The sequence below is a fragment of the Podarcis liolepis genome, assembly GCF_965112155.1.
Source record: "Podarcis liolepis genome assembly, chromosome: 1".
Classification (NCBI taxonomy): Eukaryota; Metazoa; Chordata; class Lepidosauria; order Squamata; family Lacertidae; genus Podarcis; species Podarcis liolepis.
In genome coordinates this window covers 72,098,373-72,330,524 of record NC_139554.1, presented here as the reverse complement: position 1 = coordinate 72,330,524, position 232,152 = coordinate 72,098,373, and the positions used below count along the sequence as shown (strand labels likewise).

Genomic DNA, 232,152 nt, shown 5'->3' with positions numbered 1-232,152 from the left:
TAAGTGTTAAGTTGTGAGTGAACATATTAGACAACGCTGCGATTTCTTCAAACAGCTCTTGTTTATTCAGAGGCCAGAACAGAACTGAACTGAAGGCCTCAGTCAGCCTGCTTATACAGAGCTCCAGTACAACGTTACTGTAGCAGCTTTCTAAAACTATCCAATCACTGAACGTCACTTTCAATCCTTCTTTCGCATAACTATATACAGTATCCCCCTGCTGGCCCAGGGTGAGAACTTCAGTACATAACACTAAGAATGAAAATAAATAAATAAATAAATTAATAACCCGCCTAGCCTAGCCTTAGAAATAATGTTTGTCTGGAAGGTCTCCAACAACTTCTATGGAATATTCTTTAATATGAATTGTTCCAAATATCTTGAAACAAAGCTTAGAATAAATACATATTCCTATTAAATACAGGGCAAAAAACCCTCTTTGCATCATCTCGACTTTCCACACTGATACTCCTTACAGAAATAGGTTTGTGATATAAGATCTCCACCTAGGTAAGTACTGAGACTACAGAGAAAGAAAAAGAATTAATGGCACAACAGTAATAATAAATCTGCCCATCTCAGAGCTGCTTAAGAACAGGACAACTTTTGCTGTCCCTTCCCATTTGAAGATGCATAATTTGCATTATTTACCTGATGAATTTCTGTTTTGGTATTATATTATGTATGACTAACATATTAAGCAGCTAAGGGTGCAATCCTAATCCGTGGCCAGCAGCAGCAAGGCTTGATGGAATAGTGTCACTCTGGTGCTCATGCCAGTCAGTTCAGAAGGTGTGGGGGGGAATGTTTCATTGCTGCCCCAGACTGGCACAACAAAGAGGCCCAGACTGGGCACATTGCCATCACATGATGGCAGCAGGGTCCACTCAGGATCCAGTGATGGTCCAGCCCCTCTCCTAAAACACCCCGCACCAGGGGTTCTTGCTGGCTGCCACTGGCTGTTTTTGACAGGTGCACTGGTGCTCTTCGTACTGTTGGGGTTTCCCTCCAGCAGAGACTGGCAGAGATGGGAAGGGCTGGGTGGAAATAGACCTCCACTCTATCCAAATCCCAACCGGCACGACAGATCAGGGTGGCTGGATTCCCCTACAAGTTACACTGCAATTGGATATTTTTGTTTGCAGATTGTAATTTTGAGGCATGCAAGGTCCAAGTCAAGGTAAGTCTGTATAAGCAAAATGTCCTCAGTGACACACATTCTTCTGCATTCAGGCCCTCTTTGTAGGCTATCATTAGCAGGAATCTGGAGGATGGAACTCATGACTAGGAAAGCTACTTTGATAGCTGAGATACTAATGCTGTGTTGACTGGAGTCAGGTTTCATGTGGATATTTTTACTCTTCTCAGTGGATGGGCATTTGTTGCTCTCTTAAAAGAGCACATAATTAATCAAAGGCTAGAGACGGATTACACTTAAAAGATATGTGAAAGGGGTTAGCTTCCTGGAATTATCAATCTGATAGCTGATCCACAATTTTTTTGGGTAGGAGAACCTTATATAGAATTCTCCAGTCTTCTATCTTGCTGTGATAAGGCATGGTGATCTTGTCCTGAAGTAGACATATGTATATGTATACACACACACACACACACACACACACACACCACATCCAAGGATTCCACACACACACTATAATAACCAAGAAATGGAACCCAGGGAGAAATGATGTAAATGAAGGGGCCGGACTATGCAAATACTAGGCTCCATTCTCAGTGGAAGCCACTGAGTTCTATGGGTCAAAGTGAACAGGCTGCAATTTGGAGCAAAGTTCAAAGGGGACATGACCTGCTCCCCATCTAAAAATCAGTTAGATGTATCAACAGTGGCTTTGCCTTAGAGGAAAGCAACAAGTCAGGACACCTGGCTCTCACAACACTCCCCTACCTACTATAACCCTCCGTGCCATGTTCCATTCTGTTCTAGGGGGTCACCCAACTGTCAGCAAAAGTGACAAAATGGATGGTTTGACTTCCACCAAGAGGATCCCATGAACAATGTGAATGAAGAGACCACACTGTACCTCCAGAGAGCCTCACCTTTGAGAAAGGTGCTTTGGGCACCAGTCACAAAACGGCTGCTGAGAAGGCATAGCATAATGGCTGCCACATCTAAACGTTCAGAAAAAGAGACAAGGCCACAAAATGCACCCCCCCCATCTAGCAGCGAAAAGGCCAAGCAAACCTCCCTGGGAAGGCCATTCTATAACCAGGGGGTCATCACCAAAAAGGCCCTTCCACTATTTGTTACCTGCCTCACTTTCTCTGGTGGAGGCAGCTGGAGCAGAAGTATGGAAGAATGTAACATAGGGATTGTTCTGCTGGGTCTGGCCTGTGGCTCGTCTGGTCCAGCATTCTGTTCTCACAGCAGCCAACCAGATGCTCATGGGAAGCAGCACTCTACCCCTCTTTTTGCTTCCAGCTAACGGAATTTGCTGGAATTTGGTTTTTTAAAAATCTTATATATGGGATTTACATCATAGCCCTCGTCACAAGTGATCCTGGGGCAGGTCACAGCAACATGACATATAACGTAACAATAAAGCAGAGTTAAAAAGGGTGGGTTCTGCACTAGTCTGCTACAATGGCTGGAACAGGTTGTTCTCTGGATAATGGTTTTCAGCTTGCAGCCTGGTCACTTTTTCTTCCCTAGCCCGGTGAGTAATGCCCATCCTTCATGATGGGAGATGAGAATGGCAAGAATCCAGGGAGCGGATCAGTGTTGTTCCAGACCTTTTGCTGGCATCCCTTTGGGGACATTGTTTCTCAATGTCTCATAAGGATAAACAGAGATTAACCCACACGTACTGCCTGGCATACCATAGTGCAGATGAGCAAGCGGCACAATTTAGTGTTAATGCTGATGTGCACACAATCTGAGGAATGCCCACATCAAAGTGAGTCAGGCAACAGTGAAACTGTGTTGCGTTCTGTGCAGGAGTGAACTCAACCTGGTAAGATTTTCAGGACTCAGATGGAACTTTTCTCAGGAAGGGAGGACATGGCTCCTCTGAACAGCACAAAGGAGTGATAAGGATTATGACACAATTCAAATGCTACTCTAGGGACGTAGTAGTTGCTGCTGGAACACAGGATAGCATAGGTGTCAATTGATGTGGGAAAGCTCTTTGTGTGAAGTGGTTTCCCCACACAGTTGGCTGGTATCAACTGCAACAGCACAAAACCCTCTTTTTCGCTTTGAGCCTGTGTTTTTGTGACTGCATGGCTGAAGTAGGCAGAAAGGCACAGGAAGTCTCTTCACACTAGACTGTACCATCTCTGAGGTGCCTTAAACCTACAGTGTGAAGGATTAACCAGGCCTCTGTTCCTCCTGCAATAACTAAGGTCAATCACCATTGTGAGTCTGCATCCCAGGAAGAACATCAGGGCAAGAGAGAGACCCCTTCAGCCAGTAATGGAGTGCTATTCCTGCAAATGATGGGGTAGGAGTGTAGGCTGGCTTACTGAGGAAGAGGGCTGGCAGCCTAAGCAGCACTGGCAAGCACCAGCAAAGAGGGCCCAGGGCAGAGGCATCAACAGTGGGGGTCTCTCAGCAGTTTCTTGAGGATCCAGCCTTCTGACACCAGGCTTACATAAAATGCTGGTACTGGAAATAGATTTTCTGTCCTTAATCTATCTGGTGAGTTTAGGCTTAGATTAAGCAAATAAACAAACACAGATACCCTCTTTCACATTGACTTGCAACCTGAGCCTATCCCATTCAGGTAAAAGGAAGCCCTGTGGATTTCAGTGGAAACCTATTTCTAAGTAAATGTGTTTGAAATTTTGGACACAGAGAGACACCTGTAAAATGTTCTAGGTTCTAGGAGTGTGGCTAGATAATCCATCTTTGAGTTCACGTCTGCAGGAACACTGTCCCCTTTGTCTTGGAGATGTTACATTTAAAAAATTTAAAGGATAAGGGCAATGTTGTTCCCCATGCATTGCTGTCTTGATTTTTCAATCCACCCTGAGTCAATTCAAACATAATTAAAGACAGATAGACAGACAGATCGATCGATGGGTGGCTGGGTGGAGAGATAGAGAAATCTGGCATCTTGTGAAACCTTCTTTGTAAAATCACTATCCCAAATATTTCATGGAGGTCTAAAGAATATGGCCATCATAGGCTACAGTACGGCATTCCTGAGTACATCAACCACTTTAGCCTATAACTATTCATTGAAGTGAAAAATAAGACTTTATGGAGGGACCACACTAAACACAGGTGGTCAAATAACTGCTCTGGGCAGGCGTCGCCTTCAGTTTTTCCAACTCCTTGTTCTAGCATAACTTCACTTAGCATGTCCACTTTGGACTTGTAGTGGGAAAGTATGGCAGGGTCATTAAGGATGAAATGATACCAGGGACGAAAATGACATAACCAGATGCAGAAGGCACAGCGTGGTGGTGTGTTTAATGGATTTATTTATAGGCACCAAAGAGCTGTTAAAGGGTAGGAAACGTATTTTGTAACCAGAGTGTATCTTAAGAATGCTTCTTAATAATTCCATTCATTTTTCTTGTAAGTGAAATGGAGTGGAAACACAGCAAACTTGTATCAGGATTAGGTTGTGACGTATTTCACCATTCATTTAGCCTGCCTTTCAATGCAAGATTCTCAAGGCATGGAACAATAGATAAAACATTGTACAATATCACAGTGAGAGCATAGTGAAAACATAATTCAGGGCCAATAAAACCAGCTGAACCATAAGGGAATGACACTGCACATCAATATTCCCTCACTCAGAATTCTGCATTAAGATCATTGACACAAAATGACAGCATATAACATGTCCTCAAAGCTCATGTACTAGAATCACTGTTGCAACTTTCCATACATTGTACCAAAGTGCCAGAAAGATAAAGCTATAGAACAGGCTGTGCACAGTTGGTTTACCTTCAAATATACTGTTCCTTCCACATGCAATTCCTACATGATACCATTGAGCTATAGGATGGGGCATCTGCATCCCACCAGATGCAGAGAGCATGATCAGCCACTGGCGAGCCTTCAAAACTTGCTAATGATCCAAAGGTTTGCATAATAGAGCTGGCACCAGAGAAAAATCACACAAATTCCTCATAACTCATTACAATGATGGAATCATGAGCATGGAGTGAGGTCATGCTTCTTATTATTTCAGGCAGAGGGAGCTAAGGCCTCTTAGGTTCATGACCTTTGAAAGCAATTCTTGAATAGGGAAAATGGGAGTTTATGACAAGTCGAATAAGAAGCTGCAGTGACCACAAGCCCTGCCCCCCAAAAGATGACAAGGTAAGTTGTAAGAGGTAAGATAATCTACTGAACTGATTTATAATTAAAGCATTCTGTCTTTTTGTGTTCTTTTGCAACAATGTTTGCCGCTCTCCGGAATGTTTTGCCATGATAATTTCAGTCATGCTTTTGTAAATTTGGTAGTGAGTCATGAAAATGCCTTTCCATCTCATTTCGAAGTATGAAATGTAGTAAAAAAAATCTAATAAATAACGGTTTACATTGTTTTCTGCCACATGAAACTTTTCTCCATAGGGAAGCAGGAGGAGTTTGAGCATGTGGGGTGGAGCGGGGAGAGGAAAGCTGCTTCCTAAAACATGGGACCCTCCAAACAAGCAAAACCAAAAATCATGTTCAAATTGCTTTCTACTTCTTTTCCAAAGGAGTATATACATTTCTTTGTTCTCTGTGTATGTGTTGTAGAAGAGAGACAGGGTTGTACCTGTCAAAAAGAGCTCAAACAGAAGAACTCGGTGCACATATTTAAGCATAAGATTGTTACCTGGTTAGTTTGGTGGAAGCTTTAAAGTCCATCAACCCAGTTTGGAGATACCCTTATGGAGCTAGTCACAATCCATTTTTGTTCTTACTACCCTGAACAATTGGGCGTCATCAACAAACATGGCCACCTCAGCCATATCAGTTTGAAAAACACAAGTCCCTATTCCAATACTTGGGACATACCCAGTTTTTACTCCTCTCCATTGTGAAAACTCTTCATCTATTTCCACTCTCTACTTCCTATTATTTAACGAATTACCGATCCATAAGAAAACCTGTATTATTTTCTTACGACTATTGAGCTTACTCAGGGACCTTAGGTAATGAACTTTATTGAAAGTATTTTGAAAGTTGAGGTACATAGTGCTTACTTGATCACCCCATTCGCATGTTTATTGCCTCTCACAAATAACTGTAAATGCTTAGTTAGAAAGGACTTGCTTGTTTTTCTATATGCCAGATAATTCTATATTTGATCATACTTTCAACCCAGTTTTCCTGAAACAGACATTAAAATAGCCCCCTGCATTTTCCAAGATCCCCTCTGGATCCCTTGGTGTTACATTGACAACTTTCCTGTTCTCGGGTATAGAGGCTGAACCCAAGAACAAATTGCATATTTATGTTAGAACTTCAATTTCATGTTTGATTTTACTAAGAATGGTTGGGTGGGTGTCATCTGGATCTGGTATTGAACTTCCACTTGCATATACGTTAAATCTGACAACACCATGGTCTCTGATCCCAGTCAGTTCAATAACACATTTCACACCAGGTCCTCAGCACCACTTAAAATTAAGTCCAGTGTCACCTTCTCTTAGGTTTGTTCCATGATCAACAGTTCTAATGCACAGTCATTTAGGTCATCTCAATGGAACTGATTCTCAGCAGACATGTATAGGACTGTACTGTGTAAATGTATTTCTGAGACATATATAGGATAACTGAGCTATGCTAGGACTGGGGGAATCTAATGAACCAGTAAACAGTTTCATAATTTGTAAATTATGTGTAAATGTATTTCTGAGACATATATAGGATAACTGAGCTATGCTAGGACTGTGGGAATCTAATGAACCAGTAAACAGTTTCATAATTTAGAAGCAGGGCCAAGTGGAGGGAGGCAAATTTTTATCCAATCCAATCCAGGAGGAAATGTTTTCTGTGGGAGAATAATGGTACTTTGACTGAGCACCAGAAAGGGAATCAGACCTTGGACATTAAGGACTATTGTATCTATTCCAAGATGATTTAGAATCTCTTCTCAAATTCTGCATGCAGTGTGGTAACACTGGAATCTGTTTTTATCAGGTTACAAATGACAGAGCTGCCTTCTTTCATAGAACTGATCACATGAATATGTATTTTTTAAATGTTGCTTCACATTTGTCCCATTAAGATGTTCATGCATAGTTAACATTCTGTATCACATTGATATTTTTCTTTCACTTGTCCCTGGCAACCCAAAGGACAAAGTGCCTTGGTGAACATATTTTCAGGCCTTATGTATTTTATTTCCAGATAGCGAATGGAAAGCCAAAAGCAAATCACTCTCATCTGGGTCCAGATCCCTATGCATTGCTGGTGCACCAGGAGGCCCTGTTATAATGCAATGCAGCCTAGGGCAAAGTACCTGCTGCATCAGCCAATTGTTAGGACCTTGGCATTTATGCCTCACACTTGCTTTCTCCAATATGATGGTTATTAACTTGAACTAAAACATAACAGTTATTTTCTAGCTGTACGAGATCTGCATTATACGGAATTAAAGACAAGTGTGTACCCCTCTTGTCCAACATAATAACCATTTAGCTGGGAAGGTGTTGAGATAAGGCAGTCTCCATGCTAGAATTCACTATAGCTGTGGCCTTTCTCTTGGTTTCACAATGTATGATATTACAGTGGTACCTCGGGTTAAGAACTTAATTCGTTCTGGAGGTCCATTCTTAACCTGAAACTGTTCTTAACCGGAAGCACCACTTTAGCTAAATGGGGCTTCCAGCTGCCGCCGTGCTGCTGCTGCGCGATTTCTGTTCTCATCCTGAAGCAAAGTACTTAACCCGAGGTACTATTTCTGGGTTAGCAGAGTCTGTAACCTGAAGCGTCTGTAACCTGAAGTACCACTGTACTTTTATCCATCCTGTCTCCTAGACATGGCCCAACATATTTTAGCGTCTAAAGCAGAAAATCCCAGTGGACTGCTTTCTGTTCCTTAATAGCCCCCCAAATCTGCTGTCTGAGGGGAATTGATACACTCTGCCTAGTAGTAGGATTGGCCCTGCCAATCCATTGAAGCAGTTGCTGAGACTGAAGGTCCCTGCCTTCCCACAGCGGCCTAAGTCCTCTCCTCTCCAGGGTTTTTCCCAAGCAATCATAGACTGTGTCTGCATGTCAACAATCTCTCCTTCTCCCCTTTCATGTCTCTTCTGGTCCTGGGAGACAAGTGGGTAGGGGAGTTTGTCGCAGCAGGAGGGGGAGACACCTGTGACTCTTCACCAGCCTGACTCATCTCTGCCTCTTGGCCCCACTTCTCTCCAGGCTCCACTTCTGCCTCTGAATCTGGACTGCTCTCTGCCACAGACTCTCCCAGCTCCCATTACTGCTGCAGCTTCCAACACCTCCTCTTCCCAGACTTCAACCTCTGACCACTCTTCACTGTCTCCCCACCACTACTCCCCGGACTCTAAGCCTTTTTCCCTTAGGGGTTCCCCAGCTGGTTCCTCCCACCATTCCTCTATGTCCAACCAGTCCATGACAGTCCTGTGTCTTCCCAGCTGAATTAGCAGCCAGTGGGGTGATGCAAGCAGGGCTGCATTGCTGACCTAACTTCTCAACACTGTGTATTGTTGATGGTTACCAAGAGGAGGGGGGAGCAAGTCAGCAAGGAGCTTGATACATTTGCAGTGGCAGAGCCAGTCCCACCACTGCCCTGATAGCAATGGTTTTGGGAACTATAGTAGAAAATACATTGAAGGGCCTGTGGGTTTGGAGGTCAGAGCCACAGAAAAAATGAGAAGATATATGAGTCCTAGCACTTGTACATATCTGAACAAATTTAATTTGTATCTCCAACATTATTTCAATTAGACATATAGTAATTGACTATGAAATAATGGATGATGGGCTTTTGGATGAGTATCTTGTAACTTTATTTATTTTTCCCTATTAAAATTAGTATATTCTGTCATTCAATCACTTAACTGCATACCAATGAATAAACTGTTCCTGGAGTGAATACAGTATCATGTGAGTTATGGATTACCCCAGTGATATCAGTAAGTAATGCTGAAATGAAGTAATATGTTTGGAAGTTCAACATAAAGAGTTAACGAGCTTTCGGAAGACAGTGAGTGAAAGTTGCTAGACCGAAATAGATACACGGTCATGCGAATTCATGTATTTACTCATCTGCTAGAGTTAAACTTAATGCTGATAGATAGGCCCCCTGAATGAACCATGTAAATGTGGATTAATGGTGTTCAAACAAGGAATCTGGGGACTCGAGAGGGCAAGCAGAAGTATGTAACCTAGCCATGAAAAATATTTATTTTTCAATTGGGATCTGAGGGAAAAGAGGGGAGAGGGCAGTGTCTGCTTTTAAAGTTCATGTTCAAGTGCTTGCTCTCTCTCTCTCTCTCTCTCTCTCTCTCTCTCTCTCTCTCTCAGAGAGAAAGAGAGAGAGGAGTTCTCTCGGTTGTGCAGTGAAGGTACCATGTTTTTGATTATCAGTGCTGGCATTCAAAGGAGCACCACTGCTCTCTTTTGTTCCCCTCCCCACACCAATTGCTCACAACCTCCTACTTGCATTTATATAACTATGAAGCCCTTTATATCCCCATCATCCTTTTGAGTTGGGAAGATGACAGAGAAAGGAACTGTTTTGCTTACACTTGAAAAGGACAGTAGGTGGCCAGAGCTGCAACCAAACCTTGCACCAATAGCAGTCTTGTGTGAGTGTGTGTTCATACATATGTTGTTCCAAAGGGCCCTTTGATCCTCTAGTGCTGATTTTGGATGTGGGGGGACAGGGGGCAGGGAAAATGGGCAACAAAAGGTGTCACTCATTCTGCAGGTAAAAGCCTTCACTGAATCAAATAATGATGTCCAGTGAGGGACATCATTGGATAATATCTATTATACTGAAGTGCTTTGAATAGCCCTTCTGAGCATTCCTAAGGTGATGGTGGGAGGAGATCCCAAGGTGAAGAAAATGCTACTTCCTAATCTCTCCAAGCTCACTCCAGTGAAGGGAGGATCCCCCACACCTGAAACCTTTCCTCCAGTGGACTCCAGTAGGAGAGACTCTCCAGGGTTGACACAGTACTAGGTTTCAGGGGAATGAGGAGGCTTAAAAGGTAAAGGTAAAGGGACCCCTGACCATTAGGTCCAGTCGTGACCGACTCTTGGGTTGCGGCGCTCATCTCGCTTTACTGGCCGAGGGAGCCAGCGTTTGTCCGCAGAGAGCTTCCGGGTCATGTGGCCAGCATGACTAAGCCACTTCTGGCAAACCAGAGCAGCACATGGAAATGCCGTTTACCTTCCCGCCGGAGCGGTGCCTATTTATCTACTTGCACTTTGATGTGCTTTCGAACTGCTAGGTTGGCAGGAGCTGGGACAGAGCAACGGGAGCTCACCCCGTCACGGGGATTTGAACTGCCGACCTTCTGATCGGCAAGCCCTAGGCTCTGTGGTTTAACCCACAGTGCCACCCACATCCCAAACATTCCCTGTTCTCAAGACCACTGCAAACAGACTGCTGCCAGCAGCACAGCAGCAGGGGCAGATATTATCTCCATCATGCTGTGGTGGCTTCTGACAGACAGCAACCTCCACTTCCAGTTGCAAACCTCCTTCTCTGCTGGAAAAGAGGGTGATCCACAGCATCTGATGGTCCCTCAGCTGCCCCCTCCCCAGAAAGCATAGGCTTGCTCACTAAAGTGCTAAATTCAAAAAGGCTTACATAAAACATCTATGTAGGCCCACTACAGGAGAATATTGATCATTTCAAAAAACTCTCTTTGCAGAAGTTGACTTTGCAGGCTAAGATTACTAGCATGGAAGTCTGCCTTCTGAAGGGCAAAATGTCACTAGAATGAGACTACAAATATATAAAATACCCCCCCCCCCCATTTTCAAGGGGTTTAGCTATATTAAAAATAAAAAATAAAAATGCAACCCTGCCAAATGGCATCTCCTACTGTGGAAAGAACAGCAGATAAGACCGGATAGATAAGGAGTTTATTCTACAGTGCAAAGCTTAAGCAGCTGCGTGGGGCAATTTGTACTCAGAGCCCAGTGTTTCAAGGCATTTTGTCTAGCTATCCTTTGTAGAGTTGTGAGTCATGGATTTCTAACCAGAGTCCTCTGGGAGATTAAGCAGCTTTGCAGCCAGCTGCTATTGGCTGATATTTGGCATAAAGGAATAAGATACAATTACAGTCTTAGAAGTTTATAGAAAGCCAATAAATGCCCTCCAATAACCATGACGCAATGCTAGCAACTGAGATGATTCGGACATGCCTTTAAGAAAAGCATCCAGGGGCAGGGGTAGGGGGGGGGTTATAAAAATATGCCTTGTATAATACTATTCATTCAAATGATAGAGGAGGACACCCTGCTTTTTTTTACTGGCATTACACCGGCATCTGTCGTCAATCTGGAATGCCCACCATTTGCACTGCAGATCAAAGGATCTGCTTCCAACAAAGAACAAGGGGGGGGGGGAATTGTCTCCCCTGAATAATCTACAGTTTAACGGCATTTAAAAGATGAAGATAACAATATGACCAATAGCAATTGGTGCATAGATAGGCAGTCAAACCCCAGAAAGATGAAAGGCAATCTAGTTTATATATCCATTCCCTGCATATGAGCATAAGTATTGTGTTACTGAGGCAGATCCATGTCTATCTAGGTGAACGTTTTGCTTCCAGCAGTGGCCAATCAGGTGCCTCCACCACAGATTACAGGCAGGTAATAGTCATCCTCTGTTGTTTGATCTGTAATCTGGAAGCACCACACTCCATAGACTTTACATGTGACTTTAGCCATATCAGCTCAGAGACCATCCAAGTTCTAAATAATTAAAACTACTTTCTTAGCCTCTTTGAAATACTGTGGTAGAGCTGCTCAGATATGATGTCAACAGGTCATGTGAATGAATAGTTTATGTCAGGGGAACCATGAACTCCTTTAGAATGATGACACATTTATATGCATTGAGAATTGGTGGCCAAGTAGCTATGATATCTGACTACATTCCTGAATAATGTCATTGCTTATTTATGTTAGTAATTTCTAAAAAATTAATTTACTTGATTTACAATATGCACATCAAGTAAAAAAAAAGTGCTGTGAACCTGATCCTTCAGGGGAAATCCAAAACAGGACAAAACCACCTTCCAAGTCAGATGAACCACCACCAATAATACCTCTTGTCTTCTTCAAGACTGAGAATTATTGGATCACATAATGCAAATGTCATTAAGCCAAGCATCTCCCAGTATTACCTTCTCCGATTGACCTTCCAGGTAGGAGCAAACCACTGAATCACAGTGCTCCCAGTCCCCTATGGAAACCATAGCTGAGAGGTCTAGCATGGCAAAGACTCTCCTCCCTGGAAGGGAGGGGAGTGGTTGTGGGTGGGAGCCCGAGCTCCGCCTCCCTCCCTCACCTGTCTGGCGCCCGCCCCCATCGGCGGGCACCCAACCAGGTGCCTCCGAGGGGGCGTTTCTTCTGCAGCCTATGTGCTGCGGCGCCAGCCCCTCCTCGGCCTCATTCACCTTTGTCCCGTCGCGTTAAAGGAATCTGGCGGTCGTGTATTCTGTCTGATGCCTGCTTGGTGGGAGGCCATGGCACGACCCTCGGTGACATCAGGGGAGAGCCTATAGTTGGATGAGCATCAACAGGCTCCACCTACTGGTGAATAAACCCCCCTTGTTTTAGACATCCAATGCCTAAGCCAATACCGTTTCACTGCTGTAATCAATAAAGTTGTGGCCTTTCCTTGCCCATTAACCTTATTTTTGTGTCCTCGTGTATTCATTTCACATTGCAGGGGTCGGGTCCTCACACCACAACTCTCCACCCAAGCACTTTTTATAACAATTATCTGACTCTAAGAACTGCCTCCATTTAATGGTGATGGAGAAGTAACAATTGTATTACTTCCACCACTGCCACCACTTTCATCGAATAGAGTGTAACCTGAGCTCTAGCCTATGCTTGATCAGACCCATCCTTGGAGTCTCATTGCCTTCAGCTTCCAGCTGAACAGAGGGGCAGTTCAGGCTTCAGTGAATGGGAGGGGTGTAGAAGTATCTTTATCAACCTACAAGAGCAAACCATTTCAACAACTCCCTCATAGTTATATGAGCAATGGGAAGCTGAGATACAGACCCTTACCAAGGAGTGGTCAAACACTGACACAGAAGCCATTGATCTCATCCACCATGCCCTAAACAGAACTTGGGGGGGGGGGTGATCATGCTGCAGAAACAGACCAGTGCTGGAAGCAGTAGCAATCATATATCACAAAATAAACAGGTTAAAAACTCTAAAGAACCATATATCTATATGCATATCTATATATATTCAGAAGTTTACACATAGACTCCAGAGCCAACAAGTCAAATGTGTCATATATAAGCCATGCTTGAATTTGAAGAAGTGGAAGTTGTATCACTAGTTCATATGTCCTAAGTAAAACAACAATAAAAAGACTGTACTTGAATTACTAGACAGAGGTGACGTGGATGGGCAATCCAGCTCTACAATGCCTTAGAGGAAATGGGTATTGCTCTTGCTTTGGGAAGAGTGGTACTCCATTCTTTGGAGTGCTCTAATTGGAGAATAGCCTTTACCAAAGTTGCCATGGACTTTGAAGAAGCACAAACTCAGGGAGAAAAGGAGAAACGAGCTAAGAGGAAGGCACACTTGGCAAACCCTCACTGTGATCAACTCCCATGCGGGAACCTATGTTCCCACTGTGGAAGGATGTGTGGATCCAGAATTGGCCTCCTCAGTCACTTACGGACTCACTGTTAAGACCATTTTCATTCTTACTTGGCTACGCGTGATCACCAAAGAAGAAGCCTGAATGTTCTCCTGGAGTGACAGTGGGCAGTAGTGCTTAGTGTTAGATGCACTTGTTGCACAGGTCTTGCCCCAATGTAGAGCAAACGGATCTCTCCACACTTATGCATGCTTCTGTAATCTCAAGGACTGATTACTGTAATGCAAAGGCAGATATTGAAGTAGGCTTGAAAGCTGCAGCTAGTCCATGAAGCCACTGTTCACATCCTGATAAATATGGTCAACTGCTTTGTGGCAAATGCTTTGGCTGCCTGCATTGTTCTGTGCCCAGCTCAAATTAGAGATGTTTACCTTTAAAAACTTTCATGACTTGGAACCAACACACCAAAGAATCCCTTTCCTTCCACAGCTTATAAGATCTTCAGACAGGGCCCTGCACCATTTATCTTCACTGTGGGAAGTGAAACCATCAAGAGGGAGGAGATAAGCCTTTACTGATGTCTCCGCAAGGCTAAGGAATAACCTCCCTATTGAGGTCAGGACTTGCTCTTCCCTTCTAGCCCATTTATTTATAGTGGCCTTCAGAGTCTGATAAGATGGGAAGCTGTGATCTCTCCCCCCCCCCCTTTGAAGAGTTTTATGGCTTTGTGTCTATTTTTATATATTATTTTATTGCATTTGTAAACTGCCTTAAGCCTAGAGAAAGTCATATGCAAATATTTAAGTAAAACATGCATGTCATATGTATACTTTAAAAAGGTGAGATTCTGATTTATTTATTTATTTACTGGGCTCTTTTGTCCTCATAATTGGTCACACAGTTAAGAAAATAAGAGCTATTGTAATTACATTCAGAATTTTTTATCTCTGGATTAAGTAAGGTTTCCACTCAAAGAGGACATGTGTTTGCATTTGGTGCCTGAAGGATAAAAGGATTTTTGTAAAATATTGGTTCTATTTATAGTCTTTGTAATATAAGAGCTCAACAAATCCTGAATTATACCCATCAACAAAGTATCAGAGAAGAAATGAGCTGAACTGAACCTTTCATTGTTCAAAATGCTAGACTATTCTATGCTCACTGAGATATTAGAATCATAGAATCATAGAATCATAGAATCATAGAGTTGGAAGAGACCACAAGGACCATCGAGTCCAACCCCCTGCCAAGCAGGAAACACCATCAGAGCACTCCTGACATATGGTTGTCAAGCCTCTGCTTAAAGACCTCCAAAGTAGGAGACTCCACCACACTCCTTGGCAGCAAATTCCACTGTCGAACAGCTCTTACTGTCAGGAAGTTCTTCCTAATGTTTAGGTGGAATCTTCTTTCTTGTAGTTTGGATCCATTGCTCCGTGTCCGCTTCTCTGGAGCAGCAGAAAACAACCTTTCTCCCTCCTCTATGTGACATCCTTTGATATATTTGAACATGGCTATCATATCACCCCTTAACCTCCTCTTCTCCAGGCTAAACATGCCCAGCTCCCTTAGCCGTTCCTCATAAGGCATCGTTTCCAGGCCTTTGACCATTTTGGTTGCCCTCCTCTGGACACGTTCCAGTTTGTCAGTGTCCTTCTTGAATTGTGGTGCCCAGAACTGGACACAGTACTCCAGGTGTGGTCTGACCAGAGCAGAATACAGTGGCACTATTACTTCCCTTGATCTAGATGCTATACTCCTATTGATGCAGCCCAGAATTGCATTGGCTTTTTTAGCTGCCGCGTCACACTGTTGGCTCATGTCAAGTTTGTGGTCAACCAAGACTCCTAGATCCTTTTCACATGTACTGCTCTCAAGCCAGGTGTCACCCATCTTGTATTTGTGCCTCTCATTTTTTTTGCCCAAGTGCAATACTTTACATTTCTCCCTGTTAAAATTCATCTTGTTTGCTTTTGCCCAGTTCTCTAATCTGTCAAGGTCGTTTTGAAGTGTGATCCTGTCCTCTGGGGTGTTAGCCACCCCTCCCAGTTTGGTGTCATCTGCAAATTTGATCAGGATGCCCTTGAGTCCATCATCCAAGTCGTTGATAAAGATGTTGAATAAGACCGGGCCCAAGACAGAACCCTGTGGCACCCCACTAGTCACTTTTCTCCAGGATGAAGAGGAACCATTGATGAGCACCCTTTGGGTTCGGTCAGTCAGCCAGTTACAAATCCACTGAGTGGTAGCATAGTCAAGACCGCATTTTACCAGCTTCTTTACAAGAATATCATGGGGCACCTTGTCAAATGCCTTGCTGAAATCAAGGTAGGCTACATCCACTGCGTTCCCTTCATCTACCAGGCTTGTAATTCTGTCAAAAAACGAGATCAGGTTAGTCTGACATGACTTATTTTTCAGAAATCCATGCTGACTATTGGTGATCACAGCATTCCTTTCTAGGTGCTCACAGACTGTTTGCTTAATGATCTGTTCCAGAATCTTCCCTGCTATTGATGTCAGACTGACTGGGCGGTAATTATTTGGGTCCTCTCTTTTCCCCTTTTTGAAAATAGGGACAACATTTGCCCTCCTCCAGTCTGCCGGGACTTCGCCTGTTCTCCAGGAATTCTCAAAGATGACTGCCAGTGGTTCTGAGATCACATCTGCCAGTTCTTTTAATACTCTTGGATGCAGTTCATCTGGCCCTGGAGACTTGAATACATCTAATCTAGCCAAATATTCTTGTACTATCTCCTTAGTTATTCTGGGCTGTGTTTCCTTTGCTGAATCATTTGCTCCAAATTCTTCAGGTCGGGCATTGTTTTCTTTATCGGAGAAGACTGAGGCAAAGAAGGCATTGAGGAGTTCAGCCCTTTCTGTGTCCCCTGTTTGCATTTCACCATCTTCTCCTCTGAGTGACCCCACTGTTTCTTTGTTCTTCCTTTTGCTACGAACATACCCATAAAAGCCTTTTTTGTTGCTTTTAACCTCTCTAGCAAGCCTGAGTTCATTCTGTGCTTTAGCTTTTCTGACTTTGTGTCTACACGTGCTGGCTATTTGTTTGAATTCCTCTTTGGTGGTTTCCCCCCTTTTCCATTTTTTGTACACATCCTTTTTTAATCTTAATTCAGTTAAAAGTTCTTTAGATAGCCACCCTGGTTTCTTTAGGCACCTTCCATGTTTTCGTCTCATTGGTATTGCCTGACGTTGTGCTTTTACTATCTCCCTCTTAACAAACTCCCAGCCATCATGAACTCCCTTTCCTTTTAGTATTGCTGTCCATGGGATCTCACCCAGCACTTCCCTAAGTTTTATGAAGTCGGCTTTCTTAAAGTCAAGAAATTGAGTCCTAGTATGCTTGGCTGCTACTTTCCGCTGTATAGTAAACTTCAGAAGAGCATGATCACTCGCGCCTAATGATCCTTCCACATCTACCCCACTAACCAGGTCATCAACATTGGTTAGGACCAGATCTAAAATGGCTGTTCCTCTTGTTGCTTCTCCCACTTTCTGGACAATGAAGTTGTCTGCAAGGCCAGTGAGGAATCTGTTTGACCTTATGCTCTTGGCTGAGTTTGACGTCCAACAAATATCCGGGTAATTGAAGTCCCCCATTACTACTATCTCCCTTCCTTTTGCATGCTTGGCCATCTGTTCCAGGAAGGCAGCATCTATGTCCTCCGTTTGGCTTGGGGATCTATAGTAAACTCCCACAATGAGGTCTCTGTTATTCTTCTCTCCCTTAATTTTGACCCAAATGCTCTCACTTTGGCTTTGAGGTTCTAAATCTTGGATCTCTTCACAGGTATACACATCCCTGACATATAACGCCACTCCTCCTCCTTTCTTGTCTGGTCTGTTTCTCTGAAATAGATTGTATCCCCCCATTATTACATTCCAATCGTGGGACTTATCCCACCAGGTTTCAGTGATGCCTATTATGTCATATTTAGTTTGCTGTACCAAGAGCTCAAGCTCATCTTGTTTATTTCCCATGCTTTGCGCATTAGTGTACAGACATTGAAGTCCATTAATCATTCCCCCGTGTCTCTTATTTAAGAATTTTTTCCTCCCTCCACTAGGTCCGCGTGCTGTTTGCTCCATTTGGTCTATGACATTTGGATGATCATCTTCATTAATTGATAGACTCCTACCTTCAGGAGCACTGTCTCCCTCCCCCACATTAGTCAGTTTAAAGCCCTCCTGATGAGGTTTCTGAGATTTTTGGCAAAAACATTTCTCCCAACCGTTGTGAGGTGCAGCCCATCACTTGCCAGAAGTCCATCTTCAAGAAACTGCAGTCCGTGATCTAAGAATCCAAACCGTTCCTGTTTACACCATTTGCGAAGCCAGCTGTTCACTTCCACTATTTTCCCCTCTCTCCCTGGGCCACGTTGTTCAACTGGGAGGACAGACGAGATGACAATTTGTGCATTTAGTTGCTTCAATTTCCTGCCGAGAGCCTCGTAGTCTCTTTTGATCTTCTGGAGGCTATTGTTTGCAGTGTCATTGGTTCCCACATGAACCAAGAGGAAGGGGTATTCGTCAGTGGGTTTTATGATTTTTTGCAGTCGTTCAGTTACATCTTGGATCTTAGCCCCGGGGAGACAGCACACTTCCCGAGACATCTTGTCAGGCCCACAGATCACTGCTTCTGTTCCCCTCAGTAGGGAATCCCCTATCACCACTACACGCCTCCTCTTGGGTTTGGTCGGGGTTCTTCTGTGAGCTGTCTGTTCCAAGGTCGCCTGCAGATTCCCTGAGGACTGACTTTGCTGCTCGTCTTCATATACCTGATCGACTGTAATGAGGGAGAGATCCTCAAATGGAGTCTGCTCTTCGTCTTCCATGCTAGGGGAGAGGACCTCAAAGCGATTGTGTATTTCTAAACAATCAGAGTGAACCCTGGGCCTCCTACTTCTTTGAGTCATGTTTCTCCATATATCTGGCTCCTGTGTTGCTGAACTATCCTCCTTCTCAGGGGAGTCCCCTGTCTCCTCTCTGGTGGAGACGGTGTGCTCTGTTGCTTCCAAGAAGAGCTCCAGCTCTCTAATTCTTTGGAGCGTAGCTACACGTTCCTCCAGTTGCTGAACTTTGTCTTTTAAAAGGGCAATCAACATGCAATTGCTGCAGGTAAAGCTGCCTGCAACCTTTGGCAAGATGGCAAACATTGCGCAGGAATCGCAGGCGACTGCAGCTGTTCCCTCCCCTTCCATCTTGAGATCATGTCGTTGGGGGTGGCTACAGAGGTCCTCCATCATAAAAAGCTTGAGGACAGGACAAATAACTTCCCCTCCACACACACACACACAAAAAACACCTAGGTCTCCCCCACAAACGTTTGAGACTAGCTCCCCTAAATCTAAAAGATGGGTATAACCCTGCCCCCTCTGACCTTTACACAGGGAAAACAGCTAATCAGCCACAAAGAAACACACACACACAAGAAAACCCTTTTTGCTCCTTCTTCAACTCTGCCCTGCAGCCTCTGATAAGCTCCTCCCACAGCTAATCCCCTGCCTCAACAGAAACCCTGCCCCCTCTGACCTTTACACAGGGAAGGCTCTGAGGCATCATGCATTTACCTGTCTTCTTACATTTGCAAAAAGCTATAACTATATTTCTGTTTCTTATCCTTTATCATCATTAGATCTGCCTGATTTACTAAAAAATAAAAATCCTCAAACTCCCAAAAATGTTCAGTCACGCACAGGGCAATCCTATACACAAAAAACTGGTGTAATGTTAAGCTAAGATGGGGTAAAGTACACCAGATCCAAACTCAATTTTGGAGCCAGCCTATGCATGGAAGAGGGAAAACAAGAATTTAAATAGTGTTTGAGTTAAACCACCCTTTTTGCCAGCTTAATTTATGTGCTGTTCCCAGGTCACAGACCAAGCTAAACAGGCTTGGGATTCCACATAAGTCCCCCATTTCTGGTCCCATCCCTGCCACGCCCCCTAAACACATTTTTAGGGCTTGCACTGGTTTAAGATGCACCAGGAAAAGGGATAATAATGATTAACTTCATCAGATCTTTTGCAGACAGTTTTAGAAAAGTGTTCTGCATGTAAAAGCTCTCTACAGCCACCCAATAGAGGTAAGCAGAGTAAGATTGTATTGCATTGGCAAGTTCAAGTGCTGCCATAACACTCCACAATAATCATTCTCACACATAGCGTTCAGTTATGTGGAGAACAAAAACAAAATCCATTGAGCCATTGGTCTGCAGTCATATTTTGCTTTCAGTTTATGGCTACGTGCAGCATTATCTGTAGCTTCTCTGATCAACCTAAATCATTTGTTTTGTACATACCACCACCTCGCAGCACGGACACCTCACATCAGTCCTGGGCAAAACATGTTTTGTACTCAACCTTCAACTTGATAGTTGTTTAGTAGCCCTATCATGATGACACTCATAAGCTTATTTACAGACCAAATGTGTTGGGGAAACAATGGTGACATTTTTTAATCTATGTCAATCAGCTGAAACAGAACATCATAGCATTTTCAATAACACCATATTCAAACTTTTAGCACTAGGATTATTATTTTTTGTGGCGGGGGATAAATTTCAAATTTGATACACTTAAAAAAAAAAACAAAAATAAATTGTGGATATTGTTCATTATTTTGGACATTTTGACATTCTTTTTGAAACTATTTCAACTCTGCTTTCCATGTAACATATTGAACACTTGATTAGACTTTGTACCCTGCATAGAAAGCAGGCTCTCTTTTATAAATAGAGAAGATATGTGGGGGTTCATTATACCATTTATCAGCACTCATAGAATAACTGTAATTCTGTGACATAGAACACAGTGGTATAGCAGCCAGTTCATTAAAGTAATTTGTGTTTGCTCACCAAAAATTCTGTGAAAGTCAGCCAATGCTTTTATCACATTGTAGCCTTGGGATAATTCTGTAGAGGTTACAGTTCACTTCAATGAGCAAAATAGCACATGTGATAATGGAGTCCTCTGGACTGCATTTGTCTAAGTGATTCGACGGCTGCATCCATAACATGCTAGTAATCTACTTTGGGAAATGGTGAGCTGTGACTCAACCACTTTTGCTATGTTTTAATGATATGAGCTTCTTCGGGATCATTCAGTTCCTTAAAGCACAGCAGCAGCAGATGATGTCATCTAATCCAGGCATGGCCAAACTTGGCCCTCCAGCTGTTTTGGGACTACAGTTCCCATCATCCCTGACCACTGGTCCTGTTAGCTAGGGATGATGGGAGTTGTATTCCCAAAACAGCTGGAGGGCCAAGTTTGGCCATGCCTGATCTAATCTGTTCAATGAAATGACAGCACACAAGTTGCCCTGGGTTTGATGACAGTTCTTTGACTAGTCCATGGCTTTAAGTCTTAGGGTTGTATCAAATGTTAGTCCTACCAAGTTCTACCTATTGATATTAACGGACATGCCGTCACTTAGGACCAATAATGTAATGGGTCTGCTATGGGTATAACAGTTGGATACAAGCCATAGCATGCAGTGATCTTGCCTTCCTAATGAGGCACTTCCTCTAGTTGGTTCTCAGGGCAAACCTCCCCACAAAGCTGTATCTAATCTACCAAATGTGTTTATGGCTGAAATATTGAATGGAACCCCTGTAGTATTTTGTAACTTCTCGTTACAAAATATGAACACATTCAGAATAATATTGTTTTCTAGCAACGAGTAAGTGGAATTCCACACACTTGCAGTCATTCAAACCATATATTGACTGGTGATGAATTTGCATGCAGTTTGCAACCACATATTCCACATTTCTGAGATCATCATACAACTAGAAAAGCACAATGCAATCATATTCTGGCCAAATTATCTAGCGGTCGTATTAGTCAATTCCAAAGTCTGGTTCATCCTACTTAGTAATACATTTCTGATTATATCCTAAATTCCATGTGCTGTGATTCAGCCACAATTAGATTTCATGGTAGTTCTGGCCTCCAGATATGCTACTTCAGAGGTCTAATTGCATTTACGAGGGCCGCAGGGAGGAAGGGTTGTTGACCTAGCCTGTGAGATGATCACTGAGCTATAACTCAGTTGGAGAGCATCTACTTTATATGCAGAAGGTCCCCAGGTTCAGTCCTCAGAATCTCCAGGCAGGAGAACAGGCATGTCCAACAGGTAGGTCACAATCTACTTGTAGATCATGGGGAGTTTCTGGTAGATCCTGGTTGATCTCTCTGGCCCCTCAGCAATCTCCTTACAAAAATGCAAAAAAACCAACACACACACAAAACCCACCCAACTTCGGCTTCCTAAAAAAAGCTCCACAACTTTGGGTAGATCACTGCCAGTCTTTTTACGACAATGGGTAGATCACTGCCAGTTTTTTTTATACTGTAAGTAGATCACAGACTACTGGGAGTTGGACTTCCCTAGTATAGAACAACCTTCTATGTACAACCTCCATAGCCTTCTCTGTGTGATTATAAGGTACTTTATGCTGGCTCCCCCTCTCTCCATTCATAATAGCAACATGCTTGTATTTGCATACTTATTGAGGAAAAACATCAGGGCACCTTAAGTTGTCATTTTGCTCCCTTTTAATATAGGAGAGCAACATTTTATATAGATCTTTATCTTCATCAGTAAGTCACTATCAAACTATGGCATCATAGATATAGATAGATAGATGATAGATAGATGATAGATAGATAGATAGATGATAGATAGATGATACATGATAGATGATAGATAGATAGATAGATAGATAGATGATAGATAGCTAGATGATAGATAGATAGATAGATAGATAGATAGATAGATAGATGATAGATAGATAGATAGATAGATAGATAGATGATAGAGATAGATGATAGATAGATAGATTGATAGATGATAGATAGATGACAGATAGATAGATTGATAGATTGATAGATTGATAGATTGATAGATTGATAGATTGATAGATTGATAGATTGATAGATTGATAGATTGATAGATAGATAGATGATAGATAGATAGATAGATAGATAGATGATAGATAGATAGATAGATAGAGATATGAACTAAAAAAAATAAAACTAAGATTAGTAATTGACCCTCTCGGGGGATATTCAGCCTTAAAAAAACCTCTCCCCATGGATCAGCCATAATACAACTATCCAGTGTAAATCCTCTGTCCTACACAGGAAACTAGCAGGGATATGTATGCAGCCATATTTTTTATGTACAGGTAGTGACCAATTTGTGCAGGGATTGTGTCCCCCCCCCCATGTCAGCGGGGCCTGCCCCATTCCATCCTGTTCCGCCCCTGCCCCATTCTGCCCCTTTTTGGGTCACTTCCAGGTTCGGCACAATGAGCGCATGTGTGGTCACACCTATCAGTTGCACCTAAAACAGTCACTTCCTGTATTGGGTTTTTCCCACATTTCCCTCTGCTAATAGTTATTATTATTTGATTGCTGTTGTCATCATTATTATATTCAATGTTTGCTACTTGAAGACTATGTCTGTCTGTGTGATAAAATTCAAATTATTTCTAATTCTGCCTAAACCTCCTTCCTAAGCTCTGATTCCAAGCAGCCCTTGCCATGGAAAGACAGCTATCAGAAGACCACTGGAAAACAGGAGACGTTTTTACAAGCAGGAACAATTCTCTTCAGAAACTTGCATGTTCACAGATACCACTGCTACATCACTTTTCCTTTGGGGGCTCCCTGAAAACCCAAGGAAGCTAATTCAGTTCCCCTCCAGGTGAATATGCCTCCTGCCACCTCACTTGCCATAAAATTATTCATAAGCCTTTTTGCATCATGCTGCCACCCATTCAGTATTGCAACAAAAACACAAGCTCTTGCCACTGCTGAATCCTTTCGGAGGTGTAACTCTGTAATGTGTATCTGCCTTGTTCTGGAAGCTCCGGCATAAGCTCTGCATGAATGGAGGGTGTTTCTTCTTCCCTCTTGACCCCACGGCTTCTGGAATGGTGTTTACTGTCATTGGACAGCTGGCCTCCCTGACTCTGGCATTCAAGGGCTCTGGGTGTGCTCTGACAGCTTTCAGCCAGCTCTCCCCGGACTGGCAAAGCGCGTCGTCATGCCTGCGCTGCAGCTGTCTTTGGGATGAAGAAGCTACTTTTGGGGTGCCAGCCAGTCTGACTGCTTTGCAACAAGAGACTGCCAGGATCCACAGTAACTGTTTTGGAGAGCGGAACTTCTCCCCCCATTTTTCGTCGTTGGTGCTGCTGTTGTAAAGCAAAAAGTCACTCTGAAGTTTATTGGTGCAGTGCTCTTTCTCTCAACTGGATTTTGGCAAGTGATGACTGCTGCTTAAAGACAGCTTATAGGAACCCAAATTAGCAGAGAAGAAGAGCCAGATATTAATCCTCTGATTAAAACTTGTTTTATTTGGACAGCGAAAAAGTAGAAAGTATTGAGCATTCTAAATTCTCTGATAGACACACAGGAAAGTGTCTTTGTGTCAAAGGTGTGAAATACTGCCTCTGAATAGTGCATTGACACAGCTGTGGAGTAGATCAAATTGGGCTACATTGTAACCTGGCACCAAAGAACGCACAGTGAATTATTACTCTCACTTCAATTAGCAGTGCTTATCCAATGTGAGTGTGATCACAGAGAGGCACAATACGCCTAACACCATCTTCTGAGTCTTCTATCATATTAGTTCAATCAGGACCAGTCTTAACATCAGTATGCATTGCTGATTGCTTTGTTTGCCACATTGGTATCAGGGATGGTCTTCAACCCATATATCTGACCACATCCAGACTTGCTTAGTTTTAACACTGTATCCTTGCCCAACTGAAATGACTTTTAAGCCACTCCAAATGTATATGGACAACTCCCATGATGGTTTGGTATATGGTCATAATCAGAGATAGCTGGTCCGTTCAGGCAAATGGGGACAATGCCCTACCAACCCCAGTCAGCCCTTCAACTGCCTGCCTTCTTACTTACATTCAGTCCAACGAGTTGTCCCAGCTGCCAGCTTCCTCCTTAGTCTCAGTGTTGGCATTGTAGATCTTAGCAGGCCTGGAGATAGGGGCAAAATTAGCATTAGTTGACCCCACCTGACATTGCCTCTGTCTCCAACTATTTTGGGCTCTCTGCTTTCTGTTCGACCAATCCTAATGGGGTTCATGGCACAGCATAGAGTTCCACAAGACAAAAGGGAGTTATATGGCTGGCTAATGGGTGGGTGGGGGTTCTGTGTTGTGAGTGCCCTAAGGACACTGCAGTAGTGGGTGAGCTGGCCTGGAGGAGGGAAAGGCTAGGGCTCACATGACGTGGAGAGCCACCATCCATGGGAGGAGGGAGAGAGCAACTGACTAGCACACTGGAACTGGGAAGGGATCCTCACTCTGCATATGACCAAAGAACATGCTGTGCCTTCCCTGCAACAATAATACATTAAATAACTAACAGTTTGCTACACTTTTACAACATTCAAAATCTGCTGGTTGAGGCAACTCCTTCACCTTGCCTAATGACAGGGCCCTGTATTTAGATCACCATTCATCTAGTATATGAATAGAATATGCATTTCCGGAAGGAGAAAAAAGAGGCAGCCACTTGCAGAATGATGTGCAGATGCGTCAAATGCACGGCAAATGCGTCAAATGCACAGCAAATGAAGGTGTGTGTTGTAGAGTGTCACTTCCTGCAGCAGGGGTGGATAGAGACTGAACTGTTATCTGTAGAAGCTTACACTTAGGTAAAGGTAAAGTGACCCCTGACCATTAGGTCCAGTCATGACCGACCCTGGGGTTACGCGCTCATCTCGCTCTATAGGCCGAGGGAGCCAGCGTTTGTCTGCAGACAGCTTCCGGGTCATGTGGCCAGCATGACTAAGCCGCTTTGGCGAACCACAGCAGCACACGGAAACGCCATTTACCTTCCCACCGGAACGGTACCTATTTATCTACTTGCCCTTTGACATGCTTTCAAACTGCTAGGTTGGCAGGAGCAGGGACCGAGCAACGGGAGCTCACCCCGTCACGGGGATTCGAACCGCCGACCTTCTGATCGGCAAGCCCTAGGCTCTCTGCTTTAACCCACAGCGCCATCCGTGTCCCTAGAAGCTTACACTTACTAGGCCCTAAATTTGAGGGGCTTTGCATTGTTTGAGCATTCAGCCTAAGACAAAGACTCCCTTTTTGTACAGTAAGAGTGAAATCTTTGTATTGCCTCCAAGGGCAGAGTGTCTCTGCCTTCTTTCGCTAAGGATATTTACTTTTCCTAAAGCCCCTGGCATCCATGGGGCCTTAACAGCTGGCTCTGATAATGTGCTTTAATTGAACAGGTTTACTGTCTTTTTCTCCTCCCTGCTGAAGCAATTCTCCACATTGCATGCGTTTTGCATACCAGGAAGAAGAAGAAAAGAGAACATTTAAGAGCACCGGCTAACAAGAGCAACACGTCCATTGTTTAAACAAGAAGCCAGTTGTTTTGGCATTTGTGCATGGCATTCACAGAACATTAGCCCAACATTAGGGGCACTGCTTTAATCCACAGCTTGCTGCCAGGTGGTTTGGAATTAATATTGCACTTCACCCACAGTATTAGTTGTGGTATTTTTAAGGGCTTGCGACCTGGGGAGGTAAGCTAGGAAAAATGTCTTCTTGTTCTTCCGCTTTGTGGCATTTTTTGGGGGGGGATTTCGGAAGCTTGTGGGGCATTTTTTCTATAAAAACAAAAAGAGCTAATGCTGTGCAGTGATAAAAGCAAAACTGGTTCCATGATCTCAGTGGAATGGGCCACACATTCTTTGTAAAGCTCCACTGATTGTGGATTAGAATATGAAAGCAAGGATAGAAGAGTAACACTAACTTCTAAGAGACTACTGTCAGTTAATCCTTTGCCTCACTGAAACCGACCAGGTTTTCAGTATGAGCTGGAGCAGAAGTATGCAGCTAGCTGTATTCCAGTAACATAATTGCAGGATGTTGGGACATAGGACTAACACACAAATGTGTGCACATGACTTCTTATCTCTTCATGAATACCTCATAACTTATGGTTACCAGACATCCCCGTTTCCTGGGGACAGTCCCTGGATTTACAAATCTGTCCTCAGACAAAATCCATCCCCAGAATGTCCCCGGATTTCATTTAATGTCCCCGGATTTATATTTTAAGTGTTGTAGATTCATTAGTAGGGAATGAATGTTGTGTGATTGGTTCAACGGCACAAGTCACATCATATGGGGACTTCCGGCAAGGCAAAACGGTGGGCGCCACAGCAGCGAGCAGCTCTTGAAGCCAGCCAGAGCCAACTGTGCTACCAGGCTGGCTCTGGGCTGCTGAGACTGCCGCTGCCGCCGCCACTGCCGAGAGGGAACCAGGGATGCCCCCCTGCGACCCAAATTGAGCCGGGAGTGAGAGCACCCGGCTGACTGCCCAGTGGCACTCCAGGCCCAGGAAAACCCCGGAGACAATGCAGGGAGAAGGAAGAGGAAGAGGAAGAGGAAGGAGAAAAAAGAGGGGAGCCCCAACCTTGCTGCGCCGCTGCTTCCGCCACCGCCGCTGAGATGGAGAGGTAGGAGAGCACCGGGAGGGAAAGGACATGTGGCCAAGCCCAGGACTGATCCGAGCCTACTCCAAGGCGGCTAGCACTCCAAGGGAGCACGCCGGGGCCCAGAGGAAGGCCGCAGAAGAGAAGGTATTACTTCTTTTAAAAATATATATATATAACTTTTTTTAAAACTTTTTTCCTTTTTCAAAAAAAAAAGAAAAGAAAAAAGTGTCCCCAGATTCTTTGAGGGGGGAAAAATGGTAACCTTATTATAACTCCCAGATGAAGGTCAATGTGCTGGTCCCGGGGGTAAGGTACCTTGGGTGTAGCAGAGTCCACACGAAGAGGGGCGAGGTCCGAGGCAGAGAGCCGGGCGGGGAACAGGTACGCTGGAACAGGAGGCTGTGCAGGGAACAGGAACACCGGATGGTCGGGAACAGGAGGCCGAGCAGGGAACAGGAGTACCGGATAGTCAGGAACAGGAAGCCGAGCAGGAAACAGGAGTACCGGATAGTCAGGAACAGGAGGCCGAGCAGGGATCAGGAACACAGGAAGGTCCGAAGCCAACAACGACGTTGCTCCCGCAACCTGGGGCCGGGCTGACTGGGCTTTTATCCTCTTCTAAGGCCAGGGGCGGTCCCGGCCCCCAGGAGCCCCGCCTCCTCTGGCCTTAAGGCGAGCACTCCTCCTGGGGGCAACCAGTTCCCTTCGCCTCTCTGCCCTAAGCCTCTGCAGATCAGGAGAGGCCGAAGGGTTACTGGGCCCTGGAGGAGGCTCACCTGTGGCCACTGAGTCGTCAAGCCTCTCTGGGGCCAGAAGGGTTTCACCTGGGGCCAGCTCCTGATGCACTGCCACAGGTGCAGGTTCTTCAGCATCTAGGCCTTGCCCCAGTTCAGCCGGCCCTGGAGGCGGGGACTCTTGTGCAGGCTGGGATTCCTCTGTTTCATCCTCCGAATCGGAATCCCAGGCCATCACAGTCAAGCTATATGTTCTATGAAGTTATGTGTAACTTTCCCCAAATTTCATTTTCACTAAAAGTGACTGCTAGAGGCTGCCATTTGTCAGGGCTGGTTCAGCTATAGGTCAGCACAGAGACTTGGAAAGGAGCAGTAAAGTTGATTCTTTATTCAAGGAAACAGAATACAAACAGATAAACTTATGGTGAAACTGGCCCCAGCAAAGCAGTTGCTAGAACTGAATATCTGGGTCTCCCACTTTCCCTTAAGTCTCCTCCCCATCTGACTGTTTTCCATGCAATCTTCAACTCTGTCAGGGGTGGCAGGGCTGCACTCTCTGTGCTATGTGCAAAAGTCTCTGAGTCCTTGGAGACAAGGGGGGAGGGGAGCTGAATACAGTAGGACTGGCAGGCTCCTGTGAATCTGTTACAGACTCAGTCCCCACCTTCTCCTTAGCTCCCTGTCCTGCATCTGCAGTGTTTTCTGCCTCTTCTTCCTCTCTCTCACTCAAGCCTGTTGCTTGCTCAGCACCCAACCATTCTGCATGCTACTTCATCCTCTGACCTATCTTCAATGTCCCATTACCACTCCCCTGACTCAAAACCTTCCTCTTCTGGGGAGGAAGGAAAAAGTCAGAAGGGATGGTGGCAAATGGAAGGAGGAAGGCAGGCAGGCAAACAGACCAATGGCGAAGCAGGAGAGGGAGGAAGGGAGGCGGAGCAGAGCAGACCCAAACCTGATGACCATGAAGTCAGTTTCTTGTCCATGGTCTCTCCCAGCTTCAAAGACACCAATGTAGCTCCTTGCCAAGGACACAAGGGACCCTAGGTATGCCTCTGTCCTCAGCTCCAATCTTCATTTTAAAGCATCATGGGAGAGCTATACATTTGGCTCTGAATACATGAAGTAGCTTCACTTAAAATCTATCACTCCCATCCAGCTCTGGTTACACACAGTTCATGCCCTCAACTCCTGCTTGCAGGCTTCCTGTAGGATCTGGTTAGCCACAGTATGAAACAGGATGCTTTGTGGTCTGATCTAGTAAGGCTGTCCTTACGCTCTTAACTATAAGTGTCCAAAATATGTATGTACACATGCCAGAGAAGGAGATATATGGATTATGGTTAGCTTCCCTTACCACGTGGATCTCATTCTCTGCATCAGGTTGGTTGTGTTTGAGGGACTATGAACATTTCATCTGTATGCTCAGAATGGATCAGCATATTCACACATGCAAGTCATCAAGTAATCCACATGAATGTGTGAACCAACTCTATTAGGATATGCAGACTGTGTGCCTTCCTGCTCATGGCAACCTCATACAATGACTGAAGACCAAGCCCACAGCATGTGCAACTTAACAGGAATACCATTTCAGCAAAGGAAGGGTAAGTGAGAAAAATGTAGACGCCTTTAGGCACCTAAGAATCCAGGTTAGATACAAATATTTGATAGGTTTGGATTCTGTAGAGAGTCCTATGCAGGCCACTCAAGATTGCAAGTTGCTTATAAATAAAGAAAGCATCTAACTTAATTTTATGTAGTACCCGCCACAATTTCACCAGCAACAGTCAACTTTAAAGTATACCTTTTGAAAGAATCAACACGTGAAAATGAAAGGTGCAATTATGCTGTATCAGCTTGGGACATAGCTGTTCATTGTGCCTCCTGTACTCACGGGACTTGTGCAAGAAAGCGACAACTACTGCTTGTTCCTTTTTAAATCTAAGCCTCACACATAAACCTCAACAGGCTGGTTGGGGGAAAACCATTTGCCTGCTTTGTGGCTACAATCCCAGGATATGTAATGAGGCTGGAGCAATGTGCAAAGTCATCCGGGTTGGTACCACCTGCTTGTTTGTTTATTCAGATGATTCTCTGACCCGATGGCCAAATTACTTCTCCCCAAGGCATCCCTACTTTGCACAAGCCCAAACATATGGCCTGTAAGAATTAACAGACTTCCCTAAATAGCCACTTCATAATGGCCTTGTGACCTGCCCCCTTCCTGTCAGCATCTCAAACGGATGGATGATTAAATGTAGTATATTGTTTGTGTACATACCGCTTGCATGCTCACAGCTAAGATCCCCCCCAGTAGTGTCACTTTCATTTAATTCCTTCAGGCACATCGGTTTTCACATTTCATGGCAGGAGGTGCTATTGCCACAGCAATCAAACCTTCTTCTCTAGCTGTCACCCTCCCAGGCTAGAGCTGGAATAGAGAGACAAGAGAAAGGCTGCCTGTCGCTGTGCTCATCAAAATGCTGTGGGTGTTGAAGAGAAAGGAAACCCCAGCAGTGGCTGGTGCTAAACCATCTGCACCTATGTCTGGCTCTGCACTAGCACGCCAGTATGCTAGAAATCATGGTGAGTGGAGGCATTAAGGGATCGTGTTATATTTGCTGCTGCATGTTTTGGGAACATCTCCAGACCTACCATTATCATTTGGATCTGCAAAAGTTAAAACTACTCATTCCTATGTACAGCTCCCTACAACTGGGCTTATATTATTATTATTATTATTATTATTATTATTATTATTATTATTATTATTGTTTAATATTGTAGTCCTTCCCCTTGCAGTGTCATATCAGACCCTGGCCCGGTCTTTGATGATGAATCCTCCAGTGAGGACCTGGTTCTCTCAATGACCAAAGACCTGGGTCAATCAGGAAGAAGACCCTGGTATACCAGGAGGAACCTCCACAAGGCTGCCTCCAGGGAATGTCCAGGAAGGTCCCTTGGGGTGTGGTCCTTGACCCACCTCTGGCAGATGAGCCCCTAGCTGAGTCAGGGTAGGATGTTGGGTCACCTCCTAGTCCTCAAGAAAGTCAGTGCCAGAAAGTCCAAGCCAAGGTAGCTGGTTGATGACAGAGTACACAACTAACAGTCCAAGGTCACTGTTTGACTCTAGGCTCACTGATAGTAATGAGTAGTAATGAACAATGAGTAAACAATAGTAACGAGATAGTAATGAACAATGTATGAGTTTCAGTTCCCTACTCATAAAGGATGTCTTGCCCTGCTTCCTACCAGACCTGCTTTCTTTTCCAATCCCCAGATACCTTCTTATTTATGCTGCTTATGGTTTGACTCAAATGGGATCTCTTGTGCTTAACTTTGGTTTGACCTTGACCTTGCTTCCTGGATGCCTCTTGATACCACTTGGCGGGTGACCGTAAGCCTGCAGTGAATTCCAACTGACTCGGCCAGAGCAGGACATGGAGACCCATTTAAAAACTTATCATGCTTTCAACACATCTGCTTCCGAGTCACATTAATAGAAATGAGCATCATTCTCAACATCTCTCAACCTCTTTAACATCAGTCTATCTGTATTCTTGTAATATGCTACACTTTTATGGCAAACCACCTTTATTTTCATATTAAACCCATTTATTCCAAAACAGCAGCTGCCTACTTATGAGGACTACAGGTAAGCCCCTCATTTGGGGGACAGACTGAAAGGAGAACAAGCACACATTTGTGCCTGCCCTCCATGAGCTTTCAGAAATACCAGCTGGTGCAATGGTATATCAATAAGACAGAAAAACAAATTCATCAAACATTTAATACACTTAGTACAAACTCAACACGATCTTGCTGATGCCCTATAGATGGGCTAGGTGTGAAGCTATTCAGAAAAGGCATTTTCCATGGTCTCTCTCCAGTTTTACAATTCTTTTTAGTTGGACACCAAGAAAAGGCAACCTCTTAGGTAAGCAACACAAGATATTTGTTTTGAACATGGGACAGGGAAGCCTTTTACTGCAGTACATGACATTTCATCTGTTTTGGATGGGCTAGGGTAGGACAGAGCAGACAAAAAATATATAAATAAGGAAACAATTAACACTCCCTTCAAGACTTTGAATTTCAAAAAGCCACCTGTCACGACCTCCTACTTAGGACTTGTAGGATTCTAGGACTTGTTCTAAGCAGCCTGGAAAAATGAAAGAAGCCTCATTCTTAGGTTGTCCCTGCTTCTCTCTACACTCTACATGTGCTGCGATTACTCAGCTAGGTATATCAGAACAGCACTGCCAAGAATAGTTTTATAAACATGTTTGTGTTTCTGTTATGAAAACCATGCCTCTCCACTGATCAAGGACGTCACTGGAAAAAACTCTGCAACAAATTTTAGAAATACTCTAATGGGAAACAAATTGTTTTGGAGCTGTGTTGTGCTTGGTAGAAGGGCTATTTTAGAATGGCTTTAAGAGAAACATGTGGATTTGTCCTTTTAAGAGCTCAGAAAGTAGGCACATTTTCCAACGACTCAAAAGTGTAGGCACAGTGTGTGGCCCTCCAGATATTGTGACTCCAACTCCCATCAGACTCAGCCAGCAAGGCTACTGGATGATAGAAAGCCATGGATGATGGAAGTTGTGGTCCAACAACATATGAAGGGCACAGGTTCAACGTCTCACAAGTTCTCCTCTCCATCATATTGCTGGTTGTGCTCACAGGATGAGTGGAGGCAAGAGAAAGAGAGAAGCAGATGGAGTCAAATAGGCCACAACTGTTTGTGGATACAGCTTGCAGAAAGTAATAGCATAGATGCATGCCAGGACCCATATTCAGACAACCTGTTGTATGAAATGCATCAGCCAGTTCACCTGATGGGAGCGATTTCTGGAAGGAGGACAATGCAGGCCAACCCATGACTGAGCTGTTCACATGACCTACATCCTTGCCCTGACAACTTGCACACTAGTCCCTGAGCTGAGTGGGGTGTCTGCCCCACTCTGTTCCTACCCAATAGCACTGGGATATATAGAGCAACATAAATTATGGCATGAACTATTGTGGTAGCCCCCAAAGGAAAGGGAACAATTGCTATGAGATAAGAGAAAAATGTTGGCCCTCAGGTGGCCAGTTGGGCCCCTGGGTAAAATTATTTCTGTTGACTGAGAGCTAACACAAAGTCCATAGCAATGTATAATGATAGGAACAGATGTGCAATGTTGAGAGAATCAAATCTAGAGGGTGGGAAGGCAAGCAAGGAGACAATCAGTTGGCTCCCAGCCAGGTTTTCCATTAAATAAGCCATGTGCAGGCCATGAAGGAAACATTTCTCTTCTGGTTCACCCAGTCGGGTCTTATTCCCTAGACAACCAGTGGACAGGGAGGGAGGAATAAGTCAGCATGGGCAGGGTGAAGGAGTCAGTCTTGTGTGCCACCCTGACCCAGCAACTCAGTGTTCCACTTGGCTGCCCTACTGTGAAGCACAAAAGAGGGATCTCCACAAACAAGGGTCCAGGGCTACTCAGGGTCATCCAGTGAAAGTAATTGACTGCAGACTGAGAACAGAGAAAAGGCAGGACTTCTTTATACTGCACTTCACATATTTCTGGAAATAAATTAAATAATTATGTAATTAGTTGCATAAACCATATGTTGAATATAATTTGTGGATATATCTGTGTACAGTTTATGAACTTAATCTGTTCCGGAAGTCCGTTCTTAAACCAAAGCATTCTTAAAAACCAGGGTGTGCTTTCCCATAGCAGCAGGGGACTCAGTTTACAAATGGAACACACTCAACAGGAAGTGGAACATGGTCTGCTTCCAAGGCAAAGTTCACAAACCAAAACACCTACTTCCGGGTTTGCAGCATTCTTAATCAAAGTTGTTCATAAACTAAGCTATTCTTAAACCAGGGTACCACTGTATATGTAACTAATATATATGTTTTAATGGTTGGTTGACAGGAATAAATATTTGATATAATATTATATATGTATTTCTGTGTGTGCATGTATGCGTACATTTGTGTTTCTAGAAAACAAATGCTGCTCCCACTATTTTCTGCAATTCTTTTAAATGTTATAAAACTGTTATCTTACACACACATACTTCAGTCTTTCATAATATCATTTTGTTTTCCATATTACCAGTGATAAACACTGTAATATTTCATCCTGTAATCTCTATGCTCTTTTGGAGGATGAGAATGTTATATGCACTGGTAAATTTTCAAGATGGTAAAATGAAATTGGAAAATTAACTGAGATAAACTGACATGTGGCCCATGTTCTTTCAGAAGTTCCACTGTGTCCAGTGGGGCTTACTCCCAAGTAAGTGCTAACAAAATTCAGCCTAAAATGCAAATGCATTTTATTTACCTTAAGGGTGTTTGCTTTAAAAATACAACCTTAGAGCTTTATTTTATGAAAGTATCCTTGAGTTTTATCCTAAAAAATGGCTTTTTAAAAAATCAGATTTGGCAAAGAAAGTGTTCTAATTTTTGTGTCAGGGATCACAATTGACCCATCATTGCAACATTCCCATGGAAAGGCATTACATCGGTTTTTGGGCAGAGTATCAAAAATTTACTCCCAAATGGAAAGTAGAAGAGAGCTTATAAAATAATTCATCTTTTCCACCAGTAGCTGTAGCAATTGTGTGTGTATTTTCTTACATGGTCCTAAAGAAGAAAACTGTACTAAGAACAAAAGTTTTAAAATTAAAACTGATTTTGATTACTTCTCCCTCTTTCTTTTCTGATTTTTTCACTACTGCTGCCTATACTTTTATTTCCTTCATCAATCTTGTACTTAGTTACAGATGGAAAATATTAGCTCTGGTTTACAAAACATGGCTGAGTTTCCTTTAACACAGCACAGGTTGGGCAAATCTGTCATTTGAGCTGGGCTTCTATTCTGCAGCCAATTTTGTAATCTACTAGCAATGTGATCCTGAGCAAGGAATCTCGGGTTAGCAGCCAAGCTTGGAAAATCCCTATTTAGCACAATTGCTGCCAAAATGATCTCACTTTATATTTGCAGTCTTCATTTCGGGTTTGATGAAACTCCTAAAGTATACATAGTGACAATACTTGTTTTTGTGTTCACCTGTAATGTTTGTAAGATAGAGTTAGAGTGTGGTTCAGGAGAGATTTTGTAATGTCCAGTTTGCTTATGCTTTGAATTGATTTACACAGTTTTTTCTACCACAAAAGATTCAGTTAAGACAGTGGTTCTCAAATTGTTTTCCCCTCTGGGCCATACTTTCAGAATAAAAATTTGCTCGCACCACACAAATTTTTTATTGATCAAATACTTTGGAAAACAAAGAGAAACATCTCCTAGCAGTGTTTGATTTGTAACATAGAACAAAACTGCTTTATAATATGATCCTGGGACATCCAGAATGTATAAAACAGTGTAATTACATAAGAACACAAATCATTCCCAAAATATAATTATAAACGAGCCTCTTAAATCTGCATGCAAACTCAGTGAGAGGTGTGAGCTTGCTTTTGCTAGGTGATCTCATTAAAATCAGGTCTAATTTGAGACAAACTCATCTCCTCATTAACACAAACTAGCCTTTCACTTTTCTGATCTTTCATATTTGTCAGAGTTGGAAATCCCTTGAATGCAGTGAATACTGTTACTGCATACTACACTGATTTTTTTTTTTAATTGTCATTGACTCTTCCCACATTTGCCATCCTCTCCTGCCACACCAGGATGGCACACCACACCCATTGAAAACCACCGAATTAAGAAGCTTTTTCAAACCAAATCAGACAAGTAGTCTATTACTACTACTACTTAAAATGTTTAGTCCATTGCTATATAAAGTCACTAAGCAACTCACACTATATTTGAGAGCATAAAATAAAATCAGAAAAAACAATGTCATTCAATTAAAAAAACCCAATGCATAGAACAGACCCAATAAAACAGAAGCAAACATTTCATCAACAAAAATGTACCATCAATACAAAATTGTCATAATCTGCCAAATGCCTGTGAGAAAAGATTAGTTTTTACCAGACAATGCAAAGGTGTTAATGATGACACCAGGCAGACCTCTCCCTTGTTGTCATCCTGGGATTGGAAAAGTATGGGCAGCCAGTGCAGCTGCACTAAAATCGGTATTATATAAACAGTTTGCCTCAAGTGTGCCAGCAACCCAGTAGATGTATTCTGTACTAGTTGCTGTTTCTGTACAGTCTTCAAAGGCAGTCCCATGTAAAGCACTTTACAGTAATTCAGTATTGATGTTACCAGAGCATAGATTACTAGACCCAGATTATCATTGTTCATATAGTTGGGCCTCCAGCAGTAAATCCAGGAGGAAACTATAGAAGCACAAACCCATATAGAGAAGATTGCACACCACTCTGTCTATCTTAATATTGTCTATCCAACTGGCAGAAACTCTCCAGTATCTCAGACAGAGACCTTTCTTAATCAAGGTATCCAGGGTCCTTTTAACGGTCCCTCCACTTGCAAACAGATGTCACAAACTGGCAGGACCAGGGGTGTGGGATGCAATCCATTGGTGCAGTCAAATGCAACATTCCTTATTTCCCTAGAGTGGGCACAGGCAGGGGGACATCCAGTCAGTATAACTTCCTGTTCCACTGGTCTGGAGCTTCCTCCCCCTGCATGTGATCCTGGAGATGGGCATGGCCCTAGCTGACTCCTTTAAAAAGCTGAGTCACACAGTCATTTTCTTCACTTGCAGTTTTGTCTTGTTTTCTCTTTTGCTGCCATACTGCTCTCCTGCAGCCATTTTGTTCTACTGTAATTTTGCTGTCTGCTGGCTCTCAGCCAGCAGCACATGAGTTCAGTCTCCAGATAAGATTAACTCACATTCTTTATGTAACTACCAAGTAAAGTCTGCCTTTCAGGGATCAAATTGTGAACTGAAATGTGAGTAACCTTTTTGTTACTTTACTCAGAAAGACTCTAATGTCTTTATTCTTTTAAGGGGGATCAAAGGGGACACCAGGAAATAATATTAACTAAGAGATTCAAATCTACAAACTAGCTTCCAGCTATATCGAGGGGAATCTGCCTTGCTACATCACTCACTAGCATGAGGGAGGGAAGGATAATACTTATTCAATATATCTTTCCCTACTATACTTAACATTCCCACAAGGGGGAGGAGAAAGAGGATTCCTGTGAGGGGTGTAGCCACGACTGGCACACACCAGGGCAAGCTGGGAGTAGAGGAAGAGAGGTTAGGGGCATAGAATGTACTCACTGGACAGCAGAGGATGGTGAGAGGATGGAGGTCAGTGCCTAGGAACCAGAGGAGCAGGACCCATCACCAGAGCCAGAGGGGCCCCCTCCACAAACACAGTGAGCTCTGAGGCATAGGGAGCAGAGAGAGGTACACTCTGGCCAGGTGGGGCTCATTAGCTTCCCAAGCGGATAGACCTTGGCTTGGATTTTCCAGGAACTCTATGGTACCGTGCTTTTTGAGGGACTTGCCACCAGGTATGCCAGGGGTTCAGAACACCAGATGGCAATCCAATCCCATACTGACTACAAACTGTTATCTTTACATTTGAAGCTCCAGTGTGACTCTCTACTTGTTTAATACCTTTTTGCATTATTTTAAAACAAATATTTAGAATTGTGTTAGCTATATTGTCCATCAAGTCTTGGTACATTGTGGTGCAGTTTCCACTTTGGGGGAAAAAGTATTTAAGAAGATCAGGTACAGCATAACAGAAATCTGCTTGCATGCCCAGCATCTTCCAATACAGGGATCCCCACTGAGGATGCTGTGCCCAACTCCCCAAACCCCTCAAATTCTAGAGTTAGCATTGTTTTTACTTTGGATAGACAGATAGATAGATAGATAGATAGTTGCAGAGTTTTGCCTCACATTTGAATTATCTAATATATACTTGTAGAGTGGTATTATTTCCCCCAGCAAAATTAATTTAGGGATTGAGAATTCTGTCCAATGAGCAACTTTTGACTAAATGTGCATTGTACCAATTTGTTTCCATCCGTCTGTTTTTTTGCTAAACAAATGGACCACGGTTTTGTTTGCTTTCAGATACTCGTTGCTTTTAATTGTTTGGAATTCCATATGCTCTGCAGGTGTGAAAGGGCCCCTGTGGCTTTATTTCTCTACGTGGTGTACATTTCAGTATTAAAGCTGTGCTAATTACACAGGCATAAATTACATTTTTGCCTGATTCATTTTTTTAACTGCTTTGGTTTTATGTAACATTGTTACTGCTGACATTTTAGACGTTCGGGTTTAGGGGTTGGGGTGTGTGTGTGTGTGTGTGTGTGTGTGTGTGTGTGTTTTAAAAAAGGAAAATGTTACAAGTCCTTTCCCCTGCAACTGATTATTGCAGACAATCACACATTATATGCAATCTATTTCTCAAAGACTAGCAGGGGGTGAACTAATATACTACAATTAGCAATCAGGGAAAACACCACAAACCAGACACCTTAAGGTTTGTTCAAAGCAGAACTTTAGCTCTAATGCATTTGTCTGACTCATGAACATAGGTACCAATTCAGCTAAATATACAAATAAAAAATAAAAAATACCCTTGTCAGATTTTGTTGTTGTCCTGGCTCCTTGGACTAACTGCTTGTGCCCAGGTATGCTGACTTCTGCAGCCTTTTATTTTGACCAGGTTCTGCAGCCTTTTATTTTGACCAGCAAGTGTACTTTGATCTTTTAATTATTGTTAGTGATCATATGCTGCTTTGTATCCTATTGATTTTTAAATTTGTGGAAGGCATTGAGGACATGGTTAATTGGGTAGTATATAAATGCAAGAAACATATTAGTTAGCTTTCCTGTCAGATTGAAGCTGCTTTGAGGGGGGAAAGCATTGAACAGCAGTATTCCTGGCAAATAGAAGGGGAAGAAATGGAGGCAGTGAGAGATTTTACTTTCTTGGGCTCCATGATCACTGCAGACGAAGAGTTGGACACGACTAAATAACTAAACAACAACAAATTTCTCAAGGAACCACAGGATCCTTGCATCCTGGGTAAATTTGTGTGTACACAGATTTAAAAGCCAGTGGCGGAAATGTACTGGAGCCAGAGTAAATGGCAATGTATACACAGCCCTAGTTCCAGCTGGTTCTGTAAAAACTGAACTTCGGTAGTACTATGCTGAATGCTTGAAATGGAGACCTGTTTACCGGTGAAGATCCCATGCTGTAGTTCCTGTTAAGTGAAATAATTGATGAGTGTGCATTTCCTTCCTGGCTGAAATTACTACTAGGATGAAAGGTGTGTGAGCCACACTAGCAGATGGAGTCTTGCTTGAGCTTCCTATTGGCTGAAAACTGCAGAGACCAAAAGGAGCTACAGGAGCCTCTTTGCAGCCATCTGCTGGTTGGAATATAAATTTACCGGTACTGCTTGCTACCAGTTGGCTGAAGTATTTGCAACATATCCAAACTCAAGGCTGCATCACCTCTGGAAAATTTATGTTGAAACACTCTCATGCATTGTGTAGAACATGTTTCTTCAGCCAGTGGGTCAGGACGCACAGGTGAATTGCGAGGTCAAACTAGGTGGGTCACAACAAAGCTGGCCAGATCAAAGGAGTACTGCATGCATGTCCAGACTAGGATGTGTTCTTCTGAGAAGATGCTCATTTTATCAATGTCCACAAGTGCTGCAGAAGAAAGACAGGAACCATATTTTAAAATAAGATACAGTGGTGCCCCGCAAGATGAATGCCTCGCAAGACGGAAAACTCGCTAGATGAAAGAGTTTTCCGTTTTGGAGGTGCTTCGCAAAACGAATCTCCTATGGGCTTGCTTCGCAAGACGAAAATGTATTGCGAGTTCCTGCGGGGTTTTTTTCCTCCCCCCCCCTTTCTAAGCCGCTAAGCCGCTTATCAGCTGATCCGATAAGCTGATAAGCCGCTAAAAGCCACTAATAGCCACTAATAGCGCTAATCCGCTAATCCGTCAATGGGCTTGCTTCGCAAGACGAAAAAACCACTAGATGAAGAGAATCACAGAACGGATTCTTTTCGTCTTGCGAGGCACCACTGTAAATATTTTTGGCCAGCCAGAAGCTCTTGTCTTTCTCCTGTCACACTGCAGGACTAGTTTTCATTTAGTGCTAATGCTGAGGTAACACTGTGTATATTGCTCTGAGAGCTACTATTTAGGATTAAAGTGCATTACAGTGGTACCTCGGGATAGATACGCTTCATGTTACATACGTTTTAGGTTACAGACTCCGCTAACCCAGAAATAACACCTCAGGTTAAGAACTTTGCTTCAGGATGAGAACAGAAATCGTGTGGTGGCAGTGTGGCAGCAGCAGGAGGCCCCATTAGCTAAAGTGGTAGTTCAGGTTAAGAACAGTTTCAGGTTAAGAACAGACCTCCGGAACGAATTAACCAGAGGTACCACTGTATTAGCACTATTAAGCATAAATCAAATGTAAAAATGGGTCCCACGTCGCAGTTTGCCAGTCAAAGGTGGGTCTCAGATCTCTACCAGTTGAAGGCCACTGGTGTAGAACATGCAAAGGACCCCTCCTCACTGATGGCATCAATGAAGTGAGGTCAGTTTTCTTTGTGCCAAGGAATCTAGACATTGTGAGGAGGTGGATACTTTTGAACTTAGGGATTTTTTTAAAAAAAAACCTTCGTATCGTCTCCTGAGAAATCTCTGTGTGGGACAAGAAGCTACAATTAGAAATGGATATGGAACAACTGATTGGTTCAAAATTTGGAAAGGAATACAACAAGGCTGTATATAGTCTCCCTGCTTATTTAACTTATATGCAGAATTCATCATGCAAAAGGCTGGGCTGGATGAATCCCAAACTGGAATTAAGATTGTGGGAAGAAATATCAACAACCTCAGATATGCAGATGACACAACCTTGATGGCAGAAAGTGAGGAGGAATTAAAGAACCTTTTAATGAGGGTGAAAGAGAGCACAAAACATGGTCTGAAGCTCAACATTAGGATCGTGGCTACTGGTCTCATCACCTCCTGGCAAACAGAAGGCAAAGAAATGGAGGCAGTGAGAGATTTTACTTTCTTGGGATCCATGATCTTTGCAGATGGTGACAGCAGTCACAAAATTAAAAGACACCTGCTTCTTGGGAGAAAAGCAATGACAAACCTAGACAGCATCTTAAAAAGCAGAGACATCACCTTGCCGACAAAGGTCTGTATAGTTAAAGCTATGGTTTATGATGTGTGGAAGTGAGAGCTGGACCATAAAGAAGGCTGATCGCCGAAGAATTGATGCTTTTGAATTATGGTGCTGGAGGAGACTCTTGAGAGTCCCATGGACTGCAAGAAGATCAAACCTATCCATTCTTAAGGAAATCAGCCCTGAGTGCTCACTGGAAGGACAGATCCTGAAGCTGAGGCTCCAATACTTTGGCCACCTCATGAGAAGAGAAGACTCCCTGGAAAAGACCCTGATGTTGGGAAAGATGGAGGGCACAAGGAGAAGGGAACGACAGAGGACGAGATGGTTGGACAGTGTTCTCGAACATGAGTTTGACCAAGCTGCGGGAGGCAGTGGAAGACAGGCATAGTTGCTGGCTACATGTGTGCAGCCTGTCAGGGGAAGGTACATAAACGGGGGGAGGGTTGGGTGGTCCCCTGTTGTGGCAACTACTCCATAGAGCACAGACTTGGGAACTGCTGCCTAGATGCTAAATTGGTGTGAATAGGTATCCGGAGTTGTAGAAGCGACTGTGTTATGTCTGACACTAAAAAGTTAACTATGTGCCGTGTGCATTCCTTTGGCTGGGAAGCGCCCTTGATGGAGGAACCTAGATCCTGAAGCCAGCCCTGGGCGCTGACCCACAGGTTACATGTCTATCACTTGTTCTCTCATCCACTGATCAATCAGCACTTGATGATTCTCAGACAAATGGGAGAACTGATAGGTCCCAATAAAATTTATTGTGTTCAAGTTGAGACCGAATCATATCAGATTGTAAAGAAAAAGTAATTAGAATTAAAATGTGAAGGGCATTACAGTATGGCTATAATGGTCCCCTCTCCTTGAGCGGCATCTGATTAATAATACTTTCAGGATTAACTAATTAACCCAACGTTTCAATCCCAAAGTTTATTTCATTTTTAGCTATGTACCAAGCACAACAGATATTATAGTATATGATTATAAACTTAGAGACTTAATTAAGTCCCTAACAGCACCATCTTCTGCATGCTTATTCAGAATTAAAGTGCACTGAGTTCAGTGGGACTTATTCTTTACCTAGTGCACTTAGGATTGCACTCTTAGTGACATGTAATCACTTGGATTGCTTAGTAGCACATTCATTAATACTTTGGAGTATGAGTTTCCAACGGAGTATGCACCCAGCCTTCAGCATCCTATGAAGCTGTTTTAAAGGCCATGCAAATATATCTCATTTATTTCATAAAATACTACATATCCAGGAGGGAACCTGAGTGCTTAGACACCACTCTTATGCTCCCTTGCTGCAGCCGATAAAATGCCCCTTATCCTGCCAGTCAGCCCATGATTTACTGGATGTCAGCAACATACATCTAGTCCATTGGTAAACCTGAACTGATCACTTTCTGGGTGAGGGGTAAATCCCAAGCTGCAAGCCATCAGCAACTGTCAACCATCTCAACAAATCATGCAGACATCTGTGGCTTATCAAACAAGAAGCACCCCCCCCCACCCACTACATTAATCTCTACTAGTCTAGCCCCAGCTTTCATTTCAAAAGGCTTGGCATTATATCTTCTGCAGAAAAAGTTGCCTGATTTCGTGAGCTGCAGCTGGTTCTGAGGACGGTCTTTGAAATCCGAGTATGTCACAAAAGATATTGCCATGCTTGCTGCAAGCAGCTTGCAAAGTGAGGGACGCTGCTAATTACTGGAACGGGGGGGGGGGGGACGACTCTCCCTGGGTCTTTTAGATGAGTCGGACCAGGAGGGTTTCCCACCCACCCCCATCATCATCTTCCTTTCTTTTCATTACCAACTCAAGGAAGTTGCTTTAAGTGGCCATTAAAGGGTTTGATATGGGAGCAGTGCACACGTGCCAACCACCCTTCACTCTTCCATTTGCTGTCAAGGTTGTGAATTGATGACATGATTGGGTACTAAGGGATCCCTTGCTTTGTCTCTGAGGATGTCATATCAGCAGTGGGGCAGGCAAGATGTCAAGTGGGAAGAATACCAACTGCCCAAACCTTTGCACATTTACTCGGAAGCAATTCTGACTGAGTTCAGTAGGACTTGCTCTCAAAGTTTGTACAGAAGTGTCTGACCTTCTTTATTTTGAATGACTAAAGGGACACCATAGGGGTCAACTCCTAGGGGCTGAGGAGTCTTTGCCCCCCAATAAAATATTTGAGGGGACTGGGGCCCCCAAAGTTGATGGGCGCCCCTGAGGGGCACTGAAGTGCTGCAATATATCCTCACTGTCCATGTGGAAATTCTTGACCTGCTACTACCATTGTCTATATTAAGTGAGACAAAGTTTGACTCATGAAGTTTAGGCCCTCCTTTCCCATGGGTTAGGAAATAGAAGGGGGGGCAAGGCAGAAGCAATGCTAACTTAGAGACTAATTGTGAGTTGTCAGTCTTTATTTTGTCCGCAAGGATCTCGGGCCTGTTTTCTACACTGATTTCTGATGTGGCAAAGTTTCTGTGTACGTTCTACTGCATCAGTTATATGTGGTGAACATTTAATTATCCAAACATATGGTATATCTCACTCTTCAGATTCCCTAAATCTAACAGCACGTTTAAGCAACAACAAAAGCCAGCAGCAGTTTTTCTCCCCTCTTAGAAAGATCCAGTGAAACTAACCTGGTGGGTCTCCCACGGTTGCCATTTCCCTTGCCCACACCCTTTTGAAAACAGGACTCAGAAGAATCCACTCAATAGTAGAATCTGCTCTGTTGATGGTGAGAATTGTGATTCCAACTGCAGTGCTCAACACACCGGGGAGTTTCCCCCACTGAACACCAGATGCATAGGACTGTGCCGCATGTTGAAAGAAATGGTCAAGTTGCTGGTAGCAGGGCCTAAGAAGGGGTCCACGAGCTGTTGCTTCCCATAAAGGCAGTCCATAAAGGCAACATGCACAGGAAACACACTATTGATTAATATAGATCAAGGAGTTTTTAAAAAAACAACAACCCAGAGGAGGTAAAGACTGAAACAAAGCATGAGCCACTCTACTGTATGTGTCCCACACCTACATAGGACCTTGACACTCTTTTTCCTCTTCCTATGCCACTGCAACAGCATTCACTATACCATCCCACCACCCAATTCTGGGATGTGGGTGGTGCTGTGGTCTAAACCACCGAGCCTCTTCAGCAGTCAGCAGTTTGAATCCCCATGAAAGCATGCCAGTGCAAGTAGATAAATAGGTACCGCTGTGGCAGGGAGGTAAACAGCATTTTCTGTGTGCTCTGGTTTCTGTCACTGTGTTCCATTGTGCCAGAAGCAGTTTAGTCATGCTGTCCATATGACCCAGAAAGCTGTCTGTGGACAAACGCTGGCTCCCTCAGCCTGAAAGCGAGATAAGTACCGCAACCCCATAGTCGCCTTTGACTGGGCTTAACCATCCGGAGGTCCTTTACCTTTAGTTTACCTACCCACCACCCAAGCAACACTTTGCCATGATTTTATAAAAATGCAGATCATTGAACAAAGTATTCTAAAGCCCCCTATTTTACAAAAGTTTTCTGTATTGCTCACTTTTTGCTTCCCTTGTTTGCTTGTTTTAATCTGAATACTTTGTGTTACTTCGTGCCACTACTTTGCACACAACCATCAGGATTTAATATTGGGCATTTCCTTATGAAACAATTTTTTTTTAAAGGAGTATCAAATGGATATCATTAGAACAGGTGATGTGCTTTAATGTTAAAGGCTTCATTACAGTCATCTAGTATGGAGAAGTTTTTTCCTTTGAGAAGGGCATTTATGGCTATCTACTTTCAGTTAATGGCATCTGCTGATTGGGTGGTGGGGGACAGAAGCATGAAAAGACTCCTCTAGATAGCAGTATACAGGAACTACAGGCTATTGTCCTTTACAAAGAATAAAATTGGCAATAATCAGAAGAGATGAACAAAAAATCCTAATCGTGTTTATAGTTTCAGCCCCCTCTTCCAAGCTTACTCCAGCTGTCTCAAGGCAGAATGATATAAAACACATAACTCCATTGTACTTGGTAAGAGAGTCTCCATATGCTTTCATATCACATTTTAAATGTCACAATATATTTATGTCTACTGCACACATGCCATGAATGGGTTAGAAGGTATGTTTAAGATCAGAATACATATGCAGTCCATCACAGAACTAATTCCTTTTTGTCACACTCGCAAGTTATGTCAGATACTAACTTATCAGTGTCAGCCATGGTCATTTTCCGTATGTAGTATAGTGAGACTGTAGACTAGAGAAGACTGATTCTGATATATAGTTAAGGTTTCCTCCCCAGTGCTGGATGATGACAGTTTTTTAAAATGGCAGTGCTGGATGATAGACAGTTTTTAAAAATTATTTTCTGGACTTCCGGCGAGGCAAGATGGTGAGCCTCTTATAAAACAACCTCAATAAAATAACCAATAAACAGGCTATAATCTGACACACAACTAGCATAATGGTGGCGCCATACTGTGCCAATACCCATATCCTTATCCTAACACCCCAACAAACCAACAATGTTGGTAACTATACTGACAACATTGTTTATAAACTTTGGACCCAAGACAAGTGCCACAGTGGCACTTGACACCATCTCACTGACCCCCCCCCTTTTGCAAGCAAAAGGGAGGAAGGCCTGTTTCTAAACAAGGGCCTTCATGTCAGCTGAGACCTAGGACCACCTGATTGGAAGCCAAATGGTCCAAAATATCCCCAACAAAAACCTGTATAACTACATATAGGCTACTTTCTGTAATCCACTCCTCAACCCAACTCCAACTCTAATCTCCCTCTTCCCCTGCCCATCATACTTTAGGTCAGCGCAACACACTAGGTTTGATAGACAATATAAGGCGATAGAGACGGTACAACCCAGACGGGTTGGCAGGAAATTGTCCTATAAAGTAGACATGCAGAATGGCTAGCTTAAAATCAATCACACGAACCCTATCAAAAGGAAATGCATCACATCGTACATAAATACCATAAAACCACACACAGCTTTCCTACAGGAAATACATAATCCATCCAAAGGACGCAAACTCCTAAGCGTACCCCGCTTCAATCAACTAGGGGTTGCACCTAGCTCGGGAAAAGCTCACAGAGTAGCCATAATACTGAGCAAAAACCTGAAGCTACAACAGTGCTAAAGGACAAAAATTCATTTTTGCCAAAGGGATACTAGAAGGCAAAACTAAACTAACAATCGGCCCCAAATATGCCCCAAACTCAAAACAACTAGAGTTTATCCAGAAAACACTAAACAAATTCCTCTCCTTCTCTGAAGGGGAAGCAATCCTGGGAAGTAACCTCAACCTAAATATGAGACGCATCTCCCTGAAAGACATCCATCCCACAACCCCATGGGCCACCTTCCTCCAAGGAAAACCTCAAACAATTAGAGACAAACTTACAAACTGCTAAAAATACTAAAAAACGGAGGCCTTTATGACATATGGGGCAAAAAATGTGTGACACCAACCCCATGGTTGAGTCAACGAATACAGTGGTACCTCTGGTTACAAACTTAATTCATTCCGGAGGTCCGTTCTTATCCTGAAACCGTTCTTAACCTGAGGTACCACTTTAGCTAATGGGGCCTCCCACTGCCGCGGCGTGATTTCTGTTGTCATTCTGAAGCAAAGTTCTTAACCCGAGACTTCCGGGTTAGCGCCTACGGCAATGGCAGATTTCCTCTGATCGGGAGGAATCCGCTTCATGGAAACTAGGGTCTGGACCACCACGGCGAGGCGGAGACCCATTAAAAACCACAGGCGGGAGAAGCCTGTGGACGTGGGATTCAGCTGGCACCTTTTGCGCCTCCCCTACTCGCGGGGAAACCCGGTTTCAGGGATCCGGAGCAACGTGGGGTGAGTGGCACAGTGCTTTGAATCGACTGCTTTTTTCATGGAGTGAAGCCGCATTGCTGTTGCTGGAGAGCGCTGACTTTTTCCTGTGGACAATTGGACTTTAAACAACTACCCGTGAGTAGAACAGAAAATTGGATCTCTAAACATCTTAATTTGGCATCGAAACGGGAAGGTTTCAAACAGGAAGTCCACCTTCCTCTTTTGTAAATAGATCAAAGCAAAGACGTTGCAAGCTAAAGTCTGGAAAGTCTTTTGTAAAGGATTAAATCTCCATCGGCTAAAATTACTAAACCCCCCTTGGAAGCAGTAGAAGAGGGGGGAAATTCTAGATTGTTTAAGCCTGCAGGAGAGAGAGTGAAGAAAGTTAAATCACCACCGTTTCGAACCTGGGAACGGGCTGCCAGTAAGATTGACGTTTTGGGAAACTTCATTGACTGTGAATAAAACGTATGTTGACAGATAATTAAATAAGAGAAATATATTGTTTCCATTGTTTCCTTTTGCACTTAAAAGGAGCAAAAAAAGTAACTGAAAATCGAAACTAATTCTGTCACTGGATCTGCGTTTGATGGATACAAATAGAAATTGTTTCCCCTAGAGGGAGCTTTTGAAACTGTTGCAGGAGTGGAGCTGGGGAATTTTCCAGCTGCAGAGATTAAAGAGTGTGAGAATCAGAGTCTGACCTTGGACAAGAATGTTGACAGAAGAAGCCTTAGTGATTGCATTTTGCAAGACAAGTGCTTTATTGGAACAGCCTCATGAGAAGACGGATGTGTGGATTAATAAAATTGACAATTTGGAACAAAAAATGACTGAGTTGGGACAAAAAGGGAATATCTATACAGAAATTACTCAGGAATTGACCCAGGAATCTGTTTTGACATGGCAAGCTGTGGAGAAGACGAAGGAGAAAGTTGTTGTTGAACCTCAAGTAATTCAAGTGGAGAGAGCCCCGGCCTCACAGAAGCAATTTGATGATCATAAGCCATTGCCCTTTATGATCGAATCTAGAGAAAGTCAGATTTGGTGGGATGGAGCCCTGCTTGGATTGGAGAAGGAAAGTTGGATAGATCCTCCAACGCAGGGATGCTCTGGTCTTTGGGATCTGGATTTGGGTCAGGGGGAGAGTGGCGCTCTGAAATATCTTTTGGACTTTAGTTTTGACTATGGATAATGGGCTGACCCATCGAGAAGGAATAAAGACATTGCTAGGTTGGAGTTTCCCCGAGATCTACTCCTCAGTGCCAAAGAAAGGAAATTAAGAATAAGATCAGCAGAAGATAAAGTAAAGTGCATGTATAAATATGAAGAAGATCTGCAGAAGGGACATGGAAGAGAGTTAAGAGCCTCCGACAGAAGGTCACCAGGTTGATGGACTATATGGTATTGATAGAAAGGACTGACAGAATCCGAGACCAGGGAGAAGAGACGGTGGAAGAAGATTGGAAAAAAAGTTTTAAAAATTTTATTTAGAGAAATGTTGCAAAATTAATGAGTGTTAGAAAAATGTTGGAATGAAATTATATGGCTTTAGTAGAAATGTTATAAGGAATTAAGTATAAATAAGTTTTAGGGTTTTAATGGTAAGATAAGGTTAAAACAAATTAAGATAATTAAATGACAGAAAACAGTGAAAGATGGAAAGGATTTGCTGAAATAATTAATAACTAGAACACAAAAAGGGAGATGTGAGGAGGTCGATGAAACAAGTTAATGAAAGATAAAGATATGGAAATATTGGCTGTGCTTTTAACTGTTTTTGCTTTTGTTTTTGTTTTGATGTATTGTGTCTTTTGCTTTTTTATATGTATTGTAATGTATCGATTTGTATTGTTTATTTTTTTCTCCTTTTCTCTCTTTTTTTGTACTTTTTTCTTTAATTCTTAAACTTTTAATAAATATTATTAAAAAAAAAAAACAAAGTTCTTAACCCGAGGTACTACTTCCAGGTTAGCGGAGTCTGTAACCCGAGGTACCACTGTATAGGTAACATCAAGACCATGCCCCAGTAGAAGCTATCCTTAAAATAGGAGAGGAAACATGAACCACCCCAACATGGTTTTTTAGTCCTATCCTAACCACAAATAAATTAATCAGAGAGAGTCTCACAAAAACTATCCAGAACTACTTCAAAGAATATGACGTAGACAATACTACAACTCCACTCCTTTGGGACACAATGAAAGCAGTCACCAGAGGAGACTGCAGAAAAGAGAAACCATGCCTTAAAAAACAAACCTCAAAAATTAGCAAAACAGAAAAGATATCACAGCCTTCTCATCACACTACAAACAAACAGCAGCTAAAAGACTCCTTATACTAATAGAACAAAAAAGAAAGGTAATTGACTGCATATAACCATATACAGCATATAACACTAATGTCTCACAACAAATGTAACTGATCTGTAGAAAACACAGCCTGAAGAAAGATACCATGCATGTGCTTTTGTAAAGAGGAAAAACCTTTAATTTTATATATATATATATATATATATATATATATATATATATATATATGCAGGTTTAGGTGTCTTCGGGTGTCTTCCCGTGTAAGAGTCTTACACGGGAAGACACCCGAAGACACCTAAACCTGCATTCCTGTACCCGTGAAAATCTACGAAAGCAAATATATATATATATATATATATATATATATATATATATATATATTCTTACACTTATATTCTGCTTTTATTTATTTATGTATTTGTAATTCACATTTTCATGAAAATATATCAAGGCAATATATAAGGATAAAATAATAATAAAAATATTCATAAAACATCACTGAAACATCAACAGATATTGATGGGGTTGAGAGGGAAAAGTTCTTCTGAGTCCTCTCTTCCCCTCGCAGAGTTAAAATGCTCAAAATGGTTTAACACACAATCCCACTTCATATGGTAGTCTGAAAATTGTAGCCCTAACGGGGGGGGGGGGTAGGGATCTCCTAACTACCCTCAGCATGCTTAATAAACCACAGCTCTCAGAATACTCTAGGCCGGAAAGCCATAACTGATTAAAGTGGTATCATAGCACTTTTAATGTACGGCATGAATGTGGCCTAACTGTAGATAAAGCCACCCATTTTAAGAGGATTTGCATGACTGCTGTACCATATACCCAGTGCATCTAGCTTGCCAGGGTCTCAGCAGGAAGGTCTTCCACAGAATATTCAACTTGGTTCAGCTGGAGATGCCAGGGTCAGATTAGGATCTGCACATACAATACATGTGCTCTATCACTCATCTGTATTGTTTCCCTGATTGTGGTTCCTAGACACAGAGCTGGTTAGTTTATTCATTGTATTAAACAGAGTGAAAGATGGTACATGTGCATTCTGGCTTCATGTTTTCTGCAGAAAACTAAGATAGGAATAATTGTATTTATTGTAGAAGTAGAATATATATATATAGATGTTTTATTCTGTTTTTAATCTGTTGGGAGCCGCCCAGAGTGGCTGGGGAAACCCAGCCAGATGAGTAGGGTATAAATAATAAATTATTTTTATTCTATTCTATTCTATTTGATTCTATTCTACAATAAATACAATAATAAATCTACTCATAAAATAAATACCATAATTTATTTTATCATAAAAACACATGGATCCACAGTGGGGGGGGGGGCAGTACTATGTAAGTTAAAATGACCATTGATGGTTACTAAACCTCATAAATATCTGTAACCTCTTCACTATTCAAAGCTTGCAACCAAATTAGTCCCACTTGTTTGTCCATATCTGGTCCACTTTTTTTTTTTTTAAATCAGTGCAACCATTACTTTAATTGGAACTTCCTGCCTTCTTTCACTGATGAGTTTAAGACAACTAAACACAGAAAAAACATTGACTCTCCCATGACAATACAGCTGGAACTTCTGGATCTTTCCAGTGCTGGGCAATTCAAATTCTGGCTTTATTTAACATCCGAAAGAGAGAAAGTGACTCAAACTATTTGACAAGCTAATGTTAACACTCTTAATCCTAAAGTGACAGTGGCTGTGGGAGTTCCAATTCATGCCCACGCCACCACAATTGCAAGCAATTCCTGGTTCAGTGCAACGTCAGGGAATGAATTCCCATGTTTGATATGCATTTGCTTATACCATAAGAATGATCTTTCTCTTTAGGATCTCTGTTTGAAAAGCATCATGGCTGATGCTCTATTATAGAAAGGAATAGAAAGCAAGAAAGTGTTCTTCTAATATTATAACCCAACACAGTCAAGAACAGCATGGGTCAACTTCAAAGAGACCGACTATTGACATATGAATTCTATATCACCTCAGAAATTCTACGTGCCAATTTCTCACATAATTAGGCTCTGCAAGCAGAGATGTGAAATTATTGTTTTAATATTAGGCTTCCTTTTATCTTTGAACAAGGGCATTTGTTTTGGCAGAGGCAAGACAAACCTTAATAAACTGATTGGCAAACAGTATGTTTTAGCAATGAAAATGATACCCGAACAGGGATTAGAATATAAGGAATTGAGAGATTTAGGGAAGGATGTGATTTATAATGCCTTAAAGAAAGATAAGCTTCTACATCTGTGATTGCCTGATTGCCTAATATTTTTAATTGATTATCAGAGGTAATAGGTTTATTGTTTCTTGTGAAGAAAAGCTGTTTTATTTTGCTTTTTCATTTCTGTTAATTGACAGACTATATAGACGTGGCTATGTTTTGTAGATTTTGGCTTTATTATGGTGTATTAATTTTGTTAGACTCAGACTCTTAAATTAGCTTCAGAGAAGAAAATACCAGTTCACACACCTGTTACTTCAGCTAGTTCATCTAACTTGGTTCTTCTTGTCTATAATTTTTAAATTTTCTTTTGGATATTATGCTCCAAAAGAGGCCAGAGGCCACTAAGAACCAAGAGTGAATAGTTCAACAGAGTAGCTATGAAAACATGTCTTAGCAGTGGCAGGTCAACCTGAGTGCTGCTGACAAGGGAGAGGAACGCTGCTGCCTTGGGAGTGCTAAGAGGCCAAGTGGCTGCCTGACCTATCTTTTGTGCAATGGAGAGTGAGGCAAAGCAAAGGTCAAAGGAGCCGGGGGGGGGGCAAAGTTTGATTGGCTTGTACTCAGCAACAAATTTCCTAATAGATCTTGTGACCAAATGTGGCCTTGTATCTTTACAGAGAATCACCTAAACAGAGATGGGCAAATCTAACACTTTTGGTTTTTCTCAGTTTCTCATTTTTCCAATCTTATACTCAATTCTCCACATTTCCACATCAGCATATGAGTGCTAATTAGGTGAACTGAATTGAATCTCTCCATCCCTACATCTGACCCTCTCTGGCCCGTTGATTTAACGAAGTTTCCTGAAACTTTCCTCCTTGGCCAGAGCTTGGTGGCAGCACACTGTTTTACTTAAACAACAACTTAGTTTGCATGTGTGTTTTATATTTGGAATTAAGCATCACATCTTTTCTTTTCTGCCAAAACAGTTTAAGTATTAAGACATTAATTGGAGCTTTTTCTCAAGCTCCGTTTAATTACCTCTACAAGAGTGATGAATGGGACCTTATTGTATAAGCTCATAGAACAGTTCAGCCCCAGACAGTAACTGGTCACAGATTTGCAGCTCAACTTCTAAGCTTCTGTCATAGACATAAAAGGGACTTTGGCATCTGTCCACTTTGAGTGAGTAGAAAGATTTTTTTTCTACTCAGGGTGAAAAAGCATATATGACATTTCTACTCATTTCTGCTACCAAGTCCACCCGCCAAGCCTACAAGGCAGTGTGCAACCTGCGGTTTCCATGTTAAAGTACGGTACTCTTGCAGCCCACTTGGTATGAAAAGTTGGGCCACCCTGCTCTAAGTCAAGCATTTCCCCAAGGCTCACCTGGTTTTGCTCCTGGATCCACCACAAAGTCACTAGGCTACCTTTGACTTGCCAAAAAAGCTCCCCAAGCTTCTCTTCTACCCCTGTACTCTCGACCTGCTCCTTAGCTCCAGCCAAGGCTTCACCCAGGCACCTGAATATTTCAGAAGTTAGCATCTTTATGAGAAGCTGCTGCAATTATGAGGACTGCATTTTTTACTTTTGCCCCAGTTTGAATTTCTCCAAGCTCTAGGTTCAACTATAATTTATAAGAAATATAAGACATCAGATGGTGTCAAAAATGTGTCTCAGAGCAGTAACCTTCAATTCACCCATCTAGAAATCAGCTAGCATACTCTTGAGACTGAATTCCTGAGTACTAGAGGTGAATGCCTGTAGGCAAGTATCAACTGACTTAGTTGAACCTTTAATGATTATATTAATAGCATTTCAATGAATGAAATTAGTGAATATCTACAAAAATGATGCACCATTCTTGAATGTGTTTTCCTTTTAAATTGAAATGCTAGGAAGTATGTTGATAAACTGTGCAACTGAAACTGGAAATGTGGCACCAGATGGCCTGAGTTCAACATTAAAAATAGATTCCTTTTCTCTTGCTCTGATCCTGGCACATTTTGATTTCCCAGAAGCCAAACTGAATGTTACTGCAAGACTAAAACAAATAATGACTCATTAAGCGCTCCTAGGAAGAAGAGAGACCTGGCTCCATGGAAAAGAATTTGCACTCAGAAACCTGATAATGTCAGCAACCCCAGCAACAAACATTACTAGAAGAATTTATGGAAGTACATTTTGTGATACAAACTGCTCACCCGTGCCGAGAGGAGCATTTCCATGATGTGATTGTCCCGTAATCAAGTAAACTCTCTTTGAGAAGGGAAAACTGCTAATCTGGAAGGATGAAAGATTGCTGCCCAGAGACCCTTCCTTTGACATTCACAATCCTAATTCACCTGTTTAAACTTGCTGTTAAATGCACACGATTGGATAAGAACATGAGGGTCTACGGATGGTTGTAATGAACCATTGGTTATGCCTGATGCTGCTATGTGAAACATAATTCTGCTATGAACTAAGCTAAATTACCAAACGTGATGAAGGTGGTGTTATCTTATCTTTGGGATAGCACATCGTTCATGAATGATAAAAAAAAAATCTAGATGCAAAGAGAGCCTGACACTCCAGGAATCCTATATCCTCCTTCTTTCAGTAAGATATCGTTAACTCAAAATGTAAGAGAAACCAGCTATACCCACAAGGGGATGGAACTATTTAAAGTAATAGTGGCTGCCACTAGAAGAACATGAAATCCAGCCTTGCCATAGCTGAAATGCCTCTCAAGCGTCAAAAACCTGCAGACTAGAACATGTTCTCTTTCCTTTAAATGTCTGCTATAAATATCAGTGGAACAACTGCCCTTTTCTGGGTGAAAAGGAGAGAAAGTTAGTATCAGTTTTTCCTCATTTGTTACGCCCAGCCTCACCCATGTTGTGTTCACCTGAGTCACCTGTTTCATGTTCTTTCAAGTGTAAGAGTTATCAAGTGCTAGCATGGTTATTCTTTCAAATTCATAAAACAAACCATTCGAACCTCAAGAAATGTGTTGAATAACTAAATATGCAGTGGAAGACAGGAGTGCCTGGTGTGCTCTGGTCCATGGAGTCACGAAGAGTCGGACACGACTAAACGACTAAACAACAACAACTAAATATGACTGAAGTGTAGGTTAACATTTGAGCCAATCTAGAATGTAAAAATAGCTCCTTGGAATGCAAAAACTAAAGTTAAAGGTTCAGCCATGTACGCCCTGCTATACTTCATTTTTAGAATGTATGTAGAAAATAATCTAACCTTTTCTATAGGAGGCTTATTCCCTGTTTAACAAAATCTGATCTGTTGAATCAGGATCATTAAAACTAAACAGGGCCTGTGAATGTGGCAATCCTGAACCCATTTACCTGAGAGTAAGTTACACTGAACTCAGTGTGTACAGTGGTGCCTCGCAAGACGAAATTAATTCATTCCGCAAGTTTTTTCTTCTTGCGAGTTTTTCGTCTTGCGAAGCACGGTTTCCCATAGGAATGCATTGAAAATCAATTAATGCGTTCCTATGGAAACCACTTGCCAGGCTGGCGGTGCGGAGAAGGGCTTTTCTCCCCACCGCAAGCCTTCAGGACAGGTACAGGAACAGAGGGGAAGGGGCGCAGGCTTCTCCTCTGTTCCCGGGGCTTGCGGTGGGAGGAGGGTTTTTCCTCCCCACCGCCAACATTCAGAACAGCATTCTGAATGTTGGTGGTGGGAAGGAAAACCCTCCTCCCACCGCAAGTCTTCAGGACAGCCATCCGAAGGCTGGCGCGGGGAGAAGGTCTCTCCGCCCCACCGCCAGCCTTCGGAGGAGCCTTGCGAAGGCTGGCGGTGGGGAGGAGAAACCTCCTCCCGCCGCCAGCCTTCGGAGCAGCCTTCCGAAGCCTGGCGGCGGGAGGAGGTCTCTCCGCCCCACCGCCAGCCTTCGGAGGAGGTCCGAGGACAGTGGGGAAGACGCTCTGCGCTTCCCCGCTGTCCCGGAGATTTCCCTATGGGCTTTCATCTTGCGAAGGAAGCACATAGGGAAATTCGTTTTGCGAAGCGCCTCCAAAACGGAAAACCCTTTCGTCTAGCGGGTTTTCCGTCTTGCGAGGCGTTCATCTTGCGGGGCACCACTGTACTTACTTCTGAGTACACATGTATATGCTTACACTGTAAGACTCTGCCCAGTAGCAAAAAGTGAGATTTTGCTTTCTCATAATACCTAGGTAAATCCAAGAATAGTGGGACACGGGTGGCGCTGTGGTCTAAACCACAAAGCCTAGGACTTGCCAATCAGAAGGTTGGCGGTTCAAATCCCCGCGATGGGGTGAGCTCCAGTTGTTCAGTCCCTGCTCCTGCCAACCTAGCAGTTCGAAAGCACATCAAAGTGCAAGTAGATAAATTGGTACCACTCCAGCGGGAAGGTAAACGGTGTTTCTGTGCGCTACTCCTGTTTCACCAGAAGTGGCTTAGTCATGCTGGCCACATGACCCGGAAGCTGTCTGCAGGCAAATGCCGGCTGCCTCGGCCTATAGAGCGAGATGAGCGCGCAACCCCAGAGTTGTCCCCGACTGGACCTAACGGTCAGGGGTACCTTTACCTTTTAAATCCAATAATTCTTGCTATTATTCTATTGATCTAAGACTGAACCTCCATGCACCTTATTTCAATTAATGGTGCAGAAATCCAGCGGATTTCAATGGCCTAGTTACTATGGCATCCACACTCTTCTAATTATTCTGCCTCAATTTTTATGTGTCTTTCAAGGGCAAAATAAGTGTAATCAGCCCCAGTCAGCAGGGCTAGTTGTCAGAGATGATGGGAGTTGCAGACTGACAACATGTGGGAGGCCACAAGCTCACCACCTCTGTATTAGAGTCACACCTGCTTGGTGACTTCTTGGCATCTAAAATATCACCACTTGAGCCGATGAAACACTACACTACAAATGGATATAAAGTCTTATAGCAATACAGAATGCATATACACAGAAAGAGAAGGGGCACAAAGAGAGTCTGGTGAAGTGTACATGTACACGCACACATATCAGATGATAAACAGGATTCGAATCCTGGAAACGTTAAAAAACAGTGTGTGATAGAACCCAAAGGTCTGCTCTCCTAGCACCCTCAATAATATAGCAGTTACATGTTAACAATGAAATTAAAATGAAGGTTCAGCATAGCAAGGTGGTTTGCCCAGAGTGCAATGCAGCTCCTGTAGTTTCATCAGCACAACTCCCTCTTTCAGGCTGGAATATATTTGGTTGTGATCAAAAGCAAACTTATTTAGAACCTTTCCTTTTTGTATCTTTTATTTATCCTTCCTGATAGACAGTCCTCCCCCACACCACTGCTTCATTATAACTTAAACAGAAATTTCAGGCGATTGGTTAAGTATAGGAGATTTCCTATGGCTGCCTTCTGCTTTGTTGTTGCCTGACAAGAGTTCAGACTCATCCTTGCTCTTTAGAAAGTCATCCATCATTGGCATAGCTACTTCCTTGGCTTCTTTCTGTCCTAGGCTGCTATGCAGTTTGATAACTTTCTGCTTTTGACTTGGAAGTTTGATAACTTTCTGCTTTTGAACTATTGTTGCATGGAATTCAAAAGGATGTGCAAAAAGGCAGTGAGTGAAGAAAAATTTGTTATACAGGTCTGCTTTACAGTTTGGTATGGATTTATTCATTTTTTTTAGTAGAAACAGATACCTGAATAGTATCACCATTGTTTTTTCAGTGTGTACAATATAATTCTGTATAATATAATAAAGCTGACTGAAGAAAATTAAAATATTCAAATGAAAAATAGTGGCTGGGAGGGAGGCGTTAAAGTGAAGTTATACCTCAACTCCATAATCTGTCTCATTTTTCAGCTTGCATCAGTTTGAAGGGGCCAAAATACTTGACAGTGCTCTTTTCAAAGGCAGAGACAGAAGAGTGAATTATGAGAGAGATTAAAAAGTGATCGGAATCCTCTTTACATAGAGTTAGGTTTCTTCATACCATTCTTTTGCCCAAGGCCCGAGATGCAAGTGGTACAGAGACAAATTTGTTTCCAAATTTATACTGCACCACGAAACAAAGGAATGTGCAGTCAAAATAAAGCAAAAGTACCTATATGAAGGGTTTTTTTAGGTTGCAGTCTTACAATGTTTACCTGCCATTCCTATTGAATTCAACATGGTTCACTTCTGAATAGAAAGGACAGTATTGTTTATCATCTTTAACTGAGTTTGCAGCACTGTGTGGTATTCAATCAAAGCATTGCTTTCTAACCACACGAGGAGCCAAGCAGCCCAAAGCCAATGTTTCTTTGAATGCGGAACACACTGCATTAACCAAAATTCACTTATCAGTGGATGTGCATAGGATTACAGACTAAGTCTAATGCAGGCATTTATCACAATGCTCAGATGGTTGTTTCATCAGGGCAAACATTTCAGCTTGCCAGAGAAAAAAGATCTCTCCCATCTCCTCTCTCTTAGCACAGAGGCCTCTCCTGACACCCCCCAGAGCCGCTGCCAGAGGGGCATGTGGGGGGGGGAGGGGGGAAGCCCCATTGCACAAGCAGATGTCCATGTGCAAGGCTTCCACTGATGGGACTCGTGATGAATCCCACCCCAAGGGTTGAAAACAATAGGTCTACTCTAACACTGGAAGCACCAACAATGTAAAAGATTCACAGTTTCTCTGGTGGAGTCTGCAAAGGTGTGACAGAAAAATCAAAAGTTACCTTAAAATTGCACAACAGTCGGGACAAGCAACAAATTAGTGTTGTGAAATAAGAGAGTGACACCAGACCCTGAAGGTAGCACGATACTATATCTCATGCTATGTAAGACAATTGGTCGAACATATCAGTGGCACAGTGTCCTCGGTGGAGTGCACTTTTATGGATTCATGTATTTTTCTGAGATAAAGCAATTTATTTTGCCCTTTGAAGATAATCCAGAGGATATTGACTATAAAGCATCAAGTAAATATTAAAGAGGCATATTATTTATTAGCAAAGGAAAGTAGCTGAGGTATTAATTTTCTAACAATAAAATTTTGTATTAGGCCATAATTTAATTTACTAGAAGCAATAAAGTCCAGTGTACTTTATTTTTGGCAGCATGGCATATTATGGAATAATTCAATTAAATCTGGGGTTTTTTGGGGGGCGGGAATCAAAATCAAAGTACAGCTGTTGACCATAATGATTCTTTACTCTTTGGCATTGTATTGGACAGCTTATCTTCTAGGGATAGAAGGAGGACAGTATTTGGGAAGGCAGATTTTTAAAGCAAGTTATTTAAAAAGAACAGCCCTGTGTGCTCAGAAGGAAGCCCCACTGGGTTAATCTGAGCTATTCTTAATCCCAATTAAATCTTCATAGGATTGCACTGAAAATATGGTGCATCATTTTTGAACTGCCTTTTCAAGCCGAAAGTTATGCTTTTCATTTTCTCATTTTGATGCCTAAAAAGAAGCTGGGCCCGAGTTTTGATCTTGAAGGACTATGCTCAAATTACACTGTCTGGACAGCATTACACGTTGGTGTCAATTCCTTGTGCCAGCAGCTCCTGGAGATATGCCACTGCTAAAAAATCAAAGACAGCATAACTTCAGAATATGCCAGCATAATGTCAAGTGAATCCCATTGCCGTCATAAATCCACCACCAGAGAGACCAAAATTTCATGCAACTCAGGCTCTGCCTTCATGGCAGGAGTGCCAACTTGGCCCTGTGACCATGGGTACCTGGGGCCGCAAGTGCTGTACAGCATGCATGGCCCTGGCGCTGAAATTTATGGGTGCCCAGCCCCTTCATGGGGAATTTTGTGGGTGCTCGGACACCCAGGGCCCCAGGGAACTGGACCTATGCTCCATGCATCAGGTGAGGCCATTGACACGATTGTACCTGAGTGCTCTCTCTGAGACTATGGGGTTTGGAATATTCCCTGGGACACTGCAGAGCAGGTGCAAGACTTGTCTGGAAGATGACCAAACACACGCTAGTGCACATAATCACACCTATTGCATGGCAGCACAAATTGCAACAACAGCCTATTTTGCTGCCTTCAGGTAGCCATCATGTTGTTGTTCATTGTAACTATGCCACTGCCTGGGGGCAAGGTGAAGCTGACTTTACTTCTACCCTCCTCCTGGTAGGGCTTCAGTCTACTCCATTGCTTCCCATTCCATTGCACCATGAAGTGAGCTATTGTAAAAGTGCAGTGGCTGTTCCGTGTGTTGTCCATCCAAGTGCCTTGCTTTCCCTGACTGATGAAAAGCAACTTCTCTGCTTCAGGTGGGTTTTGCATCACCAGAGGGCCTTGGACACTTGTTTCAATGTCATAAGCAGGTCTCTTCCAAAGTGAGCTACTAGGGTATTTTGCTCTGTTTTCTGTCCTCCCTTCTGGTTGCAACTGAGCTTTTTCTATTGGCACCACAATGGATCCTTCAGCAGTGGATAGCATGATGTTTCTATATCTGATGGATGTGGCATGGCACAATGACATTGTCAGGGCAATTTGAGCCCATCTGTGGCTGGCTGATGTGGGGACATTGTCGCCATGCTGCTCCATAATTGGTGTGTTTCAGCAATGTTGCCACACAGGCTAGCAGAATGGCTGTTGAGCTTGCTATATTTTCTTGTGTTTGCCATTAAGTTGTTTACTTACTGGCTTTTCCAACTGAGCCACCATGACGTTACACCTGTGCAAACTCATAGTCAACATGGCTTTCCTCTGCCTCACCCCCGCCAAGAATTTCCTCAAATTTGACATATAAATATATGTGTTCCCAGTACTCTCCACAATTAAACATGTGCACTCTGTATGATTTTATTTCTTTTTGCACAATCCCACATGACTGCATGGAGAAATGCATTTCCTTTATAGCAGCTTTGAAACAGTCTTCACAGTTTATCTTTATACCTAATTCTTTGCAGCTGTTCCAAACTGCAGACTATACTCTCGGAGCACAACCATACAAGGGGACCCGACTGTAGCAGTCTAACACTATAGAATCATTTTGCCATTTCTGCTTTTCTCCACTTAATCCCCTTTTGCTGGCCACGATCCGATGAGTGCCTCACAAAAAACAGATGGCAGTAACTGATATGTTTCGTAATTGTGGCCAGTTAATAGCTCAGGATAACAGTGAGATAAGGACTAGGCAAGCCAGACTCCTTGAGACCAGCTGCTGCTGTTTTAACCCTTTTAAAGAACTCAGAGACTTGTTAGATTTTTGCAGATTCTCAATTAGCAAAGTTAATTGCATTCTAATGAATTCTGCATATGTTTGTTTCTGCTTTTGTTTACGTATAACTTATAAGTCTTCTCAGTGTGCTTTCCAGTCATATAATTCAAATCAATCAGCTTTCATCTCTTCAGTTTCAGTCAGTCTAGTTTTACCCTGGAGAACATTCCCCAACCCCAACGAAGATCTGTTTATTGAAAGGCCGTGTGTTTTAAATGAAATTGAACACTCTTCAGGAAACTATGGCTGAGCATATCTGCTCTTCTAGGTGGGGACCAAATAAAGTTTTTGAAGGAGCTGAATTATCTTTCTCCTCAAAGCAAGAACTCAAAAGCAGGCAATGTTGCCCTCCATAAGTTGTTGGACTGCAACTCCCATCATCCCTCACCATTCATCATGTTGACTGGGGTTGATGAGCGTTCGAGTCCAACCACATCTGGAGCACACCTCATTGGCTATTCCAGCTCTAAAGAATGTCTGTGTGATTCAGCACTAACTTGTTTAACAGCTACCTGGAGGAAGCCCTAGAAGTCTGTCACAGTGAGGAGAACTGTGGATTTTTAAAGCTGATGATAATCTTTTTTAAAGTGAAAAGCTTGGTGGATCAGAGGTTCGTGTTAACATCATGTGAAAGCAAATCCCCTTTTCTCATAGAATCTGTATGTTTTCATAATAATACACTTACTTCCAAGTACATATGCTGAAAAATTGAGGAAAGACTAGCAAAAGTGATAAACACAATCCAAAATGTACATTTATTCAGTAAACATGTGTTGTGTCATATGGGAGAGATCATACTTCACCTCCCTGCCCTTTCAACAGATTGTTGGCATTATTGCAGATGATTTGAGCAGTGGCTAGATGGGCTTTGTGAGGGTCCACAGGGGTACTTGTCCTTGCCCCCCAATTCTAAATGTATTTATTTTGATGTACACAGATGTGTGCACATCCAGCCAACCAACAGGAGGCTTAGAGTGATTGCTAAAACTCCTGTTGAGAGTGGCTGCCAAGCTCAGACTTGGAGCTTCTCTGCAGGAGAGCCTTCCATGACAGGCAGGCAGCTCAGATGGATGCTGCTTGTTCTAATCTAATGATGATTCTGCAAATGTTACAACAACTGGAAACACTAGAAATACAGTGATAATATAAATGAGTGGGTTGTGCCTTTTTGTGATCTGGTGAGGAGCTTGGGGTGCTGTTGGACACAGCCTAGGGGCAGGTGGGGGTGGAACAAAAAACGGAAACCAAAAGTAACCCAGCAAGAATAGAAACCAAGAATGCTGACAAGGTTCAAAGGAAATGGGAAAAGACAATCCTTTTCTTGGGAAACAAACTTAGTGCTACTGTTTTGAATGACTGAAGGCTGGGCGCAGGGTGGAAAGGCACAAATGTTTTCTATATAAGGTTGCTAAAGGCAGAAAGCAAAGAAAAATAAGGATTTCAGTTTGTTTAGCTATGGATATGCACAACTTACTCAAAGATCTGAAGACAGCTAGGGTCATCTAGGACCCTGGCACCTGGACAGTTTAGAAATACGATTTCTGCAGCCTCATCCCAGTGGCGTAGCGTGGGGGGTGCCAGGGGTGCCGACTGCACCGGGCGCAACATCTGGGGGGGGGCGCGAGTCCAGAGGGAAGGGACAAGTTCCTTCCTCCGCCGGGCTCCCCGCCGCCACCGCCAGCCTTGCGCCCTAGCGCGCGCGCCCCCCGCCGTCGCTGTGGCTGTGCTCCGCTCACTGCTCGCAGGAGGAGCAGCCGCTGCAGCAGCGCCGACGCCGCCACCGACGCCTGGCCGGGCACGGGCAGCCTCTGCACCCTGCCGCCGCCGCCATCCCCTTGGCCCAGCCACAGGCGGCGGCTGCTTCTGCCTCCATCCTCCTCCGGGCAAGCAGCGTTGTTTGCGCGGCAACTCGCAGTTTAGGGGTTGGGGGGGCGCAAATTGCTTGCCTTGCCCCGGGTTAGGGGGCGCAAATTACCTGCGTTGCCCCGGGTGCTGACAACTCACGCTACGCCGCTGCCTCATCCTATCGGGAGTAAGAGGCTGAGCCACTCTGCTCTGTCCTCACCCATTACACCATGAATCCAGGACAGAGGTGCCAATTTGAATAAAATATGGGAGGGGCAGGTAAGCCCTACCTGCATAATTGCAGACTCTTCAAGTGTCCCTATTTTTTTCCAGGGACAGTCCCGGTTTTACAGAGCCATCCTGGTTTCTTATTTGCTCCCAGAATGTCCCACTTTTCCTTAGGACTTCCCTCTTTTATTCAGAGAAATGTTGGAGGGTATGGACCCCCAAGCCAAGGAGATAAGTAACTATACAACCTTCAGAAGACACATGAAGGCAGCCCTGTAAAGGGACGTTTTTGAATGTTTCGTGTTATATTGTGTTTTTATATATGCTGGAAGCCACCCAGAGTGACTGGGGAAACCCAGCCAGATGGGTGGGGTACAAATAAATTGTTGTTGTTGTTGTTGTCGTCGTCATCACATGATATGGTACATGCACACCATTTGAATGGCTATGCTCATCAGCTTGGGCTTGGCCCCATCAAGTATTTTATTGGGAAGGGGGTCAAAGCGACCTCAGCCCCTTGGAATTGACTCCTATGCTCCAGGATAACCTCAGCTACTGGGCCCCAGACACAGACTGACCCTCAGGTTCCCTTCCAATTCTACAGTTCCTTGGTTCTATCATTATTCAATTCAATTCAAGCCAAAGTCTATAGCTCTCTTTCTAGCAGACAACATGCAGATGGAGCTGGCGGTGTTTAAATGAAACAAATGCAAATATGACCTCCATATCTTACCATTTGACAATACTGAGGGAGAATATTCATTACTTTGTTTTTGGTATATTACTATATTTGAAATTTGAAATTCTTTGATGTGAAAATTAAGACAGTATTAGCTAGCACCTATCCCCTTCAAATATTAAACTCAACCTGTATGTGAAATGTGCTAAACATGCTTCCAATATATTAGAGGGGAGAGGAGGCCATAAACAAGAATATAAGACTAGGCCAATTTGAATTTGGGGTGGGGTGGGGTGGTTTTCTGCTTCCATACTATAGAAAGTATACTAGTCCAGTCCAACATGTGTCTAGTAAGAGCATAGCCTGACTGGGTTCAGTAGTACCAACTCCCAGGTTTGTGAGTAGAGGACTACAGCCTAAGGCTGTTTTCCAGTGGTTATTTCTCTGAGCTAACCTTGTCGTGTGAGAAAAGCACTATGGCACCATCTGGTGACAGCCTAAACAACACAATTGTTACAGCACAGCTTTAAAATTCCATCTAACCAAGTGTGAGGCGAGGGGAGAGGAAGCAGTGACTAGGTTTTTAAACAGAACCATCTACCCTGGCACAGGTAGATTAACATAGCAGGCATCCAAGCTTACTGTGCATTAGTTCAGTGGAACAGCTGCTGAGAGGCTGGCGCTCAGTAGGAGAGCACGCCTTGTTTGCAGAAGGTCATTCCTTGGCATTGCCATGTAGGACTCCTACCTGAAACCCTGGAGAGCTGCTGCTAGTTGTGTTATGAAAGTCCCTGAGATCTAAGGAAATACAGTAGCGTGATATACATATTTAAATAACAATAATAACAACAACAACAATAGTAGTAGTCAGTGTTGACAATACTAAGCCAAATGGACCAAGTGCCTTGGTATAAGACCTTTTGTGAGTGCACAAAAGAAATGCTTTTTTAAATAAATAAAAATGAAGCACATTAAATAAGGATCTTAGTGCTCCATAGTGTCTTTTTGTCAATCAGAACTGACTTTCTGGAACATACATGAGGCAAGATTGCAGCACTCAAGATCAGCCACATAAGTTCAGGGTGAGTATAGTATAGACAGAAGGATTTGGACTGTGAGGAAAATGCTCAGCATTGACTGAGCCAACTGTCACTTTGGTGCTTTATAGTGCAGGGGCTGTAATGATTATACATTCTTTAATCCCATTTCCTTCTAGAGAAACAATAGATTTACTGTGACTTTATGGCCTCTGCATGTCAATCAATGGGGTTTCCGTCACCAGCATTCTTTCCTTACCACTGACCTGTTGCTTCTACTTGGCCATAAGCCGTACAGTAAACCCTTTCGTGCTGTATAGTTTGATTCAGACAATGCCAACAGCCCTACTCACGTGCCTTTCCTGCTGGAGCTGAAGGCTGCGGTTGAACATCTTGTTTTTTCATTTGCTATAGACATTTGTTCTTGCAGCTGACCATGGGCAGAAAATTTTGCTTGTGTTCCAGGAAAGGACAGCTGCACCACAAATTACCTTAAACCTCCTTGCTTCAGGGATTAGCCGGGTACAGTGAAGTGTGTGTATCTAAGAAAGTGGGGCTTTTCTTACCATAAACACGGTTATTAACCTTTTCTTTACCAGGGACATTTCAAAACAGAAAAAGGAGACAAGTCGTTCTGTTAATTCATTATTTAAATTAGGTGCTGCTTGCTCTTGACAGTGTTCTGCCCCTTCTTCACCTCTTTTACAGAATCATAGAGTTGGAAGAGACTTCAAAGGCCATTCACGCACAGACACCAGCCAATGCAGCAAACCCTAATGGGTGGTCATTCAGCCTCTGCTTTAAAAAGTAAAAAAGGAGAGACCTCCATCTTCTGAGGTCAAATAACTCATACCATCAAGAGGTTCTTGTCATTGAACTTGTTGACGCAGTCCTACCTCTGAAGCAACAGAAAACAAATTTGCTCCATTAGCTACATGGCAACCCTCTCAATATTTGAATGTGGCTACTACATTATCCCTGAAACATCTCCTCTCCAGGTTAAATATTCCCAACTCTTCCAGCCTTTCCTCATAGGTTCCATGTAGGTCTCTGGGACCTTCTTCTTTAAGATGAAAAAATGGCTGGCAAGCTGGGATGTGTGCAGAGAAGGGTGACTAAGATGGTGAGGCCAACTAGGGACCAAGCCCTATGGGGAAAGGTTGAAAGTGAGTAATGCACTTCCATATGAATTAGCCTTATTTTATTTGGGTGGCCCATGGACTGCGTTTAGTTCTCAGAGGCCTTAGTTTTGGGCCACAGTGGGTTCACCTGCCACATTCTCACACTACCACTTTTTGCTGCCTTGGTGGAGAAATAAAGTAATGGATCTATAAAGCAGTACAGGGTCAGTGTATAGAAAAAGGAACTGACAGCTGAAATTTAAAAATGTACTGCTGTGATAATGATGATTTTGTATCATGTGCTATAAAATAGCGGGGTCTGGACAGCAGAGGGCTGATGAAATCAGAAGGACTGTTGAAGGTTCCTTAACAGTCAGTGGCCAAGTTGCCAAGCTGGGTCCTATGCTGACATGAGAAAAATGGGACTGTTACAAAATAATTAGCCAATTAAAATATTTGATATCTCCTTCTTTGCCATTAACTTTTACATCTTCCTGCTCCAAACCTAACCAGAACAAAGGGGAATTACAGAAGGGCTATATCTTAGCAATATCAGTATAGTGTTTTGAATGTATGTTTATACCTGACTTAAGTCTGCGGGTGGCGCTGTGGGTTAAACAGCTTGCTGATCAGAAGGTTGGTGGTTTGAATCCCCGCAACGGGGTGAGCTCCCTTTGCTCGGTCCCAGCTCCTGCCAACCTAGCATTTCAAAAGCACTTCAAAGTGCAAGTAGATAAATAGGTACCACTCTGGCGAGAAGGTAAACAGTGTTTCTATGCGCTGCTCTGGTTTGCCAGAAGTGACTTAGTCATGCTGGCCACATGACCTGGAAGCTGTACGCTGGCTCTCTCGGCCAATAAAGCGAGATGAGCGCCGCAACCCCGGAGTCAGTCACGACTGGACCTAATGGTCCATATCAGTATGGTGTTTTGAATGTATGTTCATCCTTGACTTAAGCATCGGTCCAGTGACAAGTAGCATGACAGGTGAGAAGATGGTAAAGAAGATAATACACTGGCAGGGTGCTTCTACCATTTCAGGAGGCCAGAAAGCAGTTATACAGAGGCTAGACATCATATGACCAGACCAAAATGCTTTTATATTACACAAGCAGCTTGCAACGTCTGTGTAGAGACTGTGTAGGCAACTGTGCTTTGAAAGTAGGGTCTGTAACAAAATGCTGCAGTGTGTTCTTGTCAGTGTTCCAGTCAGTCAACCATGCATTCTTCAAGATACTTCATTTCATTCTCCTTTCCACCAGTTGATCACCACTCCATAGTCATTGAGCTTGCTCAGACCTCTCTGTGCTTTTTTAGGAATTCCCCCCCTTTAGGGTTTCCACACATGTATCAATATTATTTGTAATTCTTCGAATGTTAGGGCTCCCCCAGTTCTGCTAATACCCCTAGATAGTGCTGATTTGGTCTCATTAGAAAATACACTCGTTTCCAAACTTCATAAACAGAGAGAATGTTCTTAAGCCTTTCTCTTATTGAAGGAGAAGAGGCTACAACATGGGCAGAATTTGCTCATAGAGCTTGCTCCAGAGGAAGAGAGTGCATCCTTCTGGGTCAACATAAATATTATGTTGATTATACATTTTTTAAAAGCATGCTTATAACTTTGTGATCAAAACTTCCTCCAGCTACATGCCAGGGGGTAGGGCCTAGAGGAGAGGAAAAATTCCGATCTGCTTAAATGAGCTATGGTTGACTGATGTAAATCCTAGCACAGATTTCATTTACAGAGCAGAAGCAGAAGAATAGAGGATTCTTGAGTTTAACTGTGACCCTGACGCAGGATGACCAGTCATCTATTGCCAGCTCTTAGCAAGGACAGAAGAGGTATATAGTGATATTGCCTTCAGTAACATTTGGAGAAAATAGAACTGGCTGCAGAACAACATATTCCCTTGGCATCTCTGGCTCCCGGGATAATTGTTGCAACATAAAAAGCAATGCCGTTACATTTGTCATGAATCAAAATAACAATGGTACGCTGCACTCTGGCATGATTGCATTCATGCAATATCAGAACTATGCAATAATGTATGGTTATTCTGTTCCCTGTCCACCTTACTCTTCTAGCTCTACAAGTCTTCAATGAGCTATCTAAAGTCCATAGGCCTTATAGATTAACTTCAAAACCATTAAAGTGTCTATTTTCAGACCTGACTAATTCATGTACATGCTCCACCTCCTGTTTACAGACGCATTCATATTAGGCTTCTTGAGGAAGTAGTGAAAGAGTTAAGAGTTTATTGTGCTTTAACACACTTCAGCAGATCATCTTTCAACAATGGCAGTAAAATCAGCATGTAGCTTGAATTTTCTATGGTTGAACCTTGAACGTGAATCATTATATTACAATGTAGTTATTTATTTCAACAGGAAGAGGATTAAGCCCAGAAAATCAGGTTAGGAACCTGAAACTTGACTGAGGAAAATGGAATTTTTCTGGTGCTAAAAACCTCTTATGTTATGTAAAATACATTAAAATTGCAGACAAGAGATTTGCCCATTTGGAAAATATCATTGCTTGTCATCTGGGAAAATACAGGTCTGTAGTAAGGTGAAATTTTCTTGATAAGTGTTGCATTTTTTATTTCTATAATACACAAAAGATTCAGGCACATCTTACATAAGCATCAAACTTTCATATATCCCTAAAGGTGTGGGATATCAAAATTACCTCATTTGACTGAATGAAAATGGTCTCTGAACGTTCTCCACCCTAATGGGGAGAAGAACAGGCATAATGCCAGAAGCCTGAAGGGAACCTGAAAAAAGAAATTCTCCAAAAATTCTCTTTTTGGAAATTTCAGCTCAGTTAATAATGAAACTTTACTGCTAGATCAGACTGTTGGGTGAAGAAAGCAAAGAACTAAGGGGACTAACTGGAAAGAAGAGAGGGCAATCCCATTCCTTCCTTTAACAATATTATAATATAAATAATAGTAAAAATGGATCAAAAGTTGCACCTGAAATTCTCCCCTATTTGAGGATAGTGAAAATAGTGAGAGGGTATTTTGCCAAATGTTCTCTGTGAGGACCCTGAAATTCTCCAACTTTTGTTTAAATTTTTGTTTGGCTCAGCTCAACTTACCACATTTTATTAAGTTCAAACCTATTAATTAAAAAGCAGTAATTTCTAAGCACAATTCTGTTCAGGATCAGGGCCCAATAATATAAGACTTCATTTTTTAAAAGTGTATATACTTTTCTAAATTGGTATTTTATTTTACATGAGAACATAAGAATGGCATTGCTAGTTCAGACCAAGTGTTCATCTAATCCAGCATTCTCTTCACAACACTGTCCAACCAGTTGGTTTCCACACCTTGGACTTCATTTGTATGGCCACAGTGGCTCTGCCCTGACTACTTCTTTAAATCCTACATCTGATAAGTGGTATGTTCCCTCACGACACCAACAGGGCTGGTGTTTCTGGGACAGATGAAATGAACTTCAGAAGCAAAGTTCAATTTCTCCATTGGAATCATTGCACACAGTTGTCAGTAAAGCTGCCAGTCATGAGACTTGAGGGAGTGGCGCTCCAACAGTGAGTATGTCAGAGAAGATACGATAGTATGGGAGATGAATCTCATAATGACTACAGAACACACCTCTGAAGTTTACAGATCATTCTGTAGAAAGACCTGGCAGTCTTAGAAACAAATGAAGCCGAGGTGAACTAAATGAAGTCAGGAACTAAGTGAATCTTGGGAAGGAGTATTTTCTATTACAGTTCAATGTGCAATATTTCAGATGTCCACCAGGCAGCAGATTTCTTGGCCTTTTTGAAACGTGTGCAAGAATAACTACAAGAGGGTTTGTTTTAAATTTAAATCTCTGCTTGATACTTTATAAATTGGTTTGGCACTTGATGATAAAGGACAGGGTCCATGAACCTGTGTTTTAAAGCAAATATATTCTAAACAGGCTTTGGCACTGGACATGCACCTGGCATCACTTCCAGTCTGTTCTCAGGCACCTCTTGCCGCAATAATAATAATCTGAGCAGGATTTGCACTAATTCCTCATATTAAAAGTACATCTTAAATGTTTGGGAGGAGGATTTTCTTAAACAGCATCTTGCACCAAACATTATGCTGCAAACGTTTGCAAGACTTTAATTTGAACTTCAAATGACATATTAACCAAAATAGACTAGATGAGCAATAAGCAAGTCTCAGGCTTTGTAACTCGGCTAGGCTTTCAGTTCATTCCAAGTATCTAGATCATAATTTAATAGTTTCAGAGAAGGGGAGTGTAACAGGAGATGAGTCCTCAATGACACATTGATTAAAATAGCTACTTGAAAAAAATGCCTTGGATTTATCTATGTATTGGTAGGATGGTGACCTTGGGTTGATGCATAAGGTGAGTAGAACTGGACAAACCAGCAAGTGAAGGTTTCTCATTAGGCAAATACTTCTACAAACAAAAAGTTTATAATCTCACTTTTCAAGAATATCTGTGGGTATACTTTATCAGTTTGCCTTATTAAAAAACTCCCATTTTTGCTATCAGCCTTGCCAGCAGGGGCTGATGGGAATTGTAGTTCAAACATCTGAAGGTCACCAATTTGGGGAAGGTTAGAGGCTAGCCTTGGGTCAAGGCCTGACCCAATGTTGTTGCTGTTGTTTTAATTAGCTTAATTTACTGTTGGATTATCAAAATTGGTGTTTACATCAGGTTATGCTAGCGTGGAAGTTGTATAATGAATGTAAACATTCATGTGTGATCAGATAATGACAATTTTACTTTATTTGGGTTTAAGGACACAGAAATAAACAGATTATTGTAGTCTGAATAACCACTGAGGATCTAGGAAGGTTTAATGGTTAGGCACTGTGTGTAGCACATACTTAGTAACACAGCCCAAGAGAACTATTGTACTTCAGATTGTCTTATTTAGGAGAAAGCATTTTGGATGAAGCAGCACCATATTTTCTTTGATCTGCTGCTCATACACAGAACAGCAAGAACAGGCTAAATAAAAGACAAGGTATCTCAGTAGCACTCAGAGGTTAGGTGGTGGGGTCACTCAATGAGAAGAAGCCTATGCTAGGATTTGAGAGCCAGGACATGAACTGAGATAGGAAATTCACTGCCAAGCAGCTAGTGAGCATTTTATGGAAGCAGAGAAAGACATGAGGCCTTTGCTGGAAGTGAAGCTCTGCAGATCCAAGTGGGATGGGTGAGATTGAGCTACCAGGTTCAGAAAGTCCAATGAGAGGAGAAATTGCATTGTGATATTTCACTAGGAACATGAACATGCTCAAAGCTGATCCTCAAACAGGAGAGGACTTTTATGGGAACTGAATATCTAAATCAGAAGCTGAGGAATAAGGGAGCAAAATGTAGTTCTTCCTATACTGATTTGGTTTGACCCCACAGTTTGAGGCCCACAGTATACTCTGACTTAACTGTACAGTGGTACCTCAGGATACAGACGCTTCAGGTTACAGACACTTCAGTTTACAGACTCCGCTAACCCAGAAGTAGTACCTCAGGTTAAGAACTTTGCTGCAGGATGAGAACAGAAATCTTGTGGTGGCAGCGGGAGGCCCCATTAGCTAAAGTGGTACCTCAGGTTAAGAACAGTTTCAGGTTAAGAACGGACCTCCAGAACGAATTAAGTTCTTAGCCCGAGGTACCACTGTATTGTGTTTTCTTGACCTCCACTTTCTTGCTTTTTCTTCTTCTGGAGAAGTGATTGCTCAGACTTTCAGCTTATAAAGGAGAAAATGTGTCATCTATCAAAATATGTCTGTATGCAGTCTTAACTTCTAGCAATGTGATATGCATGTAAAGCCCTCGAAAAGTTGTCCCCTTGTTTTTTAGCCTGGGCTCGAGGGTGCATTACCCCAGTTACAAGAAAGATACATTTGTGCGGGCATACAATGTGACAGCTCTTGAAAGTATCATATTCATCTCTGGAAAAGTTTGTGCCTTGGAGGAAGAACCATTCTAAAGAACTGTTACTTGCGTTACACTTACTTGCATTGCTTGTATCCATATTGCAAACATAAAGCCTATACCCGATAGAATGTACATTTAATTCCAAATTTGTTCTTTTCCTATCTTGTTAACGGTGTTTATATGCACATACAAGTAGTTCAAGTAGAGCTTAAATTGTCCAAACGTCATTTGAGGGCAGGGTTTGAGATCTTTGTCATCTCCATTAAGTATGGATGGTGGGGATGAGCATGAAGGCCTTTTTCGTTGTGGCTCCTGAACTATGGAACGGCTCCTCTCTGGCTAGAGCTTTCAGGCTATTGGTTTTTATCTGATGTTTTCTGGTGTGTTTAATGCCATAATTTTACGGTTGTTGCTGTCTGAGATTTCATTTTCATTTTTTGCTATCATTTTTCTGTGTGCTATGTTGAGTGCACATTGACACAGAATATAAATATTGCACTAAATACATAAAATAAAATAAGACTGGTTTAAAGAAAAGCCTGTACAAGTGCATGGGAGGATTGCTGATTTCCCAGTCCCCATAAATAAAATTATATTTATATATATCACCTTTTCTCTAAGGAGCCCAAGCTGGTGTACACCCTTCTCCCTCTCCATTTTAACCTCACACCAACCGTGTGAGGAAGGTCAGACTAAGAGATAGTGACTGACCCAGTGATACCCAGTGAGGTTGAGGACTGAGTGAGGATTCAAACCCCAATCTCCTAGATCAGGGGTCAGCAACCTTTTTCAGCCATGGGCCAGTCCACTGTCCCTCAGACCATGTGGTGGGCCAAACTATATTTTTTGGGGGGGGGGGGATGAACGAATTCCTGTGTCCCACAAATAACCCAGATAGGCATTTTAAATAAAAGGACACATTCTACTCATGTAAAAACACACCGATGCCCGGACCATCCGCAGGCTGGATTTAGAAGATGATTGGGCCGCATCCGGCCCCTGGGCCTTAGGTTGCCTACCCCTTTCCTAGATCAGCATTCTCAAATACTACATCCCATGGGCAACCCTGAATAGGTCGTAGGTGCCACTCTTGAGAGTTCCCAGACTTCACATGTGGGCTTTTAGGGAGAAGTAGGGAACTGCTGCCAGAAAGAAAGGTGCCAATGTAATTTAAAATTTCTTCCCCTATACACACAAATTTGTGTACTAGGCACCAATCTGTTTTACATCATTCCAGTACAGTGGTACCTTGGTTCTTGAACTTAATCCATTCTAGGAGTTCGTTCAACTCTCAAAACCATTCAAAAACCAAGGCACGGCTTACGATTGGCTGCAGGAGCTTCCTGCACACAATCAGAAGCCACTTTGGAAGTTCAGCTTCCAAAAAATGTTCGCAAACCAGAACACTTACTTCTGGGTTTGCAGCGTTCAGGACCCGATTTGTTTGGGAGCCAAGTCATTCAGGAACCAAGGTACCACTGTATACCAATGACCTATGCAGTAACAGATATCACAGGCTGATTTTCCATTGGTTGTGCAACAGCGTAGAATAAGAAAGTCAAGGGAAGCACACCCCACTTGCCACAAAACCCCCTTAGCAATAAAAAACCCTCCTTAATAATCACAGCAGATTTGGCTTTTGCACTCCCATTAACCTGCTTGGCTCTGGGGGTCAGGTGCTATGTCCTCTGAGCTCATCAGAACCTCATGTCCTTTACTTCAGTCAACCCAGATCCAGTGTGCCTGTTCTTTCAGAATATTGATTCAGTCATTAAGCTGAAGATAGCAAGCATAAAGTAATGTGCAGAAGTGGAGCTTTTGGGGGGGGGGAGTTGCTGCATTGTAGAATTATAAATGCATTTGTTTAATATCACTGTATAAGCTTTAAACTATGTTGCTTTAAAAGCCATGGCAAATTTATGAATGAAACTGTGCAAAGAGGATTTACAAAGGGCTCGGCAGCAAGTGTTCAGGGGTCTGGATGCAGCCTGCCACCAGGGTAGCATGAAATCATTTGATAATTACACCATAGCCAAGGTGGATTAGTGTACCATAAAAATATAGGGCTGCATTATTTTTATTTATATAACAGATGGATCCTAGAAAGAGACTTTAAAAAAACATGAATGCAACACCATGCCACTGTTGACAGAGGATTTAGAAGTGTTACAATACAGCCGGGCCAAAAAAACTGGGAAATGTCACCATTCCCTTCTCTCTTTTTTCCTGTCAAGGAGAAGAAAGCTGAGAAACAAATGTTTTAATGATATGCATTCCATGCTGGGATCACTTAGGCAGCATTGTCAGAAAGGAAAGGTTGCTGTGGATAGGTGGTTTGCTGCTCAGCTCCTTGCTTGAAAGAAGTTAAGCTTAGAGGGAAGCACTGTAATATTTTGCTGTATGAAATTTTCAGCAGCCTAAAAGATTCTGCTTACAGCAATTGCCAAGCCTCTGCTTTATCCTGCAGAGCTTGTCAGCATTTGAACATTATTTAGCTCTTAATTTAATTCTCACTCTTCGAATTAGACTGAAGTAATCCACTCCCACATGTATTTGAATTGGTAGCAGGCATATTCTTTTGTGTTTATCCCAACTTATTTCTATTTCTATTATTATTATTATTTATTATATCCCACCCTTCATCCAAAGATCACAGGGTGGTTCACAACATAAAAATACAAAATCAGAACACAAAATACATAATAAAACAAAAACTAACCAATAACCTCACCCAAAACACATTTTAAAGGCCACAGAATGTTCATCAACCAAAGGCCTGGTTGTAGAGAAAGCTTTTCACCTGGCGCCTCAGGATAAGTAATGAAGGCACCAGGCGAGCCTCCCTAGGGAGATAATTCAAACTGGCAATTTTATATTATGGTTTGAATACATGACGTTTCCAGCTTAGATCAAATTCCATCATTATATGGTAAATCATCTTCCTCCAGTTCTAGGAGATTTTTGACTATTTTGAAATAGGTTCTCTTCAAAGGCAACAGAATTGGTCCTAATAAAGGTATAGTGCTGTTGTTGCTGTCATTCCCCCCCCCCCCTAATTGACCAGCATGGCTGCCTGTGTCTTACGCAGCCCTTATTTACTAATGCTGATAATCAGGCAAGGACGACAATACAAGATACACTAGTTCCCTGACTAAGCCACTCTTGTTTAAAGAATGCCAGGCATTTTAACAGGATAATATTCCTCTAAAGGAATATACTTCAGAGGCCACATTCAATTACATCTCAGAACCCCTGTGGAAGCACAAGTCTCCAGCGTCATCATACTGTGTGTGTGTGTGTGTGTGTGTGTGTGTGTGTGTTTTCTGTGTGTGCAGATCAGACCTATTATGGCCTGATCAAAATGCTAATTTCAAAATAGAACTTGTCTGTCTTCTGTCCTCTTTAGGAACTTAGGAAGCAAGAAGTCAACAATACAGCTGCCAGGAGGGAATAGGGCTTAGATAACACAGCTGTGGGATTAGGAAAGAGAGATCAAGAGCAAGAGTGCTCTTTAAGCTTCTACTGTAATTAAAACATGAAATGTGGAACAAATTGAATTTTGGAAGATCAGGTTTATAAAATAGTCAAATTTATTTTTATTTCAGTCCCGCAACAGGAAGATAATGATGGAAACACAAAGGGACAGTGGCCCTATATGTATGTTTAACCATTCACTATCAACATTGAACATATTTCTATTAAACAGACTTGATGATAGTCAACTATCACTGCTAGCCGTGACTGAGTCCTGTACATTAGTCAACAACTGATTAAAATCGGGGTGTTTACTGGTGCAAAAGGAGTCTCGCTTATTTGGTAACTAGAATAGAAACTTGCATGTTTAACTCCACATTCATGTACTTGCTAATTTAAAACACTGTGCTATCTTTCCAAAGGCAAAACTGACTAAAGAAACTTTATGTTAGCCTTTAAACCATGGGTAGGCAAACTAAAGCGGGACATGGGTGGCACTGTGTTCTAAACCACTGAGCCTAGGGCTTGCCGATCAGAAGGTCAGCGGTTTGAATCCTCGCGACGGGGTGAGTTCCTGTTGTTCAGTCCCAGCTCCTGCCAACCCAGCAGTTCGAAAGCACATCAAAGTGCAAGTAGATAAATAGGTACCGCTCCGGCGGGAAGGTAAATGGCGTTTCCGTGCACTGCTCATGGTTTCGCCAGAAGCGGCTTAGTCATGCTGGCCACATGACCCAGAAAAACTGTCTGCGGACAAACAAGTAGAATGTGTGTTTTTATTTAAAATGCATCTCTGGGTTATTTGTGGCGCATAGGAATTCATTCACTTTCCCCAAAAAAATATACTCTGGCCCCCCACAAGGTCTGAGGGACAGTGGACCAGCCCCCTGCTGAAAAAGTTTGCTGACCCCTTAAACACCAAAACCAAATGGATGAATGCTTTTATGCCAGGGGGCACCAATGCAAAAATGTGCCCACCCAGCGAAAAGTTTCAGTAAATATCCATTTAAAAATACACAATGCACAAGAGACTCTTTTCTCTTCCTACTCAGTTCTGGGTCAAGCTTTCCTGCATCAGACATATTTGCTTAAACATGCTAACATTTCATTGGATATCAAGGCTGCTCTGAACAAAGGAAAGGTGCAAAGAACTTCTTTCTGTGAGTGTGACAATGGCTGATGTAGTTGCTTCTTCCTGGTTTGATGGTGGGAGCATGTCGCACAATTTTGTGGTCCCTTTTCTTTTAATGTTTTTAGATCTGGCAGCCATTTTGTGTTTGGCCACATCCCCCAAGGCAGCCATTTTGTGACAGGTGCTCACAGCACTTTTTCAAAAGTCCAAACATGCCCACTGACCTGAAAAGGTTGGCAACCCCTGCTGTGAATGTCAAAGAATATATTTCTGATATATTTCTCTGTTGAAGGTAAAATTCTGAAAAGTGTCACAGGCATACTTATAATGTCAGAACAGACATTTGTGATAATCTGACACATGAGCTGCGGTAAAAGGCCAAAGGGCTCTACAAGAAGTACCTCTCATATTCATGACAGAAGGATCCCATGCATCCTTTGACGATTTGCTGGGGAACATGAGGAGAAAGAGCTATTATTGCACTTATGTCACAGGCATCTGGTTAGCCACTGTGAGAACAGAATGGTAGAAGAGATTAACTTTCTGTCTGATCCAACAGGACTCTTAGGTTATAAAATTGATAGAGGACCTCTGAAAGGAATATCGCCCTATTTAAACAGCCTCTATTTAAAGTTTGGGGATAGAAACACAGTATCTTTGAAAGGCAATAATGTTTTTGATTTTTATTATCCAGGTTAAAATGTGACCATTTATGTTGCACATTCAGTGGGAACAATTCAGAAAGATGGTTTAGCATAAAAACAGAACTCTTTTACTTGATTTTAAAAAAACAACAACCCACCACCATCCATCAATGGTCAGCTGTGTTGCAAAAACTCACTCGAGGATTTTTGTAACACAATATAAATGAAATACACCAGTGCAGTCTAGTTGCATCAAACACTTTAAAGCACTAGTAGAAAAAACTAATCTATAAAATAGTGTCTATTAGATAAGTGAATATAACATGCAGAGTATGCAGAAAGTGATAGCAAACAAACCGATGTGACTTTTGCCTTAGTATTTTTTTATTATCATTGTAATTTAATAGCTTGCAAGAGGCAAATTCTAGTACCAGGGATTCTCAAAGGCAAGGTCAAAGTACATGAGTAGATTATTCTGTCCTGTCAATCAACCTGTCTACTTTTAACATTTCACAAGCTGTTTTGTTATTTTGCTGCAACAGACTAACACAAGTACTTCCCTGCTCCCCCGAGCATCTGGCATGGTGGGACAGTGCTACAGAGGTGCCCTCCTGATACTGGCATGGCTGCTTAGAGGATGGGGTGGTGTAGAACAGTGGCGAGGGTGGGGCTATGAGTACAAAAGCAAGTTTGGTTCCACCAGTGCGCCTGTGCGGTCCTGACCTTGCTGCCACCTTGTCTCACCCTTGCACCATCTGGGTGAGCAGCAGCAATGCTGGTGTTGAGAGATCGGCTCTGCCTCACAATACCAGCTGCTGGAAATAGTTCAGAAGCTGAATAATACAAAGTGATTGCATATAATATTGTTTTCTTGATTTCACAACACATATTTGATCGAACTGGTCAGAGAAAGTCAGGAAAGAATACATTTGATCAGAGAGAATCATGTGTCACTTGCTGTTACAAACATCATGTAACCCATCTCTTTTGTTGATTTTGTTCTGAGAAGCCAGCTTCCATAACACATCATAAACTGCTTCTGAATTTATCCTGGCAGTGGAACAGACTCCCTCAGAAAGTGGTGGAGTCCCCTTCATTGGTGGTTCTTAAGCAAGGGTTGGGTGGCCATCTGTCGTGGATGCTTTAGCTGAGATACCAGCATTGCAAAGGATTGGATTAAATGACTCTCAGGGTCCCTTCCAACTCTACAATTCTATGATTCTGTGAAAAGTAGCTTGAAATGCAATGTATGGAAATTATCATTTGAGAAAAACGACCAGTCACCCCCAAACTACCTAACTATATAGAGAGCCAGTTGTATATTTCTCTAGATGGTGGATATTCTCCTTAAGAGACACACAAATGTCACACATACAATATGATATGCTATAGAAGGCAAAAGATTTATTTTTCATATAAAATGTGTTTAAATGAAAGGAAAGGGAAACACTTTTTAAATTTGATAAACTGGTGAAAATCAGTTTGTCATACTATTTTCAAGATGCAGCTATTGCTAATATTTAACTTGGATACTGTCAAATGGCAGATCTATATTTCCTAGCAAATATGCTTTTACATAACACCATAAAATATTTAAAATATCATATTTCATACCAGGGAACATGTTTATATATACAGTTCTCAATATTGAAAATATTTCCCTGATAAACATAACTATATTTATATCGTTTGCCTTCTTTTGCATTATCAGTGTGATGTATACTTTCTTACAATTTACTTGCAGTGTCATCCAATGTATATACACTCATAACACAATATTGTCTAGGTATTACGACTACAATCCTATACAAACTTGCTTGGGAAGAAGTCACACTGAACTCAACAGGACATGCATAGGATTTCACAGTACACTATTTGAAGATGTGTATTTTTTGCGGTGGGACAGACAAGGATAGCGAACATGTAGGAATGGGGTAGGAACCTGACTACTTGATTCAAAAAACAAGTTTGTCTAATCCAACCTGGGTAGATCCTGACCAGAATTGCCTTAATGGTCTTCAGAACCCTCAGTCTGGTAGGTTCGTTTACAATGCAGCTTGATGGCTGCCATCTTTTCCCCACCCCCAGCAATTTTCCTTTTAAACTTCTAAAACAGGGCACCCAATTGCCCACAGTCTGAGCACCTAGTGACACCAGGACTTCATGACGTTCCGTCTCTGTCAGGGAGAATTGGACAGTAAAAGCATTGCAAGTCCTGTAACACTCAGGAGAGCTTACTGCACACTGAATCGATTTGCGTGGTGGCATAGAGTACCATGCAGTAACCACTCAAGCTGAAAGCAGCTGGGTGCCCTGCTTCAGGATTTTTTGTGGGGAGGGAAAGATTGGAGGCAGTGCCCAACTCCTGGACCACCTGGTATTTTATTTTATATTTTTAAAAGTATGTTTCTAGGCAGCTTTTTAAAGATTTTCCATTTTAAAAAATCTTCCCAGAAACAGGAAAGGATAAATTTAGCCCCATAGCTTCTGGAAACCGGGATAGACTGGTCTTTAATAGGTCCATCCATCCCTCCTAACCTGGCACCTTCCAGATGTTTCAGATTACAACTCCAATCAGTCCCGCTGAGCATGCCAACTGTCACAGACATTGACAGCTGCAGTCCCAAATATCTGTTGGTCACCCTGTTTTAAAAAGTGGTGGTGTGGTTGCACAGAATAAAGCAGACTACCACAAAAACAGTTCTGTCTGTTTCATGGCCTCTTTCAAAGGCAATCCCTTTTCTTTTGAAAGTTGGCACATACCACAATTAAAAAAAACACGAAATTAATAACAGGACCAAAATCCTGCAATTTCAGATTTTTTTTTGCTTTTGTTTTTATTATGGACTAGTAATAGAAATCTAGCTATAAAAAAATTGACCAAAAAGATCCCCTTCCTCCCCAAACCACTAAAGAAGTACTACGTGTATCACCTTTCCATAATGCATAGTTAACCGAATGGGTTCACAGGGGAACACAGATCCATCTTATAGAACCATCATTAGTTGGGCACAACTTCTTCCTTGCAACGAGAGCTGGATCAGGGCTCTTCTCTTTTAGTGGTTCTAAGGGATGGTTCATATATCACAATCAACCAATGATTTGTAGATTTAACAGCTTACATGAATTCTATGACTTCATAAGAACAATGTAACATGAACAAGCAACTTGCAAAGCAGTATGGCAATAACTTCCATGAATGGGAGAATTTGAAAATGCATATTTGCCTCTTCACAGCCATTGCTACCATGAAACTATCTTTCTCTGTTTAAATGTTACACTGCTCCTGTAAGTAGACCGGTCACACAATCTGTTAAGTGGCCAATTTTGTTGTATGAACTAACCCTTAGAATATTGTGCCTCATTGAAACGTTCAGATTTTTGTTGGGTTGTGTTCTGAAAATATAACATCAGTGCTGTAAGTTCATCTGTTCAGCAGAGATCCCAGAACACAATCCAGTTTATTTAAATGCTGATTTGTTTTGTAACTGTAGGCAACTGTGTCATCAACATTCTTTGTCCTAACTCAGGGAGTAAAATTAATTTCCCCCAAAGCTGTTGAACACATTGATTTCTTGTAGCATTGTTTCATGACCACTGGCAAGAACAGTCTGTGGGTTCTTGAATAGTATAGCTGACCCAGGTGGAGTTGCCACTGCAATATAGCTGCACATTTCGTCTGTGTAGCCCAAGTTCCCTGCAGCATTTGCAGAATCTTGCATATGTATTGATGTTATAATTATATATGCTTGCAGAAGGGCATTTTCCATCACAGGAAACAATATTTACCTGGAAATAAACAGAAAAATAACTTAATGTGCTAAGAGAAATGGCTAAATGGCTTCCAACCAACAATAATGCTAAACTTTCAGGGTAACAGAGTGCAAATAGTAGCGGGACACAGCTAGTCATTTACTTACTGGTGTGTTACTTCGACAATCATTCTTGCGTATTGTCATCCTAACAGTCACCTTTTTGCAGAATTTTCCATCTTCCTTGCCTGCAAAGAATGACGTGATTAGAAACCAGTTGATACACCAGGTAAGCATATAGAAAATAAAAGACAAAGACCATGAGCAATGGTCTATGTCATTCAAATTTTGGACTCTCAAAATTGTTCTAAGCATTACATTTATTATCAGCACAAATATTCTATGTATCAAAAAAATCTAAATATAGATAGGACTGTGTCAGTATAGTTGCCATTGAAATGAGTGGAGCTTGTACCAATGAAGTTCCTGGGGTGGGCAGCACCCTAAAATTCACTTTCCAAATCAACAGAAAACTTAATTCCAAATGTATTTATTTTAAAGTACCAGTGTTTTTAATAATTGTTCTCAAGTAAGAGCTCAGGACTATAATCTAGGGCCCTAGTCTTAAATTACTTACTGCTAAGTAACCTCATGATTGTGAATAGGTCTATCTAAAAATGTGGAAGTAAACTACCCAAGTATTTTCCAAAAGCACTTAACATAATTTAATTCAGCTGAATTCAATACTACTAAACTGGTGTTACATCAAAATAAATATGTTGTGTACATGGCAACATTCATAGTGCCAAGTCTACATTAATTACACCATCATATTTTGGGTAAGCAATTTGAAGATTGCACTCTAAGGGTTTCACACTATAACAACATGATGTGACATCCCAAATCAACACAAAGCCACAAAGGCAACAGCCACCAATGCCAAACTGTGTAATAGGGAACTAGATAGAGGAGATGGAGAAACAGTGCAATTTGGAGGCAACTTTCCTATGCATGATACCCCACTCCAAATCTTCAACACCAGCCCAACTATTTTACATAGGAGTTACAAATGAATAACAGACAGGCTGCATTACAAGCTAGGATTTGTTTGCAACATATGAGATACCACTGTTCTTACATTGGCACAAACTCCTGAATAACACCAGTATTCACAGAGGTGTTTTATTGCTATCATTCTCAGTTCAAGCTACAAGCCTTTTAGTGGAGAGTGGCCCATCAGTGAGACCACCTTCACATGCAGCTGCAGTCGAGCTATTTCTTCGTGCTGCAATCCTTCATAGCTAGAAGCTACACATCACACTGCAGCCAACTGCCTTGAAAATATGGTTGGACAGGTGGCATACAAATATTTAAAATAAAACAAACAGGTCAACAGGAACCATTTGCTTATTTACTCCCAATCCAATAGGAACTCTGCCAGAAGACAGTGTGTCAATTGTATGGGGAAGACTTTTGTGAAGGATTATTGCACTGTTTCTGGTTTGCAGTATTTCTCATTGAGCAACTACCAGCACCACATAATTATTTTTAGAAATGTTACATAACAGATGATAATATTTAGCCATTCATTCAGCATATACCCAAGGAGACAGTGCTGTACACATATGCCATACTTTCTGGGTAAGTGTTATTTTAACAGCAAGCTTTAACAAGCAAAGCGATTAGTTTCTATCTTCTACAGCACTATGGAAATTACTGGAAATAGCAAGCAAAATAACCATGCAGCAAGCTAAAACACTATGCAAATGCTTACTACCAACAGTACATTGTTGGCTAACAACAATGCACTGCCCATACAGTGCAAAATGAAAAGATATGTGAGCAGATCTGAAAAAATCAGCAGTTCATACTACAATACAGCTTATTTCAACCAGATGTTGTGACCTGAGGGCATGATGCTCCTATGAGGGAGTACATTGTTGGAAATCAACAATGGTTCTGTCTGGTTTGTTCCTACTGATTTCCAAGAATATGTACCTGTGTTACAGCTAGCACTAGGTACAGGAGTGACTGGGCTAACGGGGAATGGGAGCAACAATGACATTCCAGAACCTAATAAGAATATTACAAATCGAACACATTATATATGATACATAGATGCACAAACATTAGGGAGGAATTCAGTGTTGCGCTAAGGCATTCATTCCTTCAAGGTACATATTTTGGCTCTACACTCCTGTTCCCCATCCCACTGTTCCAAGAGTTCTCCCCATTCCCCCATGATAATTGGGGGGAGGAGAATGAGGGTGAGGAAATCATTCCATCAAGGAAGCATAACTGCCTGCACTGACAGAGCCTCTTAGTGCTACTTTGAATTCCTTCCTGAGTTTAAATAATATTTTCTTGTTTTATATTTAAAATAGGTTCTTGCACTTGTGCATGTAACTTTCTTTTATATGTAGTAGTTGCTAAACAATTTCCTTCTCCTTAAATTACACACAGTAATATCTTATTTATTTTTTCATGTTTGTGTCCCATTTTTCTTTCAGGGAGCTCAACATAGAATATTTTAGTAATTGTATTGTACTGACATGTACATATTACTGCAAGTATTGCTATGTAGCTACAGTAATAATATAATACATGAGCATTACCAATTCTATCCACTCAACAAATCTACAAGGTAGGTTTAGGCTGAAGTAAAGTTGTCCAAAGCTACCCAAAGTGCCTCATGACTGAACAAGGATTTGAGCCCAGATCTTCCAAGGTGAAGTCTGACACTCTAACAACTTCACAATAGCCACAACCCAACATGAAGACATGTACTGTTAGTCTATGGATTTTGGTCTAGATGTGGAACTACATGATGTGCCATACAATCCTTTGAATGTTTACTTGGAAATAAGTCCCACTGAGTTCAATGAGATTTACTCTAAAGTAAGATAGCATAGGATTGCAGCCTCTGATATAAACATATACCCAAGTGATTCTGGGCTTAATAAAAACGTAAGTATCTGTGAAATTATGAAATGAATAAGCTGACAACTCTTTTGTACCATAAACGAAGATACTGCCTCCATGATTCATTCATCCGATATATTTAAACAAAATATTAGTAATAGTTTCTGCTTTTCACAGTGCCTCTACTTCTGTAATGTGTTAACTTCATTTTGAGGAATACCAAAGAGAGCTGATATCACAAAACAAAGAGCCACATTTTCATGAACCTCAATTCTACATGTCAAGTTATATTTTGAAAATGGCACTGTTCCCTTTATTTTCTTTTAAATGTAAATTAAACAGCTTAAAATATACCACATATCATAGACAAATATGCCCCTACTTTATTAATAATAATTTCTTGACAAACTGAAACCATGAGAAACTTTATTTCACACATACACCCCGCAACAGCTTTTGTAAACTGTAATGGGATTTGAGCTGCAGAATTTCCTGATGAATTATGTCCCCATGTAACAACATTATGGCTTTCCTTTTCGTTTCTTATTTATCCCGTAAGTACTTATTTGTTTATGACTGTTTGGTTCTGTTGGTATTAATGCTTTAAATAGTAAAATCTTCAGCTAAAGGAAATACACAGCAAAGCTCATTTAAATAAACTAAATGACCATGCAACCAATCTAATATTTCAAATCATAGTGAATGAATCACTGATTAGCAATTTTCCAGCTCTTGCCCCACTCCCAGCTGGTTGGTCTGATTTGTGAATTATGATTGAAAGAATCACTACTGGTTGCAGAAATGTAGCCTTAGATTCAGTCCCAACCAGCAAAAATAACACAGGTGTCATTCTAACCTTAGTAAATATTGTCTTAACTCAGACTGAATCTAGATTTAGTTTTACTGGCAATGGTAGACAATGCTATCACCTGTGTGATTTTTTTACAGTCATTCGCAATCTCATACTAGGCACACAATGATCTAAACAAAACATGGAGGTAAATTTCATTGATTTAAATGGCACATGATCTCTTAATAACTAAAGTTAAGTTTAGAATGTTACTGCTATTGTAAGCATTGGGTAAACCAATTTTATTCTTGTTATTGTTAGTGCTGCTTATTATTTAGATGTTTCGGAAGGCAACAAGTACCCCTCAAAACTCTCTCATATGTACACCATTACTGATGTTTTGGTACTTACATGTTTTGCAGCATCCTTCTAAGAATGGTACAATATATCCTCCAACCTGAATTTGTATTAAAAAAAAAGTCACTACCAGTATAAAACCATTTTTAGCACTAATTCACAGGTTGTAGCAGTAGTAGAGATGAACTATTGGAAGAGCACTTAACTGCACTATCAAGAAAACTAAACAGTAAATAAACCAGAATCTAGAGAATAATACAATATTTATTTTAACTGAAACAAAATATGAGCCTGAATAGCTCAGTTGGTTACAGCGTGATGCTGTTAAATGCCAATGTTGCAGGTTCGATCCCCATATGGGACAGATACATATTCCTGCATTTCCAACTCTACGGTTCTGTGATTCTACAGTTCTGTGATTCTATTATTACATTTAAAAAAAAAAAAAACAACCTGAGATTCAGCGTAACATTCACTCTAAACAAAAGTCAGATCAACAGATTAGGAGCAACATAGCAAGGCTGCTCTTGAAAGTCTACTTGAGAGGAAAATGTAAGTATAATCCTCTAGGCACTTTGCCTGCCCCTCTGAACTGCATTGGAGTGATACAACATTTGCTTTCTTCCCATCATCTGTAGAACACTTCTACACCTGGTAAATCAATGAGCAGTCACAGTGCTCACTGTAGAGGCTTTTTTACCTTTATGGCTCTGAAAAGACACTCTCTCTCTCTCTCTCTCTCTCTCTCTCTCTCTCATTTATTTATTTATTTATTTATTTATTTGCATCTATATCCCTCTTTCATTCCAAGGAATTCATGGTGGTGTACATGGCTCTCCCTCTCTCCATATTATCCTCATAACAATGCTGTCAGGTAGGTTAGGCTAAGAGGTGGAGACTCTCCCAAAGTCACCCAGTAATCTTCATGGCTGAATGGGGATTTTAATCCTGGTCTCCCAAGTCCTAGTACCTACAGGCTAACCACTTTACAGCACTGGATCTATGGTGGTTTACATTACATATAGCTCTATGGTAATTATATTACCATGATGTTGTGAGCATCCCTGTTTCCCCACCAGTGCTGCCAGGGGTGTGGTGGACACACAGAGACTTACAGCATGGCGGTTTTGTGATCTATATGTTAAGTAGATCTAAATGTTATAGCCAGGAAAAGGGTCACTCACCAGAGGGAGGACTGATTTCAACAGCATCCCATTTCCAAATGCAAAGTCTAACCTGTGTTCCGGCTCTTTAGCCTTTACGGCCTTTTGTTCTATCTTGTTGCAATAAATGGAAGTGTCCAGAGGAAGCAAAATAAAAGCTTTCAAAATCGAATGCAAAATGGATGAACCACTGACCTTCACACATTCTGTTTCATTAAACGGTGGACAGCTGATGGCTGATGTAATTAGAACAGGTCCAAATGGTGTGTTTGTGCAGTCGTATCTGACACAGTTCGAAATCCAACTGGTGCCAGGCTATTTTGAGTATTTAAAATAATTATCAGAAATACAAACACTTCAAAAACCAATAGAATTTGCAGTTTTTTAAAACAAACAAACAAACTTGATTTAAGGTCAAAATAAGCCACTTGCTCGCACTGAGGGAGCTTTCACTGACATTCCTAACACCAAATACAATCAGTATTGTGCCTTTCTGAGAAACAAGACTTCCAGATGCATCCACAAAGTAATACAGTTCTGCACTGTAGCAACCTTGGTTTATTATATTTCTTATTCCCACAGAGTCCTGTGACAGACCAGCATAATTCAATGTGACTTCTGAAAGGTTACATAACTCTATGTGGGGTGCAAATTAGTAGTGAAAGTATTGCTGTTTCACCTCTTGTGAAGAGAAGCCAAAGCCTACATACTGTTAAAGAGCTGTACTATTGCTCTACTACAGGCATCGCCAACCTGCGGCCCTCCAGATGTTTTGGCCTACAACTCCCATGATCCCTAGCTAACAGGACCAGTGGTCAGGGATGATGGGAATTGTAGTCCAAAACATATGGAGGGCCCAAGGTTGGGGATGCCTGCTCTACTATCTATAGTGCTCCTTATTGATCTTACAGTTGTTAATTTTCCCACCTTAAGATTTTTCAATAAAATGAAATGATGGGAAGAAGAAGAAGGGTCAGCAACTGCATTTGGCCACTAGACTCAGCACTTACCCATGTCCTCAAGGCGGCTGGGAGGTTGATGCTGTGCAAGCACACTGGTGGAGCCATTCTTGCACTCCTGCTGGCTGGTGTGTTTGCATGGCACCAACTGCCTCACTACCTTGCCCTCTCCCTCACCATAAAAACAGTGACTCCATTGTCAGGAGGCCAGGTGAGTACCATCATCCCACCATGTCATTCACTACTGTCCAGGTAGCTCCCATCATACATAGCTATGCCATCACCAGAGTAGGAATGTGCAACTTCATGTTTCCTAAATTTGTTTCACTAATGTAGTTTGAGCACAGATTGCTTGCTCAAAAAATTCCACAACAGGTTTTTTTGGTTCGGAAGCACAAACTTAATTCAGCACTTACACTTAGTAACCAATGAGAGCTACTCTCCCTCCATAAGAAAAACTGTAAGTACGAATTTACCTTAAAATGTGAAACTGTTCCATTGCTGAAAGAGTGAACACAAGACACATTCTTGCATTTTCCACAACAAGTTGTTAAATCCTCTGGAGGTTCATAGACTTCATTCTGAAAAAGTAAAGGATATCATTTCAAATACAGTTCAAATCAGGAATTAAGATTACAGACGTGTATTTTTTATTACAATATTCCGTTGGACTCTGTCATAGTATCTAACATTACTATTAAATGTATTATTGCACCTTAAATAAATGTACTGCTGCTATTACTAGGAGACCAGTGTACTTCAATGGCCCTTAGACTTGCATATGGGGAAGCTGGGTTCATGCTGTGGCTCAGCCACTTTGAAATTGATTGTGGGCCTTTCAGCGTGATCAGTTTTTAGAATGATAAAAGTACAGTTCATACACATTTGTTGTGTCCAAGACAGATTATCTTCTGTTGCCAAGATGCCGTGATACAATAAAACCAGGATAACCTGGTTAATGTCCATCAGTGTTTGAGGCAACAACTTCTTAAGTTCTGCAGAGAAGTCAAGCATGGCTATTAAGTTTTAATTCATGCAGTGGTTTGACTTCTGTTTGCCCATGGCAATTACTCAGCTTAAATAATGAACTATGTTTGCATTTTCTAACACATTTATGTGTATCACATGCACATTCATGTTTACACCACTAAAGCATACACAAAATGACTTTCTGTATTCCATATTAGCAAAAACATGAGCTTTTTCACAATTAAATTTCATTTATGCATAGTGCAATATTCCAACAAGCCTTTGTCCAACACTAATAGCATGATATCCTGTCCTCATAGAAAGGATTGTTCGCTGCATTTGCTGTAGCAGAATAGTTATGATGACGCTCAGTTTCTTGTTTGTTGTACAGAAGCTCTTCAAGCCTTAACAAACAGATACAATATCAATTGATTCAATATATGGGGAAATTTTCACCAGGAACAAAATGCATTGTATCAATTGATTAATTTATGTAATGTTCGGTAAATATACTCTACATTTCTGCAGCTTGCTTTGATCCTTGAAACTATTACCTATGCAGTGGAGTTAACTTCTAACAGCAAGTACGGTATTTACTTTTGTAGAACAAATCATAGCAGCATTAAAACATCTGTTCTTATAACTGAATGTTATCAATGGGTCAACCACCAATCCCAGTATTCAAATAAGACCTCTTGTTATAAGACATCAGAGATTCTGGGTGGGGAAATTACTGCAACTGCACTAGTTTCCTTTATTCTTAATAAATTTATTATTCCTATCTGCTGTTCTATTTTACCAGAGAAAACCCAAAGTTAAATTCTAAACTTCTTACAGATTTGCACCTTGCCGCACAATCTATAGTGGATATATTTATCCGATAGTACTTGGTAACAGGATCAACTATGCTTGTGCAGTAGGAAGTGTGGCAAACACCATCAGGTGAGTGTTCAACAATGGACTGTCCTGGATGCAGAACACCTCTCTCGCTGCTTAGGCACACTTTGTCTCTTGCTGGAACAGATTTCCAAAAACAAAGTACATTGGATAAAGTTAACTGAAATAATCAAAACAGTTGACAATTGATGCTTCAAAAGAAGAAAGAAAAGTGAGGACATAATACTTTTAGACCTTCACAAATATCATTTGGCTTATTTGTGAAAGTGAATCAACTGAATCCATTTGTATACCTATTTATGACTTTCTGTTAGCTCATACTGGTTGCCTCTTAAAAAAACCAAAGGACACATTCATTAAACATATCTGCGCAGCTTTTCTTGAAAGCATAAAATATATGCAGGAAAATTTTCTAAGAATTATTTCCTTAGAATAATGAGAAACTATAGATTTAGAACAATTTATAACTATTATACTAAAACTGATTTAATAATAATAATGATAATAATAATAATAATAATAATAATAATAATAATAATAATAATACTTCCAATCCTTCTACATAATGCTTCCTTGAGAACACAGCAGCAGCATATGAAACTGGTTTGTCTTCCACTTCTGCTTCATCATGGTTTATTGTTTCATACAGACAAATGTGTTGATATTAATTATGGCTCATCTGAAATAAGCTATCTTGAAACCAAGCTGGCTTGTTTCAAGCAGATGATACTTAATGTTAGCTACTTTGTGCAAGCTTGGATAAAGCAAAAAACTGCTTAAGCAAAAGGGGAAGTAAAAGCTTACAAACCTCTGGAAGGAGAGGAGAGTCTGTCCTAAACTATGGTACAGCATGATGTGTGAATGTGGCCATAGCCTTGGGTTAAATAGGATAAATTAAATGCTTTTTTCAACCAAAAATCTTGTATACTTACAACACTTGTACTTAGTGCAGTGACAAACATTTTCTGTGCTGTTCTGGAATTGTTCATCTATAATCAGTTTCTCTCCCTGTCCATAAAAGAAGAAAAATACAATTACTATGTCATTAATGTTGCATTTCAATGTCAGTGCTAAGAAGCACAGCTTTTATATATTTATATATATATATATATATATATATATATATATATATATATATATATGTATGCAGGTTTTGGTGTCTTCGGGTGTCTTCCCGTGTAAGAGTTGGGGTGTCTAGGCGACGTTTCGACGAGGTCTCACTCGTCATCTTCAGGCTGGTGCTTTCGGCTTCTTGTTACTGGAACAGAGCAGGATCTCAGTGTTTGAGTTCCTATAAATACTGTTGAGGGGGTGTGGTGTATAGCCTCAAACGTTCTGGGCAGAGAGGAAGTTCCCAGGTTAGTGTGCCTTTTCTTCTTTTTGTTCCTTAAGATATCCCTCAAGTAATTAAGGAACAAAAGAAGAAAAGGCACACTAACCTGGGAACTTCCTCTCTGCCCAGAACGTTTGAGGCTATACACCACACCCCCTCAACAGTATTTATAGGAACTCAAACACTGAGATCCTGCTCTGTTCCAGTAACAAGAAGCCGAAAGCACCAGCCTGAAGATGACGAGTGAGACCTTGTCGAAACGTCGCCTAGACACCCCAACTCTTACACGGGAAGACACCCGAAGACACCAAAACCTGCATATATATATATATATATATATATATATATATGTTTTCGTAGATTTTCACGGGTACAGGAATGCAGGTTTTGGTGTCTTCGGGTGTCTTCCCGTGTAAGAGTTGGGGTGTCTAGGCGACGTTTCGACGAGGTCTCACTCGTCATCTTCAGGCTGGTGCTTTCGGCTTCTTGTTACTGGAACAGAGCAGGATCTCAGTGTTTGAGTTCCTATAAATACTGTTGAGGGGGTGTGGTGTATAGCCTCAAACGTTCTGGGCAGAGAGAAAGTTCCCAGGTTAGTGTGCATTTTCTTCTTTTGTTCCTTAATTACTTGAGGGATATCTTGAGTGATTTCTTGAGAGATATTCTGAGTACCACTTAGGTGGGTCATTAGGTGTGGATTAGTTGCTAAAGCTTTCGTGTCTTGACCTCTTGAGCTTGTGAAGAGTTTTTCTGAGAAGATGGCTGTACTGCACTTAGTTGTGCTCTGGCTTGGCTTCGTGTATAGGGGCGAGCTGTGGTTTTGTGCCCTGTGCCAGCCAGATCTGTGTAGGGATTGCAGGGGGGTGCAGCATCCGGAGGTGCCACTATGGTTTGGCTACTGGATGGTGTCTTGATAAATTACAGACACCATCCAGTAGCCAAACCATAGTGGCACCTCCGGATGCTGCACCCCCCTGCAATCCCTACACAGATCTGGCTGGCACAGGGCACAAAACCACAGCTCGCCCCTATACACGAAGCCAAGCCAGAGCACAACTAAGTGCAGTACAGCCATCTTCTCAGAAAAACTCTTCACAAGCTCAAGAGGTCAAGACACGAAAGCTTTAGCAACTAATCCACACCTAATGACCCACCTAAGTGGTACTCAGAATATCTCTCAAGAAATCACTCAAGATATCCCTCAAGTAATTAAGGAACAAAAGAAGAAAATGCACACTAACCTGGGAACTTCCTCTCTGCCCAGAACGTTTGAGGCTATACACCACACCTCCTCAACAGTATTTATAGGAACTCAAACACTGAGATCCTGCTCTGTTCCAGTAACAAGAAGCCGAAAGCACCAGCCTGAAGATGACGAGTGAGACCTCGTCGAAACGTCGCCTAGACACCCCAACTCTTACACGGGAAGACACCCGAAGACACCAAAACCTGCATTCCTGTACCCGTGAAAATCTACGAAAGCAAATATATATTCCATATATATATATATATTCCATATATATATATATATATTACCCTTGTAATTCTTCATTTTGTTTCTTAGTAATAAAGTACTTTCGAAAAGTGTAACTTAAGCTACACTGGGAGGTAAAAATCTGGTTTCATAGCAATGTTTAGAAATATGGAATGGAAAAGGTAGCCTCTGCCTAGTGGTATACATGCTCAGGGAACACAGGCCTAAAAATAATACAATATTTCTTCCTCTCAGACAGTTTACTTTTACCGGTATATGTTCAAACATTAAGTATACCACCCAATCTTATAATGATCATTTAAAAGTCTGATTGGATTCATTGCACTTATTCCTAATTATGCACAGGATGTCTTAGTCAAAGGGAAATTACATGCAATTCACTGCATACTAAAAGGCAATTTCTTTGTCAATGTTTGCTAAAAGCAGTAGGTGTCATCCATTTCTGATGTTCCACTTGTGTACCAGACTTCTGCATCTACAAATGGGACTTCCCATTCCTCTCCTACCCCAACGCCCTCCTCCTAAATGTGCTCTGGAGTTTTGGGGAAGTCCTGCTGTGTCTGCTGGTGTGATGTTGGATCTCACCCATCGTTCCTAATCCAAATGCTATGTGAGCATTTGGATGCTTTCCTGAATGCTTTCCTGCTTTCACAAACAGAAGCAGATGCTGGATCAAAATACTGGCTACTTACTGCAAATGTTCATTCCAGGGAACTGTGCAGAAAGTATACAGGAAACAGAGCTAAGTCATCCTACCACCCAAGGCAGACAAGGTCACATGATGCAGAGGTGTAGAGAATATGTAGCTCCTGTGTTTCCACCCACAACCCCTTTTCTGGCCATATCTGTGCAAGAGGCATAGCACTCTCCCAGAACTGACATGGCCCATAGAAGAGGTAGGAAGCTATACACAGTACTCCAAGCTCATCAAGCTGAAAAAAGGGTGCAGCTGGATGTCTCCTGCATACTCCTCTGAAAGAACATTTATGATAAGCAACCAATGGTTAATTCCCTGGTTGGTGAGCAGGAGCTACCCAGGAAACAGAGGGATATATGCACAAAATCAGCCAATTAGGGAGGGATAAATTTATTGCCAGATGCCTTTATGTCCCCAAGGGAGGAGGCTACAGAGGCAGTGCTGCCCTACTGGAGTGAGCTGAGATATTTAATAATGTTGAAAGACTCTGGCCTCATGCACCTTGGTGATGGAAACACACAGCCAATGGGCCAATGTGAACATGCTGATTTCTCCTCCTCCTCATCTGGGGTGAAAGGATACAAAAGTGAGTGAGAATTATGAAATTGTTTCATAATTATGAATTATGAAACATTGTTACCATTAGTATACAATGTCCTTAACAACTTGGGACCAGTTTACCTATGAGATTGCCTTGCTCCACATGTGCCCACTCAATTGTTTCAATAGCTGGAACTGGCACTACTACAGGTGCAACATAATGCCCATTCCAACATTGCTTTGAGTCCTACCCTCCAAAGCATGAGAAAACAAGCTTGTTCCACCTTCCACGTGACAGCCTTTAAGATACTTGAAGATGACTATCATATCTCCTCTCAGTCTCCTCTCATTCGTGTTCAACAATATAAATAATGGCAACAAATTCAGTCTATGTCAAATATGACTGGAGTCAAAGATGGACAGCACAATTTGCAGGCAGTTCATTGCATTAGAATAACATTTAAAATGTGTTTTAATAGGATTTCCTCCTTACCAGTTTACACTGAGGCTTAGGAACGGTTTCACATGCACATTCTAAAATGGGGAAGGGAAGTGACAGAATAAATGTTCATACACTTTCATGAATGCCAGCAATCAGCAGACAAAATTATTTCCTAAAATGATGCAGTTCAACGTTTGCCAGGCATTCCATAAACAAGTCTTGTAGCACCTTAATTACTAGCAGATTTATTATGGCACACACTTTATGGGCTAGAGCAGGCATTGGCAAACTCGACCCGCCAGATGTTTTGGAATTACAGTCCCCATCATTCCTGACCATTGGTCCTGTTAGCTAGGGATGATGGGAGTTGTAGTCCGAAAACAGCTGGAAGGCCAAGTTTACCTATGCCTGGACTAGAGTCACGTCATCTTAAAAAAGCAGTATCCTCAACAGTCATCCAGTTTCTCTAAAGTTTTATTCCCCTGAGTCAGAGCATTCCAATCTTCTTCATTCTCAAATAATGTTCAAATTTCCTCAAATGTTTAGTGGATGTAGGGTTGAGCTTACTTTATTGCTATGAAGGGGGCATGGGTAGTGCACACATCTTTCACCCCTTTCCATTAAACACTCTGCAACCTCCCCCGCTGCCCACGCTTCCTGCTCTGAAAAAGCCCCTGTCTCAGCTGGGGAGCAGTAACCTTCCTGATCCCCAGCTGAGCTGTGTAAACAAGCTGCGTTGTCCCAGCCTGCAAGCACCTGGGTGAAACCACCTCTCTATAAGACATCTCAATTGGCCCACACCATAGTTAGACTACTGATGGCTCCAGACATTGCTAGATTTTCAACATTAATTCAACATTGCCTTTTTATACTGCAAGATAAATTGATGTAACCTAATTAAAGGACATTGAAAACAACTGTACTTACCACATGTACGATATGGACAACACTTTTCTGGGCTCCATACTTCTACCAAGGACATCCCTAATAAACACTTAAATTCAGGACAACGGTAGGTTTCACAAACTGCAAGTTAAAAGTGCAAAGAAAGAAACGGTGTTGAATGTTCAAGCAGGGAGAGCATTTCCAAAACTCATGACCAAAAATAAAATGTTCAGCAAAGCATAAAGCACATTCTTCATATATACTTCACACAAAATTTTGTTTATACATTGAATCATAGTTATTTGGTTTAATAAATTAATGACATTTTTAAGAGGCATGGATAGCATCTCTTGGTAATAACTCCATATGCTTATTCCATGACTGCCTTAAAATGATTAGGGTAGATTTAATGAGCTTGTCTCTTAATGAAAATTCTGTATTGTTCATCATTTACAGCACTGAAAAATCATTGCAAACAATTAAGAAAGCCTCTAGAGAAATCATCAACTCACTACACTGGTAAGCAGGACAACATCTGTCTGTTGTGTTGCCTTCCACAGTAAGCACTTCTCCTTCCTGGCACGCTGGAATTTGATCAGAGCAAATACCACATGCTGATAAAAAGAGAAATATTAAATTATTAGAAAGAACACATACATGCCATTTGTCTTCAGTTTTCTGTAAGTGCAAAATTCTACGCAAAGGATTGATGAAACTACAATGAAAAGTTGAGCACCACCTAATTTCACTCCTGAATGCAGAACTGCCAACCTTACGTCTAGTTAGAGAGTCAGGATGAGAATGAGATTGGTGTCGGACTTTTGGCTGCCCCAATCGTGTGACTTTGATTGTAAAAAGAAAGAGGTCAAATTGGGTGGAGAAGGTTAATTTAGCTAAGTAGTTTTTTATTCATTGGGAGAAAGACTTTGCATAGCTTAAAAAGGGATCAAGTATAGGTGAAGTATTGCCACAGAAACTAAATAGCACCCCTGTAACCTCAAACCACTTAGAGGGTGGAGTGCATGCAACAGAATGCTTATTAGTTTTGGATGGGCTTCCGGTTTGGGCTGATAGAGTATAGGATGCTGAATGCACTCAGGGATTTGAGAAGCAGTCTTTCAGGATTGCAGTGGCCACCACGGAAGTGCAGTTGGGCTTTTAGAAACAACTGCAATTCAAAAGATTGGGTGGTGTGGGCTTGCAGGGGGTGGGGGAATTTGAATCCGTTCTGGTTACATTGTATACTTCATTGTAGCTTCTATAATGTGCCGGTCGAAAAACGGTGCCAGTACACCACTGCACACCAATACATCATTTCTCTCTGTGTAAGGTGTTTTGTTCTATCCCTCAAGTATCCATATTTTGGATATTGTGCAATACAGAATACTGGACTAGGCAGTAGAGCTTCTCTTATACCATTGTGGCATATATTCCTAGACAGTCTTCTTTGCTTACATATTAATCTACAGGCTGTCAATAAGAACTAAATTTGAATACCACAGATATAGGATACACAGCAGGTGCCTTCCACATGGGCAGCAATCAGAGTTTGATCTGCTCGGCAGTTTGGAATCTGTTCCATAGACTCACATTTTGCTGGATCACATTCTGAAACAAACATAATATTTTCATAAAATATATGATATTCCATCCTGAAGTCTCCCTAAGGGGGCGTACACTAAATAATAAAATATACCGGTAACTACATCTTATTTCCTTCATGCAGTGTAACTAAGAATACTGGAGCAAACTGTGAAATATAGGTCTAGCACGTCCTCTACCACATTGATACAGTTTCTTCAGTCTTGCCTTCCAAGTATCTAAAAATGGATCTGGGACTAGTGCATGGAAAAATGCTTACAGGGCAAATGAGCACCGCCAAGACCTTCCCAGGCTTGTTTACCTTTTTGTCTCTGTTTCCTTTTTCCTTTGCAACTGCACATGGCACAGGCTACTTTAGCTCTCAATTTTAGGAACAAGGAATATAACAGGGGCATGTGCAAAAGCAAACATTTCGGTTCCATCCCTCATGGGCAGTGGTGAGACAAACAGGGCTCTGCTTGGAAGTTGCCATGTTTTGTAGTCCTAAGTCCCTTCCCAGAACAGGGAATGGATTTTCTGAATCAACTGGGGGCAGGGCTAATTAGGGTTTTTAAACATAAGCAGGGAGGGGCAGGGGAAGGAGGAGACACTGTGCCCCTTCTCCCTCCTGGCCTCACAACCAAGAGCAGGAGGGTTCAGTCCTTACCCCGTGGAAAAGGAACTTGCAAAGGAGCACCCTGTGGCCCACAAGTGGAGGACTCAATCCTACTGGGATCTGCTTCTCAAGCACTTCCCTGCAGGGAAGGCTCTTGTGAAGGGGTACCTTTACTATCCACAGGATTCAGTTCTGCTTAGGTCTGTGTCACTATTGATTTTCCTGTGGGGAAAATCACCCTGCAGAAATAGACTCCTGCAGCCTTGCCTTCCCAATACCCTGCCCCTTGACAACTCAAGATCCAGCGTGACCCAACTGGGGACCAGATCTAGGGCTGTCTCTAATTTGGCTGAATCTGATGCCCAGCCCTAATAATAACAGTAAAAAAGGTAAAGGTAAAGGGACCCCTGACCATTAAGTCCAGTTGCAGATGACTCTGGGATTGCGGCACTTGTCTCACTTTACTGGCCGAGAGAGCCGGCATTTGTCCACAGACAGCTTCCAGGTCATGTGGTCAGCATGACTAAGCTGCTTCTGGTGAACCAGAGCAGTGCATGGAAATGCCGTTTACCTTCCCACTGGAGCAGTACCTATTTATCTACTTGTACTTTGACATGCTTTTGAACTGCTAGGTTGGCAGGAGCAGGGACCGAGCAACGGGAGCTCACCCCGTCATGGGGATTCGAACCGCCAACCTTCCAATCGGCAATCCCTAGGCTCTGTGGTTTAGACCACAGCACTACCCGCGTCCCAATAATAACAGTGGTCAAGGTCAAATATTTCAATAGAGACTCCTTTGCCAGATATTTCAATTCTTCATTCAATACCTACCACAACTGTAGCTAGGACAGCAGGAATCGTCTTGGTAATAGGTTGCCAGTTTCTCTAGGCCCTTGCATTCAGGAATAAACGTTTCACAGAGGCTCTGATTACAAGCTTTTTAGATCACAGCAAAAACAAGAGAAGAATAGGGTTGAATGGCATTAATAAAACTGATTGCATTTGTTGCGTATTACAGAGAGAGAGAGAGAAAGAGAGAGAGAGAGAGCGCCTCTAGGGCTGATATTTGTAAATGTTTTGTAAAATCCAAGAAGGCTTCAACTTGCTTTGTTGCTTGTGCCACATTAAACTTTTCTTCAGGCAATCAAATAAGTGGGGATAGAGTGCTATGAGAAGCTGTCATACTGCTGTCATACTTCTGTTTATACATAGCTGCACTATGAGGACTTGATATATGGGCTCTCATTCTCCATTCCTGCCTTTAATGTTGACTGATTTTTAAGGTTAAAAGGGGCACAAGGGCCTGGTATGCAGTATTCACATTGCAGTCTTATGTAAAGACAGGGTGGCAAAGTGGCTGGCAGCTGTCAATGAGGTTCTCTTCCTAGGTGAGTGCTTCTCCTTTCCAAGAAAAAAGCTGGGCTTAAAAGACAGCAAACTGTAACTTTTGAAACCAGTATTGTTCATGGAAACATCAGAAATAGAACGGAAAGCAGTGGTGTTGTGATAAACATCTTATTTGTCACAACTCCGCCACCCCCCAAAGAATCTCAACTGCTTCCTAACACTACTCCTACTCATCCACCTCCTAGATCAACATATCACTTTCTTCCTTGCACAGTATAACCTCAGCACTTGTCAAAGTGATGTACCTTATGAAAGCCCACATACTGCTTCCAAACACCTGCAAATTAAGTCATTTTGTGTTAGTTTGCATATATCTTAAATCAAGAAAAACTTGACTATAGTTTATAAGATATTGAAAGTCAGTGGTGCTGGTAAGAAAGTGTATATTAAGGATACTTACTACAAACTTTCTGGTGACAACAGGATTGCTCATCTGGTACAATTAAAGCTACTTCCCCAAAACGCTGGCATTCCAAGTCATTATTTGCTGAGCAGTTGTACTCCACAGGAGCAATGGTCTCATTGTCAACGCATTTGTGCATGCAGCATCCACTATGGGAGGTTTTCCAAGTCTCACCCAGTGCATGTGGCACTCCAGAAGTGTCTGTACAGGCTAAATTGTTGCCAAAGGGGGGGGGGTAATTTATTTATTTTTATAAACGTCTAGATTCTATGACATGTTTATAACTACAGACATAAAGAATATATGACCATGGCAGAGGGGAAAAATTCCAAATCAATGCCACTTGTCAGGGGTTGGTAAAGCACTGTTACTCAGGAAACACACCTGAGTCATACACTCTTTCAGTCTACATTTTCCAGACACAGAATGGACTCCGTGAATCTTTTTAAAAATCTGCATGCACACAAACCAACCATCTATGAGTAATGCAAAGAAATGGCTTTTAGACAGATCCCTGAACTGCAGCACTCTGAAAGCAACATTGCTGTTCTTGGGCCTGTTAGGAACTAGTTACATTCATTCTAAGGCCACTGCAGCTCCATGTTCAAAGGTGAGTCATCTGAATTCCACCCAGCTGTTCTAATGAGTTATCTGAGGGGAGCAGATTCTGCAGCTTATACTTATAGGATTGATTTGAAACTTGGTAGTAGGAGAGGTATAATATTTTGGGTAGAAAGGATAAGTGATGGCTTATTTTGAAAAAGTTACGTGTTTGATGGGAGACTTTGGCAAGTCGATGGGTAGTGTGCATTCTTCTTCCACGGGCTTCTGCTGGGGTGCATTTTTGCTGGGGGAAATTTCTCCAGTTGTACTGTGTGCTTTGGAAAATGGGTTGTAATGTTAGGTTGGGGGACCGACTAGTACGTTGCCTTTCCAGGGGCAGCCCTTTCCATTTCACCACCTGAGGCAAAATGGGAATGTGCCGCTCCCCCTTCCGCTGCAGCCTTGCTTACTGGGGTCATGCGGTGGCTTCTGGAGAGATCTTCTCAGAAGCCAGCAGGGGCAGGTAGGACACTGTTCCAGGGGATTCTGCTGTCTGAAGCAGCTGCCTCAGTCCACCTCATTGGCCTGACGATTACTCTTGAGTTGTGTAACATGCAGCGGCGTAGCATGGGTTGTCAGCACCCGGGGCAAGGCAAGTAATTTGCGCCCCCTAACCTGGGGCAAGGCAAGTAATTTGCGACCCCTAGCCCGGGGCAAGGCAAGTAATTTGCGACCCCTAACCTGCCACCGCTGCCAGCTTCTTCTTGCTGCTGCCTGGTCTGGTGTGGTGTGGTTCTCTCCCGCGCTCAGCGCTGCGCTAGGCGGCCGCTGCACTGTCCCTCCCCCAGATAGTCCCTCGCTCTCTCTCCGCACTGCACGCCTGGCACCCACCCCCTCCACAGTGGGCGGCGACCCAGCGGCTCGGATCGGATTCGCACAGCCAGCACTGCAGTGAGAGAGAGTGAGTGAGCCAGGTAGGGGCAGAGAGCTGCGAGTGCGAGTGCGCCCCCCCCCCCCGATGTTGCGCCCAGTGCGGCTGGGCCCCCCTGCACCCCCACGCTACGCCACTGGTAACATGTAGTTTTTATTTAAAAGGCATTTTTGTGGCCAATGTTCTTTAACGAGATTTCATAAGGGTATTTTGGTGTGTAGATAGTGTGGGAGCCCTGCACATGGCAAGTCAGCTCCTGGATGTAGGGATACCCTTCTGTATTCGCTAGACATTCATTTATTATTTTTCACATTTTTGTACCGCCCATTAAAAATAAGTTACCTGGGTACTGTACACATCCTGAGGGTGATCTAGAAACAGAAGTCTGTTTCCATTCATACATATGCTGGGTAGGACCAGAATAATTCATCATTGCTTGTCAAATGATACGAAATTCAATAGCATATTGATACTTACCACACTTCTCTTCAGGGATGCAAAGCGCAGAGTGTACACGGTGAAGGATGGTCCCTTCTGCGCAAACACACCCCTCAGTCAATATTGAACAAGAGTCTGGATCCTGAAGTTCTGGCTCCATATTTTGACAAGTGCTTGGTGTCTCACAGGCAGATATACAGGCCTTATAGTAGAAACCTTCTGGACAGGGAAAGGCTAGCAACATAATAAACACAGTGTTTAACACAACGATGCTTCTTCGTGTAATATTTTACATGAGCTAATGTTTCATGTGGACTTGTGCAGGAAAACAGTGACAACACTTTGATTCACTGCAAATTAGAAAGTAAAATTAGAGTGGAAAAATACAGTAAAGCTTAAATTTTCACCTGCTCACATGAATCTCCCCTTTCAACCAATTACCCCAACCCAATTATTCCAGACATATCTTTTATCTTGCAAGCACGCAATTAGAACAGCCAGTGGTTGAGGAGCAGATGACTGAAAAGTTAAGCACTTCCTCCCCTAAATTGCTTTTCTACTCAGAAGTATCCTTTCCAGTTCTGTATTTTTTGCCATGTGTAGTAGAGGTTTGAGATTTTGTACATATTTCTACTGATTTCCCAACATTATTTCTATATAAATAAGCTTGGACTTGAACCTCAGCATTTTGGCTCAAATTCATTGCTTTGTCCCATAGACCGCACTGCCTTTTCATCTTGCAGTAATCAAAGGTGCACAGCCTGGGAGTCATTTTGGACTCACAGCTCTCCATGGAGGCACAGGTCCAGGGCAGCTGTCTACCAGCTCCATCTGGTATGCAACCTGAGACCCTACCTGCTCACAGACTGTCTTGCCGGAGTGTTGCATGCCCTGGTTATCTCCCGCATGGACTACTGCAATGTGCTTTATGTGGGGCTACCTTTGAAGGTGACTCGGAAACTACAACTAATCCAGAATGCGGTGACTGAGAGTGGCTCCCAGTATGTTTCCAAGCACAATTAAAAGTGTTGGCACTGACCTTTGAAGACCTAAATGGCCTCGGCCCAGTATACCTGAAGGAGTATCTCCACCCCCATCATTCAGCCCGGACACTGAGGTCCTCCTCCGAGAGCCTTCTCCTGGTTTCCTCACTGCGAGAAGCAAAGTTACAGGGAACCAGGCAGAGGGTCTTCTCGGTAGTGGCTCCCTCCCTGTGGAACACCCTCCCTTCAGATGTCAAGGAGATAAAGAATTACACAACTATTAGAAGCCATTTGAAGGCAGCCCTGTATCAGGAAGTTTTTAATGCCTGATGTTTTTATTATGTTTTCTGATATGCTGTAAGCCACCCAGAGTGGCTGAGGAAAACTATTATCATCATCATTATAGCTATTGCCATCAACAGCAAACAGAGTGTCTTTGATGTGAAGTACTTACAGCAATAATGAGAATTCCTCCATTCTATACAGATGTTAAATTTGTTACATGTTGCAACATAAGCAGCCAGTGCTATACATGGATTCTGAATGTATTCTTTATCTTGGACCCACATATCACAAAAGGAATCTGGAGAAACCTTAACACAAAAATAAAAGTCTTAACTTGATTACTGGTGGATAACTAGAGGGGGGAAAAAGATCATCATTAGGTGTTTGATGCCAAATAGAAGCTGATGCAGTTTAATGGGTAAAAGACAGAGTCACCACAATTCTAGGAAGCCCCTAATTATAAACTTGCATCTGTGATGAGCTCACTGTGTAGACAGCCATAAACAAGTGCCTCTTTCTCTCTCTTCCTCAGCCTTCATCCGCAATATGAAGTATAATAGTGACATAATGTGCATGGTGGCTGTAAGAGGAGAGGAAACCTCTAGGTACATAAAAATACAATTTTATTGGGCCCAAAATGTCATCAGGACACAGTAAAACAAAAATGCTTTGTGTTCTCCAACTGGTCACTTCAAGAGATAAAGTTCACATGCAATTAGGTATGGCAAATGTTGGACAATTTCTCTGGCAGTTGAAGAAGCACCTCCAAGATGATGACAAATTATATGTGCTATAAGTCGTCCTCTTAGAGGAGTACACAGTTGACACATCTTTGACATGTCGCTGTACCCTATAAAGGTGCTAATGTCAAACCCAGAAAATAATCACTAGTTGCTAGAGAATATTAGTAGCAGATGATGTGATGGGGGACTGCTCACCCAACCTCTGGACAATCACATCACTGCTGCTTACTGTGAAGTAGAGGTGGAGGGTCAAGGCCACAAGGAAGACTGGTTCTCCTAGCATTTTTGAGCCATGTAAGTATTCCTGCCACCTTGCCCTTCCCCCTCTACCTCCTGGTAAGAGCAGTCTTACAATGCTGTCTGCTGCTGGCATTAGTGGAGTATTAAAAAAATACGAAAAGCAATCATACCAATGCTTTATTAAATGTTCTGATTTATCTGTTTCTAATATATGTAGTACAGTACCTGTACTCTGATAAAAACTCAATGGTTCTGAAGCTATATGCAGCCTATCATAATTTCCCTGGAATTATTACTGTTGAATAATCACTCGGTTGATATGTGAAATAGGCAAAGTTGTTTGTCAGGGGAACAACCCATAAAATAAATACTTTTGACTCCTTAAATATTAACAAAAACAGATGATCAACAATAAATTTAGTTCAAACAGAGGATCAAAAGATAACATACGTAAGGATGGCAGCTGCTGAAGGTTTGGTTCAATAACGTGTTTAAACAAAGGGAACAGTCTGCGACTGAACAGTTAGTTTCATGGATTCTCTGTTCTCCAATATACTTCAATGTGTTTGGCACCTGCCAGCTATCTGTGAAAACAACTGAAGCACCTACAGTGCTTACGACGGTCCTGTTGGGTAGCATTAGATCATTTGCTGAGATTCCATCACAGAAGCCTGCACAAGAGTACAATATACAGATTAGCATATCTCCATGTACATACTATGATATTTTAGGACTGGCATCAGTATTATGCTAATCACAGAGTGGCTGCTTGAAACAGCCTCTGTGTAATGACTTTAACCCCATGGCTGTTATATTACGCTGAGCTTGTACAGTGGTGCCCCGCAAGACGAATGCCTCGCAAGACGAAAAATTCGCTAGACGAAAGGGTTTTGCAGTTTTTGAGCTGCTTCGCAAGATGAATTTCCCTGTGGGCTTGCTTTGCAAGACGAAAACGTCTTGCATTTTTTGCAAGTTTGTTTCCTTTTTCTTAACACCGTTAATACAGTTGCGACTTGACTTCGAGGAGCAACTCATAGAATGCGGTGTGGTAGCCTTTTTTGAGGTTTTTGGTGATTTTTGAAGCTTTTCCAAAACTTTTCCGACACCGTGCTTCGCAAGACGAAAAATTCGCTAGCCGAAAAAACTCGTGGAATGAATTAATTCCGTCTTGCGAGGCACCACTGTATTTGCAATTTATGTGAAGAATCTCCACTGTATTAGCTACAGCTGCTGACCAAAATCTCCATATAGCATAGTTTGAGGCCCACCTAATGCCACCTAATGCCAAAATATAAAATGGCGACCGATTCTCTATATTTTAGAATTGGCACAGGAAAACCTAGACACGGAGGCATTTTAAGCAGCCTCTCTATGATAAACAATATGTGCAGACCAGCCCTAACAGCAGGAACCATAGTGTCCTATAAAGTACCAATCCTGCAAGATCTCTCAAAAGACATATATGGTGCATTAAAACTTTGCACCAAGCTTCCCTCTTGCTGGTTTTATACTGTTTTTAACTTGATTTAGGTATTTTGCCTAAGCTGGTTTTACATAATTTTTTTTGCTATTGTGATTTTTTTTATAATTAGCTCTGGTGGTTCATTGTGTCTGCTTTGAATCGCACACTTTAATGCCATTGTATACCGTCCACAGAACTTAGTTATATGGGTGATACACAAATGTAATAAATATATTAAAAATTAATAAGAATACAGTAATGTATCTACGCAATGTAAAATTGGTTAATTAGTCTGATAATTCTTTATAAAATATCTCATGATTGGGGGATAATAATTGTCAATTTGAAAAGTACATTCTGTGTCAACCCCTAATACTATTTAAGGATGTAGGAAGCAAGATTATATTGGGTCCACTCTGAGTTTTTCTCCTAGTAAAGTAGGTGCCAGTACTCACCATGAAGTTGTTACAGTAAGTGTCACACTTTTTTAACCAAAATAGAGAGGGGTACCGGTACTACGGCCCATTGAGTAGCCCTTGAGGGTACTGGGTTCAGTACTGGTTAGAGTCTAGATTGACTGGCAGTGCCTCTCCAGGATTTCAGACAGTATTTTTTCCTAAGCTCTGCTTGAGAATGGCAGGCACTGAACCAGGGACCTTTTGCATGCCAAACACATATTCTGTCACTACCACCCTTCTCTATCACATGTGCAGTCTAGCAGCAGCTGTTTTTACATAGCTGCTTTAGGCCAACTTTCCTTTATTTAAAATGTTTCCTCTTTTATGAAATAGGAGTAAACTTCTGGGGTAGGGGGAGACTGCTTTTCAGAAATGAAGGTGAATACAGAAAAGAGATGAAGCACAGTGAAGTAGATAGCATTTTAATAAGCATCCTATTGTAGCCTTCTAGATTCTGGAATCTATCATAAAATGTCTTGTTCAATCAAGTTCTGTCTAGCATTTCATTCCTAATCAAGCTTATTTTCAAGTCAGTCAAATCAACTTCAATGGAATGTATTACCAAATAGAATGTATTACCAAGTAAGTATTTACTTATCTGAATTTTCTAAAGCAAGGCAGCTTTAAGTAAGAAACCATGGTTAGGACTTTGGCATATGCGAAGCCCATTAAAGCATTGCCTTTTCTCAATTTATACTTCAAAATTTAAAACTGACATTAAGAAAAAATAAATTAGAAACTAGTCAAACAAACAACTCAGAATAAGAACAAATGGCACTAACATTTATTTCAAGCACCTCTTCTCTGTAGGAACATTACTGTTTGCAAGCATTGAAATCTGACTAAGTATCACTGATATTTCATACTGTTGCTACACATATTTGCCCTTTATGAAACTTGGCAAGCTAGCCACTGTAATGATGGGCTTTGCATCCAAGCCTTCCAGCAACCATAATTCAAGTGTCAAAGCTAAGATTTATATCAATAGATATCATGCTTCCAAGAGCCTATACCAAACATATCATCCAAGGTTAGAACTTCCAGAAAGAATGAAGCCATGTGCACATACCAAACAGGCTTAAGAGCAATTCCAGCATAACCTTTATGAGCTGTGAGCTTTTTGGTACCCATATATCTGAACTATTTCTGTAACTTGGACTGATTCTAAGTGAATAACCGGTGTTCCAATAAAAGGTATGAATAAATATAATGCACCCTGAGGATATGTACAGTGTTTTGAGTTCTACAATGGAAGGGGTGACCCTCCAGACATTCTGCTCCATGAGTGGTTGCAAGGTAGGTCAGATGGCTGTACCTTAGTCCCACCAGCTTGGCTTCTACAAAACTCCAGGTTTGATTATATGCATCTCTATTCAAAAGGATTTTGCAGCATTGTTTTTTAAGTAACTAATGCATGTTTTATAGGGTGGATGTGTATTTATTTCGGGGCTTCCCACAGGCATCTGGTTGGCCATTGTTAGTGCAGGATGCTGAACTAGCTGGGCTATTGGTCTAATCCAGCAGACTTGATTTATGTCACTGCTGTTTTAGGCTTTCTGTACATTGCTATGAGCTCAACATTGAGGAAGGCTGGTATAAAAATGCAATTAATAAGTAATTAATTAATTATTGACTATGTTCACACCTTTATTCTATTCTCAGTAGCAAAGAAGAATTATGATCTCCATTATTCCCTTTCCCAGTTTGTGTGTGTGTGTGTGTGTGTGTGTGTGTGTGTGTGTGTGTGTGTCTGTTTTGGGGGGAACCATGACATTTATTTGAAATTCCACCAATTATTAAAAATTGGACCCTTGTATTACATTCTACTTAGTAACTTCTATGTTAGCATAGAGTAGGCAACAAATCTCTAAGCATTATTTTTTTTCTTTGCTTTATGGAAAGCTCAGTAAGATACATTTTCTCTTTATTGCAGTCCTATTTATTTCCATGTTGCTTCAGCATTCATGCCTCGGTTTGAAATGCTCTAAATTAGGAAGCAAACTTGCCTTATCCACGACTACCTGAAATCTGATCCTCAAGGGATTAAAACCAGCCTGCAGTTTATTGATTGGCAATCCTGGCATTTTCTCTCTCTTCCTGAATCATTTTAATCATTTCAGCAATCAACAGAGTAGCAGCTTCCAAAATAATCATATTTTCATTTTCTGTCTTCTGAATATATTTAACCTTACTATACATGCTCTAACAAAAGTTGAGAAAAACCAAGTGTGGAGCACTTCCCACATTTACCAGATGTAACATCACAATCTTACTAAAGTTGCTTACCACACAGTCCCATTGCTTTTGGATCACTGGTTGCATTAAGTTCTATTACCATCACCCCAGTGGTATGAAACCACTGAATTTTAGTATTTGTCGGAGTTTCAATAATATACATGAAGCCATTGTCCTCAATCTTAAATCCATATTTTGTAACAGTGGGCCATGCATATCTTGAGTTGACAGCTATCTGGAGAATATACATACTTATTTTAGCAAACAGTAAGATTTACGCTTTGCCATAAAACTATGTTTTTGCAATATTTCGCCCAGCCCTCCACAAAACATAAAAATAATTGAAATGAATTTTACATGCACTGTGCTAGTCAAATATTGTCTAATACAGACCTATACAGCTTGTGTATTTTGCTTATCAGGTGCTTAACAACTTCCCTATTTCTGCAGTCCAAACTAGGTGGCAAAATCAAGTCAACACATGTGCTGCATTTGAGTGGTGGGTCAGGCCTCCAATTTGTGAAGGGATGGAAACTTTTGCAGTGAAAGGGCCACATTCCCTGAGGAGCAACCTTCCAGGGATCACATAATGTATTTTTAATCTACTGTTGGAAGCTGCCCAGAGCGGCTGAGGAAACCTAGCCAGATGGGCGGGGTATAAGAAATGAAATGAACGAATGAACGAATGAAGAATTGTTGTTGTTGTTGTTGTTGTTGTTGTTGTTGTTGTTGTTGTTGTTGTTGTTATTATTATTATTATTATTATTCCAGTGGTGGGTGTGCCAAAAGGGGTTAGAGCCAGACACACACCACTCTCCATCTTCCATCCAGGCAGACAAGAAGAATTATCATATTTAAGGACACATTCCAGGCAGATAAAATCTATGTCCTCCAACACTTTGAAGCCAAAATCCAGGACACCATCTTCCCGGATGCCATCTTCCGGTTTTCTATCATGAGAGCATGGTGGTCATTTTGGTTGCCATTATCTCATCCAATTTCATGCCATGGGACATGTATTTTGGGGTGCCACATTAGATCATGGTCTCCCCAAAGCACTTATTGGGGGAGAAATCACACAATATCATGGCAACCAAAATGGCTGCTGTTCTCACAATAAGAAACAGGATGTCTCAGTTTTTCTGAGACACTTGCAGGCTATGAAAATCACTAGAGGACAGGCCAGAGGATGACCTGGTGTGACCTGGCAGAAACTTACCAAGTGTGACTTGGCAAAGACTCAAGGGCCATATTGAAAGGCACTGAGGGCTACATCTGGCTCCTAGGCCTAAGGTTTCCTACCCCTGGTCTAATGCCTTCAGGACACTGGGTGAATAAATGTGTGATTTCTTCGGAGCCAACATGAGATGAACTTCTCAGAAGCTGCTTCACAAGATCATAAAGAATATCATCTCTAAAAATGTAGTACAGGAAGCAGAAAATCAATATGAACAGCACAAAAATTCCTAGTCGTGTTCCAAGTTTACTGCATATGCAGAATGCAAATAATAAAAGGCTGTTACATGTGTCGTCCTCTTGAAAAGTATCAGTTCTATTACTAGAGTCACAATTCTCAACAAAGTTACATGCATGTAAATTCTAGGAATCTAAAATAGGATACTTGAATGAGAATTATAACAGAAGAAATAAACTTTACCTTTCTGTTTAAGCGGTCAATGGTAATCTGGTTAGACATATATGTTAAATTTAACATTGCCAGGCACAGCTTGGTAGAGGTTAAAATGCCCTGAATGAAGATAAGAACCAAATCAAAACAACACGTCAGCTTATTCCATGGTTAAATGCAACATACATATATTATACATATACTCAACAGAAAATCTTCCCCCAGATAATTCTACCCTCTGCTTTTTTAGAATAGGTTTAAACATTTAAAGAGCTGGAAAATGCAAAACTGAGCAGCTCCCATCCTCAAAGCTCCTATATTCTACAGTCTTGAAGATGATGAGAGGTCCATATAGCTAGTTACATAAACCATTAATTGAGTGTGACATTTAAGGTTTGTTTAAGAATACAGAAAACAATGTTATCAGTCACATTGCATTAATGCAGGCATAGGCAAACTCGGCCCTCCAGATGTTTTGAGACTACAATTCCCCTCATCCCTGACCACTGGTCCTGTTCGCTAGGGATGGTGGGAGTTGTAGTCCCAAAACAGCTGGAGGGCCGAGTTTGCCTATGCCTGCATTAATGTGAAACAGCAGAAAATTGCATACTTTTATATGCAGCAGCATAACTGCACTTGTTTATGATCCTTGACATACTCAATAAACAACAAAATTCCACAAGGCCCTAATATTACCATATGAATCTTGCTGCAGTCACTGATGTGGATGCTTATAGTTTCATCTTGAGTTTGGCTGATGACATAGGATGCTTCCTTAAATAAAGCCAAATGGTGCCCATCAAAGGTGATAAAGCTCAGATCAGAGAAGAGTGTGCATCGACCTGATCAAACAAAATAAGGACTTATTTAACATATTTTATAAAATAAACAGCTAACTACTGATCAAGCACTATAAACTGAATCTAAGTCATTAAAATAGCTTGCTTAGTTCCTTTACGTTAGATACAGATCGTTAACCTATAAAGGATTGACTGCAATGAGGTCAAAGCAGACCCTTGAAATCAATGATTTAACTTATTCATTATGCATTTATTTCATAACATTTATACACTGCTTGATTGTAAAAACCTCAAAGTGGTTTGCAAGAAGATGAAACAATAAAATATAGAAAAAAATCACAACCATACTTTGAAGCAGGCATGGCCAAACTTGGCCCTCCAGCTGTTTTGGGACTACAATTCCCATCATTCCTGACCACTGGTCCTGTTAGCTAAGGATGATGGGAGTTGTAGTCCCAAAACAGCTGGAGGGCCGAGTTTGGCTTGCCTGCTTTAAAGCATACAGAAGTTAAAATCCTAAAACATATTGAAATCACCTCAACTTGCTAAGCATCTAGATAGGCTTCTCTAAAGAACAACCCCTTTTTTTGCCGGTGCCAAAAAGAATACAGTGAAGGTGCCTGCTGGATCTCAATAGGCAGTGAGTTCCAAGTGCAAGTGATGCCACACTAAACAACTGAATACTTACACATGCGGAATTGGTATTATTTGGCACCTGTTGTAGTGTAAATTCCGCCAGTTGCTCAGGGAGGCACATGTGGGGTAAGGCAATCTTGTAGGTAAGTTGTTAAGGGCTTTGTGTGCCTGAGTTACACTTTGAACTCAGGTAGCAAATCGGCAACCAGTGCAAATCTCTGAGCCCAGGAGTTATATGCTGACAAGGCCTCTCATGCTGCAATATTCTGCACTAACTGCAGCTTCTGGCTCAAGTACAAGGGAAACCCCACATAGAGCATATTGCAGTAAACATAGCCAAACACATTGATCAAACAGGAGTAAGACTCACTCCTGGACACTGTGGATCCAACCCATTACATAAATTGTGTGAAGCCTCTACATAAAGATGACACTGAACCTGATCTTCTGAAAAAGGATCTTTCAACAGTTTTTGTATTTACAGGCATTAAGGGTTGTATGTTCTGTCCTAAAAAATAAATAAATCTATTGCTTGTCCTTGGAAACAAAAATTTGCTGTAATGGGATCGTGACTATTCTCTCGTTCTTTGGATTTCCAACATCCCACATAAGTCATTCTGTTTTTTAGTCTGCTTCTTTAGTTTACTGTGGTATATGATGATGTTTATTTCTTTTTATGAAATTGATACTTAAAAATATTTTCTATCAGCATCATGTCAGCAATTAATAGGCCCATGTATAAATCTCACTATCTGTTCTATTTACACAAATGTTTTAGCGTAATCAAACTATCAAATTAATGCAATTTTAAAATAAATACAGTATGGATAAAACTTACATGCACATTCCCACTTGGGGCAGCATTTATCTCCATTAATCTGAACACCAAATCCAAGAAATCCACAGCTGGGTTGTGTCGCATTGTATGGACAGTTCTGTGATTTGTTAACTTGGATTAGTTGTCCATCTAAGCAAATGTGCTTTATGCACTCATTCTCTGTGATTGGCTAAGACATATTTAGAAAACATAGGTTACTATTCTTATCAAAATAAGGTGATATTCAATAAATAAATATTCACTGAAAACAAGAAGTTCAGTATACCAAACTACTGAATGCCCTTTTCAAGTCAATTCTTGTAGTGCCATTAAAAAGCAGAAACATGAAATCTTTCAAATGGCACACAGATCAATGCAATGAATCAATATAATAAAAAGGAAAAACTGGAAACTGAGGATAGTCATGGAACATTATAAATTTGACAGTATGGACATATTTCAAGGATTATGTTGCCTTGCTATTTGGGACAAGCGTCTAAAGACCAAAGTTACTCAGGGGATCAGCTACTCAGAATACATAATTTGCATTCTTTCATTAATAATATTTTACACATGGAGAGCAATATTAAGAGGCTGGTCAAAGAGATGCAGATCATGCAGTAGAGGAGATGGTCTGTAAAATATCTAGAATTAAAGCATATGACAACTTTATAAGCTCAGTGTGATGTAATAAACTTTGGTTGTGCTAATTGACACTTATGAGTGTTGGCAATACATGTTAACTGCTGAATCAGAGCAAACAACAGTCAGATTTTCTCACACTATACACAACTACCTTTCATAATTAATTGAACCTGGAGAATAATGTGACAATAATTGCTAGAATATCATATAGCATAGTGAGGGCTTTTTTAAAAAAGAAAAGAAAAGAAAAGAAAAGAAAAGAAAAGAAAAGAAAAGAAAAGAAAAGAAAAGAAAAGAAAAGAAAGATGTTCTGCTAAATACAGATTAGTGGCAGGCATGGCCCTAATAGACTAGCTTATCAATGTATCAATTCTTAATGATAACTAGAATCTGTAATTATATCTTGCAAATTATTTTTGAAACATACAAAGCAACTTCTGGATTAGTGGGTTGATAGTGAGTTTTATAATCTGAGCTAAAGCTTTGACTTCTTAAATGTAACTTACATTCTACAAACATATGTATGTCCCAGAATATTGTTGAAAGTTCTCCATCTCTATACCACAATGCAGGCCACTGTGATGAGATGAATTTCATGTCACAAAGTGAGATAAAGAGGCAAAAATATGTCACTCCATGAGCAGTTAGGAACCAAGCCACCTTCATTTCATATCCATCAGTAAATGAGACCCAAAAGTTATATATATGATACAGAAATCACTCATATGGTGGGGGGAATTATCTATGGTACTCACTACACATGTTGGCGGTGTTGCTGTTTCTTTAGATGGCATGAAAGCTGCTGCTGTAACTCCTGAGACCATTTCAACAGTGGTTAATCCTGATAAATATGTGGGAACTGGGATGACTCCTGTAGCATTTGGAGGTAGTGGTGGTATCAACAAAGAACTTGATGAAGGTGTGGACATCTCCGTGGCAGATGGTTCTTTGGCTATTGTAGTTAGGACAGTAGAACCAAGTGAAGCTGGAGAGGTAGATGAATGTTCAGTGAGCGGATGTGATACAGGAAGCTTTGTAACCACTAATTGCCCATCAGTCTCTGACAATGTGATGCTCTTTGTTTCTAAAGCAATGGAAGGCACTGAAAATAAGGATGTTGTCATGAATTCTTTTATCCCTGCTGTCTTTTCTGCTAATGATTTAGTGACACTCCGTGTTGTGAGACCACTGATCCCAAGCAGTGCTGACTCAGTCGTAGTTGTTAAATGTGGGGTGGCTGGTGTCACTCTAGACGCAGGGAGTGTTGAACTGAAAGAAATGGTAGAAAGTGGCACTTGCTTAGACAAAACAGAAATCTTCTCTGTGGCACTTTTGCTCATAGATGTAAATGCTGTTGATTGTATTGGTGTTAAAAATGCCACCTCTTGTTTGTCTGTTGGACTCACAGCTGAGGTTTCTGGTACTTCCAGTATAAACAATGAAGGAGATGCTGGTTCTGATTCATGAAATAAAGTAGTAGATGCTGTAAGTGTTTGAGAAGGAGTCAGTGCTTTCTTTGTGGTAGGGAGCTCAAGTTTTGACTTTTCAGTAGGAAATAATTCCACTACTTCTTTTATTGTAGACAATGGCAAAAGACCTGTTTGGGTTACTTTTTTTTCACTTGTTAAAGGAACTTCTGGTGAAAACACTGAAGTGAGTGATACAGTAGAAAGAGGAATCCCTGGTAGTGGAGTACTTTGGAATGTGGAGGGCACTGCAAATTTGGTTGCTGACTCTGTTGTACTAAAAACAATTTGGGGGTGGATACTTGTTCTCAACAGTTCAACTGGAAAATGATAGGCTGCAGTACTTCCCTTGGTTGTTAAGTAATCTTTAGAAGGTGGTGAATAATCAAGTTTTCCTGTCGTTTGGGGGATAAAATGTGGAACAGTGGATTCTTCTTTCATACGGGAAGAAAACCTTTCCATTGGAGAAGTAGGAACAGATGAAGTAGCCTTGGAAGTTATAGATGGTTGTGTTATATCAATTAGCTGCCCTGCAGTGGCTGCTGTTTCAGGTATTTTTTGTGTTAATGGGAGAACTGTTTTCTCTGCCAGGTAAAGTGTGGTTGGAAGTGTTGTTAGAGGATGAGCAATAGAGGTAGAGAGGGTTGATACTACTTTGGTTGGTGCTACTTCTTTAATAGTTGATGGCTGGCTGCTCAGTTCAGAGTATGGCCGTATAGTAGTATCAGTGGCACCTAAAGCTTCTGTTATTGACAATTCTGGAGCAACTGTGCTTAGCAGCTTTGTAGTAAGAGGAGACTCTGAAAAAAATGATGTAGACTTTGCTGTTATTGGATGGTGAGTATCAGCACTGGTAACTCGCACTTCAGGTGATGACGCCATCAGACTCTTTGCTGTAGAAATGGACCCTGGAAGCAAAATAATGGAAGGTTTTTTTGTAGTGGTTTTTTCTGACTCTGCAGTGGCTTTTTCTGACTCTGCTGTGCCAGGGTACAATATCACTCTTTCTGTATCAGTCATAGGATGCAGAAATTCAGTTGTTTGAACTGGTTCAATTTTTTTAGTTACCAATGGAACTAGGACACCCATAGCTGCGGCTTCCTTTGTCAAATCAGATTTTGCTGTTTCCACTTTTGTCACACCAATAGAATAGGGTAAAACACTCACTTTTGTAGTTTCCAGGGACGAAGGTATTCTGTATTCTGTTGATGTTTTATCGGTAACTGATTCTGGCAGAATTGTTATTTTAGAACTTATTTTGGTAGAGAGGGGTGTAACTGTCATAGCGTGTGATGAAGTGGGATACTGGGTATACAGAGCAGTCATTGCTTCTGTCACATTTGGCTGAATAAATGGTGAATATGCACTTGTCAATCCTGTCTCTAAAAATTCTTTTGAGTCTATTAAAGTTGGCAAAGTTGTACCAGGCACTCCAGGTAGTTTGGCAGAAGTACTACGTCTTTGAGTCGTAGCTGAATATAAATGAGAAAAAGTACTTGGGGGGTGCATAATGCTTGATGTTGTTTGTGCTATTTCCTTTTTAACAGTAGAAACTGGAAAACCACTTGTATGTGTTGGGACTGTGGTGGTGGGTTGCGTTAGTGCTGGAGGTACTGTAATAAATGTGGTTTTAACTCCTTCTTTGATTAAAGCAACTGTTGTTTTTGTTGTTTCTGAAGGAATTGGCTTTCCAACAGGCCTTACCGTTGATAAAACAGTAGATAAAGTAGAAAACAGAGCTACAGTGATATTTGCATCTGTCACAGTCAGTTGACTTACACCCAGCATTGTTCTGTCTGTTGTTTGATTCACTGTGGGGGCATAGGAAGACATTTCCAAAGATGGCAATGGGGCTTTGGTAAAAAATTGACTTGTTCTTTCTGTCTTTGGTGTTGAAGAAATCTTGCCTTCTGTAATACCTTCAAGTCTTCTTTCTGCTTCCTCTGTTGGGGGAAGTTGAGCACCTGTTACTTTTTTATCCAGTGCTATTTTAGTTATGGCTGGTGATTTAGCAACTGTAAGCATTGATGGCAGCACAATAATAGGTGAAGTAGAAATTAATTTAATTTCTGATTCAGTTGCTATAGATACAGAAGGGAGTGTTGTACTACTTGTCTGTTTACCAGGCAAAGACTCCGTAACTGCCACAGTTGTAGGTGGAGGAACAGCAAAAGGGAGGCTAATATCAGATACTGGGTGTGAAACTACTGGCATTGAGCTGGTACCAAAAGCTGAGTATGTTGAAGCATTTGATGTTGCAGATATGGCTAAAACTGTGATATTTGGCAACAAAAGAGAAGAAAATTTAGTTGGAGTAAATTGCCACTTGAATGCCTGTGTTGTTTCTCTGTCCTTTGATATTGGCCTAGGAGATAAAGTTAGTTCTTTACTCAGCATTGTTGCAGAAGTTTGATGAGCCCCAGACGTTGTATGTGTCTTTACAGTGGATGACAGAATTTGAACATCAGCTGTAGGTTCAATGCCTGAAATAAGACAAACATGGGTGCTACTTTCCGGACCTGTAATAATATAGGCTCATACATATGCACCAAAAAGAATAAATGTGAAGAACAGTATTAAAGAAACAATTTCCAACTTTAACAAGTCTTCTTGGTCAGGAAATTATGTTTTAAAATGGGAAAAACTTGGTTCAATTTTAATGTTTCAAAACTCAATTTGACATCACAAAAATGTAAATGTAATGATTTCTATGACTGCCTATGTATGTTGTGAAGGCTTTGGATAAAAACAACTTTTCATGTATACCAAGTAAGGTAACCTTCAGAATATATGTTCTTATTCCCAGGCAGTTCCTTTTCTGGAGTAACACATATTTCCATACGTCTACTCCAGTCAGAAGAAAACTAATGGAAGTCATATAGTGGATAGCATGTTGGACTTGGACCCAGTTCCATCCCTGCTCAGCCATGAAGTTACTAGGTAACATTTTTCAGCCTATCCTACTTGACAGGATTGTTTATTGGGGAAATGGGATAACTCTTTGTATGCTATCCTGAAGTTCTTCAAGGAATAGAAGATTTTAAGAATGGTATATTATGGGGATTGACATGCATTTTCCCCCTAGATCCCTTAGAAAGCTAGCTGTGGCTGATGGACTACAAAAGCGAATGGAACTAAACTAGCAGGGGACTTGTAATGGTTAGGAAGAAGTGGGAAGGGGGTGTTATTAGGCCCACGATCGAGTTCCTGAACCCTGTGTGTACAAGATACTGAAAGGAATCGTAGCACTGTATTTTGAATTTTATCTAAATGTAATATGAAATGTGTTCTACGTACAGTCTTCAAAATAGACACATCTTTGAGTGACTTCGTCCAGAACCATATGTGAAGGGCACATGGGAACACATCCTTCCACTCTAAAAGAGAAAATAATAATAATGATGATGATGTAACTATTCACATAACAGCATGTGGAGATGAATGAGAGGGATTGAATAATATCCTTAGGAGCCCAGTTGACAAAACACCTGATACTTGCACTTAAACCTGTTTTAGTCTGCACTTCAGTCAAGCTATTTTAAATGCTTGTGAATTACATTATTAATTTCTTAATCATTTAAGATGCAGAAATGTCAGGTTGTTGTCACAGTTTCTGTGATAGGCTTACATTGTGGCTGACCTAATGTGCCATCCTGCTGATTCATGAACAATGTGATGTAACCTTTGGAACAAAAACATATGCTTCTCCAATGATGAATACTTCCATTTAGAGCTGGCAGAAAGCCTCTACATGCTTGTACAAAATTGTGTTCCTTGTTTGTTTATACCAACACTGATGGCCCATCAGAGCCCTTCCAAAAATTTGCCTTGCATGGAAAAGCTGAGGCAAGAACAGAAGCGATTGGAGAGGTTGTTTTGTCCAGGCCACTGGATATTAAAGGTGTGATTCTAAATCTCAGAAGTCAAGGCCAGTTATTAATAACATCTTTAAGTGAGACTATGCATACAGTCAATGTCATGACCAATATCCTTTACCTCTTTCATATGAAAAATATCTCTCTTACTCCTGCAGTGAATGCTTGGCCAGTGTAATTGCTGCTCAGGATGGCACTCCTACTTTTCTAATACTATAGTTATGAACCTGGCTGCTTCCTCCATTAGAGCATAATTTTATTCCGTATAAGTGGGGGGAAGTTCTATTTAGGAGGAAAGATAGGGAGAATGCAACAAGGTATTTTTAGTTGCCATGAGTTGGTATGGCAATTTGTGACCCAGGGGTATGGGAGAGGGGATAACAAACATTAGCTGGGGTAGGCCTCTTGACCAAGAAGAATTATGAAGTATTGAATGAAGGACAGATGTGCTGGAATGGAAAGAGGCAGCTCAGTCAGATGGACACATGTTTTTGGCACAGGAAGGAGATAAGTTGCAAAATTACAAACATTAAATTAGAAAATGGTATTGCTCCATATTACAACAGGGCTCCTAGTCTGAATTACCAACTATGCCATCAGTATCTTACCTTCCTTCATACAGGAAATTCAGACTGAGAGCTCTATTATGTTTTTATATTTGATAAGTTTTTACTTCTGTGCTTCACCTACTATTGTCCACACTGCTGTCTGCCCCCCCACAACTTGGGCTGAAAAAGTTGTCTCCACTTCTGCTTTGTGCCCTTTCCCCCCCCCCCCCCCGCTCAACTGCTATAAGTATTCCATACAATCTGGAAATTAAAGGTGGTTTCAAGCTGCTGAATATGTGTTGTTTTTCTTTTCATTTACAAAGTTGCATTCTCCTGTGTATGTAGAAACTGCACAGTTCTCTACAGATGGACCTGTTACATTTCCAAATTGAGAGGCACTCAACCACCTGAAGTTACTATTAGAAAGAATGTTGTTAAAAAAAATGTAGATACTTACTTTGGAACAGTTTGACAGCGTTCTGCCAAAGGATCTCTGCATGTTTTGAAACAAGGGCTTGCACAAACATCATAGCGCCACTCACATGTTGAGTGAGCTAGAAATTTAAACTTGGTATCTAGAAATAGAATTTAAAAGTTTTAATGTAATATGTATACACATACATATTCTAGTTTTACTTAGACCTCTATGCATCAAATGATCACTCCTTATTGAACTGATTTTATGTATTTCACAATGAGTGATGCCTAATGTAGACAGTGCTTTGAGCCACAGGTATTGGATCATACAGGTTATACAACAGACAAATGTTGGAAATCCAATGTTTTCAGCAAGAAGCAATCTTAATTTTTAATGACTACAGAAACAATTGATGGACTTTTCAGTATCTCATAAGGTAGAGGCAGTTTCCTTAAATGTCCTCACATTGCACTTAACTGAAGAGGCTTACATCTCTGGGTGATCCAGTGCTGAGTTCCTTTATGTTTGTCTCAGTTGGAAGGAATGCTTTCATATTACAAACACAGCAACTTAGGTTGCTGATACTATTTATTTATAGTATACAGCAATCCCGGCTGAGTTTCAAGTGCCCGCAAAAGTGCTTTCTTTCTTCACAAGCAGTAGAGCATTTTAATTCCTAGGAAGTTTTATCTCCAAATGGTTGCATGCTTTGGGGTGGCAGAGTGTGGGCTGTACACAATGCAACATTAAATGGACCAAGTATGGTATTGATACCTCAAAAAAATTTAAAGTAATTCCCAGTGCAATGTTGTGAAAGGGCATTGCACGCACACATGAACACACACAGAGTGAGAGATAAATTTCTTTCCAAGTCATATTTAGAACAGTTTCTCACATTACAATTTTTATTCATGGGAGCTTTCCTACAAGTAAGAAATATCATGTAGCACAGCTCCTAGACTGTACCATTTTAGAGTGCCAGTGAAACATTTTTCGAGTGTACCTTTGTGTAAAAAACATATACACAAGGAAATGTCAAAAATAAAGGAATCCAGCTAGTAATGAGTGAAGTTGCCTATACTCCATTTGTACTAAGCATGACTCATTCATTCATACACGATAATTTAGGATGGGATCATTTAGACCCATTATACTTGAAGTCCACCATTCCCTTTTCCAAACTTCCTCTTGAGATGAGGGAGGAGGATGGAATTAGGAAGGCTTTGTGGCAGTGGAGGCTTCCATTTTAAGGTACGTGTTGAGACTGGGAAGCATTGGAATCCAATGTGAACTACAAATTGCAGGGATGAATTTGGGGAATTTTGAAAGGGAATATCTGGCATTTGCTGGAAAATGACAATGAACATTTTATAAAGTCAGCTGAAATCAGACAAATCTTTCTCTTTCATAATCTTATTGATGACAGCGATTTGAATTCATTTCTTATATGTACATAATTTCAACTGATACAGTTCTGAGTTCCATTCCTGGATTCTCATGTGAAAAAAGATCCTAGGGAGCAGGGCTCGGAAACATTTGTAAGATATTGGAGAGCTGCTATAAGTCAGGTTTTACAAAACCTACCTAGCTGAAGTGCTATATTTGATTTCTGCTGAGAAATGCTATTTGTGTATCACCATGCAACCCTAATTAGCAATTTCCATTCCATTCTTCTTAATTCTGTTTTGGGTGCATTCACTTAATTAATAGCTGGGCATTACACTGCTGTACTGTTTCTGGATGCCTCTGCAATTAACTCACAACAAAAGAATGATGTGCTATTACTGATCATTCAGGTCATGGCTCTGCACCAGACCAGACACATTTCTCTGTAAAAAAAAAACAACTAGCCATGAAATTGAAAAGAAACCTAATGCCATCTGTTAAAGTTCAGTCATTTGTTTTCTATATAGTGAATAGCACAATCCTTACTTGATTAGGGAGCAATGCTCTGTACGACGATCATGGCACTTGATATGACAAACAACTCTGAAACTGCAGCTGTATCACTGCATAAATTTGCTTATTCTGGATAGCAAAATAACTATAGCAAAAAAAAAAGGATATATACTATAGTTTGAGGTAAAAAATATGTTGTTGGCTAAATAATAAATCTAAAACAATTCCCTTCAATGCAATGAAGGTAGGTTGTACAAGGGAACATAATTCTGTGCATAGAAGGCTTCTCAGTATAAAAGAGAAATCAATAGAGGTTAAAATACACAGTACCTAGAAGCTAACGCTTTCTGCTGTGGGACCTTTATTGCAAAATAAATAGGCCATGTTGTCAACGGTTACAGTCCAGCAACATGCTTTGTGGAACACGACAACCAAATTTAAATGATGGAACTTTCATGTATAATAATAATAATAATTTATTATTTGTACCCCGCCCATCTGGCTGGGTTTCCCCAGCCACTCTGGGCAGCTTCCAACAAAGATGAAAAATACACTAAAATGTCACATATTAAAAACTTCCCTGAACAGGGCTGCCTTCAGATGTCTTCTGAATGTCAGGTAGTTGTTTATCGCTTTGACATCTGGTGGGAGGGCGTTCCACAGGGCGGGCGCCACTACCGAGAAGGCCCTCTGCCTGGTTCCCTGTAACTTGGCCTCTCCCAGTGAGGGAACCGCCAGAAGGCCCTCAGAGCTGGACCTCAGTGTCCGGGCAGAACGATGGGGGTGGAGACGCTCCTTCAGATATACTGGACCGAGGCCGTTTAGGGCTTTAAAGGTCAGCACCAACACTTTGAATTGTGCTCGGAAACATACTGGGAGCCAATGTAGGTCTTTCAAGACCGGTGTTATATGGTCTCGGCGGCCGCTCCCAGTCACCAGTCTAGCTGCCGCATTCTGGATTAGTTGTAGAGCTTGAAGACTCAACTTTTTTTAAAAAAAAAAAACCATCAATTTATGGCTAGACTTAAGTCTATTTCATTTTGGCTCAAGATCCACAAAGCCAGGAAATTAGAAGCTAAGGTGGATGCAGTGACAGTGACTCTTTACTGTATGCTTAATTATAAGAGCTTTCCTCTGTGAATATCCTGGGTGTTATTTTTTAGTCAATTATGCGCAAAACAAATGGATAGGATAATTTCAGTCATTCACAGATTTAAGGAGATGAAATAGTAATCCAAATAATTGCAGTAAATATCTCCAGAGAACTACAACATTATTTTGTTATCAGCATCTGTTATATTGAAGGTGCTCTATCACTATGATATGCATGTTGGTATCTATGGTACACTTATTGCTATCAAGTTGAGAATCTTCACATCACCTTTATTAAACAATGGTTTTCTCTAGGGGTTCTTGGTCTTTAAAAATATTTTAGATATGCTTCAGAGAACATCAAGCCTATTCATGAAGACACTTTTGACCAAGGGGATTTAAAGGAGCAATTATACTATTCCCAATATTTATATTCAGGAATAGCAGTTCCCAGTTAGAAAAGTTCTGCTCTAATATGCAAAGCATTTATGACAGTCAGCAGGAAACCCAATCTGCCTTTGCCTCTGCACTCTAGAACTGGTGTAACTTTTCCATTAACTTAAACAAATGCTGCTATATTTTTAGACCATGTAATTATCCTGCATCAGCAAGTCGGGCCTTGTGAAAGAACACTGGAGAAAGATTCAAGCCCCATGTTTCTTTGCTTATAAAACTCTGAAACCCAAATCCTCGGATGTGGTGATTAATGAAATGCCTCATGATCATTTGATATGATCCCACTTGCTGAGGTAAATTGTTTTAGTTTTCCACTGGCATAGATAGGATTCTTTGGCATGACTGGAAGGCGAGGACTTCACACTTTTAAAAAGATATACAATTCTCAGCTAATGCAGCACTAGGGAAGTCTACTGCAAATCTTAACCTCTTCTTTCCCTCTTAAAGAAAAAAGGCCACAACATTTTTGTTTTATTCAAACTAAGGTGCATGTTTGTAGCACTTTATATCCTGGTAACAGCAATAGCTTCATGTATCCTGCTCCACTCTTCAGCACCATCATGATTAAAGGAATTTGTCAAGAGGCAGCAAGCATTTGGCAGTGACAAATTCTGTCATTTTTTTGTGAAGTTGGAGTGTGCCAGCCAACAGCTGCATTAGGATCTCATCTTAGCATGCCCTCAAATGTAAGCAGATTCACAATGCCACTATTAACACTTTAATTCAATGGCTTGATAACAGGAAACTCTGCATGGCCTGCAGTTGGCCCTTTCTGTCATGAAAATCAATGTGCTGGTAACTGTACAACTAGCCTAAGCAGAGCCTCTCTCTCTCTCTCTCTCTCTCTCTCTCTCTCTCTTGCAACATTTCATGTTCTACCCTTTGCTTATAGGGAAAATAATACTTTAATTATTTTAGTATGAACAGATACCCTATACAATTAGCTCAATAAATGCTGAACAGTTCAGTATTGGACTCTAGATTATTTGTAATAGCTGTAGATGTACTTGAAAGTATCTTCTGTCCTATTGTGAGGGATACCTTTCAACATGTGCAGTGTGAGGATGTGGACAAAATCCTTACAAGTTTAGGTCTGATTCTATGCATGATTCAGTCTTGCATTTCTGGGTTAAAAGCTTCCAGATGTTACTAGCTAAGTGGGAATAAGGTCCTTGCAGTTCTAAAATTATCAGTTGTAAGACCACTCCCTAGTCTAAAAGTCCTTGTTGGATCCCTCTTGCTTGGACAATTACTGACTAACCTACCTTTTTGGGGCAATGTAACTAAATGGATGCTGGCAACCCAACTCCAAGAGGTCTTGGATGTTATAGATTCTTTGAACCACTTTCAGGCAGATTTGCTACCCAGATTTGGGACTGATAATGCCTTGGTAAGAGTCCTAGTCTAGCAATGTGACATCTTTCAGTGGCCCTTAATACTATCAACCACATTAATCTTCCAGATTGCCTATCACAGTTGGGACAAGGCAGCATTGTCATTTCCTGGTTCTGTTGCCACACTGAAGGTAAGTTTTAGAATGAGATGCAGATGGGACAGTTGGTCAACTCTTTGGCTACTGGCTTGTAGGGTGCCACAAGATTCCATATTGTTCTCAGTGCTATTTGACATCTACATGAAGTCTCTGGAAGAGGCCATCCAAATGTTTTGGAGTAGGCAGCAGGGGTCATCAATATATTGATGTCACCCCATTCCACCTCCATATTGGCAGCCAGGAGGAGGCTGGCTGAGCCAGAACTGGGCAGAACACCTCTACTTAATCCAGTTCACAAACACAGATATGGCATTGAGGGAGTGGGGGTAAGATTACTTTGCCAGTTAATCTACATAGGGGGAGCTCTTGATGATGGTGACAAACTCTACCAAATATTGATCTTTAGGGATGATGCTTTAGGAATGGGTTAAGTGACTGAACTAGTAATGCCAGAGGGACCAAAATGAGATTCCAAAATGGACCAGTGGAGACTCCCTAACAAAGAAACTCTTAATGATTCCTAAGTATTACATCTCCCAATGACCAAAGACTCCCTCAAGGAGTAATTCCTCAGAATGTTCACAAAGTTCACAAGGCCCATGAATAACAGCAGCATTAAATGTCACAAGCAATACAGTGATAAGGTCTGCAAGGTGCATTCTCTAAGGACTGATCAGAGTGTACATTAGCCTACAAAGTCAACCATCATCTACACATATCTGTGGACAGGCTCAGTGTTTGAATGGGTAGATTTCATATCTAAATTAAAATTATTTTGATTCTCGAAGACATCATGTTTCCATAATACCAATCTATTCCAATTAAAAGTATATATTTTGGACATTTACCATTACAAGGGTTTCATGGTGCAGAGTTAACAATTGGAAATTAAACTGCCAAAAGAATTCTTCCAAAAGAAGCACGCTCAGGAAAAACAGTGAGTTTTAGGTTGGGGCAGATGACAACAACCACATACTCAAGAGGTAATTAAGAGAACTAACCCAAATAGAGAATATATAGTCAGTAAACAAAAAGCAGCTTATCTGACCTGATTATGTAGTTCAGACCAACAAAGGAGAGTTTCAGTGAGAGTAATGGGTTAACACTAAAGAATTTCAGTGCATGTGCCTACAAAACAGCTGGTTGTGAACTTCTGGTCTGCGTGCACATGATCTCATTTTACATTTCAAGCTAGAGAAGAAAAGAGGAAGGGAATGGCACTTGATTTGTAATAAAATTGAACATTATATTCCTAGCTGGATGAAGTTATATTCTGAACCTGGTAAAATTAAAGGAACAAGTTTAAACTACAGAAATATCACACTCACAGGATGCTGTGTTTTAAATTGATTGGTCATTTATGAGAACTCCTATCAGGCATTGCATGATAAAAGATGATATCATACAAAGGATACCAAAATCAAGTTTGAAAATGTAGCCACCACAATTCATACTCAAGTACTTACCAACAAGTTTGAAAAGTGTAGCAAGTCTGAATGCCTCAGAGTGGCGATATTTAACAATATTCACAGAAGCAGCAGAAATGTGGATGAAGGCTCCTGGCACTGCAAATGACTCAAAGGAGTTATATCCTGAAAGCCATGTGTTTTTGTGGATGGCAAACGTCGATCTGTTTTGAAAATGTTCACTTCTTTCCCACTTGGCGAGAACCAAGGTATTGTTGGAAGCTAAATGAAGAAAATAATTTGGTCTGTCAGCTGATTCAAATGAAGCCAGGTTTGGATCTGGAAAACAAACAGCAATAACAAAAAATAATTACCTGAGCTGAGCAGAGTTTTTTTTTGAGTTTTGCCTCCAGCACACTACACTCTGTTTTGACTGTTTCTACTTTTTAAAAACACAGGCAGGTTCTGCTAGGCTCAGCTTAGCCCAAAGCGACTATACTATCTCATACTATCTTTAGGCATTGAAGAGAGAGCAAGCCTAGTAGAAGGGACTGTGGGGGTGCCAGTTTAGTTCGATGTTCAAAATCACAGAGTTCTTCCCAATGCTGCAATCACTGTGCTGAGGCATTTCTTATGAAGCAGGCAGCCTTTTCGCCACGTCAAGTTTCCTTGCACCTCAGAATACTAAATTGTGCAGGGAGTCTTCACACACAGAACAGATACATGCTTCAGGAGTTTTTTGCCCATGTGATAACAGCAAAAGTGGTGGAAATCATGTGACTTTGGGGACAAGGCTAGATACTGGGGTGGGGATGTGTCAGATCTGTCTGTACTGTGAATAACGAAACAGATTGGCTTGATTTAGGGCAGTCTTTCATGCTGTTAAGTTGGATAGCACCATTAACAAGAGGGAGGGTATAGGTGGATCATGATAGCAGTTGCACTTACTTTTCTGAACTTTATCAGGTTTCTTACCCAGGGACACCTTCCTCATGTCACCAATTTCTAAACTGATTACATATGCCCCCTCACACACACAAAAGCTAGGGGAGGAATGTGATTTCTACTTTCCCAGTCTAAAATAACAGAGTCTGCCTTTGTGGGAGAACTGGTGCAACTATCCTTCTGAAAACTGGTGGGCTTCATCCTCTCAGGAGGAGGTTGCTATATCTTCAGTTTGCATCTAAAAAATATAGTAACAAATAAAAAAGACATTAAATAAATAAATAAATAAATAAAGGTTTTCTGCAGGAAAACCCCAGGATGACTCAGCCTGAAATCTGGAGTGGCTTCTTTGCCTTCAGATTCATCCATTTATGTGAAAAGGAAAAAGCTATGGCCATTTTTAGATCTCCCATTATAGTCAAAGGAGAAAAAAATAACACCTCTGGTTTAAGACATCAGATTTGGACCAGAATAATGAGTCAAATCAGAATGACAAAGATCAGATCCAAAACTGATCAGGCTGCTTCTAAATGCTATGGATACAAGGCGGATCTTGTGGCCGCTGCACACTCCTGTTAAGTACATGACTGAATAGGGCTATTGTTGTAAACAGAGGAGTTTCTGAAACTATACACTGAGGAATTTCGAAACACTACATTTTTCAGAGAACATTCTAATTCCATAAAACAAATGGTGTTTAACAAGTTATATTTTTCATTAAACTCGCTCTCCCCAATGCCCAGGAAATATCTCCCACAAAACCCTTATTCACAAAAATATGAAGAAAGCAACATTTCTACTGTAGGTTCTTGTTTTTCAGTTTTTTCCTCATCAATTGGCCATCTTATACCAGAAAACATGTCCGTAACAGGTATGCGCTAGCCATATTTTTACTCTGGAATTTTCAACGGGTCTTCAAAATACAGAGACGCTGAGAGCAGATTTAATTGTAGGGTAAAGTAACGCTCACTAAAAGGGTGACAGAACTGAGACTCAGATGAGCATCTGTTGTTCCAAATCTTATTTCACTGTACATTGTGTTATTTTGCTTAAAATAACCATAAAACTACTGTAAAATCAACTGTCCCCCCTCAGGGCTGGATAATGTTTCTTTAAAAATCCTGCAGAGAGAACAAATAATCTCTGTTAAACAGATGTTGTGTGATGCACAGTTCATTACTCGGGAATACTGTCTAATTTTCCAAGATGACAACATTTATTGTGTGAATCATAATTGCACCAAAGGAACTGACGTTTTCTTCCATACACACAGTAGCGAGAAAACTGGCAATACCAGTGTAAACTACCAATAGCTAATTCTTGTAACAATTTCATTAAGTTTCAATAAGCATTGGTGAACTCCAAGAGTCACCTCAGACAATGCACATGGAAGGGAGTGAGAGTGTACCTGCCCTTCTCTGACCACCTAGCATAATTGGCCCACATGAAGATGTTGTGGGACAGCCACATAAAGCCATAACATATAAATAAAGTCTGCATATGTGAACATCCGTATGCTAATTTCATGAAGATGATTTCCCGATAAAATCCAGCAATGCAGACGTCCACTGAAGGAAAGGGGATGTTTTGCAATCCACTTCACAACTTTGAACAGTGGGTCACTTCAGTTTGGCACTTTGAACTTTCACCTCAGCAGGAACTCAAATAAGAGTTTTGCTTCAGAAGATTCAATACTTTGTCAGATCGATAATAATGGGCAAATAAACAAATGGCTTTCATTTTCTTATGTTGGATGCCATTTACACAATTTTTAACAAGATGCTTCCTTAATCTTTCCTTTATTTCACTACTATCTTCTTTTAGTTATTTCAATAACAGTTTTAGATTTTGATTTTTTTTAAAAGTACCATTTACTCCACAGACAACATTGGCTTGTTTGCTTTCTCATTTCTAAATAAGGAAGCAAAAATTAATTTTTTAAAAAAAATTAAATTTAAAAAATGGTTGAAGAAAATATTTTTGTAAAGTACAAATAACCACACATTCAATTCTAAAGTGGAGTAGATATCTGGCTAAGCAACTATCAAGAAACTCCAAAATCATCTCTCACATCATTCATACATTACTCACTTTTTTCTGTTACCTGATTGCTCACTCATGCATGTTTTAAAAACTCAAATAATGAAAGGTGGTGTTGGAAGTAATCCTAAAAACCTCTTTACACTTGTGGTTTCCCACTTAACTACAGTCCCACCACCTGCCAACCAACCATAATGTGAACTCAGCTGACCTAACCATTTGTACCTCACTAATTCCACAGCTGGCTGCCTGTTTCCAGACTTCCTCCCATGCTTTTCTACCTCTGTTCCTGCCACAGGGAAGATAAGGACTGCTGGGTCTACAAATCTGTTGATCTGAAAAGCTGAAGTGTCAGACTATTTATAAATCAGCAATCACCTTGTGAAGATCCACTCATTAGATAGAGATTTTGGCAGACAGCCTTCTTGTTGAGAACCTACTGATAGATGTAGAGTGAGGTTTAATGCTCCTTCTACAAAACTTCCTACATTCTGATGCAGCCAGAACCCATGCTGCCTACTAAGGAAGGACTGCCTTGCTGGGGGGAAAAACATTGGAAAAGGATATGAAAATAATACCATTTCCCCATTGTTTGTGTCTGGTACTTAAAAGAAAGATGCATCTGAAATGAGCATTGCCTTTGCTAATTTTCTAGATATTTTACAGCAACAGTGAGTTTACCATGTGCTTTTGGCTTATACAGTCCCGATGTCAGCATAAAGTGTACTGCATCTCCAGGAGCAATAGCATCTCCTCTTGCTGGAAAAACAGAACCATCCAACAGCTTGGCTCCAATTTCAATTTCTCTGTCCAAGAAGCTGACCAGCTTGTAGGGGCCCTTTCCCAGAACTGTCAAGAGAAGGCAAGGTTACATTTCCTGTCGAATGCCACAAATGCTTGTATCGCACATGTTTATTGGTCAGTTTGTACAGTGGCAAAGAAAACACCACCATCAAATGACATAAGAACTACGAGTCACGTAAAAGCTGTTAGAGATGTGCAATGTTTGCAAGCTCAGCTTCAAAAATGGTTTCAACCTTTTCTCCCTCTGTCAGGAGGAAAGTATCCACGTTAGAGTTCTTCCCTATGTTAAAGCCCAGTGCTCATATAGGTGGGGAGGGGGGACCCCTGGAAACAATCATTTCCACCGCAAACACAAACATTATTAAAGTGGGCTGCTAGTGTGTAAATGCATTGGGTACAATTCGAGGGCAAGAGTCGGACCCTGCAGGCAGGGCGGGTCACCAAAGGTTTTATGAAAAGCTTGGGCTTGCGGAAAGATTGTCAACTACCTCCCAAAGCTAGTAGGGGCCAAGGGTTGGGCTTGTGCATATATTTGGATTTTGGCAGTAACATTCTGTTGTTTCTCCTGAGCCTGAGTCCTAAAGGAGAAGGGACTTGGTCTGGAGATTTATGTACCCTAAAGGACATTTTATTTGAGCTCCTAGGATCTTTGTGATGAAGAGTTGAAAGGACGGGATGTGGATAATTTGCTTCAGACAGCATGAATCATCTGTGGCTAATTTGTCCCACCCATCCCGCTAACTGTGAAATAATTTCACAGCACCCCAGATACATATCACAATAGCTAACTTAAGTCCAGCATGCAGACCTTTATCAAATAAAATGCAGAGGGTGATATCCAATATTAAGTCATACGCTTAGTGGACCCATTGAAATCAATGGACCTAAGTAACTTTAGTCCATTATTTCAGAGCACCTATAATTTATGCATACATCCCCAAAGATGTTACATGAAAAAACAGGGACCAAATCTGATGTACTATTGCAGACCCAGGCTAGCACCGTGATCAGGCCCAGTGCTGTCAACATAATGGCAGTGATACTGGTTTGGGATCCATCAGAGACCAGATCAACTCAGCCCCACCCCAGATTGAGCCCCATGCCCAGATTCGGGGAGAGGGGGTGTTCCACAGACTCCTGATGGTGGGAGCAGCAACCAATGGCCTTCACCTGCCTGCATGTTCAGTGAGGAGAAGGGGGGGGGCAACAGTGGCTGTTTTAGCAGGGAAAGCTGAGCAGAGGGACACCTCCACTCATTCCAAGCTACTGCAGCCTGCTGTTAAGGGCATTTGGATTGCTCAGTAAGTACTATAAATCAAAATGTATAGTGAATTCTGTAAAAAGCATGCAGCTTATCAATAAAAATGTGCTGCCAGACTATCACAAGGCAGGATGTAATTGAAAATCACTAATATGTGCAAAATAATGAGTTGGATCTGAATGTCCCTTCCTCTAATGGAAAGTGTCATCCTCCAATGGGAAACCTGAAAGAAGGGCTTTATCCATTGACAGAAGGAAGTCTTTGGATTGAACCTAGTATATTCAAGCAATATTGAATCAAAATTCATGGCAACTAAAATACTACCTAAGATTTATTAGTTCTGCCTTGCCATTAATCTGGAGGGAAAGATGAAGACAAGTGGATGATAGTTTACCACTTGCTAAGCCTTTCCTATCCCCTCAGAGGGAAGTGGAGCTGGTACTTAGCGCCCATCCTGTCTGGTACACAACAAAAGAAGACCTTAGACCCTCACTGTAGTTTTATTGCACGCATTCATATGTTTAGAACAATATCAATACTATCTGAGGAAAACTCAAAAGAAGTATTAAAAGAATGGAAAACTAAAACAATTTCAACCTGACTTTTTTAGATCCCTGCCCCCATTACTCTATATATCTAAAATACATAATTATGCCAAACATGGATATGGATATGGATACGGAGTCATACCCTTTTAGCTATATAAGAAAGTGTACAAGATGAAAGTGTGAAGTGATCCGTTATTGATTTCTTACACCAATAATGAATCTGAATATAGTAATAACAGCCAGGGAGAGACTAACAATTATCAAAACTTGCAAATTAGCTCCCTCTTGAGGCCCTTCAGGGGGGGAAACACAGAGCATATCTCTGGCAATTGCACATTACATCTGAACATTTTCTGCTGCAAGATGGGAAATGCAACTATTTTATTTTATTTTATTTATTTTTGTAGAAGTAGTAGTAACAAACAGTGGTACAAATAGTAGTAACTAGTAATTCTAAGATATGGAATCATGATGCAGCAGTATTAGACGGTACAGTATTAAACATGATACTTGATAAAACCTAATAGTAAATATTAGGTAAATAACAGGAGAGGCAGAAGGAGGCAAAAATCTGGATTTGGCCATTCTTAACTGTTTTATGACCATTCCAGGAAAGATGCACCTGTACCAAATCTTGAAGTCGTATCCAAATGGCAAGTGCAGGTCTCTATCTCACAGAAAGCATTCAAGTGCTGAGGCACACACAGGAGGAACAAGGATGGTAATCTACTACTTTTTTTAATTAACTTTATACGCTCCTTTGCCTTAGAAATACTGTTCAGAATGTAAGATATTAGATGGAGAGTGCAGGAGTGCAACTCGCTCTCAAATGTATGGAATAATTATGTGGATCAGATATAAATTTGATCCACATTTGATCCTGGTATACATTTCAAGGTTAATCAGAACTGTACCTGTATATTTAAACAGGAATGAATGCTGCTTTGATAAAACTGGATATGAAGTTGTTGTTTTATTAAAAGTGGACAGAAAAATACTGAACTGTTTCATCATCAGTTCCCCATGATTTGCTTACCTTTATTGATATATTCACAATCATAAGCTGAAAGGAAAGGAAAGGAAACAGTGAGCAATATAAATCTGGAACACAACTAGCAGTATGTTCTGTATACATATGGGCATATTTTCACAATCACATTCCATTTTTATTCAGACTGGGAAGAGAAATTAAGACTGGCAAATTAATTAAAAACTCACATACTACTGACTAATAAAACTGATACAGAATGAAGTATAAGCTGCAATGAGCAGATGCTTATCCTTGTGTGACCTCTAGTGGATAAGAATAAGCTTGGTCATACATCTTTGTACATCTTTCCTGCAGAGAGATGAGAATTTGATGTGAATACAACAGCTTTTGCATCTTCTAGAGGAAATGCATAATGCCCAGCTTTGAACTTAACTTTAAAAGACCAGAAAGAAATCTGAATCATTCACACTTCTTGTACTTCTGCTTAAATGGAAAAAAGGTAGAGCTTTTTGCCTTCCGCTCACTACCAGTTGAGAGAATTCTTTAAGCACCAATACTCCTTCAACACAACAATGTCCCACTAAGCCTGGATCTCACTGCTCACTTAACTAGGATGACTAGCAGAGATTAAGTGGTTTGTAAATTCTAGAGAAAGACAGCAGAAGAGATAAACTTCTAGACTGCCATGACTCAAAAGGAAGCTATAAAAACAGATCTATCCCTGGCACCGGAATTGATTGAAAACCTGGCCTCGGAGTAAAAAGGCTACAGAACAGGGTATTGGTTCAGTTTTCTTCTGCAAAAGGAATAGGGAATCCATAAATGCCTAGATTTTCTCACTAGCAAATCAGTAATGCACGCATTGCAGTAATTAAAGCTAGGTGCAGACACAAATTCTTGCATTCTATTTCAGCATGCAAAGAATATTTAAGCATACTTACGACACAATCTCGGAGATCTCCAGTCTACTGTAACTCCTTGTTGACAACACTGATGTGCATAGGCTGAAACACTTGTGCAGAAACACTCACAATCCCCTCCCTGGTTACAACCACATGTGTCTGTCAAACAGTTTGAATAAAACCAGGTGACATCAACCTGAAGAAGATAATTATTACTGTAACATATCATTACCTACACAAACATTGGCAACCGTGTTTTCAGCACAGAGCCACAGATATCTAAAAAGCAAGTTCCAAAGGATTCTGGCATGCAGCATTTACTGTTGATTTGTATTGAACAAGTTCATCACTATGTCCTTTCATATATGCCCTGTTGTTTTGCAACATTTGGCACTCCCGGCCTTCAAAGGTAAGCAAGGCACTGGGCTTTCATAAGAACAGGGTCCTAGAGTCCTTATCCTACTTCCCAAAGCCTAGTTAGCAATTCAGCGCTTCTGCGCATGCACAGTAACCCATTCCAGTACTTCCGGGTTCGGCGCGGTGCGCAACCCGAAAACGCACAACCTGAAGCATCTGTAACCCAAGGTATGACTGTATATTGGTGCTAATGCTGCTATATCTGATCACTGCAAACATAAATCATTTCACAGTTAAGATTATTCTATGTTGGGAACATCTTCCTTGCAGTTCTAAAAACAGCAGTAACTGGTAGTAATTACTCAGGATCATGGAATGAGAAGAGGAAAATAATTGCTTCACCTAATTGCTTCAGGTGAAGACTGCACACTCTGTCAGCACAATGTGATCACTGCCAGCAGGCTTGGAACCTCAGCAAGTTAATGTAGAAACACTTTTTATGTGAATTGATGTCTTTATATTGGTAGGTGAGCATGCAATGCCACAATTTGTGTTCAGACACTGGTTGTATGAACTGTCACCTCCACAGGTCAACACAAATTCCAGATGGGGACTTCAAACTCATTAGTGTTCCTGAATGGTCAGTCTTACATGTAGCCATATAGAACCCAGTTAGCATAGTCACTGTGGTTGTTCTTCCTGCCCATCCTAAATGCAATGCAACAGTCTTTATGATCAAACTGTAAATGAAAGATCAGAGTTCTACATTATGCTAATATGGAATTCAGGAGCTATACATTAAAAACCTTAAGAATTATCATTATGCATGAGCAGCTACTTACCACTGGATGGCAAGACTCAAATATTTCACTTAAGAGTATTCCACATTCTTTCTTGGCAAATGGTTCTCTGAGTGGATTTAAAATGCATGGATGCCGAATGTCAGAGCTGTCAACACACTGAATCCAAAAGCAAAATAATCAACCAGGAGAACATTTTCTTATAAGCAGTATGGTTTTCTAACTTTTAAAATAACCAAGAAGTGTAACATACACTAGGTTCTCTCTCTCTCTCTCTCTCTCTCTCTCTCTCTCTCTCTCTGTGTGTGTGTGTAGCACAGCTGTTCTGAACAGCACACTGACTGTCCCCCATGCATAAACACCTATAACCACAGAAGAATTCACCATATCTAACTGTCTATAATATGTATAGAGTATTTTCTTACCAGTCCCTAAAGTAAGATGACTATCAGTATGCTGCCCATTCTGATTTTAAACAGTCACCAGGAGTTGGTATGTGGACTCACGCAAACATACACACACACACACACACACACACACACACTTTAAGAGGCATTGATATACTTCTCCTTTAAAAGCCTACTATTTTAGTCATGTTGCTCCCCTTATTACTCCCTGGCCCAATGTACTGAGAGTGGCATATTACTGCTATATGTTTGCCAAAGGGAATGTGCTGATGGTTGGAAAAATGCAACTTAGGTATCATAAAGCTTCTGAAAGTGTCCTCTATTGTCATTTTTTTTTAAGAGCTACATTGGGGTTTGAATAAAAACAAAGTTAGACAATAGTACAAACAATGTAATACTTTTAAAATTATCATTTTTAAACAATTGTTTAGCACTACTATTCAGAACATGAAAGCCAGTAACATACAGTGCAGTTGGTGCTTGATTTTAAATGATAAAGAACTATGTAGTGAAATAGAATGAGTGACCACTCCAATTATTTACCTCTACAGCTGCCCAGCTACTTCCAAATTCTTGTGCATTTGTTAACTCAAAATTTTCTGGAGTTCTCATTTCATTTATTGTTTTTGAATCAAAATTTCCACATAATCCTGTCAGCACACCCTAAAAAGAAGGCAAAGTTATTATGACCAGCTAGTGGCATTTTGTTTTCTAATCAAAAGTCCTGTAGAAAAATCTCTGTTACCAAAGGCATATAATCAAGTGCCCAGTAGTACCCTTCAAATATTCTTAGACTACAACTCTCAATATTTATGACTATTGGTTGTATATTGGACAATATATGACTGTATTTCACCCTGGATATGGCAATGCTCATTATTTACTACAATATTTCGTTTATACAATAAATCTAAGCTTCTCATTATGTTAAATATACGACTCATTCTAGCCAAAGCCAAACCCTTGGAAATCCCATTGACTTCAACTAGACTGTTAAGTATAATGCTAAATCTCTCCAAGAAAAATGAATGGGGTTTCAAAATGCTTAACTGTAACTACATCATACCCATAATTAGATGAGGCAATGTGCTCTTACCTGCCATTGAGGTCCTATCTCTACATGAACAGTTGTTCTTTGATCCCACATTACTGTGATGTGTTCATTAGGAAAGTGAACAAGTGTGAAAAAACCAGCTTTCCATATATGCACTTGCTGCAGTTTGTCTAGGTAACTCAATGGACTCTGTTAGGAAAAGCCAGCCCACACATATTTATTCATTTAAAGCATTTTTATACCATTTCATTAATATATATCACAGCAATACAATATCCAGTGGGATGTCAGTAAGTGTACTGAATACTAGTGGTAAGGTTTAACATAGAATGAAAGCATAGTGTTGTTTATGCATGCTGTAAAGCTATCACCGTAAGGGCCATCATCCAAGAAGTCACAAAGTGATCACAGATAGCTGGGGCATCATCAAAAGGGCCTCGTCTGCTCATCTCAGTGCATGGGCAGATCTATATGGGTGAAGGCACTTTCTCAAAGTAGGATGCCCCAGCAGCTTGTTAAAAGGTAAAGGTAAGGTAAAGGTACCCCTGCCCGTACGGGCCAGTCTTGACAGACTCTAGGGTTGTGCGCTCATCTCACTCTAGAGGCCGGGAGCCAGCGCTGTCCGCAGACACCTCCGGGTCACGTGGCCAGCGTGACGAAGCTGCTCTGGCCAACCGGCACCAGAGCAGCACACGGAAACGCCGTTTACCTTCCCGCTATAAAGCGGTACCTATTTATCTACTTGTACTTAAGGGTGCTTTCAAACTGCTAGGTGGGCAGGAGCTGGGACCGAACGACGGGAGCTCACCCCGCCATGGGGATTTGAACCGCTGACCATGCGATTGGCAAGTCCTAGGCGCTGAGGTTTTACCCACAGCGCCACCCGCATCCCACTAGCAGCTTGTTACAGGTTATTTATTAAGGGCTTATGTGCTCGTGGTGGGTTGCTTCAGTGAACTGCCACACAGCTGCATTCTGTACCAGCTGCAGCTTTAAGGGCAACCCCACATAGAGTGTGTTGCATCAATCCAGTCTCATGGTTATTAATACATGGATCACTGTAAAAGTTAAGATAAAGGACTCCTGGGTGATTAAGTCCAGTCAAAGGCGACTATGGAGTGCTGTGCTCATCACACAGTAAAAGTTTGTGTAAACTACATTTAGAAGAACTTCAGTGTCTTCTGAACATCTCTCTAGGTTAATATTACTTAATATATGGGTCTGTTTTTTCAAAAGACGTGACGTTTCTTGGCTTGAAACCATTGTTTAAATTATGCATGCTTAGAGGTTGCTTTGTACATATGTCTAATGTGCAGGGTCCATTTTGCATTTTTTCTGCATGCTGCTTATCACCTTGCTTGACACACACACACACCAGCAAATCCATCATGTGATGTCAGGGGCAAGCATGTGCAGTGCAAAACACAAAGGCACTGAAGGGGAAAATATGTATATGTGTACCAGAGCTGGCTCAAGCACAAGGCAAATTGAGGCAGTAGTCAGGTGTGGGAGAAGAGGGTGGCAAACATTTGTAGGCTTGCAGGGTTGGTGAGCAGAGCAAGCAGGGGCAGCAGTCCCTAGTACAGTTATACCTATGTGTCTTTCCTTCTGCGGTGCCAGAGCTTACCGGATCTCCAGTGTCATCGTCAAATATTATGAATGATTTTCCAATGTTAATGAAAATATACTTTCTGCAAATGATCCCAGTGTTAAAGCAATTCACGTTTTCTATGATGATCGATATACTAGTAATTGAGGAACTCTGCAGAAGGGGGAAAAAGCAGCTGGTTGCAACTTGTTGACATTTGATGAAAACCGGTCTAATGTGTCCAATTCTCCAGCCACTCTGATCCCACCCCTTAATGATATCTCTCTCTGGCTCTGAAGATAGAACTCACACAGAGATGGCTGGCAGCAGGTAAAAAAATGCCACCAGTCTTACTTTTTAATGCAAGTTTTATTCAACTTAAAATTTAGAATACGTAGTATGTTGTTTTTTTAGAAAAAAGCAAAACAAAACAAAAAACCCTCAAAGTCTTACCTTAACCAGGTAAACCTTACAATTCCCAATGTAATCAAAGGAAAGTCCATCGAAAGTTCTGTAATGGCGGTCTCCATATGTAGTACACATTGATGGGCAAGGATGGAAAGTGCATTCAAATGACCCATGATAGCAGATGCTGGTGACGGTGGAAAGAAAATCAAGAGATATAATTTCAAAAGTAATTGTAATTATCAATGCACAAATAAGTCTGTTAATCTTCTGTGAAAGCAAAATGCATTGACACTCCTCCTGATCCAGAAATCCAGTTCGGACACAAAGTTGTTGCACATGCAACCAATCCATACATTTCAGTGAATGGATAAGATGCACATGCATAAAGCAATGTGTGTGAATTCTGCTTCTGGGTCCAAATTGCTGGACCTAACTGAATGCTGCAATGCCAGACAACAAAAACCTCATAGCATCCCACTTTGGGAAGAATAAAAATGTTTGCTGATTCCATGTGAAATTATATAATCATCTGAATTATAATATATTGTAACACTAAACTGAACACATGTAAAGTAAAAACTCAAAATGAAAAGTAGGAAATAAATGAAACTACCTGAAAAGATTACAAAAAAATCATAGAACTGTATCCAATTACATAATAGATCACATAACAGATCCATGGAAATAATGTCATGGCTAACTTGGCTCCATTAATGTCACTGGTTCTGCTCTGAGCATGACTTAGTCTGATACAACTAATACAAATATCAAAAATAAATGCCACGTTGAAAAATAGATATACAGTGGTATTGTGAAGGTGTTTTGTTTTTTTAAATCTACACATGTATTTATAAAAATGAAATACAGTTAGTCCAGTTTCATTAACACATACAGTTATACATTCACCGGATATCCATTAATAACAAATTCTATTCTTATTCAGTGTGATGTTAGTCTAATATCCATTTCAGCATCAACCTGAGATATGAACAATAATCAATAATACGTATTTACTATAGGAAGATTCATTACTCGGAGAGACAATGCCCCCATGATTCTGGACAAATAGAAACAACAGAGCATGTTGTACATCTGTTTTAGCCTCATGTTCCCACTACTCCATAAGTAGCCAGGGCGCACAGGACAATTCTATACCTCCCTGCTGCTTTCAGACGCCAACCTTGCTACAACATACAATGTTGCTAGGTTCTGCAAAGCAGCATTCAAAATTCATTGGTTGATGACCTGCACCACAAACTAGATTTAATGAACACTCATATCAGAGGGCTTTGTAAATTGATAGTCATAGCCTCTTATATACTAACCTTTTACGCTCTTCCACATCCATTTAATGCTCCTAACCCTTCTTTTAGCTTATTTTAGCTTCTTATAGTCTTTTATATATACCTTCTGTTTTAATAATTTTAGCTCTCCAAAACATTTTACAGATTTTGCAAATGATTGTACCCCACCCTACTTATGCTGGTCTATGACCGTAATAAAGATAAATATTTGCTAGGTTCTGCATAGCAGCATAGCAAGATAAATAACTGATAAATATTTACATTCTACCAAACTCACCTTGAGTATCTTGTAAAACATATTGGGAAAAACATATCACACTATTACAAGCATTCTATTCATGCAAGCTTGCCAGACAAAATTATCCCCCATCTGCCCTACACGCTGTTTTGTCCTCAAGCCAAATTGGGAGGAGAGGACACAACGAGTAAGACCCTTTAACCCTTGCAATGGCTTTCACTGATAGAGCTTGTTAGGTGAATCCTGCCCACTGAGCTTTCTTCTATAAGCAACGTGGATATTGGTAGCATATTGGTGGATAATTGGAAGTTTATGCTGTAGTGAAGATTCACTTCTTGATAAGATCAGAAAATAAATACTAACGATCTAATTATCCTCTTGCCTGTTATATTATTAATGACTGGGTTTAGACCTCTCAACGAATACACTATGCTGTTTCAGAATTACAGCAAGCCCTTCATGACATCCTCTACAGGGAATGAATTTTTGTGTGTGCAAACAATTATTGAAAGTTAAAAGTGTACAGGCCTTGGGGACCAAGGGAGGTAACACGGGGTCACTTTACCTTCCTGCCAAGTAGAGATGGCTTGTAAGTCGCTTCACCAGTCGGCCAAAGGGCTACAAATGTCTTCTAGAGCAGATACTGAGAACCTGACAAGAGGCAGAGGCAGTCAGTCAGCACAAGGCTGGATTGGGCAAAGACATCCAGACAAGGCATTGACTAGTGCTGACTGGACCAGCCTGGATTACTCTAGGCCCTATAAAGTTGTGCAGGCCCAGTGGTAACCAGATGGAACAAATTAGCCAAACTGGTCAACAGGGGTTAAGATACTGTTAAGATACAGAGTTGTGGTTGCAACACTCTGTAGTACTTCTGCTATCAGTCTAGATGATGGGAAGAAGAGGCATAAGATGGGGTATTATTTCCAAGATTTTAGCTGTCACACATTTGTTTGTTGTATGGAAACACCAGCATATCACTGGTTCAGAAAAATGGGTGGATAGTGAAGGATCTTGCTTAAGAACTGCTGTATGAGTATCAACCACTGTTAAGCAAATGATGCTGTAACAGGATTTGTTTATTTGGGTTTTAGTCCAAATATGAAAAAGACAAGGAGAAAATAAGGTGATTTATGAAAGGAGACTAAGACACATCTTTAAAATATGTATGGAAGTGGGAACTAATCTAGGAAAGGTAGTTAATATTGTGTTTAGATGTTAAGGGAAAACTATACATCACAGGCTAATTAATGCAATAGTCCCCCTATGACTTAGTTTTTAGAAAAAAAGTGAAGCAGCTTTGAAAGGAAGGCATTTGGCAGAAGCAGGTGCTTCACAATAATGGTGGAATAGTGTGGTGTGATAGTGTGATTACCTGACCTCCCAGCAGTTGAGTCTCTGCTGCAAACAGGGAGAGAGAAGTATATGAGCAAGGAGACAGGAATGTCAGTGCAGTGCAAATGAACCAGAAGGAGTCCTAGATTGGCTCTGTCAGTGCATTTGCAATGTGCTGTCCTTCTCACCACCTTGCCTTGTCCCCTCCCTCCAGGTAAGTAGGAGTGACTCTGCTGTCAGAAGGTCAGTTGTCACCTCATCATCTTTCACAGGTGCTTCACCTTTCCCCGACTCCAAATCAGTCCTCTGGAGTTATTACACTGATTAATTTCTAATTTTTTACCCATAGCTATCCATCATTTTCCCAATGCATAATTCGGTTATTAAGAACTATTTTAAGATGGTTATTTTTTTTAAAAAAATCACTTAAATGCCGGTATATGCATTTAAATACTGAAATAGGAAAAAAACAAAACAGCAATTCAGAACCAGAATAGTATAGTTGCATTTATAACATGAGATTTTATTTTTTTAAAGTTTCTACTCACCATGTATGGCAGGAAGAAATTACTTTATCCCCAGGAAAGTACTCTTTGCCTTTCCAAGAACATGGGCATTCATCTGACTTGAAACATGCATCACCATGTTTAACAAGGCTATAAAAAACATCAAATAGAAACGCATTGTCAATTATATTTTTAAATTTATGTAAATTTGAAGAAACAGTTTGCATACATATATTCCTGGTTGCTACTGAATAATTCAACTGAGCATGGGTGGGGGCATATACATGTGAAACAGAGCATTGATGCCACAGTCACGATCAGACAGGTACCCATGATGTAAGCATTGCTATTACTTTTGGCCTAGTTTTGACACTTGAGGTGTTTAAGAACATGTCTTATTTCTCTGACTGTAAGCCATTTTAACCTATTTTTAATATTGTGTTTTAATGCTGTTACTTGCCCTGAAACCTTAGGATGAAGGGTGGAAAATAATAACTATTATGATTAACAGCTAAAGTGTTTTAAAATATGCTCTCCCTCACCAAGATTTATCTTATCAATTATTCTTTTTCAAAACATTTATTAAACACTGCATTTTGTTGCTGGTTTAACCATCACAGTCACCTAAGCTTTTCTGCGATAAAAAAAGAATTTAACAAATTTGCAGTAATAATTCCCCCTCCCTCGTCTAGCATCTTCTACAGTCGTCTAGAAAAGTCCTCTAGACTAGAAAAAAAGTTTGCCAGCGAACATTTCAAGTATTGGTACTGGATAATCAGTGCCAGGATAACAAATACATCTTTTTACAAAGTCTTTGGCATGATGACTGTTTTGGTCAATGTCTAGACATAAATGCAACCTAAGATTTCACAGGAACACTTTTATAAAAAGATGAATCACTCTTTTGTAAACTGTGGAGCAATAATAGCCAAAGCTTTCCTGAGTGTGTTTGCTTTCTCTAATTTTACAAGTTATCTAGAAAATGTTTACCGAGAAGGCAGTAACTTTTTCCGAAAAACAACATTTATATTAAACTTTAAAACTATAATTTTATTTAAAGCCTGTTGGGAGTTGCTGTACCATTTCAAGTTCTGTGTCACTTTCTTAGATGGATAGTGAACTACAAAGCTGAAAATTCCCACTGGTTTAAGCTACCAACTAAGTAGGCCACATTTAGAGACAAAGAGCATCACTTTGACAAGGTGAGACCAAAGTGCAAGTTTCATGTCTGTAATATTACCCTGCATAAAACAAGTGTTAACAGCTTTCTCTCTTGGAAAGCCAAGCAGCCAGATTGATTACAATGATCTAAGAACTCAGAAAAACAAAACAAAATGCCATTTTGACATTTTGGCAGGTGGTCTCCACACCTCAAAATGAATATTGTATAGCTGGAAAAGGTTCAGAAAAGGGCAACCAAAATGATCATGGAGCTGGAACAATTCCCTTATGAGGGAAAATTACAACATATGGGACATTTTAGTTCAAAAAGTAAGCAAGCGGGGTGGGGGAGGGACATAATATAGGAATATGCTTAATGTGTAGAAAGCACACAGACATAACTTTTTTCTTTCTCTTCATAATGCTCGAACCTTGGCCCAGCTACTGAAGCTGCATGCTGGAAAATTGTAGCTAGACAAAGAGATGCCTCTTCACACAGTGCATATAATTAGACTATTAAATTCACTACTATAAGATGTAGTAATGGTCACCAGCTTCAATGACTTTAAAAGGATTTTAGAGAAATTCATGGAGGATATCAATGGCTTCTGTGTGCTACCTCCAGTATCAGAGGTGGTATGTCTCTGAATACCAATTGCCTGAAAGCACAAGTATGGAATGTGCTATTGCTCCCATATCATCCTTGAGGGCTTCCCATGGACATCTGGACAAGATGGGCCTTTGGTCCAATACAGCATGACTTTTAGGCACTTACTACAAATGACTTTATTTCTATTATATGTCAAGGTTCAATACGATGCCTACAGACCAACTGAAATGATGCACCTTTTCATAGACCCTATTACTGAGCTTAGGCATGATTTAATTTCACTGGCATCTCAATCATATGCCACTTATCAGCCCCTACTATTAGCAGCAGTTACCAACCACACACATGAATGCATGCACAGAACAGACACTGAGAGGAACAGCGTTGAAGAAAAACATCTCACCTACACTCATCACCAAGGGCCACTTTAGATATTATGAAGAAGCAATGACAGAGGAAGTGTGTATGATTCTTCCACACATTTCCCTTTAGGAGATAGTCACATTACCCCTCATTAAAATTTAGCACTTTTAAAGTAAAAACTTAATATTGCCAACTTGGTAAAATGAGACTTTCACATTATTTTTAGTTGATCATAGATCCATCTTATGCCAGCTCATCACTTAACAGGAGAAGGCAAGCCTGGATGTTGTTAAAGGCAAGTCATGATAGATTTATAGTAAATTCTGTTTATTACTATGATCAGCTAAGCTATAAGCCTCTACACACCTCCCTATCAGTAAGCCTTACACAGTGGAGATTACTTCCACACAAATAGGCATAGGCTTGCACTGCAAGTATCAATAAATTCTATGGAAAGGCTATTATAGAAAGAATGATTTAGCAGCTGGGAGGATGCACACTTAAAATGAAGGTTATTGTCAAGCTTTTGAACTAAAGGTGTAAAATACCCTTCCTTCAATCCTGCATCATTTTTAAAAGACAAGACAACAGTCCATTTGAATTTATGAAATACACTGCAGATATGCAGACTGTTCATTTTACCGCAAGGACAACAGAAGAGTACTGCTGTCACAAAAGGTGGTTAAAAGAAATTACATTCTGTCTGTGTTATTACATTCTGTCTATGTTAACTTCATTAACTGCACAATCCTAATCATGTCTATTTAGAAATAAGGTCTACTGAATTCAATAGGACTTATTCCCAATTAAGTGGGGTTAGGCTAGCATAATTCTCTCTGGCTATTGATAAGAAACATTCTTGGGCTCCATTAAAATCATTATTTTCTTGTATAAATTAGAAAGTGATGATTTTTCTTTTCTTTTTTTAAAAAACAAACCTTTCAGGAATTCATTTAAGCTTCTTATAAGTTATTTGATCTGTAATGCCACCTGTTTTACAATGAGAAATATTTTTTTTCTTTTGAGATGAGAAAAAAGCAAGCAGAATATTCCGAGAACCTTATTTTCATTATTCCTGCAACATTATTCTTGCAAAAATACCATGGACAGTGCCAAAGTTCAGAACTGGAGGAGGGAGGTCCATAATTGTGAACCTAGGTGCACTCAGCTTCTTTTGAGCTGAACACAAGCTCTACAGGAGATTTCCCCAGTGCCATCACTTCCCATCACTGCAAATGCCTCTTTTAATTCCCTCTTTTAACTGACAATATCTTCATTACACTATGGCTGGCATCTGGAACGGCAGTCATCCAAGTACCAAGGATCCTGGAAATGTAATTTCTCAGGACATCTGACAGACAATTTTAAGAACTTAGTAAGGCACCCTGGAAATTTTGATTGATCTGTTAGATTTGTTACCTGCTCTTCACCCAAAGACCCTGACAGGTTATATAAAAAGATGAAATGCATGCATTCATAGTAAAAGCAGCAGAGGTGGCGGCATTAGTAAATATCTCACCCTATCCCTCCCAATACCTGGATAAAAAGGCGCATCTTGACCTGCTGGCAAAAGCTGTATAGTGACACTATAATACATAGCTCAGATGGAAGACACACACACACACACACTTCCAGTTGCTCCATCTGCACAAGCATTTCAGCTTGCCAAATTGAACAACCCCCATTCTTCTCCCCCTGAAAGACAATTTGGGAGGCGGACACACATGAGGGAAGGGGAAACCCCACTGCACAAGTGGAAGTCCTTGAGCGGAGCTGCTGCTGACAATGTTGGTTATGTGAATCCCACCCAAATTCTTCATACAGAGATACTGCTTTTAATAAAACAGACCCTCTGTGGAAAAGATACCCAATCTGGATGTCTCTATACCAGCCTTAACCAAACTGGTGCCCTCCAAACCTAAACCATGATGCCTTCTTAATAAAGATGTGCAACTGTTTCCATAGTTAAAACAGTTCCTGTTTGGGAGGAACTGTTGGGAGTTGTAGTCCCAAACATCCAGAGGGCACCAGATTCATCCCTGAAGATATTGAGTGAGTTCTACAACGGGTACAAACGCCCCATGGAAAAGATAGCAAAGCTACACAACTCCACAGGAATAAGAATGGACTGAAGGTTGTTTGATCAATGGAGGCTTTTTAACACTGCTTCGTTGCATGATGCTTGCTTTTGATGTCCAGCATATGACAAGATGGGAGGAGGGTGAAGCATCCCCTTGCCTCTGCTGCCAAAATAACTTGAGCTAGCCATAGTCATCAAATGTCTTTGACTTCTTAAAAGGCAGAAGGCCATACTACCAAATGTACACTAGGTGCTGAAGTGGCCATAGGTTTTATACTAGTAGGATAAAAATTGAACTTGTGTTTGTCTTTACTTACCCCTGAGGACACATGCATCCTGAAAAACAAGGAAGATGTGCCGATATAGTGAGGTTTAGCAGTTGGTTTTCACATGTTCTCTCCCTGCCAAGCTCCATAGTTTGTGGGTTACTGCAGTTTACATAGATCTGGTCATCTGGACAGTCATGAACTACAACAATAGAAGACACACATACATCATATTTAGTTTGCTCTTTACCATAAAACCCAAAGCACCCTCTTTAAAGCTAAAGCCTAGCCAGATTCCTCCATTTTGTATTTATACATTTGGTCTTCAGTCCTACACATCTAATTCTTTAGAGAGTTTTTGTCCCTCTCTCATCACACCAAGAACTCCAGGCCATCTGATGAAACTGACTGGAGGAGAATCATGACTCACAATGGACAACTGAAACTACTTCCTCACACATTTCATCATTAATTTATGGAATTTGCTGTTATGGGTTGTGGTCGTGGGCAGGCCAGTAGTTCGTATGATTTTAAAAGAGGTTTAGACAAATACATGGAGGAGAAATCTATCAGGGACTACTAATCCTAACTGCTGTGTAGAACCTCAAGGTTTAGAGTCAGTATACCTCTGACTACCAGTTACTGGGGAACAAACCAAAACAGCACACTAAAAATGAGCAAGATAATTCTTGTTGTTCAACAGTGGAATTTGCTGCCAAGGAGTGTGGTGGAGTCTCCTTCTTTGGAGGTCTTTAAGCAGAGGCTTGACAACCATATGTCAGGAGTGCTCTGATGGTGTTTCCTGCTTGGCAGGGGGTTGGACTCATTGGCCCTTGTGGTCTATTCCAACTCTATGATTCTATAATCCAAACCACAGTCAAGAAGTGGCAAGTCATGACAGAGAGGCTGAGCCAATAGCCAGCATCCACAGTCCCATCACTCACAGGAAAGAAAGCAAAGGTAGACAAAGCGCTGTGCCAGCCTGAATAGCACTGAGCTCAGCTTGAGATCCATTGGGTCCCGGTCTGACTCAGGCCTCCCCTTAGAAAATTCCTGCCCATGTTTGATGAGTATAACAGGGAGCTCTAACTTTGGCACGGCTAGGACTCTACGAGGGAACTCTGGGTTAAATAACATCTTTATGTTACATACCAATGTTGTTTTCCTCACAGTTCATCATTCCATCTCTGCAGTGGCTGAAACAAAAATGCAAGAAGTCAGGACCATCAGAATCTTTTTGTATAAACTTAAGGAATCTGGTCAGAGTTCTTCAAAGAAAAGAATGGTGGCAGTACTGTACATACATGCTATTTTCCCTCTGATTTCCCTTTTAAGAAACTCTTGCACCAGATTTCCCAGGATTCTTTGGGGGAAGCTATGTGCTTTAAATTGAGTATTAAAAGGTAAAGGGACCCCTGACCATTAGGTCCAGTCGTGGCCGACTCTGGGGTTGCGGCGCTCATCTCACTTTACTGGCCGAGGAAGCCAGCATACAGCTTCCGGGTCATGTGGCCAGCATGACTAAGCCATTTCTGGTGAACCAGAGCAGCACACGGAATTGATTATTAAAGGTGCTTTAAATCTATGGTGTGGATATGACCCAAGTCACAAATCAAATTAATATTTCAGACCTCAATACATACAGTATTGAGCAGGTGAAAAAAGATGGGGCCACAAGGGAAGCCATCTTAAAAATTCATTCTTAGCCCTCCAGAAGCATAGCTAGTGAAGGCCCATACAGACTGTGAGACAGGCCAGCTGCAGGAGCAGAAGGGAAGAATGCAGTGGAAAGGGACAGTGCCATCTTTTAAAGCAACACCAATGCTCTCTCCCTGTGGCTGATCTCGGTTCCAAAGTCAGAAGGGATGGGGCAAACCCAGTGTCTGCTAAACACAGCAGCATAAGATTCTGCCAGATGGTATGAGTGGCAAAACCCACAGAACATTAGAAACTGCCCTTTCTGTGGGAATAGCTTACCATTTTCCCAAAGACGTGATTATGTTTTCTCCAGGTGAATAGTCAATACCCTGAAAATAGCAGGGACATTCATTTCTATAAAGGGGGGAAAAATAGAAAATTTGTTTCCATGGAAACAACACAGACTCCCCCTGTTATAAAGATGCATTCACTTTATAAATAGGTATTAACATATTAACAAGTATTCTTGTCAAACACTGTATATTGGAATGCATTCCTATCCCTGTACTATCCACAGCCAATAATAAATAACAAATGGCAGAGCCCATGGACAAGCATTTATGTTTCCCCTTCAGCAGTAATCCTTGCTGGTCACAAAATATATTTTCTAAGGAAAACAAAATGAATAGGGCTGTGACAATCAGAAACCTCAATAAATTACCTCACATATTCTCAAGATAATGGAACTGCAGGATGGTGCAAATTTGGTAATCTTCAGTAAACTCTGAACACAAAAAAATTCACATGGAAACATGGCACTACAGGCTCTTTGGAGCATGAGACAAAAATGGACTTAATCTGCTCACCCATTCCCAGGTGATGGTCCAGAAATGCTTAGCTCTATCACAGAATTGTGTGTGGGTTCCTATATATACATATCTTGCTTAGCACTATTGCCTGTTTCTTCACTTGGTAAACGTGAAGCAAAAGCAGACAGTCTTGGAGGGGCCATTCTAGTGCACTCTCTCATACTTTGAGGCAAAACTGACAGAAAAGTTTGGCCACCCCAAGTTTACAACCATCTCATATAAGCATCAACAAACCCTACTATTCCCACTGCTGGCTAAATGCAGCATGTCCCCCCCCCCCCCACTCTTTAGTTCTGCAGTTCATTTCATGTCTGAAAGTTAAACCAATTTCTCAGCTGGTCCCTTAAATCTGAAAATATACTTTTACAAAGTGGTTGGTGTCAGCACTACAAATTATACCTACTGTTGCACACATCTGTCAGTTTTGCTGTTCAGATACATTCCAAGAGGACAGGTGCAGCCTTCAACACAATCATCACTGCACGTCTCTGGCACAGAGAAAGCTTGGCAGGATCTGCCACAAGTAGATACACAGGTACTGTACTCCTTTGTATCTTCACATGAAAGAGCTAAGCAAATGAAACAGACTTCTCATATTACAAGCCAAACGCATAAAAGGCAATCCACTCTCAAAGGCCTGTAACACATTTCATCCCACACACTGGGATGGCTTCTTGCATGCTTACTTGGAAATAAGTCTCATTGTGTTCAGGGGACTCACTCTCTGGAAAATGTGCACAGAACTACAACCTAAACCCAAGTTTAGTTAGCCCCAAATCATATCCCAGTGTATTGCTGGCTGTGAATATGTTTACACTTTTACTACACAAAGAAAATTATTTATTTATTTATTATACAACATTTAGTGTAGGCCTGATTTTTTTTCCCCCACTAAGACCCCCTTAGGTTACTTTACACAGCCACCAAGTACTGCAAACTAGACTTGCAAATCACACTGGATCCCACTTACATGACTAACTATAACTGTGTCATTTAAACAAGAAAAATAAAAAAATAAACGGGGGAAAGTGAGCTTAGTTTGGAGGAGGGAACCAAACAGAAATTTTCCTTAATATATTTAAATAGTAATGGCTTGGACCAAAGGTACCCTTCCACTATTAGTGGAACAAATCATCCACAAATGGAAGGGCTGTTTCCACCCTAGCATGACAAAACCACCCCAAATATAGAGAAGTTCTTCCATTTGTGCAAGACTTGTACAGCATCTTTTCTGAGATATTTTTATAGCATACTATAATTTATATACTAGACTGTATGACCGTATCCCTGGTTCTGCTTTGCACCATATCTATGTGTTTTTACCTAGCTTGAATATGTCACTTAGCTGTGATCATGCCCCTTGCTTGCCTGGATGAGACAAGTTGTTGAGGAGGGTGTAGAAAAAACTGGTTTTTGCATGGCTGGAATGTAGCATACTGTAAAACAGTAAGAGTCATATTCATTGCTCTGCCCATTTTTGCCTGTGGACCTGCATGTGTGCCCCAGAATATTGTTCACAGGAGAATGCAGTGCTTGGTTCCCAACCCAGCTTCACAGTTTGGGCTTTCTTCATTACCATGTTTCTCATCTAGTCATGTACCACTTTGATCTACTGTAGCACACAGTTATTTCAATCTAACCATGTGCATTCAATTTGGATATCCAGCAAATGATTTATCCAATTTAGATTAGTCTTGAAATGTACCCAAGATGTCAGACAGCCATTAAATTAATTACATGCTGAACAATAACTTACCACATTCTGGGACGTAACTCCGAAAGTCTATCACCACTCCATATCTGTGGCACAGATGGGCATAATGGGATAGAGCGGAGCACATGCAGATCTGCCCACATTTACAGGTATCTCTTCTGCACTGTTCAAAATAGGGGAGAGGACTCAGGTAGGAGAAGCATGGGGCAAAGAGTTCTTTTGTAATGATGCCGCAAGCTTCTGTTGCATAAGTGGCTGTTAAAGTAAATGATAATAAAATAACCATGTTAGAGTCTCCAAATTTAATAGCAAAGGCTTTCTTCTGTGGAACAAACATTACTTTTTACAGCTTATCTGATTCAGCCATAGATAAGCCACAGCCAACTGCACAACTCTACAACTGACTACAGTCATTTTTATGGGAATTTTCCAAATAGCAATCACTATTAATATTTCTCTTCATCAGATATAAATTTTATTACTATATTTTCAGTAAATAAGGCTCAGTCAGGGTCATGATATTGATTACATATTGTTTTATATTACTTTTTCTACACAATCCTTGACAATAATAAATCATGAAATTCATTTTTTGTCAGCTGCACAACTGATCGATGAAAACTCAAACGAAACATAACCAGCTGGCTAAAATGACTTAAAACACAGATACGTTTAATTAAGAATACTAATAAGAATGCCTTTCCACACTCCCTTCGACACACACACAGCATCATGCTCAAAGTGGCTTACAAGAAAGAGAACAGCAATACCTCTCAAAGTCAACAATATCAAAATCAATTTCATAACCAGAGTAATAAAACAACATCATGGTAGCTAATGTACCAACATACACACCAAAAAAAATTCAATACTGTGGGTTATTCAGGATCAGAAATTTAATGGATCACCACTGAGTAAAAGTTAATTGAATATGACCCTATAAAAGCAACAACATTTTGCTGCTGGCAATAGCAGAAACTACAAGGGAGCTTGAAAGTTTAATTTTGGTACTAGAAACATTCCTCCCGTGATGTTGCTCACAATTCCTCTCCTGCAACAGCTTCTTATAATGCTTCCAACTCCATCATCAATATCTGTCTATAATATCGTCACACTTACCTGATTGTAGATGAATATCACATGGATCCACTGGTGAATAATCATGCTCAAGACCACAGGCAGATGAAGTTTTCCAGGAATTTCCAAAAAGCTGTGGCGTACTTTCTGGCACTCCTACTGGAGATCTTTCCCCCATTTAAAAAAAAAAACAAAAAAATGTCACAAAAATGATATACTTCAAATATCAAGTACAAACAACAGTAATTCAAAATCATGGTGTTGTCTCATTAATTTCAAGAGACTATGTACTGGATTCATTGTGGTTTATTTTATTTTATTTATTTTATTTATATCCTGCCCATCTGACTGGGTTACCCCAGCCACTCTGGGCTGCTTCCAGCAAATTAAACACACTAGGGTAAGTCTACCTCTTATGCATTCTATATTTTGTACTTCTCTATAGGAAAATACTTATTAAAGATTTGTGGATTAAAATCATTTGAAAGGACATTTAAGTGGAGTGTTCTTGCTCCCAAGAATCAGACCCTTGAAAGTAACAAGATATATTATTACAAGATATATTATTATTCTGGGTTGAATTTCTTCAACATTATTATTATTTAATTAATACTAGGTTTGATAATCAAATTTTATATTTTATTCTTCTAATAAATAGCTACTATGTTTTCCTATACTGTTTGGGGGTGGAAATCAATACTCATGAAGATAGCTGTATTTTTTTTAAAATGTTAAGGATACATACAAAAAATCATCTTGCATATTTCCGTTGAAGGTCCCACAAAGTCCTATGGTATCATCTTTCCATTGAGCATCAGCTTTGAGATAGAGCCTCAAACCCTTCCAGTCATACAGTATTTGTAATCCAATATATGACTTTATTTGCAAAAATACAGAGGAAAGTTTTCGTATTTCAAAAGCATCTAATAGATAAACATTGCAGAAAAAAATGTATTAATAGTAATCTACAATATTATCAAGAGATCAGGAGTTGCTTTTATTCTTCACAATGTGTTTAATGTTAGTTGCAAATTAACCTCCTAATCTCTACTTGAATTTAGGCCAAATAAAATTGTTTTGCGGAGATCAAAATATACTCTATTTTACACATGCCATGAGCCCTCATCACCACCACCTTTTGCAAGCCTACCCAGGTGACAAGTGGTGACAGGAGGTTCTCAAGGAAGTCCAGATACTATGAGCACTTTTCAACACCACAATGTATCCTTGTGGGTAGCAGCAGTGGGGGTGCTGATGAAGGGTTGACTGTTAAACTCTCAATGATGGAACTGACAGCAAGATAAGATCTGGAAAGAATCAAGCTAAAATAATTGCTTTGGATAATTTGTTGTTCATTGAAGCCTCCTAAAAATAATTTGTTGCTCAAGCTGATTCAGGCTGAAGATAGCTTGTCCATCAGTAAAAAGGCTTCCTTTGTGTATATCGCTTAGTTCACCTATCTATATCAAGTGTGGGAAACCTTTGGCCTTCCAGATGTGGATGGACTGTAACCCCCATCAGGCCCAGCAAGCATGGCCAATGGCCATGGATGATAGGAGTTTTAGTTCAGCAGCATCTGGAGGACCACATCTGATCTACATGGTGAGATGAAAGGGAGTGAATATACAACTAACATCTGGTTCCAGGGGTATCATGAGATGATGTAGATATTAGAGGAAGGAAACAGAGGCTTAAGTGAAGCTATAGGAGAAGAAATAAAACCAGAATGATTGACATGATGGAATTAGGGCATGATATGTAGACATAATTTAAATCATAGCATTTTCACTGTGGCTAAGTGTTATTTATTTTACTTACCATCAATATAAGGCAGATTTACTTTGTACTGATCATATACCAAAACATCTCCTGAATGGGTCAGAGTCACTTGCCTCTTGGAATCTTGATTGAGAATAAGACTGACTGACTGGATACATGCTCCATCTTGATTCTGGAAATAAATTGAAGAGTAGCATTGTAAAATAAGCTTGGGATTAAGACCTATTTGCCTTTTGGTAGAATTTGACAGGTGTAGAGCAGGAAAGTATCTCCTGGGAAAGTCACTGGTACACAAAAATCAGTGTAATAATTTGCTTGGAGATTTTACATACCACAAAATGCAGTGCTATGAAAATGAGAACACCCAGTAAGATGAAATTTATAATTTAAGAAGATAAGAAGAGCCTGCTGGATCAGGCCAATGGCCACCTAGTCCAGCATCCTGTTCTCATAGTGGCCATCCAGATCCCATGGGAGACCCGCAGGCAGCTCATGAGCACCAGAACACTCTCCCCTCCTGTGGTTTCCAGTAACTGGTATTCAGAAGCATACTGCTTCCAACTTCTATAGTGGCGAAGCAAGTTTCAAGACTTGGATAGACATGAGCTGAGATATATACCCTAGATAAGGTAGAAATGCCCATATCTGAAAGGTAAAGCACAGTGGAACCTCAGGTTGCAAATGTGATCCGTGAACCCGCAGCGTTCGCAACCCGCAGCGCTGCGTCTGTGCAAGCGCACAATGCGATTCGGCGCTTCTGCACATCCGCAAAGCACAATTTAGTGCACATGCGTGAGTGCCAAAACCCGGAAGTAACCCGTTCCAGTACTTCTGGGTTTGGCGCGTCCATAACCCGAAAACGCGCAACCCGCAGTGATTGCAACCCGAGGTATGACTGTACACAGAAGATCCCATGGTTAATTCTTGGCAGCTACTGCTAAAAAATGGCCAGGTAGCAAGTGAGAGAAAGACTTCTGCGTGAGACCCTGTACTGGTCAGACAGTACTGGAACTAGGTGGACCAATCGTCTGGCCACATACAGCAGCTTCCTCTGCCATTTTCAAGATGTCCAATCAAATATAAAAGCAAGCCCTTAAATGTTAAGACCAGTAGATGAATGTGGGAGTATATATTGGCTACATATATTTGTGTGTGCATATGCATATTGTCTCAAATAGGCTCTAAAATCCTGGCAATAATTCTCTGATCCAATGAATTGTTTCTTTCATAACATTGACTCCGCTAACTATCAGCAGCTGCCTTCTCATGAACTGTACCTCACTCATCACCAGACACTTAATAGAAATTCCTATATTAAAATATCCTTCTCATCATAACTAACCACAAAACCTAGTGATACTGACATTTGAGACTCCGATAAGGCTAAGCTATGCTGATCACTTGACTGATCCTCTTTCAAAAAGTGTTTAAAGCTAAATTTTACATCATTCCAAACTCACTTGCTGCGTGATGATTGCTTTTGTCACCAAACCTGAGGCTCTAAGTGACTGTACTCTCTGTGATTCAATGAGTCGCAAACCTGTTCAGGTGTTATCTGGCTGTTGCTGGAGGTGTTTTTCTTTTTCAATACAGTAATCTGCTTTATTGCGATAGAGCTCTAGCATTTTAATGAACATTTCTCAGTAACTCTACAGAAATTCAAAGCTCAGAAAAAAAAATCAAGACACTGAAATAGAGTAATTTATGCTAATGTCTAATAAAAAAATGCAACATTTCCTTATCTCATAATTTGGTGTTTCTACATAAGACACTTTAAGCAACCATTTTCAAAAATGACAACTAGAAACCAAGCATTCAATATTACAGTTTATTAGATTATTCACAAATCAATGAATCGTGGTTGTTGTTAAAAGCACAGTTTAACTGAATCAATCCTTGTGAGTCAACGCCTTGTGCCTTGAGATTTTGTCGCTTCACGTTTTCGCTAGACTGTGTTTGATCAACAACTTAGAAAAGAAAATGCTTGCAAAGTGGCTTTGTTGGAAGAAAAAGTGCTTTATTGTATATCCTCACAGAGACACTAACAGGTTATTAAAGTGGTATGTGTACAGCTGTGGACTCTGTGCAGGCGCTTAGGAGATTATATGCCATTCTAAAACTGCCTTTCTAAGGCACTCTAAATCTTAACAATGAACAGTGTATCCTTTGTTGGACTTGCCATCTGCAAGACGAGTTGAACGTAGAAAGCATATTATTATATTACCATATTATTAAAACATTTTACTGAAGTCAGGGGTAGCCAATACAGTGCCCTCCAGGTGAACTACAACTCTCAACATCCTTGATCATGCTAGCTGTGACTGATGGGAATTGTAGTCCACCAACTTGTGGAGAGCACTACAGCGGCTATCCATGACTTAAGTAGAAAACTATAAACCTTAGAGGAACTAGATAAAAAGCCAATATTTTCAGAACCTATAAATAGAGATAAAAAGAGCAAATATTTCTCTTTTACAAAAAATATATATATCAGGGGAAATAATTTTACACCCTCTATTGCAAAAGGTTTCAACACTGTACAGTTGAATATTTCTTTAAATAACCTCCTGTTACAACACCACAGGCACCATTAGCCAACCACTCCCAGCATTTGACACATGCTTTCTGGGGAACAGATAAAAATTGTGCCTACTACCTTCAGCTTTATATATTCGTCTATTGTTTGAACTAACTAACCTCAATTTTCTGAATGACACAAACACTCAAAAAATTGGCACTACTCACATACTGGCAAAAAGGGTGAAAATTCCCTGCCAATGACAGCTCTGAAAGGAGTCCAGTCTAAAGACACATATGTTACGTCTGCTCTTTTCATAGAACCAACGAAGAATAATGAGAATAACCTTACTGGATCAGCCAAAACCTGCCTACTCCAGCATTTAATTTTCAGTAACATCCAGTCCTCCTGCTGTCTACCCTGTAGTGGAGGTTAAGGCCAACCCAGGAGCCTCCTTCACATCACAGGGCCACGACTCAGTGCAGAGAAGGTGTTTTGCATGCAAAAGTTACAGATTCAATCTCCAGATAGGTCTGGGAGAGACCCCTGTCCAAAGCCTTGGAGAGATGATGCCAGTAAGTAGAGAAAATACTAAGCTAGGTGGGCCGATGTTCTATCTCAGTATAATACATATTCTTATGTTCTTAACAGGAAAAGAAATCACTAGCTCTATGTGGAGCTACCTTTGAAGGTGACCCAGAAACTACAACTAATCCAGAATGCGGCAGCTAGACTGGTGACTGGGAGCAGCCACCAAGACCATACAACACCAGTCCTGAAAGACATACATTGGCTCCCAGTATGTTTCCGAGCACAATTGAAAGTGTTGGTGCTGACCTTTAAAGCCCTAAGCGGCCTCGGCCCAGTATACCTGAAAGAGAGTCTCCACCCCCATCATTCAGCCCAGACACTGAGGTCCAGCGCCGAGGGCCTTCTGGCGGTTCCCTCTGGCGGTTACAGGAAACCAGGCAAAGGGCACTCTCCGTGGTGGCGCCCGCCCTGTGGAACGCCCTCCCATCAGATGTTAAATAAACAACTATCTGACTTTTAGAAGACATCTCAAGGCAACCCTGTTTAGGGAAGTTTTTAATGTTTGATGTTTTACCGTGTTTTTAATATTCTGTTGCGAGCTGCCCAGAGTGGCTGGGGAAACCCAGCCGGATGGGCCGGGTATAAATGAATTAATTAAATTATTATTATTATTAAAATAAAGTCATAAGAAAGCACATGTGCTATTTGCTATCCACCTTTTGCCACTGGATATTCAGAGACAGTTAGCTTTTTAAGTTCTTGAGAAATGTCTGCACAGTAATTTCTCACCACACAGATACACATAAACTGAAGGGACCTAATCTAGGACCTTCTACATCCACTGAGCTATGGTCCTTCCCCAAGGAAATTAGAACTGGATCCAAAGGTAACCTTCCATGAATGGGAGGAATCTTTCAGTGAATGAAAAGTTCCTTCCATTCACCAAAGGGAAACTTATAAATTGAAAGTTTAGTTTAATCTTTTTGATAATACCAGTTAAGTACCCACACTTCATGCAGCCCAAACATTTGCTCTTACAGTCTTACCTGTCCACAACGAGCATTTTGCAGAGTCACAGCAAATTTTCCGGAGGTGAGGCTTTTTGCCAGAATATATTGGCAAGTGGCTTGAAAAGTATACTTGCGCCCATCAAATGTCATGAAATGAATATCTCCTGAGACTGAACATTCAGCTAAAAAAAAGGGGGGGGGATAAAGTGTTTCAATATGTTACCAAAATATTCTGTGCTGCTAGTAATGTATGATATTAAAGTCGCAATAGTGGGGAAAAAGCTTGAAGGAATTAGTGATTACAGTTTGCATTCTGAGAGCTGATAATCCTTTTAAGCATTTATATGCTGCTTTCCAGGTGTAAATAACTAGGAAAGATTGGAAAATTAATCAGACATCAATATTAACACTTGGATCACATGCAATATACCCAGTATAAAATATTTGAATGAAATATCTGAGAACAGACATACCTGGACAGGTAAGGTTTGTGCAAATCCATTTTCCTCCAACACATGTACTGAAAACAGAAAGAATTATTTGATGTTTTAAGGCTGTTGGCATAGCCCTTATGTGGTAATTGGAAGTAACAGTTGTAGGAATGCAAAGGAAACCTTATAGTGAATGCTTCAATTGATACCAAGTCATGAAACCGTGTGAAGGCAGAAGTAGGGGCAGAGCCCAGCACTCTGATTGAAATTATGCCACAAGTCTCAGAATGCAAGATACACCTGGGGAACACTAAGGAAAATGAATGGGCATTTCGATGTTAATGGAGGTTTGACACAGGTCTTAAAGGTTGCATAATTGCAGACCCATAAAGTGTGTTTAGGTTAAAGTTTTGAATAGACTACGTCACAGAATGCTCAGCCACAAACTAAAAAGCTAAGTACCGGTAAATCTCTCAAAGAATTGATGCAAACTTCCTCCCTATGTTGTGAGGTTCAGCCAGCCTATTACAACCAGCTGACTGCAAGTACAGCATCTTCCTCAGCGTCCTGTCAGCACTTATTTAAAAACTCAAGCATAGATTGTGTGATATGGAGAAGAGTCTGGGAATTTGCAGCTTGAAACCTTCATGCACCAAAGGCATGCAAAAGAACTGGTCACCATATTTAGTACGCAAAACCATTAAAATTAAGATTAATCCACAAAATTACAAATGGCAAAAGGAAAGAGAAAGCACCTTTCTATGAAGGTGTATGCTTTATAAAGTAAGGACTGGTATATATGCTAAGGCTTATATATTGGACATTGTTTAGGGAATTCGTGCTATATTAAAGGGAACAAATATATGGAATGTTACTAACCAGTTGTTGCATTCTTCATGAACCACAGCACCAGTTCTGTAGACAGATCCGTGATAATCACAAGGGCATTCTGATGGCCTTACACATAATTTGTTTTCATAAATAAGTCCTAAAATGAACATTTGACAATAAGAACAAAATTAGAGCCATATGCTTTGAAAAGGATCATTAAAAAAACTGCCTAGTACTTCTAGCTAGAAAATGAAGATGTGATAAATTATATTTAAAATCCTTGTGTATGTTTCCTCATTGCCTCTTATACTGCAAAGTTTAATAAAATATAAAGTATAATAAAAAACAAAGGCAAACAGAAGGTTAAGATGTATTATGAAACAGTTAAAAGCTGCTTTTGTCATAAATAAAAAACAACTTGAGTTATAAATACCAAAAATATTTCACAGAAGTCCATTTGATTTCATAGCATACTATCAAGTCAATATAGGGCATGCTATCACTTAGCCTCTCAGCCTAAGCCTGTTTTCTAAAATGTCACACCAAGTTTTGTAAGGCTTACTCCCAATAAGTCTGTCCCCAATGCTATTTAATATCTATACGTAGCCATTGGGTGCTGTCATTGGGAGTTTTGGAGCGAGGCTGGATTACTATAATGAGCTCTATGTGGGGCTACACTTGGGTCTGGTTTGGAAACTCCAGCTGGTGCAGAATGCTGCAGCCAGATTGCTGAGGGGAGCTTCTGGTCAAGAACATGTGACACCATTGTTAAAACAGCTGCACTGTCTGCCCATCTGCTACTGAGCCAGGTTCAAAATTCTTGCATTGATTTACAAAGCCCTGAACAACTTGGGTCCAGGATACCTCAGGGATCGCCTGAACCTTTATAGTCCAGCTCATTCATAGACTTCTGCTCTGGGGGCTCCTCCAACTCTCTGTAGCAGACTTAGAAAAGGCAGAGAATGTGCATAGGAACAAGAGAAGAGAGGAAAGTTCTATTGCACAAGACGAAATCCTTGTATTGACAGGAAATGTTAGTTGAATACCATCCATTGCCTCTAGAATGAACCCATCTGGTTTTGTTGACAAATATCTGGAGTGTGACTTAATTACTGTGTCTTGTAGATTGCAGAAAGGCCATAAGCTCCTGAAAGGCCACAACTTCTAACAAAATTCCACACCAAAAACTGCATTACCATCTGGACAATAACATCCATCAACACACGGCAGTTCACTGTCAACACAATGAGTTTTTTGCTGACATGAAACTGGGCAGCAGTCAATGCATTCATTGTAGACAAGATGCTCCTCACATTTAATGACTGAAAAACAGAAGAAATGAAGAAATGTTAAATGATTTATGCTTCTCCTTCCTGAGGTGGAAAATTGATGCTACTTTAATTTTAATTTAAGCATCTAGTGAAGTGGTCTCCATGCAAAAGCATATATTGGTTAGTCTTAAAGTCTGAACTTGAATACAATAACCAATTAAGGTTCAATATTTAAAAATGAGAAAACCTGCAGAAAGGGGAATAAACGATATGCAGAATATTTTGCCAGAAAATAACATTCTAAAACCTTGTCACTGCATACCACATTCCTTAAATTGTGCCCGCCAGTTGTGGAGAGGTTTTCCTGCTTGAGCACAAGTCCTTGCATAGTTGCGATTCAAGACCCCCCAGTTCCCCAAAAAATGAAACAGTGACACGAGATTTTAGTTTAAGTAATTGGGCAAAATTTAGGCCACAACTTTATTGAATACAGAATGTGAATGGTATTGGCTTAGGCATTGGCATCATCACGGGGAATCCCTTAAAGAATGAACACCACCAGAGGGAGAACTGCCAGAGTGTTCTGACTGGCCGCTCACCCCCCCCCCCCCGGTGTCCCTGTGGGGTCCTGGTATGGCCCTAGCCCCCCCCCCAGCAGGGGTTTCGGACAAGACCCAGACCAATCCCTAGATTTCTTTAACTGAATACCCTTGAGCTTGGAGGGGCAGGTGATGGCCCCACCTCCCCTCCCCATGATTGCTGATCCAATGCCTAATGGCCAAACCTTACAAAGTTGTGACGATTGCTACGGTGGTAGATGAAAACCAAATGGCCCTGCCAATTTGCCAGATGGAAAAATTCCTACCAGGCCCCCATTACAAAACAGGCAACCAACGGAGTCCATAGCAAGGCCAGATGAACCTATATTTAAAAATGAGAAAACCTGCAGAAAGGGGAATAAACGATATGCAGAATATTTTGCCAGAAGACAGCATTCTAAAACCTTGTCATTGCATACCACATTCCTTAAATTGTGCCCGCCAGTTGTGGAGAGGTTTTCCTGCTTGAGCACAAGTCCTTGCATACTCAGTTAATGCTCGACACAAAGTTGCATTATCAGCTCCTGACCTTAACACAAAAAAAATAAAATTGACACAGCCTTATTTTCACTGTTCTAATTAACCACAGTTTAGGACTGGCACAACACATAAAACTGCTGTAAAGCTAAAACAGAAGTGGAAATTGCCAGTTCCTTCCCTGCAGCTAAACAAAGAGTAGAGTCAGTGATTGCATTTGAGTACAAGTCATGCTGAGTCTTGTTTCCATAGCGCTAAGCCATGGTTTACTGCTAAATTATACCAATGATGAACATTCAAAATGCATATAATGTTTAAATCAATAAATATTTGGCTTTAACTCTACTGCCACTCATTCTATTATAACTAGAAATGGTACCACAAAGAACAGTCAAAAACAGTGAGAAGAGAAGCAGGAGCAAAAAAAGAGATGTATTTAATATATGCAGAAACTTAATGGCCAGAATCCAAAGAACCCCATTCCCACAGCTACCATGGTACCTTATGCACATTAAAAAGCTACTCCTAAAGATACTGCTTGGAATGGCATTCATCAGTATGAAGTGCTGCAACTAGAAGCTGAAAATCAGCACAGTCCCAGCCATACCAAGAAGTGTTTTAAGTGGACCTCTATGAATCCCAACCACTGACTGCTAATTCGGGACTTCGCAAACCAAGACACTTACATGCATAGATCATTTGTGCAGCTGGCCATGAAAGGAAATGGGCTCACAAATTCATGGCACTCTTTGAAAGGGCTCCAGAGCAGAATGCTGCAGAATGCATACGTCCTCTGAAAACACACAAAGAATTAGCGTGAAGGAAGAAGCTTTTTTAAAAAATGCTTTTAAAAAACCAAAAATAGTCTAGAAACTAGATCATCTGATAAGTATCCGGCCTTAGATTTTGAATCCAAAGTCTGACAGCAATGGTCCTAGAAAGATTGGCAAGGCTGCAAAGATGTTGCTGAGTAGGAGGCTTGCACAAGGGGGATTGGGTTTTTTATTTTTTCCATGTCATGTTGCAGGTTCCTATGTCACATCTCACTCTGCGCCAGAGAGCCTACCAGGCACCCCCAAACTCGGCCCTCCAGATGCTTTGGGACTACAATTCCCATCATCCCTGACCACTGGTCCTGCTAGCTAGGGACCATGGGAGTTGTAGGCCCAAAACATCTAGAGGGCCGAGTTTGGCGGTGCCTGGCCTAGCCAGTCCTTAAAAGTGTATTTCCAGGGAGGTGCAGGGTGTTATATAGAGAACGCAGGAATTCCACGATCCATGAATGGAGTACCATTCCATCTACAGGTTTTAGTTGAAGAGGCAGCATTGTGAATTCATATTTCATCTAGCATTCGAATTGTTTATATTTTAGGTTTCAAATGAGGTCTATCAGATTCAACACAGATGTATAATTTGTAATTAAACATACTCATATTACATTTCCATAATACATGCACTATACTGTATGTATGTTGACAGATTTTATTTGAATAAACACTAATAATTTTCCCCCCTCCAGGGCCAGTAGCAAACTGGTGGTATTTTTTTTCCTCATCCCTATGCAGGAAATCTAAAGCAGACTTGGTATGGGATAAGTTTTCTGATGAAACTGAAATATGGTAGCCAAAATTATGATGAACTTTTTCTTTGTCATTATGCACAGCTGTCTATGGAGACAAAAGCTCTTTCACAGATTTTAATACAAGTGAGGAAGAATTATCTGATCAAATTCTGGCACTAGATAACACAGGAATCCACTGGCTGGCTACAGGCTTTGAATGCTAAAATAGGAAACTCTGAATAATAATATCAAAGAATGAAATAAAAGGAGGAATTAAAAATAACTCAAGCGTGATAAGAAATCTACTTAATTTATGAACCTTAAGCACTCCTCTAGGAAATAACATTTTCTACATATTTTGAGGTAGAGAGTAAAATCAGAAATGAACTTGAAAGCAGGAGGCAGGTAGAATCTAAAATAATCTTCCATTTATACCCCAGCTAGCTCAATTGCTGTCATGTCAATTTCAACCAGTATAAAGCCATGTGAGCCATCCAAAAACTATGTTTATTATGTAAGCAATGCATCACAGCTATTTAACTAGGAGTCTCAATCCCATAACTATGGGCAGCGGTTTCTTTTTGCAATTAGGAAGTCATTTATGTCATTTTTTAAAATAAGAAGTTTCAGAATTCATTCTCATACAAGTTTATGTCTTACATCAGGGGTGTCACCTAGAAGGGGCCGAGGGCCTCCGCAATTTTCGAGGGGGCTGGGCCTCATCAATATTTTGCAGTGATGTGCTCATGCCATGCGCACATGCCACACTCACATCACTCATGTATGCCACATAATGTGCATGCGACACATCAGCATATTGCACAGCATGTGCCCAAAGTGTGAGCATGTCGTGGAGCACCGGCCCCCTCAATCGCAGGAACAAGCCAGTGTGCCTGCCTTACCTTAATTATCGTGCCTACCTGTAAAAATGTTTGACTTTGAGTCAGACAGGGTGGCTCATAGTTAAATGAGGTATCCCAGGAGAAGATGTTCTCCTGTGGAGGGTTTTCTCTCCAGCTTTCTACAAACTCTTCAATGTCTTCAGTAAGTTTTCCTAGGGGAAAGTGCACAAATGCAGGAAATTAACATTTTTATTGATCGGATTTAGATGGAAGCTATGAAAGAAATACAAAGCATCTCTGTCAGATAGATAGAAGTGTGACTGCTCCTGTTAATGCTAAATTCTAATCAACAGCTCATCCAAGGCCACTTCTTATATTACATTTTGTCCTCGGGGGAAAATGGTATAAAGACAATGGCACACAAAATGCACATGAAGCCCATCAATATTGAAGAGCAAAGTATATATAGAAATCACAGAGAAATCATTTTAAAACAACACAAGAAGAAATTCTGGTCCTTTTCTGCTCATGGACAGAAGCTATTTAATAGGCAGTGCTTCCACCATCCCACTGGCCATAATGTGCCAGATTCCCAGCTTTCATTTTAAAAAGCAAGCCATGTAGAATCTGAGATATGAAGCAAATTTTGCCCATTTGTCTTGTGATAACTAACCTGCTCTCACCTTTCAGTGTTTTTAGCCAATGGATGAAGTCATAGCAATTATGGCATTTAGGGAAGCCAAACAAGACAAAAAGAGGACTATAGCAGTCTTGCTTTTTCTAAGTAAGGCCTGTAACTGCTGAGGAACACAAATAACATCTTAATAAATTAGATGAAATACTCACCATAACTAGTGGCAAGTTCATCTTGCAGAATGGCATTGTTGTTACCACACAGTCCATGAGTTCTGCCCAAGTAGTCAGGAGCCATCTTAATATAAACAGCAGAGGTACCATCCCAAGCCAGAGAGAATGCATACTGGTGTCTAACAATGACATAACCAGCTAATGCTTGGATGTACAAGTTCCCTATGGTATATGGTAATTGTATCCTGGGAAGCCAAACAAATACCATGATAAACAAACAAACTCATTGTCATCCTTTATACCCATTATATATCAAACAGGCAGGAACGCGGGTGGCACTGTGGTCTAAACCACTGAGCCTCGTGGGGTTGCCTATTGGAAGGTCAGCGATTCAAATCCCCGCAATGGGGTGAGCTCCAGTTGCTCTGTCCCAGCTTCTGCCAACCTAGCAGTTCAAAAGCACACCAGTGCAAGTAGATAAATAGGTACTGCTGTGGCACGAAGGTAAACAGTATTTCCATGCACTCTGGCTTCTGTCAGGGTGTTCAGTAGCGCTGGAAGCAGTTTAGTCACGCTGACCACATGAATAGGATGAGTGCCGCACCCCATAGTCACATTTGACTGGGCTTATCCATCCAGGGTCTTTTACCTTTACCTTCACCTTTACCTTTCCTATCAAACAGGCACCTTATCTATGGTCTTTTCAGTGCCTGCTAAAGATGTTCCTCTTTCAACAGACCTCTTGAATACCCAGTTGGCATTGATATTGGGTCAGAATTGATTTTATGTATGTGCTGTTTTAAAATGTTTGTGTGTTTGTTTGTTTGTTTGTTTGTTTGTTTTGTGTGTGTGTGTGTAATTGTTTGCATTTATGCAGTTTTTTTAACCGTTTAATATTTTAATTATATTGCAGATTTTTTTGGACGCCTCATGGGGAAATAAATAAATAATCTCTTTCCAATTATAGTAATTACTGCATTCCGCTATCAATCAATGATGCTATTTTTGTTTCCAATCACTTATATCACTCTTAGATTATGCCCCCATTTCTGAAGAAATGTACACACACTATTTTTTTATGACTTAGGGTTACAAATAATAAACTTAAAATGACTTGCCAACTGAATTACTGTATTATTAATATGAACATTACTGAGTTTGTTTCACCCACAAACATGACTACTTTGTAGGAATGAAGATAGCATATAGTTACGAATCAATTAAGGGGACTACATCTCTGCATATCAAAAGAACATGGCAAATAAAAACACCACAGATCATGAGAGTATACATTGAATTTACCCAATCCCTTTGTAGGTGACCTCACTACTTAATCTGATTTCCCCGTCTCCAGAAAAGTATAGGCTAATTGATCGTTTACAGGAATATGGAGAAGACTTGCAATCTGGATCATTATGGACCTGCCAAAAATGGGAGAAATAAGTATTTTAGCAACAACTATATTTTTGGCATTTTGCATACTGCTTTAGGAATGTGGCCCCAAAATGACTTTGAAATTGCAGCCTCTGTGAGCATCTCTTATATATTCCTTTAAATACAGTAGCATTCCATATCTCATATTTATTCACTTCAAGATAAACTGGAGAACCATATTCAGCCTCCTGGTCACCACTGGAGGAAAGGTAGAATATAAATCCATTCAGTCAAAGGCTATATTACCTCCAGTGTCAGAGTCAGTACAAGAGGAGCCATGATACATCAAATAAAAGGCCCCAGTCCAGTATCTTTTTCTCACAGTGGACAACCAGATGCTGATGGGAAGCCAGCAACCAGAATAGGAGTGCAACAATCCTCTTCTCACTTGTGCTCCCCAGCATCAGGTTCTCAGATACTGCCTCTGACACTGGAAGCAGTACACAGCCGTCATGCCTAGTAGCCATTGACAGTTTTATCCCATTTTCATTTGGCTAATCAACCCCCTTTTAAAGCTATCCTAGTTAGTGACCATCACTACATCTTGTGGGACTTGACTGCATGTGTGAAGGAGTACTCCTTTTGAATACCAGCATTTTCATGCCTCTGAATACCAATTACTGGGGAACACAAGCAGGATAGTGCTATTGTGCTCATATCCTGGCTGTCAGCATCCTAAAGGCTTGGCCACTGCCAGAACAAAATGCTCATCTAGAAAGGACTGTGGTCTCATCCAACAGAGCTCTTCTCAATCAAATAAAACAGAAACTGACCCAGATTTTTGTGCACCATCAAACAGTATAATTTGATGGCACAAACAAAAGCAGAAAGCATTTGGAAAACTGGAAACTTGGAATATCTTGGCATAGTGAGATTATTCATCCACATTCTTTATAGCCTCAGACTATGGATAATGCATGGATCTTACAACAACCAAAGAGTGCACATGTGCTTTTTAGTTATTCCCCTACTGCAGGCCCTCCCAAACCACTCCAATAGCTTTGGGAAACCCACCATGACATTTCATGAGACATAGACTGCTACCGATAAGAAAGATCAGCATTCTTCACCCCTCATGTACACAGAAGCACTTTACTTGTGATCTTAGGGGAAAGTAGCATACACTATGCATGTCTACTCAGCAGCAAGTCCTGTTGAATTCAATGGGCCTTGCTCCCATTTGTGTGTATGATTACAGCCATGGTAAGTTGTAGTTCCCTCCCTCCTATATTACTTGAGCCACATTCATTCATTTTTATTGCATTTATATCCACCTTTTTCTTCAAGGGGCACAAGGTGGCGCACATGGCTTTCCCCCTCCTCATTTAATCCCCTCAACAACCCTATGAAGTAGGTTAGGTTGAGAGGCAGTGACTGGCCCAAGATCACCCATTCAATTTCATGGCCAAGTGGAGATTTGAACACTGGCCTCCAAGATCCTAGTCTGATACTTTGACCAGTACACCATACTGGCTCTCTATTGGAGGAAGGCCTCCAGGATAGCCTGAGTCTTGGCACTGACCATAACAACTTCTTCCAAGCCCTCCAGGCTCTCCTCAACTCCTTTCAGTTGCCAATGAGCTAGGCTAGGCAGCAGTAGGTATAGTTGTCACTCACAATCTTGATCAGCTCTGGGAAATGATACCCATATCCTCCATAGCACCATGCATGCTGAAGGGTTGCTTGCAAGTCAAACCGTACAAGCAGCCCAACCCACTGGAACTATCAGTTCAAGAACTAGCAGGAAGCAACAGAATCAAACAATTCTCACAGTGGGGTTTTTTTAATACTACTACTAATAATAATAATAATAATGATAATAATGCATGAAATGCTCATATTTATTGCAAATCAGATTTATTTTAAATGATTTGGAATGAACTTTACACTGTCATTTCTCACTTGTATAGAGAAGCTCTGTTCGTCCAATTCATTCTGCCTTAAGAGAGTGTATGTAGATTTTCCAGAGAAAAAGTAGTAGAGCCCATCAAAGGTTTCATAATGGTATTGTCCCCATGTTCGGCAAATGTGGTCTCGTTCTGCACCTGTGTTGTATACTATGGCAGAAAAATGAAAAGAGATGCGGGGAAATCAATTTTTGAAACAGGATCTCTCACTAATGCCTACTCCTCTTCTGGGGGTGAGCTCCCAAAAAGGAGGAATGTATAAATATTTATTTATTTAGCAAAACATATACTTAATTTTAAAAAGCAGTGTACATAAAACAATTATTGATAATACACAGGTGTGTTAATACACATAATAATATACATAAGCAGGGTTATTTTGTAATACAGTCATACCTCGGGTTACAGATGCTTCGTGTTGCACGATTTTGGGTTGCGCACCGCACCGAACCCGGAAGTACCGGAACAGGTTACTTCCGGGTTTTGGCGCTTGCACATCTGCAGAAGCACTAAATCATGCTTTGTGCATGCGCAGAAATGCCAAATCGCGACCCGCTCGTGCACAGATGCGGCGCTGCAGGTTGAGGACGCTGCAGGTTGCGAACATGCTTCCTGCACAGATCATGTTCGCCACCCAAGCATCCACTGTATCTTATTGCATTCATATCATTGTGATTAACTGCCTTGATCATCATTTGGAGGAAAGGTGGGACACAAATTATCAATTAAAATCAATAAACAAAACATGTAGTAGTTCAATTACTATATCTATCACCTCTTCAAAAAGGCCCAAGAATACAATTGAGCCTTCTTCTGAAAAGAAGTTTGCCAGTAAAGCTATAAGTGTGGGTCTTATGTCATGCTAGACACAATATGTAACATGCAAACTACTTTCTACTCACTTTTCTGACATCTTGATCCAGTTGCATTATATCGACTACAGTCACACAGTTGCCAATGCACGCACTCACCTCCATTAAAGCATGTGAATGAATCTAATTAAGACAGAATGCATAATCCTTTATTTGCAAGTCATATACATGTTAAGGGGTAATTATATGGACACATGAAAGTAGATAATAGCAACACATGTTTCAGATAATGGACTGCAAGGGTTTTCTCAGAAAACAATTGTTTGCATCTCATTTGTGGACTGAAAATCACACATCTCTTAACTGAGAAAAATGTTTTTGTTACCAACATGTGATAGAGTGTTGGCTACTGCTAAGCATTTATAAATCGTCCTACTTATAGGTACATCATACATTACAGATGTTAGTGGGTACCTCCCTGCAATTAGTGGGTACCATGTAGACCTGCAATTTCCCCTAACATATGGGAGCCAAACCATAGACTTTGTTTGGACTCAGAGCTATTACTACTTGTTGCAGTTTTTTGCATGGGATGGGCTGCATCCAAAGTTTCCCTTCCAGATAAAAGGCTCCTAATCCAAGGGCAATGACACCTCAAAAATAGATGGGTATCATTCTCACATGTTAAAGGAACACCATAGACACATATACCTGCTCCTTCTGCAGCATGTAATGATTCCCATCCTCTAGGCAAAGAAACATTCCATCTTCTATAAAATGCACAGTATTAAATAGCAGAAGTAACAGGATCCAAAGATTCCCTTCCACTCATGGAAGGAGTCTAATATTCACAGAAGGACCCCTTTCATTCACAGAAGGAACCTGTTGATCCAGCCCAGTATCTGTAATAGTTTGCAAAAATAATCTTTCCCCCCCCCTCCCAATATTTAGTTTATAAAATAAATTAACTATTTAAGCATACACATTGACATTTACAAGTGATCTAATATCACTGGAAAACTTCTGAATCATATTTCTACATACCACATAAATAATGTGTGACAAATAACAATCAATTACAAACTATTTTTTAACAAAATCACCAGTAATACTTTCATAAGGAATATGAAGATGTAGACTCAGTGTAATAAGAGTTAAATTTAATAAGCTCTAGGCTCATATTCTGTGTTGTTGAGAAGGATCAGCTCCCATTAATTTAGGATCCTGAAAAATACTGTAAGCCAATGCTTAAATACCAGGTAAATAGCTTTTGACATTGCCAGATAAGCCAGAAATAATAATATTCATTGTATTCATCCTGTAATCCATCATTAACCAGCTGGCAAGAGAGCTGCAGACAGACTTTGAAAATGGCAATTGAAAAGCCAATTAAATTTCAAAGGCAATTTTCCATCTGATGTCCTGTTCTAGGTTCATTTTATTAATATTTTCATTACCAATTTTGCCCCAGTGCCTGCTTCTACATTTGCCCAGTTTGTGATGCCAGCACTGGAGAATTTTAATAGAAATGCTATTAATGGAGCTAGTGATCCATAGAATTCCTCCTGCTAGAAGACCTTATAAATTTCCCTCTTATATCTGGGGCTTTCACACATGACATGTTCCACTCTCTGGCTCCATTTACTCTTCTGGATTCTTGTCTTTTACTTTGTCTTGCCCTTTGCCTCTGGCTATACAAAGTTTATTATTTCTATGGAACAGAAGAACTAAATTCTTCCCTTCCACTATTTTGGAACTAACCATTATCCTACATCAGTAGGTTATTAAGTGTGTGAATATAAATGAAGGTGAACCTCCCCATAAAGCAAATGTATTTTCATTCCTTTTCCTCCTTGGAGGAGCTTCCACACGTCCCATACAAATCACTTGGCATAGTGAAAAATTCCAACCTAGTCAATTTCATGTCTAAGGGAAGTTTGTCATAAATTCTTCTTTTACAACATATGGGGTGGTATTCAACTAGGAGTTACTCAGAGTAAAGCCAATGAAATTAATGAACATGACTATGTGAGATCTATTGCTTTCAATGGGTCAACCCTGAGTGAAGGAGGTGTGAATACCACTCACAGATTTTGTTGTATTTCCTAATGTATTCTAGACACAGCTATCACCTCTCCCTTACTTCCCCTTTCACGCTACTTTATCAAACTTTGTTTAGATACTTCATCCAGACTATATATACTCTAAAACTGCAAACATTTTAATACTTAGCAAGCAGGCATCTTGTTTGCATGTACATAGTCAATAATGAGAAGTGTGAAGTGGGGACACATGTTACTGTGGTCAGTGATTTTTAAAAATAACCATAATCACATCATCATTATATTATTATTATTATTATTATTATTATTATTATTATTATTATTATTATTATTATTATATACCCCACCCATCCATCTGGGTTTCCCCAGCCACTCTGGATGGCTCCCAACAGATTTAAAACAGAACAAAGAGGGAGCTTACTGGATGATTCACAAATTGTGTTGTGAAATTTTCTTTGCCTGGAAGATACTGTAGTAGATGAAGAGTTATAAACTGATGTTCCAAATTCCTGTACAGAAAGGATAAAAAAATTAATCTAAAAAAGCATGGCACTGTGAAGGGCTTATAACTCTTTAGAAACATAGTTTTAAAAGATGTTGTAACACATGCTCATGTTTGCCATCAAGCTTTAAATCAAATTTCAAAAAAGGATTCAAGTTTAAAGCATAAGATAACCCATAATACATCTGCGGCTAAGGCCATGTAGTTACCAAAAGGAATCTTTTTATCATGTAGATATTCCTTTTGCAGACACAAGGTTGTGACTCTATAGTCTGTTATCTCTATGGTTTGCAGTTGTCTCCCAAGTGTCAATCATAGCTGTAACTTCACTCATCGGCTAAGAGCATCGAAAGAGAAACGAGATGCATTTCTCACAAAATGTTTGGATAAAATAGTGCCTGCACATTTTCTCTCAAATGAAGGAATCTGTAAGGTCTATGCTAAATAACTTTCAGGAGGAGGAACTAATCATGCAAATAGGCATTGGGTGGCAAAGCCATCTGGATAAAACCCAACCAACTGGGCAATATGGCAACCCTACCATCAGCCCAGCTGGGCAGAAACAGCAACAGTATTCTTCTTCCTTCTTCCCCAGATGGCTGAGAAGGCCACTATAGCTGAGTACCAAAACGTGTACCAAGCCTCCATCTGCCCACCATTTTAGTTTAAATCATTTCCACAACAGGACAAGAGCAGCAGCAAGTTCAGCCAATTAGTTCTAGCTTTGGGGGCTCACAGCCAATAAGGCCCTGAAGCAATAAGAAGTTGGACCAAGTCCCCTGGCCCACCTTCTCACTGCTGTACTGCCCTCACCACCCCCGAGTGGTGGCTGATAGGGTGAGCTTGCACTCACTCTTTATCTAGGGTGAAAATTTCAGAGATTAAGCCAGACACCACGTTGTTCTGCTTCCTAGCACACCTACATGTTGCTGCTAGGGCTCTGACTGCACAGGGCACTGGACTTGAGGTCCATAATGTGGCTCTAATGACACCAGCAATATTCAACAGTACACACATTTTCAGTATCATCAGCTCACAACCTTCAAGTGATGAGGCCAACAATCTCAAATAACATGGACTTTAAAAAATATTAGCCCATCTACACCCTTTTAGAATGTTTTTATCTGCTAAACCCGTTCTGATTTCATGCTGCTATTTGTTTTATGTAAATGTTTATTTTGCAACGGTTTTAAACTAAACTGCACAAGGCAAGTAGTAAATGCATTGGAAGACCAGGGTATAAGTTTTACAAATATATGTATAAATAAATATTCCATGCAGTTGTTTGCAGAAAGACTAATAACCAAATGCCTTGCCTCAACTTTACCTTTAATCCCCTCTCCCTACTTCCAAGGAGATGGATCTGACGCAAAGCAAATGAACTACAATCTAGGACCCAGTTGGCAAAACCCGACTTGAAATGCTGGAGCCACCAGGGGAAGGGAGCAAATAGTATTGCAATAAGTGCTGTGAATATTTACTTGTTTATTTAAAATATTTATATCCATCTCTCCTCAGTGAAACCCAATAAACTAAGTCAAAACATCAACATAACAATTTAACCAACAGCAAAATTAAATGCAATAAACCAGTCAGAAAACATTAAAACAGCAAGGGGGGGACAAAGTAACAACCATCAATGTAACTTAACCACATGGGGATGGGGAAAGACCCAATGACCCATGTTGTGTCCAATTCCTATCCGTTGCTTTGGTCTAATTGGTTAAGAACTGCTCAGTGATGTTGTACTATGGATTGAATGCAATGAGTTCCCTTTATTTCCCCCCTTCCATGATTGCGTATGTGCTCATAAACAAAAGCTGAATAGGGTCATTCCTCATCCCTTTTCCCTGATGAGTCTTGAACTCCTGTTTCTTGCTTTCTATTCCCATGCTATATGCAGTGAACCATGGGAGGTTGCTGCTGTCAGTGTGCCTCTATGGCAGGCACCCCCAACCTGCAGCCCTCCAGATGTTTTGGCTTACAACTCCCATGATCCCTAGCTAACAGGACCAGTGGTCAGGGATGATGGGAGTTGTAGTCCAAAACATCTGGAGGGCTGAAGGTTGGGGATGCCTGCTCTATGGCCTCTCCCCTTGGCTGCTTGGCAAGAATCTTTCTGTCCTGGGATATGTCTTGAATTCTTGTCCCAAAAAGGATGCATGTGCTCTCTGTGGGTACTATGTTGTGTGCCCTTCCTTTTTCAGTCTGTGTGTTGCACTCCAAAACAATAGCACCTGCCTGAAGGGATATCTGAAGACTTGCAATGGAGGATCATTGCTGGCTGAGGCACTAGAGCTGATGGAGTGAGGGCACTTTAGCACTGCGGAGTGTGTTTGATGCAGAGAAGCAGACTGGGGTGTGTCCCCAATGATCTGAGTTCACTGACACATTCTGTGTCTGAGTCACATGTGGGTGTTGTCACTGGCTCAACTCAGCTGGTGAGCATCAGCAGTTTTTCAATGGGTGCTAATGAACTGTCTGCCATTTCCCCATAGTTTTGAGATCATCCACTCTTGGTCTACCCTCCTCTCCTGAGTTTAACTACGTCAGTTCCATTAATATGGTCTTAAATTACCCAAACTGATGATGTTCCCATTTCAGTTACATCTGCCAAATATTTATTTTCAAGTTAGAATTGTTTGGAGTAAGGGATTAAGGATCAACAGCTTGAAAAGCGGCAACTGAATGGTTGTTATCATTCCTTGGATGCTTTTCATAAAAGCAAATTTTTGGCCTTATCAGCAGTTGATTTAATTATTGTGATTGTGCAGAATATTTTTCTCTCTGCAAAACCTCTCCAGAAACAAAAAGTGGAGAAAAACAAGATCAAGAAACAGACTCATATTGAGGAGCCTAATTAAGCTGTACAAAGTGACTAACTTCTTTCCCCATTCAGAAAATAAGAACCAGAAAGAAGAATGAAGGGAAAATATACTTTAAAAGACATGGCAGTTGATATAGTTCTGGTGTATAATTTAATTATAAAGAAATTAAATTACAAATGAAATAATTACAAATGGTTTGACAGCCCAAAGCAAAATCATTACAAATTTTTACTTAAAAAAAGAAGATAAAAAGTAACTTTGTACTGTACTAAATAAAACCTAATTATAGACATGCATCCTTTTCTACTTGGTGTGTTTTATTATTGGCTCAATAAATTGTAGAACTGCATCCTATTCCTTAGCAATTGTAACAACTTTATTGCTTTTAAAAATATTTTTTCTTTCATTTATTTTTCTATAACATTTGTCATTATTAAACTTCAAAATCTTTTTTGAAAAAATGAAGAACAAAATATTGATTTTATAGCACTCAGACAGAAGACTGAACATTACAAAAAGTAAGCAGTTCATAAGCACTAGACTTTGACAGAACTAAGAACAACTTGCATTTAACAATATCAAATCCCTAAGAATTATTAATAGGAATCAGGCTTAAATGTTGAATAAGCTTGTTTTTGTCAACAAAAATAAACATTAATTTAAATGAAAGTATTTAATTTAAATTACAATACATCTTATCAGCAACATAATGTGTTAATGTAATAATTGTTTCTGATAATTTAGCCTCGTGATTTGTTTTGGTTTTGTTTCAGCTTATTTTACCTACAGAAATAAAACAATATTATCCCTGTCTATTATAATAACTTTCATAATCCTTTCATAAAGGTAATGTTATAAAATAAGCATTTTTCTTTACAAATCCAAGCATATCATTTATTCATTCCAATGTTTTCATGGATTTCTGCCAAGATAGAATTCAAAGAAAAACAACTATTAGAATGCATTTGGAAATTTGAGTGGGGTTTCCCCTCTACTTCTAGAGTTGGATAGCTGAAGTTCCTCTACTAAATAAAAATGGGCAAGTTTCTATATACGTTTTTACGTACTAACAGGTCACTTTCAGTGACCAAAGTAGCAAATCTCAGCTTTACTGACTCATATTACAACCATAGTCAAGAATCCATCAGCCGGAGTCATTAATATCAAAAGCTCATCAAACCGTTTCAATACCCTTCTTCAATTATAATATGTATAGCGAGGGAACATTCTACTTAAAGCCAAGAGTATAATTGTCTGACTATTCTTGCATGTTATTTCAGTAAAAGAACCAAGGCAAAACACTCTCAGAGCAAACACAGCTATTGCTGAAAGCAAACCCTTTCATTAAAGCTGTTTGCAAACCAAGTCATTTTCTCAATACTGCTAGAAAATGGAAGGAAATAAGGAAATGTATTCCGTTCAGCAGCTGGACAACACAGTGCCAAATGGCTGAAAGAAAACATTCACAGTGACTGGAACACCCATCCCCATCCCCTACCCCACACACTATAATTTGTTGGATGCATGGTTGAGCCATCCTGTGAACGTCTCCTCCCAGCACTCCAACCTTTTGAACACAGAAAAAAACCAGCTCCCATCAGGTGAGTGGGTGCCCTTGCCTTACCAGCTCTCCCAGGGCACTAGGATCTCCTTTCCGAAGTACTGCACTGCTGCCGTTCCTAGGCGGAAAAAGAACAAGGCTGGGTTTGTTTAGCAGAGGTAATCTGCACCTTTCTTACTCATGCAGAACTCAGGGAAGCTGCACCTCTTCTCAGACTGAGGGCCCCAGGTTGAACTGCGAGTTTCCTTTGGAGCGAATATCAGGCAAAGTGGGCTTAAGGGGTTTGACTCTTGGTTTTTCCGAAAGGGTGTGTTTCTACTCTGTCTCTGGTTGCTTTGATTAGCTCCTGAACAACAAATACACACCAGCTCCTCTCTTATATGCAAGTCTCCTTTCCTTAATTACTCCCCTCCACCTTGAAATGAAAGCCACAAATCCTTAATTTCTCCTCAGATAAATTAATCCATCCCTCGTGAGTCTGTAAAACATTAAGAATCAACAGGTTGCAAATTGTGAGCACTTAGTACATTTTAAATTGTATCAATAAAAATGCTGGTGTGAATATAGCCATGAAGAGTTATTCCCCATTCTCTGTGGCCTCATATGTACTTCCAGCAACTAAACTCATTTCTTACTCAGTAAGGGAAATAAACAGTGTAATCCAGAAGCATTTCATGCAGAAATGCTTCCATTTATTTATGTTTATGCCCATTTAACTATATCTCCATAATTCTTCTGCAGGCAAGGGGAACTAGAGGAAAGAATTCCATAACCTGCCTAAGATATTTGACACAGGAATATAAGAAAATCTGCTCCCCCAGGTGATTAACTGAAGAGGCAACCAAGCTCTGTGCCAGAAGCACAATTAAATTTCATATATTACCAGATTCTGATTACAATTATGAGTCTTGTGTCACCTTAAAGACGTTTTTATTTTATTTTTTTGTAGCATTGCATGTTCTTTTAACTAGGGACTGCTTCATTAAATGATCGAGCGGCTTTAGCCCATGAAATCTTAGACCGCAATAAATCTGTTAGTTTCTAAAGGTAACAACATCACTCTTTGTTACTTTTGCTGCAGGGAACTAACAAAGATCTGCCTCTGGAGGCAGATTTTGATTCTCCCACCGCTCACTCTCACACCTTGTCAGAACGCACAGCACATTTCAGCAAAGCTTTCCCAGTTTAAACCACCTCAGCCCAAACACCTCCAGGTCTTGTAATGGTCGCCCAGAGCCCCTGGCCCTTTAAGAGTCAAATCAAAGCCCAGGCGGGGCAGACCCCCCCCCCCAGGTGCAGCTTTTCCCATCACCCTGAGGTGACCAAAGCACTGGTGGAATTTTCCTCTCGTTCTATTAAAGACAATGGCGTAGCGTGGGTTGTCAGCACCCGGGGTAAGGCAAGTAATTTGCGCCCCCTAACCCGTGGATTTGCGCCCCCTAACCCTAACCCCCAGATGTTGTGCCCGGTGCGGCCGGCCCCCGCACCCCCCACGCTACGCCACTGATTAAAGAGACAGGAACCGTCCCGAGTCTGAAGTTGAGATGCCAGTTAAGGTAAGCTTCCCTGACGAGCGCCCCGCTTTTCTGCCTGCTTTGGAGCTGGGAAGGTACGGAACGGCGAGCCCGCTTTCCCAAGCTCGCTCCGGGCCGCGCGCAGGGAGAAGGGCAAGTGGGCCACGCCGCGCGCCCCTCACGCCCCTTACTTACCTCGCCTGGCCGGGGGCCGCGCTCCTCGGAGACAGCTGCGCAGCCACGCTCCACGCGAACAGCGCTGCAAAAGAGGAGGCGAGCTGAGAGGAGGCTGGGAAGGCGCGAGGCTGCCCAGAGTGCCCTTGGCGCCCACAAACCAACGCGGCGCCTGGAGCCCCTTCCCGGCGCCTAGGTAATAGTAATAAGAATAATACTGATAATAATCCCCTCCCCCACCCACACGTTTGAAAGGAACCGACGACGACGACACCTCCCGCCTCACAGTAACCGCGCGCTTTCCGACACTCACCCTGAGGCACCCAGACGTACACCAGCATCCCTTTCGCGCGCCTGAAGCGCGGCTCCATCGGGACGCAGCGAGCGACGAGCTCTCTGAGGTGGCCGCGGGAGGCGAGGCTGAGGGAAGGCGAGCGCTCCCCTTACCCGCCGCGCCTGGTGGCCAGCATCTCCGCGCCCCGCCGCTGGGCAAGTGTGGACGGCAAGGGGTGGACCCGCACCGGCCGGCTCGCTTCGCCTTGTTCTCGTTCCAAACGCCGCCGCTCGGCGCTGGGGGGACGCCTCCCCTCACTGATTAGCATAATGTCGGCCCCTCAGGAGGAGGCGCCGTTCCCCTGCCCCTTCCATAGGGAGCGCAGCTCAGGCCTCCAGGAAGAAATGGGAGCGAGGCGACGACCCGCGCTGGGAAGCTCGGCTGGGGACTCGGAAATGCCCTCGCTCGGGTTGATTCGCCCGTGGCGCGCTCAGAAAGAGGAGGCCACACAACACCCCGTTGGGCGCGTGTGAATCTAGGGAGGGGATACAGGCACGCACCTTTTTGGCTAATCCTGCAGACTCTTTATTCTGAGACCTACTCAAAGGAAATATGCATTGGATGACAGCCTATAAAGATGCTTTGTTGATGGATCTTGCTTCACATATATATAGTTTTACAATTTAGGATATTCATGTAAACAACCTTAAACACCAACAACTTTCCTTCTCTTTCCATGATTCATTCTGCATAACATAAATCCCTGCATATTTTACATGAACTAAACCAGTCAGTATTCCATTATTACATCCCTCAAAACTTATTTACACTGCTGCCAACGTTTTCAAGTGTACACAGTTCCCCCCATATATTCAATAAACATTTTCCAGTCTTCTTTTAACATACGTTCTTCTAAAAATTATTTACAAAAACAAAAACATATGTTCTTCTTGTTCTCTTATTCTATTTTTAGGTCCACAAGCTACACATATTCCATCAGTTGCCATTCGTCTTGAGTTGGGACCTTGCTTGTTTTCCATTTTGGGCTAGCAAGACACAGGCCACAGTAGTACATACATAAATTACCTTTATGTATTAAAAAAAACCATTAAAAAGTGTATTTATGTTGATGCATCTTACGTCTGAGTATGATCAAGCTGCTCAGTGGACCTCAGAGCCTCTCTTGTGTTATTTATTTTATTTTTTTATTGAATTTATATACCGCCCTATACCCAGAGGTCTCAGGGCAATTCACATGTGCTACGTGTAAATGCAGAGGGCAGTGGTATTGCAGAATGGGAACAAAGGAGTCGTGGGAGCCTGTAAATGTGATACAAATCTATTCCATACATAAAATAGGCAACTTAAAATGGTTATAACCTAAAATATATATAGCCACAAAGGCCAATGACCATTTCTCCATATGCAACACACATTGGCAAACTGGATACATGTAAATTTGTTGGTTTAATTAGGTTGTAATGACATGCACAGTGTGCATGAAACATATCTCTCATAGCTAGATGCATTTTAACTAAAAAGTGTTTGTGGCAAATGGAGAATTCCAAGCACCAGCCTGAGCATGAGCCAAGATGGCATAGTCCTGTTTAAGGTGTGCCACGATAACAGATTTCCTTCCCATATTTTCAAAATGAAATATGCAAGCCTTAATCTACAGACTTTGTAAATGTCAGTTTGGATAGCCCCTGATACAGCTCATTTTTATCACAAAGTATAATCATTAAATATTTCTGTGTTTTTTGCTTCCTCACATTATTTAAATGAAGGTACTCCTTTTATTTCTAGCTTTTTGCCATTCTGTGTGTGCACTTTCTCCTCTTTCATTCCTTTGTAGTATTATCTTCTTCCCTTCCTCCCTGCCTCCTCCCTCTGCCATCTGCCATACTTTCTCTCACCCCTGTCTCCCTTCCTTCATCCTTCAGCTATCTCATAACAGAAGCTTTAAAAGCTTCCATTGCCAGGTGAGAAATTGTCTCAGATGAAAAGAGTCCCTTTTCTGACTGCTTTAGGAAGTCTGTTAACAGCAAGTAATTAAAAAGATCTCATTCCCGTCTTTGTAATTAGTCCCCAAGTATTGTATTTCCAGCTGTAACAAGTGATTCATTTCAGTAGGAATGATGAAACCACAATGACGTCTTCACCAAAACTCGGTCCTTCTGTAAGCACAAAATGAAAAAAGGGTGCCTTCTAATTTCCTCCCTCTGTTTATTTCAGCACCCTGAAACATTTAGCTTCTTATGCTGCATTTGCACCATAACAGAAACATAGCAGATACACAGCAGAACTCCTGATTTTCAAACCTGGGTGACCAAATTCTCACCAACAGTTGACATTTACATGCCTATTGAGTTAGCATCTAACCTGTCAGAGTGAATGCAGAGGGAAGACAAATGCCAATACATTTAGAGCAGCTAGCAGGCACTGTGTGGATTGCACTTTCCCAGCAACAATATGTCATGGATTGACAACTAGGAAAAATCTATTTTCCTGCAACCAGGTTTCTGTCTGGAGAGTAGAGACTTGCATTTTCCTTCAACTGATCTTCTAGCTGAGAAATTTCATATGGAGATGCTGCTTGTCTGAGACAAGAACACAGATTATTTCACTTCCTTGCACAATAATGAAAACATCAGGGGAGGGGGAGAATAGGCAAGATCTATACAAATAAATCAAATCTGCACACTGAGATCTGCTTTTGTGCACAAATTGCCTCTTGCTGGGCAAGGTTATTTGTGTTCCTGAAGTACAGGGAAATATATTACCGTGGCAGACTATGACAATTACTCCAAGTCTGTCTTCAGATTTAAATACCAGTACCATTCTTCTGCTATTACAGTGGTACCTCGGGTTACATATGCTTCAGGTTACAGACTCCACTAACCCAGAAATAGTACCTCGGGTTAAGAACTTTGCTTCAGGATGAGAACAGAAATCGTGCTCCAGCGGTGCAGCAGCAGCAGGAGGCCCCATCAGCTAAAGTGGTGCTTCAGGTTAAGAACAGACCTCTGGAATGAATTAAGTACTTAACCCGAGGTACCATTGTATATTGTACTTTAATAGCACCCCATATAGGACTACTTGGTACAATTAATAAGCTGCTAATTTACACACATACACACACACACACACACACACACACATCAAAATACAATATATGACTTTTCCTTAAAGGGAATATTTCCAAACTTAATATTTTGCAGGAATCACTCATGCAAGTAATGAATAAAACTAAAATATAAAGCTTGCTTCTCCTAACTTAGACGGGGGAAACCTAGACTAGAAAACACCCACAAATATAAGCTTCAAGTGACAGCAGAACTTCCACAAATAAACATTCACTTCCATGTAAACTTGCTTTGATGGCCTCTGTTTTCAAATGTACCCAATTTTCTGGCTTTTCTTGTTATCAGTGTGTCTCAGAGATTATATATAGCAAAGTTAACTTTCTGAATGGCCTGGAAGTATGTTATCTATTTGGGTATACACTGATTGCACCACATTTCTAAGTATAAATTCAGAGAACTGTCCATTTATTCCTTCTATCTGATTCCTCCTTCTTAACCAATTCCTGGTACACAAACAGACCTCTTTTCTTATTCCATTACTGTTAAGCTTACTCAGGAGTCTTGGGTGAGGTACTTTGTCAAAAGCATTTTTTAAAGTTCAAGTACACTATGGCAACCAGATCACTTTTATCTATTTGCTTGTTCATAGGACTTGCCCTTGCCAAAGCCATGCTGGATCTGCAGTAGCAAGGCTTACTCTTCTATATGCTGGTTTATTTTATCTTTTAACAATACTGTCTACCAGTTTTTTCAGAATAGATATTAAGCTAACAGGCTTGAAATGTCCACGGTTTCCCCTAAATCCTTAAAAAACAAATTTTGTTACACTTGCTATTTTCCAGTCCTCGGGTATGGAAGCTGATCTGAGGGACAAGTTACATATTTTTGTTAGAAAATCAGCAATTGCACTTTTGAGTCACTGTGGTGGATGCCACCCAAAACCTGTGATTTGTCACTTTCTATTTTGTCTGTTAGGTTTAGAACTTCATATCTCATGACCACTATCCACCTCAGTTCCTCAGACAGTCTTCCTGCAATTTGCAAAACTTAGTTCAAGCACTGGGATCTGCCCTACATCCTATGCCTACTTCCTCTTCCTGCAAACCTACCAGCCTTCAACACAAGGCGAGTTGCATCCCATTCCCAACACTTCCAATAAGTAACTGGTCTTCTCCTTCATTTTCTCCCCTTCCAACCTTGGCATTATACTTAGAGAGGGAAAGTCAACGTTGTGATACTACAACCTGCTTTCCAGATGGTATTATTTCCCCTCTCCTCCCTCCATGTACTGTTCTGGGGGTTCTCCTAATTCCCCCAATATGATTTGGAGGGCACAGGGGCACCAGGTGAGAGAGGGAAAAGCCCATTGCACTAGTGGGACTGACTATGCTGGCTTCTGCTCACACAGGTGTTTAGCTGAATTGTCCAGAAACATTACTTTTGCGTTTATTAGGTACCTCTCTGCAGGATTTTTAAAAATGTCTGGATTTCCAAGACATCACAAAGTACTTTTTGTTTTTGCTTTAGCTCATATCACCTTCTACAGATGACAAGTATAAAAACCTTGCAAGGATATTTTAATTTAGATTGTACTTAAAAATAAAAACAAATCAAGGATAATTGGACTAAATATTTTGAGTTCTTTGCAGGTTTTTGTCTTATTTGTATTTGCTTTTCTCATAGCTTTCACCATGAGGTGGTTTCATTTCACTTGACAAGGCTCCGAGGGAATCACCTCAGTCTGAATAAGGAAACAGAATTGGCATCACAACCTGGAAGGATTTAGAATAATTTCTAATGGCAGCATGTTATTCACTTTCTTGGTTTGAAAGTACAGCAGTACCATTGTCACAGTTTCTGTGCATGGAATGAAGCTAGTGAATGCTACAGACTGTGCCTATGACCTAGACGGAAAGAATGAAGAATGGAAAGTGTAGGAGAAGGTGGAGTTATGGAATGCACCTGCTACATAGACTTTTCCTGGATGGGCTGGAAGAGGAGAAGGAAAAGGAAGGTTCTGTAGCTTGATGGGAACCTTTGGGAGTGAGGGGGGTGTTCAAAACTGTGGCTGATTCATTTTCAGGTGAAATAACTTGAAAAACTGTTTCTATGCAAGATCATTCTGCTACTGACAAAGTTGCAAAGTTGAGAATGGCAAGATTGTGTTCAAACCATAATCCTCTACAAAATGTATTACATCTGCCTGCATTCAGAGGGTCTATAACGAAGTGAAATTTTGACCATCTTGGACCCAAAGAGTCCACTTGTGTGCTCTGGGGTAAGAATTTCCCCTTCCAGCTGCAGTTCCTGATGTGGATCTTTGGGATCCTACCCTAAGTTGCAGCACAGAACGCTTATAAGGGAGACTTCCAAGTGCCCAAAGTCATGAGACACTGTGTGTGAAAGTTAAGCAATAGTGCAATCCTATCCAAAAGAAAGTCCTATTGATATCATTGGAACTTACTGCCAGATAAATAGGCTTACCGCCTTGAAGTCTCATTTCACTGGAAGAATTAATTAGCAGTTGCGCAACTCTCTTCCATCGAAATCAATGGGACTGTAAAAAGTCTTTCATTGTGCGTAATTTCACCTGGACGAACCCTAGTGTAGTATATAGCAGAAAGATAAGATTTGCGAGAAATAATATGCAGTGGAAGCTGATCTGAGTTGTCCCCCTTTCACTGAAATTAGGGAGGCTGCAGGAGATCAAGAAAATGTCGAGGCAGCGCGAGGCGACCTGGTAAGCGCCTTCCTTGCCAATAACATTCTTCCTCCGACAACCCGTCTGCTTGCGCAGGCCGGCCCTTCCCGCAGGACTGCGCTGCGCCCTCTAGCGCTCGGCCGGAGTCCTGCGTCCTAACCTGCGCCCAGGACCAGGAGGAAACGGCATCGGCTGGGTGCGCGCACCGACGAAGGTTCCCCAAGCGAAGGTCGCTCTCCCCATTGCCATGGAGCGGAAGGTGGCCAGGGAATTCAGGCACAAGGTAAGAGAGGGGCGCTCGGCCCACCGCCTGCCCTACGATCCCTGCGGCGTCCTCGGGCTTCCTCGCTAACCTCACTTTCCGCCTCGTAAGCGAGAGAAGCTGCTGGCGCTGCCAGCGAAGGGAGCGTGGGCATTGCGCTGGGACTATGGACTCTCGGTGTCAATTAACTCGGAGCTGGCGGAGGGGGGAGCAGGGGGGAGGGGAAGGGAGGCTGGCATGCTTCCTTCAGCAGAAGAAAGTTTCTTTTTCCCCAGTGGACCCGAGATGTGTGGCGGATTAGGGTAAGATTCCTCTGGGCAGGAAGGAGCAGAGCCCACCCTTGCCATGGGCTGCTCGCAATGTGCGCGCCCAGCAAACCTGCTTCTCTCGCCATCCATCTTTCTTCTACCGACCCAGACCTGCCTTTCCCTGCGCCTCTCAAAGCAGGCGAGCGGAAGGCAATGGAAAGTTCAAGGAGCTGACCTTGCCGTTTCTTAACTTTCTGGGCAGTCTTTACAACAATAATCAACATCACTACATATATAGAGATATATACATATATGGGTGCATCATCATTTTAGAAAGTCTCACAGAGCAATTTCTCAGGAAAGAAATACCCTCCAAAAACAGTTTTTGCCGTCTCCTCCTCCTCCTCTCTCTTTGGTCTTTCTTTGTCAATGACCAAGACACTTGGCAAGGCTAGGTGTATTGCATAATAGCTCTTTTGTTCTTACCCTTTAAAAAAAAAAGTGAAAGCAAGTAGCTGCCAGACAGCAATGAAAAAATTCTTGACCTAAAAGTAGGTGAACACTTGTTCTTGAAACAGAATTTGACCACATTGAGAAAACAAAGAAACAAAAAAAGATTCATGTGCGATTTGGCAGGCAAAATGATATGAAAATGGTCTTTGGCAGTTTCGGTGAAGTGGGAGGCTGTAATTCATTCACACTGTAAGAGCGTTTTTAGGCATCATACTGGAAATATATTGGGCTGTGTCTAACTAACTTTGTTGGACCCGTTGAAATGAATGAATCAAAATTAGTCATGGTCATTAATTTTAATGAGTCTATTGTAAGTAAAAGTTAGCTGAATACAAACCATTGGTGGGGGGAGAAAATGAAACTCCAGTTTTGTTGAGAATGCCCTTAACGTCTATGCAATTTATGTTTGTATGCACTCTTCTTAGGGATTTTCCATAGAACGAACACACCAAATAATTGTAATTATTGTTTTTATATTTGCAACCTGCTCTTCAGCCAAGAGGTCCTGTGGGCAGTACACAACATTGTATTAAAATACAGCATATCAACATAAAAGCCATTACAATGAAATAAAACCAATAACAGACAATGCAGCAGTCCAGGAAGGGCCAGATGTTATTAATCAACTCTCTTCTCCGCTGAAGCTACCTGAGCCTCAGGTGACAGTAATGGCTCTAGGAGCCTTCAGAGGCAATGCAGCTCCATCCTCAACAGGCTGCCTCCTCAACTCTTGGACCCACAATCAGTACCAACCATATTTTATACCTGTGCATATTTCTAGTAAACAAATAATCATGAAGAGCATCCAGCTATCCCCACTAACATTGATCTTCCCCCCTTTTCTGCCTGTACCAAACTCGCCATCTAGGATGATTTAGTCTCATTTTTAAGTTCCACCCAGTTTCATTTTAAAATTGCATTTGTACAGCTTAACTTCGAGTTATGTGTCTTATTGGGCTCTGCCTTTGCCTTTTTTTGCAACCAGCTCATAAACACATTTCTCTAGAAACAAGCCTGTAATAATTACCTGGGAATAAACCAATGGGAATTACTTATGAGTAGACACATATGAGATTTCACTGCCAGTTACCATTTACTTCAGTAGCGTTATTTCTAGATAAGCATATTCAAGACTGCTTTTTACATTAGCAGAAAGAAAACCTCTCTCCTCTTTTGTCTTTCATGGCTAAGAACTACTGGTAAGTTATCTAACAAAATGTTAGGCTTAATTTGCTTCCCACTATTATAAATAGGGAAGCACCATCGTGAAATTGAATGGTGAGGTGAGGTTAAAATATTTTTGGCAGCTTTTAATAAAGGATCTCTGCTTCTGTAACTATGACTGTTATTCATATCTGTTAACTATAAGGGTTGGACTGGGTTGCAGCAGACATATTGCTCTCCTGTGTACCTAACATAATATTTATGGTCTTGTACCTTGTACTTGTGGCCTTTTATGATGATAATATTCATAAATCATCCTGAGACCAATCAGAGACTCTCACCACAGTTCCAATACCTCTGTACTATAAGCCATCCCAGCCTCCGAGACATACAAAGTGGATCATGTTAATTTCAGCCAGATAACTAATGGCCCATTTAATGCAACTGAACAACAGTGCGATCCTAACTCATGTTCTGTGCCGCTGGAAGGAATTAGCAGATGGGACTCTTCCCTGGCAGAGGAGCTCCACTGCTGTGGAGGCTCCTTCTGCACCCAGCAAGGAAGGAAATTGTTTCCAGTGGTTCTTCTGTCAGGGATAGCCTGAAGAAAAGCCCAAATGGGTTGCCAATCCTTGGAAGCTGGTGCAGCGGACCTGAGTGAAGACTTGCTCAGTCTGGTCCACTGCCAAGGCTCCCCCCCTCCCCCCTCCCCCCTCCATGGCCAATTTGAATTGAATAGTTGGTGGGCACTCCCATCATTCCCCGCAGTCGACCTTGGCCAAAACCAATGGCCAGGGCTCTTTCCACCCTACCCCAAGGAGCTCTGCCGGACTGCAACTGTAACCCAGCCCTGATTCTGGGTAAGCATCCTTTATTGTGTCCGGACACATACGCTTGGATCCTAACTTTCATTTTATGAACAGAACAGAGTTCACATTTTATGGAAGGATAATTTCTTACTTCTTCCTTCCCTCTGCATCCGGGAGATACTTAGGAATGATGTGGGATATAGTACGGGATGTTAAAGATTGGGGGGGGGGTAGAAATGCCCACACCCACATGAATAGAGGAGAAACTTACAACCCAAGCCATAGACTTCAAAATCTAGTCATCATTATTTATGTTCTTATTTTATGTGCTCTGCTGCTGCTGGAAAGGCCAAGTGATGCCATATTGAACATTGTTGCACAATTTATGTCCCTTCTACAAGTAATGCTCAATTTACTGTTGCATATTAAAAGTCAGTAAATAACTTATACATATCCTGCTCATATATTTATGGGTGTTTTGGCTTTCCCATTTGTACATCATTCTATTTAGAATACATAGTTCAGTGATCACATGAATCCTAACTGCTTGTTCATTAGAGATTTGGGTGGGGGGAGGGGGCAGGAAAAACAAGCAATGACGAAGAAAATGGTTTGACAGTGTTCATGGAGGGTGTGTCTGCACTGTAGATTATTTTCCTTTTGTATTGTCAGATGTTCATTTGCATTGCTGCAGCAGTTTTGTATGGGGCTTACATGGTTCTTCCTTAGACCTTATTAGGAGCATCTAGGGCACAGGGCAGCTGCAAGCATTTGATTATATTCAATCAATGCAGGTGTGTTAGGAGGGTGGCTGCACCCACAGGACCCTCCTCCTTGTGCCATAGCCCTATCAAAAACTCATTGTCATAGGCAGCAACTTTAAGAAAAACACATTTACACAGGGAGTTCCAGCCATGGAGCTTCACCATTATATTTTGTGTTTTCAGTCTAAAAGACAGCTGTGGTCACTATAAACAGCTGTCAACAGTAAGTCCTATCCCATGTTTCAATGCCCCTGCACAGCAGTGCTTGGGGTCAGGATCCAGCTAGAGGCTGAAACCCATTGACTCCATGACTACAACTTAATACAGTTCAAAGGATGCAAGGGATATAATTTCCATGAACACCTGTTTCAGCCCAGCACCTGTGCTTCAGTGCCGCACCTATTCCTTCAATTGAAGTGCAACCGCACCTGGGTAGCACACCTAATTCCCAGATGTACAGTGTACAACTCTGTACACTGCCTCCATCTTGTCAGGATTCAGCTTCAGTGTATTGGTCTTCATCCAGCTCTTTACTGTATCCAGGCATCAATCCAGCACACACATAGCCTCAGATGACAGAGAAAACTAGAACTGGCATTAACATACTGATGACACTTCACTCAAAATCCTCTGATGACCTCACTCTACAGCTTTGTATAGATGTTAAAAAAGATGAGGGACAATATACAACTTTGTGGGACTCTAGAGCACAAGTGCCATGGAGCCAACCAGAAATCTCCCAATGCAGCTTTCTGAAATTGACTCTGAAGGTAAAAGAGGAGCCACCATGTCACTGTGCTGCCACTTCCCATCTGACAGAGTTGCTCCAGCAGGATCCCATGGTCAGTATCACCAAAAGTCACAGAGAGATCAAGGAGAATCAACAGTATCACATTCCACTTGTCTCTCTCCTGGCAAATGTCATCTATTACGGCAACCAAGGCTTCCTCTATGCCAAACCCAGAACTAAACCTGGATTGAAATTCCTTCAGTAAATATGCTGGGGATTGCATTACATGGCTGAATCATGCCCCATTATTTTTCTCAAATGTTACTTTGCATGTTGCTTATGTAGGCTAAGCAATCTTCATTCTCTTTAGCTCTAAGGAATGAACCAATAGTACAGGATATGGACTGTATGCCATAGTTTCCAGCTTCATTCCCCAACATCTCCAATTAGAAGAGTTATAAAGAGCAGGGTTGGGAGAGCCTGACACTTTGGAAACAAATCCTCAAAGTTAAAGAACATACTAGAAAATACAGTTGGCATCCGTCTGTCTCAGGAGACAAGGGAGGCATGTGCCTTTGGAGTTGAAAGTATGCTCAAGGTATCTAATTTGAGACAATATGCTTTGAATAAATTAACCCAATAAATGGAATTATTGGTCTTTACTTCTGAAGAGCATTGGATGTATTGCAACTTCTAATATGTTTCTCCATTTCAAGCAGGCTTTGTCTCTTGTTTTGTTTTGTTTTGTTTGTTGGCTTCTAGTCCCCTTGGGGTGTTGCCCTTTCCATTTCCTACTTGAGACCTGGGAGATCCTCTGCACCATCACAATAGATGACACTCGCAAAAATGGACTGATATACTGAGTCAGACCATATGTTCCTATGTTCTTCTGAGAACTGCCTTTGTAGCAACTCCATACCTCTTAGGAAAATGAGCACAGACGTGATTGACTTTCACCGATGTGAAAGCCACAGGCAGTGGTGGTCCTTTCTGATTACCAAAAGTAACTTCTTCTCCCATGGTATACGTGGGCGCTGTGCTTTTATTTATTTTTGAACAGTTAGCAAAATTAAAGTCTTGAAACCTGACACCAGTTTAAGTGAACATGTTGTGACAGACAGTGAAGAAAGAATAACTCTAGCAGCGAGCTCTCCTCTGTCAAGATATCAGAGCTGCAAGGAGCAATCTAGTTTGCTGCACAGCGTCATGAGAAGGATGCTGACATTTCTAGTTTAAAACCATTGAACTCGGTATCTAGATGGTTTTGGTAGAATTGTTTCTGGTTGCTCAGTCATGTGCTACATTAGTGAATGGCCTAAAAGGTTTCTGAAGATATTTATTCAGCAATTTAGTCATTATCAGGTAAGAGAATCAATATGCTACTTTGTGGTATGAAATGACTAGATTTTGGCACGATAATAAATTCCACCGGTGTAGTTTTTATTTCACATTCTTAAAAAATATTGCTGCCTTTGCAAGAAGCCTCCTGTAAGCAGAAAGAAATATATTTAATTATTATATTTTGGTTAATGAGTTGGGGTGTATTCAGCTGTCACAGTGGTCAGAGTATTACAATAAAATTATCATTTTTACAGGTTGACCTGCTGATTGATAGTGAAGCAGAGAAAGATTATCTCTATGATGTGTTGCGGATGTACCATGAGTAAGTTATTCCTTCATATTGATTTCACACTTCTGGCAGTTTGGCATTTGGTAGGAAGAAAGTTATATCAGTAGAAATGTTTGCTCATCTTTAACCTATAAAAAAAATAGGCAGAGGAACTATTTAAGACTTCCTTTTAGCTTCTGCACACAACTAAGGAATAAGTAAGACTTTTTATAATGTTCCTGAATTATTCCCAAAGTCTTATTCCAAACTGTTGAAATAAAGGAACGTTTGATAAAATGTATTTCTGAAACAATTGTCATTAGGAACTAAAGGCCATCTGCACATTTGAAAATGCTAATAATATGATCCAGTTCTTAACTTTGCTTGATTCTGGCATTTTAGCCTTTGGTATTCTAGTCACATTTGAACAACTACAGTGCAACCCTATTTGCTCCCAGGTAAACTTGTATAGGATTGCATCCTTTGTTATTTTAACACAGAGATCACCAGCAATTTCTAACATTTTGGTCCTATACGCTTGTGTTTTTCTAAATACAATACTGTAAAACAATACTGTACAAACAAGATACAAATATAGTTTCTGATATAATTCCATTTCCACTGTATACTATTTTCACCCAGCGTCTCATCTGTACACTGTACTTTCACCTGGTCCATATTGTTGTTGTTGGAGGAGATGAGAGTATTTTTCCATTCTTCATAGGTGAATGATTCTGGCCATTATCGTTTCTGGGCATAACTTAATTAATAGCATCATAATGGAATGAAATGTAGACTTTTCAAGTTTCCATGTGCTCTTTGTGTTAAAGCAGAGTTTTGTGTAGCCTTGGCTACAAACCCGGTTTGGTTTCAGTTCGGGCTGTCTAATTGCTTCACCATTCATAAAGCATTGCCTGCAGCTCGTGACATCAGGAAGAATTCAGCGTAGTTAATTATTTAAAACTTCACTGGAGTTGTAAACCTAACAGATACCTCGAGCATTTATATTTCCCGCCCCATCACCCCCAAAGCTGGGAAATGTTGCTTACACTTAAATAAATTGTACAATATTGTTACAAAGGTATATGACTTTTTATGGTCCTTAGATTTCAAAGAAATACCCTAAATCCATTTTGCTAGATGAATATTTCATTTCCACATGTGCCCCTCCAGAAACTAACACTGAGCACCTGTAAGTGTGTTTGTGTATATTATTCCCCTGTTACCCTTGCCTCTGTCGTCTTTCCACTTCTGTAAAAATTTACAGTATAAGCTCATTGGGGCTTTTGTTTATGTTATTCTGTAAAGATATATAGTTTTATTATTTGTGTCAGGAATGGATCACATCCATGCTAAATGGTTTCTGCATTAATATGTATTAAGTGTAGAAACTTTTATGACACAGTACTATTGCCAGTTTTCCACTATGTGTTTCTGTTCTTATGAGAGAGACGTGTGTGTGTGACCATTTCATATATCTGTTGTTCTGGACTCTAATCCAGAAAACCTTATGCCATAAAGCAGACAAATGCTTTTATTTAAACATACAACTGCTTGCCATGGATATCTATAAAAAAATGGTGGTTTAAATATGCATTTAACATTTGGGGGGGCATAATATAAAAACCATATAATCCAAGGCCAACACTGAGAACACAATATTTGTCAAATTTAGAAAAATAAAAAGACATTTGTTTATATTTTTAAAGATCACAACACATTCAGTTTGGCATTTCCTTTAATATTTGGTGATGTATTTCCTACCCTGGTGTGTATTTAATTGCCATTAATAATGTGTTACTTGTACATCAAGTGACATGCTAGGGTGTCCAGTATCTTGTGATGACTGATGTAAAGAACACAAACAGATGGTATGGAGTTCTGCCGTTCTTTAGGCTAGAGTAACTTGGCTGAAGTCAACAGACTGGCTACAGATTAATTCTGTTATTTTCATAAAGTTATTATTCTGGAATCCCATTAAAATGTCAGTATGCATGTAATCTTAAACACTTGAAGATTAGCCGTGTCAAATACAATTGGGCTTACTCTTGAATAAGCATGCTTGTGATAGAACTTAAGAACTTGTACACAGTACCATAGGAATGGGGCAGTTATAACAAAAAATGTGTATGCCATATGTTCAGATGCCTTTCAGGCGTTCTGTGGATGCATTTGCTTTGTGGGGAGAGGGGAAGAGGAATCACATTAGGGACCCCCATGCTGTGCCTTGACAACAGCCAGAGGTCTGAAATATTCCTAAGCCTACTGCACATGCCTGTGTGTACAGTGGTGCCTCAAGTTAAGAACTTAATTCGTTCTGGAGGTCCGTTCTTAAGCTGAAACTGTTCATAACCTGAGACACCACTTTAGCTAATGGGGCCTCCTGCTGCCACTGCGCCGCCACCACACGATTTCTGTTCTCATCCTGAAGCAAAGTTCTTAACCCGAGGTACTATTTCTGGGTTAGCGGAGTCTGTAAACTGAAGCGTCTGTAACCCGAGGTACCACTGTATACAACTTGTACATGCACAGGCTTCTCCAGAACACTAGGTAATCATGCAGAGGTTCAGGCCACAGATAGTAAGCACCATCTTCAGCACCACTAGCCATTGGAAGCATAGGAATGTAGGAAGCAAGACCATTGGCCCATCTAGCTCAGTATAGCCTGCACTGACTGGCAGTGGCTCTCTAGGATTTCATGCAGGGTTCTCTCCCAGATCATTCTGAAGATGTCAGGGGTTGAACATAGGACCTTCTGTATGCAAAGCAAATAATTACCGCTGAGCCCTTCCCCCATCTCTTCAGATAAAACTGTGATTAAAGTTATATAGCCTTTTCATAATGTTCAAGGAATGGCATTTTTCCCCAGAATGCTGGCCATTTCATTTCCAAGCGTTTTCTTATAGATGGTGCACATTTGTCTTCTGCACAGACAACTACAGTGTGCAGTTTTGTATTGTGCATGTTGGACAAATGCAGAATCATATAGCATTGGGGTTGTGTAATCCACATAAATTTGGACTAACAGCCTATACTGATCTTTTAACTACTCTCATTGTAGCTTTCAAATATAGGCCCTGCAGCATATTTTACTTTAACTCCATGACCTCCATTTAAATGGAGGTGTCTTATGTATCAAATCAGTGGATTTAACATTAGAATCAGAAGAAGAATGACTCTTGGGGGCAGGGGTTTTAAGGTAGCCTTATGAAAGCCAGAGAGCACAATATGTTAAGTACATTGTCAGTAGTTAATATTGCATTCTCCTTATAACCCTCTTCAACTTCATTTTGTAGATCCATGAATCTTCCAGTGTTGGTGGGAGATCTGAAGTATGTAATCAATGAACCAAGCCGGCTGCCCTTATTTGAGGCCATACGCCCTCTCATCCCATTAAAACATCAAGTGGAGTATGATCAGTTAACACCTAAACGATCCAGGTAGGTTTGATCAATGTACCTCTCTGTATATGAGCACACTTTTTTTCTTTTTTACTAATTGATGAATTCTTACTCAAGAACTCAGCAAGTATACATAGGCATATTGATCAGTTATTTGCCCCAGCCCTCGCCTAACCTTAGGTGGCTCCCCTCCCAAAAAAATTCTTTTCAGGATGCCTCTGTTTCTGCAGCAGAAAGTTAATATTAGTTAATCAATCATAGCAGGTCTCCTCCTGAAGTTCTTCCCCTTTTCTTCCTCCCTCATCCTGATAATAAACAGGAGGGAGAGGTGCTCCCTAAGTCCTTACCCTTTGAGCCCAGGAGCCCTGCTGATTAAAGAACTGTCAGTCTTTGGTTTGTGGAGACCAAGACTAGAATTGTTATTTTTTGTATTTTAAGTGGGGCTCTTGTGTCTTTAACAGCTGCACAGCAGACAGAAGTTGAACAGATGCCTTTTCTAACATGGAAATGCAAATCATTTTTAAAAGCAATACCAGTTTCTATCTGTTGAGACATGTTATAAGAGTAAGAGTCAAAAAAAAAAGAGAGTGGCATCCTTATAAGAGTCTGGAGTACCCAGCCAGGGTAAGGGAGGAGAGCTAATGAAAGTTGGAAGTTGCTTCCTACTGCTCTATATAAGTGGCCTTCCCCTCCCTAAGACTTAGTTGCATGCAATGCAAATACAAGTAATTTGACAAAGTAAAGTATAGGACAACACACTCCACCTTCTTCAGAAGCCTTGAAAATCAACACCAGTGAATGGCAGATGGGTATATGGGACTGTTTAAGTAGCAACTGTAAATTCTGTTTATCCTATTCCAACTTTTGCAGAAAACTGAAGGAGGTGAGGTTAGATCGTTTGCATCCTGAAGGACTTGGGATAAGTGTGAGAGGAGGTGTTGAATTTGCCTGTGGCCTTTTTATTTCTCAGCTAATGAAAGGTGGACAAGCAGACAATGTTGGACTTCAGGTGAGAAGGACATTCTGTCTCTTATAGCTAGAAAATATCTTATGTATATATTCTATTATTCAAGTTGGTGGAGTTGCTGCTGCTTCCTGAGAAGGGGAGGGGAGAGGTGGCAGCAAGACTGGTGTAGTGCAACACACTACCATGAGCACCTTGGCGCTACTGGTGTGTTTGTACTGTGCCAGCCTCATTGCTGCCTCTACCTCCCAGTAAGCAGCAATGACATGAGCACCCCACCATACCGTCCACTAGTAATCAAATGTAAGAATACTGTTTATCACTATAAGCTCTTTTTGCCAGAATGTGAGATTGTAGCCTGTAGGAGGAACCTATGTTATGAGCACTAATACACTGACGAACAAGAAAACATGCATAGGACTCATTACAAACCTACACACACAATAAAAATGTGACTTTAATATAGAAAAGGGTTAGTCTTGCACATATTTTAAAGGTGAAAACTAGCATTTATACACCCGTGTGCCCTCTGTAACTGACATGACACATTTTGAAACCAGTGAACTAAGTTTGTTGCTTCATAATGGATATTCACATGCATTCCTGTTTCATGAATGGTTTGAAAAAAGCTTAGATCATGAGCCAGCCCATACTCAGAAATCTTCCAACAGATGAATAAGAAGGGAACCTCATGAGAGGGGAAAATGTGAATCCATTCCTAGACAAATAAACAAATGAACAAATAAATCCCACACTTTCATATTTTGACTTCATTAAAGTATATCTATTTATACCAAACCAGTAATCTCGTTTGCAGAAAATGTAGCTCTGCCTTCCTTGGTTTGTTGATATGTGATGTTAAGAATCAGCTTAAGGTGCCTTCATAATAGTCTGTACAAGACACTTTCTAAAACTTTTTAAGACCAAGTGAACAAGGGGAGTTGACAGGCTGCTCATTGTTCTAAATTGCTGTCTCATGATAAAGCCAAATGCTTCTGAAATTTCACCCATCTGCATTATTTCACTAAATCTCCACACATTTTCCAAGCTAGAAAAAAAATGTAGTCTGGGAAAAGGCATAATGAACTTCTATCATAATATTATGTTTCTGGCTCCTTTTTTCCCTATACCATTTTGATCCATCCTCTTGACTATGAGAAAATGAGGTAGTTTTTCCACCACTTAAAGTGTGTATGTGTGTCTGTATAATCAAGATACGTAACTGAAACGTTTGTGGCATTGACCTATTTTCTTCTGATTTCTCCTTCTTCTTTTTCCTAAATGGATACAGTTTAGCCTTTTCATGCATTTCATCTGTCTATTTTGTTGCTCTCACAGATACTGTACTCATATCTTTGGGGATTATGTTAACTAAAAAGGCCTGGAGATTATTATGAATAATAGAAGTAAAGGAAACACTAAAAAAGTAAATCTGAAACCATCATGATTCTGCTCCGTATACTTGTTAGTACAAAAAAGGCCCCCTTTTCAGATTGTAAAAACAAAGGAATGCATGAAACAATTTTCTATTTTAGTTCCCCGCCCCCTTGCTTTCAGTCCCTTAGTCAATTCTTCTGTAATAACATACTGGTGCTTAATACATTGACAACAGGAAATAGAAAGGTTTTTGCCAAGTCTACATTATAGAAAAGCTAGCAAACATTTATTTCATGAAGAGTGTAGCTTGCCAATAATGTCTTTAATGGCTATTATTGGAGCATTACACAAACACACACACAGAGAGAGAGAGAGAGAGAGAGAGAGAGAGAGAGCGTGAATGCAATTCATCCAACTTCTTTTGGTGGGGTGGAAATTTGTCCAATTTTGTCTTCCTGTAGTGTGACCAAAAGCCATTAACTCATGTATGTTTTAGACAATATAAGAAGATAGGATTTGTTCTTACACACTGACTGATATTTATACTGGTAGTTGTATAAGTGCCAAATAGTGTTGGTCCACACTCACAAGGAGTCAACCGCTTACTGTGGCAGCCTAATTTATGGAACTCCTTGCAGATACAAAGCCTTGGCAATACTGTCTTCGATACCTGCTAAATGCTTTTTGCTTTTTGTTTAGGTTTTGTTAAGTCTAGATAATTTCAAGCTGTTGATTTTATCTGGATTTGGTCAATTTTAGTACTTGTTGTAGAGTTTGGTTTTACCAGTATTTTCCAATGAATATTTTATATTCTTTTCTGTAAACTGCTTCAACTATTTTTCCTATTAAATAGTAGATAAGTCTTGTTAAAGAAAGGAATAAAAATAAATATATGTGCAGAACCAGCCCCAAAGCCCAGCCACAAGAAGATCAATCTCCCACTTCAAGTCAGTAGAGGGAGCAAGAGAGGGCCGCAGGAGACCATGGAGACTGCTGAGGGTGGAGCAAAAGAAAGCATTCTGCATGGATACAGTTTGCATTTGGAAAAGGAAAGAAAGAAGTCTGGCTACTTGCTGGATGGCAAGAAGCAGTCTTTGGGAGAAAGTGAGAACAGGAATCTCTCTGATTTACCTTTGTTACATAATGGTGTATTCAATTGTGTATTCAAATCTGATACACTACATGACATTTGTACGCAGACAGTGAACAATAAGCAGGAAAGAGAAGCAAGAGAAGCATTATGGACATATTTGCCTCCTGAAGCTAACCTCTTCATGCAGAAAATTTTCATTTATGCTGGGGGTGAAAGGACCAAAGAGAGAACACACCCTCCTCTCTATCAATAAGGGATTTTACAGTTTAAAAAATTTCCCAGTAGGTGGAGCAAGCACATCATTCCTAATATCAGTGAAGACCATTATTTTATTCCACTCTCTGCATGCCGTGCAAGTAGTACTTTGAATCTTAACTAAAACCTTTTCCTCCCTGTATAATTGTTGGCTAATCTTCTAGGAAGGGCTTTTGTGCATTTAGCAAGTGCATGGTATGAACACAACAATAAGCAACAACAAGGGGAAAGATCTGCTAAATTTGTATCAGTTATGTAGCTATTAATGGCACAGGATCCTTATCTGGAAACAAAACAAACAGACATTGACGCTCAACTATGTTGCAATGCCCCTGTGATGTTTGCTCTTTCTCACTTTTGTCTTGTTGCAACTTTGTACATATTTCATCTACATCCAGGGTAGCTATCCTGCCCCACATTGTGGGGGGGCTGATACAGGCCTCCAAAGCAATTTTTTCTAGCCTGCCCTTCCCTCAACCCCACTGATTCAGCAGTGGGGAAAAGGAAAAGTTAAAGTAGACTAAGTGTTGTGATGAGCCTTGGTAGCTCCCTCTTTATGCAACATGTTAAATTGAAAGGGTTTTTAAAAAATGAGTTAGTCCTTTGCAATACAGATGACATTTTAAATAGATATTCAAGCACAAAGAGGCAGACATCAAAGTTGCAAAAGCAGCTTCAGGCAAGGCCTGCAATAGGCCAAATTAGATCTCTTATGCAGTGGCAGAAGGGAACTCCATTGATGGGATCTGGATCCAACTTGTGAAAATTCAGCTCAGTCCTAGCAAATGTGAATACAGTAAAGGGAAAAAGCAACCGCATCTGCTTTGCTACACCATTCCAATAGATGAGCGGCACATAATTTCAAACAGAAGTTAACACTGCTGTAAATAGCAAGGTTTGAGGAAGGGTTTTTGGGCCCCAGAGCAATCCTGGGGCAGAGCTTTCATGCCAGATTGTTGGGGCAAGGTGGTGGTACCTGATTAAATAAGCCGTGGCAAATGAAATTTTAAAAAGACTTATACACACCACAGATCAGGTTCTCTGTGTTTGCCGCAGTGATTAAGTGTATCAACTAACATCTGTTTAGCATGTGATTTCCTTGGCTGGAAAATATGGCCTGAAATCAGTTATTTCAGGATTGAATTAAATTAAACTTGACTCATTATGTGAGTAAAACAAGTACCATGCAATGATAACTGATAAGCAAGTGCCGTAAACCAAAGCTCAGCAGCAGCCCACTGAAAGAATGCATTGTTCTTGCAGTTCATCTTAGTGTGCCCATACTAGCTTTCCTAGCCCATCAGATGGAAGCAATATCATTAAAATGAGCTTTTAGTAGACTACAAAGGGAATTAATTGAATTTAGGATTTGATTGAATAAAATGGCATGTAGTCAGTGGTTAGCGCTTATGCAACAAAACTAAAACAAACCCTTTGCATAATTTAGGCAGTAGCGGACAGTGAGGCAGGGCTGCCCTACTCACCTGAGCTACTTCCGGCTGACTTGCTACTGCATATAGGGAGGGAGAGGGGCAAGGCAGAATCAAAGGCAGCATGCTGCAAACAAGCCAGAAAGAGCACCGGATTACCTCTGCTGCAGCATTTGCTCCTTGCTGCCACCTTGCCCCTCTCCTTCCCCATCCCAATACGCAGCAGAGACTCAGATTTAGGGAGGTCAGGTGAGAGGCACAGGTCCACCACGCCATCCACTGTTGGGTCTAGAGGGGCTGCTGTGTGGATTTGTTACAGCAAAAACAGCATGAAGTCTTCAATACTGACTTAATACTTTGGTCTCAATAAATCCTGGAAACAGCTAGCTCACTACAGAAAATAATTCTCTCTGTGCCTGTTTATTTATTTTGGTCTTGCTATGCCTATTCATCACCAGCAGAGACTTATCAAGAGTGGATCTTGAACTCACTGGATTGGAGTCTCTGTATTCATCAGCACTAAGCACAGCATTATGGCACACTTACTTCATTGCTATTGACATTTCGGCTTCACTTTGCACCAAAAATAAAAATATTCTCTACGTACTCAGGATATATATTTACCTACTTATTTAGGTGAACACTACATACATCTAATGAACTTACATAGTTTATGTATTTGAAGGTGTCATGCAACATTGTGGTCTTCACTAGAATTTTACTATGTAATTTAGTCTTTGCATCATTTGCTATGCTCAGTCTTTAGTTGTTGCTGTTAAGAGACTGCGAAATTTTACTGCCTCCATGTGGAGACGGTCTAAAAGCACTTACTCATGTTAGTGGCTACGTTGTTGGTATGCAATATATATCTTTTGTCCTGAACATTGAATTAAATGAAGTAATGTACTCTAGACTTTAGCTGGATGTCTAGAGTAAGTAACCATTAATTTAGGTCCATCACCAGGTTATATATGGCAGAATGCAATGCAATGAAATTGCATAGATTCTGATTATACTGAACTGTTCCCTAGGACTTAACAGCAGGAAATGCAAGTCAATTACCAAATAATATACTCCATCAAAGTATACAAAGGATACAGTCCATCCCAGAAACAGCTTTGATGTGTGATCCCAAAACTGTACCTTCAATGGCTTGCATCCTAAGTTGCTCTTCTATTCATAGAACTTTTTCTCTTAATGAAATTCACTCTGATCCTGCTGGCAGATAGTGGAAGGGAGACTATTTTCACCAATTCCTCCTTTCCCCTCAGGGTCACCTCTCATGGTGCTTCAGATGGTCCTCCAACCCTGTAGAGAAGATTTTTGGAGGTCACAGGTGGAAAGGGGAATTAGTGAGCATCCTATTCCATTCACTCAGAGTTCGGATCTGAGCTGATACACATAAAATAGCTGAAAGAAATAAAGGATTGCTGGACAAAACAATAATGTACTTCTCAGCAAGGGAGCATATATAGGCTGCTCAGATGTGATCAAGCAACTGCATAAAACTTAAAAGTTGTCATTTGCCCATTCCCAAAGATGTGTTCCATTAATTTCACAGCAGGATATGTCTCATTTCTACACAAAAAAGCCTTCTTTCAAATGCATTGTCCATTTGAAATTGTTTGTTCCTACTGAAACACACTATATAAAATACTATTTTCGCAGAATCTTAGAACTGTAGAGTTGAGAATGATCACAAAGGTCATCTAGTCCAGCTCTCTGCAGTATAGCAATCCTTTGTCCAACATGGGGCTCGAACCCACAACCCCAACTGAGTTATCTCAGCTTCTATCTCTCTCTCTCTCTTTCTTTTTTAAACTAAGGTTGGAGATGAGATTGTTCGAATAAATGGATACTCCATTTCTTCATGTACTCATGAAGAAGTGATTAATCTTATTCGCACAAAGAAAATTGTGTCTATAAAAGTGAGACGTGAGTAGAACATTGTTTTGATATTTTGCCAAAATTCCCATACTTTAGTGCTATTGTGGCAACTGACAGTAAACTTTATTTCATTGCAGACGTTGGCATGATACCTGTGAAAAGGTAATTGTCTTTTGGCTAAATGCATATTTTACATACAATATGGAATGTATCTAATAATTTACAGTGGTACCTTGAGTTACAAATGCCTCAGGTTACAAAAGCTTCAGGTTACAAACTCCACTAACCTGGAAGAGTTACCTGGAGATGAGAACTTTGCCCCAGGATGAGAACGGAAATCGTGTGCCGGTGGCGCAGCGACAGCAAGATGCCCCATTAGCAAAAGTGCGCCTCTGGTTAAGAACAGTTTCAGGTTAAGAATGGATCTCCAGAATGAATTAAGTTCGTAACTAGAGGTACCACTGTACACTGCTTCTGTCAATTTCCTCTGCTTAGTAGCATCACATTTTGAAAACTGAAAACTACACAGTTTTATGTTGTTGCCTTCCATCTTTCTCGGGATACAATGTAGTACACCTCCAGTGGGGGAGTCAAACAGCTGCATTAGCAGCACTCAAGTGACCTCCCTAGGGCACAAGCCTGGGCAGTGTATATGGAGGTCTTGGGCTGCCAAGGTAACAAGGCCTCTGGGCCTCTGGGCCCCACTGATGTGGTCCAAAGGAAAGCAGAGCAATACATTTGGCACTAGCTTGGCTGCAGGAATTGTCGGAAGGAGGTGTACAAGTTGCCATCCAACCATATTGGGGACTCCACTCTGCACTTGTATAGGGCTTACTGCTTAGCCTTTTCTTCTCCCTCTACAACACATACAAAAACTACCTTCTTGACTGTTGGACCCACTATTGGTCTCATCTGTTCAATCTGCCAAAGCCTGTCTTTGCATGCAGTGGAAGTCCCTAACTCACTGTGGGTTTGAGACCCTTTGGCTACCTTCACCTGGTTTAGCTGTCAGTCAAAGCTGTTTCCTGGGGTGTGGCCGCTGTTGCATGATGACAGCTTCTAGGAGCCACAGGTGAGAGCTGAGTGCAGGGTGGGGACCAAAGGTGAGCAAACTACCCCAGAAGTAGCACGCTGTGTCCTGCACAGAGGTACTACACAGTTTTATTTCAATGGGATTTAGCACATACAAGTCTATGTTGAATTGGAGCCATTCACTTTACCTGAGGTTTTTCCTTTTAAAAAGCCATTATGCTCCTAAAGTGCTTTTATTAAAATTATTTGTGACCAAAGTTCAACCAACACAATCTTACTGGACCTGTAAATTAACAGCTAGCATTTGATTCTGTATATTGGGGATCATATGGCTTGCAGCCAAACAAGTATTAGTTCTCCAAAGCCTTTTAAAATCACCAACAGCCAGCTGACAGAAAACTGTTTAAACATCCCGACTGGTCCACAGCAAGGGGAATTCAGGTTGCAACCCAACATCAGGAGGTGTGGTATGAAAGCATCCACAGTGCATTACTTATTTCAGCATCTTTTCTTTGTTCATATCTAACCACTTATATATTTTCTAGTTCTACTGATGAGCCTCTCAAGTGGCAGTTTGTAGACCAATTTGTATCAGATCCTGGGGTAAGCATTAAGAAAATAACTTTTGCTGCAAATTTTAAACACTGTGCTCATAATAAAATTTTGCATTGGACCTATTTTTATAATATAGTGTTTTGGGCACTGTACAAAATTGTTTGGTTTACACTGAGTACATTTGGAATGGGATGACTGTATGAATTATATATTTCCAAAACACTTTTGGATATAGGCACGTGGACAATTGAGTTCATTATATGATAATGCTGAGTATGTGTAAACCTATCAACAATAACTTATGTATTTCCTTCCGTATCCCCCGATGCTTTGCAAAACTTTATCTAGACTTTGATGGTGGGCAAAAAATCAGCATGCCTTTTTAGCTAGTGGACTTCAATGTCAGAAACTCTGTTGCCCTAATTTTTGCGTTTTAGGAAGGTAAAAGCAGTGTTGCAGGTCTTGCATCATCTGGAGGGAAAAACCACAAAGAAAAGAAAGTTTTCATTAGCTTGATTGGTACAAAGGGCATGGGATGCAGGTGAGCTGCCATTTATTTCTCATCACTCATTTCACCTGGGAAATATAATGGATGTGATCTAGCCAAAATTAAGAAGGGTTTAACTGTGACTGGATCTTAAGTTAAATATATTTATGCAAATGATAGTGTTCAGAACCAGATATAAGCTGCTGCACACATCACTTGTCCATTATTGGTCAAAGCTGCAACTCTTTTCGTCTTTGGGTAATGTGTACTGACGATCGGCGTCTCTTTACTGAATTGCTGTGCAAAGAATTGTTCATTACCAATAATTAATGAGGTTGCAAAATCAATTGATTCTATCCTCTTCTCATATGGACTAAGATATGACTCGATTTCTTTTATACAGTACTTCTTTGGCATGCTCAGAAAAGTTGTGCCATGTCTAATTGTGCAACAGTGTTGACTGTGATAGAATATTAGTGTTAGTGGGTTGTTACAGATCCTATGGCACCAATAGAGCTTAAATAAGGTACATTTGCTGTACCTCTGATCCAATGTATTCTCATCAATCTGAAAGTAACCAAGTTATTTACAGTGCTTGGTTATTTGACCATGATTGTTTACTTGCATTATTCCATTGCGTAATGTCGTTTTGTTTTCATTGTTTATTCCAGCATTTCCAGTGGTCCCACACAAAAACCAGGCATTTTCATAAGTAATGTTAAACCACATTCTCTGTCTGCAGAAGTAGGGTTAGAGGTAAGTGTAATGTTGATGAAACCATCTGGTTCTATGATAGCCCCATGCTGTCCCCTCTGCCGACAGAAGGCATCTATTAGAGGAAAGGGGAGGGAAGAAATTTTGAGAGTTCTCTATTGTCCTCACATCTTCAATCTACTCCAGAGTGTGTTTCAGTCCTCCAGGGCAGAATTTGGGACATACAGACATCTGCAACAAAACGAGAACAACCAAGAATTGCCATCCTCCCTGTACTATGAATGGATGCCTCCCATCAACAGAGGGGACAGCACTGGTTATTGCCCATGACAGGTCTTATGTTGAAATGACCATGTTAAAGGAAACAAAATCAGTGGTGTCTTCCAGACACCAATGCAAAGTGAATAAATTCAATAAGATTGAAAGCTTAAAAATATCCCAATGTTTACCTTAATCTTCAAATTAGTTGTTTTGAAGTGGCCTCATCTTATTCACTTTTCTGAAACAACTGGTTTGAGAACTGAAGTCTGTGTGAGAACTCTGCTGAAGGTTCAAGTATTTTGTTTGTTTCCTTGCTTTCAGGTTGGTGATCAGATCGTTGAAGTAAATGGAATGGACTTTTCTAATGTGGATCACAAAGAGGTAATGAAAAGGGCCAAGTTGTCCTATTCTCATAAACTGAAAATGGACACCTTACACTAACTTTTAAATCAATCTGTTTCACAACTCTCAGATTTTTAGGATTCAGCCAACAAATATTGGAGTATAGTTTAAAATGTTTGAATCCAGACACTGCTGTCACTACAAAGTCATCTGCATTGTTTTAACTGTCCTGCTCTTAGAATGAGATTCAGTCAGCATCATTACCAGGTGGAGAGGGTGCCACTGTAGTTGTGCTGTGTACACCTTTGCAGCTGGACAAAGACACGCATGTAAATATATTATCCTTTCCTCTCCCCCACCCCACCATTTTTTCAGGCTGTGAAGGTGTTGAAAAGCAGCCAAACCCTGACTATCACAGTTGTAACTGGAGCCGTAAGTATGAATGTCATCGTAATCAGCAAAGACCCTGTGAAAATCTAGAAAACCACTGTATTCACACTGGTTCTCAAAGTACATATGTTAGCCAGAAACCGGGGATGGGAGACATATACTCAATTCCAGTATAATCTAGATTCAAATTGATTGTTTGGGGCTTAAGTAGTTTAAGCAATTTCTGAACATCTGAATGTCATCTTTTAGAGACATCAGCAGTTCACTGATCAGTTCCTCTGAACTGGTTGTATTTTGTTGTGCATATTGTTTTGTTCATTTTGTGGCATGTGAAAATATTTTAGAACCTCAAATAAGCCTTGAATGTTCAAGGGAGAGTTAGAAATCCTTCCAGGGGGCAACATATTTACCCCATAGTTCTCATTTACTCCTGCACATGGAACCACAGGGAAAGCAGCCATGAAAAATTGTCTTCTATAGCTAGCCAAACAAGACATTGCCTGTTTGTTACAATGATCATGTATGAATGCAGTGCATCTGCACCACAGCCCACAAGGGTACACAGCTCTCCAAGTGACTTAATCAATTTCACTAACAATAATCATGTTTCAAAGTAGTATCCCATCAATCATGACACTGTGCTTAGACTGATTTTCAGCGACAATTTTTGACCCATTCTTTCAAATGAATAAAGGGGAAAAATAAGATAGCAGTGTGACTAACCTAGTTCCTAAAATACCTTCCCATTCCCCTCACAACACAGTCAGAATGCTTGTATAACCAGCTAGGCATAACAGCTCTTGATGCTGTAGACACACCATTCAGTGTGAAAATATGCAGTTACAAGAAGATAGAGGTGAGGCTACCACTTCTGAAATACTGTATACACATGACAGTGTCAAGCACAAAGCTAAAGTGAAAAAGCATGGCATTTCATGTATCTAAAATAGACTTATAATCAGACATATATAAATCTGAGTTTCACACTAATAATGTGGATTTCATATTTCTTGTAATGAAAACCCCTCCAAAAAAAAGAACTCAGAAAATTGAAAATTTTGCAACATTTTGTATTCACTTAAAAGAGGTTTTACATTCCTACTGATGGCTAGATAGATAGATGATAGAGATAGATGAGAGAGAGATCTTATTTATAAGATTACAAATCTAATTCGTAAAATTTATTACCAATCAATAACTACAATAGCTCTTTTTTATACATCTGCTAGATAAAAGCAACAATTTTCATTGCCTAGGGGAAAAGGTATTGTCAATGTGTATTACCTGGCAGATCTTAAAAGGGAGAATTCTATACAAATTTGCTAACAAAACTTAATTAACAGGGATTTGAAATAATATTTAGGGAAAGGAGCTGTTTATGACTGAAGACGAGAAGCAGAGGGAAGAGACTAGCCGTGAGTTGGAGCGGCAAGAACTGATGCGCCAGAAGAGGCTTGCACTGGAGACCAATAAGATCCTGAAAGAACAGCAAGAAAAGGAGAAATTGTAAGATATTGGGGATGCATCGGGTTTGCTAAATTAACTGTGGCATAAATGTGCTAGTGCTGAGGCTTATCATGTGTAGAAGCTTCTTAACTAACTTTGCCTTCTTCTGGAGGCCTCAGGGCACTGCCGTGACTATCATTCTCAATTGAGATTGTTGTGGCTTCTGGGTAGTACATTAGATTTCTTGGCAGCTGGTAGATAGGAAATTTGATGTTGAACAGTGTGGCGTTAAATGCAAAAAAAGCATAACATAGCCTTTGTGGGGGGGGGACCCAACAACTTCAATTACCAGTATGTGTCCTGATTTACAAAGCAATACACAGGGCCAGCCAACCCATGAGGCAAGGTGAGGCTGCTGTCTCAGGTGGCAGGATCCACAGGGACAGCAGATCCAGCTTCCAAGGAAGGCATCGCCTGCTGCTGCCATCATGATGGCAACAACAGGTGCAGTGTACACCTTGGATGAAGGATCTGTCACCTCCTCAGCAGCCGCTACCCCTCTTGGCAAATAGGAGGCGCTGCCTTCTGGACCGTCTTGAGGGGCTGGGAGCTGGGGGCACTGTTATACAGTGGTTCCGCTCCTTCCTCCTGGGCCGTGTTCAGAAAGTGGTGGTGGGGGATGAGTGTTCAGACCCCTGGGCTCTCACTTGTGGGGTGCCTCAGGGTTCTGTCCTCTCCCCCATGCTTTTCAACATTTACATGCGGCCGCTGGGAGAGATCATCAGGAGGTTTGGGCTGGGTGTTCATCAGTATGCGGATGATACCCAGCTCTACCTCTCTTTTAAATCAGAACCAGTGAAGGCGGTGAAGGTCCTGCGTGAGTGTCTGGAGGGGGTTGGAGGATGGATGGTGGCTAACAGATTGAGGTTGAATCCTGACAAGACAGAAGTACTGTTTTGGGGGGACAGGAGGCGGGCAGGTGTGGAGGATTCCCTGGTCCTGAATGGGGTAACTGTGCCCCTGAAGGACCAGGTGCGCAGCCTGGGAGTCATTTTGGACTCACAGCTGTCCATGGAGGCACAGGTCAAATCTGTGTCCAGGGCAGCTGTTTACCAGCTCCATCTGGTACGTAGGCTGAGACCCTATCTGCCTGCGGACTGTCTCGCCAGAGTGGTGCATGCTCTGGTTATCTCCCGCTTGGACTACTGCAATGCACTCTACGTGGGGCTACCTTTGAAGGTGACTCGGAAACTACAACTAATCCAGAATGCAGCAGCTAGACTGGTGACTGGGAGCGGCCACCGAGACCATATAACACCGGTCTTGAAAGACCTGCATTGGCTCCCAGTACGTTTCCGAGCACAATTCAAAGTGTTGGTGCTGACCTTTAAAGCCCTAAACAGCCTCGGTCCAGTATACCTGAAGGAGCGTCTCCACCCCCATCATTCTGCCCGGACGCTGAGGTCCAGCGCCGAGGGCCTTCTGGCGGTTCCCTTATTGCGAGAAGCAAAGCTACAGGGAACCAGCCAGAGGGCCTTCTCGGTAGTGGCGCCCGCCCTGTGGAACGCCCTTCCAGCAGATGTCAAAGCGATAAACAACTACCTGACATTCAGGAGACATCTTAAGGCAGTCCTGTTCAGGGAAGTTTTTAACGTGTGATATTTTATTGTATTTTTGGTTTTTATGGAAGCCGCCCAGAGTGCCTGGGGAGGCCCAGCCAGATGGGGGGGGGGTATAAATAATAAATTATTATTATTATTATTATTATTATTATTATTATTATTATTTATTATTATTATTATGCAGGTGTCCTCCCACCCTTGTTCCTTATTCCTCCCTCCCCACCTTGTTTCCAATGTATCTTCAACAACTTTCACATGATTTTTTCATGTGAAATTCAACATTTTGATGAATAAAGCCCAGACTGCAGTCTTGATCAGTCATACTACAGGCAACCCTAACTACTTTTGCAAGACAGGATATGAGCCTAACATTAGGGTGGCAACATTGTTGAGAGATGCTGGGGGGAAATCAGGAAATCTCGCAGTTCCCATGTACGCATCTCATATTTGAGTACGTGCTTGGAGCTTCCCATGCTCATTAAATATTTGTGGTGGAAAGCTTGACTTTAAAAAAGCAGTGTCAGAGGGTACCAAAGAAGGCTGCTGAATTTGTGACTCATCAGACTGTACACAATCTGGTCTATGCATGTTAGTTCCCCTGTTCTTGCAGTTTCAGACAGGCAACCAAAGCAAGAAGCTTAGTAAAATGCTGGTGGGCCACCAGTTATGTCTGATGAGCTAGATAGGTCTAGTTTAGGCATAGGCAAACTCGGCCCTCCAGATGTTTTGGGTCTACAACTCCCATCATCTCTAGCTAACAGGACCAGTGGTCAGGGATGATGGGAATTGTAGTCCCAAAACATCTGGAGGGCCGAGTTTGCCTGTGCCTGGTTTAGCTGATCAAAAGCATTTTCTTCATCAAAGTTATTTTTCCATATACTGTAGTTAGGTTAAAAACTCCAAATTGTTTCCCCTTTTTCTGTAGGCGAAAAATGGAGATTGCACAAAAAGCTGCAGAGGAGGAGGAAAGATACCGTAAAGAAATTGAACAGTTAAGTTATCTCTTAGTTCATTTCTTTCCCACACGCACACACCTGCATTTGGTTATTTTCCCTCTATGATTCCTTTTTAAAAAGGATTCTATGGTTTGGGGAAAGGGTGAAGCAGGATAGATGCATTGTCATTCCACCCTCCTGTCAAAGCCCCCTACCCTGCACCACTTCAGATTGCAGAAGGATAAATCACGTGTCCTCCCCTGTATAAAAGCTCCCTGCACACAGAAAACCAGTATGTGAGGGAGACGTCTTCCCTAGAATGCTTCCCCATGACACAGGCAAGGGCTGTATTGCCATGCACTCCTTCTGCCTGCAATCCAAAGTGGTACAGCACAAGAAAGCCAGTACCAGGTGCTATTTCTGAATTTGCAGCTTGACTCTCAGTTTTAAATTTCTTTCGGTCTCAAATTATTGAGGCATCCATATGTCCATAACTGTTTGTTTGTTTGTTTGTTTGTTTGTTTGTTTGTTTGTTTGTTTGAATGCCTCGCCTTCCCACACCTAAGGCCCAAAGTAATTAGCAATGGCATTAGGAAAGAAATATGAAAGTCCAATAAAATAGCTTAAATCCAAAATAAATCCCATTTGCCAATGGAACCTCAAAATCTGTCTGAGGAAAACACATATATACTGTGGTAGTGATAAAACGCATTGCACTTGCTACATGTTCACTTTACACATTGCTTTCCATGAAGCATGTACAGCAGTCTACAGATCCTTGACTACAAATCCTTCCAACTGATCTACACTGTTGCCCTTCTGTGTGGCAAATGCCTGCATCAGCTCACCTGAAAACGGGATCCTGCATGAAATCCTAACTAATCTCAGGGAGCTGTGAAAAAACCTGGCTGAATAATGGGCTCTATTGCCAGCTAGGGTACCATGGGAATGATCGTGTCCCAAATGCTGAGGTTCAGCAGTAGGGAGGTGAAGGTGGTGGGGAGGTTGGTACAATGCAAATACCCCAGCAGGATTGCTGGGGTCTTCCTGTTGCCTCTCTTCTCCCCCTCCCAGTATGCAACATTGACTCCCTGTTGGGAAGATAGTGTAGAGGCTTAGTACCACCTGACAAGCCAATTCCATTCAGATCACTGGATCATGGATTTAATCCATGTTTAACTTACCTGCCAGCTTTATTGTTTGCTTGTTTACATATCAGAGTATATAGAGGGCAGGGCTCCATGGTAATTAACCTGCCACATGGTGTTTACAGTCTGAAATTTAGCACAGAGGAAAACAACAGAGGAGGTGGAAGATAGTAGAGGTGGGGTAAACTGGGAAGGAATATGCAGCTGTTTCAGCTGCATGTGACTTGGGTCTTACAGACTAAGTTACAGTAGGGCATGGGAACTAGGGGTGGTGCCAAAAGATTAACTGGAAGCTTTGCTGGAAGCAAATGTGCTGGTGCACTTCACTCACATTGCTCATTCTAAACTGAGATACTTAAGTATAAACCAGATTATTGGAAATATTTGGATCCTGTTCTAACTCCAGTTCCTAAAGTAAACAAACAAACAAAAACATAGAGCATGAGGCTCTATGGCTCTTTCTTGTGCATTTTACCCATAAATTATGAGCAGGTTGAGATATTAACCATCTCAAAATCATGATGAAACTCATGGCCAGGCTTGCTAAAGTTATGTAATTATTGCCTTACCTATACCATTTTGTAGTGTTAAGAGTGTATTAGTTTGCACCGTGTCATTCTTCTCCTCCTGTTGCTTTTGCATTTTAAGAGATCTGAAAAACTGGTTTTTATGTGTGCATGTAACACTTGTGCAGCAGTTGGGGCTTTATTTTTAAGTGGTTCCAGGGCTTGGACTCATGTCACTGGAGTTGGCCCAGGAGATCCTAAAATGTACAGCAGGAATGGGGAATCAGTGATCCTCCAGATGTTTTGTGAATTACATTTCATTTCATCCCTTACCTTTGGCCATGCTGGCAGATACTGATGGGAACTAAAGCCCAACAACATATACAGGACTACGGGTCTCTCATATCTGGTATATAACATAAAAATATGAGGTAACTGGGTTCCAGAAGCTGGCCCAAAAGTAAAAGACTAGGGTGATTATTTTTTGTTCAGTAGCAACACTAGATCTAGCCAAAGTTATAAATTTTTTAGCTACATTTATTTCAATGGAAAAAACTCATTTCTTCGGGTGAAATAAATAGGATTTCAGAGTACTTAACTTTGGCTGACTCACACTTCATTTTAATATGCAGTTGAAAGGTCTGGATATTTTTAAAGTGTAAGCGATGAAAGATAAAATAAGCAAACTCAAGTGTTCCCATGTAAAACTAAGCCAAACTATGACTTAGTGTCAGCAAGCAAGCATGCTGGTACCCAGAGCAAAAATCATGGTTGCTTCACTCCTCCTGTGGTCCTACTGTGCACTGCTTGTAACTAAGCCATGGTTTGGGCTACTATTGCATGGAAACCTAGGCTCATGGTTTGTCTTGCTTCAAACAAACCATGAACTGAAAGTGTTTTTTTGCTTACCACTGGAGGTTTGTTTAGAGGAGATGAAACACTAAGCTGGGTTCACACATAATGATAAATAAAACTATGGTTTCGCTTCAGGTAGTGTAGTAGGACTAAGTGAAGAAGGGAAGTGGCCATGTTTTTTGCCATGTGTGCCACACTCTTGCTCAGCTATGCTTAGTCGCACATGTGAACTGGGCCAGTCAGCCTCCATTTAAAAAAAGAAATCCAACTGAATACTTTATACTCCTTTTCAGGATAAAGGCAGAAGAAGAGAAATTTAAAAAGCAATGGGAAGAAGACTGGGGTCATAAAGAGCAATCAAAGCCTTCCAAAACTGTGGTTGCAGAAGTACATAGGCCCCCTCATCATAAACATCGAAGTAAGTAAAAAAATATTCATCCAAGACAATGTTAGAAGATCATTAACTACAACTTACTACTCTGTATTTCTCACAAAACATCTGCTTGGTGAGAAGCTAATGCCTTTGGGCTGTGGAAATGAGTGCCTGGTGTAGTCATTGATTCTTTTCCTCTTTCTATTAACTTGATTAAGTGTTACAGTTTCAGGGGAGCTTTTAATAAGAAGGAAGATAAAAATGAACTGAGGAAGAAAAAGTAGAATTCAGTTCCACACAACACAACACCCCAAAACAAGGATTAGTTCCAAGAGATCAGTACAGTTGTACCTTGGTTTTCGAACAGCTTAGTTCTCGAACATTTTGGCTCCTGAATGCCGCAAACCCAGAAGTGACTGTTCAAGTTTGCGAGCTATTTTTGGAAGCCGAACGTCTAACAGGGCTTCCGCGGCTTCCGTTGGCTGCAGGAAGCTCCTGCAACCAATCAGAAGCCGCGCTTTGGTTTCTGAATGTTTCAGAAGTCGAACGGACTTCTGGAACGGATTCTGTTTTACTTCCAAGGTATGACTGTTCTGGTTGCCTGACTGTTTGGACAGTCAGAATCATTATAGAATCATTTTCACTGCTGTGTTGTGGCTTCTGGCTGTAATGGATGGATGGATGGATGGATGGATGGATGGATGGATGGATGGATGGCATTTCAATTCATTCTAGAATAGCATTGCAGAATCCTTTCTGCCCAATCCTTCAGAGTCCAGAAATAGGGGGTTCGTTTGCAAAACAGCACTATAATGCCCAGTCCCTTTTGAATAGAATATGTGTTTAAAAATAAGTGTTCTTGCTTGAACCATAGAGTTCATCTGATTGTCAAATATATAGCCGGTGAATCAATCAGCTTGCTCCATTATATGAATCCGCCACAGCTCTCCTTCCATATTACACCAGTGTAGCTGTCTCTGTTCAGCTCTATTTAGGTATATGTGTTCCAAAATAGCACTTGTAAAGAGACCACTCTTCTCTCACAATTTTATTATACTGATTACAGTTTCCAATACTAGCGTAGTATCTCTAAGGCTAGGGATGGAGAGAACAAGGAAGTGACTTGCACTGAATTTAATCCTCCACTGCCTTGATGAATTAAAACATGAGATGGGATGATACAGAGATGTCAGTTGTCAGTAAGTCCCTTCTCTTCTTTAGCTATTGAAAGCTTCTTCAGCTTCCTCAAAAATTAAATCAGAAGAAAACATGCTTAACTTCTTCAGGGACTCTCCCTTTGTGTCAGTTCTTTCCAATTCATTGGCGGTGTGGAACACCCAAAGTATTATCATTTCTTTTCCCCCTCTGTTTCTTTCTTCCTCTGTTTCTCTAGTAGATGTAGATGAAACTGCACTTGACCATTCTGCAGCAGGTGATATGGCTGGAATGAAGTCGAAAGAGAGTCAACAGGTTTGCTGTAACACCTTGGCTTCCTATCTTGACTTTGATGCTTCCTGCACTCCTCTTCCTCCTGACAGTCAGTCTTAATGATGGACTGGCCTACACTTGTCTTCCTTATCCCACAATTATCTTCTTAGGGACACTACTTATATTAACTTGCTATGCTAGACACGTATATATAAATATGGAGCAAGTAAGGAATGTCGTGCATGATCTTTGAGCAAGACAGGAAATAATACTGGATTCGCCCAGCAACGGATTTTTTATGGGTCCTGTTTTCTAACACAGGAAACTAGAACAGTGTTCTGGGGGTGGCTCAACTCATGCTGTGAGAAACCAGGAGTAAGCTAAGAAACTAGCCTGTTACATTTTCGCTAAATGTTCATTGACCACAGTACATCAGGATGTAAAGCCTATAGAATCAGCAAAACAGAATTCATAAAAATGAAATAGTTTGTTAAATTAATTCTGATTCAGTAAATTTGTCTAATAGCTTTTGAATGTTATAAGCTTTTCTGGGCAAAGAAGAAAAATAAAAGGGAAATTGCATTCTTAACTAACATCCTTGGCTGTTGGTTATCTGGATGTCTAAAGGAAAGGGGAACAGATGCCACTGTGATGCGTACAATATTTAAACACAACAAAAATTAGTGTAGCTGGTGTTGAGCTGATCTAGAACCAGTGAAAGTAAAACTGGCTAGCTGCTAAAATTCATTACATAAATTGCAGTTAATTGCTAGAGAAATCTGCAATATATATAGTGACTATATGAACAGAATTGTGTTGTTTCAGTAGGCATATAACTATTTCAATTTGCACACTTTGCATTATTATTGCGCACTATTTTTATTGAAAAATGTAGCTTAATTATTCCTATTTACAGAAAGTTGCATGTTGTGAAACAACCATCAAATCATTGTGTGCTTTTATTTATACTTGGGTTCAGGGCTTTGGTTTATATTGAACTAAATTCTACTCAGAGTACACCAATTGAAATTAATGGGCCCAAATTAGCTATAGCCATTAATTTTAATGTGCCTACTCTGAGTGTGAATAATGTTTAATAGAACTCTCAATGGGCACAAAGCTCCTGTGTGTTTGTGTTTCCTTGTTCACACAGCTCTAAACAATTGTGTTCTCTATTGAGATGAGCAGTGAAATTTTGAAAGTGGGTAGCGTCATGTGCACTTCTGAACCCTTGCATTGTGTTCATTAGATTGAGGCACTTGAGCCAAAATGATTGTATAAATAAGTAGAACGGTGAAAAATAATGGAGTGCTATTATTTGTGATCAATAGCTAGTTCAAAGTTAAAATAAAAGTGTGGCTAAGATACTGCATTCTTTACAATGTGTGATCCCATTGGAGTGCCTCCCCTCCCCTTTTAAACAGCTGCATACCTCTACCTTTTTGTACTGTATATCTGTAATATATTGCTCTCTGTTATATATTTCTCCTTTACCTATTTATAGCTTTTGGGTGGTTTTATCGGTATGAAGGAAAATTTCCCACAATTCGCAAGGTACAAAGAACGTTGAGTGTGAATGTTGAGAATGTTTGCTGTGGAAAGTACATTCTAATCCATTCTGTATTTTCCCCAATAAATTGTACACTCATGTAAATTTATTGATGAGCATGAAATTCAGGGCAAGTTTGCTTACGTTGCAGTGACTTAGATGCAAAGAAAGATGCCTTGCATGAGTTCAGGATTTGTGCCACTCCCGATACCTGCAGTTCTACTCCATGCTATTTAAACATGGAGTATGCTGGAGTAATAGCTTTAAGAACACATGGTAAAAGATGTAATCTCACCCTACCCTATATTACGAGTCTGTAAGTTTTATTTTCTCCCATGGGACATGCATCAGTAACTATGCACAGAATTGCAATCTATATGCATAAGCTTGGAAAGCTCAGCAGCATATTCCAGAATTGGACTGATGTATGTTGGACTCTGGAGGAAGTGATTTTAAGCCTTGATGGAGCAGTCATCAAGACAATTGTGGATATATGGATGTTTTTAACTTAAGCAACTCCACTTTGCAAAATACGTTTCTGACAGCAGGTAAATTCTTTGTCGGCCCATTTCTAAATCACAAATTATGTTTATCTTAAGAACATCATCCTTAACTATAAATGATCAATTATAGCCAGTTAGTGCAGTCAGGTACTACTTACCTACCATTGTTGAAAAAGGATGAGGTTGAGGAGTACCTCATGCCCCTACTCATGGGCATTGCAAGCTGATGAAGGAAACTCAGTCAGAGTTAGTCTTGTGCTGACTGCCCAGTAGTGCTCTGTGCCGGCCCTACTGATGCCATTGGTCCATGTCTGTTGTTGTCATAGCTTCTCCTTGTCTCTGCTGCCACCTGACACTGCCCCGCCAATATGGGTATGGGCTTCATTTCCCCTTGGTTGCTACTTAGCAGTAGCAGCCAAACACAGTCCCATCCCAGTGTGATCTGCAATGTTTGTTTCAAAAGCCTGCTTGAATGAGCTGGCTAGATTTGACAGTTTTTCTTTAAGTTCATATCAGAAATAAAATTCATATTTAATATAACCAGAGCACCAGTGCATATTATGTTTAGATGTCTGTGTTGTTAGTACTGCAGTCCTGTGCATGCCTACTCAGAAGTAAGTCCTATTGAGTTCAATAGACCTGACTTCCAGATAAGTGTGTGATGTGACCTGACCTGCCTTGCACCTCCTGAACTAGCAGGCTGCCCTCAGCTTCAGCAGAGACACTATCCCAATGTTGAAGTAAGATTCAGATCCACTGTCAACCAGCTTCAAGTGACTGAAGCGGAATCATTTGTTTACAATTGCTAAAGATACAATACCTGATTTTTGTGGCTTTTCTTTAGGAAACACAAAGCCCTGGATTATTAACATTAATCCAATAGCTGAAAGGCAATTTTTGCTTGTACAGTTCCAAAGAAACAGTTTGGTTCTCCACAGTTTTCTGCATTTCCACCCTTTGCAGTTGTTTGCTGTGTTGTTTTGACAATATGTTGTACAATGTTTTGAGTGTGAAGTACTGAAATATTTTCTTGCACAGTAGAATAATTACTGCTACTTCATATGCAGCCTCCTATTATGTAAAAGCCATAATCTAAGCACGTACTTGCTTCATTTGTAAAGAGACCACAGTTTATGTAATATTTTAAAAGGGATGTAGTCTTCAGTTAATCTGTATCAAAGGCATCTGCACACATTGTGAAAGCGTTGACATTTTGCCTCCAGCTTTTCAATATCTCGCCCTTCCAACAAGGTTTAGTTAAAATTAAATTCATTATGCGGCTGCTGTTTCTTCATGCCCAGCCTCAGCAATCACTGTGAATGGTTGCATGTGTATATTCATAGAGCCCGTTTTTCTAGGACACCTGCTTTTGTATATATAATTTCAGATTATTGAAGTAGTACATTTTCAAACCCTGCAATTTATGTATTTTCTAAATGTATGTAAATATAATAAAAACCACATAGAAAGGCAAAGAAAGAAAGAAATCCAAAAGTGACAGTCTCAGTGAGCAGAAAAAGAGCAAAATGCAGCTGGAGTTTGAGCTAAAGCTTCTCAAGGAAAAGGAAGAGAAGCTAGAAAGAGAAAAGCAGCTGAAAATCAACCGGCTTGTACAAGAGGTATGTTCTTTTAACATGTTCTGATGCCTTTAGTTTTACCATTTATTCCTGGGGGGAGGAAATATGGGGGGTATTTGAGTATTTACATAGGCAAATAACTTCAGATATATGAAATTTTTAAAAATCACATTAACAGTGTAATTCAAGAACTCAAGCTAGACAGCAAAAAGTGGTTATCACAGTTTAAAAGCTTAGCTTTGGTCCTCTTTGAGTGGCTAATGGCACTATGCCAGGCATAGGCAAACTCTGCCCTCCAGATGTAGTGAACAGACACAACTGATCATGTGTTTATGCTTTCTAGGACTGCATGCCTGTAACTTTTAATACATGATGCCTTTTGCACAGAGACTATAGAGATTGGAAAAGGAGATGAATTACAATAATGTTTTTATCTGTGCACAACATTTTTAACAGGGAGATTGACTTTGCACAATTGAATATGAATTATATATCTGTAACAATAGCTTTACACTTTCTTCTGCAACTGTGATATGACTCAGGTATCTGAGACTGAACGAGAAGATTTAACGGAATCAGAAAAAACTCAGCACTGGGTGGAAAGGCTTTGTCAAACACGTTTAGAACAAATCTCCTCTGTGGAGAATGATTCTCCTGAGGTAAAATCATGCTCTGATCCTCACCTATTGAGATATCCAAAATGCCTGTCTTTGTTTTCTTTTTTTGATCAACAAACTATTTTACAGATGCAGTTAGCAGTATTGTCTCTAGTAGTCTCACTCGTTCAGTTTACATGGTGGGGAGAGTTTCAAATTCATTCAAAGAAATAGATGCCCTTTCTCTAAGGAAAGACATTTTAAGAAGGTAAAGGCACTCAAGTGAAGCAGAATTGGAACAAAAGCCTAGCTTCCCAGCAGTAACTTCTACTGATACTTAGTCCTTTAAAACAGGGATAGGCAAACTCGGCCCTCCAGATGTTTTGGGGCTACAATTCCCATCATCTCTGACCACTGCTGGAGATACTTTCCCGCAATTTTACCACAAATAAATGAACAGTATAAGTTTTTGCAATGTCTTCTATCCCTTCTAATTTATAAACATGTATGCAATCATGTGAGTGTGGAGTCTTAAATTATACCACTTGCAATAGAAATATATGTTGGGAAGCCAGGTTTTTTCTTTTAATTTTGCTTCCATGGATTGCTCTTACCTTCTTGAAATGTCTCTTTCAGCTGTAGGATTTGCTGTCGCAAATACTGGTTCCCTTTGACCTGAATTGTGACGTATTGATATGTGGGCCAAACAGACAATTGGCACTGCGTGGAAATGAAATGTTCTTATAGCAGCAGGCGGCCTTGTGCTCCGTTGCTTGCTCTTAGTGAGGATGTATTCAGGTAGTTTTAAGCAAGTGCTACGTTAAAACAGATTTTTTTGTTATTAGACAACAGGTGTACGTCCCGCTGTTTCTCCTTCTGCTACATCTGTGCGGAGGTTTGCTGGTGGTTTGCAGCTCCACACCACTGACCTTGACGATATCAGCTTAGATGATGTTGGCAAGCCTCCAAAACGGCCAGCACCTCCGCCTCCATTGCCCCATGCAACTCCTGTATTCCCAGGCACTTACCCACCTCCTCCACCAAGTGTCCCAGCTCCTAGGGGACCGCCTCCAATGCCCTCTCCTGCAGCATCATGGGTTACATTGCCTCCTCCTTCCTGGGTGCATGCTGCACCTCCTCCCCTGTCACCCCCATCTTCTCCCCCATCCTCTCCTGCTCCGACTCTCCATCCTGTGCCTACTCACTTGGAAGAAAGGATGGGCAGCCACAGCTATCAGCCTAATGGGCCAGCAGACTCAATGAATGACTGGGAAATGAAAAGCTACAAGGGAAGGAGCTTTAGTCCAATTAGTTCTCAGACCAGTGAGCAGACCTATTTATCCAATCCAAAGGTATGACATAGTATGGAATATGCTTTGCATCTGTGGCAAACCCAACCACCTCCTGCTTCTGTTTGAGTTTGTCAACAGAAAATATACATATTCCACTGTGAGTTTTGCTCTGCATGATATTGTACTGCAGCATCCCCACTCCCCCACAAAAGAAAAGATAAGCCCATTTTAGAACATGGTCTTATCATGCTTGTCCTCTCCCGCCCCCGCCCCCCGCCCCAGTGTGGTCTTTTGCACATTTCTGGAAATCCTATTGTGCTTCATGGAGACATTTGTACAGCTTATATTAGTCAACTGAGTGTGTGTTTTTCTGCTACATATTTGTGTAAGAAAAAGGGGGCTGCTTGAGCAAATGTTCATAACATCTGAGAATCAAACATGAATGTGCTTCTGAGTAGCACATTAATGATCAACTACTAAATTTGCTAGGTTGGCAGGAGCTGGGACCAAGCAACGGGAGCTCACTCTATCGCAGAGATTCAAACCACCAACCTTCTGATTGGCAAGCCCTAGGCTCAGTGGTTTAGACCACAGCGCCACCCGTCAAAGTGCAAGTAAATAAACCAGCAAGAAGGTCAACGGCATTTCCGTGTGCTTCTCTGGTTCGCCAGAAGTGGCTTAATCATGCTGGCCACATGACCCGGAAAGCTGTTTACAGACAAAACACCGGCTCCCTTGGCCAGTAAAGCAATATGAGCACCACAATCCCAGAGTTGTCCACGACTGGACTTAACAGTCAGGGGTCCCTTTAGCTTTACCTTTTTACTAAATTTGCTGTTGAGCTACTGATAGCTCACTATGCACTCTACTATCTGTTAACCACAATGGGGATCTCTAATGGCGCACCTTCTTTGCAGATTTCTACTAAAGACCATCCTTGTTCCTCCCAAACTGCATGTTCTTTCTGTCTGCTTGTGATGCTTTGTTGCTTCAAAAGGCTTTCTCTGGTTTCTGGTTTTCGTACATGAAGATTTTAATACCAGTTCTCCATCCAGGTGGAAATGCTAGTGTTCATGTTTTTAATAGTTTAGCTTGTTTCTGTTTCATAAGTTGATTTCAGTGTTTATAAATAAGATAAGAGTGCTTTAAATCGTATTGTAGGGATTAGTATGTGTTCACAAATATTTGCATGCTTGTTTCAATGAAGGAAGGAATGTATTAGTCATTGACCACTTTAATATATGGCACAATCCTATACACATATATGTAGTTGAACCACATTGAGTTCAGCAGGGTTTAATCTTAGTTAACTGTACAGTATTGCTGTTTTAATTAATACAAAAGGGTTGAGGAAACCCATAAAGGGTTAAGAATATTGAAAATGAGAAAGTTATCTAACAATTCTCATTATAATTTTTTTATCCTGTTTTAAAGTAAGACAGCTCTTTGAAGGGTCAAAATATCTGAAGGTTGTCACGCTTGCTTCAAAAGAAGTACATATCTTGTCACCTACAGGTTATTCTTCTTTCTGTCATAAGCCAATTTGTTTTTCAAATGATTATTGGTTGTGTGGTATGTCAAAACCATAAGTCATCATACCCCATATGAAACCTGTTGTCATTTAGGTTGCACGAAATACAAGTCACCTCAGCAAAATGTCGTCTGCATCAGGCAGCCCATTGGTATGTGATATATATATATTTAGTAAATAAAGAAAATGTGATAGCCTTCCAACATAATACCATAAGACTTTCAGATCTCAGAAGAAACGAATTGTATTATTTATGAAATGCCTAGTTTTATGGTCCTAGCTATCAGTGGAAAAGCAAGCATTCTAAATGAAATATCCAAATGGCCCTGAGTCTAGTATTGCTTGGTGCTTAAATTGTTGTTCCAACTATAAAGTTCCCCACCCACGCCCATCGCCACCCCACCCCACCCCTATAGTGCATTGGTTGGTATTGTGGGTGGTGTGGGTTACCTTCGTATGAGTTTCATGGGACTTGATAGAAGTTGATGAAGTATCTGAATTACATTTAGAATGCGTGAAACACACAGGTGTTTTCTGTAATATTCTTAAATTGCACCTCCATAGCAGTTTTCTCCAAGCCCTCCTGCCCTGCGTCGCCCAGCTGTACCTATAGTCTCCAAACCTGTCATGCTGCATCCTGACCACAATATCATGGTCAGACCAACAATCAAATCAGAAGCCCTGGTAAGATTAATCCTATATAATTTGCATGCTGCAAGTGTGTTGGGTATTGCATGTCAAGTGATCTGCTCACGATTGGTGCCCACCATTCCTTCTGAGTTCTAATTCAGAATGCAAACTGAACCTGTCAGATATATTGTGATGTGTGACAGATCTTAAGCTCTTAACATGGATGGCATTCCTAGGGTTTCTTACAAGACCCTGGCCCCTGGAGGTCAAATAGATCAGCCACTCAGCTACTGCCCTGAATCTAGCTTTCCATTAATAGTCTTCACAATACCTACCTGCTGTCAATCCCTAGTGAGTTAAGAGACCATAGGACTCTTCTCCTGTACACTTAACTGAGTATATCCACACAGGATATGTGGGATGAGAGATACTGACCTTTATAATCCAGCCAGGCCAGAACACAGTTAAAACAGTAAACATATTTATCTATAAAAAGCAATACCCAGAAGTAGTTGTAATTTTTTATAGGGTACTAAAATAAGTTCCATGATACAACATATAGTTAACTGTGCCTTCAATGCAGAAGAAGTTTGTACATGTACAAAAGTAGCCTTGCTCTTGTTGATGTATTTGTAGGATAACTAATTGCACACTTGGCAATTTGTTTCTATCTTTTTTTCAGCCTCAAGAAATGTTTAAAAGGATGGTGGTTTACAATTCATCATTTAAAAATAACAAAAAACAAGTAAAATAACATTTTCTTTGTTTGTGTGGCATTTTGGTGTTTCACTTGTGCTTTGATACTAGCATTCTCCCTCTCTTTATTACCCCCCCCTCCGTTGTCATTTGGAATAAGGACACAGTATAGCTTTCTAAAATAATAATGGATTAAGTTTATTATCTTAGTCAAGCTTTATACTCTCTTGATGAATGCATCCAACTCCTGCTAGCATATTAAGAAACTAGGGGTCATACATAATGTTTATCATGTAGTTTGCTCCCAAGTGAAAGCTGCTTCTATCACAAATCACCACTCTGGGGAGGATTATGCGTTAAGACCATGATGTGGCATCCAACCCTTTGCCCCCTTCTGTAGTTCTGATCAGAGCCCCTGCACCTGCAATTTGCATTGGGAGAAAAAGCTCCAAATTAAACAAATGGGAGCTCCATGCCCTGATACAGATTGCGGGTGAAGAGAGGCCCAGTCCAGGTTGGGACTAGAGCTGCAGGATAAAGCTTAACGGCCCCCAAACCCTACACTAAAGTACCAGTCTGGACTGGGGATCCCTACAGTGGTAATTAGTGAAAGAAAAAAGTTTGCACTAAAGGCCAAAGTACATGAAAAACACCTTGTGTAGTTTGGTTCTAATTACAAGCACTAAAAATACTGATGATATTTTAAGACATCAATGGGAGCTTTATTTGCCCTGATTTGGCAAAGGGTTAAAGCACCTCTTCCCCCACTCCACAGTCCTGACCTTGCTTTTCCCCACCCTACCCATGCTGATTATTTGTTTTGGTTTATTAAAACAAACAAACTCACAGGGCCAAATGATGTGGTTTTTAAATATGAGAATAAAGTTGTTGCCTTCCTACTTGGAACCAGTCTGCTAATGTTCTCTCCTTTCACCATGAAGCAGAAGTACAGTACCAGATCTGCAATTTAAATTTTAATGTAGCAATGCCCAGTGGTTGTGCACCTGTTAGTAGTACACAATGAAAACAGTTTGGTGACACTTTTCCCAGAAACACTAAATGCATTTCACAGTGTTTATTCTGGAGTGGTAATGATTTGTTTATTGGATCCAGCCTGTGTTTGTTTAAAGGTATTGTATTTACTCTTTCTTAAAACATATTTTCCCAGGAAAGTATTCTTCAGGGACAACATCTGTTTTTTATGAAACTGACACTGAGGTTAAGGAAGATGAAGTGATTTGCTTTAAATCACACCATGAATCAGTGGTTCCACTCAAATTACAACTCCCAGTTTTAAGACATTTGTTCAGAATATTTCTTTCTAATATATAAAAACTGCCCAGATCACTTTCATTTTTATCTTCTTTACAGAATTCATTTTTATAAACCATATTATGTCAGAGTTGTACTATTTGCAAGTAAAGTGCTTTGTGAACACAGCTATTCCCCAAACAACAAATTTAGAATCTGTGAAACCTGAAACCAGAAATCTAAAACTGGCCCAAATGAGTTAATAAAGGGAGTGGGGTCAACAATGAGAAAGTTTGACATGCCTAAAACTACACTGAAATTAATAAAACAGGACTATCCCAATGTGTTTACCATCCTATTTATCATGCTTATCATCCCACTAGGGTGGGATGGTATATGTGCTTGATTTTAATACATGTAAGCATGTATTAAATCACTGGTATATGTGCTTGATTTTAATACATGTAAGCATGTCCATTGTGGATCAGTGTTAGATGTGTGTGAAACGGGCACATGGATTCTAGACAAGGTTAGACCAGAAGACAACCAAAGCCATACAGTCTCACCACCACCCCTGTTGTTTAAGAGGAGCAGTCTTGATGTGCAGTAAAATGAGCTGGATTTGCTTTAGACAGGCAGTTAAAAAGTTATGCATGCACTGAAGAGATGAATGTGGATGCATGTTCAATTAAATAAAAACTTTAAAGGAATGTTTTCTTCTTTATTTTGTTTTTCTGCTTTGTAGCAGCCAACTTGCCAGTTCCATCTTAGCTTTACTCCTTCCGTATATTGCTGAACCTCTGCCGAGAGCCTGCAACTCTCCCTTAATTATGCTAGTGGAGTTCAGCAAAATACATCATCTGCATGTAGCCTTCACTATCCATAGACAGAAGTAATCTGTCAATAGCTAAGTCTAAGGAAACTTCTCTAGAACAATTTTATTTGACTATTACATCCTAAACAGTTGGAATCTCTCTGTATGCCTTCTGACTGTCAGGAGGAACATTAACAAACTGTCTGATATGTCATCATCTCATTTCTTTTCTGGCTTTGCTCATCTAGGAGCACCCCCTCCCCATTTACTGTTTGCTATGCATGTATTTGATTACTAGTTTTATTTGCAGGGCTTCCAGAAGTATGTGGAAGACTTTGATCCCTACACAATGGTAAGGAGACGTTTACTAGTATAGGCCATTTGATATCTCTTATGCTTTGCTTTTCTTGGGAGAAAAGCAATGACAAACCTAGATAGCATCTTAAAGAGTAGAGACATCACCTTGCCAACAAAGGTCCGTATAGTTAAAGCTATGGTTTTCCCAGTAGTGATGTATGGAAGTGAAAGCTGGACCATAAAGAAGGCTGATCGCCGAATAATTGATGCTTTTGAATTATGGTGCTGGAGGAGACTCTTGAGAGTCCCGTGGACTGCAAGAAGATCAAACATATCCATTCTTAAGGAAATAAGCCCTGAGTACTCACTGGAAGGACAGATCGTGAAGCTTTGGCCATCTCATGAGAAGAGAAGACTCCCTGGAAAAGACCCTGATGTTAGGAAAGATGGAGGGCACAAGGAGAAGGGGACAACAGAGGACGAGACGGTTGGACAGTGTTCTCGAAGCTACCAGCATGAGTTTGACCAAACTGCGGGAGGCAGTGGAAGACAGAAGTGCCTGGCGTGCTCTGGTCCAACAACAACAACAACATGCTTTGCGCTGCCTTTTGACACAGGTGGCATTTTTAGCTTTCTGAACTAAGGCAGAAACTAATGCAGAGACCTACAAAGGGCATGTTCTGCATAGATTATATCTAGAAGTGCCTACATTGTGTTTTAAGATGCATGCTTCTCATTAAGTAATTTGTCTTTTGCATTTGAAAAAGTTGCTGTTGTTTAGTCATTTAGTCGTATCCGACTCTTTGTGACCCCATGGACCAGAGCACACCAGGCACTCCTGTCTTCCACTGCCTCCTGCAGTTTGGTCAAACTCATGTTGGTAGCTTCAAGAACACCATCCAACCATTTTGTCCTCTGTCGTCCCCTTCTCCTTGTGCCCTCAATCTTTTTCAACATCAGGGTCTTTTCCAGGGAGTCTTCTCTTCTCATGAGGTGGCCAAAGTATTGGAGCCTCAGCTTCAGGATCTGTCCTTCCAGTGAGCACTCAGGACTGATTTCCTTAAGAATGGATATGTTTGATCTTCTTGCAGTCCATGGGACTCTCAAGAGTCTCCTCCAGACCATAATTCAAAAGCATCAATTCTTCGGCGATCAGCCTTCTTTATGGTTCAGCTCTCACTTCCATACATTACTACTGGGAAAACCATAGCTTTAACTATACAGACCTTTGTCAGCAAGGTGATGTCTCTGCTTTTTAAGATGCTGTCTAGGTTTGTCATTGCTTTTCTCTCAAGAAGCAGGCGTCTTTTAATTTTGATGACTAACTCGTGTTTCTTGATTTTCTGCTAGTTTTCACCTGATCAGATTATGGGGAAAGATGTGCGACTTCTGCGCATAAAGAAGGTAATGTTTGTGATGGAAGAATGATAACTGGTAAAACTTTAGGAGGCAGTTTCTTTGTTGGGATATGCAATGTGGCACCAGTGCTCATTTTAAAATGAAACTTGCTGGTGATGAAGTTCAACAGTCACTCTCTCACACTGAATGACCCAAAATTTCTTCTCCCAACACCAGATGTTATTGAAGGATTTGGCCCATGCCCAAAAACCACTTCCATCAGTGCTATTGATTTGTTTATTTATTTAAGTAGATACTGGCTTTACTTCTGAAAACTCTTAAAGGCTGAACAATATGTTCCTTTTCACAAAGGTGCTTTTCTTTCATCTTTTCTGAATTACGTTTTTCTTAACAGGAAGGATCATTAGATCTTGCAGTAGAAGGAGGCATCAATTCACCAATTGGAAAAATAGTGGTTTCTGCTATTTATGAAGGTGGTGCTGCAGACAAGCATGGTGGGTAGCTTTGATCGAGAACAATAGAAAAGATGAAATCATGTCACTCATTTGATTAAACAGTTACGCTGACATTTTTTTGCAATCTTTCAAACCTTACAAAGCTCATTTTTAAGCAATGGAATTCTTGAGGCAGATATCTATTATTTACGTGTTGGAAATGTATAAATACTTTGTTAATAGTTGTGGTTTGTATTCAGTAGCATTCCTCTGCTGAAGGAACTGAGGCTTTCTCTATTTACAGTGGGGATGGAAGCTATTTTTACAAATTTCCCTCGCCTTCTGCAACCTTCTCCCCATGCCACCACCCATGCTGTTTCAGAGGGTTCGCCAACTCTCTGAAGATGATTCGTAGGGCTTTAACAGAGAGGGGGGAATTGGCAAAAATTATATCCCTTCTCATCAGGAGTGTAGTGTGGGGGCTGAAACCAGGGTGATTGCCCTGGGTGCACTTTGGGTGGGGGGCACACTGCTCATGCCACCCTCCCCAAGTCAGCCCTGTGCAAATTTGGCTAAAGGTGCGTTGGTGGTCTCTGCCGGGAAGGTGCAGGGCAAAGCATCTTTGCCCCGCATATCCCTTACACAAGGTGAGACAGCTGGCAGTGGATAGGTGGAGGATAGTGGGCTGTGTTGGCCTGGCTGGATGGGGGGACATTGTTTGTGTGACATCATGCACACGCAACGCTCACCCACCCAATGTTGGGCACAACTCGGCACCGCTGCTTTGGATTAAGCGCACAGAGCAAATCAAGCCTTAAGTTTTCAGCTTAAAAGCTCCCTAGCCTATTGTTCTCCTACCCCCCAAGATGACATGGCATCCAGCCAGGTAATGGGAGGGGAACCTTACTACTCCTGGAAAGGTATCACCAGCTACTTGCTTACATAGCAACATGGCCAACTCTTTAGCCATGCCGATAGAATGCTTACAGGCCAAGCTAGCGCCATTAACATAGCAAACTGGTTTAAACAATTTAGCAGTTCCTTCTAGTGTACACTAGAATCTTATAGATACTTAATCACAGACTTGGTTGGGATCTACAGGCATCAGCCCCCCAATCCTGTAACATTATTTTGGTATGGTATGGCATAGTTTCCCCTACCCAAAATTGCTGCCTTCATTAAATTCTCTAGTTTGATCTTCCACATTGCTGAGTAGTAAATGCTTCTGTAATTAAGCCAGAAATGTTCTTGTCCCTTTGCTTTGTATTTTCTTTTTCAGGAGGCATTGTGAAAGGGGATGAAATCATGGCTGTGAATGGCAAGATATTGTTGGATGTTAAACTGGATGAAGCTCAGGCGACTCTTGCAAAAGCCTGGAACATGGGTGGGGTAAGTTAGTCTGCATTTCCTAATCTACATTTTACATATCAGATATTCATATTTCCTGCTCTCCTTATGAAAAGCAGTAGATAATTTTCAAAAGTATTGGTAAACATAAAGTTAAAAACAACATATGTGCTCTATCATGAAACAGAAGTGAAGAAGGTCTAGGAATCCCACACTGGAAAATGTATTATAAACTTAAACAATTGTGTTATACAATACATTGTGATGCACAACTTCATTACTGAACATGGATGCTATTAGCACATTGAGAGTTAGGGAAGGAGTTGTGTCTTGTGGGTCTTCAACCATCCTGACACACACACACACACACACACACACACACACCCTGAATGCCCCATTTCCACACATGCATGTTGCTAGCAGAACACCACCAATGGGTGGCTGTTTTGTACTTAGGAACACTTACTGTGTTTTAATTTGTTGGAAGGCACCCAGAGTGACTGGGGCAACCTAGTCAGATGGAAGGCATATAAATAATAAATTAGCAGCGGCAGTAGTAGTAATAGTAGTAATAGTAGTAGTAGTAGTAGTAGTAGTTGTTGTATTGGTTATCTTTGGCCATGGAGCTTTCCACAGGTGTACGGGGGCCCTGGTGGCATAAGTGCTGCCCACCAATTAGGCCCCCCTCTCTGCTGGCAGAGCAGCACTTATTCTGCACCCAGTGGTCTTTTGACCAGCCGTTTCTACACCATCCAGTGTGCAAAAACAAGCAGTAAGAAAATACTGGACAAAGAGTAATATCATTTCATTTTAAAATGTTGTCTGAAGAATTGCATGCCAAGTAATCAGATTCTTACATAATATATACAGACCAGATAGACATTGGTTTAAAGTACAGCTTGATCATGATGTGTATATATCACATACATATGCATATATAATATATGTGTGTGAATATATATATATTAGAGCAGCAATCTTCCTAATATTTTCTTGGAGGAAAATCCTACTGTTGGAACTGCACAAACATTTGGTACAGACCTAGTACAATAAACATAGAATAATAGCCATACATAAATACTGACATTAGGTCAGTACTGACGTTAGATAGGTTTCTGAGAGCAATTTTTAAAAATGGATAGGCACATAAAGTTTATGTTCATCTGGCAAGATTTTCCATTGATATTGGGTGGGTTGGAAGCCTGAATATTAGAGCTGGCTTGTGGCTCTATGTTACTTGCTTCCTTTATGTTAACAGGCATGAAGCTTAGGTGTGTTGCCTGCCATATCGAAAAATGCACATAGTGAAAGAGTATTAACTGCATTTGACTTTATCCTGATTAGCCACTGGTGATTTAGATTTAATATTTATGCAACTTTTCTCTTGCAGGATTGGATTGATTTGGTCATTGCTGTGTCTCCTCCCAAGGAATATGATGATGAAATGTAAGGTTTCACTTCTATAGTCATATATTAGTTCACAGAAATAAACTAGACGTCTCTCTTGACTTCAGCTAGAGTCCTTAGATGTAGGCTCAAATGTTAGTGACTACATTTTAAGAAGAATGTCAACGAAATGAAGGGATGTCAACAAAAACAGATTAAATGCTAAGCAATTTAGAACCTAGGGAAATGTTTTTAAAATAGGCCTAGGGTGAAGAATTGTCAGGAGGATGTGGAAGCTGTTGCTGCCTTCATTGCTGCTTACCTTCTCTTTCCTGGCCTGACCAGATGAAGGAACAATTATCCTGGAAGTGATGCAACAGGACAGCAGCAACACTGAAGGACCCACCTCCTGCTCCCAGCATCTGCATAAAAGGCAGAATGCAGCAGCAGTGGAGAAAGTGGGAGGGGAGGGGGAGAGGAAGAGGAAGGGAGAATGGGGCTGGATTCTAGACACATCAATAAGTGTTTCAGTTAAATGCGTTGCAAACTTTGTATGAGAAATTGGGTTAGCAAAAATGGAGCTCCACAGAGCCATCTGGTGTCACAGTGTTAGAATGCATAAACAACACGTATAAAGCGTATTTTCTTTACCAATGTAGCCGAGTCCTGGGTGGATATTCATTGATTTTCACCAGGGGTGGCAGAAGAGATGTGCAAGGGTTGTGGATGGGGGTCATTATTACACCAAGTATCTTAAGTAGCAAGTGCTTCACTTCAGAAAATAAGCTATTTTATAGGTCAAGTAATGAGAAGGAGACCTAAGCCTAAGTGGTGAAGATCCCATTAGGCAGTTTCTGACAGGAAAACACAAGCTGGGGCTCTGAGGATCCTTGGAACCTTATAGAACACAATTGTGACCAAATATTTAGTAGGACCTAGCAGTGAGTTGCTGTACGCAGAGAGCTTGATTGCTTATCAGGGCTACTAAGGGAATGGCAAGAAGTTAAGGCTTTAAATGGCCTAAAACCCATGAAATCATCCTAATTTTTTTGTCATTCAACAAATTATCTACCATGTATTATTAAACATCCTTAATGAAACCTGGATATTTTATAATACTTAACTGTTCTAATGGCAGCCTGAAATGATCGGCCTAATTCCAATGCATATGGAAATTTGTTTCTGTCTCCGATGCATATCTCTAGCTTAATGAGAAACCATCTCCACAAATGGGGGAATCAATAAAACAGCAGAAGTAGAAGAATAACAGCAGCAGCAGAGACTATTCAAACAGCCGGAAGTTAAGCAATAAAAAGGCTTTCTAAATAATAAAAAAGTGTTAACCACCTGCCCAAACATAGAAGGAAAGGAATTTGTTGGATTTCAGTAGAAAGGGCATTCCACAACTGTGGTACCACCACTGACCAAGCCCTGTCCATAGTATTCACAAACCAAAAAATACAGCCTACAAAACAAGCTGTAAAGCTTGGGTAGTTTCAAAATAGCTGGTGTTAGTAGTTATTAGTTGAGACATAGAGGAGTGCAAGCAAGCAGAGGAGTAACTTCCATACTTATTGTGTGTTTTCATATCCTATATATTTAGCCCTATTCCTTCGTCATCTGTCATCCCCAACATAAACAGAAAGGTTTTTGAAGGCAGTGCTGCAGTGTACAGACAAGGGTTTCTTCTGCAGCTGTAACCACTGCAGTGTTCCCTCATGGTGAATAGCAAAGCTGGGTGCACATATTATGTTTTTGTGCAAATGTGTACATTGCGATGCATGCGCCTGCCTATACTTTGCATGCCGCTTAAAAGCTTTGCAGAATGTTCTTTGGAATTGGTATTTCTCATTTTCTTCAATTAGTGCTAAAACTGTGGACCCTGTAACAAGAATATTCATGTATCATGTAGTATTATTTTTTCTCTAACTGCTTCCAATGTGATGTGTTTGACAAAAAAATTGGTAGAGACTAAAAAAAAAAAATCATTTTTCTTCAGTTCTTTTTCACTCTGTATTAGCTAAGTAACTAATAGCTCCCTCAAAAAAAATGCATTCAGAACTTTAGAAGATTGGATCCAACCAACTCTGTCAGACAAAAACATCAACTTCCACTGCTTGTACAATTAGCAAAATCTTAAAGAATAACACTTCTCTTTTCAGAATTTACAGGGATGTGTGCAGTACACAAAACTATTAACATCAAATTGAATATTTAAACTTATAATCAAGCTTGCCAAAGGAACACATGTTTTTGTTCATTCTTGGTGTTGACACTTTGCTTTTTTTATTACAGAGTGACTTAGAATCTTCTGATGTCATTAAAATTCAATGGAGCTTGCATCCGAGTGAATGTGCACATAGGCTTGCACTCATGGTTTCTAAAAAGGCATATAGGAAAGCTGTGGCCCTCCAGATATTGTTGAACTACAACTCCCATAATCTCTCACTATTGGCCATGGTGTTTGGGGCTGATGAGAGTTGGAGTCCAGCAATATCTGGAGGGCCCAGTTTTCCCATACCTGGTCTAGGTAAAGCTTATCGATTCCAATCCTAAAGTTGCTTATAAATGAAGGAGATTTTTACCCTTTACAAGTCATGGAGAGAAATTGCAAGTGAGTCATGCTTCCTCTTTTTGAGCTTCTGGGGCAATGTTCTGTGGGGAACTCCACTAACAATTCCACTACAACCTGATGTATGAGCTGCAGATGCAGAAACAGTACATGCATCTCTTCACAGGGAAGCACAAAAAGAAAAAGTGTGACTCATTCCACATTCCTGTCCACCATCACACACACAAACACACACACACATTTCCTAACCTTTCCTAAGCCTCCTGGAAAAATAGAGGCTATGCTTGCCATCAGTAAGTGTTTTAGGCTTCTTCATTTGTCCTGTTGATGTGCATGAGTCTTTTGTGATCATGCTCTGAAGGGTTAAGCACTGTAAACGCTAATTTTATCATATGATTCGGTTTTGCTTACTCAAGTTGTTTCCCACCTTGACAGAGATGGACATTAACCATTTTTTCCTCCCCTATTACAGGACATTTTTTTAAGATGGGAGAAACAAACATAAGCATTCTGAAGAAATCTACCAATGTATAGGTATCAAGTTACTTTTATCAAATCAGACTTCTATCAGTCAAGAAGTGTGAATAAGATGAACATGAGATTCTGCAAATCATTCACGGCCTTGTGTTTGAACTCTCAGAGCAACATGTCATTTTATTTCCTCTCATAAGCCATGGTTTGTGGTTGCTTATAACTGCCAACAGCTGAATAATTCATTGGAGATGATAAAAAGAGCCAGGGGCCAATTTTGAAACTGTCCTGAGTACACTACAGGTGAAATTGTTTAGGAGAGTTCGATCCTTTCTCAAAGGAAGAAATAGCACAATCCTATACATGAGTTATTTTCTCACATACTAATACTTAAAGCACAGAAGATAGGGGAGAATTCAGCGAGGATACTGATGATATAAATAACTCAATGCTGAATGCATTTCTGAATTGCTATTTTGAATCTTTACAGATACAGAATTTACATTTTCTTAATTACTCTATATTCAAAAAATGATTTTTGTTTTTATGTTTCACATCTGCTGTTGTTCCAGTGTGCCAAGATGTCCAAATATACAGCATAATTTCTAAACTGCCTTTTAATGCAATAGTGTATTTTGAAAATAAAATGGTAATTCCCAGACACTGAGTTACTGTGTCTTTTAACAGGATTCTGATAACTTGTGGTTGTTGGTAAATCTGCCAAATTCTTGGCTTGTTTCAAAATAATAAAAACACACTTTGAGGAGGTACAGTACAAGCATTTCCTCCCACTCCAGGTGTGTTGGGAGATAGGGATCCATAACTTGGTAGTATAGCACATGCCCTGAATGTAGAAGCCCCAGCTTCAGTTCTGAGCATAGGATCCAACTCCTAGGGGTTTGGGGAGCTTCGACCCCACGATAAAATATTTGAGGGGGGCAGGCCCCCACAAAGTTGATGGGCATTTCCATTTGAATGGGGTATATGCACTGCATCATGTGATTATGTGGGGTGGGGCTTACCTGGGTCCCCACAATATTTTATTCAGGTTGGCATCCCTGGTTCCAAGCATCCCTACTAGGAAGGATCTCAGATAACATTGTTTACTTACTTATCTATCTATCATGTATATGGCAAGATGGCTTCTAAGAGGTTTACAAGGATAAAATCAATACATAATTAAAATTCACAATAAGTTCTGTTGGGGCATGGCTAGGAAAGATGTCTACCAGAGCCTCTACATGTGGACAGGCCTGTGTTAGAGATGATCTAGTCTAGAAGCACCAATTGTCTGAGTCACTAAAATACTTGTTGTACTTTTAACTCCTAGATTGTGGGGTCCTTTTAGCATCAAAAGCAAGTTCCCTATGACAGTAAATGCAAGATGCGAGGACTATTTTTGTCTGGAGAAAACGTCTCTCACTTACTTGCCGTTTGTCCTTTTTTAAGAGTATCCAGTTTTAAGGGGAGCAGAGAGTGAAAGGGAGCTTTTCCAGATCAATCTTAGTCCCATCATTGGTAAATATTTAATGTATCAAACCATTCATGTGCTGTGAAATTCAATTATTCCGACAGTGCAGCATTACAGTATGAGAAGTAATGGCGAGTAAGGAAGATACAGGCTGCAATGTATAAATTCTAGTGGGAAATAATATCTTATGAAATAATTTATCTGGCTTTGGGGTGTTATGCAGCAGTCTTCCATTAGCCTGTGAGTAGAAGAGGTTTTCCAGTAGCAATAGGGGACTTCTGGCTTCCAAGTGCTGCATTTATCCCCAAAATACAATGAGAAGCCATAGGGCATGTTCCTAAAATGCTCACAGTCATCTTCTCCACAAAGTGTGCAAACATGTCCCGAAAAGAAAGATGTTAACTTTTGCTTGGCTTCAATCTTCTTTTCCCCACTTCTACTCTTTCCTCTTTTCCTCTACTGTTTCCCATTCTGGGGATCACTGACCTCTTCATCCTCCCCTAACTTTAATAGGTTCTTGTTTACTTACGGCTTAACAGGAAATTTAAATGGGAAAGAAGAGCTTTTTCCCATGTAAACATACTGTACAACGGACAATCTGGCAATTATATTGACATGACATTTAATAAGACAAGAAGAAAACAAAAGTTTAGTTTTTTAAAAAAGACATCCTGCCACCATTTTGAAGGTCCTTTTTAAAACTTTCTATTTGATTCCCTCACTTTTTAAAAAAAGCAAAAATAGTATGTTCTACTACCACAAATTGAAAATTTTAAGTTGAGGAACTATACAGAACAACTTGTTTAAAAAAAAACAAAAACCTCATCACAATACAAATATTTTCATATTTAAAATAAGTAGGATTCTTCAACTGTCAATTAGTACAGAGACATTTCCCCAGGAATAAAGCACATGATCAACTAGGGCCAAGCAGAGAATAAATTGTTTAACTGGAATGTGAGATTAGCAGACACTCATTGCTTAAGAAAACTTCATTTCAGTGCAATGACTTTTAAGATAATTATGCCACCAATTTTACACAGATGTATGTGCTGGCTAACATGACTTTTGAAAGAGCAGAAAAGGCAAAGAGGATCTCTAGGACCCAACTATTTGCTATTTTCCCTTCCCTTAGAGGGTGATAATGGAACAAATTATACCTTTCAGATTATCCTCTGAAGACTTGCAGCAGGCAAAAGTCACTTCAGGCTAAACACCAGCTCTTCAGAGACCAAAGCAAAGAGACACCAGCTTTAAAGTTTAGGGAACACATGTTTTTGTTTAGGGACCAAGTGAGAGTAAAACTTCCATATGTTTATAAAGTTAGTCATTACCAGTGCACAATCTTATGGAACTGGATCACAGTCAGAACTGCATTTGAGGAAATAAGTCGTATGCTGTCTCATATTTGTTTGGATCTGAAAGCAACAGGGATTAATATTGGCAGCCATACATATTTAGGGGACTGTACAAGACTTACATGAGTTCTGTACTTCTCCCTTCCATAACCTGGCTCAGAAGCAGAGATACAAATGTTCTAAGCAACAACAAAATGCTTAGTTCTACTAGGAATGCTTCTGGCTCACATGTCAGAGAGTAATCATTCCATGTGTTGCTTTCCATCTGGACACAGTGTGATTGAGTTTGTTCACACCTCCTAATAATGACAGCGTGGATGAGAAGCAGAACAGAGACAGTATGAAAGCAAAACTTGTTCAGCAATAGATATGGCCTCTTTTCATATATATGCTTCTAAACATGGTTCTGCAGTAAATTTCCACTAACCCTTGTGTTATCACATTGTTATCAGAAATCCAACTCTTTAATAAGTGCAGTGCCTTGTTAATTTTATAAACAAAACAGCTCCGTTCTATCCTTGGAGTTAAACCCAAGCTCTGGAACTAATTAAGAACATTACGCAGATGGGCTTTTTTGTTTCAGGCACAGCTAAACAAGCAACCTTGGGTGTCACCATCTGAATCCAGATCAAGGCAATTACTCTGTCCTGATGGAAGTTAGAAAGAAGACTACTTTTGGGAGGGTTTTGGTACAAATGGGAAGCCTCTATTAGTTATCTATAACACATTTGAAGAATCTGAATAATGAATAAACGAGAAGTGTTTCATGTGTGCTCCCATTTCTTATTTACACCACTTAAATGTCATTTTTAAAAAGCACTCGATGCATCTTACAATAGAATTCAATTTCAATTACATTAAAACACAGAAAAATGCATTTACCAGTAAATAGGAGTGAACTGAGTGAGGATGAAATTTATGAACATTTTCATCAGCCACAAAAGGCACTCCTATTACAGTGATTTTTCAGGAGCTGTTATATGAAAGGCAATAGTAAGAAGCAACACTCTGGTCTTCACTTGATGTCAAAATGACATCAAGTGAAGACCTGTTATTTTGGATTATCATGTATTTGTCATAGGCAATAATCTTTTATCACTACTATAGCGTTTGAAAGAAATACAAAAGCTACCCCAAAACAAGTGTATACTAGGCATATTCTTGTTAAAAGTGAACAAACGGCTACTTTCTGTGGATAAATAGGCAAGTGATATATATATTTACATGTAAAATTAGTACATTCATCCTAGTCCTAGAGGTGTGAGCTGTCAATAACATAGCTTTTAACATTCATTAAAATAACATAGTTTTAACATTCATTAAAACTGCTTGGAAAAGCACCATCTTGTTTGAAAACTGCACATATTTAATCTCTTGTTGCTATACTATGTTAACACATATCCAAGTTCTCTGCATCATGGACTTGCTTGATACCAAAGTTTCTTGAAGATGTACAGTATTCTTACAACAATTCTGTGCTTCATTTGCTTTCTGTGGAGTTTTCCTGGAAGCCAGATCACCCTTAAAAATGACTGTGATGTGATGTGATGTTATACCTGACAAGGGAGAACACAGCCACCCAATTCTTCTGCCTGAGTAGAAAAATGTACTACCACCAGCTAGAGCTTACTGGGTTCAAAAGGTTGGAGCACAATTGCCCTTACCTAAAGCAAGAAAATTCTATGCATTAATTGTTCCCATTCTTTGCCAAAATGAACGTCTCTTTCTGACCTGAATCCTGGGCTATCCATCCATTCATTGAAGGGACCCTGATCCAGGAGAAGCTTCTGTTGTTGGAAAGGGAGGGGCAATTTTTGCTAATGCTGGAAGATTCTTTTAATCTTCTGGAGACATTTTTGTGTGGCATAGGAGCCTGCAGGGGGCAGAAAGGATTACTAGAAATCACTTCCTCCTCCCCACTAGCAAGAGTATCCCCTGAGCAAATCCTACTCATGGGAATTTAGAATAGAGATGTCAGTCTTTAGCTAATAAGTGATCCCTGTTCTTCTCTAAAGAGATAATAATAATAATAATAATAATAATAATAATAATAATAATAATAATAATTGTACCCTGCTCATCTGATTTGGTTGCTCCAGCCACTGCTCGGCAGCGAAATTATGACTCAAGTAGGGGAATAAGGGA

At 40.8% G+C, this 232,152-nt stretch overlaps 2 protein-coding genes across 8 annotated transcripts; one reads left to right on the top strand and one right to left on the bottom strand.

Annotated features, from left to right (window-relative positions):
• Positions 1-77,153: 77,153 nt before the first annotated feature.
• Positions 77,154-174,611, bottom strand: OTOG (otogelin). Its single transcript, XM_083495985.1, has 56 exons — positions 174,526-174,611; positions 174,234-174,297; positions 172,588-172,642; positions 168,055-168,142; positions 165,661-165,753; positions 164,754-164,908; positions 162,720-162,838; positions 161,457-161,662; positions 160,689-160,822; positions 158,894-159,000; positions 158,150-158,259; positions 157,057-157,182; positions 155,909-156,017; positions 155,072-155,118; positions 154,635-154,780; positions 150,579-150,711; positions 149,506-149,683; positions 148,803-148,927; positions 147,726-147,938; positions 146,373-146,538; positions 145,440-145,514; positions 144,615-144,658; positions 143,514-143,664; positions 139,025-139,132; positions 135,645-135,783; positions 135,231-135,365; positions 133,646-133,792; positions 133,093-133,212; positions 132,185-132,301; positions 131,025-131,181; positions 130,129-130,155; positions 127,161-127,328; positions 123,555-123,833; positions 117,189-117,306; positions 115,606-115,685; positions 111,598-114,791; positions 110,219-110,387; positions 108,641-108,786; positions 107,975-108,064; positions 106,369-106,552; positions 102,613-102,833; positions 101,349-101,487; positions 99,951-100,145; positions 97,997-98,209; positions 97,021-97,125; positions 95,490-95,600; positions 94,505-94,606; positions 94,035-94,133; positions 93,159-93,199; positions 89,533-89,608; positions 88,539-88,717; positions 87,211-87,315; positions 85,971-86,090; positions 84,667-84,712; positions 80,712-80,791; positions 77,154-80,580 (listed from the first exon to the last, which is right to left on the bottom strand). Exons 1-56 carry the CDS (start codon positions 174,581-174,583, stop codon positions 80,380-80,382), a joined length of 10,113 nt encoding a protein of 3,370 aa, XP_083352111.1. The 5' UTR covers positions 174,584-174,611; the 3' UTR covers positions 77,154-80,379.
• Positions 128,497-227,837, top strand: USH1C (USH1 protein network component harmonin). 7 transcript variants are annotated; one of them, XR_014519811.1, is made up of 27 exons: positions 178,548-178,697; positions 186,359-186,426; positions 189,669-189,812; positions 190,644-190,782; positions 196,719-196,827; positions 196,917-196,941; positions 198,357-198,414; positions 198,804-198,907; positions 199,525-199,609; positions 200,150-200,209; positions 200,546-200,602; positions 201,924-202,066; positions 204,554-204,619; positions 207,366-207,490; positions 208,839-208,915; positions 210,378-210,427; positions 212,392-212,544; positions 213,045-213,161; positions 213,944-214,450; positions 216,486-216,605; positions 217,234-217,296; positions 219,623-219,664; positions 220,960-221,013; positions 221,363-221,462; positions 222,682-222,791; positions 224,140-224,195; positions 227,180-227,837. XR_014519811.1 is itself a non-coding variant. In XM_083478346.1 (23 exons), exons 3-23 carry the CDS (start codon positions 180,521-180,523, stop codon positions 227,190-227,192), a joined length of 1,671 nt encoding a protein of 556 aa, XP_083334472.1. In that variant the 5' UTR covers positions 128,497-128,584; positions 178,548-178,697; positions 180,275-180,520; the 3' UTR covers positions 227,193-227,837. The 7 variants fall into 7 exon arrangements, 3 of the variants coding, with proteins under 3 accessions (XP_083334472.1, XP_083334471.1, XP_083334470.1); XR_014519812.1 differs by lacking the exons at positions 213,045-213,161; positions 217,234-217,296; positions 227,180-227,837 and adding exons at positions 128,497-128,584; positions 180,275-180,556; XM_083478346.1 differs by lacking the exons at positions 210,378-210,427; positions 212,392-212,544; positions 213,045-213,161; ... (1 more) ...; positions 216,486-216,605; positions 217,234-217,296 and adding exons at positions 128,497-128,584; positions 180,275-180,556.
• The last annotated feature ends 4,315 nt before the right edge of the window (positions 227,838-232,152 follow it).

Excerpts from the sequence above, each read along its gene's own strand:
- OTOG (XM_083495985.1), bottom strand. The coding sequence starts at position 174,583 with ATGGAGCCGCGCTTCAGGCGCGCGAAAGGGATGCTGGTGTACGTCTGG. Across the intron at positions 165,754-168,054 it reads CACAATTTGTGAATCATCCA|ATTCATTCACATGCTTTAAT; the intron begins GTAAGCTCCCTC and ends TGTCTTAATTAG. Across the intron at positions 145,515-146,372 it reads ACTGACAGATGTGTGCAACA|AAATGAATGTCCCTGCTATT; the intron begins GTAGGTATAATT and ends CCCCCTTTATAG.
- USH1C (XM_083478344.1), top strand. The coding sequence starts at position 178,653 with ATGCCTACTTCCTCTTCCTGCAAACCTACCAGCCTTCAACACAAG. Across the intron at positions 200,210-200,545 it reads CTAATGTGGATCACAAAGAG|GCTGTGAAGGTGTTGAAAAG; the intron begins GTAATGAAAAGG and ends CCATTTTTTCAG. Across the intron at positions 207,491-208,838 it reads CCCTCATCATAAACATCGAA|TAGATGTAGATGAAACTGCA; the intron begins GTAAGTAAAAAA and ends CTGTTTCTCTAG.